At 46.0% G+C, this 245,295-nt stretch overlaps 1 protein-coding gene across 1 annotated transcript; it reads right to left on the bottom strand.

Moving 5' to 3' along the window:
• Nucleotides 1–27,983: 27,983 nt before the first annotated feature.
• On the bottom strand, nt 27,984–225,969 carry DPF3 (double PHD fingers 3). The gene is given in 11 exon segments (XM_068562581.1): nt 27,984–28,186; nt 31,066–31,194; nt 54,877–55,014; nt 74,445–74,523; nt 83,163–83,258; nt 89,994–90,121; nt 104,268–104,375; nt 120,765–120,925; nt 137,699–137,705; nt 225,776–225,887; nt 225,889–225,969. Coding segments are annotated over 11 exon segments (1,242 nt in total).
• Between the last annotated feature and the right edge of the window lie 19,326 nt (nt 225,970–245,295).

Below are 245,295 nucleotides of genomic sequence, written 5' to 3'. Positions count from 1 at the left end.
AGATATAAGTATTCCCGATTTACAGGTGAGGAAACTGAGGCTCAGAATGGCTCAGGTGGACAGCAGGTCGTGGAACCGGGGCCAGAAGCCATGTCTTCACACCCTCATCCTTTGGACTCTTTCTACATCATGGTCTCTCACCACATCATGACCCAAGATGGCCAGCCCAAACGTGGTGGCCCAGCTTGAGTTCATCTCCTTACTTGAAGCTGTTAAATATAATAGCATTTTCCCCTTTTATTCACAAGAAGTTTGCTAAGGCACAGTAATGTAGGTCACTGAGTTTCTCTGTGCCTCAGTTTCCTCAATTTGTACCACACACAGGTGACTAGTTGTCCCCTAAGGTCTTTTTGGGCCTCAGTGTTCCATGCCTCTAGTGAAATCCTTCAGGAAGCCGGGCTTGCTCACACGAGGCAGGACATCAAGCCCTGACCATCTGGCAGTGGCTAATCTTGGAAGACTCACCCCAGAGTGAGACAGTCCAGCCCATGCAAAGGGGCCCTGGAGGCTGCAGGAAGTAGGGTAGCAGCCTGTGGTGACATTATTGGGCTTCAGCTCCTGAGAATCTCAACAGAGGTCCCCTGACCCCATTGGCCACAGTTTCTCTGCCAGAGGCTGGGGTGGGGAGGTGTCCTTCCCCTCTCCCCACCTCACCATCCCATGCAGCTTTCCTGGGCCAGTTATCCCACATGGAGCTACCAGGATGGACATCCCATCACCAGCTCCCCCAGTAGAGCCTCTGAGAGGAGCACGCAAAGACATCTAGCATCCAAAGCCAATTTCGCACCAGCCCCAGACACCTCGAGTTAACACTGTCAGTTAAGAAAGGATAGGAATGTTTCTTACTCACCTTATTTAGGAGAAGAAGAAAAGAGCAGACAGGGCCCCCTTTTTGCATTCACCAGACTGCACCACAATCAAGACACCTACAACCCTACCACCCACACTGAAGCCCCAAAAAGGGTTCACCAACTCCTTTTAATCCTTTTCCCTCTTCACTCCCCAATTCCCCCACATCACTAATCCACTTTCCAAGTTGTGATGGCAGGAGAATGGAAAATGAGGATGACGGTGGTGACAACCAGCTTCCCCTGAAGCCTCTCTCCCAGGCTCCTTGAGCGCCTGAGGTCCCTAATATCCTTCAACACCCTCAACGAGAAGGAAACTAAAATGAAGCTGAACCAACCCTACTTAAAGGAGAAACATCCTTGGGCTCCAAACCCAGCACCATCTGTCTGGCCTTGTATTAACTCAGAATTTGCTTCCAACCCCCAACACAAAGGAAGCACCAGCTTTGCACTCGTCCTGCATCTTCGGGCACTCAGTCCAACTCATAGATCATTTTCCAGCAGTCAAATTCTCATCTAAGATTAATCTGACTTTTCCTTACAATCAAATACTTATCCAACAAATTCATGAATGAGAATTGATCTCGCTGTTTATTTAGAAAGATGGAGGAGTTGATTTTACACGGGCTTTATTTTTTTCCTCTGGATAAATTAGGGAGTTGAGATAGAACAAGAGAAAGCAAATCAATGGCTATTTCCAGTTACTAGCATTGTCTTCAGATTTAATAGAAATGATGCCCTAAGACACATAGTTTATTCAGTATGAAAATACCCATCGATATTAGAGTAGTGCAAAAGGAAAGCCTTTCCTGGTACTTTGTAAATGTAGACAAGAGCCTCACAACTGTATGAAGATTCACAAAGCCCTTCTGATAGGTGGTCATCAACACTGTTCCAGAACCAGGGAAATTAAGGCACTGAGTATCTCTGAAACGGCTCTGGTTCACCTGAGGAATAGGTATGAGAGGATATTCATCACCAGAAATCTGACCTCCCTTCAGAGACAGCTAAATACGTGGCACATGTGCCACTGTTCCATCCCATACTCATGGCAGACATCATTAATCGATTCAACATGCTCTTCGCTCCTCATGCTGAGACCTTGGGTCCTTGTCCACACAGCACTCCAATCCACCATGACCATTCTGTGAGTTTGCATACAAGAAGAAACCTAGCTGCTACCTCGGAGCTGGAAACTGTTAAGCTTAATAGGTTAAAAGTCTCATGTGAGCACTAAGGATTCGAACCTTAAGGAGGTCACCAAACAGATATTTAACTCCTGTTTGCCTTTCTGTGAGTCAGAGACCCTATCAAAACAACTAGGACCACAAACCAGATGGTGGCCTTGTTTTGTGGTTGGACTAACAGACAGTATTCCTACAGTCACATACTTCTGTGTACACAGAAAATCATCTGAAGGACCCTTTCTAAAAAGAAAAAAATTTAAGAGTGGTTAGTGTTTTTTTCTACTTCATTAGTTATGAGGTACCAACCCACCCCTCCTTAAGTCATTTCTACGTCTCTCATTGCCCACGGCGGGAAGTAAGCTCCTTTGTGTTACAAGCCTCTTTACTGCCTGGCCACAACTGCCTGTTTTAGATTCATTTTCTTTCTGACCACTGACCCAGCCACTTCTACACCCTATGCAACAGCCTCAAGGAAAAGTACTTGCCGTGATCCTCTCTCTCCCCACCCCCACCCCTAAAAACCTCCTGCTCTTTTTGCACTTCACACTTTTGCACACAAAGGTCTCTCTGAGCCGTCTCTCAACTCCCATTCACAGCCAAACCTGTCAAGCAGATAGTCTACACTCTGGTTACATGAAGTGTGGTCCATGAACCAGTGGCATGAGTATCACCTAGGGGCTTGTTAGAAACACCCACACCAGACCTATGAACCTAAATCTGCATTTTAACAAGATGCACTGCCCTAAATTCACTCCCTCCCTTTCTGGGAAACCCCACCCAGTCTTCCTTCTCTCTAATCTGACTTCCTTCCACCTCTCCATCAAAAAGATTCTCATTGAGTGAGTGAATCTGTCAATTCATATATGAATAAAAGGATCCATGAAATATCACTTCCACTTGTGCCCACCCTAGGAACTTCTATTCAGCCTTCAAGTCCAGTCCAAATAGCCCACTTCTGTGAAGACATTTCTGCTCTCCAATGCAGACAAGGAAACCAAAGTGCTGAGAGGCTGGACAAACTGCCCGAGCACACCCAGTGCACCCATGGTGTGCCACCTTTAAGACTGACATCAGGAAGGATTCCCTTGACCTCCCCAGAAGCCCCTCGTGGCCACTGTCGAGGGCAAAACTCCGTGGCTGAAACGGGTATGGCAAGTCGCAAGCTGCTTTGTGGACGAGGCCCCCGCGTGGGCTGATCAAAACCAGGTTTCCTTGTTCAGGTTCTTAACCACTGGGGTGCCCTCTACCCAGTCTCTCAGTCCCCTTGAAGACTGTTGTACGCTCTCTTCCTTCAACACACATCTAAAGAACACACCTCTTTCACTCTCCTGGCCTCAAGGGGGAATTTTTCCTTTTTCTTTGGCGAACAAAGACCTCAGAGAGGAAATATCAGTTGCTGGTCTTTCCACTTCCCCAGGCCACAGCAACGCCATTCTGGTGACCCAGTGGCTTTCCAGCTTTAGAGTACAGGGGAGAGGTTCTAAACATGCAGGTCCTGATGCAGGGTCCTTGGGCTGCACTTGGTGACACTCTGCTTCCTAGGCTCTCCTCGAGGCTCCTGCATATCGACAAACTGTGCCATGACGCAGGTGTGTAGGACCACGGGCAAGTCCACCAGCTACCTTGAGTCCAGCTTGGTCAAAAGAGGGCTCCAAAATCTTTCCTGCCCACCTCATCCTTTTATCGTGAGGATCACAGCAATAGGGTATGTGCTATGGCTTTGTTAAAATGGAAAACTTTCTTTTTGAAGGCAAAGTTTTACTACTCTTCTGCTTGGTTTTGGCACTAACAAGTAACCCTCTATTCCCATTCCCAGAAATTCTGTATTTCTCTCAACCTCAGAGCCTACTGTCAACATACTCTTAAGTGTTTCAGACAGTCCTGTGATTGTTGGATGCAAAGGACATCAATTCATACTGGCCGGTGTCCAGACATACATAAGCTATCATCCCGATAGCAGTTCTGTTCGCCAGAGACCTGGGGGTCTTGTGCATAAGCAGGAGGCCTTAGCTTCCTCTCAGCAGCTTGAGACCGGCAACACACACTCTCTCCCCAAGATAAGGCCTTTCAGACAACAAAGCCCTTAGAATATTTCCTTTGTGCTATTAAGAACAAACACAGGAGCCCATCCCAGTGTTTGTGGGACTGCTCTGACAGGGGTAGGAGAGATGTAAGATATCATTTCCATTGTGTCATCATGAACCATTGAAAATCTTTGCAACCTAATTAAACTGCACTCACTGAATGATGAGTGAATTCAACGGCCCCAGAACAAGCATTGCTTTTCACCATTTTCTATTTTAGTGTCTATTCAACTATTTTAAGAAGGACATACCTGAGCCAAAATCAAAAGAGCACAGCTAGTAATAGCCAGCGTGGTCCTAACTTACTGGGGATGCCATCAATTCGTGGGGTCAGGGGCTCCAACACACGGACCTCACCGCTTCTTACCACTTACCACCCTCTCAGTCATCACCTCTCATACACCCATAGCCATAGACTCCATATCCATCCCTAAAATCACACCCTTGCATCTATCTACTCACCCCTCTTTCCTACTCACCCCAACTCCAGTTAAGCCCAGCCCTCCACCTGCTCCATGCTGAACCCAAGCAGAGAAAATCACACCCCTGTGCTAACCAGTCTCCACTGAATGGTGACCACAAATCTTGGCAAACCATTCTCCCTCATCTCTCCATCTTCTCAAATCTCCCATACCTCGTATGCCTTTCTCGCACTCTTCTCATTTAGCTGAAAAAATACATGAGCAACGAGCATAAAACTTTCTCATCTTCTCCATGTGCTTCCACCCATCTCCCCGCACCTGTGCCCCTACGCCTGTCTCCCTCCTGTTACCAGGAACAACTCTTCCAGCTCTGACTTGTGCCTGGATCCTGACCTCTCACACCTCCCTGAGAACTTCGTTCCTGCTATAATTCCCTCTTGCATCATCAGTTTCTCTCTCTCTAGTCGACCGTTCTGCCAGCGTACAAATATGCTCTAGACAGAAGAGCACCCATCTCTCAAGGAGACCCTGACCGAGCATCCCCTCCATCGAGAGACACATTCCTTCTCCTCTTTTTAGCACAACTCCTTGAAAGGGCCGGTGCTCTCCATCCCCCTTTCTGCACACCCTCTCCTCAGCATACTCACTTGCCCTCCTCCCACCTCCCCGCTGCCTTTTTTCAGTCTCCTTTACTGGATCCTCTTCCTTACTGCAGTCTCTTATTTTTATCCAGTTAGACTCACTTCCCCTAAATATCATCTACACGCTTGTCACTCCCAAAGTGATATCTGCAGCACAGACCTCTCTGCTGAGTTTCAGACTCATATATTCACTGCCACGGTGGTTGGGAACCCGAAGAATAGAAAGTAAGAAAGATCCGAGATGGCAAAGGATCATTGTGGGAAAATTCCCATCTCAAGAGGTGGTGCTGGCCCTGCAGCCAGGAAGGGAGGCTGCAGCTGGGGGGCACTGCAGGGTCTTCCTGGGGTTGGGAGGTGGAACTCACAGTGAGCAGAAAAGCTGATGGCACCAGCTTTCGGAACGGCCAGGATGCATTTCGGACCATGAATAAGTAAAGAAAAGAGGTCATCACGGTTCCAGAATCATGAGAACAGAGAAGAGAGAGAAAGTGAGAAGTGGAAGAATTAGTAAATCTTGGGGGAAGGACTGCGGAAGGAAGAGAGGAGACAAAGAAAAAGGTGGGAGACAAAGAAGAAGGAAGCGAGGAGGAATGGGTAAGAGAATGAAAATAAGAACCCAGAAAAGAGATTTTGGTCCTTGCTTATTCAGGAGATACAACCAGAATTCTGGCTGAATTCTTAACAACAGGCAGAAACTCAATTCTCTGAGTCTTCCCCAGAGGGGTATTAGTATTATTAATATTAATGGCTACCATTTATCAATGTGTTTACTGGTTGCTAGGCACTTTGAACACACTTCCTCATTTAATTCTTAAAACAGCCTGTGACTCGGGTGTCACTGTCCCCATTTGATGGAAGCTAGAGCTCAGAGCAGTGAAGTAATTTACTCAAGACCACCTAGGAAGGGGGTGGCAGAGGCAAGATGCAAACTTACATCTCATCCCAACCTCCCCACAGGTAAGCACCACACCACTGGGCCACAGGAAACAGGCAGTGGAGAGAGACCTTCTCCTGACACACGGAGGCTGAGGCGGGGGCCGGGGGACGACGAGCAGCCCTGCGGAGAGCACTGACCACCCGGCAGCTTCCCAGGTCAGAGGGCTGCCCACCTGCGCCAAGGTGCTGCTTTCCTCTCCACAGCCCGCTGTCCCCTGTCCACACTGCCCGCCCCCGGAGGGGAACCCGAGGACTCGGCAGGGCGGCGTGACGATTCGGGCGAGCTGCTTGTCCCGGCCCTGGCAGCTCATCTAGGATGTGGGATTAAAAGCACTCCCAACTTATCCTAGGGCAAAACCAGGTCAAGCTCACCTCCAAACCCAGCCCTCACAGAGCTAAAGGTGAGGAACTGGACGGGCTTAAAAGGCAAAGAAGTTAAGTAGCTCCCTGAAACCAAAAGGGGAGGAACAGAGCCTGGATAAAGGGGTAGCTGGAGACGAGGGAGAGAGCTGGGAATCCAAAGCCTCACACCCCCAGGGCCTCCACGGAGCTCTGAGGTCTGGGCCATGACTCTCCTGTGTCTCTGTTTCCTCCTCTATCGGACCAGGTCTGAGGCCTCTTCTCTGCACCTGACAGCCTAGGACAGGGCAGCATATGAGGCCAACGCAGCCTCGTCTGAAACAGGCCCAGCGGGCAGGACAGTGGGGTCTGACTCTGGAAGTCAGAGCTGGGAGACGGCAGTGATTCTCGGCAGGTGTGCCCTCCGCAGGCGCCCCAGACCCACAGGGAAGATGCCTGCGTGGGAAGGCGCCCCAGACCCTAACCCAGCCGGGTCTCCATCTGCCTCTTCAATCGGGAGAAGAAGTGGATGGAGCTGGGGGGCCAGGGGAGTCACACGTGTGGGTGGACAGAGAGAGAAGGCGGAGGGGGCAGCTACCTCCCAGACATGATCAGTGGTCATGCTGCAGGGGGTTGGGGGGGAGAATATAAACATATAAAGCACCAGGTCCCCTCCACGACCCCTGGAACAGCGCCTAAACCTTCCACCACCAGCGCGACCCCAGGGGCTTGAAAAATGCAAACCAGTTTCTCTGACAGGATAGCGCAGTGTCCCATTCCTGACTTGATCCACCCGAGCCTCTGACTGTCAGCACCAGGATGAACCTTGGACCACCTGGTCCAAACCCTTCTTTAAAAAATACAAGGAAACTGAGCCCCCAAATGGTGAAGCTACACGCCCAGGGTCACAGGGCACGGTGGCAGCAGGGCTGGGACTCTTACCCAGGCCTCCACAGCGCGGACTGTCCCCTGGGAGCGTCCCCTGGGGTGTCTGGCATCCCGGCATCCCGCTCCCAGGGCTGCCTCCGCACTCCTGTTCAGCCACGACAGCAAACGAGCCCCTGGGGCCTTGCCAGCTGACCCCTCCTGACCCTGCCTTCCGGAAGGGTGAATGCACATCAAAACCCTGCGGCTAAAATATTCCCAGGTACCGTCCGCTTGGCGCCCAGCTCCCTTTTCCACAGCCTACTGGGAGGGAGAAATTTCCAGAAGGGATAGCTCTAAAGGCTTTCACAGAAGGGGGACTCTCCTTAGAAACATTCCTTTGTTTGGACAATGGGGATAAGGCAGGAAGATGGGGGGGATGGAAGAAAAAGGTTAAGTTTTTATAACGTCACATTCTCACTAAAATGGCGCCCTGGAACTTTCAAGATCATCTGACCAATACCAGGTTGGACTCCTTAGTTACAAAGATGGAGACTGAGTTTCTTTTGAAGCAGGTCAACCAAATGATGCCCAGGGGCCTTAAAAAGAAGTAATGAAAGGGAAAGAAGTCCCAGGAAAGGAAAAGTGCCCTACCTGGGAGTGAGAGAGAGCTCTTTGCTCCCCTGCTGACAGGCTCACAGCTACCTAAAATGGTCCTACGGAGCTGCCCGGCACAGAGAGGCCTGGCCAGGGCAGCTGGCTCTTTGCAACTGCCCAGTCTGTCTTTTGCTGGGAAACCGGGGTTCATTAGCATATGGCTAAACCCACAATGCTGGCCAGCCAATGGGTAACAGGACTCCCAGCGAAGATGGATTTGCCCGGTAGCCAGCGGGATTCTTGTTACTATAGGAAAAAGCCAGGTTCATAGAGGAGGCTGGAGGAGAGGAAACAAGAATGAACAGAAGCCCAGAGCCCATGGTTTAAGGAAGGAGGGGGAGGATGCGGGAGGGTCCACCTCCCTGGGCAATGGTTAAAAGGGAAAGAAAGAAAAAAAAAAGGAAACAAAGAACCCAGCCTTTGAAGTCAAATAGACATATGCATTTACCAGGTTTTGGGCAAATTACTATTTAACCTTTCTCCACCTCAGTTCCCTCAGCTGTAATATAGACCCAACATCACAGGTCGTTAAAGGAGGTGAGGAGATTAGAGAACCTATGATGACGTGTAGTTGGCGCTCAGAGAGCCTGGTCCCCCTTCTCTCCTTAGCATCCAAAGCCAGCCCCACCTGGTCCTGGGAAAAACCCATGGGGAAACTCTCACCCAGTGAGCCCCGGACAAAGCACAGGGGCCTTCCAGGAGGAGGATGGCGGTCCCAGTGACGATGGACTGACCCATTTGGCCAACCATCCTTAATTTCCCTCTTCACATTTTGGGAGCCCTGGAGCGCTCTTCTCCCAAATGAGGCATGCAGCAGAAATGAGCTGTGATTAGCGCAGGGGAGAGACCAGAAGGACAGGAGAGCAGGGAGAGCAGCTGCAAAGTTTCCTGGAATTAATGAAGAGGGAGCAGGGAGGGCAAGTTGCCGTCTCTGAAGCTCTGTCTCCCTGCGCCAATCACCAGGCAGAGACTTCGTTTAAAGGCAACCTTCTCAGCCTCTGCAGGGCAAAACCAACTCTGAGGGTCGCCTATGATAGACCTCATGCACCATTTGAGGCAGGCCTGAGGTGTTGTCTGTAGGACACACAGGGAAATTTCAAGCCAGTATGTAGATGCATGAAACACACAGAACACTGCGCTAGAGGCAGTTAAAACTCAGCCCCGGAACGCTGGCTGTTCCAGATCTATGGCAATGTTACAGTCTAAAGGCAGATGAAGGAGAGAGCGATTTTGAAAGAGTTTGGTGAGATAGTGCTATATGAGGCCCAGGTGCTGCATAAATGTTGGGCAGGTGGGTGGAAGGGGAAGGGGTGGATCCAATCATTTTTTCAGGGAAGGTGGTTATTATTCTACTGTTTCAGTTCACAGGGTTTCAATTCTGTGCTGTCAGATGACCTTTTCAGTCCAGGGCTCTGCCACTTTTAGCCATGCCTAAGCCAAGGCAATTGTCACTGAACATTACAGGCGAGTAACAAGCAATGCAAATGCACTCGTGTTAATATCAGAAAGAAGATCTGGAGTCTAGTCTGGGCCCTACCACTTCTGTGTAGCTTTGGCCAAGTCACTTAACCCGTCTGAGTTTTGGTCTCTCATCTGCTAAGTGGGACAGTAACCCCTGTCAAGGCTGCCAGGAAGATTCCATGGAGAGTGTGGTGGCTATGATTTAGCACGTCAGGAAGAGCCAACCATACTTGGCTACCATGGAGAAGATGGCCCATGAACTTTGAACTCACCGTCCATAGTCTGCACACACGGCTACACCTCCTCCAGCCTCAGGGGCCAGTGAGGAATCCATCAACAAGATGAAGTGGGGAGTATGAGATAAAATGGAAATGAGGACAGGGGATTGCAATCTCACAGCTTCTTCATCCTCCAACATGTAAATCAGCTAAGGGTGTCCAGACAGTGGTACCAAAAGGAGCTTCTACACCCAAACAAAGGCCATGGCCAGAATCTAAGCCTGGTTTCCTTGATTTTCCTCAATGACATTCACTGACCTTTCAGTCTAAAGGTTGCTTTTCCAAATCAACCCTTTCTCCAACTTGACTAGGAGGATAATCATAGATTTTGATCCCAAATTTCAACTGGTCTGTCGGATATAAAGCTCTCTGGGGCCAACCAGCCTCTTGAGATATCCCATACTCCTCCCCAAATGCATTGCAAACCAATCGGTAGTATAATAGCAGATTCTCTGGTTTCAGAGTATACTTCACGGAAGATGCCCACGGAATCGTTTGATACCAAGCAAGATGAACCTTTCATCAGCTGGACAAGTGTCACAGAGAAGATGGGATACAGTGGGGTTCTGTTAAAAGGCATTTAGAAGGAATTCTGATCACTTCTTTTCCCCACAAGGGCTAGGATCCTATAACCACAACAGGGTCAGAGGCAGCCTGGTGGGAAGCGTGTACGAAACCCAAACTTCTTGACGTGTGCATTGGGGCTGTCCTCGCGTTACCATCCTAAACATCACATTCTCCTGCTCAAGAACTCACGACGCTCCTACCATTCCTGTTTCCTTTGCTATGGATCAGGCCCCACCACAATGAGCATGCTACTTACATTCCTATGACTCCTCACTACAGCCCAGGATCTCCCCCAACTCCCTTCAGGCTCATCTCTGTGATGGCTTCAAACCTACAGTGTCACTTGCACCTCTGAGCTTTTGTTCAGACATTCCCCACTGCTGCTGTCAGTGGCCTGCCTCCTCTTTACCCACTCGACTCTACTCATCTTTCCATGAAGACATACTTCAGCCTGCACTCCTAATCCTAACTCCCTTTGCTGAGCCCATCTGATACTTTGCTGAGCTCCCTTTGCTGGGCCCATTTTGCACCAACTTGGCACTTAATTAGACGGTCTTGTCTTAAATAACATACTAACTGCCTGTCTCTCCTCCTCATGAACAGAAAAGCTGTCTTACACAGTGGAGAGAGTCTTAGGGCCAGAAAACCCTTGATTAGAAATATCAGACTTTACCAGCTGGGACTACTATCTTTGTCAATTCCATCTCCCTGAGCTTCAATTTCCATTTCTGTGAAATAGGAATAATAATCTTAACCTGAAAGGACTAAATATGGCTTTCACAAGCTAACACCTATAAGAAGCCTATCAGTGACTAGCACATAGAAAGTACCCCCAAAAGTTTGTCTCAATTCCCCTTTGCTCCTCTTTTATGTCCTGCAAAACCTAGCACAGTATTGCAACATAGAAGGCCTTCAATAAATATTTGATTAATTGATCAGTATCATAAAGCAAACCAATAACTAGGGGGTCATTATGCAAGGTAACAGTATATGGTCAAAATGTATTGATCTATTTTTCAATTGTGGACGAAAGGTTGATGTCTACCAAGGGAAAACAATCTATTTTAACCAAAGAAGTTTTCAAGATTACAAACTGCCAATCTCTCTGAACCCATAACTCAGCCAAGTAGCAGTTTCATCATGTGTTCATGCCAGCGATTCATCACGCCCCTCCTCCACCCCCTCTTACACAAGTTACCTCCATTCCCAACCTCTTTTACATATTTCTGGCCCACAGAAAGTTGACTTCACACCCTAAATACAGCACAATCCTTGCTACTTCTTTAAATCGAATACCAAGCAAAACCATTCTATAGGAGTTCTTTTCTAAGTTATTTAGAAAGCATCCTGGTCACTGCCTTTCCCAAACAGAATTTTTGTCTAATATACACAAATATAAAATTAACTTTGTCTTCTAATAAGACCTTTCTTCCCCCACCAAGTTGGGGAGAAGAGAGTAGGCAACCATGAATATTAGTGAGGTCTTCAACCAAAATCCAGCTGAGAATAATATCCAGGCCCTATGAGCAACTATGAAGTCCATGCACCAAGGATGACACTGGACATGGTGGGGTCCGATGACCTGAGAACTGGAGGGGAATTCAGATGGAGTTTCAACAGAGCAATTTTCACTTTGTGGCCTTTTGGCCATAGTGGTTTTTTCGGCTGCTTCTCACAGTTCCTTTTTCACATGTTTGGTGTTTCTCTGGAGGAAAATGTCTCTTGCCACCTCATTCACTCTCCAGCGGGTGTCTCACACTATCAAAACAAGAAGAGTCCCCATACGGGCTTGGGACATTGCTCCAGGGTGAATAGGAGCAAGCCTAGAAATGTAATTTTAGTTAATGATCGTAATAAGCATTCATGAGACTAATTTTCCCCACGCCTCCCACACCCTGGTGGTGAGTCAGGCACTCACTCTTTCAGGTTGCCCAGCTGCAATTCAAAGCATTGAAGAGCTAGACAGTTCCCCAAAAGGTCATCTAGCCCACGTCCCTAACTCCACGCAGGAGAAATCCTTGACCATCAGCGAGTTCCATTTGAGCCTCAATAGTCAAAAATCTTTGATATCGAAAGAAGTTTGTCAACTTGTTCTAAGCCCCAAGGTGCTCCTCCTGTCCTCTCTAGAGACCAAAGGCAACTGGTCAGTCTCTTTTTCTCAATGATACAAATAATGATGGTTACTAAGTGACCCCTAATTCTCTTCCCCAAGTTAAACAAGCCCAAATCCTTTAACCTTTTCTTAAGGGGCTCATTGTCCATCCCTTTAAACATGGTGTTAATCTTTTTTGTACCTTTTGGGTTTTCCACAGTTATTTTCAGCCAGTTTGAACATGGTGGTGTCAAATATTAAATAGGGTGGCGAAGTACTTTCCAACCCTTGCACGTTATTCCCAATATAACATGGCCTGGTAACATGCTCACTTAAAAATAAACAACACAACACTCCCTCAGCTAGTGTTCCACTAGGACTTCCAGATCCATCTCAGCTATGATTATGCCTTGCCAGGCAATCACTAACAGCACAGTCAATGTAATTGTATCAGTCAGATTGGTGCTAATCCATTGATGACCACTGTTACCACCTCTCAACAAAGTATTTCCTATTCTGGTGTAAGGAAAGGTCAGGTAGCCAAGGGATTGTGCTGCTTATACCACGTTTATGTAAAATACATAACAGGAGTTTCTAACTTTTGGTCTGAAGACTCTTTCTCCTTTTTTTAGTCTGTGCCTAAAAGCGGACATCTGGGTGACCTCAGATGTGATCACAGGGTAGAGCCTGCAGCAAATGGAGCTGACATATAACATGCCCATCCCAACCCCTGCCCCTTTTAAGGAAACTTGGAAATAACCAGGGGAACCTAGCAATAAGCACCCCTAAAAGGTATCCTGAGATCTGAAAAGTTACGGATCCTTTCCAAACAACTGAGCATCCTCTAATAAGGGCTAAAGAGGGATCTTGGGTACATTTGGCATAGCTGCTGCCACCTGGCATGACTAGCTCAGAGGTCACCCTTCAGGATCATCTCCCATTCAATTTGTAAGAAAGTTTTTTTAAAAAATTTATTTATTTTAATTAATTTTTTTTTTTTTGGCTGTGTTGGGTCTTTGTTGCTGCGTGCAGACTTTCTCTAGTTGTGGCGAGCGGGGGCTACTCTTCATTGCGGTGTGCGGGCTTCTCATTGCGGTGGCTTCTCTTGTTGCGGAACATGAGCTCTAGGCACGCGGGCTTCAGTAGCTGTGGCACACGGGCTCAGTAGTTGCGGCTCGTGGGCTCTAGAGCGCAGGCTCAGTGGTTGTGGCGCACGGGTTTAGCTGCTCCGCAGCATGTGGGATCTTCCCGGGCCAGGGATCGAGCCCACGTCCCCCGCATTGGCAGGCGGATTCTTAACCACTGCGCCACCAGGGAAGTCCCTGTAAGAAGGTTTTAATTCAATAGGATGTCTGGTATCAGGAATCTTCGCCAGCATCCAGGGAGGAAAATTATTTCTTAACAGTTCTTTTGGGATGTGAGGTTGAGGAGGTGGGGGAAGTCTCCTAATTCTGAATATGACCACAAGAATCTGAGTTCTTAGAAAGAAAGGCATCACAGCAACATCCTCAAAGGCATCACAGCAATTGTTAAACACCCCGTGATTAACAACTTCAGAGAGCCACAGTCATTGAAGAATCGGTAGTCACCAGAAAGAGACCATTTCTCTAACTACAGCAATTCCATGCCTCCTGTGTCAGGTTCCACTAAATTTCCATTATCATTTATCTCATAAGATGACACGCATTTGCACAAATCCGTCCATTTTAAAGTTGGCCTTTTTTCATACTTAAGTTGCCAGAGATGAACATTAGTTATCACGTCCCCAGAGTCACTATTCTGTATGGCCAGCACATAGACTGGCTAGATTATTGACAGACTCTTTAGATAAGCATTGCACTATTGTAGTTTGGACTCGGCACTCAAACTGGAAAATCTAGTAGACAGCTTTCTAAAATCTTGTGATGGAATATTTTGGCTCTGAAACATTTTTGCAAATAGGCCTCAATACAGTTGACATTGCTGACCCTGAAATGCACTCCTAGCCTTTCACCTCATGATGTGAAATTCTTCTCTTTCCTTAGTCCTGAGACCTAGAAAATGCCCTAAATATTACCACCATCCAAATTAACAGTATAATAGTGGCTTTCTAAATCAGGGATCAGCAGACTGTGGCCCCTGGGCCAATCTGGCCAGCTGCCTATTTTTGTAAATAAAGTTTTATAAGAACACAGCCATGTCCATTCATTTACATACTGTCTTGGGCTGTTTTCATGCTACAACTCCAGAGCCGAGTAGTTGCAACAGACTTCTGGCCTACAAAGCCTGAAATATTTACTATCTGGGTCATTATAGGAGAAGTTTGCAAACCCCTCATTGTAAACCACAAGGAAAACAAATTGCTTATTCAGAATAACCTTCTCTCTACCCTGACAAAAGAAAACACACACACACACAAAAAAACCCTGAGCCAAGCGAGTAGCTTTTGCATACTACTTTGCATAAAATCTGGCCTGGCTCTCCTACAAAGTGTCCTCTGAAATAAGATGCATATAAGATGTCAATCACAAGAGAAATCTAAATAAAAATTCTAGAGTAATAATAATAATAAATAAAAATATGTTATATATATTATGGCATATATAAATATATATTATAAATAATACAAATATATATATATCCCTCCAGAATTTTTATTTAAGTTTATAAGTATTTCACATCTTATATGTATCTTATTTCAGAAGACACTTTGTGAGATATCACATATGTTTTTCTTTAAATCAAAACCAGTTGTGAATTTGCTGGTTCGGGGATACAATAAAACTTGAATTCCATTCTAGTCTCATGGAATAATTTGAAGTTCTTAGAAAAGAAGGGTAAAAGAAATGTGATATGAGAGATAACTCATCATCAATAATAAAGTGAAACAGAAAACATATCTCTAGACTATACAGCTGTGCCCAGAGTTTTAAAGGGGAGCTCTTTCAGAGGGAAAAGGACTGGATGGGGGGAATGTTTTTTTACTGGAACCCCATCCTGAATCCCTAGCATGTGGTGGATAATGATCTAGCTCCTTCCAGAGAGCAACCCAGGGACCCATTCCCAGCACATAACAGTTCTAAGGCAGGATACACTAGACACATCCATAGGCTAAGTCAAGGTTCTGCTGTCATGAAAGAGTTTGGTCAAGGCATCCTAACCTCGACTTCAACTTTAACCAGACTTGCAGCCCTTGGGGAGCTGCCCCAAAGCCTTCAAAGGGTGTCTGCTACATGCTCACCTTTGGTTTCATCCACACAAGGTTGATCTTCAGTGTTTTTAATTTACAACCAACATTTTAAAATAGGGAGGTCTCACCAAATTTTTTGAATTTTTGGCCCCTCTTAAAAACCCAGAAGACCTGGGAACCCGGGGCCCATGTTCTTTCAGGCAGCATCCCTTGAGCTGGTGGCAGCTGCCCCATTCAGAGCACAGGTGCTCTCTGGCTCTACACACCCCCTAACACTCTCTGTTGCTCCCCTGTGCCCTGAAGCTCAGCATAACGGCTACTCCCTGTCTCCCTGGCACTGTTCATTTTCTCATCCCTGGCCTGCTTTACTCACTAAAGATACCTGCTCTGTAGGCATCTGAATGTCAAACCCAGAGCTAACCCTTTATACAAACTAACATATTTCCAAATGGATGAGGAAAAATGACTTCTTTTCCTCTTTCTCATTCTCTGGCTCACATGTATACTTTCCCCCTCCCACTTGGTCAGTGATCACCTACAGACAGAAAGCACGCATAGGCTTTGCCAACAACTCACCATCAGATATTTGGAAAAGGCAGTCCCTGCCCTCAGGACCTGCCATTAGAGACATTAGATTCTCCTGGGTCTCCTCTATCCTTATTTACGCTGATACTATAGCTCCATGCTAGACATCTCGTCCCTACAAGCAGCCCAAAGACAGTCTCTACAGAGAAAGACTTAGTCATGCGGTAAAACACACTTTCGGTAGAAATTGTTTGCCCATCAAAGTACCCTTTTCCAAGGTATAAAGTAGAAGGAAGATTTCAGGTGCAATCACTTCCCTCCTAAGAAGATACTGAATCCTCTAGGTAACCTCTGAATTGGATAATGTCTCAAATGAGTCGCTGTAGGAAGTGGGTGTGTAATAAATGTGCAAAACTTCCTTTCTACTCCAAGTACCTATAAGCAGATGAATGGGTAAAGAAAAGGTAATATATACATGCAATGGAATATTATTCAACCTTAAAAAGGAATGAAATTCTGACATGTTAACAACACGAATGAACCTTGAAGATACTATGCTAAGAGAAACAAGTCTGTCACAAAAGGACAAACATTGCATGATTCTACTTATATGAAGTACCTAGAATAGTCAAATTCACAGAGTCAGAAAGTAGAATGGTGATTGCCATGGGCTGGGGTGAGGGAGAAATGGAGAGTTAGTGTTTAATGGGTATAGCGTTTCCATTGAAGAAGATGAAAAAGTTCTGGAGTTGGATGGTGGTGATGGCTGCACAACAATGTGAATGTAATTAATGCCGCTGACCATACACTTAAAAACAGTTAAAATGGTAAATTGTATGTCATGTATATTTTGCCACAGTAGAAAAAAGAAAAAAGCCTAAGGAGGGGATACTGGGGGGAAAAAATCCTTTTCACTGCTAGAGAAATGTATAAAGTCCAAAATGAATGTCACAAGGTGACGTTCATTTTAAAGATAGAACATGCTAGCAGGAGAAACATGATGTCATGTTCCATCTCCACCTGGCCTCAGCGTGAGCTGGAAATGCGCAGAGGGCAAGACCCGGCCTGAGAGGCTGGTCCGGTTCTCTCTGACCTAGAGGACCCAACAGAGAAGATGGGAGAAACCTATCTCAGGCGGGGGGGGGGGGGTGGGGGTGGTAGGTTTACAGCTGCACCAACTGGCAGCGGGGGAGGCTACGTCACTACCTTTCAGGCAGGGAAAACAGTAACCTCTCAGCTTTTTCCAAGCACACGCTAAATCTTGCATTCTTGTGCAAAACTATCTTAGCACAGGTGCGACGGCAACATTGTACGGGTATATTAAGTCAGTATCCATAACTAGGCTCTCCATAAATCCATTTAGGCCATGGAGAGGGTGACAGTGGCCGTGGTGATGGTGGGTAGGTGACAGCAACTCTGGACTCAAAGCTCAGACGCTGGTACCAACCCTGGACATTGTTCATTTTCCAAGCCACCTCCTGTCAGCTAAGCCAGTGGCAACCTCTGTTCTAGACTGCACTTCTAAATAAAACAATAGGGTTCAACAAATCCCGGGCATGCAAATGGGCAGAATCCTTTCAGGAGTCCCTTCTACAGGACGATATGCAAGTTGAACTCATGCAGGATGAGGTTGGAAAAGCAGAATTTATAGAGATGCTATAGGAGCATTGGAAACAGACTTTTATTTAACAGAAACTTACACAAACTTGATACAAACCCTACATTATGCAAAGCTTTATCATGATTCTACACATGTTATAACTTGTGGGAGTTGGTTGGAGAGCGGATTATTATTATAATTATTAGCATTTTGAAAAAGGACATTTTCTATCAGAAAATGTCAAAGAAAGGACTACAAAATGATACAGAGACCCTCTTGGTGATCTCCCCCAGGGACTGGCCTTGAAAGGGCTGGCAAGAAGTCTGTGCCCATCCAATCTGCCCTTGCAAAGGCGAAAGAGAGATTCTCGGGCTCAGAACCATTTCACTAACACTGTCACTCAAGACTTTTGCGGAGAGGAATATCCAGCGTTAGACTGTACATTGATCATTATGACTCTGCGTACCAGTGAGGGAAACTCAAGAGCATGAACGTGTAAGACTGAGAGTAGAACCCGGTGGCCCGGCCGGTCCCCCCAGCTCCTTCACTAGGCCTCAGACACAATGTCGAATGCATTTCAGAGTCCACCTTCACTTCCACCAACATGGCCATAGAAGGACAGGTCAGACCACTCGCCTTTCTCCTTTTTACCCCCACCAGCAACTGAATTTGAGGCTTCCGTCTTTCAGGCTGGCCTTCCTTGCCTTGGGGACACCCAGCATCTCAGGCCCCCAAAGCCAGCTCAACAGAAGTCTCCCTTTGCAAGTCTCCTCTAGGAGCTGTTAGGGAACAGAATTAATATCATCCCAGCTGATGTTTATTTTTTGTTTTTTTTCCCCTCTCTCTCTCTGCCTTCACTGCATTATTTTAAACAAAGCTGTCTTTGTTCAAATCTATTGAACTCGTAGAGATACATTTAATCGCTAGATGGAATTCCTTTCAGAACTAGGCCTTGTCAGACATGATAACCAGGAGGCAGGCTGCTTCTTGACATCAGATAAATGGGGCTTGCCTTGGGTGAGGGGAGAGTTTGTTTGTTTGTCTGTTTGTTTTGGGGGGAGCAGAGAGACTGCTGATAGCCCTTGTGGCTAATTTATTTCAGTCAAGTCTTAACACATAATCAAACACTTTCAATAGACTTTTGAAGAAGAAGGAAAAAAAAAACTGATCACTCCTCACTTACCACATCCAACTTGCAGAAATAAAAATACCTAAAGAACATACATGAATGGCTTTTAAAAAAGCCTGAGAGAGCAGAGTTGATCTTTATTCTCTTATTAAAAATGTGGGCTATTTTTCCTTAGAGTTAATATGCAGTCTTTATTTTACATTAAGTCCTCTTTTGATTTTCATGTCTTCACAAAATTGCTTTTAACTTTTGAAGCTGAAGGTACTTTAAACAAAAATACTGTGCCACAACAGCACCTTTTCTTTTAAATATTGAAATAAATAAAATAGTTAACTTTTTTCTTTTGTCAGTCTGCATGTGTTCAGTTATTTCTATTGTAGAGCAATTCCAGTCTGACCTGGATACTTTCTCACAGACACTTACAGAAAATGTAATGGAGGATTTTAAAAAGAAAAAAAAAAGATCTTCTTATTGCACAAAGTGAGGCCATTCCAGAGACTTCTCTGAGCTGAGCTGAGTTGTGCTGGAGGCTTTTCCACAATCCAGGCTCCTGTGTTGGCGGAAACACATGCGCAGGAGGGGGCCAGGCAAGGGAAGAGGAGGAGGAGGAGGAGGAGGAAGAGGAGGAGGAGGAGGAGGTGCAAATCCTCATGGCTTCTTTCCACCTTCTTCAGAAATGGCTTGCTTGAAGGATGCCGGAGTCCCCGGGTCATAGTGTTGACTGCAGAGGGAAAGGCAATGAAAGATAAAACAAAAAACAACAGCACAGGACAACTGCCTAAAAAAGAAAGATTTAAATTAAGGAAGTGGTGGAAATGAAATGAATTGAAAAAAAAAAAAAAAAAAGAAAGAACGGAAACAACTAACTAATTGCCACATGAACGAGGCCACGGCTATGTACAAGGAGAACCAGACTAGTGTCTCTTGTGCCTTCAACACTAGCAGCTCGAAATCAATCAGGAATAGGGCAGGTCAGTTGCTCCTGGGCAACGGAATGACACAAGAAACAGGATGCAGCTGGATTTTCAATGCCTAGGTGGCGTAGCAGGCAAAACTGGGTGTTGGCAAAATCTTTTTTTTTTCTCTTCTACTTGGAAATGAAACAAACAATCTTTTCCCTGTTAAAATACTCCAGAAAGACCATTACGATATAATCTGTCGCCTGTCACCTAAGTGGAAATGAGTAGTTTCTATGGTACAGGACCAGTTGCAGTCATAGAAAACCCCAACGGATGCCCCATTTGGTCTAAGGCCAAAAGGACACTGCTTTGATGCATACACTCTCACCCCCAGTCCTGCCCCAAGTGTTTCCAGGGTGTCAGAATTACTCAGAGAATCAAGCCAAGATATCTGTTCCAGTCCTCAACTAGCCCCGTGATCCCAAGTGTCAGCCTTGGAACGTGGTAGCAGTTCAAACCCGGTGGGTCCTTTAGCCTGGATGGTTACCAACCAGGCATGGATTTTGCTTCTAGCTGAAACGAAATCTGCCAAGTTATCTTGGTCTTTGGAATGGATTAGTCGGCACAAAGGAGTAAGCAAGAAAACCAAGTACTATCACATTTCACCCTAGAAGCAGTTCTTGAGGGCAGAGGTAGGTGCCCCCAAGAGTGTCCAGCTCACTCTGAGTGGCGAGGGAAGGAGGAAAGTGGGGGCCGGGGTGGGGTGGGGTCCAACTGGAAAGCGGCCAAGCCAGCAGGGAACAAAGTTCAAAATCAAATGAGCCAATCAGCCTCTTCCAAGTTGAAACTCCCCTTCCCATCCCCTATCTCTCCTAGTACCCAAGGCATGACTCACTGGTCAGGTGTATAGGACTGGATTAGATGGACTTCCAAAGCTACCCATCCACCTATGCTTTCAAAGGGAGGCTGAGAAAGGCCTCATTTCCACCCACCACCAAGCTCTCCCTCCACACCTGTTCCTGTTTCTTTCCTCTCCATCCTATCTGTCTCCCTCTCAGATATGCTTCTCTGCTGCCCCTTCCCAGGCTCCCCTCCTCTTCCCTCATGCTCATCTCTTCACTGTTCCACTTCCTCCAGCCCCTTCACTCCAGTGACAGAACCAGCTGGCCTTTCTCCAGACCTCCCAGAGAGCACCTGCCAAGTTGGGCTTTCAGTCAGACTTTCACCACCTGCCAGGAGTCTTCCTGTCCCTCCCCCAATGCCCCAGACCCCCTGGCCCCTCTGCTGCTCATTTGGTGAGTCTGTCTCATAACTATACCCCATGCCCTTTCCATTTCCTCAAATTTCTACCTTTGACCCACACACACACACACACACACACACACACACACACAGAGTCTTCTTCTGCCCTATTTAAGCCATCTAGAAAATACCTGGTTGGTTCCCAACTTTCTGCTCCTAAATCCATTTTCTCTTTCTGGGCCAACTGCAGGCCACTGGGAATGTCCTGTTATGTCTTGGTCTCCTCCTCTCAGTCCCCTTCAGGAGGCTTACTTTCCATCCCTCCACACATCTTCAACTTCCCCCTCACCCCATCCTCACGTCCTCATTCACTTCCCCCCACCCCACTTCACTGCCTCCTGGCTCTCATCTACCTCCTCACTTGACCAATGGATGCTGTGTCCAGCTACGACTTCAGCCTTTCTGCCAACAAAATTTCTTGAGCATCCACTATGCATAGAATGAGACACTAAATCCTTCCACTAATTAGCTCAGAAACATTGCTCAGTTCTGTTTGTTTCAACAAATAATTATGGCACAATGGTGTCGGGTACTGTCCAAGGGACACGAATGACATCATCTTTGCCCTCGAGGAACACATCATCTGTTTGATGAGAAAGACTACAAAAAAAGCCTAATATGTTGTAATAAGCACTAATCCTAGTGACATGAACAAAATGCTACAGAACAATACTTAAGCACTTTTTAAAAAATAATGTGATTTTTGCCATTTTACATTTTACATGTTTCAGGTTGCGATTCCCAGCTTTGCTTTTTGTTGAGCCCTATCTCCATTCTCTCTGACAATAGACACTTTTGCCTACAGATTAAATAGTCAAGCTAGAGCTCTTTGTTGATCTGGATGGCTTCCCCTAAGAAAATCTCCCTGACTACTGTGATTCCCAGCAAAAATAATCACATACCACCCCATGACACTCTTACAAATTTTTAACTACTTATGAATATCTAGTCTGCCCAACTAGATTGCAAATAAATCCACTGGCCCCACGTTTAATTTCATGCTATCCTTCACAGGGCTGAGCTGCTATTACTCAGTCCCTAGCCACAAAATGAGTGAAAATATTATCCTCCAAGGTCTACAGACATACTAGCCTGAACCTCAGCTTAAGGCCAAATTTCTAAGTCACTCGTAATGCAGTAAATCAATCATGAACCCCCTGATACTATGCACTAAGAAGGATACAACCCCATTTCTGTGGTATTCTTACCGAAAATGCATAACCTGCTTTCAATCATTAGGAAACAGCACACAATCCTAAAGTGAAGGACTTCCTATGAAATGATAGCCAGTGTTCTTCAAAGGTGTCAAGGTTATGAAAGTCAGAGAAAGACTGTGGAACTAACTACCCCAGATTAAAGAACTTTAAGAAAACATGACAACTAAATGTAACATGTGATCCTGGATTGGACCCTGGACTAGAAAAAGGACATGAGTGAGACAATTGGCAAAATTTGAATAGAGTCTGTAGATTGTAGTATTGCATCAATGTGAATTTCTTGGTTGTGATCATTGTACTGTGGTTATTTGAAGAATCTGGGTAAAGAGTATGTGGGAACTCTTTGTATTATTTGTGCAAGTTTTTTGTAAGTATGAAATTATTTCAAAACTTAAAAAAAAATTTAAGTCTTAGTCATTGGTTAAGGACCAGTGTTGAAATACTTTGGAAACCTAATTGCCAATGCTTTTTAGCCAGAAAAAGTCAGTAAAGTTTAGTTCTGACAGGGATCTTCTATCACTCTCAGCTGTTTTGTAAATCAATCAAGCTGAATGTTTTTTCCTAAACCGTTATTTTGAGTAAATGGTCAGAAATCCCTTTTATTAAGTGCAACAGTATCATATAATTCAATGTTTCAGTGTTAGAAGTACTTGGGTATGTGAACAAAACACAGCCTGAAGTGTTCACTCCCTGCCACCTCACCCCTCCCACCCTCACCCCCACCCTGATGTCACCATCAGCACATTGACCATTTAGAAAGCTCAACCTCAGTTCTTTGGGAAAGTTCATGAAGACTTAGACCTAACCTCTCAACAGGATTCTAAGATGATAATAGCTTGGGGTTTTTTTGGTTTGGTTTGGTTTTACAGCATCAGATGCCTCTTCTCAATCCAGTAAGGTTTTGAATGAAAGACCTCAAAGCCCTTGACTAATTTTACTCAAGAAATCTTCAAAGTGAGATCTGTGGAGACATCACTACAGACTGAGGAAAGAGTATTAGAAGACCCAGATAACACCTACTGACCCTGGAACCTCAGACCAGTCATTTAACCTGATCAAACCTCAGTTTCCTCATAAGCAAAATGGAAATAAATAACATCTACTTTACCTCATGGGGTTGTTTTAAGAATCATGGTGAGGTAATGTAGGTTATATATTATGATAGGGTAAGGAACGTCCATATCCTAGGGATAGAGAAACCGTGGCAGAGATGCACAGAAACAAACTCACATAGGAATTGAGTCCAGAACCCAGAACTTTTCTACTCTAGGCTTCTACTCACTGGCTCAAAGATGGCTCACTCAGAAAATACACAACACAAGTAACTTCACTTCCAATGGCTGAACAAAATCCCCCACAGAAAAATTCCTAATACATGAAGTCTGCTCAAACTTTAAGTACAAGTTCAAGATCATATTCATCATATGTAACAGGAGGCATATTGGGATAATATTAATTAATTTTATTCCACCATGAAGTGAGAACCTCCAAACAGTCTTTAGTTCTCTCCCCAAGTAATGATCTTGTGTTCCCTCAAGTGCTATATAAAGGCAGTGGGGCAATACCCATTAGGTGCAAAGAGAGAGGCAAAGTAAGCAGGAAGACTTAAAGGGACACTATTGATGTGAACATGATATTTTTATTAAATCCTTCTCTCTAAAATACCAGCAGCAAATTGCATTAGTGACTTTAAAGTACCTTTAAAAAATTAAATGCATATTTCTCACTCCCAGTGTTAATGGTGATTAGAGGGTCTAATCATAGTCTCAGTACATAGTCTCAGTACATAGTCTCAGTAACAGATGTAAAGGATTAGATTGTCCTAGGTAGGAAAAAACAACAGGTAGACAACAACGATAATCACCTTTACATCAGCAGTTCCCCCCAGGGGATTTGAATGTTGCAACAAATTTAGAAAGTTCTATTATCTTTGATTCTCCTATCTTTGGGCTAGGTCTCAGAAAATTCGGTGACATTTCTGAAGGATTTGGGGTGGTGCTTTACTGAGATGACGATAAAGGAAACTAGTCAGACCATTTTCATCCTGATGATTCTAATTTGTTTTATATTAATATTTGAGTACCGATACTTTTTTAACAAAAGCAACAACAAAACGATAGATGCGCTGATTGCTCACACAACTCTTGCAATTTCTGAGGTCGCAAAAAAGTAGATCTTTGTCCCTAATAGGCATCAGGAGGGAAAGTCTGGAAATGATGATTTAGAAGATGAGCTCTCTATAAAATTCTGCATAGAATTTTAATTGGAATTATCTTTTGGGGATCTAATTGCTTACTCTTCAGTTTTGAAACTGCTTTTAATAAAGTCACCTTTTAAAGTTCTCAGGTGGACCTGAGAAAAGGGAAGGGAGATATATATGTATATATTTTTTTTCCATGTATATGCAAGGGGCAGCACAGAACAATAACAAAAGTAAATAGTATAAGTCCTGGGGTCAGGTTGCCAAGGACCAAAATCTGGCTCCTTATTAGCTGCAGGGCTTCAGGTACATTCAATTACTAAGCCTCAATTTCCTCATCTGTAAACTGTGGATAATACAAGCACCTCTACCTCACGGGTAGTCAAGAGGATTAAATGAACTATTCCAGGGGAAACAGAACAAGACCTGGCATATAAATGTTTGGCCATTGTTATATAAAGAACGGAGGATGAAGATATAACAGTGACCATCAAGGCATATGGAAATCCAGGAAAGCCAGCTTCCTCCTCCTATGCCTCCTTTTAGAGTTTTCTTCCTTCCCCTTAAGACATTTTCCTCCAAAGCAATGTCCATTTTACCCTCTCAAATGTAACTCAGTCTCTCCAGGTTGACCTTTCTCAATGAAAAGTGAAAGATTTGAACTTGATTATCTTCAAAGTCCCTTCCGGTTCTTTTCCTGTTTTTTTAAAGGATGTAAATTTTGAGTCTGTTTAAAGATACTATTAGCAAGGTGAGACAAGGTACTCAGGCAATGCTAAGATGCATGACTATGCTCACCTTGGCTACACCAACTGAGAAAGATGAGGACCTCTGCCACCTCCAGCAAGAGACACTGAAGATCAAGCTATACTAGTCAAACTAAAACAGATAAGCAATAGCCATCCTCAGATAAATCTTTCCATGGGAGTTTGTTTAGACAGTTCATTATTAGTTCTCCCTCAGAACCCCAAGCTAGACTCTGAAATTAGGTGACTTTTTATAATTTGTTTTGATTATGTGGGTTTTTAAAAATTTCAAGTTCAAAGTCAAGCTGTCATTGAGAATTTCAGGACTACAAACAACTGTTGGGTTGGCCAAAAAGTTCGTTCAGGTTTTCCCATACGCTCTTACGGAAAAACACGAATGCACTTTTTGGCGAACCCAATCCAAGATTACAAATGACAGTATAGATTGGTTGGACATATTTTTATTAATGTAGAAGCTCACATTTTACCAGTGAGAGCAAGTCGTAATGCTGTGAATCCAATGTCTGAGTCAAAGTAACAGAACAGATGAAGTAAAGAGGTGGAGGACGACAGCGAGAGCAGGTTGTATCCACTAAGCAGAAACCAACTGGAACCAACTACGCTGGCTTTTTCACACACGTGAGCATGTAGGAATATTACAATGTTGGAGGTTTATGCCATATTTCCTAGGAACAGGGCCACATACAGATTAGGTAGGACATCCCCCAAGTGGGTGAGATGGTTACTTTCCTCCTCTCACAACTGAGCACAAACGCCCAGGAGAGCACTTACACATTCCAAGCAGGAGAAAAGTGGAAGCCCTGTCTGTCTCAGGCTACCAGGGAAGCACAAGGAGTCCATCTGTGGGTTTCTTTGCTTGGTCCTTTCTTCTGTTGGGTTGGTTTGTTATTTTAATGAGGGGTCTAATTCGTGAGGTTCTGCAAAGGCTGGATTGTCAAAGCAGATCTTCCCAGACACTTACAGCCTGTTGCCTGGGCGGCCTCCTGGATCTCCCAACCCAAGCCAAAGGGCAGTGCCTACATCTCTGGACCTACGCTCTCATGAAGGCCGGAGACCCTGACCACATTCAGTGGGAGTTTAGAATCTTCAAATCAACGAGGTTGAATGTTGTGCCTAATCAGAGATCTTCTTTGATTTGGATGCATCCCCCTGGCTGTTGAATTGGTAACTGGAGCAAGGAACTCCACCCTAGACATGCAGTCCCCTCGATTTCTACCCAAGGACAGCAGCCAACTCCAACCTCAGTTCCCTGGACTTTTTGCTTCCAGGTATGGCCAAGAAAGGCAGATTTAGCCAAGCACTCCCCAGCCGTTTTCTCTTGCAGTTGAAGCCAGAAGTCCACCATTCTCCACACAGAGCCTCCCAGAGCCCAAGCAAGCCTCAGATCCCACACCTAGGCCCAGGCCCACATAGATATGCATGCACACACAGACAGCAGATGGCTGGGTAGAAGATGTTCCGGTGGCCACTCCCACACGAATAAGGGGGTCCGAACCCAGAAAAACAAAAGACAAGTTAGGAGCGGAGGAAAGGAAAAAAAGAAAGAAGGAATAAACTTAAAACAACTATGATGGTTTTCCCTTATTGTAAGACAGGTCAGCCGGGACATACCTTTTGACTAGGACCGCACAGCTGTTCATCCTTGGGACCGGCTGGCCAACAAGGTGGATGGTCTTCATCACCCCAGGGGCCTTGAGCAAGTGTTGCTTTGGTTTATTTCAGGAGGTGCTACTGGAAACATAAAACAAAGTGCCTGGAGGGCACTATAAAAAATAGAAGAAATATGGGAGACTTGATCATCCAATGGGTGTTTATACGTTTTTAAACAGGGGTGAGGGGAGAGGGAAATCTACTGTGAAGTAACGTCCTTTCTTCCATGAGCGCGGCCTCGGGTGGTGTGGTCACTGTTGAGTCCACGACTTTCTGCTTATACTCCATTCCTGTGTTTGGAAATTTCTCTTCACCAGGAGGAAAGTGAGGAAAAAACCAGCAACAACAAAACAGCAGCTCGGCTGATGGAGAAGGAGGATCCCACAGGCTCTGCAGGTCAGGGCCCAGTAGCAGGATGAGGGCCACACACGGGCTGCCCAGCTTCTCAGGAACTGCTGGCATGTTCTCGCAAGCAGGGAGGAAGATGGAAAGGTCGGGGGAGGAGAAATGGGGAGGGGGTCTGCCGTGGGGAGCCACCAGCTCCGTGGGGTACAAAGTGCCATCCTCTCCCGTCAAGGAAATCCTCCCCCATACAGGCTTTCTTCTAAACAGGATATTACTTCAATTTCTTTGATTTCCCTTCTCTCTCTCTCTGTCCCAAAAAAAAAAAAAAAAAAAAAAAGGCCTGCTTCTAATAACAGCTAGAAGATATAAAAAAATCATTTTTTAACGTTATTGGTTCTTTGTTTCCAAACCCAATGTTCCTCCTCTCTTCGTTTTGCCAATGAATAGGAAAACTGAGGAAATCAACTCTGCTCATGTCAAAAAGATCCCCTCCCCCGCAAAAAAGAGATAATCCGCCTAACTTCCCATTTCTATGGAAAATAAATAGTACATCACGATGCCATCTCTCTGAAGGATTGTTATTCTTTCTTTTGTTCTGTTTCGTTTCAGTAGTCTGTGCTTCTGCTGTATGTACCCTAAATAAAGGGAAGTGGGGGGAGGGACACGTGGAAAGTGAGAGGAAAAAGCAAGGATGAAGGGAAAACCTAAATTGTCTTTCATTAAAAAAATATATATATCAGAACCAGAGCAATGACCAAAGTCACAGGGTGATGGCTAATTGCCCAGAAAGTCCATTCCGTGCGTTTAGCAACTGCCCTTTTTATCTGCTGTGGGCGAACCCCGGCCACTGCGGCGTCCTCGGCAGGAGCGAGGCTCTTCCAAATCGTCCTCATCAAAGCCGTGGAAAGTTGAGGTGTCACTTTCTGACGTGGAACCGAATAAGTCCTCCGTGGTGCGTGCTGCGGCCGCTGCCTCCTTCTCCTTCCTGCCTTCTCCTCCCAAATGAGCTGACATGTATGATGAATATATCAGCACATGGGTTAAGCAACAGACAGCATTATTAATATTCTTATTACATTATTACAGTGTTATTCTTAATAGCAAAATCATAAACCATTTCACACCAAAAGGGATTAACTGGGTGCGTCACCTGGTGACAGGGGTTTGGGGTAACGGGACAAAGCCAACATTTCCAGGGAAAAGGCCTCTCCCCTCCCTGAAAAGGCATCATCTCTACCATAATATATTTGTCCACAGCTCTGACAGCGCAAGATTCAACCACGATCTTTCTTTCTTCTCTTCCGAAGGCACACATTCGCATGCACGCTCGCTCAACCCACCCCAGACAATGCGTTTCCTTGGTGGTTTTTAAGCCTGGTTGGTATTTCTTTGGTGTTTTCAGTTGGCGTTTCTTTGCACAATGTTTGTCCTTCGCTTTGACAGTCAGCTTTACAAAGGTATTGCTGTCAGATAACCCGGCCAAGGTGGTTAAGCCTCCATCCGTTTTATTTTTATTTTTACCCGTTTCTAATCCCATTCTTTCCATACCCTTTCAGTTCTGCCCTTACACCATGTAGTTCATTTGCACTGAAAGCAAAAAGAAGTTGCAAAGTCTGATAAGTGGTAGGTAATAAAAGAGTCTCCCATTTTCTTTAACCACTGGAGGACATTTCTGTGATCTGCACCCACACACGTGCGCATACACATACACGCGTGTGTGCACACAGGCACGCACACACACACACACCAGGCCCTAAACACACCCAGGTCGGAGTTACTCCAGAAAGTCCAGGGTTGTCAAATCTAACTCAGAGCACTGAGAAAGTGGGAAATAGGGGTGGAAAAGCCGAATAAAAGACTGTATCCTGAAGTCTATAAAACTCCGGTACAAACTTTTTCACGTTCCAGATGGGCCCCAGGACTGCCCCCGATGAGGTCATAAGGCACCACTTAGGGTGCCAATTTCCGGAATCTCACTTTTTCTCCCAGGAAAAGTAGGTAGTGGGGTAGATGGGAAGGAAAAGACAGCTCTTCCAAGCTCCACACTCTTCCTTGGAAGGACTCCAGGGAGGCCCTAGAGAAGTATTGGCCCACCTGCCTTAATGAGCATATCCCATGGGCTAATGCCACCTGCTTATTCCCAAGGTGTTGACTATTTCAGGAACATCAGAGTCAGACCTTGACTAAATTATCCACCAAAATTAATCCCTGGCGAATGCAATGAGAACACCTAGGCTGGTATAAAATGGCCCCCTGAGTCACATAGCAGACAGATCCTGGGAAGAATAAGCTGAGTAAAGGCTGTGAAGAGAGAAGCTTTGGATAGAAAAAACCAACTGCCCACTTCTGGTCCCCCATGGATCAGATTCAAGTACCCGTCTTTTGTAGGAAAGGGAGAGGAGAAATTTCAGAAGTTTTCACTGAGAATTCTGAAGCTGCCCTCTCTAACTCATCCCAAACCCACAGCAGTCCATAAAATTCTGCCTAGAATATCATGCCACCAAGTAACTTTGTTTCTGGTGGTAGAGATTTTGTCTGATCGCTTGCTTTTTAAAAATGCTGAAGTGAATTTCATTTGTTTCATTTTCTTTTTGAGTATCTAAATCCCTCCACTATCACATGGGCCCTCTCTTCTAAGCTGGCACCAGTAGGATAAAAAGTTCAACGTTAGGTATCACATTTGACAAGTAAAGGAATTGACAGAATTGCACAGACGGGCCACCCTGTCAGGGTCCTTAAGGGTTAAATGCGGAGGGTTGTATGCAGTAAAAACCACAGTGCTTTTCCAATTAATGATTTGCTGTTCAAGTCAGTCTTAAAGCTTAAACAACCCAAAACCAAATACAAAAGGACTAAAGCTAAGGTCTGCGGACGGAGCGAGGGAAGAACTGAGCTGCTGTAGTAAAGCCGGGTGTGGTCATCTCAGGCCTTCTCTCATGACTAGGAGTAGAACAGATGCTGGGTAGAAAGGTGGGAAGGAGCCATGACTCCTGGCTGGTGGAAGCAACCACCCAACCAAACTGTATTTCACCTACTAGTCAGCAGTTGATGAGACTAAAGATGAGTGTGAAACCTTCTCTCCTCCCTGCCTTGCACTTTGGCCTCGTTATAACATAAAACAATATGAAAAGCCAACCACAATCCAGCGCAAAATAATGGAATTGAAAAGCAAAACAACAGCTTGCACAAAACTTGAAGACCTGTGCTCATTCTAAGAATGGAAGAACAAGACCAATTTTAGTCTCTGAATAGATTGAAGATGAAAATTCAAAACAACCCAAGTCAACTGCAGAGGAGTCCTAAGAACACCTGCCCTTTGCCTCTTTGATCGACCGGGCTCTCTTTTGCTTTCCGCATGAGAAAATGGGATGAGTGGCCAATGGGGTGGCATCTATGCAGCTACCCAGGAGCGTAAGGGTCTGTGCCCCCCACAGCTCCAGATGTAGCTGCTCTCCCAGTATTCACGTCTCCACGTTTTTCCGGTTTGCCCCGGGCACTTCCGCAGAACCAACGCATCTCTTTGTTACGGGCACGTCACCCGATACAAGGAAGCACGTTGCCTGTGTCTCCGGGTGTTTCCACACTGTCTCACTGTCGTCCACAACAACACACACAAAGACATATCCACCTCACGGAAAGGCCGGACAGACAAAAGCCCACACCTTCTTCTTTCCCTTTTCCCCAGATCCCAGGGCATAACTTCTAGTTCTTAAGCCTCAAGGAGAAACAAATCAAAATAACCTGAAAACCCGTCTCCACTCGAAGTATCATCACTGTCACTTCTGCACCCACCCTTCAGCCCCTGACCCCCACAAGATGGCAGAGAAGTGCGAGTGGAAGAGTTCCTGGTCTACGGGCACATGATGCGAGAAGGGGTCACACTCACCAGAGCGTCCACAGTCTGCACAGGACACCAGCTCTTCCGGCCTCCCACTCTTCTTGTTCATGTTAGAACCCCCCAAGCAGAAGTCACAGTAGTTATTGGGAATGACTGTCCCATCCGGTCCTTTCTGGGCTGTGGAAACATTTATTAAAAAATCCAATGTTAGGCTCTGGTGAGTCTCCACTGGCCCTTCTTCTCCCACGGTATGGCAGAATCTGCTCCAGAAAGAATATGAAGTTTAGAATCTGAGGTTTTGTTACAACCAAGTTGTTAACTTGGGCAAAGTTTTCTTTATGATTCTCCTCGGTTCAACCGTACCAATGTCTTGCAAGCCATCCAGAGCTGAGTTTGAGTGCAATATTTGTCAGCTCTGTGTTTTTATAGAAACGACTCTGCTCTTCTGATTGTATCCCTGGATCAGTGAAGCATCCAGAAGGCCTTACTAATCAAGTGAACTTCTCTCATCCCTGAACAACGAGCCCTTGGGACCCAAACATCAGATGGTAACCATCAACGGTGGTGTGAGTAGAGGGAGAGAGAAAGGTCACTACCTAGGCCTTGCCCTTGGGAAAGATGCTCTTGTTTAGGAGATATTCCTTCTATCTCTGAAAAGGAAAACAAAGAAGCATTGATGGGGGATCATTTGCAGGAAGGACCCTGAAGAGGCTCTGGGGGACCCTGATGCACATGTGGGCAGGTACACAGGTGTCCACTCTTGTTCAGCCCCATCTCCCTGAAGTCCAGACTTGTTGGTCATGGAAAGCACCCAGGACTAGTTAATCAGCAGACCCCAAGTGCCTAGAATCAGAATTGAACACTTAGCTCAGCCTCATACCAGAGATGGGTTGAACGGTGAGTTAGTGAGCATATCTGAGGCTTAAGACTTTCATAAGCCACCCTTACGGAAAGGCCCTACACAAAGACAAAGGAATATCTTGGGACACGATTTTAGAAACAAAGCCTTGTGAAAACAGCACATGTCCTCAAGCCCTGAAATCTCAGTGTCTAGGGGCTGGTTAAAAAGTCTTGGACAGGTTCTTTGCATGAGAAGAAATGCCTCCATTTTACTTGTTTTTTGATCCCTACTGTGGACATTTCTTTGTCATGTTAACGCTCCCTGTTTGTGACTAAGAAGAAAAGTCTCTCTGTTTATGGGATCAGCCTAAACCACCGGGGTATCTTCCTCCCCCTTATCCCCAATGTCTGCCCCTATCTTTCATTATTCACTGCCTAACATTCATCAGGGTACAAATCTGTAAAAGGAAGCAGATATGTGAGCAGAAATACCATCCAGACAGTAAGTGATAAACGGATTCACGGACTTTAATATGATTCCCCCTGGCCTCCGCTTCCTCCATGCCTCTGCTTTGCCTCTAGGAATAGAAAAACTTACCTGGGGAAGGCGGAAGACAAAAGCTCACAGAATTGCATTATAGAGGGTTAATCCATTTATCAGTTGCTATTTGGATTGTTTAATCAGTTTCTAAGTCATTGATTTTCATCTTCAGGGAGGCAGACAATTCTCTGCAAGAAAAATGTGGGCTGTTTGCGGCAGACAGAGGAGGGGGCCACACCCTGTGGCCTGCGGAGTGTGGGTTTTTCTTCATCAGTCACTGCATCTCAGAGAGGGATGTGTGTCATACAGAATGGTTTTGCAAATAATCTCCAAAAAGCAGGACGTCCGCAAAAATTTTATTCTGCCTATAAAATTTTCACTGCCCAAATCCAGAAAGAAGTCCGTTTCTTCTTTCTTTCTCAGTTGCCATCTTAACCATTTTTAGAACTCTCTCAGGACTTCCCTGGTGGTCCAGTGGTTGGGACTTTGCCTTCCAATGCAGGGAGTGCAGGTTCAATCCCTGGTCGGGGAGCTAAGATCCCACATGCCTCGCAGCCAAAACACCAAAGCAAAAAACAGGAGTAATATTGTAACAAATTCAATAAAGACTTTTTAAATGGTCCACATCAAAAAAAAAAAAAAAAAAAAAAGAACTCTCTCAAGAAAATCCAAGTATGTCTATGAAGCAAATAAACTCGGGGTTTCCTGATTAAGCGACTATCATGGAAATCAATCAAAAGATGAACAGTAAGAAGAAGTGGGTTATATTAAATGTAGGGGCTGAGTGTAAAACAGAGCTAAGTTTCATGATTGCTATGAACTAGATATAAAATGTGGAGATGCCAATCACAACTTAGGTAGCTTCCTGCATGAAGAGTGATCAAAGAATCCCATGTATATCATCACACTAAACCTCTTAGGAAGCCCAGTCTCATCACCTGTCTCCTGTTCTCTTTGGGATTCCCTTTTATGTCAGATTTTCTCCCCTTTCACAAAATCTTTAAGCAACCAAAGAATCTGCTTTTCCTCCAACACACTATTCCTTGTGATTTATGAGGATGAAGAAGTAGAATATAGAGTATAAGAATGCCCAGATAATTCTACAGTTTTCACCACCAACAGACCATTGGTAGAACACCCTACCAAATCAGGGACTCCAATATGGCAAGAAATAAAAAATTCAGAAGCAATCTAGTAGAGCAAAGCAGACAGTGATGGAGAAATCAATCCTATGGAGAAAGACCAATGGAAGAGAATTTAATTCATCTGATGAAGAGAAGCTTCCAAGGAGATTGAAGCAGCGCAGGGTCCCCGCATATATTTGTTGGTTATACAAAGTTCCTGGCCAAAGGGATGAAAATGGTGATAAACTTCCAGCTGCAGGCCCTGGTGTGTACAGTTGTGACATGCCAGGTGAGTGGGTACCATTTTAGTCCAGCGAGGGCCCAGTGTAGAAAGTGACAGTGAGCAGTTAGGCTTCATTTTCCGGTGAAATCCTTTCCACTTCAGTTCCTACTCTCCTCTCACAACAGCGAGCTCAAGCTTCCTTCCATCTTGGTAAAATGGCATGGGATGGACTAATCAATAGCTTTCACCTCTGGTTCTCGTACATTTTGGGGTATTTAGGATTAGTGAGGGTTCTCCCATGGAGCTCTCCCAAGTCCCCAGCCAGAAATGACCAGTCAGGCCTTAGGGAGAGCACGCTGTTGACATTGTTTCTATGACCCTTCGCCTGTCTACACGTGTATACACCTGCCTCATCACCCCATATTCAGTGGTTTACTCCTTCAGATCAGGGACCACATCCAACTCATTGCTGGAAAACCTATGTGTCCTGCACACAGGAAATGGTTAACAATGATGTGTGAGATGAATGGCTTAGAAAAGGATGGCAGAGAGGTAGGTAGGCAGCCCAGTGATGCCTCGGGAGCTCCTCCTAGGGGGACTGAGGCAGAGTTATCTGTCGCTCTGAATATCACTCACTGCCTGGTTTATTTCCCCAGTCCCCAAAACGAAGAGCTGGTCCACGTCCAAATGAATGGTCGGTCATCTGGCCTGGGTCATGTCTAGCTCCCAGAGTACACAGAGTGGGTGGCCGAGAGCCCCGGGTTGCTGGAAGAACAACACTGTACTATTCCCTACTATGGTAGATGAGACATCGTCCTGTACACAGACATACAAGAAAAGTATAAGACTAGGACTCACTGTCTCTTGAGAAAGGGACACCAGTTTGTGCCTACCCACCCAGCCCCCTCATTCAACTGTTTTTTGAGAAGATGAAGAAACAGACACATATGACACTACAAAATGGTGACAGATCTTACACTGATGCTTTACACACACTATTTCATTGATTCTCACAAGCATTTTGTGAAGTAGGGAGCATTTGACAGATGAGGTAACTGAAGCCCAAAGAGATTAAGGGACTGGCTTCAAGCCCCAGTTAAGAAGTGGAGGAAGCGGGATTCACCCCTGGGTTGTCTGTGTCCTCAGAGACTCTGTCTCTAATCACACTTCTCTGCCTCTGGGAAGTCCAGAGCCAACGTTGCATATATAATATTTCATAAACGTGATTCACCCAGTACTTTATTTGGGAAGCCCAAAGCGATAAAAAGTATTGAGATTGGCCTGATGAAGAGGAAATTCCCTTTGAACTTAAGTTTAATGTCTCTACCACTGTAATCCATCCTGGTGGCCCCATTTATTGTCATATACTCCGTGAAAACAATTCTCCAAAGAATTCCAGAGGCTCATGAAGGATTTTTTTTTAAGTAAAGCTCACACCGTGGCTTTATTGGCCTTTGGCCTGACCCATCCGTGAGCAATTTCCTGGCACCGTCTATGAGGTCATTATAAAAAGGATTTTACTATAAATAGGAAGCTTGCCCAGACCTTGCAAGTGCATTTAAATAGAGATTCTGCTTCCGCTTATGGGAAATTGAGTCCCACTTTATAGAGCAAGATGACGGGGAGGCCATAGACACGAGTGGTATCTCGATGGCAGCATCCGCGATGATGGCTTTGGTTTTCTGCTGATGAATGTTCATGGGCTGAGATCATATAAGTGATACAAGGAAGCTGCTGAGAAACTAAAGTGAGCCTTAAGAGTTTAGGAGTTTACCTGGGGGTCGGGAGGGGAATAACTTTAAAAAGCTCAAAGGAAAAAAAATGGAAATCAGAACAAAGTTCATGAGGAAATGCCCAAAAATAATAATAATAATAACAGAAGGTGGGAGGGAACATTCAAATAAATCAACCCAAGAGAAAGGAAAAGCCAAGCCCCACAGAGTCCCACCAGCACACCCGGGAAAGGGCGAGCAGTCATTCTGGAACGGCAGTGTGGCACATGACCATACTACAGGGTTTTTTACTTCAGTCAGGCCACGTGTCGAGGGCAAACAAGGCCCCAAATCTTCCTGAACTACCCCCGAGACAGGGCTGTCTTTTCCCCTTTCAGCCTGATTTCTGCCGCAATACGCCTGCCGCTCAAGAGGAAAATGAGTGGTGGGCACAGGCTGGGCACAAGCAACAGCCCTTCACCTGCTTCTGCCGAGACCAGAGCTGCAGCCCTAGTGTCCTAGGGAAGGAGGAAGCAAGCCAGAAGTTTAGGCTCCTCCATGGCACATCCACGAAAGCGTGACTTCACATCCTGGGCAGACGCTCCGACCGCCTGCCAGGGCCTGGTGTGCACAGACGTGGTGCCATGTCCCGTGCCCGCCACCCAGCCTGACCCCAGCCCCAGGCCAGCAGCTGTCTCCCCAGGGCCTGCTAGCAGGGGTGTGCAGCGCGTTGGGGACCCCAGGGGCACGGAGAAGAGCCCTCCAGGAGGCGCTGTGCCTCTCCTCGCTCCCCTCACTCATTCCCCCACCACCCTCCACGGCTGACAGCTCCCGTCCCTCCACGGGTCTGACATGTTGCCATGGCAACCGGAATCCTGGGCTCCGGCAGCCTCTGGTCTTGCCACCTGTTATTACTTCATCTCTCAAGTGTAAAGCCTCCTAGCCTGGTGCCATTTGGCGGTGCAGAGCGCATCTTCGGAGGACGGAGTAAAGAGAAGGGGAAAGGAAAAGACGGAGAGCGGAAGGCAGCCTCAGGCTGACCACACAGGGCACACTGGACAGGCCAGGCTGGAGGAGGAAGCTGCGGGGACGGGGCGGGAGGGGAGGGAGTGGGGGAGCCAACGTGCCTTCCCTTCAGAATCAGCGAGCAGGCCTCAGCTGGAGGCCAGCGCCGCAGCCTGCTCCCTTCCACCCGGCCTTTAATGAGGGACCCGGGAGGGGCGGGGGAGGCAGCGGAAGGCTGAGGCTGTGAAGAGATCCGTGCTGGGCCCAAGTGGAGTAGAGCCAGGAGAGGGTTAAAGTGGCAAGATAAAGACTGTGGGGAAGGCTGGACCAGAGGGCACACAGAGCCTCCAAGCCTGGATAAACGGCCTTAATTCTCATGCTCTTGCTCGCCCTACGCCTTACGTGTTTACTCATATAAATTATCCCCAAGGCCTGACACCTTTTCTCATTGCTTCCCTAGAACTGATGAAAAAATAAATCCCACGGATCCAAGGAATAAACATGTTGGGATTCCATTCAGGCTGGTTCTTCTTGGCCACCTAATAGCAACTCTGGTCCCACCCTGGGGCTCCAGAGGGAAGACAAATGATGCCTTCCTCCCTGAATGTGGAAGGCGGGGCAGCTGGGGAGCCCGGTGGGGGGAAACGAACACCAGGGTCCACTCAGCACATGACCGTCAGACCTCACGCACCATTCTGCCACCTGGCCTTGAGCACAGGGTGAGTGTATGATAGGGACTGAGGAGGGGGTACTGCTAATGCAGAATGATTCCAGGCCCCGAGATTAGTCCTCCTGGAGACGAGAAGGCCGAGGGCTGATTTAATAAGCCTTTGGGTTTATGGATGGGCCTAAGTCACCGTATTGTCAAAGACAACAGGAGACAGAAGGAGCTGAAATGGCAGTGCATGCTACCAGAAAGCTGGACACGAGCGCGATTCAGCAGTTAAAGGCACGGTCGCAGAAGCAGGCTTCTCTGGAGAGGCGTCTGCACCTGGGAAGGTGTCCCTGGCCCAGGTTTGTTTGAGGGCAGGCCCATCTAGAGGCAAGAGAATATGCTAGATGATGTCTTCAGGCCCCTTTTAGGCCTATTATTTGAGGATTATAATAGGGTGAAAGAAGAGCGAAGTTTTTCAAACCCAGAGGAACTCAGCCTTTCATCCTAGCTTCATATTTGTGTACACATCTCTCTCCCTATTAGCCGTGAGCTCCCTGAGGGCAGGAGCGGTGTCTTTAATCTCTGAATCCCCAGCACCTGGCACAGTGATTGACACAGAGCTGACAATAAATACTTAATGAAAGGATGGCAAATCTTCACAGAGGTTTTTGGGAGGGGAAAAGAAAAACAACTGCCAGGCAAAGGGAAGTGAAAGACCAGGAATTCAGTGGATGTAAAGTGTCCCCTGAGCACTGAGTGACCATCCTAAGGCACTGCCAGCATCAGTCCTGCCCATAACAGGGGACATAAAGAGTGAGGGGCAAGGCTTCCCTGGTGGCGCAGTGGTTAAGAACCCGCCTGCCAATGCAGGGGACACGGGTTCGAGCCCTGGTCCGGGAAGATCCCACATGCCGCGGAGCAACTAAGCCCGTGCGCCACAACTACTGAGCCTGCGCTCTAGAGCCCGCGAGCCGCAACTGCTGAAGCCCGCGCGCCTAGAGCCCGTGCTCCACAACAAGAGAAGCCACCGCAATGAGAAGCCTGCGCACTGCAACAAAGAGTAGCCCCCGCTCGCCGCGACTAGAGAAAGCCCGCACACAGCAACGAAGACCCAGTGCAGCCAAAAATAAATAAATAATTTATTTAAAAAAAAAAAAAAAAAGAGTGAGGGCCAGAAGCAACATAAAGAGTGGGGGAGCCCACTGGAGAGAATAAAGTGGTGGTGGAGAAAGCCAGTGGGTCTGCCCTCCGGCGGGAATCCTCTCCCTTAGGCATTTCTTGGAAAACCAGGATGGAAGGAGTTAGGAACTCCCCGATTCATTTGGCCCCCAGGGCCCCTTGAACCTCACGTTTGGTCTCTTGCCAGGAGCCCTGAACCGGCCCGTGAGAATATAGGCCCTGTCTTACTATGTGCTTTGGTAGCTGTAGAATCTTTCTAAAAATTTTAAATGTGTGTCAGTCATCCCACCCTTCCTTGTACCTATCTCCTTTTCCTCTATCTTTATGGAACACAGAACTCATACCGTTAGACACACACCTTGTAAATATTTACTCCAAGACACTGTGCTGTAAAATCAGAAATCACGTGTCTGCTCACACTGATGTCTCCATCTTAATGGATGTATTTGGTTAGAGTTGCCATTTGCCAGGAGTTTGGACACCATGTCGCTACTTCCGGGACTAGATGGTCACATGACCCTTCGGTAATGTCCTTTGTGCTCCAGCCTTAGGCCAGCAACCCCAGGTCTGTTACTGACGCTTCGGAAGAGTGAGAAAAAGACTAAGCAAAGTTGATTACTTTTCTCAGTGCTGATTAAGGAAAGCACAAGATGTTTCCATTTTCCAGTGGCAGGTCACATGGGTCAGTTCATGCCCTGGTGTAGCAACTTGTTATTGCCACCAAATGAGTCAGTTGAGGGGGAAAACGTCTCACTTGAGAGGAGCTATGTCAAAAGGGCTGTGAATGAAGTGGTGTCATTCCCGAGAGAAATGCAGGACATCCCAGTGCTGTAGAGCAGGATAAGCCTCGTCTGCTTCAGTTGTCAGGATATTATTATCGTGATGTCAGAATTCAGCAAGCTCCCTTCCTCTCTTGCTCAGCCTTGCCCCTCTCCGCCCCTCCTCACCACCACCTCCACAGGACTCGGGTATGTCAACCCCATCAGTCCACAAGGGACCAGGATTTTCTATGTCCTTCAGACTAAAAAGCAGTACTCAGGCAAAAGAAAAGGTTGAGTCTCAAGCATCAGACCTGAGGATGAGGAGAGAGTCAAGGGACCACAGAGCTGACAGGCAGCCCAGCCCAGAGATGAGGGCCCAGACCAGGAACACACCCAGAAAGCAAGCCGGGAAGCGGGTGCTGGGAGCCGCAGAGACATTTGCCCGTGGTAGGACAGGGCCTTAGGAAAAGAATGAAAACCAAGTTTCTCCCCCCAGATTTAACAATGCGACCTGTTTCCTGGTTACCTGACTCGGTGCATCCAAAAGTAAAAAGAATTAAAGGGAAACACAGATTGGCCATCGGTCTTCAAAAGCTGGATTTCTCTAAGGCAGTGGTTCACATAGTTCACGTGACTTCTTAAAAATGCAAATTCTAGGCCTCCACCACCGGTCTACTGAATCCAGAATTCTGGGGTGGGAGATCTGGGAGTCTGCGTTTTAAGGAACAGGTGATTCTGATGTGCTCAAGCTGGAGGACCACGGCTCTAATGAGACACGTGACAGTCACATCACATTGTGTCATACACATCTGTTAGTGCTGTGCTGTATATGAATTAATTTATTTCACCATTGCATAACCCTATGATACAGAGGCATTAGTGTTCTGATTTTACACAGATGATACTTAAGGCACGAGGAAGCTTGTCTAAAGTCACGCTACGTTGGCCCTGAACCCAGGCAGTATGGCTCTTAGCTGGCCCACCTGATACTATCCTGCCACGGGTACATACAACAACACACCCGAGGGAAGTCAAGTCAGAGTGGTCAGCAGGCCCTGGAGGCAAGGGCTTCTCAAATTTGAGTGTTGTGCAAATAAATCACTTAGGGATCTCATTAAAACTCAGATTAGGATTCATAGGTCCAGGTAGGGCCTGAGAGCCCACATTTCTTACACGCTGCCCCGTGGGGTAGCCAAACATCCAGGTTTGCCTAGCACTGAGGTGTTTCCAGGGCGCAGAACTTTCAGTCTAAAACTGGGAATATCCTGGGCCAACCTGGACAGGTTGATCACCTGAGTCCCGGGTGATGCGGATACTGCTGACCACACTTTGAGAAGCAAAAATGCAGGCCCTCAAGGTGAGGCGTTTGGATTGTATTCAAGTGTGATGAAAGTTTTGAGAGCGTGGCATGGCATAATCTATTTTATACTTTTGAAAGACCACTTTGGCTACTCCTTGGAAAAAAGACTATAAGAGGTAAGAACGAAGGCAGAGAGACTAATAAAGAAGTTGCAATGATCCAGACAAGAGCCAGTGGTGATAGGGATGGAGAAACGGAAACTGATTCGGGGTATATTTTGGAGGGGGAGCCAAAAGGGTGGTGAAGGAAAACAGAGCCAAGGATTAGTCCTAGGATTTTCACTTCAGGTACAGCATTATTTTTTTTTTTTTAAGAACAAGGTCAGAAAGAGATATAAGAGCTTGGAAAGACTGAGATATAGAATGAGAGAGAAAGATGCAGGAAAATTATTGAACTGAGTGATGTGTGATTTTTTTCTAGAGCAAAACTCATTTACAAATTAAAGTCTCAAGCAGAATTTGTAAAGGGGGGTTCCATATAACATCATAAACAGCTAAAGTTTGTTTTGAAGATTAAATTTGCCTGCTATGGACTGAATTGTTTCTCCCCTAAAATGCATATGTTAAAGCCCTAACCCTCAGTGTGATGGTATTGAGAGATGAGACACTTATGGTGGGATTAGTGCCCTTATAAGAAAAGACACCAGAGAGCTTGCTTCTCTCTACCGACATGCACCAAGCAAAGGCCACATGAGGATACAGCAAAAAGATGGCCATCTCCAACCCAAGGAGAGAGTCCCCACCAGACACCGACCCTGCCCTCACTTTTACCTTGGACTTTCAGCCTCTAGAACTGTGAGAAATAAATTCCTATTGTTTAAGCCACCCAGCCTATGGTATTTTGTTACACAGCCCAGGCTGACCTTAATACTGCCTATTAATACATCCATTTCTTTTGAAAAGCCACTATGCAATATGATGCACTTGACAATTGCCCTACAGGGGGAAATTAAGGGACATCAGTAGGACTATGATAAACATCCCAGGTTGAGATTGGGATCCATCACTTGGGGTTCCAATGTCCTGACGTAACTGAATGGTGTCCAACTCAAGCACATTCACATCTCATCTTCTCATCTTGCTAACTGTGTGACCTGGGGAGAGTTCCTCAACCTTTCTGAGCCTCTGTTTCCTCATCTGTAAAATGAGAGTAATAGCATGTGCCTCACAGACTTGCAAACATTACACGAGATGACGTGTAAAGTGCCTGGCACAAGTAGGTATTCCACCATGTCTCTCCCTCTTTCTTTTCCTCTGTAAAATAATTTTATTTCTGAAAAGGCAGGAAAAAACATCAAAGGTGTAAATAAGTAGGCTTTCCCAAGAAGTGACACATGACTGGAGAATTCACATTCATGCTCTGTGTCCAAGGGCACATCCCTCAGTCTCTGTGTGCCTTGGTGTCCTCTAGGGGACACGGCACCTACCTTATAAGGTTACTGTGAGGAATGAATGAGATAAACGTGGCATGCCTAGCACAGTGTCTGACACATTCAAGGAATGTCAGCAAGTATTATTGCCCTTGTCGTTGATCAGGACACGAAACTCTTCAATCCCGAACATTCTAGGTAATTAGGCCAAAAAGGTGAGAGAAATAGAAGAGGCTCACAGAAAGGCAAGTGGCAGGTAGATGCCGGATCCTGGGGAAACGGGATGGTAAACACAGGGATGCACACCGGCTAGATTCTGCTCCACGGCTTCCTGCCACGGGGTTTCACATTTCCATCTTATTTCCCCAATTAGACCAGAAGTTGTCCTGGGACCGAGCCCACGTGTTATGTCTTTTTGGAGCCCCAATTACACTTGGCCCCGCGAGTGGGTGCGTGCACAGTAAGCGCTCAGTAAATACTCATGTTCAGCTTATGTGGAAGGATTGGGCTCCCATATCTAAGATTTAGCAAAGGATGTGCCAGGGCTGGGTCAGGCTCTGATAGTTCCTCCTGATGCCAGTGAGACCCCCATAGGCAGTTAGCTTCCCAGCAACAACATGGCCACAGACGGGCCCCGACTCAGATTAGCCATTTGTGGCCCTGGACATGCTCCACTGGCCTGAATGGCACAGAGATGGGATGTCGGCACCCTCAGAGTGTGGGCCTGGTGCCAGACACCCACGTCACCTCAGGAAGGCTCACGGCAACCCCGTGAGGGCAGAATGATGGTTCTCTCTGTTTTACGGATGAGGCAACGAAGGAGCAGAGAAATGTAAGTAACTGACGCGCAGCTACACAGACAGAAGATGGCAGGGTGGCCGAGTTGTGATTCACACACTGGCCCAGCCAATTCCAATGGCATTTTCTCAGTCACTGGGTCAAGAGTGTGGATGACCCACAGGTCTGGAGAGTTAACTCCAAGTATACCTTCAAGGCCAGAGCAACCTCAGATTCTTCTTTGCTTTGTAATCTGTAAACTGTTTAGTGAAATAATAATTCACCTAAGGAACACCGGTTGTTAGTTTCCAAATTTGCTCTTTGGGGAGCGAGAAGCAGCTCACTTTTCCAGACAGAGCCCTGGATCTGAATTGCCCTCTCTCTCCCCAGTAACGAAGCCTGAACTTCCTGCGTCAAGGTTGGGTAAGTGGTGAGTTGTGTGGGTTTTATAGGTTTTCAGGCACCTTTCAGACTGATCCAGAATTCTTAAGCTTGTGTCAAACGTGATTTTCACTCTCTCTCTTAAAGCTGTATCCATTGCCCCTGGGCTGTATGTCAGAGGACAGAGATGTCAGAAGACTAACATCTGTTCGATCTTTCCCATCAGTGTGGCAATGACATCATATGCTTCTTTTAGATAATTTACACATTATCAGACTAATTTTCAGATTATCTAATCAGCCAACATTACCCTTAATCAACTCGGCTCTCCTCTTTCAGTTCTGCAGAGTACAACATGCCCTCCAAAGGCACACTGGTGTGGGGACTTTTCTTCTCTTGACAGATATTGAGAGCCTAGCTATATGCCAGGCCACCACTATTAGACAGAAGACTGAGACCTCCCGGGACTGAGGACAACCCAACTTCCATTCCAGGGACCGGAGAAATAGGCTTGGAATAAATTTTATAGATCCATACGTTAAAACACATTTCCCTCGTAGGAGCTCCAAGTATGCTGTAGAGAGAGCATTTTACATTCATTTATGCTATTAAATAAGAGATAACACCATACGATAATTTATAATATGCCACACATATTTCTTTATAAATCATTTGTTCTTACTTCTAGTCATTGCTATCATGGTTCTCCCTTTCCTACAAGATGACAACTACACAGCCTGGCAGAGAAGACGCTTCCAGCTGTGGCCCCTGCCCACGTTCCATCATTTCTCCAGTACCACTGTCAGACACAACTACTACCAATTGTCTGAACGCACCATGCTCTTCCACACCTCCCTGCCTTTGTACACGCAGTTCCCTCTATCTGGGAAGCCCTCTCGCACCCAGTAAATTTCTCCTCATTCTTCAAGGGCTAATTTGCAAGTCACCTCCTCAGGGAAGCCTTTGCAAACCCCCTAATGCTTTTTAAACGTTCTAATGTTTCTAACGTTCTGAAGCTTTCAGTGCCCTGCAGGGCTTTTTAAAACATAGATTGCTGGCCCGCACCATCAGAGCACCTGTTTCCAGATGGAGCCAAGAATCTGCATTTCCAGGAAGTGCCCAGGTGGTGCTGATGCCACACTTAGAGCACTACGTCCCTGAGGAGTAGAAAGCGTGCTGTGCCTTTGAGCCCTTGGCTTCCTTCACCGTATTCTATACGTACCCTATTACACATTCCTGCTCACAACTGAGAGCTCCTCGAGGACAGGGACCAAGGCAGTATTCGATACATGGTTACTAAACCAATAGATGGGTGGTGGATAGATGGATAAATCGATGGATGGACAGAAGAATGTATTAGACTGAATTTATTCACACAGCTTTTTCATACAGGTCCGTGACCTCAGACATCCCCATACCCACCCCCCAAAAAAGGTACCTTGAAAACATCATCTATAATAGATTCCCACTGTGCAGAGAAGGTAGAAAGAAATTCAAGAAGAGCTTTCACACTGTGAGCCTGTGTCAAAGGAGTTTTGAATTCTAACCCAGTGCTCTTTCTGCTACCCTGTTTACCAAGGTGACATTTAAGGAGTCACGACAGGATGCCTCTGAGTGGCACCTCTCAGAGTCCTAACCTGCCCAAACCCTTCCTCCTTTTATTCGTATGTATGTAGTCTATGTGCGTGTGTATCTATATGTATGCACGTATACACACATGTGCACACACACAGTGATTTCATTTGTAGAAAGTAGATGAAGGTGGTCAGAGAAACAGAAGAAGGAAGAAGAATCCAGCCTCCCACAGGGAGGAGAAGGGCAGCAGCTCAGGTAGGGAAGACCCCATCAGAAAACCCTATCTCCCAAGGGGGAGTGTCTGAACTCCAAGCATCCCCGGGCTGCCTGGAGTTGAGACAGAGAGGTCAGGACACAAAGGAAAGGGGACAAACCTACCAAGGAGACAAACAGTGTATATTCAGGAGAAAATGAGAGACTAGGAGAGGAACAAAGGCGGGAGAACATCAGCTGGGAGGGGGCGGAGGATGGGAGGAATGGCAGTCGAGTGCTGAGCTGGCAGCACAGGGCAGCATGGTGGGGGGGTGGGGGGGCAGGGGGCGGTCAGTGCTGGCTCCAGCACTCCGCTCTGCCCTTTCAGCAGCAGCAGGAGCAAGGATGAGCAATGGGCTTTGCTGGAGACACAGCCGGGGGGATGCAGCAAGGGACAGCAGGAGGACCAAAGTCAAAAGGTCTCTACTGCTGCAGGTGGTGCAAACGCAGATGCCCATGACATTGACAACTCCTGAGTCTGTAGGGCTATTTTTCCCATAGGCCTGTGCTCACAAGCAGCAGGGGTCCCGCTGCAGCTCTGCTCAAGAGGGAAAAGTCAGCATTCCCACCTCACTGGCATCCAGAACTTTCCCTGGGGGAACTGCAGATTAGCCTCTTGGATTAAGCTCTCTTGCCTCCCTCCCCCACTCCAAAAGCCTTGCCAAGGGAGGATCACAAAGCGGAGACCTTAGGATGCTGCAGAGCTGTCACATTCAATTCACCACAGAGCCCCAGTGGCATTTAGGGGCAGGATGGATGGGAGCCCACCCCCACCCCAAACAGTGGGAGCAGCTAATGACTGGCTATTAATGATGCTGGCAATTAGCACTCACGAGAAAATGGTTGGGGGGCCGCTCACCAGGGGAATGTGGGAGGGAACAGAGCACACATTCAGAGAAGCAAACAGATTGGTGGTGCTTGTGGTGCAGGGAACCTGGGGAAAGCCACTGTCTCTTGGATTTGTCCAGAGAAACCGGGGAAGAGGAAAGGGAGGGCTTCTGTGGACATTGAGGGCCTTTCTGCCGCACCCTCCCTGCTAGTAAAATTAGAGCTAATCACAGAGTTCTCAGAGGCCTCATGAGGAGATGTTGTTAAAATGGTGTTTGTGAGGGTTCTGGAACCTTCCTCGTGTGAGAAGACCCCAGATGAGCCCAGGTACAGCTATTCTTTTCTATGCAGTTTTTTTATGTGTGTGTGTGTGTGTGTGTCTGTGTCTGTGTCTGTGTGTGTGTGTCTGTGCGTGTGTCTGCGTGTGTGGCCTCACCGCACAGCATGCGGGATCTTAATTCCCCAACCGGGGATCGAACCCGTGTCCCCTGCAGTAGAAGTGGGGAGTCTTAACCACTGAACCGCCAGGGAAGTCCTCTATGCAGTTTAAATCCCTTGGGTAGTCGGATGATCCTTTAGGAAGAACCCAATTTCTCATCAGCAGGGAGAGGGGAAGGGGAGTCGAGGAGGGCTGGAGTGAGAGTGCTCATGGGCAAACCCACAGAGAGAGGAGAACACACGGCCGGATACTTAGGGATGCGTCTCCATCCGGGAGAAAAGATGCAGCTTCCTCCCTAAGCAAGGCTGTCTGGCCTCACGGTGAGGACATGAAGAGACAGAAGACACTGACCCACAAGACTGCGTGAGGAGATCCTGGTGGACAGAGAAAAATAGGGGCCAGTGCCCATCTTGGAAGTCAACAGACAGGCAGGAGGGGCCCGCAGGAATGGCTAAGGAGGAGACCCCCTGGACCCACTGGGGGTCCGCAGTATACTTGGGGGTCACAAGGAACCCTCCTCTGTGGCTGCTATCACCGTGCACACACATGAAAGAGACCCAGACCAAAGAGAAGCACCCCAAACCCCACGGCTCGAGGAAAGCACCTATACACAGGGACAAAACGGCCTGACATTTGAGAGGAGATGTAAAGGAGATAAGCCAGCACTGGGGGACGTGAGAAATCATACCAAGCTAATGAATACTTTAGAGAGAGCAACCATCACTAGTAAACACTTTCCAGACAGCAACTCAAATCAAAGGAGATCATTCTCGGACTCCTCGCAGCATGAGACAATAGCTATGCCTTCGCCACTCAGATCAGAGAAGGGATGAGAGGAGAGACAGGGAAATGCAAAAACCAGCTGACCAGTACAGGTCAATACATTTTCCTTTCTGGAAGACAAGGGTGACTGGACCAAGGGAACCTCTCCCCAGGGGGCAGGCAGAGACCTCAGCATCATAGCTATTCAGAAGCTGGCACGGGGAGGTGGGTACCTCCTGCCTGCTTTTCAGGCTCTGTCCAGATGACAGTAGTTGGTAAGAAAACAAAGGGTCTGTCACGTGAAAGGCTTGAACCCTGAAAGAGAGCAAGAATTAAAGAAGGTGCTATGGCCTGAACTGTGCACCCCCCCCCCAAACTCATATCTTGAAGCCCTAACCCCCAGTACCTCAGGATATGACTATATTTGGATCTATGGCCTTTAAAGAGGTGATGTAAGAGCAAAAGTTAAAATGAGACTGTTAGAATGAGCCCTAATCCAATCTGACTGGTGTCCTTATAAAAAGAGGAAATTTGGGGACTTCCCTGGTGGCGCAGTGGTTAAGAATCCACCTGCTAATGCAGGGGACATGGGTTCAAGCCCTGGTCCGGGAAGATCCCACATGCCGCAGAGCAACTAAGCCCATGCGCCACAACTACTGAGCCTGCGCTCTAGAGCCCGTGAGCCATAACTACTGAGCCCGCATGCCACACTACTGAAGCCCACATGCCTAGAGTCTGTGCTCTGCAACAAGAGAAGCCACCGCATTGAGAAGCCAGTGTACTGCAATGAAGAGTAGCCCCCGCTCACCGCAACTAGAGAAAGCCCGCATGCAGCAATGAAGACCCAATGCAGCCAAAAATAAAATAAATAAATAAATTTATTAAAAAAAAAAAAAAAGGAAGAGGAAATTTGGACACACAAAGAGACTTTGGAAGTACACGTGCACAGAGAGATGACCATGTGAAGAGGTAGCAAGAGGGCAGCTGCCTGCAAGCCAAGGAGAGAGGCCTCTGAGGAAACCAACCCTCATGGCACATTGATCTGGGACTTCCAGCCTCCAGAACTGTGAGAAAACAAATTTCTATTCTTTAAGCCAGCCAGTCTTTGGTATTTTGTTATAGCAGCCAAGGAAACTAAGACGGGAGGCAACGCTACAGGGGGAAGGTTGGGGTGGGGATTAGGGGAAAACCCACACTAATCCAAAGAAAGGTTTTGGCCAAGGTGTGTTCATTGTTTCAGATATTTGGTGAAGGCAGCCAATTGACATCAGCTGATTGAGTTGATTGACTGAAATGCACAGGAATCACCCTCAAACCCTAGAGTCTAAATATTTTTAAAGGTCTGATCCCTTGAATTACACTGAATTGTTCAATTTAAGAGCACCTACCACAAAATCCTTTGAGCAAAATTAAAAACGCATGGCATGAATCCACGCCCACATGCACCTCGGCTGTGAAAGCGTGTGCTCGGCTTCCCAAGGCACCCCTTTCCCCTTCACGAGTAGAGCCTGGGTACAGAATGTCACCACCCTTGGCCTGATTTCATCAAACAAGCCTTCTGACAGGTCTCCCATCCTCTAGCTTTCTCCTGGCTTCAGTCCATCTTCTCCAGGATGACCCAGCCATGTGGCTGACAGGGTCTTGGTACTCCGGCCAGGTGTCAGGCCTGAGCCTATGAGGTGGTAGAGTCGAGTTCAGGACATTGGTCCACCAGAGACCTCTCAGCCCCTCGTAATATCAATCGGTGAGAGCACTCCCGGAGATCTCCATCTCAACGCTAAGACCCACCTCCACTCAACAACCGGCAAGATGCAGTGCTGGACACCCCATGCCAAACAAGTAGCAAGACAGGAACACAACCCCACCCATTAGCAGAGAGGCTGCCTAAAATCATAATAGGTTCACAGACACCCCAAAACATACTACCGGACGCAGTCCTGCCACCAGAAAGACAAGATCCAGCCTCATCCATCAGAACACAGGCACCAGCCGCCTCCACCAGGAAGCCTACACAACACACTGAACCAAAATTACCCACTGGGGGCAGACACCAAAAACAATGGGAACTACGACCCTGCAGCCTGTGAAAAGGAGACCTCAAACACAGTAAGTTCAGGAAAATGAGAAGATGGAGAAATACACAGCAGATGAAGGAGCAAGGTAAAAACCCACCAGACCAAACAAATGAAGAGGAAATAGGCAGTCTACCTGAAAAAGAATTCAGAGTAATGATAGTAAAGATGATCCAAAATCTTGGAAATAGAATGGAGAAAACACAAGAAATGTTTAACAAGGACCTAGAAGAACTAAAGAGCAAACAAACAGTGATGAACAACACAAAAAATGAAATTAAAAATTCTCTAGAAGGAATCAATAGCAGAATAACTGAGGCAGAAGGACGGATAAGTGACCTGGAAGATGAAATAGTGGAAATAACTACCACAGAGCAGAATAAAGATAAAAGGATGAAAAGAACTGAGGACAGTCTCAGAGACCTCTGGGACAACATTAAACGCACCAACATTCGAATTATAGGGGTCCCAGAAGAAGAAGAGAAAAAGAAAGAGACTGAGAAAATATTTGAAGAGGCTAGAGTTGAAAACTTCCCTACTATGGGAAAGGAAATAGTTAATCAAGTCCTGGAAGCACAGAGAGTCCCATACAGGATAAATCCTAGGAGAAACACGCCAAGACACATATTAATCAAACTGTCAAAAATTAAATATAAAGAAAACATATTAAAAGCAGCAAGGGAAAAACAACAAATAACACACAAGGGAATCCCCATAAGGTTAACATCTGATCTTTCAGCAGAAACTCTGCAAGCCAGAAGGGAGTGGCAGGATATACTTAAAGTGATGAAGGAGAAAAACCTACAACCAAGATTACTCTACCCAGCAAGGATCTCATTCAGATGTGATGGAGAAATTAAAACCTTTACAGACAAGCAAAAGCTGAGAGAGTTCAGCACCACCAAACCAGCTTTACAACAAATGCTAAAGGAACTTCTCTAGGCAAGAAACACAAGACAAGGAAAACACCTACAATAACAAACCCAAAACATTTAAGAAAATGGGAATAGGAACATACATATCGATAATTACCTTGAATGTAAATGGATTAAATGCTCCCACCAAAAGAGACAGACTGGCTGAATGGATACAAAAACAAGACCCATATATATGCTGTCTACAAGAGACCCACTTCAGACCTAGGGACACATACAAACTGAAAGTGAGGGGATGGAAAAAGATATTCCATGCAAATGAAAATCAAAAGAAACCTGGAGTAGCAATTTTCATATCAGACAGAATAGACTTTAAATAAAGACTATGACAAGAGACAAAGAAGGACACTACATAATGATCAAGGGATCAATCCAAGAAGAAGATATAACAATTGTAAATATTTATGCACCCAACATAGGAGCATCTCAATACATAAGGCAAATACTAACAGCCATAAAAGCGGAAATCGACAGTAACACAATCATAGTAGGAGACTTTAACACCCCACTTTCACCAATGGACAGATCATCCAAAATGAAAATAAATAAGGAAACACAAGCTTTAAATGACACATTAAACAAGATGGACTTAATTGATATTTATAGGACATTCCATCCAAAAACAACAGAATACACTTTCTTCTCAAGTGCTCAAGGAACATTCTCCAGGATAAATCATACCATGGGTCACAAATCAAGCCTTGGTAAATTTAAGAAAATTGAAATCATATCAAGTATCTTTTCCAACCACAACACTATAAGACTAGATATCAATTACAGGAAAAAACCTGTATAAAATACAAACACATGGAGGCTAAAGAATACACTACTAAATAACCAAGAGATCACTGAAGAAATCAAAGAGGAAATCAAAAAATACCTAGAAACAAATGACAATGAAAACACGATGACCCAACACCTATGGGATGCAGCAAAAGCAGTTCTAAAAGGGAAGTTTATAGCAATACAATCTTACCTCAAGAAACAAGAAACATCTCAACTAAACAACCTAACCTTACACCTAAAGCAATTAGAGAAAGAAGAACAAAAAAAACCCCAAAGTTAGCAGAAGGAAAAACATCATAAGGATCAGATCAGAAATAACTGAAAGAGAAGTGAAGGAAACGATCGCAAAGATCAATAAAACTAAAAGCTGGTTCTTTGAGAAGATAAGCAAAACTGATAAACCATTAGCCAGTCTCATCAGAAAAAAAGGGAGAAGACTCAAATCAAAAGAATTAGAAATGAAAAAGGAGAAGTAACAACTAACACTGCAGAAATACAAAGGATCATGAGAGATTACTACAAGCAACTATATGCCAATAAAATGGACGACCTGGAAGAAATGGACAAATTCTTAGAAAAGCACAGCCTTCCAAGGCTGAACCAGGAAGAAATAGCAAATATAAACAGAACAATCACAAGCACTGAAATTGAGACTGTGATTAAAAATCTTCCAACAAACAAAAGCCCAGGACCAGATGACTTCACGGGCAAATTGTATCAAACATTTACAGAAGAGCTAACACCTATCCTTCTCAAACTCTTCCAAAATATAGCAGAGGGAGGAACACTCCCAAACTCATTCTAAGAGGCCACCATCACCCTGATACCAAAACCAGACAAAGATGTCACAAAGAAAGAAAACTACAGGCCAACATCTCTGATGAACATAGATGCAAAAATCCTCAACAAAATACTAGCAAACAGAATCCAACAGCACATTAAAAGGATCATACACCATGATCAAGTGGGGTTTATCCCAGGAATGCAAGGATTCTTCAATATATGCAAATCAATCAATGTGATAAACCATATTAACAAATTGAAGGAGAAAAACCATATGATCATCTCAACAGATTCAGAAAAAGCTTTTGACAAAATTCAACACCCATTTATGAGAAAAACCCTCCAGAAAGTAGGCACAGAGGGAACTTACCTCAACATAATAAAGGCTATATATGACAAACCCACAGCCAACATCATTCTCAATGGTGAAAAACTGAAACCATTTCCCCTAAGATCAGGAACAAGACAAGGTTGCCCACTCTCACCACTATTATTCAACATAGTTTTGGAAGTTTTAGCCACAGCAATCAGAGAAGGAAAAGAAATAAAAGGAATCCAAATCGGAAAAGAAGAAGTTAAGCTGTCACTGTTTGCAGATGACATGATACTATACATAGAGAATCCTAAAGATGTTACCAGAAAACTACTAGAGCTAATCAATGAATTTGGTAAAGTAGCAGGATGCAAAATTAATGCACAGAAATCTCTTGCATTCCTATACACTAATGATGAAAAATGTTAAAGAGAAATTAAGGAAACACTCCCATCTACCACTGCCACAAAAAGAATAAAATACCTAGGAATAAACCTAGTAAGGAGACAAAAGACCTGTATGCAGAAAACTATAAGACACTGATGAAAGAAAATAAAGATGATACAAACAGATGGAGAGATATACCATGTTCTTGGATGGGAGGAACCAACATTGTGAAAATGACTATAATACCCAAAGCAATCTACAGATTCAGTGCAATCCCTATCAAACTACCAATGGCATTTTTCACAGAACTAGAACAAAAAATTTCACAAATTTCACAAAAGACCCCGAAGAGCCAAAGCAATCTTGAGAAAGAAAAACAGAGCTGGAAGAAGCAGGCTCCCTGACTTCAGACTATACTACAAAGCTACAGTAATCAAGACAGTATGGTACTGGCACAAAAACAGAATTATAAATCAATGGAACAGGATAGAAAGCCCAGAGAGATAAACCCACATATGGTCACCTTATCTTTGATAAAGGAGACAAGAATATACAATGGAGAAAAGACAGCCTCTTCAATAAGTGGTGCTGGGAAAACTGGACAGCTACATGTAAAAGAAGGAAATTAGAACACTCCCTAACACCACACACAAAAACAAATGGATTAAAGACCTAAATGTTAAGGCCAGACACTATCAAACTCTTAGAGGAAAACATAGGCAGAACACTCTATGACATAAATCACAGCAAGATCGTTTTGGACCCATCTCCTAGAGGAATGGAAATAAAAACGAAAATAAACAAATGGGACCTAATGAAACTTAAAAGCTCTTGCACAGCAAAGGAAACCATAAACAAGATGAAAAGACAACCCTCCGAATGGGAGAAAATATTTGCAAACGAAGCAACTGACAAAGGATTAATCTCCAAAATATACAAGCAGCTCAGGCAGCTCAATATCCAAAAAACAAATAACCCAATCCAAAAATGGGCAGAAGACCTAAAAAGACATTTCTGCAAAGAAGATATACAGATTGCCAACAAACACATGAAAGGATGCTCAACATCACTAATCATTAGAGAAATGCAAATCAAAACTACAATGAGGTATCACCTCACACCTGTCAGAATGGCCAGCATCAAAAAATGTACAAACAATAAATGCTGGAGAAGGTGTGGAGAAAAGCGAACCCTCTTGCACTGTTGGTGGGAATGTAAATTGATACAGCCACTATGAAGAACTGTATGGAGGTTCCTTAAAAAACTAAAAATAGAACTACCATATGCCCTAGCAATCCCACTACTGGGCATATACCCTGAGAAAACCATAATTCAAAGAGTCATGTACCACAATGTTCACTGCAGCACTATTTACAATAGCCAGGACATGGAAGCAACCTAAGTGTCCATCAAGAGACGAATGGATAAAGAAGATGTGGCACATATATACAGTGGAATATTACTCAGCCATAAAAAGGAACTAAATTGAGTTATTTGTAGTGAGGTGGATAAACCTAGAGTCAGTCATACAGAGTGAACTAAGTCAGAAAGAGAAAAACAAATACCATATGCTAACACATATACATGGAATCTAAAAAATAAAAAATAGTTCTGAAGAACCTAGGGGCAGGACAGAAATAAAGGTGCAGACATAGAGTATGGACTTGAGGACATGGGGAGGGGGAAGGGTAAGCTGAGATGAAGTGAGAGAGTGGCATGGACATATATACACTACCAAATGTAAAATAGATAGCTAGTGGGAAGCAGCCACATAGCACAGGGAGATCAGCTTAGTGCTTTGTGACCACCTAGAGGGGTGGGATAGGGAGGGTGGGAGGCAGATGCAAGAGGGAGGGGATATGGGAATATATGTACACGTGTAGCTGGTTCACTTTGCGATACAGCAGAAACTAACACACCATTGTAAAGCAATTATACTCCAATAAAGATGTTAAAAAAAAAAAAAACACATGCCATGTCCACAGTTATTCTTCACCCCATGATCCTAGAATGACCCACATCTTGAAGCAAGCCCTAAAGATCCCATTATCCCATCCCATTCTGATTTTGGGGTGGCCCAGAAACCATAAGGAATGTTGTAGAGGGAAGTCACATGGTGAATGCTAAGCCCTTTGTGACTCCCTAATTCATAACTGGAAGTTGAGGAAGGAAAGAAAGAATAGAAATGGAAACACAAATCTTCAGGATCATTTTGGGTCTTCAGAGCCCAACATCCTAAGTGACAAGTGTACCCAGATCATGTTTGCTGATTGAGTGCTCAAGCGAAGAGCATGGAGGCTCCAGGGCCGTATTTCTAAGGCAGGAGAGCCCTTACCAAAAGTGTGACCCTATAAGAGCCAAGACAATGAAGCAAGAATATTCTATGTCTCTTGGTGGCCAAGGAGACATTTGGAATGTCTGTCTGAACTGACACACCCCACGGCTTTGCCCACCTCAGGTTAGCAGCTGTGAATGGATCTTCTGGAGCTGAGGGAAAAGAGTAGCAGGTCTGGCATTTGACAATGGCCAGGCAAGGATGTTTCTCTTCTGCCTTAACACTTACCTCCCATCCTCTGGGAACAGAGCTGGGTGTGCCACACCTGCCCGGCTCACTCTAAGCTTAGGGCTCAGCTGACCCACAGGGGCATCTGGGGCTGGGCTGAAATAGCCAACTCACCACATGTCCTTGAGACCAATCAACAGGTGCCACCAGAAGACGCCCGAGGTGAACAAAAAGGAATGCTCCATAGCCCTGCCCACCCACCTCATCACTCCCCCAACCCAACAACTGGGAACTCACGTCTGTGGTTCTCGTTTCTGTGGTTGGGTGGGGACCGGGTCTCCTGGTCTTGAGCCTCATCCCCCTCCTCGCTGGCCAGGTGAGTGTGAGCGTAGTGGTAGCTGAGTCCCGGCCGGTTTTTATAGCGCTTGCCACAGACTAGAGAGGAAAAGAGGAAAGGAAGGGAAAACGCAAATGTTAGCAACCTCTGCAGCCACTGCCATCATTCTCCCAGGCAGTGACTCCCATCCATCCACCCCAGAGCTGGGTTTCCCCGAAAAAGTGTCTCCCACTCCCAACACCCCCCCACCCTCACCCCAGCACCAACACCGCTGCAACAGCATGGACCCAGGTAAAGAAAAACCATAGAAGACGGAAGTTGAACTGTGTAAGAGCGCCATCATTTCCTAGCTGTGAGACCCTGGGAAAGTCACTTGCCCTCTATGTGCCTCAGTTTCTTCGGAGGGGAAATAAAAGTAACAGTAGTACTTAGCTCTTCAGTTGTTATGATGAGTTAATCTCTGTGCAAAGCACTTAGAACAGTGGTAAGGGTGATAAGTACTATAACATTGGTAAGGGTGACACTTATTATAACTTTGAAGTTAAAAGGCATTGCGAGTCTATTTAGTCCAACACCCCATGGCACAGATGAAGCAAGTGAGGCCCAGCAAGGTTAAGTGATTTGCCTGGGAACACACAGCTGGTTGTGGCAGAGCCACTGGAACCCAGGTCTCCTGGATTCCTGTGCAGTACTCCTTCCACCACCCTGTGGTTGACTCTGTATGAAGTACAAAAGCTTTACATGGATCATATTTTTGATCTATCGCCCAGTGATTTTGTGCCAGAAAAACACATTCCACTTCCACCATGAAAACCGTGAATCTGAGGCATCCTTGGTAGATGTCGCAACCAAGAGCTTGTGCCCTTGATGGCCCGGGAAGCCTCTGATACCCCGAATCTCTAAAAATGTGTCCTGGCAGGCACTACCTCTGAGGTGGATGGTAGGAGACAAGGGCAACAAGCAACACAAATATGATTTCTTGGAGCCAAGAAGAAGAAAGGGGCAGCTCCCTTGGTTGGCTGCTCAGTACCTAAATGGCTAAGACTAGACCACTGCCACCACCCTCCCCGTCACAAAGCCCAATATCTCAGCCCGTGGAGGGATGGCACTGCTGGTAGCAGAAGCCACAAGGGTCTTCCAGTAAAAATCCCGTGCCAACCCTCTCATCTTGTCCCCACCTCTCCCCAGCAGAGCAAACCCCACCGGATCTGCTGGAGTAGCTGAGGTTGCCAGCTTTAAGAGACTCTCCCTTCACGTGACTGGGTTATAGCAGTGAGTGTAAACACTTCACAAGGTGGAAAGAGTACAGACTTCATCATCAGACATGGGTCCCAATCCCACTTCCAGGTGCCAAAGTTGCCCAGCTGCATGGCCTCCACAGTACAGAGAAGAGCTATTACCCACCCCTCTTACCCCCTCCCCTTATTATTTCTGGTGGGGTTTCCTTTCTTACTAGATTCTCTTAGGTTTTTCAGGTATTATAACCATCGGCAAAAACGGATAATGTCATCTCTTCTTTCTCATATATATATAAACTATTGTATCTTATTAGCTTAATTCATTTCTAAGAATCACCAAGACAATATTTTAAAATAGCAAAAGCAAGCTTTTCCAATTGTAGTGAAATTGGATTTAGTGGTTCACTGTTTAGAATGATATATGTAGCTAGTTTTTAGTCTTTATCAAGTTTAAGTAGTTCTTCTTATTCCTGAGTTAGAGTTTTATTACAGGAGAATTTTACCAGCTGTCCTTTCAGCATCTACTAATATATGACTCTCTTTTAGTTTGTTGATATGGTGAATTATGTTGATTTCCTAATGCTTCCTACTATTGAGCCATTCTTGCATTCCTAGAATGTACCCCATTTGGTCAGGGTGTAGTATCTATTTGATATACTGCTGCATTCTACTTTCTAATTTTGCATTTTGCATCTATACTCAGACTTGAGATAGATATATAATTTTTGGCCTTTTGCCGTGATTTTCAGTTGCATAGTTACGCTGACTTCCAAAAATGAATTAAGGAGTTCTGTGTGAAATTGGACAAGGCACATAATCTCTTTGTGCCTTTTTTTTTTAATCTGAAAATGATGATGGTATTACTTACCTTGAGGGATTATAAATAATATTCGTAAAGTATCTCACTCAGTACCCAACACCTAATAGATGCTCAGTAAACAGTAGTGAGGGGCAAGGGGCTTCAGTGTAGCCTACCACATCTTAAGTGCTGGACCCTCCTTGAAAGAGGGAGTTTGACCCTTACCTCTACTATGGAATCTGGGAATTGGCTGGACTCTCTTAAGAAGGTGAGAGTCTGAAATTCAAGTTGGTGATCAAGTTGGTGACCTAGTGACTATAAATTCAAGTCCTACAATTGGCTCCTCTCTCCCTCTCTCTCCCCCTCTCTCTCTCTCGTAAATATTGCAAAAAATAATAATAACATGTCACTACACAACTCAATTCCACTTGACTCAGGAAGTGGGACCTAAGGAGACCCCTGAGGGACACCTTGGGCCTGCTTGTGGCTTTTTCTATTTAACTTTGAAATGATCTAAGGTCAATAAACAGCAAATTATGGGGTCACTGGATATAAATTCATTTCATTACAAGGAATATTGCTGGTGAGGAATAAATGTTTATTAAAAATAAGGACAATAATGTCAGTATTTATATGGGGAAGCCTCAGCTGCCTCTGCAGATCTCCCTACTGCACGCTCCACGGTATTTTATTTGTTTCATTTTGTTGTGTCAATTACCACCGTCTTCCTTAATCACAGAATTCCAGGATCTTAAGATCCTGGTCTAACTGACTATCAAACTGTTTTATTCCCATGAACACTCTAGATGCCTTCCTGGAACAACTCCACTGATGGGGAACTCACTACCCACCCGAGTAAGCATTTCTTCTTTGATCTCCTTGAATTATAGTTGTGACTGCACTGGAGGACCTCTCTTAAGGACAGTGTCATATCGATTCCATCTTGATGTCAACAACTCCACCTGCCGTGCTGCCATGCACATTTTACACCTTCAAAACATACCCATTGAATAGTTGATGAGTGAACACAGAAACGTTTTGTAGGAAAGCCAGGAGATGGGGGAGGAGGTAAGCGCGTAGAATCGGCTCCATCCACATTAATCTCACACTAATAGTTCTCAAAACCTACAAAACCAAACCCAAGGAAGAAGCTTCCCATATCTCCTTCCCCAATACCATAGAAAGTTTTAGAGCAGATCCTTTTGCCAGAAGAGAGATTCTCAAAGAGTAGTCACCAGACCAGCCCCATCAGCATCACCTGGGAAATTGTTAGAGATGCAGGTTCTTGGGCTCCACCCCAGACCTACCGAAGCAGAAAGTCTCGGGGTAGGGCCCGGCAATCTGTGTTTTAACAGGGCCTGCAGGTGATTCCGATACACACTACAGTTTGAGAACCACTCTGCTAGAAGATTGAATATATTGAGGCTTGACTCTGCCTGCCCTGCATGAGCCTGCCTTTCTGGATGGATGGAGGTGGCAGGAGGGGGCAGCAGGAGGCAGCCCTGAGACCTGTGTTCAGTTGTTAGAGGAAACAGAAGCGGACAGCACACGGTGGCCCTGGAAGCCAGACCCCTTAACCACAATCCCTGCATGCGGAGCTTTCCAGGTGGAGCTTCATTTTTCACCACCTGCTTATATCATGTCATTCCTTCATCACCAGGTCTTCAAGGAAACATTTATTAAACACCTAATGTGTACCCAGCCTTGAAGCACCGGAGGACAAAGATAAATGAGCCCCAGTCCCCTCCCTCCAGGAGTCCGAAGTGTAGCAGAGGAGATATACACTAGCAAGGAGGGAGGTGGGATAAATGCACCAATGCGAGCCTGTGCCCCGCAAAGAGGAGGGGCCGGCTCACAGGCTTCAGTGGGGTGGGGGGATGGCTTCCCAGAGGAGGTGGATGAGTTGCAGCTCGTGAGACAGCAGGACATCACCAGGCAGACAAAGGAGGAGGGCATGAGGGCACCAAAGCACATTCCGCCAGCACCTTTGGGGAACTGCAGGATATTCAGTAAAGCCAGTGGGAAGGGGGCTTTGGGGTGGGTGTGAGGGGGACTAAGGAGAGGAAGGTGGGCCAGACTTTATCCCGACAGTGGGAAGTCGGGGGAGGACTGTATGTATCCCGAGGACCAACTTAATCAGATTTACATTTTAGAAGTACTTCTTAAGGTTATAGCGCAGAAGATGGACTTGGAGGTGGCAATAGGCTATTTTAATTTTCCGTGTGTGAACAATGAGGACTTTGGGGTAGGAGAGAGGTTAGAGAGAATCTGGTAGAAGGGGGAGCGGGTGGGAGTCAGCAGAAAGGAGGAGCCCAAAATGATTTCCACTAACTCGGCCTTCCTGGCCACGCGCCTTCCAGCCCCCATCCACCTCCCCAGCCTCACCTGAAGCCACCTTCTGCCTCCTTCTCAGCCCTCCTGCCCACTGGCCTTTTCGTTTCTTAAACATTTTTCTTTCCACCACAGAGCCTTTGCACAAGCTCTTCCCTCTGCCCAGAATGTCCCACAGCCCCAGTTTGCCTGATTAACGCTTCACAATCCTTCAGTTCTCGAGTCTTTCCAATCAAAATTAGGACACTGGTGTGTTACCTTCCCAGGACTAGTCATGTATCAATATGTGTCTCTCCCACCAGCAGCAAGCGTGGCAGGCCCTGTGTGCTTGCACACTGTTGCAGCCCCAGTGGTGAGCTCGGGGCCCGCACTCGATGTCAGCTAAGGGAAGCAATAAAAATACCTAGGTTTCTGACTTGGGCAACTGGGTGGAAGCACGTAGGAGGAAAATCAGATTTCAAGAAGGAAGGGAATGAGTTCAGTCTGGGGTTGGCTTACACACCTGGCGCTTGGGAAAGAGATGTGGACGCTGGAGTTGCCAGGTGGCACTGGAAGTTATGGATATGGGGAGAAAAGTGCCAGGAGAGAAGGAGGAAAGAAAGAAGAAAGGTGCGGACACAGGACAGAACTCAGAAAACACCGGTATCTTAAAGAGTCTGGTGGAGAAAGAGAAACCGATTTAAAATTTTTAAGAAACACTCACAAAGGAGTGAGCAACGTAAGCCAGAGGAGCAGGGCTTCCAGGTGACAGAAACGATGACACCACCAGCCACGGCCCCTGCTAACCACTGCTGAGCACGTACCATGTGCCAGGCCCGTTCTGGAGCTTCAAGTAAATCAGCTCACAGCCACGCGCATCCCCATTTTACAGAGGCAGAGCCAGGATAACGTCAGATGCCCCAGAAGGGCCAAGAGGGCTGGGGACTCAGAAGACAGCACTGGGCGTGGCAATTAGCAGGTCACCTTAGAGAGCAGGGAATCCACAACCTCGAGTAGGACGACGCAAGACTACAGGGAGCTAGGATGCTTTGGGGAATGAGGAAGTGGTGATGGGGCCGACGGACCATTCCTTCCAGCACGGCTGTGCAAGGGGAAAGAGTCAGCTGGTGGGCAGATGGGACTGCAGAGTCCAGGGAGGCTGAGTGGGGCTTGTCCTTTAACAGAACAGATCTGAAGCAGGCTCGTAGGCTAAAGGGAAGGAGGCAGGAGGGAGGGGAGTTTGAGAGGCAGGGTTAGGAGAGACCGGAGTTCATGGAGCAAGATGCCTGACCCCAAAACAAAGCTGCCGACCCAAGTCCCAGTCCTTCAAATGACTTCATCCTAGGGACGAGAGATCTCTAAGATTTATTTTGGTTGAAGTGCATCTGGGTCAGACTGCTACACTGTGATGAAAAGAAACGCCTTGGAAATCCTGCTTTGACTGGTTTGGAAGAGAAGGAAAATCTAGCACGGTCTCACCTTCTATATGTATTTCATCACATCTCCCTGCCACTCTGAACACTCGGGAGCCAGCTTCGTAGACGTGTGACCTGTACATTCAGACAGGGTCCTGGGCTCGGAAGGGTCCCACACTTAGTTTAATGCCTTGCTCTTGCCACATCTTGAAATGTTTAATACCATTAAACAAAGGGGCCCTCATCTGCATTTTGCACTGGGCCCTGTACATTATGCATCTGGCCTTGGAAACCATTTGGGGCAGGGGGTGGAGATCTGGGACTAAGTTATTCCAAACAGCCACCTTGATCGTGTACGAGCTGCCACAGTGAATGCAGGACCCAGCCAGCTCTAGTCGAGGGCAAAATTTCCCTCTGAGCTAACTAGGAAGCCTGGCCAGAGGGGTTAGCCACTCAGCAGTGGTCATTTTAGTGCCTCCAACAGCTCTGGCCCTTCTTCTGGGTCGACCCTCCCTTCAGAGAGGCAGGCTCTGTATTGATGCGTGGGTAGGCTAGATCCGAACTGCCTGGGTTCAAATCCCAGCTCCGTTGCTGACTGACTGTGACCTTGGGTGAGTGCCTAAATCTCTCTGTGCCTCAGCATCCTGTCTGGAAAACGGGGATGATCATAACAGCACACCTACTGCACAGTTGTAAGGCTATGTGAGAGAATACATTGAAAATAGTGCAGGGCTCACAGTAAGCCTCAGCCATCGTCAGCTGCTAATGTCAACACTGTGGATCCGCAAAGGGAATAAACCCTAAAGGGAAGGGGGTGGGGAGGACTAGTAGTTTCTTCTCTGAAGTCTGCGGTGATGGAGTTGCAAGGAAAAGAATGTTGGGAAAGATACATTCTGAAAATAAAGTATTAGAACCATCTGCTATCCCTTTATCATGTCAGCAATCTCACTCCCCACTCTTGTGCAGAATCAGACTGAGCCCCAAGACAGCTGAAGCATTCAGAGAGGGCTGCGCCCCCATCCTCCCACTCCAGTCTCCCTCCCCAGGGCAAGCTCCTTGGCGTCATGCGCCCCTGAAGCCATCACCCCTGGGACCAGGCACAGGCCTGTGCACAACCTCAGGTCCTTCTTTTCACCTTGGCAGCACGCACCTGGATTGTGTGTTCCAGGCGCCATGCACGTGGAGAGGAACGGCTGTGACAATGAGGAAGGTCCAGCTTGCCTTCCCCTCTCTCCTTCCCCCTGGGGCAGATCCATCTGTCAAGCTGCAGAATTAGTGCTTGCCCACTTCCCAATCCAGAGCTGCATTCGCCAGGCAGGACCTCCTGTCTGGAGTTATGAATACCTTCAGTGCCACCCCAGAATATTTACAACACGCCTCTGCCACCCCACTCCAATCCTATACCACTCACTCCTTATGAGGATGGGGGAGGAAGCGGAGAAGGGGGAGGAGGGAGGAACAATCAGGGGCAGTTTGTGTGAACAAAGCCGGCTGCAGCAGACAGCAGAATCCTTCCTGCCGGGGAGAAGCGGCTGCCTTCCCCACTGATAACTTAATGACTCTGGCACATTTTCATCAGCCCAACTTGGAGCACGCAGTGGGTATCTGAGCCAGTGGTTTCCGAGAGCCTGAAAGCAGCGACTGAAAGCAATTACAGGATGGGCGTCCAAGAGACAAAGCCTGGGCCTTGGGAGTCACCGGGCCACATCTCTTTCCCAGCTCTGCCCTGTGGCACTTACACACAGCCCTGAGGACACCACTTCCCTTTCTCTGCAGCTTGACTTCCTCTTCTGTAAAATCGACCCAGCAGTGCCTGTCACCTGCCGATGCCTCCAAGGCATCATACTTACAGACTATCAGGCAGGCACACCTTCTTACATTGAATCTCACAACAGCTCCGAGGTAGGGATTATCATCCCATCTTACAGAGAAGGAAACTGAGTCTGGGGGGCACTGAAACAATTCACTAAATGGCAGAGTCGGGATTTGAACTCAGGTCTGTCTGACTTTGAAGCACACAGAATCAAAGATGTGCTAGTCATTCTCCATTCACCACCCCTCCCAGTGCCTGGAGCTGACCTCGATGGCCTCTCGCCCTCTGCTTCCAGTGGAGTTTGGCCATCGGGAGGCACTGGCAGGAGAACGGAGGGTGAGAAGAGAGGAGGTGGGGATCTGTGCCCTGCCCACCCCACTCGGGCTACCCTCCCTCCCAGATCCAGCTACCCCTGGGAGCCAATGTCCTCCCTGCTCCTTGGAACTCAGGATGGGGAGGGCTCCCCCTCTCCCTTGTTGCTACCTTTATCCTGCCCACACCTCCACAATCACTCTGACATCAAATTCTCTGCCATTCAGCCCATCTAAGGTTGAAACTTATGTCCTGCTGGAGCCAAGACAAATACAAACAAGGGCCATTTTGACAGGAGAATCATAGCCTACCAGACCGGTTCAGATGTTTGGGGACCTCCACACCTTCCTGAAAACCCTCGGTCTTCTCTCTGCAGAACCATCAAGGCGGGTGGCCGACCGTCTATACCAGTCCCCCGGGTGGGAGGAAGCCCCAAGTGAGAAAAGCCCTGCTGTGAATGAGCTTGGGACAAAACCCAGGGAACACTGCAAAAAGCCACTAGCTCAGACTTGTGTACCCAGGGTGGGGTGTTAATCCCTACAACTATGTTAAATGCCTAGGCTTTTTCAAGAGCCAATGATGGCTCCACAAAGCTCAAGCGATAAAAGTGGTGGCTTCACAAATGGCCCAGGTCCTGCAACATTTAGGCACCAAGAAGCTCCTCTTGGACAAGCACAGGTGGGCTTCCCTCCCCACCCCTTCTCGAGCCAGAGGCCAGCAGCGCGGGTGGCCCTCTGCAGACCTGGCATCTGGCCCTGGCTCTGATACTAACCCACCGTGCATCCTTAGACAAATCCCACAGCTTTCTGGACTTGGTTTCCCTATTTGTAAAATATGGCAGTTGCATCAGACCATCTCTAAGTCTTTCCATTCTAACAGCGCACAACGCTTTGTTTCTCTGGGTCCTCCGAGGACTGTGTGCCTCCTGAAGCAATTATTCCCTCAACCGTGATAGAAAAATGATGTAGATTCCCAGCCACAGGATCCACCCAGGGGCTGCCTACGCCCTTCTCCCCACCCCACCAAGCCAGGTCGGCAGATGCCCTTCTGTGGCTTCATGTCTTCTTCCAGGCCACCCTTGATGCTTATTTTAAGCTGAATTCTTCTGGACAGAAACACAGGGGCTGGAGTAGGGGTGGGGTGTAATATCCTGATTTTTCAAAGCCACATTTCTCGGGGCCTGGCACTGACCCATATATTAGGAGTGAGCCCAGAGCCAGGATCTATCAAATGCCAGTGATCCACAAGTCCTGTGTCTTCATCAAGGGAGGGCATTCTGTGTATTTTAGGAATTTACTGTATGTGAACGTGGCTACATGTTTTAAAAAAAAAAAAAAAACAGGAAGAACGGAGATAGGCAACAAGGTTTCATTTCAAAATACTCTATAACCTGATTCTGGATCCCCCGCAGAGAAATGCAGAAACTTCCAAAACCAAAGCATTAAATGTGTTAGCAGAACCCTTTCCTGCTCTGTTGAGAAGCAGGGTAACATAATTCTGGTGAACTCTGGGGTCAGTCGTCCTACGTCAGCTAATTGGTTGTGTGACCTTGGGCAAGTTACTTAATCTCTCCAAACCTCAGTTTCCTTGCCTGTAAAATGGGGATAATAATAGTTTTATACCTCATGTGGCTATTGTGAGAACTGAATGAGTCCATCCTTGTAAAAGTACTTAGCACATTGCCTGGCACGCAACAAGTGTTCAACAAACAGTAGCTATTTCTGATCATTCAGTTCACTCTCAGAATGCTTCCCTGGTCTCTGACAACGCCAGCAGCCAGAGCACAAAACACCACTGGGGACTCAAGTGTGAAATAAGTACCCTTCCTTGAATTAGTAGAAAAACAGTAAATATTTATTGAGCATGTTTATGAACCAGGCAGTGAACTAATTATTTTTACACACGGTCTCATTTCACCCTCTTGAAAACCCTCTAAGGTCAATCTTATTGTCCTCACTTGACAGAAAAAGAAACTGAGTCTCAGAGAGGTTTTTGTGATTTGTCCTAGGTCGTGGCTAGGGAGTGTTGTAGCAAAGACTCAAATCCTGGGCTTCTGATTCAAGAGCCATCTTCTTCGGGCCACCATCCCTTATAGAGATGGTATCTTTGATTCCTTATTCTAGTGAAATCATACATTAGGATGTCCTTAATTCACTTAAAGAGTCAAATATCATTCTTTTTTTAATCTTCATGGAAAATAATTTAAATAATAAATATTACTGTCAACATTTCTGGAGAAGATAAACAGAGAAAGGCAAAAAAAAATCAGATGCAATATCATAAAGTGTGGTAGCCTCCAAACATTTGGGAATCTGGCCAGTGTGCTCTCTTGGGGGATCTCTGGGTGAATACCTGACATAAACGCTCCTTCAGATGCTTGATTTGTGAGCCCTGACCTACCAAGTGCGTCTCAATGACCCTTACCTGAAGCAGGCCCCCATCCACCTGCGACATCGGTATAAGTTCCTCACAAACTTTGGGGAAACAAATGTATACTAGCATATTTTAGACATTTCTGCCTGGATGTCCTGCCATTTCCACAAACCCATATGTCAAAGTTCCATCACTTCCCCAAATTACCTCCTCCTCCTCTAGAATATTCCAGTTAAGCCTCCCTCATGTCTCCATTACTCAAGCTCAAGACTTTAAGAGTCACTGTTGCCACCTCCCTCTCTCTTGTACCCCACATCCTGTCTGTCCTCTGCCTGGTTCTGTGGATTTTTCTTTCATAAAGTCTTGCTTGTTGGTCCCATCCATTTTGTTCCTGCTGTCACCACTGTCCAGACTTCATGTCTTCTCCTTCCTGACTGGAAAAGCCTCCTCTTAGCCACAGGCTTCAGGCTCTCTCCCCTGAACACCTAATCCTCAAGATTAACCATTCCAGAGATGTCTCCAGGATCATCCATGATTCACCATCGACTATACAGGCCAAACTCTAAGCAGCTCAGTCTAATGTTCCCGGCATCCTTATCCAGCTCTGTGCCCCTCAGTCTCCCTACCCAAACACTCTGCTTCAGCCACGCTGGTCTATCTTCTGCCCTGGTATGTGCATCCCACATTCAGCATTTTGGGAGCAGCCGCTGTGCTGGGTCTGGGATGCAAGTTGAATATGACACGGTCTCTGCCCTCAGGAGGCCCACAGTCCAGCTTGAAGAATGGACAAATAGACAAACTGTTATCACACTATGTGAGAGGTAGCCTATGCAGAGTTATGCACAAGGTAAGGTAGATTCCAGGAAGAGAGGAGTGACTGGTGGGGGGATAGGGAGATTGCAGGCGAGGGAGAGAGAGATTGCTAACTGGGATCAAGTCCCGGCTCTGCCACTTACTCACTGGGTGACCTCAGGAAAATTAATTAACCCCTTTTCTCCCCAGAATCCTTATCTGTAGGATGGAGATGATCATGCCATCTATCTCCTGGTATTTTTCAAGGATTAAAGAATTAATATAGATGAAACCTAACATTCCAGGCCCATACTATAAATCAACAAACTTTTGCCATTACTATCATTACCTCCGGCTGATTCCCACATACCCCTCCTTCCCTGGAGACCTCCATCAGTTCAATACACCCTCACTGAGGAGCTGCTTGGCATCCTAGGGAAGCACCCTCTGACATACCGGTCCCCAGCCCCAGACCACTCCCTTCCCTGAACTCCTGCAGTGCTCACTGCCTACTCAGTGAAAACTGCCTGTGTTATCTCCTCCTGGGATATCAGCCTTATCTTGCCAACTACATTGGTGACAGAGGAAATAAGGAAAAGGCAAAGGTGGACGAAACAGTCATTAAGCACATACCATGTGCAAACAGTTTAATATATGTTATCACATGTAGCTTTCCTAACCGTGTACATCCCCACTCCACATCTCAGGACAATGGACACTCCCAGAAGCAAGACAATTTTCTCGAAAAAGTCTGGATAACAAGCTAACAAGTGGCAGGGTCACAATCTGACCTCAGGCTTCTCACTCCAAAGTCAGCGCACCTTCTTTGTGCAGCTCTTGCTAACCCACTTCCCTGACCCCCCACCAGGACTTGAAATAAGAGAAATCAAAGGCTGTGCACCAGGCACTTTGACCTCACAGTTCTGCTTGTAGGAAATAATAAAAGCCTTATGCAAAGATATAGCTGCAATATTGTTTTTAATAGTGAACAAATTTTAAACTGTCTAAACATCCAACAAGTGGAACAATGATTGAGCAAACTGGGGCATGGCCATATCATGCAACACCATATAGCCTTAAAATGTTGTCATAAAAATGTCCTTATTGACATGGAAGGATGGTCCTCATGTGTTGTTGAGTGGGGGGATGGGTTAAAGTGGTATGTATCATTTATTGGGGGGAGGGTATAGTAGACAGAGACAGAGAGAACCCTAAAATAGGATACAACAAAACAAAATGGAAATTACCTCTGAAGAGTAAGATTATGGGTGATTTTTATTTTTCCCTTTATGCTTATCTGTAATTTCTGATTTTTCTGCAATGAACGTATACTCTTTCTGACTGGATAAGAAAGTAATTCAAGAGGGTGTGCACATAGGTATAAAACAAACTTACGATTACCAAAGGGGAAGGGGAGAGGGATAAATTAGGAGTATGGGATTAACAGATACACATTAGCATATATAAAATAGATACACAACAAGGATTTACTGTATAGCACAGGGAACTATATTCAGTATCTTGTAATAACCTGTAATGGAAAACAATTGAAAAAAAAGAATATATATGTATAACTGAGTCACTTTGCTGTACATCTGAAACTAACACAATACTGTAAATTAACTATACTTCAATTAAATAAATAAATAAATAAATAAATAAAAGAGGGTGTGAGTTACAGCCCAGAAAAGGCAAACCTAGGTTTGGTGGTCAATGGGCAAGGTTCTTGAGAGAGCTAGAGGGTATGAGGGTATGAATGAGAAATTTCAGCCTCTCCCCAGCCCTGTCTCCTACCAGCCCTGCTGGGGCAACCTGCAACCTGTGTCCATGAAGCGAGGACATTTAAATATTTAAACAGACCCAGCTTTGCAGGAACAAATGCACTCAGTCTCCAGGGATCAATCCCATGCCACAGGCCCTGCTCCACAAATCAAGTTTCTGGGGCACGGAGCCTTTCCCACCCCTCCCCCGCCACACCCCACGCAAGGACCTGCAAGATAATAGCGGCAACAACTGAGTGATGAAGCCAGCTTCCCTTCAGCGGCAAGGGCAGCCAGCCTGAAGGCCGCGTTATTGGCTTTTACCACTGCAGCTCGAAGCTAAAAGCACGTGAGCCTTAGAGAATGGGGGACCTTAATGCCCTCAAAATTTTTTTTAATAAGACTGCAGTAGTCATCTGATTCTTCCTGGGCACTCAGGTATGGGGGAAACCGGAGTGATTTTAAGGAGGCTGAGGTCAAGCAGAGTTTCTAGAACGCCTTGGGAGCAACTGTGCCTGCCCCATGCGCCAATCCAGTCTGCTCTCAGCCCCGCGGAGTGGTCTCCTGATATCCCACGGCCCAGCATCCTGCCTCTCAGGAAAAGAGCCTCATTGTTAAGCTGAGAAGAAAGGAGCCCATGGCGTGGGGGAGACGGCTGATTGAGGAGGTCTAGAGACTCAAGAAAGGCGCTCCCCATCATTGACAAATGAGGAAAATGGTGCCATAGCCACTGAGGGGTGGAACCAAGACTACACCCCCAGACCCTGCTTCTTGCCCCATACATTCTCCCTGGGGTATACACCACCCAGAAGAGCAGGGAGGGACCCAGACCCTATTCTGACACTGCCCCAACTGGACAGAGTTACACCCCACCAGATTTCTAGAAGGGAGGAAACACTGTGAAGTCACAGTCCACACGATCGAAAATACACGTCTGTGGGATGATGGTGGTAGAGGAAAAAGTTCTTGCTGATATGGAGGCTGAATTGAGAGAGATCACTACTGATGTGTGAATACCTGACATGCCCCAGAGGTAAGTCAAGTTCCCAGGAGGGCTTCAATCACGTCTATTTGCCTTTTGTCACTAAGCTACCCTAATGACCCAGTTAGGGGTGGGAGGCAGAGTGATTTTAATAGATTTAGATTTAAAAGGCTCAAAATTATGTAAACTATTCCATTCCACTTCAGCTATAATTACTACCTGACTCCAGCTTACCAACCTGACACCTGGAAGCCGTCTGTCGACAGTAGCCAGGGCTTCACCTCATAAATAAAAAATAAAAATAATGAGCAAGCGCTCATTCATTCACAGTTAAAGCATGTTTTTTCCTCAGCTCTTAGGACAGCCAAACTCCATACTGGTTTGGAGGAGGGCACATTTAGCCAGAGGTTTGTGCAGAGATGTCCTGGGGTGTATCAGCTCTGGAGTTGGAGAAATGAGGATTCATATCCCTGCTTTAGCATTAACCAGCTGTGTGATCTCGGACAAGTCCGCTCACTCCTCTGAGCCTGTTTCTTCTCCGTAAAGTGAGGTCAACTGTCCCTGCCTCTCAAGGTTAGTGTGGGGATTTACAGAAATAATGTATATAAAATGCTTAGCACAGTGCTCTGCACACATAAGCACCCATTAGCAGGGGTTATCACCGTAATCAGAAAAAGCTGGGAGCAAAAGACAAGCGTTGGCAAGGATGTGGGGAAGTTGGAGCCCTCGTGCGCTGCTGGTGGGAAAGCTAAATGATGCAGCCGCTGTGGAGAGCAGTGTGGAGGCTCCTCAAAGAATTAAGAATAGAACTACCATCTGATCCAGCAATCCCACGTCTGGGTATTTATCCAAAAGAGTTGAAATCAAGATCTCAAAGAGATATTAACACTCCTATGTTCATTGCAGCGTTATTCCCACTAGCCAAGACGTGGAAACAACCTAAATGCCCATCAATGAATGAATGGATAAAGAAAATGTGGTATACGCATACAACGGAATATTAGTCATCCTTTAAAAGGAATATTGCATTATTCAACATGCAATCACACAGATTAACCTCAAGAACATTATGCTAAGTGAAATAAGCCAGTCCTAGAAAGACAAATACTGCGTGAGTCCACCTATATGAGTTATTTAAAGTAGACAAATTCATAGCATCGAAGACTGGAATGGTGGTTGCCAGGGGCTGGTGGGGAGGGGGTGATAGGAAATTGCTAATCAACAAGCATAAAGTTTCCATCAAGCAAGATGAGCAAGCTCTAGAGACCTTCTGCACAACAATGTACCCCTACTGAACAACATATATTGTGCACTTAAAAATTTAAGAGGGTAGGTCTCAGGTTAAGTGTTCTTTCTACAATGTAATTAAATTTAATTTTTTTTTAAAGAAAAAATTGGGAAAGGAAAGAAAAAAAAACTTCACAGATCACTTCCATTGTGCCCCACAGAAGGGCAAATGGGTGCTTTGTTCCTCCCTAAATGGCTGAAGCTTAGAGACAAAATGTTCTCCTTCTCCCTGAATATCACCCCATCACCACCATCTTCTTTCCTATGATGCTCCTTGAACAAAGAAAATAGAAAAGTGAGTCTCTCATCAGGAGTCTGCCCCAGTGATGCTAACAGAAAATCCAGGGCTGGGAACAGTTAGGAAGAGAGGTGGCAAACTCTTGAAATTATTTTCAAAATATCTCAGTAGCCCAAACCCAAGGATTTCTTTCATATGTCTATCCCCAGTTATCACCTCACCTATAAAAGGGAGTTAATTACATTATTGGGATTTAAAGCCATTAAGTAAACTAAAGCAAGTGCTGGGTTGCTGAATTTTATTTCGGACTACTGAGTTTTATATCAATGTTGAAAGAACAGGAAAGGAAAGATTCTAAAGAGACCAACTAAAATAGCAATGCAAGCTGGTGGCACTCTGCCTGGAGAATTCCTGGAGATTCCAGAACTTCCAGATGCAAAAAACAGGGAATAATAAAAGGGCTGATCAGTCAGAGGCCAGAAGCCTTCGAATTTGAATGCGGTAGACCAGTCATTCTCAAAAATCAGTATTCATAATTATCGCCTAAGAAGCTCTCAAAAAATGCAGATTCCCAGGCCTGCTCCCAGTGATTCTGATGTAGGGGCTCTGGTGGGAGGCCCAAGAATCACAGTTTAATAAACATCTCGGTTATCTCTGCACAGGTGGTCCAGGTCCACACTTTGACCAGCACCAACAGCCTTTCCTACAAAGTCACATGTAGGTGCTTTGCTGTAGGGAATGAACACTTTCCCTTTGGCAAGAGATTGAAAGGGAAGAAACAGAACTTTAATCCTGAAGCTGGGTAAACTTTCAGGATAATTAATAGAGATTGGTTACTTGCTGGAAAATGAAGTATTCATCTACACACACACCATGTATTGGGTAAAAAATAAATTATGTTCAGATGATTTTAATATTTCTCTGAGATGGAATAAATTCAAGGGCTGAGTGAAAGGTAACAAGCAAACTATCTATCACCTGAAGTTAGCAGCTAAGATAATATTTCAACCACCCACCTTGAAAGGGAAGCTTGGACCGAGAACAGAGCAGGGCAACTATATAGGAATATACACCAGGAATGGCTAAATACAATCACATCTGAAAAATAGCTACAACTACTCCACAGAAACCCGGAAAGAGGTGGTGGGGTCCAAGGTGGCCTAATATTTTCATAAATAACTCGAAAGATGGAGTGGGGATTATGCAAATCAATCCATAGACGATACAAAAATGGCAGGGATTGTGAATCTGTGGTGAATGAAATTTAACTACTGGGCAATGTCTTTAAATTTGCCTTTATTGAATCTTGCATATTGAAGTCACATATTATTGTATCTCTTTATGGAGACTCAATAGGGCCAAATGCAGAGTGATTTATGGAAGCAGGAATAATCAAATGTAGAAGTAGAAAAGAGCACACACCTGGAGAGGCATTAGCCCAGGGGTCAGGACAGGCACCGGGTGGGAAGTGGTTGAGATGGTGCACAGTGCAATGGGGTGGCCAATTACTTCTATTCTCTACAGATGTGGGTGGTGTTAAAAGCCGATGTGTAAAATAAACAAGGAAATGTGTCTGTTACTCTTTGAACCACTTGGCCTGGGTGCTACTTCCAATGAGAGTGCTGAGCTTAAATTAAACCTGGAAGAGAATTCAGAGCGGGCCATCGCAGAAATTATGGGATGCATCCCTAGGAAAACCAAGAATACAAGGGGATGTTAAGAGGGCCTCCAGCATAGACGAAATCCTGAAGGTGCCTATTTGTTGGGAAAAGATGCACAAAAGCTAAGCGGGCCTGTAGGAGAGAAAAATTTCAGCTCCTATTAAGGAAAAAACAATCATTCAAAGCACAGTTGGAATCATGGAAGAAAGGGCAGCTTATGGTAACACCATCCCTGGGGACATTCAAGGAGTTGACGAGACACCTCTCTACTTAGGATGCATTAGAGATTATTAAAAGCATTCCTTGCTCAGCTGGGGGGGGGGGGTGGGAGGTGGGCCTTGTGACCTCTCCAAAGGTCATTCGTATCCCAAAGGATCACATGTCTGAAGGGCACCAGATAAAAATAAAGTCTATTCATCACTGAGCTGTCACACAATTTCCTAAGAGAGCCAGGATAGAGACGGGCGTTCCACGGTGGACCTTGTCCCGCCGAGGGAGGAAAAAGCAGGCAGTGCCTGTGCGGGCAGAGCCAAGACATCAGCCCCTGAGACTTCCAGAAAGCTGCCACCAGGCCTGCAATCAGGCTTCCCAAGCTCCACAGGGTAAACAGGAGGAGGAAGAGAGCCCATGGGGAGGGGAACAGGAAACAGCAAATGGCACTGAGAGCCCTAAACAAAGCCGCAGGAGCTCGGGGGAGAGGGGGTGAGCCAGGCCAGACAGGGACACCCACAAGGGCGCTTTGTGGATTTAATACTAAGGAGGCAAAGGCGGGGAAGACAGGAACTGAGGGGAGGGTGGAGAAGGGCGCACGGGTGTGTCTGGGATTATTTCCGGCTGAGAACCCAATGAAAGCTGGAGAGAGAGCGTGAAAGGTAATCCCACTATCTGCGGTAGCAGAAAATCACCTAAGAAAATACAGCTTTTTAGAAGAGGAATGGAGTGGCAATGCCCCAGTTCCAAAGCAGCTCTTGGCCTTCTTGACAGCTGGGCTGCTCTGGCCAGACACAGCTGGAAAGCCTGCCCCCTGGGGGTCTGAAGGACCCTTCCCAGCCCAGAATCAGTCTCCCGAGGGCTAGCATGCTTGGGCTTTTATACATCAGAACAAAACTGAACCCCATCCAGGAAGCAAGACCGAGGTGGAAGCAGGCACCTCCTGGTGTTGCCGAGAGACATCAGACCCATGCCCTGCTCCCTCCTCATCCTGAACCGGCCTTGGCTTGGGATGGAGATGTTACCTGCAGGAGTCGTCTCAGGAATGTCATCTGCACGGTGTATTAAGCAGCCAAGTGGGGGTCATGGAGTTTGAGTTCTTCTAGCAAAATGTTCTCCAACCAGCTGTCACCCCACCGGGCACAGAACAACTTTTTGAAATCAAAAGAGGCCAGTGAAGAGGGAGGAAAAGGGCACCACCCCCGATGTACTCCCTGTGCCCCATCTTCCCCTGGGTCTCTCCCACTTTCACAGAGACTGCAGACACTGGCAAGACGGGCAGGACGCCCGAGGAACCACTGTGCCCGGGCCCTGCCTCAGCGGTCCCGCTGCCATCCTCACTGCAGCCCCTTCTCGCCCACGGCGGAGCTCTGCTTCCTCAGAGAGGAGAAGGTGGGAAGGGAAGATGGTCAGGGAGAGAGGTTTCGAGGGCTGCCCTTGCCATGGAGAGAGCAGGTGGCACCCGATATGGTGAGAAGACAACTAGGGAAAGGCTTTTTTTTTTTTTGGCTGCACCACACGGCATGCGGGAAGGTATCTTACTTAGTTCCCCAACCAGGGATTGAACCCATGCCCCCTGCCGTGGAAGCAGGGAGTCTTAACCACTGGACCACCAGGGAAGTCCCTAAGGCAAGGCTTTTAAATCCACCCCCCAGTGCTCTGATAGGTGAGAAAGACAAAAGCTCTCTCAAGCTGACAGCAATCCCTCGGAAAGCTGCAGGTCTCTGGAGGTCCACCCGCTGCCACCGCCCCCGCTGCTCTGCCCCTCGGCCCCTCCCCAGCTCTGTCTGCAGACCCTAAACCCAGGAGCTGGGCAGTCGCTTGACCAAAGATGTTTCAGAAGCAAGCAAGAGAAGCTGGAGATGGATTGAGGGCCATTTATTAAACTAAGTCATGGTCAGAGAAAGATTCATAACCTGCCCCACCTAGGACAGGAGAGCGAGAAAGAGAAAGGAAGTTAAAGGGAAACAAATGAAAAGCCACAGGAGCCAAGTACCTTTGTCGGAGGATTTTGAGTTATGCTTTTGTTTGAATTCTCTGAAACAGAGAAAGAAAGAGAGGGTGAACCTTAAGGAGACAGAGAGTGAGAGAGAGAGAGCCGGAGGAAAGCCACGAAGGAGGGCACTGCAGGGAGAGGAGCACGGGGCCAGGAGGCCTCCCGGGCTTGCTTCTCCCTCCTGCAAGCAACACCAGGGCCTGGAGCAGCAACAGGAGGAGGTCAGGGGGTGACTGCGGTGAGGCAGCAGCAGGCAGGCCCGAGAGGAGGAGCCAGCGAGCCTGAGGCTGGGGCACAGGAAGCATGGGGCCCGGGCAGGAAGGCGGCGTCTGCCATACTCACTGTCACAGACGTAAGGTTTGTCGTGGTCTTCCTGAGAGGCGGCGTCGTGCCTCCTTCTGCCACCTGTAGAGCCACGGGCCTGGGGAGACACGGGAATATTGGGATGCTTGTTATGCTGACAATCACTACGGTTCCTGAGCACGTTTTCTGTGAGGCCCTGAGCGCTTCACCCATATCTCCTCATTCAACCTTATAGTACATTTGTAGTCTCTCATATACCAACCCCATTTTACAGGCCAGGAAACTGAGGCCCAGGCATGCTAGGTAACTTGCCCAAATCACTCAGCTACTCACCCGTATCACTTCATTAAATCCTCACAATTCCAAGAAGCAGGTGCTACTATTATCTCCATTTTACAGACTTAGGAGACTGAGGCAACAGAGAGGTTAAGTAGCTTCCCCAAGGTCACTTGCTCACTAAGTGCAGAGCCAGGACGCAAACTCAGGACAGTCTGACTGCAAAGCCTTGAGCAGTCAGAATTCCCATCCTCTACTGTTCCTCCAGCTCCTTAGCCTTCCAGCTTCGCTGACACCACATGTGGGTGCCAACCCAGCTCCCCTCAGCTGCCCAGATAGTGGGCTAATTAGAGCAAGTAGCATAATTGCAGCTATCACCCCAGACTCCTGAGTTCACACTCCACTCCAGCTCAAGTCTCTCAAGAGGCAGCCAGGGCTTCCCTGGTGGCATAGTGGTTAAGAATCTGCCTGCCAACACGGGGGGCACGGTTCGAGCCCTGGTCCAGGAAGATCCCACATGCCTCGGAGCGGCTAAGCCCACGAGCCTGCACTCTAGAGCCCGCGAGCCACAACTACTGAGCCCACGTGCGCCACAGCTACTGAAGTCCGCGTGCCTAGAGCTCATGTTCCGCAACAAGAGAAGCCACCGCAATGAGAAGCCCACCGCACCGTAGTGAAGAGTGGCCCCCGCTCGCCACAACTAGAGAAAGCCCACGCACAGCGACGAAGACCCAACACAGCCAAAAATAAAATAAATAAAATAAATTTTAAAAAAAGATGAGACAGACCAGAAAATGCTTTAAAAAAAAAAAGAGGCAGCCAGGCCCAGCATCGGGGCGTGAGCTCCCCTCCCCGCTGCTCGGCCTACTCCATGGGGCAAGCTTCCACTGAGGGCCCCCTGTGTGGTCTGCCTCGGGGCTCCAGCCAGTGGCAGAGACCTTGACACCTGACACTCTCCTGGGGCTGGACTCTTGATACCCCCACCCTGTGTGCATCTCCAGAGAGGCCAGCATCATCTGGGGTGAGGGTGGGATGGGCTCTACCTCCAAGGATAGATAAGAGCAGCCAGAGAGGGAGCTGGCGGCTGGGCAGCCCCAGGACAGTGGCTACAAGAACATGGCAAGGTTTATTTTTAGACCTTTGTAAGTCCCACACCAGTCACATGGGTAGCACCCTAGCTTCCTCCAGGTCATTCTCTGGTAATGAGTAGCAGTAAACTCCCAACCAAGGAAAGGGCCTGCTGGGGTCTTTGGAGACAGAGAAGAAGGTGCAGCAGATGCGAAATAAAACATGGCAACATCTGGTGTGCAGGGGAAATGGGGCAGTCCCAGGGGCCTGGTCTGGAAAAGTGACCCCCGGGGGGACTTCATGGTCAAAAGGCCTTGAGGTGCGCACGCGCGCACACACACACACACACACACACACACACACACACACACACACAGTTTCCCTGGGGATGTCACAGTGGAAAGGCCTGTACGCCAGCCCTACGGGGCTCACTCTCTCCCCAGAAACACACCCTTCACAATCAACACCACCTGCCAAGCTACCAAGGCCACCACCTCCTCGGCTGTCTCTTTCCAAAACAAATTACAAAGTTCCACCTCCCTCCTTCCCTCCCCTCCAGGGCGCTTTCCCTCCTAGCCTCCCCGCCCCCCACCCCTCCACACGCACCAGCCTGCAGTCCCCTCCCCTCGCCCTCATTACTCAGAGTTGACCCCAAGAGGGAGCTGTGCGGCACTGGCAGTCACCCCGAGGCACTGACAGGCCTCCCCGCCTGCCCACGTTGAGGGTGGTCACCCTCAGCTGCCCGCGCCGCCCACCCCCGCATCCCCCCTTGGAGAAGCCGGGGACAGCTTGACGTGTGCAGCCCGCAGCCCTGTCACAGGCGCCTGGGAGCAGGTGAAAGCAAGTCAAGCAGAATGACAGAGGCAACAGCAGACTCAGGGAGGGGGTTCTGGGAGACTAAAAATACCACCCAGGAGAAGAGGAGGAGAGCTGGAGCTGGGAGCAGCCAGCAGGAAGCGGGGGCCCTGCCGAGAGCCGGGGTTTCATCGCACTCTGCAGGGCTGCCGGCAGGGCGGCTGCTGCACCCACTCTCTCCCTGCACCTCAGTTTCCTCAACTGCAAAATGGGGATTGTGGCTATAGGGCATTGAGGGGACAGGCAAGGGACGCCTCCTGTGGCTGGAGCACACTTCTAGTCTCCTGGAACGTTTCAAGCTTGGAAACTCGGAATCCTACTTGTCTTGCTCAAATGTCACCTCCTCAGAGAAGCCCTCCTGACCAATGCATGTTCACTCATCCCCTCCATCTCTTACCCCTACCCTGCGTCATGTCATAGCACTTAGCATTGTCTGACATTATACTTGGTGTACTTGTTGGTTTTCCATCTCCCCCACATAAGGGTGGAAAACGTCTATTTGGGTGACCGTTATACTTGGAACCTGGCACAGGGCCAGTCACCTAAGCAGCACTTAATAAATGTTTGCTGCATAAATGAATCAATCCATCAGTCGGCTGGTCAGTGAGTTAATCATCTTTGGTTCTTCTTCTTCATTCTCCGTATCCAAGTGCTATTGTATCTTCCTTCAAAAGCCATCTTAGGCTTTGCATTTCCCTTCTATTCCACATCTTAATCCAGGAGCTCATCAATTAACCCCTGAACTGCTCAAAGAAGCCGCCAGCTGGGGTTCTACCTCTGCGTTGCCCTACCCAATCCATCCTGCATGAGTCTCAGACCAATTAGACAAAAGGAGTGAAGGACGGGAGCCCATGGTCATCCATTCATTCACTGCCATCCAAAGCCCACTGACATATCCACTGACGACCTACTGCCAGTCCTACCAGGATCACCTCATGCTGATGCTGCGTCCAAGTCTTTGTTTTGCTTGATCCTGCTCATGGATCAGCCTCTACTCTGCCCATCCACATCTGGTCCATGCTTTAGCCTTGCTAACATGCCACACCTCCAAGAATCTTCCTCTTACCACACTGAGGAGTAAAGCATCAGCTTTAAAGTCAGACAAACATAGGTTTAAACACTAGCATATGTTTTTGGACAAGTTACTTCTCTAAGCATTAGTTTTCTCAGCTGTAAAATGGGCATAGCAACATCTTTATTGCAGAGTTGTTGTAGTGCTAATAAGGGGGTGTGAAACCACAGGGGACAGAGCTAGGTCTTCAGGAAGTACTCAATAAATTATTTCCCCTCCTTGCCCAGTTGATTGCTCTTTCCTCTGAACTCTTATTGCATTTGGTAAGTGCACGGTCAGAAGCCTGCTGCTTTCTAATTGTATCATGACTATTAGCATTTTCTCCTCAATTTAATTCCAAGGTCCTTGAGGGCAAAGATGGCACTTCATACCTGATTATGAACCCGTGACATTTAGCACTATGCTAGGCACACAGCATCCAAAGCTCTTTCACATATATTAGCTCAGTTAATTCCTACAATACCATCTGAGTTTTACCAAGTAATATTATTCCCATTTGGCACTTGATGAAACAGGTTCTGAGAGGGTTCATGATTTGCCCATAGTCACAGAGCCAGTAGAAGGCGGAGGCCCAGTTTTCCAGAATCTGTTACAGAAAACTTTGAAGCTGATGTCCAAAAGAAACCATCCTCCCTCTCTGAGAACTGCTCACCTGACTCCACTCCTCCCCATTCCACCTCCCCATTCACACACTGGTGGGCCATGGCTGCCATGACTGCACCATACAGCCCTGCCCTACTGGCCGCCGTTGATTGGCTGGCTCAGGAGTAGACATGTGACCCAAGCTGGGCCAATCAGATTCTACCCCCAAGGTACTCTGAATTGGGAAACAGTGACTCTAGTTAGTACAGGTCACTTGGGGGACCCATAAATTCAGGAACTATGGGGCCACATGCACAGAGAAGCAGGAGAGGCGATCCTGCAAGAGAAGAGTAAAGAAAGGAGAAGTAGAGGCCAGAGCTGCCTGGGTTCCTTACTCTTTCCCAATCCTAAATCCCCGCCACCATCTTGTCCTTCCTGAATCTTCAAAAATTGCTCAAATATGGGACAATGGCTCAGCGGCTTTTCAAATACTTCCCACTTTTGCTTAAGCTGTTGAGTTTCCTACAACTAAAAGACTCTCAACTGGGATAGACTCAGTCCCGAGCAGAGAGCTAGTTGCTCTATACCTGTTGTTCTCAAATAGTGGTCAAGGGATCCTTGGAGGTCCCTGAGACCCTTTCAGGAAGTCTCCAGTGTCAAAACTATTTTTGCAATAGTACTAAAATGTTATTTGAAAGTTTTCACTCTCATTCTCTCACAAGTGCACAGTGGAGTTTTCTAGAGGCTACACGACACAATGATGTCATCACTCTGTGTGCTCATGTATTCTTAAATTTAACGTTTTTCCTGTTCTGATTTCTAATATGGGAAGTATCACTAGTTATAACCCACCAGAACAATAGCTTTTGGGCCTCTCAGTAATTTGTAAGTAAAGAATCCCTGAGACCAAAAAAAAATTGAGAACCACTGCTCTACACTCTTGTCATTTAAAGTGAGGTGCTCAGATCAGCAGCACTGGCATCACCTGGGATCTTGTTAACCAAGCGAGATCTCAGTCCCCACCCACCAAACCTACTGCATCAGAATTTGCACTTGAACAAGATCACCAGGTGCTTTGTATGTACATTAAAGTTTGAAAGTACCGGACTACACCACAGTGCATCATAAACACTTACTGATTGATCAACTGATTGGTAATACTCACATGGATGACTCACAGGAATTTCATGAACTTTAAAGAGCTTTGATTTGTTGGGCTAAAGTTACCACAGATACAATTATTCATCGTTGGGTCGCAATTTCTCTCACCCCTCAGGGAATCTCCATTGTCAAGGTTCTGAGAGTTGTTCCCGTTGCTTGCACCCTCCTAATAATATCTAGCCTTTATTAAGCACTCAAAATTGGCCGTGTATTACTACCCCAATTTTAATGATGAAGAAACTGAGACCCAGCATACTTATTCAATCTGGTCAGGGTCACAGAGGTTACCTAAACCACCCAAAGTCTAGTAAGTGGTAGAGCTGGGATTTGAAAGCAGAGACTGTTCTCGTCATTACTACCTTAGCCCTGACTTCCTCAATGAGCACACAGAGCACCTGGGAGTCCTGTTAAACTGCAGACTCTAATTCAGCCCACCTAGGGTGGAGTCTGGGGGTCTGCATTTCTAACAAGCTCCCAGGTGACACGGATGCTGCGGCCCAAGGGCCACATACTAAGATGTACAGCCTCAGACTGCCTCTCAGTCCCGACAACAGAAACGGAGTGACTCTCCTCCAGGAGCCAGTGGCAGCTTGAATACACCTTAAAGGGTAGCTTCATTGAGCCTGTGGGTTAAACAGCTCCATACCTTATTCCAGCACAGGTAGTCTCACCTGCGCTTTCCAGGTCCTTCCATGGCTCCCACCATGGATGTCTACAATGTCACTGCACAACGTAGAGCCGTTTGACTGCCCCTTAGCCAGCCTCGGGTGGGCCCAGAGCTAGTCTAGGCCCCATCCAGCCCGCTCGCTGTGTTTAGGCCTTTTCTCAGCTCCCATAAATCTGAAATATGACTTTCTGTTCTTTTTCCATCATTCATTCATTCATTCAACAAAATGGTCAGTGGCCACATGCTGGGCACTGGGCCACGTGTGACCCAGTAGAAAAAGCACAGACCTGTGTTCAAGTCCTAGCTTCTTCCTTACTAGGTTGGATGTCCTTGAACAAGTTCCTTAACCTCTCTAGGAGTAATAATACCCACGTATGGGAATGAAAGAAGCAATGCTGTCCAAGATAAGTATAACGGGGGTCACATGTCATTTAAAATTTTCCAGTAGCCACATTTTTAAAAAAGAGTAAAAATAGAAACAGATGCAATTAATTTTAGTAATACATTTTATTTAATCTAATCTATCCAAAGTATTACCGTTTCAACATGTAATCAATATAAAAATATTAATGAAATGTTCACCATTCTTTTCCTACTATATCTTTGAAATATGGTGAATATTTTACACCTACACCACATTTCAATTTGAATTAGCAACATGTCAAGTGCTTGGTAGCCACCCACATGTGGCCAGTGGCTGCTGTAAAGGACCGTGCAGAAATAGAGAATGCAGTATAAAGGACCTATTGTCACTATCGATATCGTGTTTATGATATCACTATCGACCTATCGTGTTTATGATGCACTGTGGTGTAGTCCAGTAACGTAGCTCTTATTGGGAAGAGCTCATCACACTGCCTGATGCATGGGAAGTATACAGTAAGTACAAATGGCTGTTGCTGCCGCTTCTGCTGGTGTTCTTACAGAGGAGACACCCAATTCATATTTGCCGACTACAAGTTCAATGCCTAGATTTCAGTTGGGAGTGGAGACGATGTAAAGACGACCATTCTCCATCATCTACTCGAGTAAGTTTGGTTTGGGCTGAGACAAGGGTTGGAAGCAGGCCTGGAGGTACACAGCAATTGGAGTTCACAAAAGGCCCAGAAACTCCACATTCTAAAGCTTCCTTTAACGATGGAATAAGATATCCATTATTTTGTAACCCCCAAAGAAGGCATGGGTCCAGGCAAGTTCATCAGGGGCCACTAAGATGATTAGGTGAAAAGGTGATGGGACGCTTTCTAAGGAGAGATCTGGCTGACAACACCCAAATCCACTGATCAATTTTACCACCACTGAAAGCAGAACGAGTGGACAGCATACACCTCCAGATGTGAAGCAATAAGAAGCACACATCACACCTAAGAAAGAGTCTAGCCCCACCAAAAAATATTTACACACACACACAAATATCCCAAATCTAATCGTCTCTCATCAGACCACCAGTTTTCAGGAGATAAAGAGGATCGAGGGACACATCAAACACCCCCAGTCTGCCAAATCTAGAATATGAGAAATTCCACAAGACCAACCACCCAAGTTCTTCAACAAATAAATGGCATGGAGAAAAAAAAATATGTATGTGGTAGGGAGTAGCAAGGAAGAAGTACGTTATAGAATACAAGAGACCTAAGTTTCAAACAAACCAACTATAAAAAGGCATTTTTGAGAAAATTAGGGGGAAAGGATCAGGGACTGGATAGTAGATATTAGAATAGTTATTTTTATTGGGTATGATAATGATACCTGTTAGAGATACACATTGAGATATGTACAGGTTAAACGAAAAAATGTCTAGGGGCTTGCATTCAAATATTCCACACACACACACAAACCCCACAAACATGCAAACCAACCAAAAGTGAGAGTAAAGAAAAGATTAAACAAGAGTGTCAAAACACTGATCATGGCTGAAGCTGAGTCGTAACTCTATAAGGTGTGCAGCATCAGAGGACCGCCCCGTCCAGACTGAGAAATTCCAGCTCCTGTCCAAGTCGGAGCATCTTAGCTCAGCATGGGCACTGCTAGGCCGCTTGCACCAGTCACCTAGGAACTTGCTTATAATACAGCTCTCCAGGCCCTACCCCAGACTTCCTACATCAGAACTTCTGGGAGTGGGTCCTGCAGATTTGCATTTCGATAGGCTCTCGTGGTGTTTCTGATGTGTACGCAGACACAAGAACCACGGGAATAGAGAGGCTTGCCATAATTATCACTGGACCCAAGCTCGGAGGGCATCCAGGACTAGCCTCTCGTCCACGGGAGGGGTAAGCATCCCGCCTAGAGCCTGAAGGAGCCAGACAGGCCTCAGAGAGTTAATTCTCCAGATGGAAAGCAGCACTTCATCCCCGCAGGTCCCGCTTCATCTGGTTTTTGTCAGATACTCCTGCAGACCCCTGAAGGTAATCACAGAAAACCCCTCTGGGCTTGAACGTGAGGACTCTGGAGGACCACCCCGAACGCCAGAGAGCACCACTCAGGCTTGGCTCCCTCCCCTTAAGAGTCACCCTCATATTTTTATTCCTTCCACCACGGATTTCCCCTCTGCCATTCCCCAGGCTTCTGGCCTTTTCTTGTCACATTCCAGGCCCACACGCCTCCAAAGCCCCTGCCACACTGGCTTGGGAACCATCAGCTGCGGCCCCCATGCTTTCCCAGTTTGCTCCCACTCTCTGCCTAGTGAAACGTACCCCAAAGCAGGTGTCCTGACCCTGTCATTCTGGGGCAGCCCCAGGGATGGGACACTTCCCGCCTTGTTCTATGACTGAGGAATGGGGACAGCAGTCACGTTCTCCTCATCCCCCACCCTCACCCACACCTCAACCTCCACCTTCCCCAGACCCGCACCATCCCCTCGGGGCACCGTCTGCCTCTTCTCTCCCTCTTGCCAGCTCTAAACTCTTGCAGGCTATCACTTGAGAACCAGAACTCTTCTGGAGGTTTCCTCTCTGGGTGTCCTGCAAGGAAGACCATGGATACACCCTCTATCTAGCTGCAGTGGGACTTTGAATCTAGGGACCAGTTGTTTGCCAGGCCCCGGCCTCCCTGATCTCTTTCCTCCCTCACAACTTACCCGTCCTCTGGTCCGATTCTTCCGCTTGGGAATATCTTCTTCTAAATCCTCTTCTTCATTTCCTTCTTCTACATTTTCATCATTTTCCAAAACCCTCTGAAATGACAAGAAAATAGAAGCGTTGAGGAACAAAATGCAAAGGAGAAAACCATCAGAGGGTAATTTGGAGGGTGTTCTGTTTTGGTGTTGTTTTTTAACACAGTGAAGATGCTGCCATGGCTTGGGAAGCTAGGCCTCCAAAATGCTGGCCAGGAATTGGAGCTCTTGGCGGTACCAACTCTCTCTCCTGGGACCCTTCCAGCCAACTCCCCCTAGAACACCGACCTTTTTCAACTCTTTTTGCCCAAGAAATGTTTTCTAAAAAGAGAATACTCTGGTAGGGGTACCCTTCTATGTGGGCCCAAGATGTCTGGTCAAAAACTTACTTTCATGTAATTTTCCTTTTGTTCCTAAAGGGCCACCTCAAATATATGAAAATATGCTTCTCCTTTCCCTGGCATTCTGGAATCCTGCCCTGTTTGATGAAAACAAGTAACTTCCTCTCCATCTGACCAGAATTTGACATGAATGTGTTATTCATAATCTTCCATTGTTATTTTTTTAAGAGTAATGGATTTTCGTTACAGCACATTACTTGTAATGGAGCTCAAAGATCATAAATTTAATTCTCTCTCTCCAACAGCCCCGTGAGTCACACTGCAGCAGAGAATCCAATTTCCATTTTACAGGTAAATAAACTGAGGCTGAAAACAGTTTCGACTGCTCAAGATCATAGAGCAGAATCCACGACCAAAGCAAGGTCAGGTTCATCAGCTCAGAGTTTCCCATTTCTCTCTCAGCCCTTGTGTCTGAGAATTCCAAGGCATATTGCAGTACTTCCTATAGAACCTGAGCACCTCACTGGCTTTGGCGGAGGGGAGGAAAGGGGAAGTAAGGTGCGTATCTCTAGGTTTAAGGGAGGGATAAGAGACTGTGGCAGAGGACCCAGCCCCCCAGAGTGGAAGTGGGACAAGGGGAAGGGGAGCCCATGGATTCCATGTCAGGAGCCCTGGGGGCTTCTTTATAAGCTCACTGTGTGGCCTTGGGTGAGTCATCATCGCTTCATGCCTCAGTTTCCCCAATTATAAAATAGGAACTCATTCATTCAATCAACAAACATTTGTCTAGGGCTGACTACATGGCAGGTACTGTGCTAGATAAGCCAAAAAATGGCTACAGTCCTGGCCCCAAGGGGACTCTACAGTCTAATGAAAGAAGGACAGATTCAAACAACATACATAACCATATAATTACAACTGCTATGAAAACAGTGATAGGCAAGTTCAAGGTGCTATGAGAGGTTGTTAGAAGGGACCTTTACCTAATCTGAGGTCAGGTAAGGCTTACCTGTGGAAGTGAACTAAGGAAGTTGAGATGTAAAGGATAGACAGACACTAACCTTGGGAACAGGGACCAAAGGGAGGAGAGGAGGGAAAGTATTCTACGCAAAGGGAACAGCATGAGCAAACTCCCTGAAGCAGGGAGGGGAATATGGCTTGTCCAGAGAGCATGAAGAGGCCAGTGTGACCAGAGCTCAGTGGCTCAGGAAGAGACTGGCCTAAGATGAAGCTAGAAAGGTGGGTGGGCACCAAGTTATACAGGACAACAGCAACCACCCATCCTTGTGGTAATAGTGCGACAATCACACAAGCTATGAAAAGACTTAGAAAGCGGGACTTCCCTCGTGGCGCAGTAATTAAGAATCCGCCTGCCAATGCAGGGGACATGGGTTCGAGCCCTGGTCCAGGAAGATCCCACATGCCACGGAGCAACTAAGCCCGTGCGCCACAACTACTGAGCCTGCGCTCTAGAGCCCACGAGCCACAACTACTGAGCCCGCGCGCCTACAGCCCGTGCTCTACAAAAAGAGAAGCCACTGCAGTGAGAAGCCCGCACCCTGCAACAAAGAGTAGCCCCTGCTCACTGCAACTAGAGAAAGCCCGTGCACAACAATGAAGACCCAACACAGACAAAAAATAAAAATTAATAAAATTGAAAAAAAAAAATTCATGCTGCTAAATAATTTTTTAAAAAAGACTTAGAAAGCAGCATGCATGGTACTGACTTCTGGTATCACCATCACTGTTCCAGTGGCCTCCTGGACAATGCCCTTGGCCTGTCCTCAAAGCAGGAAGCCCAGGGGTGAGTTTCCAGTGACCTTCTCCCATTGCCTTCTTGTCAGAGAGTTCCATTCCCATCGCAGGGGTCAGGATATTGCTAATTGCCAAATCCTCCCAAAGAACTCAAAATAGGTCTAGTAAATTCTTCTCTGGCTTCTCTACCAGGTTTATATGGGAAGCCATCAGCTGATAGCACTTAGGCTCTCTGGGCCAACCTTAGCCACCTAACAGAGAAGCAACGGCATCTGCCAGACACGACCTCTGGCCCACAGCTAGGAAACGTTGGCCCGGGTCCACAGCAAGCGTCCTAGCCTTCCTGCGCCTTGGCTTCCTGAACCGTAGGGGGGGAACACTAGTGAGACAATGACAAGTCAGACGCTCTGCAGCCTTTGGTGAAAAGATGTAGCATAAATACAAGGTGTCGTTCTTACGACAACTGTTGCTGTTTGTATAGCCATCTTGCAAACTCTCTGGGTGTTGAAGCCATTTAATCGTGGTAAGTTCCAAGTGTCTCGAATTTAAAGATCATTGCCTCTGGCATCTCAGCGCAATTCTGATGCCACTCTCATTTTTTATTATGAAGGTATTTATTACCTGCAATATGGACTCTGGGTTGGAAGGTGAAAGCTGGTGAAGGCAGCTGCACTAGTCCCTAGACGTGCCGCACAGCCTCAACATCCCGGAGAAAACTGACTTCTCCCTCCCTCTTCCCACTGGCTTCCCTGTGTCTCTAGAACCTCTGGTCCGAGCCCCAGGCCTCACATGTGACAGCAGCATTTCCTGTGTTTCTGCATTTCCTGCGACGTGGCCCTGACACCAGAAGCCTCTCTACACAACTCCGGAGAAGCCAGGAGTTCCTAACAAACAAAGCCCGTATTCAGGGCTCAGGAAGCAGAGGGACCATCCTGTGTTAGGAATGAAGGGCAGGGGTGTCCCACTAGAGGAGCAGCTCATCCCCCGTGACACACTTGCATTCCCTGTCCGAGGACATTATCTGGAAAATAGACACATTTTAAAACAACTTTGCTCCCTGCTACTCTAACCAGTCTTTACGGTGATGATAATGATCGTTTGTGGTTGTGCTTTTTTTAAAAAGAAGGAATTCCTCTTTTTTTTTTTTTTTTTTTTTTTTGCGTATCAGAGGAATTCCTCCTTTAGAGATTCCATTATCTCCAGCTGGAAGAGTGCAAAATTCTCCTATTTCCCTCCTTGCACTGCTGGCCCTGCATCCAGTCTCCTTTCCATGCAGCATCCAGAGAGGTCTTAAGGAAACACAAATTCACTGCCCTGGTTAAAATCCTCCAAGTGGCTTCCTTTTTCACGTCCCATGAATCCAACAGCCTCCTGCAGGTCTGGCCCCGCCCACCTCTCCAAGTGCCTCCCCGGCCCTTCCCTCCCTGGTACCCTGCTCCAGCCACACCAGCCTCTGTCTGTTCTTTCCACACAACGTGCTCAGAACTATCGCGATGCCTTCAAGAGCACTGTTCCTCCACCCAGAAAGCCCTTCCCAGGTTCCTCACTTTGCTGGCTCCTTCTCATCTCACAGGACCGGGGTATAGCCCTTGTCTCCCTTAGGATGCTACCTAGAATCTGTCCCTCCTCTTGTACTGGGCCTTCATACTCTGTTCTTTTCATGGCATTTATCCTGAAATGCAGTTATTTTACTTGTTCGTTTACTTGCTTTCTGTCTGTATGTCATGCTACAAAATAAGTATGAGCAGAGGGGACAGGTCTCTCTTGGTTTCCCTGTTACCCCAGAGCCCAGCACAATGCCTGCTCAGAGGAGGCACTCAATAAACTTTGATGGAACGAATGAATGAATGGAAAAATGAACAAAACAGTCCATTTGTTACATGTGCACTTTATTTTAATAATCAAAGCCAATAAAAACATGTAAACTCATCTGGCTTTGGTCCTGGTTTCGGCTTCTAGCACAGCAGGTGGTAGGCCCATGCTTTGCATATAGTAGACATTCTGGTTACATCGGGGATGATGGTGATGATGATGATTCGACAATGACAACCTGTATACTGGCCCAATGCTGCCTGAGAAGGACTCGAACCCACCGCCAGCTCGAAAAGGAAAGGGCTGCCTGTCTCTAGAGCATCAAGGCTTCTGGGCAATGGTTCTGTCCCACCCATTGACTCAGTCAAATTACCCCAACTGAGCAAAAATACTCTTAACAGGCAATACAGATGGGACAGACGGTGACTTCAAAGATCTAAAAGTCCAAAAATGGGGGATAATACATGAATAGCAAAAAAAAAAAAAAAAAAAAAGAAGAAGAAGAAAAAGAAAGTACTAGGTGCCCTAAATGCCAGCGGTAAAAAGAGAACTAGGGGGTGGGGGGTGATCAAGAAAGGCTTCATGGGGAAGGTGGTATCAGGGCTGAGCCTAATAGGTGGGTGGAATTTGTACACGTGGTGATGGAAGAAAAGGCACGCCAGATAAAGGGCACAGCATGACCAGAGGCACGGAGGGAAGGAGGCTGGAGAACAGAGGGAGTAAAGGAATCGTGGGAAATAAGCCTGAAAACTAGGTTAGGAGCGGAGAGAGGAGGCCCAAGAAGATCACACTCATCACCTTAGATTTATTTAGCGAGAAACAAAAGTGTTTTAGCCAAGTTTTTTAAACAAGGGCATGGCACAAGCAGCACTGTGTTTTGGGGTGAAAGGTCAGCTATCAAAGTAGGACATGGTGGAGAGGGGACAGACTGGGGACGGGCAACTCACAGGAATCTGTTCACTCGTGCATCCACGCAATAAATATTTATTGTGCACCTACTATGTGCAGGCACTGTTTAGGTCTTGAGATACAAAGGGGTGCAAGCAAGAGAGACAAAGATTCCTGCCCTTGAGGAGTTTACATTCTACTAGAAGAAAACAGAAAATAAACAATAGCATCATAAATCAGTAAATTATGAAGTATGTTAGATGCTGATAAAACCTATGGGGAAAAAGAAAAAGAAAAGGAAAGCAGAGTAAGACAATCGGGAGTGCTGCGGGGCGGAGAGGGCACAGGATGTGGTATTACATTCAGTGGTCAGGGTAAACTTCACAGAGAAGAAGAGACAGGAGCCAAAACTTGAAGACGGTGAGGGTGAGAGACCAGCGTATGGGGAGAGGGCCGTGAGGCAGAGGAAGCAGCCAGAGCACAGCCGGAGGTGGAGCGCGCCTGGTGTGTACGTGAGTAGCCGAAGGTCGGTGTGCCTGGAGCTGAGTCAGCCAGGAAGAGAGGAAGCAGCGAGTCAGAGAGAGGTGAGAGGGCCGCGACTTTTTCTCGGGAGAACAGGGGCCAGTGCAGGGTTTGAGCACAGGAAAGGCCCCCTCTCAGCCACGACCAGGGCACTACTTAGAAAGCAATCGCAACCGTTCAGACAGGAGATGTGAGTGCCTTGGACCAGGGCAGCAGCGGTGGATGTGGTGAGAAGGGGCCACGCTCTGGATTTGTGTTGACAGGGCACAGTGGACAGGATTCCTGATGAATGGATATTGGGTGTGAGAGAAAGACAGGGGTCGAAGACAACTCCGAGGTGTGTCAGACATATAAAGGTTTCAGTCAATAAGGATCTTTACTAGGGCTGTAGATCTGACAAGTAGAGGAGGGAACAAATATAAGCCATGTTGTGACGACCAAACGGAAAAGACTGGACCATTCATCTGAACGCAGGAATGGCGGAGAAGGAGGCCACGTTCACTGACTCATTCAACGCCTTTATTGAGACTAGACTCTGCTCTGCACATGCAAGGCCCCGAGGGTACAACAGTGAACACGAAGGCACGGTCTCTGACTCGACGGAACCCACACACTGTGGTACTGACGAAGCAAACCTAACATTTTACTGGTAGTCATTTAATTACAATGTTAATAAATTAATATGTAAATATTAGATTGGATATAAAATTAATAAATATGTAATTGTATAATATATGTATAACATAAAATATATAATTTTAATATAAAATATTAATGTAATACAAATGTAATTTAATTTTAATAATTTCATTATGTTTAATTATTAAAAACTACGATTTCATATTTGTATTCATTAATATTATTACAATCTTCTGTGCCAACCATTGGATTCAACAATGGGGACTCAAGACACATAAATAAGACACCGTCAGAGCACACCATTGTAATCCTGCGTGGTGACCCTGCGTGGTGGCAGCCTTGGCCATGCTGTGCACAGAGGGTGGTGAACACATGGGGACGGGAGCCACCAACCCTGCCTGGGGGATGACTTCTAAACTGGCCTTGAAGGAGAGGTGGGTGGTGCTGGGGAAGGACAAGACAGCTGGTGAATTAGAGCTGAGGAGGGGGTGTGAGGCAGGGGTGCAGTGGGGATCCCTGCGGGGGCTGGCTGCCCCAGACAACCGAGCTTTCCAAGCCTGGGCTGTGGCTGCTGGCTCCCGGGGCGGGTGGGGACGTGGTCAGTTTCGCTCACCACTGTGTCCCCAGGACCTCGCACTGTGCCTGGCACACAGTAGGCTTCAAAACTACGTTTTGAGTGGACTAACAGGGAGACCAAGGCCAGCTTCCCAGCTGTGGTGGCAAGTTGAGGCGCAGCCCTGGCCCTTGAGAGGACGACCAGAGCTGGGGCTGGAGTTCCGGAAGCACGACGGTGATGCTTGGGGGCCACCCCCAACCCGTCCCGCAAGCACACAAATACCTGTATTTCCTGGATGTTTTCCTCCTCCCTGGTGTCCACCTTCTTCTCGATCCCCTCACCACGGAGCAAGGCTTCCAGGGTGGTGCTCTCTGAGGTGAACCCATCTTTCTTCAGAGGCAGCTCCACTTCTGAAAAACAAGGACAGGAAAGCAGTGTCAGGCCACTGGAAACAGGAGAGAAAGGAGGGACAGGAAGGGTGGCCCTTGAGGGCATGCGGGAACCGCAGCCCCCGGCAAGGATTCAAGATGCCTGCGATCTCTCCTCCGGGCCGAACAGGAACACTGGAGTTCAGCTTTTCCATCTCCAGTTCACAGTCCCAGAGCCAGAGCCCAGCCCTGCCTGCTGCCTCAGAGACGGCGGAGACAGGGCAGAAGGGGCGCCAGAAGAACACGGGGTCAGACGGCCTGCGTCTCTGTCCTGCTTCTGCCACCCTCCGGCTCTGTGACTTTGGGCGAGGCGCTCAAGGATCCCCGAGCCCTTTTGCACATCTACAAAGTGAGGGTGACAATGTCCAGCACCCCACCAGGCCATTTTGTGGAGCATAAATGTGTTCCTTTACATTCAAGCACTTTGAAAACTCTAAAGCGGTGCACCAATGTCGGCCTCAAGTTTTATTATCCTCTCCCTCTATGCCAACTCTTGTCTGCCAACTCCATGACCTCCCCCCGGCCATGCTGGCTGCCCAGCTCCAGTCTGCTCCATGAAAAGCTATTTCAACCTCAGAGAGGCTGTTCTTATCAACTCACCAGGGAAGTAAAGGCCTCTGAAGCCCAGGGAAGAAAAAGAACGAGAGCAGATGCCTAACAGGCCCCTGATCAGCAGCTGGGAGCTGCAGTGCCCGCACACTGGGGCATTTGTTCTGAAGACATCAGAGTTTGATTGGCTTCGTGGGGCTTGAGATCACGGGGCCACCTGAGCAGTGGCAGCCAGAGCCGGCCCTGCCCATGAGAGAAATCGGAGAGAGAAACTGAACCCCTTTCTCAAGAATTCCCCCAACTCCGAACCCAAAGGAGGGTGGTTGAGGGTCTTTTGGTTTGTTTTTGGGGGTTTTTTTCATTAAAAACAGAAACCTCAGGTACAGGCGATCATACTCAGATTTACTACAAAATATTCCTCCCACCTCTCCCCGGACCCTATACTTCATACCCCCTGCGATTAGATGCATAGTCCCTACCCTGTATCAGGTAAGATGGGTGCAAGACCATGAGGGGGTGGTGCCGGAGCAAGCGGTCAGGGGAACGAATGGCCCATCTGTATGGAGTTTACAGACGTGTGGATAGGAATTAGGGGACAAGGAATGGGGAAGCACCAGGGCAGTTAACAGTGGGGGGTCAGGAGCCCTGCTATCCCTGGAGGGACAGAGAGAGTGTGTTTGCAAGACCTGGAGAGAGCCATGGAAGGCCCTCGGGCCAGAGAATCCGGGTACACACACCCAACCTCTCTCTCCTTGCCCTGTCTTCCTGCTCTGCCCTCCCACTGGCCAAGCTCAACCAGAAGCCACAGGGCAAGGGAGCCTCACTGATGCAGCCATTGAGGTCAGCTTCCTGGGGCACAGGGCAGCGTAAAGAAGGGCAAAAGGCTGATCTGGGGGGACAAACAGAAATAACCAGCACAATCAACCCGCGTTCCACTGGCCTTTATTCAAATGGAGCTCCACATTCCCCTTCTAGCTCCTCCACCAGAGCCAGATGCAGGCTGGCCAGCCCATAAGAAAGGGTGCTCAGGCAGCCCATTAAAACTGAAGAAACTCACACCCATGCATGACCAGCCCCCAGGAGATGATGGTGGGAAGGAGAAACAGTATCTCAAGTCCCTTGAAAGTCAAGGTCTTTGGGATTTTCTTACAAAAAAAGGCAAGCAGAGGATCCACCTCCATCAAAAAGTACTACCCCCAAATCAACCACCGCTGAAACTCATTCACCCACTTATTTCATTCAACAAATATTTACTGAGCACCTGCTATGTGACGACCACAGTGTTAGAACTAGGTACATAGGAGGTGAACCAAATAGCGACCAACCCGGCCTTTAGATGGTTGACAATCTAAAGAGACAGAATTGGGAGATTGGGATGGACATATATACACTAATATGTATAAAATGGATAACTAATAAGAACCTGCTGTATAAAAACATAAATTAAATAAAATTCAAAAAAAAATAAAGACAGACATTAAATGCTAAGTACAAAATAAATATGCAATTACAAAATGTCATAAGTGCTACAGAGAAAAGCAACAGGGTGAAATGTGAAGAAAGAATACAGTGCGGGGGGCGGTGTCTACTTTAGATCGGGGGTCAAGGAAGGGCTGTGTGGTGAAGTTACATCACACAGAAAAATAGCCAACTGTCTGCTTTGGTGAGTTCAGAGTGTGCAGCTCCAGAGCCTGCTCCAATGACTTATTAGTCCTTCTCCCAAGTCACAAAAGGCTTCCAAGTGTCTAATCTAAAACAATTAAAATATGTTGCCTCATGCCCTGTCCTCAGCCAAAAGAGAACAGCTGTTCACCATCCCTCAGATTTATAATAACCATATATATATTTTTATTTATGAAGTTCACATTTTAGTATCCCCCTTAGCCTTCTCAACACTAAATAAATCCTATTTCCAGAATTGCACAGTATTTTAGAGCTGAAAAGGCCTTACAAATCATCTGCTTTAATCATCTCATTTTCTTTTTCTTTTTTTTTTTTTCTTTTGGCCACACCGTGCAGCATGTGGGATCTTAGTTCCCCAACCAGGGATCGAACCCTTGTCCCCTGCATTGGGAACATGGAGTCTTAACCACTGGACCACCAGGGAAGTCCTATCATCTCATAAATGAGTCACCTGAGGCTCAGAAAAGTTAAGTAACGTCACCGAAAGCCACACAACAGGACAAGAATGCAGCCAAAGGATCTTTCCTAGACACGGTTAAGATCGTGACAAGAGCCCCACTCACTGTATTCTTATTAGTAGTTTGCAGGCTCAGGCTGAGTCCCAACAAGCACTGATGTGTTTGTGTACACGCAGAGTGCCTGGCACATAGCAAACATTCAAAATGTGTCAGCCGTTATTGCCATGTATCACTTAATCCCCACCGCCACCCAAGTGGTGAGCACAGATATCATCCCATTTCACAGATGAGGATGCTGCAGCTTAGGGAGGCTTACACTTGCTCAGTATCAGACACCTGGTAAGGGGCAAAGTCCAGCCTTGACCCCAATCTGCCTCAGAACCCATTCACCTAATCTCTAGGCTGTATGGACTTCACCTTGCCTCTATCTGGTCCCTCCCTGAAAAGTCGTTTCCCAAACCTTTGTGCATGTTCACTGCCCTCCTAGACCACCTCCACAGTTTTCATATTTTGAGATAAAAGGCAGACCTTTGCTGAGGCTGAGGGCAGGTCTGTGTCAAGGTCCTGGGCTCTGTTCTATATGAGCATCCCCATGGGATGTGCACTCAGCACAACAGCACTGAATTTTCCATCACTGGTAAACTCCCTCATGCTCCTCCCCCTACGGCCCCTTCTTCCTCTCCTGCTAACTATTCCTCCATCCTGCTTTCCCATCGTTCAGTCTACCCTGTTGGTCCTCTGGTCCTGATCCTCTGAGATGGGCACAGGGTCAGAAACATGGGGGAGAAGAGAAGCAAAATGGGAAGAGTGAAATGGGCTCTCCTACACTCGAAGGGCTAGAAGGGACCCCCAACAGCATCCAATCACTTAACAAGGAAAGTAGAGCACAGAAAGACACAGAGACTTTCCCAGGGTCACAGAGAAATTTAGTGACATTATCCTTGCCTAATTACCAAAATATTTTATTGGCTCATAGAAGTTCTGCTTTCAGAAACACCTGGAGTCAAATCCTGGCCTTGCCATGTATTAGCCAAGGGACCACGGGCTGGTTACCTAAACCTCTAAGTCTGTTTCCTTATATGTTAAATGGGGATGATCATAGTATCTATTCCACAGTGTTGGTGTGAGAATTAAACATGGTAATACTCTGCATAAAGAAACTCTGAAAAGATCCCCACAAAAACTAGTGTGAGAAACAGAGTGGAAAAGGAGGCTTACCAATTTTTGCTTTGCTTTTTTTCTATTCAAAACAAGATTCAAAATTAGATCATATAGTAAATAGCCTGGGATGTTCTCAGTGTCCTATAAATGCTACATGTTACTATTATCAAAGTTTGAATGATTCTGATTTAATGGCACAGCAACGCTGTCCAATAGAAATATAATGCAAGCCATTCATGTAATTTTAAACGTTTTAGTAGCCACATTAATAAAAGTAAAGAGCAACAGGTACAATTAATCTTAATATATATTTTATCTAACCCAACATATCCAAAACATTATCACTTCAATGTGTAATCAATATTTTTAAATTATTGCGACATTTTACATTATTTTATTCACATTAAGTCTTTGAAATCTAGTGAGTATTTTACACTTACAGTGCATCTCAATTCAGATTAGCTGCATTTCAAGTGTTCCATGGCCACATGTGGCTGGTGGCTACCATAGTAAACACTACAGGCTTACAGAATTAAAAGCAACATTTGCTATGATTTTGCTTCTAAAAAAATGGAAGGACGTTAAATATGCTCTTAGTGTTGTCTACTTGATACCCGGCTGAGCACCATTCCAGAACAACATTCTAGCTGACCCCTGGCAAACCCTGGTTTCAAAGCACTATGGGTAAAGCCTGCAAGGTCAGAGTGACAGGCTAACCAGTGCCCTCCCAACAAAGCAGCAGAGGATACATTCTCTGGCTCCAGACCACAGGAGGTCCCAGAGGGAAGGAAAAATAAGGTAACAGGTCCAAGCTCTTGCACAATGCACGTCCTAGACACGCTCCCTATGGAGCCCTTAGGGATGTCATTGATTCAGTTTTATTCTAATACAGCTCATCTGGATATAAGATTTAATAATTCTTTAAAAGCGTATTCATTTTGACCCTCCCACAAATTTGGGGACTGCATAACCTGACAGGAGCCATCAAACACTTAACATTAAAAGAAAATGGTCTAAAACACACACACATAATTCATCTTTAAATTAGCCTGATTTTATACACATGGATGACAAACCCACGGATCGGTACTCTCTCCGGAGCGGCAGCAGCTGTCACCCAAGCCAGCCACCTCCCCGGGCCCCCGTACGCGGCACTGCCTGCACTTCTAATTGGGAACAGAGATACTCCTTGGGTGACTTCCAGCACGATCCATCACACCAGAGACAGCTTCTGTGCAAGCTGAAGCAAATCAGTTTCCAAATAAGAAAAAACCTCTCAGACAAACAAGGATTGAAGCATAGAAAGTCTTGGAAGGAAGGAAGGAAGGAAGGAAGGGAAGAAGGGAGGGAGGGAGGAAGGAAGGAAGGAAGGAAGGAAGGAAGGAAGGAAGGAAGGAAGGGAGGGAGGGAGGAAAGGAAAGCACAAATAAAAGCAAAGCAAAAAAAAAAAAAAAAGAAAGAAAGAAAAAATCACCAGTGAAGAGCAATGGCTTCTCCCCAGGGCTGTGGACAGGGCAGCCATCCTCTCGGGTGGAGATCAAAGCCACAGGCTTTTGACACAGGTGCCCCAAGCCTGCCACCCAATGCACCAAAGGCAAGGCTTCCACTGGGTCGTTGGAACCACTGAGCTCATTAACAGGATGCAGGCAAGACGAGGCTGAAAGTGCAACATGGGAGCACGGTGAGTAATTAAATCCCAGGTCATTTAAAAATGCAAACGCTTGGATGTCACAGGCTCACGGCGCCTCTGACTCCTCGTGCATTTTTTGCCTCGGGATGGAGGACTGGGAACCTGCAAGTCATATATGGATTACAATAAAATATGCCATATAAAAAACAGATTAAGACAGTTCTTCTTTGGGGACGCATACAAAGAGAGGAGCTGTCTGTTAGCTGTCGAGTTTGCAAGAGATACCACCTTTGGGGAGGCTGCGCTCTGCCAACAGACAGACTGCCCCCAGGGAGATCGTGGTGAAACACCCTGACAAGGCACATCCATCCGTCCATCCATCACGGGTGCTCTCTGACGCAGGAGCCTGGAGATAGAGTTATGGTGCAAAGGAGGTAGAAACCCCACAGACAATGGCAGACAATCCTCCTGCTACATCACGAGTGCTCAGATTTCTTCTTCCACCCGATGCTAGTTTTTCTTTGAAAATACAAATGTGCAGTTTTCTCTTCTGGCCACTTACTATTTTGAGGAGTTAATCTCATCACATTTCCTTGGGTTTATACATCAACTTACACCAAGGAGCAAGAAGCTTAAGAATCATTTTTTTCATTGATGCCCAACAGACTCTCGGGCTCATGGGGAAGGAGAGGGGTATTGTTATCCCTCACCCTGCGGAGGAAGAGATTGGAGGGGACCAAAGCCCTGATTTCCTGAGATGGTGGCAGGCCCAGGAACCCATCTGCTCATTCCTCAGGGGTGCCATTTTCTTGGCTGCGTTTGACTCCCTGCTTTGTGATTCATAAAGCTCAAAATAGATGAGGTTCACAATGAGGACCCATCACCCAGGCTGCACCCTGCAGGCCCTTGTCACTGCTTCTTTTAGAGGCCCAAGATATGCACACAACAGGAGGACTGATCATGGCCCCAAGAGCCCTGTGGTCCCCACCCTCTGCTGTGCCTACCCACTCACCCCTAAGCCAACGCGCAATGATGGGCCCCTGGAAGCAGCACCCAGAGCTTGGCACCGTAGATAAGCATTCCCTCACCCCTGAGACACAGAAAAACACCCACACTATCAAAGGAAGCTCACCACTGGGCTGGTCAGCAGACCAAGTCGATACAACTTAGCGGGAAGGTGAGGGAGCGGAAGGACGGTGGGGATGGACTGAGTGGCGAAATGGTTCAAGGGAATACAGATTGCTGGAGAGCGCAAGAAGCTGTGTGGGGTGAAGTCTCAGCTCTTGTACCCTACACTGCACACTTGGCCTTGGTCTCCTCATCTGTACAACAAAGCCCCCTTCCTGGTGTTCTTACGGGGCCAGATGAGATAATGGGTACGCAGCGTTTGCACAGGGGGGGATGCTCAATTCATGCGAGCCCCCCCTTTTCCCCTTCTAAAAAGTCTCCTTCTCCTTGCACTTCTCAGCAAAACTCCTCACCTTCTGATGCTCTCAGACCATCAGACGTGGTGAGACACAGCTCCCTGCAACTGGGCATGGGCCCAGGGGGGAATGCAAGCGAGGAAGCCAAGTCTAGAGCAGTTAAGAGGACACAGGAGGCTGAGGATGGGACTCAGCTCACAGGCCAAGATGCTACTCCAATTCCAGGGGGGCCCACGCGGCAGATTTGGAAATCACAGCAGAACCATGTGGAAGAGGCCTTGCTCTACTCATTCATTTCACAAATGATTATTGAGCACTTACTATGTACCAGGCTCTGTTCTAGGTGCTGAGGACACAGCTGTGAACAAGAGACAGAAATTCTTGCCCTCGTAGAAGTTATACTCTAGTGGGGGAGAAACAAGACATAAACAAGCAAGACCCATAGTATGGCAGATGGTAATCAATGTTTTGGAGACAAACAGAGCAGAGGAGGGGAAGCTGAAGCATCAGGGGTGATGGGAGGGTGGTTCCACTTTTAGATGTGGCCAGAAAAGCACGAGCCTGAAGGAGCAGCAAGGGGGCCATGCGGCTAATAGCAAAGGATGTCCTAAGCAAAGGAGCCATTGCGCAAAGGCCCTGAAACTGGGGCCTGTCTGCCCAGAGCACAGTGAGCCAGGGAAAGGGTAGGAGCCCAGTTCAGAGAGTTCCGGGGCCTTGAAGGGTTGTGTAGGCCTTTGCGAGAATGCTGACTTCTAATTCTGACGCCACTCGCAGTTTCAAGCAAAGGGTGACATTATGATGCCTATATATATTTTTTAAATTTTATTTTATTATTTTTTTATACATCAGGCTCTTTTTAGTTATCTATTTTATACATATTAGTGTATATATGTCAAGCCCAATCTCCCAATTCATCCCACCACCACCACTACTCCCCCCGCCCGCTTTCCCCCCTTGGTGTCCGTATGTTTGTTCTCTACATCTGTGTCTCTATTTCTGCCTTGCAAACCGGTTCATCTGTACCATTTTTCTAGGTTCCACATATATGCGTTAATATGATATTTGTTTTTCTCTTTCTGACTTCCTTCACGCTGTATGACAGTCTCTAGGTCCATCCATGTCTCTACAAATGATCCAGTTTTGTTCCTTTTTATGGCTGTGTAGTATTCCATTGTATATATGTACCACATCTTCTTTATCTTCTTTATCCATTCGTCTGTCAGTGGGCATTTAGGTTGATGATGGCTATATTTTAACAGGATCACTGTGAAGTCAACTGAAGGAAGGTGAGAGCAGAGTGAGGAGACTAGTTAGGAGTGACTGCAGTAGGTGTGGAGCCCCGCCAATGAGCTGGTGCTTAGGAGAGGGCCCTGTCCTCATGGTGCCTGTGTCCTGGTTACTAGAGACAGCCAGAGAGCAGGCCCCTGGCCCCTGAGCAGGGGGCATCCCCACACAGTGAAGGAGGCTGGGTGCCCAGTGCCAAGGGGCAAAGGTACAGAGCCATACCGGAGCAAGTCCACAGAGGAGCGGTTCTCAGAGAAGAAGGCAGGTCAGCCTAGGCCAAGGGCAGGAGAAAAGACCCAGCCAGACAGGCCTGGCCCAGCACCATGGGATGACAGGCGTTAGTAAAACAGAGAGGAAGCCTTCCAAGTTTATCTCTGTGCTCTGGACAATGTATGCGAGAGGACTCAGTTCTGGGACACAAGGGGTGAGCTTGGGCAAGCTGTGGTTCTGGGAAAGGTAGATCCCACAGCCAGATGCCAGGTCTTTTCTCCTCAGGATAGAAGATACTAGACTCGGGCTTTTAAAAGACCCTAAGGCAGACTGTGTTCCCATTCTGGCCAGACAGCACACGCTCTTCCAGCTGGGCAGTGAGCTGCCTGCAGTGAGCACGTGCTGGGGACAGAACAGGGTCAGCTGAGGCCCCCTCGGCCCACCTAGCAGCGCTACGTGGAGGTGGCATCATGGTGCCTCCTCACACCTGCCAAGTCCTCCAGCTCCACCCTCCCACTGGACCCTCAGAACAACCCCGGGAAACAAGCAGAGCAGCTGCCATGATCTGCATTTCAGATGAAGAATCAAGGCCAGAGTGGGTAGGTGACTGCCCCAAATCGCACAGCCAGTGGGTGGAGAGGTCTGGACTTGAACCCAGGTCTTGTGATTCCTATTGGAGGCCTTTTCTCCTGCAGAGCACAGCTGTTCGACATAATGAAGGCCCCTATGGGCTAAAACCAAAGAGAGGCAAGATGGCAAAGCTGGGACCCACAGGCCAGGCTGGGTGCTAGATGGGGAGGCCAGGTCAGCTGCCGAAGGCTCCTCCTCTCCCACTCAATCTCCCTCACCTGTGCAACGGGCACGATGAGCGCTAAGCCACGTTCTTCAAGCTTGAGACCAGACACCAGGCACCTTTCTTTCCTTCAGCCCTTTAATAAATCTTTGCTGTCCACCTACCATGCACCACGTCCGGTGCCGGGTGTTGGGGATACAGATGAAGGATTGGGTGGGCCTCTGCACTCAAAATGTGCACCTTCCAGCAGGGAGAGACACAAGTGAACAGGCCCTGGTGTAACAGGGCGACGGCCTTAGAACCTATGCTCTAAACGTGGCTCCCCCAGGTCCAACTGAAAAACCCAGCCATGGAAACTCTGCAGCAGCTGTACACGCCGCCACCCAGCTGACTCCCAGCTGCCGCCCATTTCCGGGGCCGGCCCAGGCTCCCAGAGCCCTGCGAGACTCAAGCAGTGTCACAGGCCCAGGCCCAGTCCCCCGGAACCAGTGCCTTCCCCCAGACTGCCAGGAGGGCACGAAGCAGGGGCCGGAGTGGCCTGCCCACCTCTCTCCAGCTCACAAGGCCAACAAGAGCTGTGAAAAAGCTGCTGTTGCCGGCCTCCAGGATGGATGGCTGCAGCTCTGACACTGCAGGAAAGAGATAAATGACTGGTCATTTCCCCCTGATGCACTCGAAGGCATCCATTCTCCCCGCCGTACCACGCTCAAGGAACCCCCTCGCAGAGACAGATAAGCACAGACATATGGGGTGGGAGCTCAGCGTCCTTCCCCCTCGCAAGGACACAGCCAGACTCCTCTGTGGGCCGGGGGACGGTCACGTTGTCCGCTGGCCCACACCTGGCGGGGGGCTCCACGGGTCCCTTTCCCCGCCTCCCCCCATCTTGCCCACCCCACCCGGCTCATCCCTGTGAGGAGCACACGGGAGACGGGGAGGCGGGGGCAGAGGGAGCCAGCTGACAGGCCCATCAATCTCAGGCTACATGCTTGGCACATCGGCGGCGTTCCGTAAGTTGTTCCCGGGCTGGGAGGGCTGGAGGAGTCGGGGGGACTGTCTCGAGGAGAAGAGAAATCGCACCAAACATCAGAGAGAAAACGGTGGAAGGAGCCCGGAGATTATTAAAATGTGGGCCATGTACAAAAGCAGTAGGGAACTAATTAAGATGCAGGATTTTCAAAAGCTGGGGAAGTTGGCCACAGCCTGCTCCCATCTGTAGAGTTCTGGCAGTTCAGTGCAGCAGGGACAGCACCCCAGGCAGGCAAAGCAGGCCTCTCCACCGCTGCCCTCACAGGTGGGACTCAGGCCTCTGCCTGGACCGCCCCCTTGGGGGGCACCCCTCCGAGTGCCCCTGGGACTTGCTTGTTGGCCAGCTATGGCACCCTCTGCTTTGGGGCCGTACCCTAGCCTACCATCCCCTGAGGGTCCCTGCCTGACTGTTCATGTTCCCCCAACATGTGGTAGGGCGGTGATTATCCTGGTCATTCATGCCCAGTCACTGAATGGCTGCCAAAAAAAAACCAGGAGAAAGAACCAGAACCCTATTCCTGGCTGCCTTCCTTCCCATCACCCTTGGAATTTGGCAAGGGTGGCATAGAGCCAGGCTGCTCCCCAAGTGTCCCGGAGCGGAAGGGCATTACAAGGCCTCAGGTACATTCCGCGAGCCCTACAGGCCTGAGACACCAGGATGAATGTGCGTGTTGAGTCCTGGGCAACATGGCGCCAGTTCCAACAGGTTCCCCCAAAGGGTTCTTTTCCTTGGCTTCACCACTGATATCCCCTTGGGAAATTAACTTCCTAATTCAGTGCCACAGTTTCCCAACCTCTAAAACAAAGATAAAATCTGCTCCAGACCACAGGGACCAAAAGGTCTGGGGTCAGAAGATGCTAAACTGACCGAAGCAGACTATCTGAGAATTTAACCCAGAAGGACACAAGTAAAAGTTTGTTCCCAGCCCTTTTTCCTCATTCAAAAAAAAAAAAAAGTGAAGTTAAAGGCTCTTTTTTAATCAGCTGGCTTTTGCCCAACATCTGCCCAGCTTCAGGGCCTTCTGGTGGATATTTACTATCCACCTTTCTCTCCTGCCAGCTCAGCTTCCCCTTTGCAAGGACAGAGCTCCATTCTTGGGGGAACGGTCCAGGGGAGGCCCCTCTCTGGCACCAGGCTCCTGCCCCTCTTCACGTTGCCTGAATTGTGATGGCTGTGCCCTGAAACACTTTGCATGCGCCTCTGCAACCAGGTGCAAGCTGCAGAGAACGCTGAACTCCGTTGTCAGTCAGTGGAGAGAAATAATGTTGCGTGTGTTGTCCTTCAGACGCCCAGGCAAGTGGGAGGTTTGCAAGATGTTTATTCAGGACTGATCGGAGGGGTGATGTCAGGCGTGAGAAATACATAGGTCCAGGGACATTGAGAATGCTTTCAAATTCCAAAGAGCTCACCCCAGCTCTCATCCTCATCCCACCCACACACAGACACATTTTTATTTTCAGCAAGTAGTTAAGAAACATAGGCAGGATGGCATATTCACAGTGAGGGCGATGGGATGAGGACTGCAGGCCTAGGGAGGACTCCATCAGTGTATAGTTCAGCCCAGGAAAAAACGACTTCACAGCAGCCACGATGGGCTCCCCACTCCCCACCCCGTGACGTCATAGATGAGCTCTGTGCTGGGCGGGGGCTGAACAAGAAGGGGACGGTTCTGCAGCCCTGCCCTCAGACCTGCTCCAAGGTCCCTCAGATTCCTGAGTGGACACCCCCTCCCCTTGCCCTGACCCGGTTTCCTGACAAAGCTCTCAGCTCTGAAGACCTGGGGTCAAGGACAAGTCTAAGCCACGTTTAACCCTGGCCTTTGTTGCTGAAAGCTGCCCGCCACTGGCTGGACTCAGGCAGGGACACCAAGGAAGACAGGAGGGACAAACCGGGTGTTGGCATGACAAATTGCTTGTGGCATCTCCTTATTATGCATAGAAAGGTCTCACATGGAAGGAAACTCATGCCTTGAGACAATTCCTCTCCAGGCCGGTGCCCAGTCTCTCACAAGTCAGGGGAACTCCTCTCTCTCTCTCCCCTGAGAACTCTACTGATGGTAGAGCCCAAGGGAGGCTCCAAGAATCATAGACATAAGTGCATTCTTAGAGGCTGTCAAGGGGAGTTCAGCAGCACAGGCATCACCTAGGAGCTTGGTGGAGATGCAGAATCTTGGTCCTCACCCCGGACCTGCTGACTTAGAATCTGCATTTTATCAGATCCCAAGGACTGCATCCCCAGAACGCACATTGAAGTTTGAGAAACACTGGTTTTGCAGACTTACAGGTGGCCGGACCACAAGTCAGTATGGCGTGACTCCACACCATCTACGGTTTCTTTATTAAACATAAACGATTGTCAATAAGAACAATTTATTTTGGAGGTATGGGCTTCCTCCTTTGTTGTCCCAGATCTGGAAGTGGTCTGGGTCCTGGTCTCTTGGAAGTGGCATGGATGAGTGATGAGGTAATCCTTAACTGGATTACACTTTGAGTGTAATTCTAGAACCACTCTGGCTAATATGGGTACCACTAGCCACGTGTGGCACTTGAAATGTGGCTAGTTTGCAATGAAATGTGTTAAAAGATACACACTGGAATTAAAAAACAATACCAAAAAAAGTAAAATACCTCGTTCATAATTTTTATACTGATTACAGGCTGAAATGATATTATTCATATGTTAAGTTAAATAGAATCTATTGTTAAGATTAATTTCACCTGTTTCTTTTTCCTTTTTTAAATGTGGCTACTAGAAAATGTAAAATGACACGTGTGGCTCACAATCGTGATCCAGGAGACTTGGCTCTCCTACAACCTGCATCTCAGGGAGTTTGGGACAACCCCAGTCATCACCCTGGAGTGTCTGCAAGGGTCTGTAAATTGTGCAAGGCCATTTGAGAAGTTGGGTGGAGCACCCACCCCTAACAAATAAAACTTTCGCACAAGTGAAATGTGAGTTAGGGTGAAAATCTGAAGCATGCTTAACAATGGAACTGTGAGAGAGCATCCCGAAGAACTGTTAAGTAGAGATTTTGCAGAAAAAACACAGCCTAAGGAGCCAGTGTGCAAAGGCAGGAGTGAGGTAACATTGCCAGGCAGCTGGCCTTGACAGGCCTGTGTTGTTTGGTGACAGTGGGAGGGGGCATGTCACCTCTGCCTTTGCCCCACTTAACAGCACTGTTGCCACCACCCTGAGTCATGTCGCAGCTCTGGCATCCCCCAAACCAGACATTCCCTTAAAGCTAAGGACCCAGGGCAATCACTTGGCCTCGCTGCAACAAGGTCTGAAGACTGCCACCTGCTCAGAAGTGTAATAACAGATCAGTGGTCAAGAAGACTAATCAAGTCCTTCTGCACGGCCACAAAGCAATCAACATCACCTAGAGGCAAATTCTGAACTCAAACTCTTTCATTTCCATGTCCAAGATGGGTTCTATTTTTAGTGACTGGCCCCACTCGTGTAAGATGCTCCAATAGCTCATTTCCAGTAAGGGTGGGAGAGGGTACATGGTGCACTGTCCTCCTTTGAGACAGTCTGGGACGAGTTTTCCTTACTTGAAGCCATGGGAAGGTATCACCTGGCCCAAAAGAGCTGCAGCTCCTTCGGCTCTGTTGGGAAAGTCATTCATCCTGGGCCTGTTCCCACACTGTGCCTGCTTGCTCTCCTCTCCTGCGGTGGCAAGAGAGAGACAAGAGGAAGGGGAAGGCCCGAAACACCTAGAGGGAGAGAAGCTCGGTGAGGCTGGGGGCACGTGGATGTGTTTATTCCTGAGGGTGCCATGTAGGCACGCTCACTCTCCTGGAAAACTCAGCTCTACGGACAAAGCAGCAGAGCAACCTTGTCCTCAGCCAGCCCAGCACCCCCGACCCCTCCCATCGCTGGCCCAGCCAAGCTCCACAGGGCACTGACCAGGTTTTATTTCCAGCAGCCGCAGCTTCGGATCCTCAGGTGGGTGCAATCGTCTCTTCTTACGCCAGCAGCGGGCAGGGTACGTGTACAGCTGGCCTGGGGCAAGGCCTGTGGACAGAGACAGTGTAAAGATTAAAGGCTCCAGGCTGGATCTCACCTTCTCATTCACAGTGAGGAAAGTGAAGCCCAGAGACGTGAAGTGACTTGTCAAGGTCACACAGCTGGTAGATGGTAGAACCCAGGCAGAATCTAGGTCATCTGACCCCAGGACCCTTGCTCTGTCTGCTCTACCATGCTGCCTCAGTAGACACGTGCCAAAATGAGCCATCACTGTGACCAAAATCAGTTCTGCTCTCTTGGCCTAGGGAGAAGATCAGAGGGACCTCCAAACCACAAGAAGGACTTTTCCAGATTTACCCTCATCACAGTGTTTCCAAGGCAGTGCATATCCAGCTACTGCCCATCAACTGCCCCTCTGTCCAGGTCAAGCAGGTTCCCTTCACGGTGGAGCAGCAGAAGTCATTCTGTCTACCTACGGACAGCCTGGCTGGGAAACATTTCAAGGAAACAGGATCAAGGCACTAGATCTCCTACCCACTGGCTTCTTCCACCCACTGATAGCTGCTGGCAGCTCGCTGAAGCCAAAGGGAGGCCTGTGCAACCTCCATCAGAATATAAGCCTGCAGAGCCAGCATACCTGTACAGCCCTGCCCACCTGCCTGGGCGTTACAAAAAAAAAAAAAAAAATGGGCAGGAGTTCAGTGGCTGGCCTTATGTGTCACACGGTCTCCCAACAAGAATCACCATTTAGATTTGACTTTTGACACGAAAGCTCCACACCAGCATCATCTGTCATGCCGAGCACCCCATGAGGAGCCTTCCTGCTCAACAGACAACACTCTCGTGGCTCCTGGGGCATATGCTGGGCAGCCAGAGGCCTTGGAGGAATGTGGGCTCCCTGCACTAGACCCTGGTTTGTTCCCAGAGAAAAGGGCAGGGGGTGGAGGCTGAGGGGAGAGGAAGAGGGCTGAAGACTGGTTAGGCGGTTTGCAGATTAAAAAGACTGCTCAATACACCCCCAAAATAAACCAGCAAGCCCACTGACCCACCCCCACTAGAGTGAAAGCCTGGTGAGGACAGGGACTTTGTCTTGTTCACGTCGGAATCCCCAGAACCAGAACTGTGGCTGACACAGAGAAGAATCAAACTAAACATTTGCAGAATGAGTGAGTGAGTGAGTGAATGAAGGGAAGAATATGTTCCAGTTCACTTTCATGGAAGTCACAACTCGGTCTTCTGTAGTAAACATGGCATGTGACAGCTGTTAGAGACAGGCAGCCTCCCATGAGAGGGGCACTTCCTAGACCTAGGACCATGAGTAGAAAACATCAGGACCCTATTCCCATCTGCTGTCTTCCCTTTTGGGAGTTTTAAAAGTTAAGAGAAAAACCGGATTCATTTTTGCATTTTTCAGAGAAAAACCTATGAAAGTTTCCTTGCTACGCATCCATTCATTCATTTTTCATTTGTACTTGTCATCTCTACCCATGCATAGATTTGGGTCCAAAGCAGAGGCAACTATTCCAGCATTAAAGGAAACAAAATTTTCCGATTCTTTTTATGTGCTAAGTTTCGTTTTTAATCACGCAGCTGCTCCCACAGGTTGCTAGGCTGTGAACAAGCTGGAGGTTCTGACCCTTCCCCCTTTGATTCTTAGAAATCATCAAGGGTGATAGAGCCTACAGGCTCCAGAAATATCTCTGATGTTATAAGCTAAGGGCTCATCAGGTCCTAGAGTCATTCTAATACTTGACTTTGTTGATAGCTGTAAGGTCTTCTGCACAGTAGCAGGATCCTGAAGCTCTGAGCGCCTTGAGCCCTGAGAACCAGACTTGTGACTGATTTATAGAAGACACAATGAATCCAAAAACTAAGCTTGGTCTCGCTCCCATATGAGGTCCAGTTTTGACCTCTGTTTGAGGGAAGGCATCACTGGGAATAGTTTGATGTTTCTGGTGTGGTTCACTCCAGGGCCGTGTCACCTCTCACCCCATAATTCCTGAATGGGGACATTGAGTCAGAGCCCCTTCCAGATGTTTTGGCCACTTCTGGGGCTGGTGTTCCCCAGGATCCCAGAGAAGCCAAGTACAAGGGCTGGCCTGCTGCTCCATATCCCAGAACTGGTCCCATAATCCCACTTATCTTGGATTAGCAATTCTTAATCCAGGCTGAAGCCAAAATCACCTGGAGGACTTCTTATTAACACCAATGCCCCAAATCCATGCCAGAGCTACCCAATCCAAATGTAGGTGGGTGGGGGGGAATTGAGCAACTCTCTTCTTTTTAAGAACTCTATAGATTGTTACCATAGCTGGCAAAGAACCTCTGGATGTCTAAGCATCATCTAGTTACTGGCTGGATGTTCTCTCTGATGTACCAAGCCTAGTCTAATGGTTTTTCCAGTAGATTCCCAAGGTTCCCTGTATTTTTCCCAAGCCACTGCCATTACCTGCCTGCTTACTAGACTGTCATCTCCACTGGCTTTATAAGATCCAGGGTGGCAGGAACCATGTCCACCTCAAGTATCCCCAATGCTTAGCACAGTGCCTGGCAGGCATATCAAGAAATACTTATCAAATAAATTCAACCAGAACTGAACCAGCCTCAGAAACGCGGGAAGTGAATGACCCTTAGCCCCTGCTGTTCCTGGCTCCAGGAGACTCCTCCATCGGCATCCAAACCATCCAGGAAGGAGCCCTAGAACGGAGCACAGAACCCACCCCACCCATGCCAAGATGGGAGTCTCTGTGCCTTAGGCTCTTTCTTGCCCCACGCGCTGCTTCATCGTATTTCCAACCTGATCAAAAGCAGGTTAGTGAGAAGGAACTGGTCCAGACCAGCATACACAAAAGGTCTAAGTGACAAGAGGTCAAAACTGTCAGCACTCGTCCAAGTCCTCCACCCTCCCTGAGACTGCGGTCACCACACTTGTTGATCAGCTGCCTGGGGCCACTCAGCTTGTGGCTGCAGGTCCACTCTCCCAGGAGAGTCCATTTTAGTAAGTAGTTTGAATGTCCAGAAGAAGGGATTGTCTTTATTTCATTCTTTAACCTTCTCTGGTAGATTGGAGAAGCTCCACAGTGCGGACGACAAGCACGAGTCCTCATACCCCCATTCCCTGTTACCTTGGAAATCTCACCACACCTATCTGAGCCTGTCTCTTTGCCTGTAAGATAAGGGTGGTAATAATACCTACCTTACAAGGACTGTCGTGGGGATTAGCTTATATTCAAGAAGAAGCTCTTTATAACCATGAAGCATTGTACAAATGTCAGTTATTAATTATCATGAATTAGCTGACTTAGACGAGCCTGGACTCTCTGCCCACGTGACGTGACAAGGCTGCTCTTTGCTCCTTTAGCCACAAGGGTGGAAACAGGCCTCCCTTTGATGTCTGCTTCAACTCGTATCAACAAGCAAATGGCCCCAAGAACTCTCTCAGGGCTCTCGCCCCCTTCCTTGCCCTCCTCCCTGGGCTGACAGGCACCAGGGTGCCTTTACAGGGCCAACACGTTCAGCCCTGGAGTTCCACTTATAGAGGGATGAGCAGAGCCCCGTGAGAGTTATGTTGTTTATCTCATTAGAACAGGAGGCACATAACTCAAGCCCATGTGTGTGGTAGACAGAGGAGGGAGGAAGAGGAGGGGGGAGGAGGAGGATAGAGGCACAGCTGCGGCCGGGGAAATTAACCTGAAGGAGGGAGCCTGGGGCTAGGGGGGATATGGAAGAGGGGAAGGGGGAGGCGGGAGACAAGAGGGGGGACCAATCCTCCCAGTAACCAAGGCCACAGCAGCTCCTCCATTCACACACCCCACTGAGCAAACTGCTTTGCTATTACTTTGATCTGCAACTCCAGGTACACTTAGTTGCAAGCACAAGCATGACGGACGCACATGCACACACGCACATCCACATGGGAACTCACACACTGGTTGGTGGGAGAACTGGCTTCATAGGAAAAATCAGCAGGACGAGCTCGGTGCCTGTGCAGTCAGCAGACTCCAGGCAAATCACTTGTTATACGCGTGGCCTGCGTTCGGCAGGTGGATCGTGAGTGTTATGAGCATCTCTGACAGACACAGCATGAGCCATTAAGAATTCAGAAGATGAAGTGGGATGGGAACAGATGTGAAAAGGAGAAACAGAATGGCTTCCTCTTCCCCGGACCAGAGCTGAGCGGTGGCATTCAAGCCCACCCAGAGAAGGGCTTTGCCTGCAGCAGCTCAGGGAGGTGGCCCAAGGCTCCCCACAACAGAAAGCTCATTACTTCACAGGACAGACTGTCCCACTGTTGGCCAACTCTTACTGTGATAAAGAGTTTCACCTTGCCCTTATTTTGAATCAAAGTCTACCTTCCTGTTATATACTTATGCCAATTTGTCCACCCTCGGTCCCAAGAGTGAACAGGTGTCATCTGCATCCCAACCACCCACCCCATCCACCTGCTTGGGTTTGAAGGAGAGCCTACAGAGAGGATGAAGAACTGGAGGGCAATGGGAGTTGGAGGAAAGAGGCAGTGACTACACCTGCTCGTGAGCCTGGGATTCTTCACCAACACTGGGCATCAGAATTGCAGAAGTAGTTATTGAAAAGGGCAAATGGCTTGGTTCCAGTCCAATCCTACCGAACAAGAATAATAGAGATTCACCAAGACAACTGTAGTTTGAAAAACTCCCACATAAGGAACTTCGAACAAGATGAAATCTTACTCATATTTATTTCCCCAGGGCCCAGCACATAATAGGTGCTCCATTAATGTTTGTGGCTGAGGATGCCAATTTGGACCAACTGCAGAGTTGGAGGGATGAGTGATAAGCCCCGGGTAGGGCTTGAGGAGTGGGGAAGATGTATTTCCCAAGCACTTATAGCCATGTCATTTCCTAGTGCTCTGTCCTCCTCTCTTCTCCTGGCTTATATAAGAGCTGCCCTGATCTCATGGACCACCTCTTCAGTGAAGCATTCCTGAACCACCCCAGGCCACAGTGCCTCTTCTCTTCCCTGAAAGTCTGGAGTCCTGGGCACTTGGCACCACGTGACAGCACTCAGCGTGGCTCTCTGTCTGGCTCCCCGACCATCCCCTTCCTGCCTCCCCTCCCATTCTTCTCTGTGAGCTTCTCTCTAAGATTCAATTTCAGTGTCCCATGTGCCAGGACCGCCCTGGCAAGGTAGACCTCAAATCCATAATGCTGCCTGCTTCTTCTGGCCCAGAGGTTCCCAAGCCCCTCACTGGTCCCATCACACTCAAAAGCTGACGGAGTAACAGTAGCTAACATTTACTGAGCTCTTACTCTGCTCTAGGCTAGCACCTTATACTCAATGCTATCTCATTGTGACAAAAAGCCTACGAGACATTTAAAGGATGAGGGCAGTGATTAAGTAACTGGTGCAGGGTCATACAGCTCATAAGCATAGCCTAGTCCCCAGCCCACACTCAGAATCTCTCCACTATCCTATCTAACTCCCTACTGAGTTGCTGGTACACATGCAAGAGGCTTGAAACGCAGAGCCCTGCCCTTGAGAAAGCAGCTCCCCAAACCAAAGCTCACACAAAAAGAACCCCTGGCCCACCCACCTGCCCCCATCCAGCCACTTCTTGTGGAATTCATTTTTCCTGTCCTACCACATCACCAACTAAAATTGCTCATGGAGAAATGCATCCTGGTAAGGCATATAAAATGTGTGGAGAGTCAGATACTTACCAGGACATGCTTTCTAAATTTATCAGAAGAATTTTTTTCAGTAATAACATTATAATGTGAGGGGGAGAGCTGAGATGTTACTGGATCTGACTCTTACCTGATATAAGAATTGCCTCTCCAATATCCCTGACTAGAGTCTCCACCCTGGCCTCTGTTTCAAGAATTCCAGTCCTTACCCTTCCATGAAGCAGTCTGCTATGCTGTTGAAATATTTTGTTGTTAGAGATATGCTTACCAATCTCATCTCATCGGTGAGAATGCAAAATGGCACAACCCTATGAAAGAGAATTTGGCATATCTAGCAAAACCATACATATTTGCCCTTTGATCCAGCAATTCCACTTCTAGGAATCTGTATCACAGATTCACATAAAAAAAATATACAAATATGCATTCATTGTAGTATTTTCAATACTAGAAAAAGACTGGAAACAATCCAATGTCCATCTATAAGGTCCTAGTTGAATAAACAATAGTATATCCACACAATTGACTATAATGAAGCCATTGAGAGAGAGAGAGAGAGAGAGAGAAGTATACACTGCAATGGGATATATTGTTAAGTGAAAAAAGCAAGGTGGAGAACAGTATGTGTAGTGAACTATCATTTCTTTAACAAATGGGGATATACACATATATATATATATATATATATATATATATATATATATATATATATATATACACATACATATATGTTGTGTGCTTGCATAGAGTTTTTTAATGGAAAGATAAACCAAAAACTAATTTTTTAAAAAAGTTACAGGGAAAATAAAAACAAAATAATAGTAACAAGAAGAAGAGAAAGGGTTGCCTTTAGAAAGAGGAAAGGAACAGGGTAAAAGAACAGAGATAGAATAGAGCTAGACTCTCTCTCTGAATATACCATGCTTTGTAGATTTGACTTTAGAACCATGTAAATATTTTATAATATTAAAATAAATTAAAATATAAAAGCAAACATCTGCTTCTAGCTAAAATGGTTTACCAAGGACCAGATTTACCTTCCCACCTGAAGCCAAGACGGAGAAAAAAATGAAACAAGAGTTTTCAAGACACTGGCCATCGGGCAATGAAGGACCATGATCCCTGAGATACTGGAAATGAACAAGATGAGTCCTATGACTGTCCCAGCTTACTTCCTTGAGAGAGTTTCCAGAGTGCAGCACAGGGAGGAGGAACATGGGTAGAACCCAGCCAACTTCCTGAGTCTGAATTGAAGAGAAAGAGCTGAGAGCCTGGGAAGACCAAGGTGACTAGAATTCAAGGAAAAGAATAGTAAACAGAAAAAAGTGGCACAGAGAAAGAACTGTGGAGATACACAAAGGGTTCCCTTCAAGAATTCAGCTCAGTACCGATGAGTGCATGCTTGTAAGGAATCTACTCAATGCCGAGGAAAGAACCACCTGTAAGAACAGAGGTGTGCCTGGTGTGCACAAGGGGCTGAGAATAGTCTGTTCCCACAAGCACGCTGGGAAAGTCTCATGATTCATGGAGTACTGGGTAGGGTACACAGAATGGTCTTGCCTCACTAATGAGGAATAATTAGCACCAGGCCAAGCACTGCTCCAGTTCCACCTAACAAATCTTAAAAGCAAGATAAGAAAAGATCAAATTGTTTCCAAGTAACTTGACAGTGAACCAAAACAAAGTTCCAGAATATTTACAGGAATAAAAAATATATACCGTACCCAGCAAGGTAAAATTCACAAAGTTGGACATCCAATCAAAAATTACAAGGCATGTAAAGAAGCTAGAAAATATGACCTACAATGAGAGGGGGAAAAAATCAGTTGAAACCAACCCAGAATTGACACTGATGTTAGAATTAGCAGCAAGAACACTAAAACAGTTATTATTTGTATTCCATATGTTTAAAAGTTAAAGACAGTTTGTTTTAAAAGACTCCAATTTGACTTCTAAAAATGAAAACTACAATGTGTGAGATTAAAAACATACTGGATGGAATTAATGTCAGATTAGACACTGGAGAAGAAAATATTAGAACACTTAAAAACATAGCAGGGGCTTCCCTGGTGGCGCAGTGGTTGAGAATCTGCCTGCCAATGCGGGGGACACGGGTTCGAGCCCTGGTCTGGGAAGATCCCACATGCCGCAGAGCAACTAGGCCCATGAGCCACAACTACTGAGCCTGCACGCCTGGAGCCTGTGCTCCACAACAAGAGAGGCTGTGATAGTAAGAGGCCCGCGCACCACGATGAAGAGTGGTCCCCGCTTGCCACAACTAGAGAAAGCCCTCACACAGAAACAAAGACCCAACACAGCCAAAAATTAAAAATATATATAAATAAATAAATAAATTTTAAAAAAACAAAAAAAAAACCATAGCAATATGGGCTTCCCTGGTGGCACAGTGGTTAAGAATGCACCTGCCAATGCAGGAGACATGGGTTTGAGCCCTGGTCCGGGAAGATCCCACATGCCGCAGAGCAACTAAGCCCATGTGCAACAACTACTGAGCCTGCACTCTAGAGCCCGTGAGCCACAACTACTGAGCCTGCATGCCGTCAACTACTGAAGCCCGTGCACCTAGAGCCCATGCTCCGCAACAAGAGAAGCCACCTCAGTGAGAAGCCTGTGCACCACAACAGAGAGTAGCCCCCACTTGCCACAACTAGAGAAAGCCCGCATGTAGCAATGAAGACCCAACACAGCCAAAAATAAAAATAAATAAAATAAATAAATTTTAAAAAAAACAATCAATGTAACTCATCATATTAACAAACTACAAAAGCAAAATCACATGATCATCTCAATAGACTCAGCAAAATCAAACATCCAATCCTGATTTAAAACTGTCAAACTAGAAATAGGAGCATCCACAATCTGATAAAGAGCAACTACAAAAAACCTACAGCTGGGACTTCCCTGGCAGTCCACTGGTTAAGACTCCGCACTTCCACTGCAGGGGGCAGGGGTTTGATCCCTGGTTGGGGAACTAAGATCCTGCATGCCACGCAGTGTGGCAATAAAAAAAAAACAAAAAAAACCTACACCTAACATCATACTTAATAATGAAAGAATGAATGCTTTCACCTTAAGATCAGGAACAATATAAGGATGTCCACTCTTTCCATGTTTACTTAATATTGTACTGGACATTCCAGCCAGTGCAATAGAGAAGTAAAATAAATAAAATGCATAGATATTGAAAAGTTTTCTTTATTCACTAAAATAATCAACTATGTAGAAAATGCTGTGGAATCTATAGAAAGCTTCTAGAACTAATAAATGAGTATAGCAAGATTGTAGGATTCAAGTGAATACACAAAAAATAATTGTATTTCTGTATACTAGCAAAGAAAAATCAGAAATTTAAATTTTTTAAATCCATTTACAATATTATCAAAAATATTAAATGCTTAGAGATAAATCTGACAAAAATGTGAAAGAACTGTACATTGAAAACTAAAAATTATTGATGAGAAAAATTAAAAGGGATAATAATAAATGGGGAGATATATTATATCCATGGGTTGGATGACTCAATATTGAGAACTGTCAGTTTTCCCCAAGTTGATCTATAAACTCCACACAATGTCAATCAAAATCCCAGCAGACTTTTTTGTAGAAATTGACAAATTGATTACAAAATTCTTATGGAAGTATGAAGAACCTAGAACAGCTGAAATAACTTCAAAAAAGATTTGTAGAGGTCTTGTATCTATTTTCATTAATAAGAAAACCAACAAATAACCCAATTTTAAAATGGTCCAAAGATTTGAATATTTTACCACAGGATATACGTTGATAGTAAATAAGCACATGTAAAGATGCCCAACATCATTAATTAGGGAAATGCAAAGTAAAACCACAATGAGACACCACTATATAACAATAGGAACGGCTAAAACTTTAAAAAGTTGACCATACCAAATGTTAGTGAGAATATAGAGGAACTGGAACTCTCGTACATTGCTGGAATGGATATAAAATGGTACAACCACTTTGAAAAACAGCCTGACAGTTTCTTAAAATGTTAAATATATACCTTCCTTATGATATAGCCGTTACACTCCTAGGTATTTTACCAAGGAGAAATGAAATTATAAGTCCATATGAAGACTTATACACAAATGTTCATAGCAGCTTTATTTAAAACAGCCAAAAACTGGAAACAAATACAAATGTCCATCAATAGATGAATGAATAAACTGTGATACAACCATACAATGGAATACTACTCAGCATAAAAAAAAATGAATCATTGATACATGCTAGAACATGGATGATCTCAAAATAATTACTCTGAGTGAAAGAAGTCAAGACCCCATCCACCAGCCACCAAAAAAAGAAGTAGATATTATATGATTCCACTATAGAAAGCATTCCTGGGGGTTGGGAGACATATAAGGTAGAGGTAGGAGGAAGAACAGGAAGGAGGAATTACAAGGGACACAAGGAAACTTTTGGGAGTCATGGATATATTCATTATATTGATTGTGATGATAGTTTCACAGGTATACAGATGTCAAAACTTATCAAATTGTACATGTTAAATATGTGCAGAGTACTGTATGTCAGTTATACTTCAATAAAGCTGTTAACTTTTTTTAATGAAAAAGCAACCCAGGGACTTCTGCTTCTGGAAAGATAGAGTAGATATACTCTTCCATATTCCTCCCGCTACGTACAACTAAAACTCTTAGACTTTGTTTACACAAAAAAATAAGATACTGAAAGGTAAAGAGGCTGACCAGCTAGGGACTTTCAGACCCAAGAAACAACAGGGTGGTGAGTTCCCTGGGCATTCTTTTTGCTTTATATATCCCAGACTGAGTTCTGGAAAAGCTGATAATCCAGAAACACCTACAAATGTAGACCAAAAAAAGCCCCAAGAAAATCCTGCTCTCAGGGCTTCCCTGGTGGTGCAGTGGTTAAGAATCCACCTGCCAATGCAGGAGACACGGGTTTGAGCCCTAGTCCAGGAAGATCCCACATGCCATGGAGCAACTAAACCTGTGCGCCACAACTACTGAAGCCCGAGAGCCCTAGAGCCCATGCTCTGCAACAAGAGAAGCCACTGCAATGAGAGGCCTGCACACCACAACGAAGAGTAGCCCCTGCGCCCTGCAACTAGAGAAAGCCCGTGTGTAGCAACAAAGACCCAATGCAGCCAAAAATAAATAAATAAATTTTTTTAAAAAAAAGAAAGGAAATCCTGCTCTCTCTAGCTAAAGGACCAGGAAAGGGGCAGCCTAGCAGGGCATCCTAATATCCTTGCTGGGTTAGTGTCAGAGAAGGTCAAGTGACAAACTGACCCCCCATCGTGTCAGTGGAGCCCGCACAGGGAAGAGTAATGAGGCACTCTTCCTCCTCCCAACTAGGGTGGTATTGGTGAAGGCTTAGTGGGGAATCTGAACTCCCACCCCCACCCAGCAATAATGAGGTACTCCTCCCCCACCAGGGTGTCAACAGAGACCGAGTGGGGAACATGGACTTCCACATCCATCCGACAGTAACAAGGGGCACCTCTTTTCCCCTGTCAGCACAGTGTCAGAGGAGGTCTGTGAAAATAGAAGATTTAGATAACATCTAGAGTCTCATAACATTATAGCCAAAATGTCCAGGATTCAATCAAAATCACTCATATGAAGAACCAGGAAAATCTCAACTTGAATGAGAAAATACAACAGGTACCAACACTGAAATGACACAAATGGTAGAATTATCTGACAAGGATTTTAAAGTAGCCGTCATAAAAATGTTTCAAACAAACAACCATCAACACCTGAAACAAATGAAAAAATATCAAGTCCCACAAAGAAATAGAAGATATAAAGAACAACTAATAACAAAAACAAAACAAACCCTCAATGAATGGGCTCAACAGCAGAATGTAGAGGATAGATGAAAGAAGTAATGAATCTGAAGAGTGTATAATAGAAATCCTCCAATCTGAGCAACTGAGAGAAAAATAGATTGGAAAAAAGAAGAAGGAGGAGGAGGAGGAGAAAAGAAGGGAGCCTGGGGGACTTATGGGACTATAACAAAAGATCTAACATTTTGGAGTTCCAGAATTTTCTTTCCCAGTGGAGTCCCAGAAGGAGAAGGGAAAGAGAGTGAGGCTGAAAATATATTCAAAGAAATAACGGCTTAAAAATTTCCAAGTTTGGCAAAAAAACATAAGATTCAAGAAGCTGAGTGAATTCTGACAAGGATAAACTCAAAGAAATCTACACCAAGACATATCAAAATCAAATTTCTGAAAACTAATAACAAAAAATCTCAAAAGCAGTGACAGAAAAATGACACCTCACTTATAAGAGAAAACAATTTGAATGACAGCAGGTTTCTCATCACAAACTACTGAGGCCAAAAGGTAGTGGCAAGACATTTTTCAAGTGCTAAGATAAAAGGACTGTCATCCTAGAATTTTATATCCAACAGAAAAATATCCTTCAGATGTGGCACATATATACAATGGAATATTACTCAGCCATAAAAAGGAGCTAAATTGGGTCATTTGTAGAGACGTGGATGGACCTAGAGACTGTCATATAGAGTGAAGTCAGTCAGAAAGAGAAAAACAAATATCGTATATTAACGCATATTTGTGGAATCTAGAAAAATGGTACAGCTGAACCAGTTTGCAAGGCAGAAATACAGACGTAGATGTAGAGAACAAACGTATGGACACAAAGGGGGGAAAGGTGGGGTGGGATGAATTGGGAGATTGGAATTAACATATATACACTAATATGTATAAAATAGATCAACACTTGAAATGAGAACCTGCTGTATAGCACAGGGAACCCTGCTTCACTTCGCTGTACAGTAGAAACTAACACAACATTGTAAAACAACTATACCCCAATAAAAAAATAAATAAATAAAATAAAATAAAATAGAAATATCTTTCAGGAATGAGGGGTGGAATTCCCTGGCGGTCCAGGTTAGGCCCAGGTTAGGACTCTGCGCTTCCACTGCAGGGGGCACAGGTTCAATTCCTGGTCAGGGAAATAAGATCCTGCATACTGTGCATTGTGGCCAAAAAAAAAAAGGAATGAGGGGAAAAATCAAGACATTCTCAGAAGAAGGAAAACTAAGAATTGTTACTATCAGACCTACTTAAAAAGAATGGCTAAAGAAACTACTTAATCAGAAAGGAATTATAAAAGCAGGCATCTTGGAACATCAGAAAGGAAGAAACAACAGCAAAAGAGTAAAAATATGAGTAAATACAACAGACACTTAAGTTTTCTAAATTATGTTTGACAATTGAAGCAAGAATTAGACGTCTGTCTGATGTGGTTTCCAACGTACGTAGAGGAAATATTTAACATACAGTTGTTATAAATGCGAGAGGATAAAGGATTTAAATGAAGAGAGGAAGGGGTGGCTGTGACTATAAAGGGGTAGGATGAGGGAGATCTTTGTGGTGATGGAATAGTTTTGTATCTTGATTGTGGTGGTGGTTCGACAAATCTATATGTGTGATAAAATGGCATAGAGCTACGCACACACGTTTCACCCATGTCAATTTTCTGGTTTTGATATTATACTATAGTTACACAAGATATATCCATTGGGGGAAATTGGGTGAAGGGTACAGGCGATCTCTCTGTACTATATTTACAACTTCCTGTGGATCTATAATTATTTCAAAATAAAAAGTTAATTTAAAAATGTAATTACAAAAAATCCAAATAAAACCCCAGCAATACCTAATAAGTGAAAGCAAAAATGAAACAAATAAATCCAACTGTGTATTGAGTTAGTAGTACAACCACACAGAGGAATTATTTTAAGTGACCTTAAAACACAGTAATTTGACTCTACATCCCTAATAGGAAATACGCTAAGGACAAAAAAAAATTGCAAAGAAAGAAATAAAAACTTAAACCATTTAAGTAACCTTATTGTTGGTAGTCTCATTTTATTCTGATATTGCTGTGTGTTTATCACAGAATAAAGCAGATAAGTAATTATGCTGGCATCATTAAGAGCCAGTATCCTTTTTTGGTGTGGGAGAAAGGAGATAGAGAATTAAGATAGTTAAAACTGTCGAAAACTGAATTGAATGGGAAATACCAGTAAATTTCATAATGTATTTTCTCTTAAAAAGAGAAAAAAAGAAAGATGAAACAAGAAATCATATTTCTTACTTCTGCTCACTGCAAAGTCCTAGAATCAACAACCAACCCAGGAGCAATGAGCACCACCAGGTTGTGGTCTCTAAATAATATTCCCACAAAGAGGAAACAGGGTTTCTTAGAGAAATAGCTGATTCTAGGTCGGGGGCAGGACATGTACAAGATGAGCCTGAAACATTTGTCCCAATATTAGGATATCAAGGATGCTAGAGAAACTACTAGGCGGTTTCAAAACACTAGCACCGGACAAAACCCCTACTGGCCAAAGATGGGACAATTTAAGCATCAATAATAATAGTTGCAATGGATTAAAATGTAGCCAAAATGTATAAACCTGTGAATTCATGATGGTACTCAAGATAATAAAAATAACTATACTGATCACCTTTGGAGAATACTAGGGAACCAACTCATTATTTTGAAAACTGATAAATAAAGGGGGAAAATCATTCATCCATCCTTTCATATGTGAACTATACCACACAATAACCAAAACTTTAATGAGGAGATATTTCTCTTTATAAATGCTGTAGAGCTAATAAATGAGGAAATAATGATATCCTCGAATTGAATGCACCATTTTTCAGTTCTTCATAGAATAAAGGATCTAGGCAATTTTCATCAAGGGCTGCTAACATCAGTAAAAGAGTGATATCTAGACCCCATGAACCTCCTGATGAATGTACACATCACCACTTAGGAAGTGTTCTAGCCCAAAAAATTGAACCTGAATCTGCTCTTACCAATTCACAGGAATAACACCATGGGGATGCAGTGAGAAAATCCAGACTCTGGGAAACCCTACAGTGCAAACAATTCAGTTTCTTCCACAAATAACGAGAGAAAAAGAGAGAGAGAGAAAGAAACCTACAGATTTAAAGAGACTTAAGAGACACATCAGCCAATTGTAATGTAGGAGTCCTATTTGGATCCTGATTTCAACTATAGGGGGAAATAAATGTTGAACAAATATTTGATGCTATTAATGTCTTGTTTTTAACTTTGAGCTTTTTTTTTTTTTTTAAAGATTTATTGATTGATTGATTGATGGCTATGTTGGGTCTTCGTTTCTGTGCTAGGGCTTTCTCTAGTTGCGGCAAGCGGGGGCCACTCTTCATCGCGGTGCGCAGGCCTCTCACTATCGTGGCCTCTCTTGTTGCGGAGCACAGGCTCCAGACGTGCAGGCCCAGTAGCTGTGGCTCATGGGCCTAGTTGCTCCGCGGCATGTGGGATCTTCCCAGACCAGCGCGCGAACCCGTGTCCCCTGCATTAGCAGGCAGATTCTCAACCACTGAGCCACCAGGGAAGCCCAAACTTTGAGCTTTGATAGCTATGGTTGGTATGTTTATTTATGTTCTTGCCATTTAGAGATACATACTGAAAAATTTACAGATGAAATAATATGCTGTCTTGATTTGCTTCAAAATAACCTGGGTTCAAGGAGGAAAGTGGGAGGTGAGTATAAATGAAATGATTGGCTATGAGTTGATCACTGGGTGTTGAGGCTGTGTGATAAGTACGTAGAAATTCATTTTACTATTCTCTCCACTTTTGTATGGCTTTGAAACTTTTCATAATAAAAATTTTAGGGCTTCCCTGGTGGCACAGTGGTTAAGAATCCACCTGCCAATAAAGGGGACACGGGTTTGAGCCCTGGTCTGGGAAGATCCCACATGCCTCGGAGCAACAAAACCTGTGTGCCACAACTACTGCGCCTGCGCTCTAGAGCCCACAAACCACAACTACTGAGCTCATGGGCCACAACTACTAAAGCCCACGCACCTGGAGCCCTTGCTCCACAGCAGGAGAGGCCACTGCAATGAGAAGCCCGTGCACCGCAACTAAGAGTAGCCCCCACTTGCTGCAACTAGAGAGAGCCCACGCACAGCATCAAAGACCCAAAACACAGCCAAAAATAAAAAACTTTAAAAATTAAAAACAAATTTTTTTAATATACCCATATAGAGCCAGAAAACTGAATTCTTATAATTGCCTCCCTGATCTCCACCCATTGGTCTTTCTTCTGTTCTCTGGAGCCTAGAAGACTAGTATCACAGTAATAGTAATAATAATAATATCAACAATAACAGCCAGCATTTTTGGAGCACATACTTACTATGTGCTAAATTCAGGTTATGAGCTTTTTATGCAGATTTTCATTTAATCCTGACAAAGTCCTGAAGTAGTACAATTATTATCCCATTTTACAGATGAGGAACCTGAGGGCAATAGGTTTGATGACAAAGCTCAGCGTCAAACCAAAATCTGACTGCAGATTTCCAGCTTATAACCACTAAGCTACACCAACACACAAGGTAAAAGGTGAAGAGGGCTGCCATGGCCTCAGTCTTCCCTTTTTGGGGTTAAGCATCCTGACATCTTTCACTCTGCCCCTCCCTGCCAATGTGGCTTCAATGTCCCACACCATCCTTGGAGCATCCTTGGAGCACCTTGGAGTTACAGAAGCAGTTGAGTTTCTTGAAAGCATCCTGGGCTCCCTGTACAGCTTGCGCCACCCCCATGCCCACACAAGCTGCGGGGATTCCCAGACAATCTCTGGTCGGCCTGCATCCAGGCTGGGATCTTGAACATGTGCAAGTCCCAGGGGTGGCATGGCTCACCTGGGCCTCGGTGCCTCTTCTCCATCCAGATGTAGCAGTTGTTCTGGGCCACCCCGGTCTGCGAGTCCAGGAACGGGAGACGCACGCTGCGCTCTGCGCACAGGCGCGAGTTATAACTCCGGCAGTGCTCAATGGCCTCCTTGTAGAACTGGTCCCCGAGCCTGCCGGGAGACAGAGAGAGGAGGAATGAGGCCAGGGAAAACCAGAATACACGCAGAAGGAAACTGAAGTCACCCACCCACCTCCCAGGGAAGACTTTGCGGTTATGAAGACCAAGGCAATGTGTACCAAGACCTTTACCAAGCAGCAGAATCCAACTCAGTGTCAGGTCTCCAATAGGTTCTATTTCCTGTACTAAATCCACCAGGGAACTTAGAAACCCCTTTAACAAAGAAATGAGGACCCCAAGAATAAACCACCAGTAAAAGTGACACTTCCTTGTTCTAGGAAGCATGAGGTCCCACTCCAGAATGGATGTAGCTCTAGAACAACCTTCTGCATGGGATCTACTAGGACACCAGTCTTCTAGAGCCCCCTGCCCCTTAAAATCCCCCATTAGCCACACTTTTTTCTCAGTGGTAACCAACAAAGGCACTCTAGATTGAACCCAAACCACCAGCATAGATACAAAGATTTCCATTACAATAGAAGAGAAACACTCCATAGAAAAGACTAGAAGGTCAGAGGAAACATCCTGTAAAAGTAGAGCTATTATGGGGGAAGGAGGTGAAGAAGGGCATGCACCAATCTTTTAAAACCACACACTTAAAGAAAAATAACTTTTTGATGGAAAACAGACAAAAGAAGCATTTGAAATAATAATAGTTGATTTTTGACCTCAAAATAATTCAATTCCCAGAGTTGAATACACAAATAGAAAGACCTTTCTGGTTTGCTGAAGTGGTGATCTGATTAAGCACAGTAAATTTTAGGTGTCTGAATCTTTGGTATCCTTTGGACATGTGGTGATGCTACTAATTTTAAGATAATGTCCTTTTCAAAAACCAAAAATATAACATTCTATAATTGATCAATCTTAAAACACAAACATAATCAATGAGATCAAATACCTAACAAATAAAAGGTAGGCATATGGCAGAGGTTAATAATGGCCCAAGGGAGCTTCCCTGGTAGTGCAGTGGTTAAGAATCCACCTGCCAATGCACGGGACACAGGTTCGAGCCCTGGTCCGGGAAGATCCCACATGCCGCGGAGCAACTAGGCCCATTCACCACAACTACGGAGCCTGAGCTCTAGAGCCCATGAGCCACAACTACTGAGCCCTCATGCCACAACTACTAAAGCCCACGCACCTAGAGCCCATGCTCCGCAACAAGAGAAGCCACTGCAATGAGAAGCCCGTGCACTGCAACGAAGAGTAGCCCCCGCTCGCTGCAACTAGAGAAAGCCCGCGTGGCAACAAAGACCCAATGCAGCCAAAAATAAATAATAATAAATAAAATAAATTTTAAAAAAATAATGGCCCAAGGAATTACAGATGTAATCACATGATGTCTACCAGGTAAAGCAGAGCTTCTTAGTGAGGAGAGTGAGGAAAAGGCAGGAAGAGGAGGAGCCTCAGGGATTGCAGAGCCAAAAGGGAGACTCAAGTAGCTCATTCTGAAGGGACATTATGAATGTCCCTTTTTTTTGGTCTATGTAGATCCAAGGATGCCAAAATGGGGGGGGGCGGAGGGGTCTAAGTTTAAAATAATATATTTCTTAACCAAAATATTTAGAGCAGTAAAGAAAGAAAAAATTTAAATGGATTCTTCTGTACTCTTTTTCACTTTTTTATTGAAGTGTAGTTGATGTACAATATTTTGTAAGCTACAGGTGTACAATATATAGTGAGTCACAATTTTTAAAGTTTATATTCCATTTATAGTTATCGTAAAATATTGGTTATATTCCCTGTATTGTACAGTATATCCTTGTAGCTTATTTTATATCTAATAGTTTGCACCTCTTAATCCCCTACCCCTATTTTGCCCCTCCCCCTTCCCTCTCCCCACTGGTAACCACTAGTTTGTTCTCTTTATCTGTGAGTCTGCTTCTTTTTTGTTATATTCACTAGTTTGTTGTATTTTTTAGATTCCACATTTAAGTGTTATCATACAGTATTTGTCTTCTTACCCTTTTTTAAAAGTCAATGGGTCAGATTCTACCAAAAATTTTAAAGCAAATTCCTTATTCTGGGAGGATACAATCATTGAAGCTTCTGAGGCATCTTTTGGAAACTACCTGTGGACATGCCTCCTAAAAAAAAGCCCTTTGCTCCTTTTTTTACCTCTGGGCATCTTCCCTCTCACAAGGACGGCATAACAGCTCAGAAAGTGTCTAGCAGTTGCAAAACCTAACTGTAATCAAATTATAATAGTCACACAGCTGGAAATGAATTGGGGAGGGGGAATGAAAGTCCATCAAAATGCTATAAAATGGAACTGCACGTAAGCTGATGTAACAAGGATCATGAGATTGATCAAAAATAAAGAACCATTTCCTGTGAAGCGTTCTCATCTGTGTCCCACCAGCTTAAATGCCTCCTTCTGCTAAGGCGATGCAGCTCAGTGTAACAGAACTGTCGAGGGTAGCTCAGCCCAGGCAAGGTGACACACAGCCTGTCCAGGGTGTCCTGGGGGCTCCAGCTTCCCTCCACATAACAGAGACCAGTCACATCACATGCATGAGAACTGACAAGAACACACGACAGAGAAGCGTCTGATGTGAGAAGCCGTTATCTGGTTTCCCAGGATATTTTGACAGACTGCCAAAAAAGATGTTAACTATTCCAACCCCAAAAATTCTGCTTAAAGAGAAACCATGGAAGGAAAGGAGGGAGGGATGGAGGGAGGGGAAGGAAGGAAGGAAGGAAGGAAGGAAGGAAGGAAGGAAGGAAGGAAGGAAGGAAGGAAGGAAGGAAAGAAGGAAGGAAGGGAGGGAGGGAAGGAGGGAGGGAGGGGAAGGAAGGAAGAAAATTGTACACTAAAACTCATCAACTGGATAGCTAGAGGGAAGCAGCCGCATAGCACAGGGAGATCAGCTCGGTGCTTTGTGACCACCTAGAGGGGTGGGATAGGGAGGGTGGGAGGGAGGGAGATGCAAGAGGGAAGAGATGTGGGGACATATGTATATGTATAACTGATTCACTTTGTTATAAAGCAGAAAGTAACACACCATTGTAAAGCAATTATACTCCAATAAAGATGTTAAAGAAATAAATAAATAAAGATGGCTTCAAAAAATAAATAAATAAATAAAACTCATCAACCGGAGAGAAGAGGGTTTCCATTTTCAAAACAAACTTCTGGAAGCCAGTACAAAAGAAATCTACAATAGGATCTCAAATCAGACTTTTCTCGATATGCCTGGAACTCGCTTCCAACAGCTTCAATCCCAAAAAGAGAAACAAGAAAGTGAACTTGCTGAAAATGAGAAGTGCGTTTGGCCAAGTCCATGCCCCATACTGAATGGAACGAAAAAGTCAAACAAAGTGGCTCACTGGGTGAAAATTAATTTCATCTTAAATACTTTCCACTTTCATAACATGCAATGTTATTAGTAACAGGCATGCTGGGGGGAAATGTGTATTTTTAAATGTAATCTTTGTGTGAATGATACCTCCCTTATGTAAACAGGAGAGATTTTCTGAGGACTGGAACAACTGTATTAAAGACTGAAGCTACAAAAATGTGACAGCCATCACCCTCTGCCATCGTCTCCAGGGAAGTCACTTTTAAACAGGCCAGGCATTGGCAGCGATTCGGAAACAAAAGTTTAAAGCCTTTTTTAAGATATGTGAGGAGAAAAGAGACTTCATCCTCTGATAAATTCAAGCTGCACTTCTCCAAAAGTTAATTAGCCAAAAGCTTCACAGGGCTAGCTCTGTTCTCTAGAAGAAAATCAATGGCCAGGTCTCCCTAACCCATGGAAAGCAATTTAAACAGGAGAGGGGACAAACGTCCTTTTCAATGTGGTATTTTCTTTTTTCTTTTATTGAAGTATAGTTGATTTACAATGTTGTGTTAATTTCAAGTGTACAGCAAAGTGATTCAGTTATACATACATATATATATACTTTTTCAGATTCTTTTCCATTATAGGTTATTATAAGATATTGAGCATAGTTCCCTGTGCTACACAGTAGGTCCTTGTTGTTTACCTATTTTATATATAGTAGTATGTACATGTTAACCCCAAACCCCTAATTTATCTCTCCTCTCCCCATGTGGTATTTCTTTTTAAAAAATCCCACATTGATAGGATCCCAGGGGTGACATTTGCATTAAAGTTGCAAGGGGCAGGGACTTCCTTAGTGGTCCAGCGGTTAAGACTCCTCGCTCCCAATGCAGGGGGCCCAAATCAGGGAACAGATCCCGCATGCGTGCCACAACTAAGAGTCCGCATGCCGCAGCTAAGACCCAGCACAGCCAAAATAAAAAATAAATAAATATTAAAAAAAAAAAAAAGTTGCAAGGGGCAGAGGAAGCTGGGAAAGGCTGGCAGCAAATGAATCATTTTGTGCAGTGGTGACCAGTGTGCCCCAGGCTGGGACAGGCACGGCCCAGCCTCAGCCATCACCTGTCTACATCACACCAAGGGGGCTAGATTTTCCACAGGGTGATAGATGTCTTGGGCTCAAAGAAGCTGGCATAAGGCAGAGTAGAATGATGGTCTCATCAACAACTGACTTCAGGCTACTCAAGGCTGCAATCAGAAGCAAGAAAGGCAGGGGGGACAAATTGCTGGCCTCTCTGCCAGAGCAGGAGCCCCTCACGGCGTGTTGCTCGGAGCAGTGCTGGCTGCCCCGTTCTGGAGCTTTTGTGAGGGGTTTTGTGGGATCCTTAGCAATCCCTTCTGGAGTGAGAGAGCCATCCTAGCTCCGAGAGCTTTCCAGTGGCCCGCCTTGAGCATATCTGTGGAGAAATGGATTCTAGGCACCAAAGAGGATTCAGAGTGGAAAAAATAAGACTTCTCCAAAATGACTGCCAACTAGGCTCCACATGTGATTTTCAGAGCCTGTCATATCCTCTCCAAGACGCCCTGCTCCTCTTCCTCACATTTCCACCTCCCTCTCTCGAGACCTTGCCTGTTCTCTTGGATTCCATGTCCACTGTGCTAAACAGACTCCCAGCTCCGACCCCCAACCCAGACACCTAGGGCCCCTCCCTCTTCATTGTCCCTGTGGTCCCATGTTCTGACCCAAGGACAGGTGTCCTGCCCTACCTCAAACATGTGTCCAAGAGTGAATTCTTCATGCCCTGCCAAAGCCTGCTCCCTCCCCAGTCCCCACAGGGGTGGGAGCGGGGACCTGAGGGAACCCTGCTCTGTCTCTTCCCAGCACCGTGTCCTTGACCCTCCCCTATCCTTCAGCCCAGCTGGCACCGAATTCTTTCATGTCTCAGGGAGCTCTCCCATTCTCTCCTTTCCCACCCCGTGGCCACAGGTCCCTTCCAGCTGTAAAAACAGGACCTTGGCCCATCACAGCTATTTGTGCTCATAAACAGAGATAAGCAGAGATAAAGAGGAGCTCAGGCCTGTGGCAGATTGCTGGCCCTGCCTTCTCCCATCGGCCCCTCTTCTCTGTGGGCACCTGGCTTTCCTGCTGTCTCACTCAGCTGCCCAACTTCCACAACGGCCCACACACACACATTAAAACTCATCTACACCAATTTGCTAACTTCCTCCTGTTTGCATTTAAACACGTTTAACTCTAACTGAGGCACGGAAAGCCATCTCACATTTGTGCCGCGTTTTGTAATAATTAGCAAGCAGGGGGCAATATTTGGCAAGGTTGGGGAACCTTTTCATTTTCCTCACAGTTACACTGTTCCTAAAGCTGCCCTTGAAAGAAAACCAAGTTTAGTGTTTGCTATGGACTGAGTTGCATCTCCCCACCCCTGAAATTCACGTGTTGAAGCCCTAACCCCACAATGGATGGTATTTGGAGATGGGTCCTTTGGGAGGTAATTAGGTCATGAGAGTACAGCCCCCACAATGGGATTATCGCTTTCTCTCTCCCTCTCCCTCCCTCTCTGTCTCTGTCTCTCTCTCTCTGCCATGTGAGGACATAGCAAGAAGGCAATTACCTGCGACCCAAGAAGAGGGCCCTTACCAGACCTCACCTAGACCATGCTGCCACACTGATCTCAGACACCCCAGCCACCAGAATTGTGAGAAATAAATGTCTGTTGTTTAAGCCACCCAGTCTATGGTTATTTTACTATAGCAGCCCCAGCTAAGACAGTGTTTCTTATATAAAATAGGAAGGGATATAGAGGATTTTAAGAGAGAGATTCAATCCCCTTCCTCCTCATTCTGTCCTCTTCCAACAAAAACAACAATAATAATACTATTATCAATGTCAATTTTAACTCAACTCAATGTTTAATATTTGTCTTCCCTACTAGACTACAAACTCCATGAGGGCAGGGGCCACATCTGCAGGGCCACTGCACACAGCCACTCAGATTTTGCACTAAGCCACACCAGGCACACCTTTCATATAAACTCCAGTGTGAACTGTACTGGAGCAGTGTAACCCAGCAGCCCTGCATACCTGGCTTTTTTACCGGTTCACCTCCAGCATCTAGCACAGAGCCCAGCACACAGTAAGTGCCCAATAATTCTTTGTTGAATTGCTTTCAACAACTCATATACCACTCACTTATGGTAGGAGTTTCAATCACAGCAGTAAAGCATATGGTGCATGCATGGTCTTCTGAGTTTTTTGCACATATAGGTTGGTGATTTAGATTACATGACTATCTACTTGCAACTTTAAAAAAAGTATTAAAAGAATGTTTGCAGGCACTTCCACTTAGTCCTCAGCACCCGGCCCCTGTTACTGCAGCAGTCTCCTGACTGCAATCACTATAGCTCTTCTGCTACCCAGCTGACAAAAAGAAGTCTCCCTCAAACCCAGTTTTCAATCTTGCCTGCCTCAGTACAGAAGCCAAGATGGCTCCCAATAGTGCCAAATTCTTCTACTGAGCTGTTAAGGCCCTTGGAGATTCTTGGTATTGAGGTAGAACAGAGACTTGGAATTAGGCAGATCTGCGTTCAGCTCCACTGCTTACTGGCTACACAAACCTGGGGCAAGTTACTTACTCTCCCTGAGCCTAAATTCTCCTTCCCACAATATGGGTACATAGCTCCTACTTCAGCTCCAAGATAATTAAATGAGATAGAACCTCTGACTCACAGAGGTAAATGCCTGTAATCAGTGGTGATTCCTCTCTCCTTCCTTCAAAGAGCAGTGTTTTCTGCCACTTTATGACTTGACCCTCTGCCTGAGCAGGCTAATGCCTTCCATGTGACACACATACACACAACAGTATCATTGAGGTTGTCAGGTACCCACACAAACCTCCAACCCAAGACATTAGGCAGCAGGGTGGTGAGGCCAACCTCAGGCATCAAGGAGAGCAGAGTAGGTGTTGCACCATGATCTCAGGAGTCTAAAGCCTGCCCCAGGTACAGAAACCACATCTGGCTTGTTTGCTGCTCTATCCCCAAGCCCAGCAGAGCTTGCTGTGTTGGGTTGATGATGAAGGATTGAGTGAATGAATGAATGAATGAATGAATCCTTATCTGACCTTCCTGCGTATATGAAGCAGACAGGTCTTCCCTGGACCCCAACAAAATACTTTACTCAGACGCCCCCCCCACCCCCCAAGTCTGGAATTCTTGCCTCCTGTCCTTGGCCTGGCTGATCTTACCCTGTTCAAGGACTGGCTGAAGTCCCACCTCTTCCAGGAAGCTTCCCCAGTTATTCCTGCCAATGGTTCTTGCTCTCTGCCTCTCTGAGCTCCCTAACTGTCTCACTCATGTTTGGCCAGTCTCTACCACCCTCCTTCTCTCTCCCCACCCAACTAGATTATAAACATCTTGAAGACAGAGACTAAGAGTTATATACTTGTGTGCTACCCCACCAAGCACAGTGCTGAGAATGTAGAAGCATGTGATAAATACAGATTGCTTGTTTGAAATGTCACGCCATCCTTAGCAAACTCATGGAAGCTTCACAGTTGAGGGATGCTGAGGACCTTCTTTCTCCAGATGATAATGAGGTGAGCCTGAAGTTACGTGGCTTCTCCAGAGCACAGGATTAGGCATCTGAAAACAGATATCCTATAAGTTCAAATCCTACTGAATTCTCTTCATCATCTTAAAAAGGGTCACTTCAGCTCTTGAGATTGTATTCCTCCATCTACAGTACTCACACCAAGTTGCAGAACTAACATTCCTCTTCTGTGAACTCTGTAAGAAGCTCACTGAATATTGTGCTGTGCTGTCATCAGATCACCCCAGGAAGACTTGCTCCTCTTCTGCTGATGCAGGAAACACCCCTTCTGTGCTTATCAAGAATGCCGTCACCCCACCTTCCCGAAGAAGGATCTAGGGCAGAGGTTCTCAAGCTTTGGTTTGTATCAGAATCAACGCGGGCAGGAGGGTGGGGTGGCATTGTGAAATTCTGATGCTGGAGGTGTGCCTGTGATCCAGACATCTGGATTTTTGACAGATTCCCCCAGTGATTCTGAGAAATATGAGGCTCACTGATTGAAGGACAGCACCCCCAAACTCCAAAGCAAGGGCAAGAACAGGAGAGCCCTGTGATGCTCTTCAGCCACGTTGTAACAGCAGAGCAGGAAAGCCTGGTTAACCGACTTTAACTCAGCTTGTTTTGTTCCTGTGGGAAATTTTTTTCAGGCAGCAGACATGGATTAACCTGGCAGCACTCACCTGCAGCAGACGAGTCCCACAGAAGTCCGCACCTCTCACAAAACATCCACAAGGCCTGGTCAAGGCAACCGTACGGAGATCCTGACTTCCTTAGGGCGGTCACTCTGGAGGCGACTCTGACCTTCCTAACATCACAGGAAAGGCACCTGGGGAACGAGGGTATCGCCTTGCAAAAGCCAAGTCAAAGGAAGAATTTGAACCCTAAAACTCCCATCATGACTTGAAATGCCGCTCAGTCCGACGTTCAGGCCCGCTAGACCCAATAAATCCCTTTTCCGGCATCTGCTCTGGTGAAGATTTTTCAGGGACTTATTATGCAAAGCTGCCTAAGCAAGACGGAATTTATATTGAACCGGGCCATGATTTCTGAGCTGCCACTGGGTGTTCTGATGACATACGCAACTTGGGGTTGAAGTCAAGGGGCAGCCAAGGACAGGAGACTAGAGGTAGGAGAAAAGCAGTGTGATTCCTTCCAGTAAATAATGGGAGAATGGGGGAAGGGGAGTGAGAAAAGGGGGATGCTCTGGGGGGGAGGAAGACTGTAGCTTTTCTTGTATCCAAGGTTTGCCTTTCAAATGGTATCCAGACTTGACAAAATAAATCTCTCCTCCAGAGGCTAAAGAATGTGTAGAATGCAACCAACTTTCAAAAGTGGGGGGAAAAAATTGCTTTATCTAGGGTGAAGCATACCTAGAAAGAAAACACACACCCATCACAGAAACTTCACTGATTAAGTATTTTTAGTTTCCCTGGTTCATAGACTAAGTCTTTTCTAAAATCCCAGCTATGTGCTGGACACAGGTATGCTGTCCCCCGAGTGTGATTGCCAGGAGAAGCAGACCATGGATTAGAGACAATTCTTGGACAAACATATCCTTAGACCCCATCTTTGCTGCTGGAAAATAAGAGCCTCAGTGCTGCCCTCCCCAGTAAAGTGAATATTGGTCTGGCATTTAAAACACAGCCACAAAGAACACATCCTCTGTAGTCAATTCTCGATGCAGCAGTCCAAGGGATCTTTTTAAAATGGAAATCAGATCATGACATTCTCCTCCTTAAATCCTTCCAATGGCTTTCACTGCACTTAGAATATAATTTGAACTCCTTCCCATGGCTACAGGCCCCCAGACTATCTGGCTGTGCTCACTTTTCCTACTTCATCTTGTCTCCTATCCCCCTTCCCTACTGGACTCCACCCTCACTGCACTTCTTTCTGTCCCTCTAATAAACTAAAATCATCTCATCTGAGGATTTTGCACATGCTATTCCCTGTTCCTGGTATACATTTCTTCCAGATCTTCTCATGGCTGGCTTCTCTTCAAAGAAGTCTTTTTTCGCTCACCGAATCTAGGGTAGCCCAACCTACTCCACTCCTGCTCTAGCCCTTACTATCTCATATCCTATTTTATTTTTTCCATACTATTTACCACTCTAAAAAAGTCTCTGGGGCTTCCCTGGTGGCTCAGTGGTTGGGAATCCGCCTGCCAATGCGGGGGACACGGGTTCGAGCCCTGGTCCAGGAGGATCCCACATGCCGGGGAGCAACGAAGCCCGTGCACCACAACTGCTGAGCCTGCGCTCTGGAGCCCGCAAGCCACAACTACGGAAGCCCACGTGCCTGGAGCCCATGCTCTGCAACAAGAGAGGCCACCATGATGAGAGGCCCACGCGCCGTGGCGAGGGGTGGCCCCGCTCACCGCAACTAGAGAAGGCATTCACGCAGCAGGGAAGACCCAACACAGCCAAAATAAATAAAATAAATAAATAAATTTAAAAAAATAAAAAAGTCTCTGCTTTCTCTTGGCCTGCTGATCATCTCTACGTAACAAAATTGTGAACTCTGGGCGAGAAGGGCCTTTATCTCCCTGATAACTGTATCCCCTGCACCTAACACAGGATTTGGCACATAGGAAATGCTCGTCAGATAACACTGAACAAATAAATGAAAGATCCAAGCCAACCTGCAGCAGAGAGTTTGGAGGGTATGGAAGCCCAGCCTTCCAGAGGGCAAGAAGGTCAGTGCTCAGGAGAGGACTGTGCCCGCAGCACAGGCAATGAGAATCACACCGCCACCTTCTCACTTCCGATCCTCTCACACACCCGTGACAGTGGGTGAGGGACCAAGCCTACTGTCCATACCCAAATCCTGCTCATGACCCCACAACGCCACCTATACAACCCAAAGCCTGGAGAGAAGTGGGACCAAGTGGATAAATGCTTCATGGTATCCGCCACTCCTTTCTATGCCCAAAAAGGACTTTCCAGGACTGATACTGGCACCATAAACTAGTGGTGGCCAGAAGTGGTCCCCAGAGTAACTTACTCCAGTTCCCTGAAAGGGCCTCTCTCTGAATTAACCTCCTCTGCATGTACGTTCTCAGAGAGCTGATCCACGTCCTCTTCCAGAGCCCCAAGCCCACCGGTAGTGGCAGAGGCAGGAGCAGCATGCGGGGTGGGGAAGCACTGCTTGATGGGAAATCAATGGGAACTTGAAGGTCATCTGGAGGGCGCTGTCTCCCCATCATGCACCTGCTGGGATGGGATTTGTGGTCCTGACCTCGCTTGGAGACCTCTGCCCTCCTGTCAGAGTTGGTTAAAATCAGCCTGCAGAAGCAAACACCCTGCAGACCAAATGATCTCCGGGCCATCCTTCTAAGGGACATCAAGCTAAACAAAGAAGCACTGAGTCTCATTTAACCTGCCACAAGGTTGAGAGTCACCCCAATTTCTCTTGGCAGCCCCCTGGGAAAACTGTCCCAGGCCTGCTGCTTTTGGAGGCACATACTTGTAAACCTTTTAATAAAGACAGAACAAAGCCAGGCTAACCAAGAGGCTGGTCATGTCTCCAAATTTAAATTCTCTGGTGGAAAAGGTAGAACTGCCTTGAAAACTCAAGATCAAAACTGAAAGGTGAGTACACTCTAGAAATACCTAAATCTGCCCTCATAACCGCTACATCCCAGGATAATGACAAAGGATACCAAAACCTCCACACTGCTTAAAGGAGGTCTATTTTTCTTCCCATCCCAACAACTATTAGGAAACATGACTGGATTTAGAACCTGATTCTCCTTTCCTCATGGACCTATTTTCCCAAGTCCCCTTCCTTCCTTCCACCTTTCCTTCCTCCCTCCCTCCCTTCCTCCCTCCCTTCCTTCCTTCCATCTTTCCTTCCTCCTTCCCTCCCTCCCTCCCTTCCTTCCTCCCCTCCCATGCCTTTTCTCATCTTCTTCCCCCAGTCTTTCCACCTCATCAAGAGTCACTTAACATACAGAACAGGAGAAAAGCATTCAGCCCACATCTCCAACCCAAAAGGTGAAGATGAGTCTGGTATAAAAATGAGGACGAGACACCCTCAACATATTTACAGAAGGATGACAAAATGATAATGATCATAAAAATAATAGTGGCAAGGTTTCCATTTGTTGGGCACTTACTATGTGTGCCAGGCACTGTTCTCAGCACGTTACATGTATAATCTCATTTCATCCTCACAACAACCCCATCCTTCTATTTCCCCCTATTTCACAGATTAGGAAACTGAGGCTCAGAGTTTTAAGCGACGTGCCTAGGGTTCTAAGTGGCACTGTGAAGACAGAAGCCCAGGCAATTTCAGTCTTGCTCTTGGCTGCTACACTATCAACCTCCCACAGGGACACCACCGCCCTTTCACGGTGAGTTGAGCCTCCAGAACTGGAATGACTTGAACAATACTTCTTTTTTTGGAGGCACCTGGTTTCTCTAAGAGCATCACCGATTTGCTGGGTAATCTTAGCTACTTCTCTTTTTGGGGCCTCAGTTTCCCAAACTGCCAAACAGTCCAGAGGTAAACTTTCCAGTCACAGAGTCATCCTCAGTAACTCAAGAAGTAGGTTGGTTACGGGGCTGCCTGAGAAGATACCATCAGAGAAAGACAAAATGTCATGGTGTAGTTTAGAAACCACAGCCATCCCGAAGGTGGACAAGTGGTGATGGGCTCTGAGAGGCCCTGTGGGTCTGAACATCTACTGAAGGGAGGAAAAGAAAGATGTCAGGTTATCATAAACTAGGGTTAGAGTTAAGAACCCCAGAGCGTTAGAGACCATCTGGTCTGATGCCTTTGTTGTATTGCAAGGAAAACCAACAACCAGAAAGGTGAGGTTACTTCCTCCAGTCACACAGGGGCAGGGCTGAGAGTCAGTCCTCAGCCTCCAGGCTCCCAGCTCAGGGACTTCTCCACTGTTTACAGTAGGGGTCCGCAAACTTCAGTCCCTGGGCCAAATCTAGCCCACCGTGAATTTCTATAAATAAAGTGTAATTGGAAGACAGTCACACCTATTCATTTATGTACTGACTATGGCCACTTTCATGCTATTGTGGTAGAACTGAGTGGTTCCAATGGAGATCGCATGGCCTGCAAAGCCTGAAATATTTACCTTCTGGATCTTTACAGAAAAAGTTTGCCAACTCCTGGTTTACAGTATAAGCCTTGAATAATGAAAAGACTCCACCTTTGGAATGAAAGAAAATAGAATGGGAGGCCAAAGAGTCTTAAGCAGATAGTTTTACAATTATCCCAGCTGGGTACAACTTAATAAAAACCCATAAATTACAGCTAATAATAAGGAAAACAAGCACTAGCTCACCCTACCTATTTAATAATTATCATTAACCACAGCAAGTAAAACTCATCACTGAACATTTTTTTCTAGCCTCCCTTGAAAGCCCTTTTTCACTTAGGAAATACTCTCGGCCAATGGGCAAAATGATGCTTCATACAATTGCACGGACTTCATTTCCTCCTGATGAGTTAACGACTATTGCTGAGGCAGTGGGGGAATTGAGAGCCGTGCCCCTCCCTGGGGTGCTCTCTGTCAAACAGGAGGTGTTAAAACCCACTCGCCCCCCCTCACTCTGAATAAAATCGTCAGGAAAAACCAGGCACAGCAGAGACTCTCATTTATGCTTCTTCTGCCCCGGGTGCTTCCCTGCCTCTCTCATCCATCTCTCTCTTCTCCAGAAAGTGGTCAGGATCAGCATAAGGCTGACAGAAGCATCCCAGCCCTTGGCTGTTTTGATGAGGATGGTCCATCCCATGGAACAGAGGGATGGTGCTTGGCCCCCGATAGGCTGAGGTGGGAATCAAGGCTGGACCTCCGTTCTAGGTCAGAGTTGGAACTTAATCACTGTGGGTAGGCAAGTCTCTCAACCTCTCTGAGCCCTGGGATCCCATCTGTCAAATGGAGAATCATCCTCACATATTCCAAATGATGGAATATGGACAGAGCCAAATTAAGGGACAAGGCAGGTCAGCCAGGCAGCACCCTGGGTCCAATCTCTAAGTCATACTAAAACACCACCAGGAATGTAGAAAGCTGGAGAGGCTTATATTTACCAGCATTACCTCCGGCAGAGAACTTCAAGAAGTAGGACCCGGTCTGTGTGGAACAGTCCTGGTTCCCATCGAGGTCCTGGCATAACTGCTAATAACTCATGCTTTCCCTCTCAGAAGTGCCTCTGCGTGGCTGATAAATGATCAGGTCACCCTACTGATAAGCTGTTTAGAGTCAGAGAACAGTGAGATCCCCCCACCCAGAACATGGTCAGTGATGGCAGGAAATGGGCTTCTAAGGAAGACATGTCCAGTTCGGTCAAGAATTGGGGTGCAAGTCAGGGGCCAGAAGTGAATTGTTTGGGACAAGAAAGGAGAGGTTGCCTCCAGTGACCCGGCTTCTCTGGTGGCCCCTCAGCCAGCCCTTTGCCTCTTCTTATATTTGTTAAATAAATATTTAGAGAATATCAGCCCTGGAGAGAAGAGGGGGCTTCAGAAAGTACTGTAAAAGCAGCGATGTACCAACAGGTACTTACCACCTGCCTGCACTGCTAAGTACCTGATCTAAAATCCCCAGGACCAGGTCCAGTCCAGGCCCTTCACTGAGCCCAACCCTGACTCGTCCTGGGGACCTGGACCCAAGCGAAGCTCAGAGCCTCCTTTTCTTCTTAGAAACTCCTTCCCACGGGGGCTGCACCTCGTCCATCAATCCTGCTCAACCCCAGGGATGCACGTGGCCGTGCTGTGTTCTGGGAACTCCGTCATTAAGCGAGCTGAGAGGCAAGTGAAAAGAAAGAAAGGTCCAGAAGAGCCACCTTGAGCCAGAGGCTGACGTCTGTGGGGGAAGAAGGATGGGCAGGGCAGTTGATTAGAGAAAAGGTAACAGAGGAGGAAGAGGAGGGGGAGGAGGAGGCCGGGGACAGGAGTCAATATTGCAGAAAGGGAGCAACCTGGAGCACCTGCCTGCCCCACAGTCATCAATATCTCTTCTGAGGACAGGTTATCTGGGGAATTTATGCTCTCTAATAATTACCTTGCAGAGGGTTCCACTTATCTTACCAGAAGAATCTGCCAGTTGCCAGACAACACAGGGTTCTGGTTAATTCCACCCACCCTGCCCTCCACCTCTACCCAGCCCTCCCAGCTCCCCAGCTCCAGTCCTCTGACCTCTAACCTTTCCTCGCCTCTCTGGCCTGGGGGAAGTTGAGGGTAGAAGAGTCTCAACAACTTCCAGCAGATTTAAAGGCTCACTGGAGCTGACCGAGGAGGCTGGTGGGCTGTCCCGTGTTGATAGACATGAGAGATAAGTTGAGGCCGGGCCAGGGGATGCAGCAAAAGGCTACACAGGAAAAGCAGAAGCAATGTTTTGGGGCAGACTGATTTAACTATTTTTGTCTTCAGTTGACTGATGCCAGCAGATCCGGTTAGCATTAATTTTTTTTTTTTTTTTTTTTTTTGTCTTCACATCCCTCCTCAAAGCCTTCTGTCCCCACCCCCAGCCCTCCGATGATGGCTCCCTCCAGTAATGGTCTGGCCATTTATGCAGTAACCATCACATGCTGCCTTGGGGGGCCGGGGTCTCTATAAACACATGTCCCAGCCCCAACTGTGAGCTCCTGAGAGCAGGCCTTGGTTCAAGTCCCCTTGTGCCAGCATCTGCTCCTGAGCCTCAGCAGTACCACTGACCGGGCCAGGCACTGTTCTAAGCGCTTTAGAAATAGTGATACGGACTTCCCTGGTGGCGCAGTGGTTAAAAATCCACCTGCCAATGCAGGGGACACAGGTTCGAGCCCTGGTCCGGGAAGATCCCACATGCCACGGAGTAACTAAGCCCGTGCGCCACAACTACTGAGCCTGCGCTCTACAGCCCGCGAGCCACAACTCCTGAAGCCCGCGCGCTTAGAGCCTGTGGTCTGCAACAAGAGGAGCCACCGCAATGAGAGGCCCACGCACCGCAACGAAGAGTAGCCCCTGCTCGCCTCAACTAGAGAAAGCCCGCGTGCAGAAACAAAGACCCAACGCAGCCAAAAATAAAAATTAATTAATTTAAAAATAATAATAAAAAGTGCAAAACACAGACGAAATCAAATTTAATAAAAAATATTTTAAAAAAAAAGAAATAGAGATGCATTTCATCTGCACAATGGCCCCATGAGAGAGATGCTCTTCCTATCCCCCATCATTCAGGTGAGGACACTGGGGCTCAGACAGCTTAAGTCATGAGCCCAAGATAACCTAGGGAGTGGCCGAGTCAGGATATGAGCAGGCCATCTGTCTCAGAATCTCCGCTCTTCAGCATTCCACTCATGCTGCCTTGACAGTAAATGTTTGCCGATCCATCGGAACATTTTATACTGTATCTACCCACTTATTTACACTACTCTTTTCTAAAATAATAATTTTTCTTAAAGTGATAATAAGAACAGCCATCAGCTAACTGTCGTTGCGCATGTGTAGTTGCACATGTGTAGGTGCCCGTCCGCCCGTCCACCCTGCAGGGAGACGCCATTATTCGCCCCATGCTGGGCTCCAGCCACCTGTCTGCCCCAGAGACACCAACCTCCTCCTCGCTCAGGGCCTTTGCACCTGCAGCTCCCTCTACAGGCACCCTCTATTCACCGTCACAGGGCTGGCTGCCTCTGCTCCTCCTGCTGCGCTCAGCCCACCCCCTCAGAAAGGCCCTCCCCAAATTCCCAACCCACAGCACCCATTCTTAACCCACCTCTCTGGTTTATGGCCTTTTCAGCACCTTGCCAACTATCAAAACTTATTTTATTTATATTTACTTGCTACCTGTCTTCCCCCCACTAGATACATCAGCTCCCGGGGAGAAAGGCTGGTCTGGTTTGTTCACCCCAGTATTCCCAGTGCCTAAGACTGGGTACCTGGCAGAGAGGAGGCACTCAATAAATATCCCGTAGGCACTGGATAAATGACATACCACTGGGCCTTACGGAACACATGGCAGCTGCTCAGTTGGACACTTTCCTGTAAACCCTCCGATCTGTTCAATTTTCATTTATTGAGCCTTTACAGTGTACCAGGAATCTTGCTGAGTACTTAGTATTTCATTGTATCCCACTATGAGACAGAGAATGTCTTTACCATTCCCATTTTACAGATGAGGAAACTGAGGCTTAGCAAGGTCACACATTCACCCAAGACCACACAGAAGCAGGGTGAGTTCAGTCCCCGTTCTGTCTGCCTCCTGAGTGTCTTGCATTGGCCCTTCTAGGTTCTCTCTGCCATACTTCTTCGGGCTGAGTCCCCCCAGGAGTCCTGTATGGTCAGCCACTTGCTCCCTCCCCTCTGCTTCTGGTGGCCTGGGCCAGCGGCAGATCAGAGAGAAGGAAAAGAGTGAGATGGGGTGCTTAATTCCCCCAGTCGCCTCCTCACTGGGTCACTGTGGGGTGACTGCAACATCTACTGAAGGTCCCAGCTCCTGTCGGGCAGCCCTCTCCACACAGCTACCCCCTGCCATCCCAGTGACCTTCCCCTCTCCCCTCGACCTCGTCCTGGGGTGCTGCCATCCCCTTGTATGTTTCCCTGTCCGCATTTTCATAAATAGCCATCTTATTAAACACTCCTCGTTTCCTCCGGGGCAGTCTGCGGCTTTCTGCTGGAACCCTGAAACACAGAAACACCTCCTCCTCCAGTCCCCCAGCCATGGCCACTGCCCCCTCTGCTGCCCCTGCTCACTGCGGCTGCCTCCGCCAGGCCCTTCCTCATGGCTTGGGGGCTGCCTCCCTCCAAGACCTATAAATAAACGTTGACTTGCTGGCTGGAAGGTTTTCCTGGCAGCCTCTGCTCTTTGCCAACCACTGAGGCAATACTGGGGGGAAAGGGGCGCTCCACGGCAGCCCTGCAAGGACCACAACAAGCTGTTGCCTGGGACAAGAATGAAAGCAGAGGTTATCAGGTCCAGGGTAGGGGTCTCCTTTGCTGGGCTCAGGCTTCTCCTGGGCAGGCTGTTGGGGACCCTGCAGATGATGCACCAGTAACTCAAACAAAGCCAACCTCCTAACTTCAGTGATGACAGTACCACTTGTCGGGCCGCCACAGTGCGGCAGGTACAGAACTCAGCTGCCACGTGCAGACGTTCGCCCTAAAATCAACAGATGAGGAGACTGCAGCTCAAAGAGGACAGAGCATTTAACCAAAGCTACTAAGTGGTAGAGCTGGGATTAGAATACAGGTCAGTCCGAGGCCACAGACTTTAACTTCCCACCAGTCCACGCATTCTCACAGCCCAGCACTTCACTCCGCAGGAGCGCCACAGACTCGAACCCAGTCCAGGCAGGCAGCTCAGAGTCACTGGCCGCCCATGGCCAGACGGGAGTCGGGTGGAGTTGGGTATGGGCTAGGGAAGGGTGTGGAGGGCCCCGTGCTGCCTGGAATCACTTTGTCCAAGGGGCATGGCATCGCTTGGCCACAGCGAGCACTGACCAGCCGGGAGTCGGGAACCTGCAGAGCCAGCAGGAAGCTGTGTGCTCGTCCTGGGGCACCAGCATTTCAACAAAACCCGCCGCAGGCTGGGACCTTCCACGCCCCTGCCCTGGACAGTCATGAGGCAACTGTGAAGGGGAAGGTGGAGGGACCAGGTGGAAACAAAAAGGGAGGAAGTCTCCCTGCTGTGGGACCTGATATTCCCCATTCCCCCAATTCAGGGACTAAAGACTTTGTTTGTTATTTGGAAGGCAATGGCAAAAAAACACATTTTTGGTCTTGGGAGTGATTTTTTGGAGGACACACACTCATGAGGATGCATGCACGCGCGCGCGCGCACACACACACACACACACACACACACACACACACCAGCTCTGTCACCACACAGCCCAAAATAGTCCACGCTTTGGTCCTGGCTGCTGGGCTCCTGGAGAACCCAGCTCGGCACAGCCTCCTGACCTCGGTCCACATGACTGCTGGCCTGCTCGTTCCCCAGAGTAACAAAGCACTCCCAGGACCCGGCAGCAGTGACACCTGCTCCTCCAGACCATTCCACCCCCACCAAGCTCGGGTGTCGCCGTGGCCCTGTCTGATGTGTCCTGACAGGAAAAGGTCCAACTAGCAGAAGCCATTTCCAGTGACCCAGAGTGAGATGGGGCCCAAATCTCCAGAGCCGTCCTGAATCTCCTCTCCCCTAGTCCCTCCAAATCTGAAATCATTGATGTGACGTCTCTAGGTGAATGGCTCCCACAGCATTTTATAGACTGTTTGGAAAACACCTAGAACAGAAAATGTCCTTTAAAAAATATATATATATTGAAACACACAAAACTTGTTCTAAATCTGTGTACTACTGTAATTTGAATACTCTCACTCTAATCAAAAACACTCCCTGCCCTTCCCTTTAAACACCAACAATTTAATCTCCCCTAAAGATAGGAGAATGGCAAACATGATTAGACCCAATTAATATACAGAGAAACTGAGAACAGAAGAAGGAAAATCAATAGAATTGCCTTGTTCTGACCAGTGCTGCAAATGAAGTAATAAGTTGAGGGAGATTTGGAGAGGAAGGAAACCAAAACTGTCAGACAGCAGTCATGAGGCAATTTAATGAAGCAGCAGCGGCCCATAGGAACTGGCTGGGCAAAGAAGACCACTATGGCTGACAAGACATTCCTGGGGATGGTAGGAGGGGCAGAGACAGCTGGGGTCACTTGCCTTCTATTCATTATCTGCCATGAGGTTCATCAGTGGTAAACTCTCTGTCACAAAAGCAAGACATAAAAGAAAGCAAAAGGGAGGAAGCACCCACACAAGCTGGCAATCTATTAGGGACATAGGTAATTTCTAAGCAGGCAAAGGCCATGTGGGTTCCCCCGACAGCTTCACACTAAGTTTAAATCCACCATCACTCTCCTCCCATCTCTCTTCCATATTCAGGGAGGAAGAAAGGAAATTAATAAGCCCACACCCAACTCCCACCCTAGTTGGGCCCTTTGGAGCATCCAAAGATGGGGTGAGAGAAGCCCCAGGAAAAGGGAGACCTTGAGAGATCACCATCCCCACCTCCTGCTTGGTGTCTGGAGCTCTGTTGGAGAGAAGACACCAGCAAACTCAACAAGAATTTAGTTGGGCCCGCCCACAAGTCCAGGCACAAGATGCTAAGTGAGATAGCCAGCTCCATGTTATCTTTGCACCAGCAGGAGTAAATTCCTCTCTGTCCAGCTGGGTTTCCTGGCAGCCCCTCAGTCTACCCTACCACTCCTGGATGGGGGTTCACAAAGCTGTTCCTGGCCTATCTGAGTGACAGCCATTCATTCACTGAGCCAGTAAGTGTGTCAGGAGTGCCTACTCCATGCATGCCACACCACTGAGAGGCAGCAAAGCATTTCAGTGAAGGGCTGGGCGCTGGCATTAGGAGGCCAGGTTTGAGTCCCGGCTCCTCATGTATTCGTTGTCTGACTTGTTGACCTGAGCTTCACTTTCGTCATCTGTAAAATGGGGATAATAGGACCGTCTTCGTAGATCACTGAGAACAGATGAGATAACCTCACTGCGAGCAATGAGTAAATACTAGCTCTTGTTACTATGAGTTGGGTTCTCACCTCCACTCGCTGCTACCACCAGTGGCAGAAAAGACAGCTGGCGTCACTCTCAGACAGGACTGTCTGTTCCACTAGGCTCTCTGTCCACAAGGATGAAGAGCAGCAGAATGTATTAAAAAATAAAATAGCTCAATGCCACTGGCTCAGATAGCACCTCCACCACCAGTCAGCTGTCTAGCCAATAGGATCAGTGCTCAGAAGCTCAACCGTGAGTGTGTGGTTGATTCAGTACAAACCATCCGCACCAGCAGGAACCTAACTCATAGCACAGATCTTCCCAGTGGTGGGTCAAGGGCTTCTATCCCCTTTGCTTAAAGCGCACTTGGTCACAAAAGAGGAAAAGGCCTTAGCAGGTTGGAACTTTGGAATATTCAACAGGACATGTGGAAAGGTGGTGCAGTGGTTTCCTATTGCTGCTGGATGTAACAAATGATGACAACTTAGTGCCATAAGAAAACACAAATTTATATCTGATAGTTCTGGAGGTCAGAACAAATGATGACAACTTAGTGCCATAAGAAAACACAAATTTATATCTGACAGTTCTGGAGGTCAGAAGTCTGAAATGAGTCCTAGAGGGTTAAAATCGAGGTGTAGTCAGGGCTGTGCTCCCTCTGGAGGCTCTAGGGGAGAATCTGCTTCCTTGCCCTTTCCACCTTCTAGAGGCCACCCGCATTCCTTGGTCTGTGGCTCCTCCCTCCACTGCACCACTTCGATTTCTGCTTCCCCTGTCACATCACCATCTCTGACTCTGACCCTCCTGCTTCCCTCTACAAGGACCCCTGTGACTGCATCGGGACCACCCACATAATCCAGGATAACTTCCCCATCTCAAAGTCCTTAATTTAATCACATCCGCAAAGTCCCTTTCCCCATATTCACAGGTCCCAGGGGTTAGGGTGTGGACATCTTTGAGGGGCCCCTAGTCTGTCCGCCAAAGGTGGGTTCTGCTGCAAAGGGCACTGGAGAACTGTTACAGCAACAGTGAGACTGTGAAGAGTAAGGTTCCTCCCTAAACTCAAGAATATTGAAGGTGTACACCTGAAACTTACACACTATTGTACATCAACTATAGTTCAATTTTTAAATAAATTAATAAATAATAAAAATAAAAAGAATATTGAAGATGTCCTACTTTGAGAAAAAAAATCTAATTAAAGTGGAAGGCATATGGTGCCTAAGGGCACGGGCTTTGGACACCCAGCCCTAGCTCCATTACTCAGTGTCTGTGTCAGCTTCTATTTCCCCAACTAGAAGTATGTACTAACTTACCACTTATATCATAAGGAATAAAGAATGAAACACACCCTTCTCTCTACGCTGGGTTCACAATAAATGCTTAGTGAATGGCAATCAATGAGCTACCCACTAGCCCCATTGGTCAGTTACTCTGCTCTTATCAGCCCAGTCACTAAATAAACCAGTTTGACATGAACTACTTGACTGTCAGCAAATACCAGCAGGCCCTGTCAGGCCCTAGGAAGCAGAAGGGCCACTCAGCCCAACGCAGACTGACCCTATGAGGCCAGAGGGGCCCCAGCAGAGACACCCAAAGACCTAAATTCATGCTCAGAATTTCCTAGTCAGGACATAGTCCAGAAACAGGGATCTCAGTTTACTTTCTGCAGAAAGAAGAGTGTGAGGCCCAAGTACTCTTCTCTTCCACAAACTCATACTCCATTCCCCTATGTGTCTTTTTCTCTTACAGATAATTGCAGATTATTTTAGTTTGTATTGTGATCAATTTGGGCTGCAGGTTACAGTCAACAGTTCCCATTATGAATCTTTCTACCTTCCCATTTTGTAGACGGGAAAACTGAGGCCAGGACCCAAGGAAAAAAGGACTTTATCTTACAACATCATCGTGAGTCACTTGATTCCTTCACTGAAGTATCTCAAGTGAGGTTAAAAAGAGTTTTAGAATTTGAATCTCAGATCTCCTGCTAAATTAGCTGCATGACTTCAGGAAAACTGTATAACTTATCTGAGCATCCCTTTCTTCATCTGTAAAGGAGATAGGAAAATTTGCCTTTTACATGGTTGGATGGTTAAATATCACATAAAACCCTCAGCACGTCGGATTTATGGAGCCCTTACCATGTTTTAGACACCTTGAGAGGCATTGTGCATATTAATTCATTTAATCCTTACAACAAGTCTATGAGGTAGGTTTTGCTTATTATTATTATTATTTCTGTTTTCCTAGAAAGTAGACCTCTTTGGGGACAGGGATATTCTTTACATCTTCAGCCCCTAATTCAAATACCCTGTGAGTGCTAAATGTAATCTATAAATACTGTTGCTGATAAAAAGAACTGAGAGGTCAGTTGAGTCTAGAATCATCCCCAGAAGGTTTTATGAAGGTAGAATCTGAAAGGTAGGTAGAATTAGAGAAAAGGAAAAAGGAGAGAGGGTAGGTCTTCCCAACAGGGTAAGGTGAGAAGCAAGGCATGTAGGGGATAGGACTAAGCATAGCACCTGGATCGGACACTAAGTAAAATTGCCTTCCTGCAGCTGCAGAGTCTGCTAGGATACACTCATTGACTTGCCTTGGCCAGTAGAATACAATGGAAGCTAGGCTGTGCCAGTTCCAAGCCCAGGCCTCAGGAGGCCTTGCAAGCTTCCACCCTGCTCTCCTGGAAGCCTGCCTAGTTGCTTGGCATGTGAACAAGAGTGGGCTAGCCTGCGGGAGGGTGAATATAGATGTGGAGCAGAGATAAGCCATCCTGGCTGAGGCTCTTCTACTCCAGCCAGCCCACAACCTACTCAGCAGCTGACCAGAAACACATAAGTGAGCCCAGCCAAGATCAGAAGAACCACCCAGCTAAGCCCAGATCAAGCTGTTGACCCACAGAATAGTAAGCAAAATAAATGGTTGCTCTTTGAAGACACTAAGCCTTGGGGCGTTTTGGTAAGAAGCAAAACTAATAGGAACCAGTGTCTCTTTCATCTTTATGTCCTCAATAGCCAATACAAGGCCTGGCACATAACAGTTACACAGTAACTGCTTCATGAATAAAGTATTGAATCAATAAATCAATAAAACTGTGAATTAATGAATGACATGCTGGAAAGTTGAAACTATGTCAGATCGCATAATTCTATTGAGATACCCTGGTTTAAGGAATATTCTCAAATTGGGTTGTGAGATACCTAATAAAAAGACCCACTTCCTTTCTTCTTCTCAGTCAACATTCTTTTTCACCAAGTTTAGTCAAGTGAAAAAGAAAGTTTCACCTGAAGTTATAATGTAGGGTACGGTGATTAAAAAACTAGACTAGTTGTTTAGAGATTTGAGTTCTAGACTCAACTTTCCCAATAACTGCAAGACTTTACTAATTCTCTTAATTACCATTTCTACCTCTGTAAAATAGATATTAAAAAGAAAATGACCCTCCCCTGTCATCCCCTCACTGAGTTGTTGTAGCAAACGAGATAGAATGTGAAGCCTCTTGGGTGCTTTTCGCCATCAATGATTCTACTTCTTAATAAGCAGAGTTTTACTTATTGACAGTTTCAAGTGCTTTTATAAATATATCCTTCTATAAGCTCCATTTACCCTTTCTCTATCTTTCTTCCCACATTTTGCTCTCTGGTAGCCATCTTTCCAACAACAACAAAAACAAGGTAGGAAACAGTTAAAATTATCCTTGATGGTGAGGGGAAAACTGTTGCTCAATCCAAGAGGTGGTATTTCTGGCACTGAGGATTCCATGTGACTAAGGTCAAACCTGACACCTGCCTGATTTACTCTCTGGGACCAAAGTCCCAATAGAGAACTCTGGGTCCCCACTAGGCCACACCAGGGGCTGCCAGCTGCTGAGGATACAGCCTGGTCCCACTCTTCTTCCAGCAGCTTCTGCCCAGGGTGGAAAATGAAAGTCTCCAAATTCCAAGTAGGGCTCTTCCAACAGCCTCAGTTCCTGCCTTGGGCCCAGTCATGGGATCAGCGTAGCCGAGTTCCAAGCCCAAGTCAGGCACTGTTGAAATGAGTCTTGGCGACCCCTCCTACAATGGCAGGACCAGGTTGGAAGTTCACAGAGTTCTCTGAGCACTTTGTGACCCTCTTGGTTTACTGCCCTCTCCCAAACTGCAAAACCTTTGAAAGTCATAGTTCTGGGGTGAGCGTCAGGTTTCCTTAGACCCAAGCGTCTCGGAGCATAGAGGAGAGATAGTCTGTGCCCACTAAGCCCTGTGCTACACTCATCCTGTGCCTGATGAGGGCTGGACAGAGGTCAGGGGTGGTCGCTACTCAAGCCAGGCGGGTAGGGCTGAAGAGTGGGCAGCTCTGGTCCTGCTCAGTGTCCTGGGTCTCGATCACAGAGACGGTGCATCAACCCATCCTCCCTGTGCTGGGCTTGGGTTATCTGTCTGCCAAGCTGCCATTCCACCTCCTTCCAGTAACAACACTTCCGATTTCCTCCAGGGAACCAGCTTTCCCCACCATCAGTTGAGTAAAATCAACCCCACTTCATCCCTCAACTTTAGAGAGAGGCTTGTGACCCAGCCCTGGCCAGTGAGAAAACCACCTCCCCAGGCCTTAGTGATTGCTTCAAAGATGAATGAACATGTGGTCCAGGGCAGGCAAATTTGGGCCAGACTTGGAATTGCTGTGAGAAAGAGGCACTTACTTTCTCTTGGTATGGAAAAGCTAACACACTGTATATCCGAAGCTGCTGGGAGACCCCCATGAAGCAGACCTCTCTGCAAAGGAGATGTAGAGGAAAGCAGAACTGAGAGAGAGGGGAGGTGGAGGGAATCCAGATGACCTAGGTGAGCCCTTAGATCCAGGCCCAAATGAAGCAGATGTACTACCGAACTTTTAGTTTCATGAGCCCCTACATTTCTCTTTGTGCTTAAGCAGTTCGAGTTGAGTTTCTTGCCATTTGCAACCTTTAAAAGCCCTGACTGATGCACATTCCAGAGTCTGGTTTTACCGAGACACTCTAGACAAGGCTGAAGAAGAGGCCAGGGGCCCCAACCAAACAGCTCTAGGCCACTCCAACCCAAATGCTTTTGAGATAAAGATGGTTCACTATGGCCATCAGGTGCCACACATCAAACCTGAGAGGTCAGAGCCAGAGAATATTATATATGGCAGCTCAGTAAACTGCACTCTCCAGCTCACCACAGTCCCCACCACTCCCTATTGTATTTAACAAGCCCATTTTCCTCATTTACTTTACCTGCCTTGTCTCCTTAAATGGATGGATGGACGGATGGATGGATGGATGGATGGATGGTTGGATGGATGAATGTATAGATCAGTTAATCAACCAATGGATGAACTGATGGATGGATGGTAGATGGGCAGACAAGCAAGTGGTTATGTATTTGCAAACTGAGCCTACCTACAAATAGGCATGAGACAAAGAATAATACCCTCAGGCCACTGCATTCAGGGATCACTTGATAATACGGGAAAGGAAATAACCACATGCTTAATTCCATGTGGCTTTCGTCTTTGGAACACTAGGGGACAAGACTCTCTGGGTAGCGTTCACCCCGCAGTTATTCTCCTCCCTCCCAAGCCAGGGTGGTTAACATAATCCCACCGATACTGCGGCACAAGAAGGAACCATTCCTGGCATTCACGGGCAGCTACATCACATGAAAAACTGGCCCAAGGCAGTGGCCTCTCCTCAATCCTCAGCATCTACTCAGATCTGGGCAGCAGCCACACAAACAGAAAGAGTTACTGAGGATGCGGGCGCTGTGCTTTGGTGTCTGGACTTGGAGTCATTGCAGGCAGACGTCCACAAATGTATCTGTGAGGCTCGGGCCTTGAAGCAAAGATATGAGGAGTCCAGGGTGGCTATGGAGGGACACTAAGTGGCTCAAAGAACTAAGAAAAAAAAAAGAGAGATAGCAGCTAGAGAGATAAGGCTCAGAGCAAAGACAAGGCCTGTTCCTCTGCCCCCTGGCCGAAGGCATCACCATGACCTCAGGGAGGTAACTGGTGATTCACACAGAACCACACTGTGAACCACTCACTGTGGTTGTGTGTGCTCACAGGCAATCACTTAGGAAACCATATACCATTCACTCCACTATGAACCATAGTCCCCCTTTCATTGTCTTTGTGAAGTCATCTCAAAGTTCTGAGCAAAAGAATCTTTCCAGGGATTACTGAGGGCTGATCCCATAACCAGGTAGGTTCAGCTGTCTCTTTGCTTGGGACGTGGATGCCCAGCGGGGACAGACCAGGAAAGCAGCACCCATACTCAACGCACCTGGACAAGGCACAGTCGTGCTGGGTAAGCCACCACAAAGGTGAGGCACAAACACAAAACGTGAGGCTCTGCATTTCATCTCTCCTTACAGCCAGGAAATGACTGCTTACAAGAGTGGGAGAAAATAGAGCTACACACATAACTAGTCCAAGGACATAAAAGAAGGGTAGCTGCTGGGGAGTAAGAAGTACTAGTTTCCTTGGGAATAACCCTTGATGGTGTATACCATCCCTGCCAGGCATCCACCTTCAGGATGACTCAGTCCCAGAGCCCAGGAATCACAAGTATCGAATGAGCCGTGTAAAATAAATTGCCACAGAGGAGCAAAGGGAATGGCACCAACAAATGGCAGCATGTGGGTACCAATCAGCAAATGTGCCATTGCCTGTGGCTAACAGGAACAGCTGGTGTGCAGGAACAGCTGGTGTGCAGGACCGTCATTGGCCCCCTGGGACACTATGAAACAGACAAGGCACACGGTCTCTGCCCTCAATATGCTTGTATTTGAGAGAGACTACAAGACCAGTGAGTATACAGTCACAGTAAAACACATACAACCTGGGAGTCAGGAGACCTGGATCTCATCCCGCTCTGTTGCTTTGGGTGTGAAGTTCATCACTAAGTTTTCTGGGCTTCAGTTTCCTCATCTGTAGAGTGAGACCCCTCACAGCTGGTCAGTTCTGAGTGTTCCTGGTTCTCAGATTGGCTGATCTCCAAGGACTTGCCCAGTGTTCATACATTATGCTTTTGAGAGTCATGTATAAATCAAAGTTCAGAGTTAACTTCCGGGATTGGGCGCAAAGGTGCTGAGCCCCCAACCCCTCGCATCAGCACACACCTCAAGGCACACGCCCCCAAGCAGCCCCAGGCCTGAGACACACTTTTGATTGCCCCTGAGCACATGGACTTTCAGCCCTGGGTGTTTGTTTTAATTCATCAGGAGGAAAGAATTCGGATTCTTTTTAAAATATACACAAAGGGAATACATTTGTTTATTTTACAGAATGTATTTTCAGATACAACTGGGTGAGAAGCAAGGCTAAAGACCACTCTTTTCTCTTGGTTCATGAGAGTATAATTCCTCCATGGCGATTTCTCCAAATGGCAGAGATTTTCAGTCTCCTGTCCTCTGATCTGTCTCGTTCACTACCCTGTTCATGGGGAACTGTCACATCATCCTTCGGGACCTCGGCACTCCAATAACTGCATCCTGCCACCATCAGCCCTGTGGGGATGCAGGGTACCTGCCCACTGCCCACCTTTCTACCTACCCTGCCCTGTAAGGTCACCAGATAAAATAAGGATTCCCAGTTAAATTTGAGTGTTAGATAAAGAACATAAATTTTTAGTATAACATTTGCCTTTCCAGGTGGCAAAACTGAGGCAGGTTCCTTCCGAGGATAGAAAAGATCTTCTCTCCTTCTAAGCTTGTTTACAGAATCTCAGCCCAGTGGCCCTCATGTCGCCTGGCTTCAGTGAAGCCTGCCTTTGCTTCTTTAAGGGCGAACTGTGAAGGCCATGGCCTCTGAGGTTCATGGTAACATAGGTAGTCATCCCATTCAGATGCCAATGGTGCTTGGTCAAAAAAACTGCTATGGCTAGAATCCAAAACATTTCTACACATAACTACCAGCCCCAGTGCAGAAGAGTCTGGTGAGAGGGGGAGGTGGGAGAGAAGGAGAAATGTGAGACAGGTATTACCCTAAAAATCTCCAAGGGAGATCTCAGTCTAAGAGATCTCACTACCCTTAATAAAAAAAAAAAAGAAAGAAAGAAAGAAAGGTGTTGCCTGGCAATGGCTGACACATGGGCCATGAAGATCTGGTCCTAATTTCTAGCTTCAAGAGACAAGGCCAGCATGTCCCCCAACCCTGGATTCCATAAGGGTTGAGTGGGCCTAACAACACCTGCAAATCTTTCGCCTGCCTACATGGGCACCTGGAGTGGAAGCTCCACGAGGGCAGGATTGGTGCCCTTTTCTTCTCATCACTATATACTCACCGTCTAGTCCAGGACCTAGCCTCATGGCAAACACTCGGTAAGCTTATGCTGAATGAGTGGATGAATGCCCAGTTATCCAATATGTCCCAGAAAGTAACATGAGCTTTGTAGCGCAAGGGCTCTGAACAACTCAGATGTCCAGTGAAAGGGGTTGGCCTGGATGACGTCTGAGGTCATCTGCAATACCACGAGCCCTTGAGCCGTCAGACTCAGGCAAATAACTTCACTGAAACAATTTTTTTTTATTTTAAAGATCATTTTATTACTTTTCTTAAAAATTAAATATGTAAGAGGAAGGTAAAATAACCATTTCACTCTCACGAAACTATGATTAATTACAAATATTTTAAGTAAAAGCAATGTGATTAAACATGATGTTTTTTCCTTGAAACAACAATTCAAAGATCTAGTTCTAAATTCAGTTTATTTCAATACTTGATTCTAAGGGTGCTATGAGCTGAATTAGGTCCAAATTCATATGCTGACGTCCTAACCCCTAGTGCCTCAGAATACAACTGTATTTGGAGATGGCACTGAAACAATTTTAAACACTTCCTTCAACACCCCAGCTCAGCATCTCTAGCTGAAGTCCTCAAACTAGGCCCAGTGATAACCCCAGGAGGGAAGAGTATAGAGAAGCCAAAAATGGGAACTTGGTGAAGAAAATAAGGGATGAACAACTGGGGGAATAGGGCACAGGTGGCTAGGGATTCAAAGAATGGCATAAGAAAAATAATTCAAGATGCAGCATGGCTGTCCAGGACATACACACTCACACAAGCACAAAGATCCTCCTTCCAGATCCACACTGCACGCCCCCCCAGCCCCATCCCATCACTCTATGACAGTGCTTCTTTGTGGAACAGAACAATAGCTACATTATGCCAACCTATAATTATCCTAGGAGAAGCGATAGTAAAGTCAAGACATTGCGTGAACACTGGGATACTGGACACCATCCCACAAGAACAACAACAAAACAACAACAATCCACAAAATCCCTAATTTAAATAAAGACTGAAAACCGCCCACGCCAGTACCCTTTCACATTTATCTGAGGGCAGGATTTTTTTTTTCCACGTAATTATCTAAGTACAAGGACTTCTTTCATTGGAATTGATAAAGAGTATTGGGGGAAGGAGTCGGGAGGTTGGTTTTTTGGGTTTTTTTTTTTCAATAAGGAGGCAGAACGTAGAGGAAGCAGTCGGGGGGTGGGGCATGAGAAAACACCAAGGATAGGGGATGACACACAGGAATGCGGGACAGGGGATGACACACAGGAATGTGGGATGGGGATGACACAAAGGTAGTTGAACCTGCCTCTACTCAGTGAATCCATTCCATTAATAAAGAGATGCCGTTTCACTACTCCAATGAAACTAGTTTCCAGGGACTTTGGTATAAAATACACAGAACCCTGGATGGTGACATGGAAAAGACAGCGACCAAAAAAAAAAAAAAAAAAATCAGAATACTGAATTCTCATCTCTCTGCAATAACTAGTTCTTTCCTTGGTTTATTCAAGAAACAGGTGTTCCGTTTCTGCTCCATGCGAGGCATCGAGCTAGCAACTGAGGGAAACAACAAAGAAGTAATCACTCTCCTCTCTGAGCCTTAGTTTCCTACTGTTGCCAAGTGAGAGTCCCTACCAGCCCTGGCCACACACACACGCACACACACACACACGCACACGGCCACACACACACACACACGCCCGCTTCTAAGTTCCTGGTGCAGCCCCAGCCCCACATGGGACCTGCCTCCATAGGCCATCACGGAGGAAGGAGAAAGTCTGCTGCTTCTAAAGCTGAGATGAAGCCTGAACTCTGAGCAAAGGAGCCCCATGCCATGGACACGCGGGGTCATCTTGGTGAGTCCTGGTAACAGCACGCGTGTGGGAAAGAGGGCTGTCTCTAGTTTCTAAGGAAAAGGTGTCTCTTCTCTCCAAAGGGGCCCATCCTCCTGAAGGGTGGCCTCTGTGTTCTGCCTCTCCTGGACTCCGGGCCGGGCGCCCTCCCGCTCAGGCCTCCACGCTTCTCAGCCTCCTTTCCTCTCACCTGCGCCACACATTAACACAGGGGCTGCACGATCATTCTTTTAAATCGTCAAAGGCCCTTCTAGCAATGATCCAACCTCGCTCCTACGTTTACTGAGAAGCTCCTCAAATGTACAATATTCTCATCTGTCCATTCTGCTGAGCTCTTCACCATCCTTCCTCAGAACTATTTTTTCATAGTCATTAATTTCCTCCTTTTTTTTTTACCACTTCCTAGTCATAATGCTGCTTTACCAACATTTGACAGTATTAGCCATGTATTCCTTGAAACCCACAGAACCTTGATTCTCATCTTTCATTTAGTTCCCTCAATGAAAGTTCCCTGCATCCGGGGCCAGGTGGTGGGGCTAGGGCAATCGTAGGGCCCAGTCCTCACCCCTCTACCCATCTCTCCGTATCTACTACCTTGGCTCCAACTCTCACCTCACATCAGCCAAGGGCTGTAAAGGACTCAAAGCACCTCCATACTCATCACCTCTTTTTTTTTTTTAAGTCTTTATTGAATTTGTTATAATATTTCTTCTGTTTTTATGTTTTGGTTTTTTGGCCGCCAGGCATATGGGATCTTAGCTCCCCCACTGGGGATCGAATCTGCACCCCTCACATTGGGAGGCGAAGTCTTAACCACTGGACCACCAGGGAAGTCCCAGAAATCTGTAACTGGCTATGATCAATTAAGTGTAAACACCACTGTACTCTGACCAGCCCCTATTCATCACCTCTTACAATAACAAAGTTCAGTCCTGCAAACTCTGGGAAATCATTTTACATTTGCAATAATCTCTTTCACTTAGAGAGAGGCTACTCTTGCAAGGAACACTGTTTTGGAAGCGCGGAAAACCTGTAGTGGAAGTGCAACCAAATGACTCCTGAAATGTGACATGCTCTCCCCAAATCCTCCGCTCATTGAGCCGCTCTCCCTTAGCACGGTGCCGTGCGCCTTACCACAGATTAACTGTGTCAGTCTCCCCTGCACCGTGAGCTCCTTGAGGGCAGGCTGGTCTCTTTTTAGTCCCCATACTGCCCAGTGCTTAAATATTAGTCGAAATGCAGCAAGATCAGGGAGAAGTTCAATACCAAATCTCATCTCTATATGATTCGTCCCTTTGGAAAACTATTCCCAGGTTTATTTCTAGCATGGCCCAAGGGAGTGCTTGCCTACCTACCTACAGGGTTTAAGAAGGAGAGCTTTCTCTGATCTTGGGCATTTCAGAGGCCACCATCATACTGCACTAAGATATCCAAGCAGGCCCACCAGTTGGACATCCACAAGGAGGACCTTGAAGGAAACACCTCACAAGGTGTTTCCGTAATTCTGTAATTGCCTTTCAGGACACAAGGCTCCGTAATTCTGTAATTGCCTTTCTTATTTACTGTACGCCTTTGACCAAACTCCTTAAGATGTTTGTTCCTGTTTTCCCATCAATAAAATAAGGATTAACATACCTGACTCCTAGGGTTTGCTGTGAGGATTTGACAAACAAGTACTAGAGAAAGTGCCTAGTGCTATGCTTAATACGTAATAAAGGCTCAATAAATACTTTATTATTATTATTATTATTATTAACAGGTTAGAAAGAGGGCATGATATTGACTCCAGCATAACTTTCATACTGCCCTTTGACTTGGCTAGTTTTGACAGAAGGGTCTTTTGACAATGCCTAAAAAACAAACCACTAAACTTTCAGCTTTTAGAAAATACCAGGTAATGTGAGAAACAGATAACCTCCCTCCCTTCCTAAGGTCACCCTACCCTGACCTCAGGGATTGACAAAGATAAGCTCAGAGATGGGGTGAGGGATGCGGTGAGGGTTAGAACTGGGGTAAAGATCTGGGATAGAGTGATAATTAGGAAAAGAAGAAGGAAAAGCAAAGGGTCAAGGATGGATGGAAGGTCTGGAAGGGGGGAGATCAGAAATGCAGTAAGGGTCAGCTTTGGAGGGCAGCAGAAATCAGGTGAAATTAGGAATATCTGATGGATGCTCACATTAATAATTTTAACTTTCCACCACCATCACCCCCCACTATAGAGTCAAAATGTCCTGCTTTGTAAAGAGGAGTGCATGTGCTGGGGGGTCAGAGGGGAGAACCCTGAACTAAATGAACATTTTTAAACAAACAAGACATTTTAAACTCAAACAGTAAAAGTCACAAAGCTGGTCCAATCCCACTGGTCCTTCTCCACAAGTGGGGCTCACAAGTGGGACTGGCAAGAAGGTTCTAGTAACTAGGTCTGCCCACAGGATATAAAATGACTGGTGAATTTTGCATTCCAAGGACAAGAGTTTTCCAAATTAAAATTTTACTAGTGTGTGAAAATAGTTCACCATTTACTTTTAGGATGAGGTAGTGTTTAGAATATCAGCCTAGAAATCCAAGCTAGCATTTTCAGAGATGCTGTCTATTCTGGGAGGGGGGAAAAAACCCTCCCAAAAGCTTGTTGCTTCTATCCAGACCTCTGAGATCTTGGACCCAGAAAGAGAGAGGAGTCTCAACAGCTTCTTCCACCAGGGAACCAGCCAGAGGTCTCTGGGCTTATATTGGGTTGGCCAAAAAGTTCATTAGGGTTTTTCTGTAAGATGTTACAGGAAAACCCGAACGAACTTTTTTGGCCAGCCCCCATAGAATGTAATTCAGAAGCCATGGCTTGGATTTTGATATTCTTGGGAGTTCAGGAACAGTCCTGTTGATCTGAGTTCCAGCCTCAGCCAGACCACCTACTTGCTGTGCAAACTCAGGCAAGTGATTTCACCTCCCTGAGCCTCTGTTTGCTCATCTGGCCTTTCTGGACAAGCTTAACTTGGCAGTGCCTTTCAGCTCTAATACTCATTCGGTCAAAAAAGAAAGTGTCCACTGAGCACCTACTACATGTCGGACACCTTCTAGACTCTGGGGATACAGCAGGTTCCTGCCCTTATGGGGCTTACATTCTAGCTCCAAAGTCCTATGAACTCCAAAGAGCCTATGAAGCATACACCCTGTATGGTGTGCTTGTACATCTCAGAAATAGAGATGGGGCAGAGGCTCCATAGGACAGAACGTAAAGTTTATGGGTGATTAAGTAATTGTCGCCCAGTTAGTAAGTAGGACAACAGTAACTTCTTCCTTCAAAAAAGTTTTAAGTTGCTGAAATATACTGGGTTTTTTGCGGGGGGGGGGGCATTATTTTTTGGTAGTGGTGTGTTTTTTCTGATGAGGGGCTGCAAAATGGAACTGTGGGTACAGGATGAGTCTTGAGGAAGGTCGAATGTGTGCAGAGGAAGACAGAGCAGAGAACAGATGTGTGACTCTAATGGAGGCCCCGGGAGAACCCCACGCTTCGGCCAGGGTCAAAGACTTCACTCCAGAATATCCACTCCCTTTTCAGTCACGGGAAACTTTAATATCATCACCAAACACAGTTCAGGCCTGCCCAGCCCTGCCCGGCTACTGCCTGATGACCCAAGACCTGGTCCCTCCACCGGGGCCTTGGGGCAGAGTGGAGCCGGGGAAGGACACGGGGACATGGGGAAAGGGTAAGAAGCCAGCAGGTCAGCACAGGTCACATAAGCCACCCTTTCTCCCAACCCATGTGCAAGCCTGTGTCAGGGAGGAAAAAATTTTCCTCTACCCTTCTAGGTTCTTCTGGCTGGTCTAAGAATTACCTTGACTTGAGACAGATTAATAGGAAAAAAAGCAAACAAAAATTTAATAACATGCATGCATGGGAGAAATCCAGGAAAACTGAGTAGTTCCCAAAACGGCCCAAGTCCTCATCCTAATTACCATTCTCAGCTGAAGACCAGAGAGGCTGCTGGGACTGGGGGGGAGGGGGGGGGGGGCGGGGGAGCGGGGGTCAGCTCTTGGGGGTGACCAGCAAAAGCACAGTCAAAAAGGGTAAGGTCGTTAGGCAGCTTAAAGTCATTGCCTTCTCCATGGATAGTGTTTCCAGAGATTTGGTCAACCCTTTGGTACAGTGAGAGAGACACCCTTACAAATGGAGATTTCCCTTACCAGTGTAATGTTGCTTACAAAGCTGTTAACTCCTACTCGGTGTTCAGAGTTTTTTCCCTGTCGGCTGTTTCTTAGAAAATAACTAGCTTAAAATAATTAATATGCCAAAGAGACATATTTGGGGGTGGCAAATTCTGCTCCCCTATGCCCGAATGCCCTCCCTCCACCAGAACTTCCGGGCCGCTCAACACCAGGGAAGGAGGACATGGGGCTGCAGAGCACACGTGCCCTACATTTCAGACGCGATCTGTGGGGAAGGGCAGGTTCTGGGCAGCCACGGTGGAACAGGAAGGGAAGAAGGCGCTGGGGAAGAAGCAGACCCCTGGGAGGGGTTCACAGCCTATGGGGTGTACCAGAGTCCCTGAGGAACAACTATGAAATGTAGATTCCCGGGACCCCACCCCACTCTCTCCTGATTTAGTAGATTAGGGTGGATACCAGGAGCCTGACTTTTCACTCTGCTCTCCAGCTAATTCTGATGCAAGTGGGCCATTGCCCACCCTTTGAGGCCCCCTGTGGATAAGAAGAGTAGAACTTGAGGTTCTACTTGAGAACTGTATGCATCCCTCTTTAGCTGACTGTTTGGGAAGTTCACATTTCCTTTATTTTCTTTCAAAACTTCAACTGCACATCTGCAAAATGAGGATAAGCAAAGTACCTGCTTCTCGGGATTACTGAGAGAAATAAATAAGAAAAAGGATGGAAAGCACCTAGCACTGTGCCTGGTACATGGTAAGAATTCAGTAGATTCCCTCTTAGTATTCAGGGGGTGGTTTTTATAAACGCCTTCTTCCTTGTCAGCCCCTTCCTAAATTGGAGCATGTCATGGGAAAGATGGGGATGGCCGGCAGTGAAGCCTCAAACACAGAAGGCAGGGCACCAAGGCGTCCCTGTGCCCTCACAACCAGCACCAACACCATGGTCCAGGAACACCACCCAGAACATGCTTTGATGTGCAAGCACCCAGAGCAGAGGCGGGTGCTCATGGAATGAGGGGGATCCCATCAGAGATATGCCCTGGAAAGAGACTGTGGTAGGGGACAAAAAGGGTGACAGAGGGAAACAGGAGGGAAGGGGGCAGGGCACAACCCTTAGAGAATGAATTGTGAGTACGCCATAAACTGCTTAGAACCAGCTAGGCCCAAGATGGCCAAAGATTTGACATCCAGTGGATTTTGAGCCTCGGTATATTAGCATATGCTAAATGACACACCCACAGGTGCCATGACAGTTCTGAGGCTGATCATAAAAGGCCAAAAAGTAGGCAGTGGCCCAATTCCTGGAAATCCCCACCCCTTCCCCAAAATAGTTGGAATAATCCTCCCACTCGTTAGCATACGATATTACTCAGCCCATAAGAACTAACCACCCCATATTTCAGCTGCTCTTGCCTTTTGACACAGACCACATTCTGTCTGTGGAATGTATATCTCTCTAAATAAATCCACTTCTTACCTATCGCTTTGCCTCTTGCTGAATTCCTTCTGCGCTGACACATAAAGAACCTGAGCTTCATTAAGTCCTGAGACTCAATTAAAAGACAGTGGGTTCGAGTCCCAGCCAGTGGGTTTGAAACCGCACGCCTCAGATTGGGACTTGAACCCACGTGCCGGGACTAGAACCCAGCCAAAACCAGATTAGGACTTCAATCCATGTGGCCAGGACTCGAACCCGGCCAAACCCCACAATCTTCCAACTGAGATCACACACCTGGTTTCAGGACTTAATGAAGCTCAGGTTCTTGATGTCTCATCACAGAAAGAATTCAGTGAGAGACAAAGTGATAGGTGAGAAGTGGATTTACTTAGAGAGAAACACACTCTGCAGAGTGTGAGCCATCTCAGAAGGTGAGAAAGGCACCAGGGTATGGGGTTGTCAGTTTTTATAGTGGTGGGTAATTTCATAGGCTAATGCGTGGGAGGAGTATTCCAGCTATTTCAGGAAGGGGCAGGGATTTCCAGGAATTGGGCCACGGCCCATTTTTTGATCCTTATGGTCGCCTTAGAACCGTCATGGCGCCTGCGGGTGTGTCATTTAGCTTGCTGATGTGTTACAATGAGCGTACACTCAGGCTCAAGGTCTAGTGGAAGTCGACTTGTCCGCCATCTTGGACCCATTTGGTTTTAATCAGTTTATGTCATGTCCTCGGGCTATGGCATTCTTTCAAAGGTTGTGCCCCGCCTCCTTCCCTCCTGTTTCAAGTTCAAGACACAATCTGGAAGTTTTGGCTGGGTTCGAGTCCCACCTGAGTTGTGCAGTTGCAAAAGGAGGAGGGGAAGGGCAGAGAATGGGAACCATATTCACCCCGCAATGTCCTGCGTTGGCAACTGAGTACCCACGTTTCAGAGTTGGAAGAAAGGTGAGTCCTGCGTGTATGGGGTCAGTGTCTTGAAGGGAAAGAGGGGCACGAAAAAGAAAGGGGGATGAAGAGCAAGAACAGGTACTGCATTTGGGTCTAAACACAAATGGAGAGATTTTATTTAACAGGAACTGCTCAGAAGGAAAAAACAAAAAACAAAACTAAGTCCGGGAACAAACCCCCACACCCCAAATCCAAGAATGGTAGTAGAAAATGGGGTCCCTCAGGCACAACCACCTGCATCTGCATCAGAACTCTTTTCCTAGTCAGGCCTGGCACACTGCCTTGGTCTTCCCTATCCTCCACTGGCTCCTGGGCTCAGAAGACCCCTGCCCACCATGTCAGGGAATAGGGCTAAGAAGTAATTAGTTAGAATGAGGTTATGAGGGTGGACCCTAATCCACACGTCTGGTGTCCTTTTAAAAAGGGGAGATTTGGGTACAGAGACATGCGTACAGGGAGGACACTATGTGAAGATGAAGGCAGAGATCAGGGTGATGCTTCAACAAACCAAGGAACACTGAAGGTTGCCAGCAAAGCACCAGAAGCTACGAGAGGCCTAGAACAGATTCTCCCTCACAGCCCTCAGAAGGAACCAACCTTGCGGACACCTTGATCTCAGACTTCTGGCCTCCGGAACTATGAAGCAATAAATTTCTGTTGTTTAAGCCACCTAGTCCGTGGTATTTTGTTACAAAAGCCCTACCAAACTAATACCCCCATAGCCTTACTTTTCTTCACCACACTGACCATCAATGGGCAAATGAGATACTTCCAGAAAGTCACCATATTTACTTTTCTATCCAACAAACCAACATGGTAGAGGAAATTCAAAGATGAACAAAACAGAGTCCCTGCCCTCCAGGAGCTCACAGAAATACAAATGTTTGCCACTTTACAGTTTACAAAACACTTTCACATACATCATCTCTTGTAGACCCCAGACCTCATACTGAGATGGAGGGGAGGGTCACGTGAGCCCTTCCACAGATGGGAACAGCTGAGTTCTGGAGAGTTGGTGACTTGCTCCAGAGCACTCAGCTACTAAGTGGCAGGAAAGCAACTGCAGCGGGTCCAAGAAGATGTTTGGTGGGGCTGTTTCATTTTACTCTGTTTTTCTGCCTCTTGTCTTTCCCACAAGCAGAAGCCACAGCACAGTGGCAACTGGTATCCAAGATCTGTTCCAAGCTAGCTCCAGAAGGCAAGAGGGAGGCCGGCCAGGGAGAAGAGGCTGCTGCGCCCACCACCCCACCCCCAGGCCCCCAGCCACTTCCAGCTCACAGGCCCCGCAGGTTCCTGGTAACGGTGCCACCCAGTGTTGTCAAAATAGCGAGCAGCTGGAAAGGATTCCAGAATGAAATCTATGTGCCTCTGCAGCTTCCTAAATGGCTGCAACTGTGGCAGCTAAACCCGCTAATGTGCTAAGCATTTTCTGGCAGGGCCAGGAGGCAGGGCTGGTATTTTGGGAGCTGGGAGGGGCTTGGAGGCATCATCCTTGGCAAGTCCTGGAAGGAGGTGGAGGCAAAGAGAACCAACCCAGAACACTCCCCATTAAGTCACCGAGGGCCACCGGGGCTGCACTTCAGAATTCCTGGAGCGCTGCTGGCGGGCAGAGAGTGCGCTTGGCCTGGTGGGCAGGGCCAGCCGGGCGCAGAGCCCTCACAAGGCGGTGGGGGGAGGGCTCTAGGATGCAGGTCACGGTGGATGCTTTTTCTGCTGACACAGAGCAGTGTGTGATGCTGTCCGCAAGGCCAGGCAGCCTGGACCCGGCCCTATCTCTGTTTGCCTCTGAGTTGGCAGGGGCAGGGCCCATGGTGACCAAACAAAGGACAAGAAGCCAATGCCCAGGGCAAGCCGGCAAGACTCCCTGAGAGGGGTCTGAGGATAAGGGCATTCCGTGTGGTCAGGGCACTGGAACAGAGTCGGCGGCAACAGGAACTTTCATACGTGGGGCCCTCTGATTTCCCAGGCACATCCGAGCCCCTCAAGCATTTGCTTCTCATGGTGCCCTTGTTTTTGAGTGCTCTTTTAAAAATATGAGACCAGGGGCTTCCCTGGTGGCGCAGTGGTTAAGAATCCGCCTTCCAGTACAGGACACACGGGTTCGAGCCCTGGTTGGGGAAGATCCCACATGCCTCAGAGCAACTAAGCCCAATGCGCCACAGCTACTGAGCCTGCGCTCTAGAGCCCGCGAGCCACAATTACTGAAGCCCGTGGGCCTAGAGCCCGTGCTGTGCAAGGAGAGAAGCCATCGCAATGAGAAGCCCACGCACCGCAATGGAGAGTAGCCCCCGCTCGCCGCAGCTAGAGGAAGCCCGCGGGCAGCAACGAAGACCCAATGCAGCCAAAAATAAATAAATTAAATAAATAAAATTTTTTTTAAAAAAAGAAACACTTAAAAAAAAAAAAATGAGACCAGGAAAAGGAGTAAACCCCCAAAGCTGGATCAAAACTAGGTCCTGGCGTTCCTTTGTCCCTGATGTGCTTGAGTCCACATTTCTTGGAGAAACCAGAGGGTTTTGACAGAGTGAAGAGGCAGGTGTTGGGGACCAGAAGGTAGAGATGGTGAAGAATTCTTTCTTGAGGAGGCACTGGTGACAGGAAACGGTATGAGGACAAAGCAGGGCTGCTCAGGTGAGGGAGACACGAGTCAATCTGGGAACACAGAAGCCAGTAAAACCCTGACAGGATTCAATCTGGGGGGAAAAAATCCTGACTGATAGAAACTGCTGAGAGCTTGCAGTTTTTAAAGCCCTCCTAGCAAAAGGATCTTTGGAAGCTTTGCAAACCCTGACCACACAGCCAGTCAGCCGCAGCCCGGCCCAGAGCGCTGAGTGTTTTTGCTAAATCAGAACAAACCCACTCACAAATATCTCGTCCTGACCTCCCCCGGCACCCATTCCTTTCCTGTCTATGTGCCTGCCTTCCTCGGAAGTGAAGTCGTCTCAGAGCCCAGGGGGAGAGTGCTGCAGAGGCCGAGGGGAGCTAGGGGGGCAGACTGCAATCTCAGCTCCTCTACTCACTAGCCGCTGACCCTGGGCGAGGCATTTAGCCTTTACAAGTCTCATTTTTTAATCTGCAAAAGTGGAGATAAAGAAACTGCGATTGTAGAGTTGGTGGGAGAACTGAGATCAGGCACAGAGCCAGGGTGCTCCACGAGGGCTGGTCCCCTTCCTCTGCAGAGCCCCAGCACCACATTCAATGGGGGGAGGATGCAGATCAGTGGGAGTTTAATTAAAAAGTTGGGGAGACAAAAGCAGTCTTATATAAAACAACCAGTCATGAGTTTAATATAGTCCCCTCTAAAACGGTACCCCTGCCCACCCCACCCACCTTCCCCATAGTCTTTCAGCTGGTAGATGTATTTTAGCAGGGCCACTGTGCTTACAACTCTAGGTGGGTGCCATCCATGTTCTATTCTATGAGCCCTGAAGGGAGCACCATTCAATAGACTAGCGTTTGAACAGTGACCCCAAGGGCGGGCAAAGTTGCAGCCCTACTAAAGCGCTTTTTTAGTGTCACCACATTCAGGAAGCCTTTCCTGAGGCTTCCCACAGCCTCTTCCTTCTTGCAATGCCAAAAGCAGTTCATCTGTACTTCCCTTATGGAGCTCATTAAACTCTGCCTTTATAATTCTTGGGGTGTGTTTATGTGTGTGACTCCAGCAAGAGTTGGATCTGACCTTTACATTCCCTGCAGCACCTAGTATAATACTAATTCATTTTGTGAGGCCAGCATTAACCTGGTACCCTAACTAGTCAAAGGCATTACCAAATTTTTTTTAATTTTAAAAACCTTACCCCTTACCTCACACCATATATAAAAATCAACTCAATATAGATCATACAGCTAAATATAAGAGCTAAAACTATCAAACTTCTAGAAGAAAATGTGGAAGAAAATCTTTGTGACTTTGGGTTAAGCAAAGATTTCTTAGGACACAAAGAGCATAAGCCATTAAAGAAAAAAAATTGATATATTGGACTTGATCAAAATTTTAAATGCCTGCTCTTTAAAAAGGCACTAATATGAAAATAAAAACACAAGCCACAGACTTGGAGCAGATATTTGCAAAACATATATCTGATAAAGGTTATGTAATCAGAATATATAAAGAACTCTTAAAGCTTAATAATAAGAAGACAAATGACCCAATTTTTTTTTAATGGCCAAAAGAACTGAATAGACATTTCACAAAAGAAGTAATATAGATAGCCAAAAAGCCTGTGAAAAAATGTTCAACATCATTAGTCATCAGGAAAATGCAATTAAAATCACAATGAGCTATCCCTAAACATCTATTATAGTGGCTAAAACTAAAAAGACTGACAATGCCACGCACTGGCAAGGATATAGAATAACTGGAACTCTCATGTACTGCTGGTGGGAATGCACCACTTTGGAAAGCACTTTAGCAGTTCTTATAAAATTAAATATACACTTATGACCCAGCAATCCCACTCCTAGGCATTTGCTCAAGAGAAATGAAAACATGTGTCCACACAAAGACCTATATATAAGAATGTTCATAGCAGCTTTATTCATAATGGCCCAGACTTGGAAACAACCCAAATGTTCGTCAATTGGTAAATGAATACACAAGTGCTGATACATCCATACAATGGAATGCATCCATACATGCAATAACCTGGATGAATCTTAAGTGCACTGTATTAGTTTCCTATTCCTACTATAACGAATTATCACAAGCTTAGTGGCTTAAAACACTACACATTTACTATCCTATAGTTCTAGAGATCATAAGTCCAAAATCAGTTTCACTGGGCTGATGTCAAGGTGTCAGCAGGACTAGATCCTTCTGGAGGCTCTGAGGAGAAAATCTGTTTCCTTACCTTTTTCAGCTTCTAGAGACTACCTGCATTCCTTGGCTCATGTCCCTTCCTCAGGGCCAGCAGTGCAGCACCTCTCTCTCTCTTTCTCTCTCTCTCTCTTTCTCTATCTCTCTCTCTCACCTCTGCTTTGAAGGAGCAGGACTTTGACCAAAGGCACAGAGGCATAGCAAGTTTGGGGAACTTATAAGCAGTTCCGTATTTCCAGAGTATATAATGAGACGTTTCAAAGATAAGGAAACTGAGATTCAGAGAGATCAAGTATCCCACCCCAGGTCTAGGGCATGGTGAAAATCATGTGCAAGCCCAAGGCCTCAGAATCCAAATCCAGAGTTTCTCCCAGTACATGTGAGCTCTCAGATGTCCCCATGTTAACCCTGAAGGCCACCAGTCTTGGAGGCTGAATGGGCATCTTCACCACGTCTCAGAGCCCTGCATCCCCTCCCCGCTCCATGAAAGATGGTACCTGCCTCTGGACACCTCAGCAGCAACTCAGCCTGTGGAGTCAGCATGACCTTGGGTCTCTGGCTCTCCCTACCCTGGGACCAACCGATTCCCAGCCCCAGTTTGATGAAATTACAACCTTAATAAGATTGATATTTGCATCCTGCTTTATATTTGTCAGCACTCTTTCACACAGGTTATTTTGCTTGGACTTCCCCATTGTGTGAGGCTAAGGGTGCAGATATTATCAACCCCACTTAATAGATCAGAAAGCTGAGGTACTGAGGGTGGGAGGCTGGCCACACTCTCCCAGCAAGTAGATAGAAGCCAAATCAGAATTTACTGCAGGCTTCCTGTTCCCCACGCCGCAGTGCCTGTAACTCAGAGAACAGAACTGGGGCACGCCTGCTAACCTCGCTGAGCCTCACATCCCTCATCTGTAGGTCGGATAATGGGGTAATATCTGCCCTGCCTATCACACAATGCATAAGTGAAAGAATTTCAAAAGGTGAAAGAAAGTATGTATAAAAGCATTTTGGAAACTTTAAAACGTACAAAAGGTAAGGAACTGTTCTGATTATACTCTTAAGGAACGTCATAAATTCTCTCCAAAAGTATCTTTTTAAAGTTTCTTTGGGGACTTCCCTGGTGGTCCAGTGGTTAAGACTCTGCACTTCCACTGCAGGGGGCGCGGGTTTGATCCCTGATCAGGGAACTAAGATCCCACGTGCCTCGCAGCGTGGACAAAGAACAAATAAATAAATTGTGCTGGGAAAAATGGACAGCCACATGCAAAAGAATGAAACTGGACCCCTATATCACACCATACACAAAGATTAACTCAAAATGGATTAAAGACTTAAATTTTTAAAAAAATAAAGTTTCTTTTATTCCCTCGGAAAGCCAGTTTCTCCTCCTGCCTTCTTTATTTCTGGTTAGAGCAGAGAAGTTCTACCCAACAGCTCAACTTGAATCTCAAGGTCAATGTTTAATTCCTCCTTCCAGCTTCACCCTTTCTGGGGGCAATTCCTCACCCCCACCCCCATCCCGTCCTCTCTGTCGCAATCAGTCCCCCTTTAATGCTAGAAGTTGCCAGCTCCCACTTTCTGTTTTCCTCCCTCTTGTCTCTCCCTGGTCAGAACCAACCTACACATTGTTAAAGCAACACTCCCATCGTATCTCTCAGTGGCTCATGACTCCCAAGGGGACAGAGTCCGGGGGTCCTCCATGGGCTGCCGCTACCCCAGCCAGCCTCTCTGGCTTGTCTCCAACAACTACGTCTTCCTAGGCGAGCCCAAGTGGCCCACATTTCACAAAAGCTCTACCCTCTGCCCACCTTATGTCCCCATTAGGACATGTCCCCTCTCCCACTATTCAGTTAACTGTTGAGGGGGAATCAGATTAGTCCCTCAACTCTTAACATAAAGCTCAACACAGTCCAAGTGAATCAAAGAACTGAGGTTTAAAAAAAAAAAAACAGAAACAATTATATAGGTGATTATCTATCTGATGGCTGAATGGGGGTGAGGAATTTCTAAGCTAAACAGCAATGAAATAAATCAGTGGCTAACAAAAAGGAATAATAGTTAACATCTACTAAGTTCTACTTATTTTAAATGGATATCAGTATTAAAAATAAATAAAATCAAACTTGACCTCATGTAATACACAAAAAAATAACTCCAAATGGATCATAAAATTAAAGTAAGCACTAAAATTATAAAACTTCCAAAAGAAAACATAGGGGGAAATCTTCATGACCTTAGTGTAGACAAAAATTTCTTAGGACACAAAAAGCAAGAACCACAAAATGAAAAGAATAATTTGAACTTTGTCAAAATTTTCTGTTCTTCAAAAGACTCTTAAAAACAGGAATAATGGTTGCCCAACTATGTAAGTGTAATTGATTCCACTGAATTGTACACTTAACATGGTTAAAATGGCATCTTGTGTGTTATATATAATTTTATTGACACTGTTAAGAAGATGAATAGGCAAAACACAGACTGAGAGAAAGTGTTCATCATACATATATGTGACAAAGGACCTATATCCAGTACATATAAAGAACCCTAGCATCTCAGTACTGAGAAGTCAAACAATCCAATTTTTTTTAAATGGGCAAAGATTTGAACAGACTCTTCACAAAAGAACACAGACAGCCAATAAGCACGTGAAAATATGCTTAGTATCGTTAGTCATCAGGGAAATGCAAACTTAAACTATATCACACCCACTAAAATGGCTAAAAAAATTTTTTTAACTTTTTATTTTATATTGGAGTATAGTTGATTAACAATGTTGTGACAGTTTCAGGTGTACAGCAAAGTGATTCAGTTATACATATACATGTATCAATTCTTTTTCAAATTCTTTTCCCATTTAGGTTGTTACACAATATTGAGCAGAGTTCCCTGTGCTATACAGTAGGTCCTTGTTGGTTATCCATTTTAAATATAGCAGTGTGTACATGTCAATCCCAAACTCCCTACCTATCCCTCCCCCCTCCCCCCTTCCCCCCTGGCAACCATAAGTTCATTCTCTAAGTCTGTGAGTCTGTTTCTGTGTTATGAATAAGTTGATTTGTATCATTTCTTTTTAGATTCTGCATATAAGCGATAGGTATTTCTCTATCTCTGTCTGACTTACTTCACTCAGTATGACAATCTCTAGGTCCATCCACGTTGCTGCAAATGGCACTATTTCATTCTTTTTAATGGCTGAGTAATATTCTATTGTATATATGTACCACTTCTTTTTTATCCTAAAATGGTTAAAATTTTAAAAATTGATAATATTAAGTGCTGGTGAAGAGGTGTAGCAACCAAAATGCTCATACATTGCTGATGGGAATATAAAATGGCTCAGCCACTTTGGAAGAGTATGGCAGTTGCCTATATAGAAGCATGCTTGCTATATGACTGAGCAGTTTCATTTCTAAGCATTTACCCAAAAAGGCAGGAAAAAATTTGTCTACAAAAAGACTTATACACAGATGCTCATAGCAGCTTCTGTCATAGTAGCCAAAAACTGGAAACAACCCAAATGTCCATCAAGTGGTGAATGGATAAAAAATTGTGGTATATTCATAGAGTGGAATAAAAAGGAACAAACAAACAAACAAACATACACAATAACATGGATAAATCTTAAAAAAAAAAAAAAGGCTGAGTAAAATAAGCTAGATCTAAAAGAATACATACTGTATGATTCTATTTATGTGAAATTGTAGAACCGCAAAATTAATCTATAGTGACAGAAAGCAGATCAATGGCCACCTGGGACAAGAGATGGGGTGGACTGCAAAGAGACACAAGGGAATTTTGGGGGATGATAGAAATATTCTGTTGTGGTTGTGGTTACATGGATATATACATTTGTCAAAACTCATAGAACTCCATACTTAAATTAGTACATTTTATTGTATGTAAATTATACCACAATAAAGTTGGTTTAAAATAATTTTTTAAAAGTCAAACCACAAACTAAGAAAAACATTTGCCACATATACGACAGATAGACAAATCAATATCAATAAGTACCCATACAAATTGATATAAGAAGCATTAAGACCTTAACAGATAAAAGGCCAAAGGACACAGACAAGCCACAAAAGAGGAAATAAGAATAACTAATAAGGGTTTCCCTGGTGGCACAATGATTAAGAATCCGCCTGCCAATGCAGGGGACACGGGTGCAAGCCCTGGTCCAGGAAGATCCCACATGCCGCGGAGCAACTACGCCCGTGAGCCACAACTACTGAACCTGCACTCTATAGCCTGCAAGCCACAACTACTGAGCCCACGTGCCACAACTACTGAAGCCCGCATGCCTAGAGCCCGTGCTCCGCAACAAGAGAAGCCACCGCAATGAGAAGCCCGCGCACCGCAACAAAGAGTAGCCCCCGCTCACCACAACTAGAGAAAGCCCGCGTGCAGCAACAAAGACCCAACACAGCCAAAAATAATAAATAAATAAAAATAAATAAATTTATTAAAAAAAAGAATAGCTAATAAACAAGAAAAAATTAAAACAATGAAATGCCATATTTCACATACCAAATTAGCAAAGTTTTTTGTTTGTTTGTTTGTTTTAATAATAAGGCTAGTCTTGTAGGGCAAGATAAGCACTCTGCTGGCAAAACATAAACTGGTACATTTCTGGAATATAATTTGGCAATAAGGATCCAATTAACAATTTCCAGATTATCTGACCTACTTCTAGGAACCTATGCTAAAGAATAATCAAAACTAGAGATCAATATGCAAGAATTTTCATTACTGACTTAGGAAAAGCCACTGGGCTGAGTAAATACAAATATCAATATGATGAAATAACAAATATTTGTTCATAGTAGGAACTTAACAAATATCTCTTAAATATACTTACTTTATATACTACATAAGAATTTTAAGAAGGAAATATATCGATGACTTCCACTAGTGGGTACAGAAATGTATATATAAATTTTTTCATTACAGCAAAGATTGGAAATCACCTAAATGTCTGTTCAGAGAGGTGAAGTTAAATAAATCGTGGTATATCCACACAATGAAATACCGTGCATCTGTTAAAAATAGGACAGACGTAAACCTATTGATATGGATCTCTGAAATATATTGTTAAATTGAAAAAGCAAGGTGCAGAAAAACAAGGCACGTAGAATGCAACTATTTTAAGGGGGAAAAAAAAAGGATAGATATACATTTATGCTCATAGAACATCTCCAGAAAGACATAGGGAAGAAACAGAATGGGTGACAGTGGTTGGCTCTGTATTGAAGAACTAGGGGGAGTTCTCTGGTGGTCCAGTGGTTAGGACTCGGCACCTTCACTGCCGTGGCCCGGGTTCAATCCCTGGTCGGGGAACCAAGATCCTGCAAGCCGTGTGGCTTGGCCAAAAAAAAAAGTAAACTGAAGAACTAGGGACAGAGGATGGGAGGGAGACTTATTTTCCTCTCCTGTTTACTCTCTGTAGTGTTTTAATTTTTTACCACATAGAGGTCTTTCTTTTTCAAAAAGTAAAAACCCCTAAAAAAACAAAAAAACACCTTCTTCAGAAGAAGAAAGAGGAGTGTTATTGAATTGTGTGTGTCCTCTCAAAATGCATATGTTAAAGTCCTAACCCCCAGTATCTCAGAATATGATCTTATTTGGAAATAGGGTCATTGCAGACCTAATGAGTTAAAACGAGGTAATTAGAGTGGGCCCTAATCCAGTATGACTGTTGTCCTTATCAAAGGGGGAAATTTGCACACAGAGACATGCACACAAGGAGAACACTATGTGAAGATGAAGGCAGAGATCGGGGTGATGCTTCTACAAGACAAGGAGCACCAAAGACTGCCAGCAAACCTCCAGAAGCTAAGAGAGGCCTGAACAGCTCTCCCTCACAGCTCTCAGGATTCCACCCCGCTGACACCTTGATCTTGGACTTCTGGCCTCCAGAACCATGAAGCCATAAATTTCTGTTGTTTAAGTCTCTCAGTTTGTGGTACTTTATTACAACAGCCCAAGCAGACTAATACAGGGAGGAATATTAACATGAAATCAAACAGACAAAAAAACTGATAAGGTTCACAAAGATCAAACTAGCTATCCTAGAAACAAACATCCCCAGCACCTTGTCCCATAGCCAATCAACCCATCAGCTCACCCCACCCCCATGCCTGTAGCTATGGGGTAAATTCTTCACATTCTCTCTCCCTCCCTCCCCCCACCCCTCACACACACACACACACACACACACACACAAACACACACACACACAACGCTTAATTTAAAAACGTAAAACAACAAAGTCATTTGACTTTATTACAATCCCGTGCGTGTGTCAGTACTGTCCCACTCACCTAAAGAGAACTCAGCCATTGTCCAGAATCCCATGGTGTTGCATTAAAGGCACTGGAAGAAAAGAACACACCAGGAGACCCCTGGTAACTCTAGCTAGTGACTCAGCTTTTGTCTGGGGAATGGAAACTACCCTTTCTAACAGTGCCCAAGACATCTTCAACAAGGAAGCTTTAGCTTCCACAACTGTACTGTAGCTCTATCAGTCATTGTGCCCAGTATACACCCAAAACAGAGCTGCTCCCACAGCAAGAGCACTCACAGCAGGTTCCCCCACCATGTGCCTCTCCCACACCGCCAATGCAGGCTCCAGACCCCCAACCAGACCTCCCCAAATTTCCCAGCAGCCTTTGCTCCCATCAGGCTAGACAGGTTCTCCTTTCCAGTGGCCTTTCCTTTTCTCGTCCCTATTTCTGCCAGGTCAAAAATCAAAACAGAAAGACACTAAAGCAAAACCAAAATACTGGTCATAAAAAGCAAGTGAGCTGGGTGGGGTTTGATAGAGAAGGTTTAAGCTCACAAGGCCCTTTAACTGAGATTTCAAAATGGCAACTAGCTAAATGCCATTTGGCCTAAATCTGCTCACCCAAACCTCCCTCCCAGTCTCCAAGGGGTGTCCTAATTACTAGCACAGCCACCTGCAAACATGGAATCTGAATCTCCCTTCTTTCAAAAATTAGAGAGGTGGGATCACAAAGACAAGTTCCCAATGCCAGAGAAAGGTTGGAAGCGGGGAAAGGGGAGAAGGGAGAACTTCACGGCGGCATGCAAGGACGTGGTGGGCTCGCCCCATCCCATATCTCAGCTATTATGCATTCCCAACTGGCTTGGCCAAAATCCAGGGAGACTCCAGGCTGGTAAGTCTGTGAATGTGAGGCAGAGATAAGCAACTCGGAGAGGGAGTGCTCACCCACAGTTATATATGGCTGCAGTGCTGCTGGAAAAAGGAGCCAAGGGAATCTTCCGTTTCCAAGACATTTCTGCACTCAATCCTGCTCCTCAAGATGAAGAATTCTCTTTCTTGGCTTCCTCCCACTCTCTGGAAGGTAACTAAGCAGTTACCTTGAGAACATGAAAAATCAGGGGGGTTTGCAACGTTTTTTTTTAATGTGTTAAAAACATGTTGACCCTGGATACTTGTTTGTAATAAAACTGGGACAGTAGGAAGCTCCATTCTTTCCTTCCGTCTCTGGGACGGCCATCCTGTGGCATGTCCCAACAGACAGGGAGGGGCCAATCTCCAACCCTGCCCTGGGCAGGAGATCTGCTTTGGGAGCTCAGAAAAATAAAGGTGCATTTCCTTGGGAATGTAAATTGATACAGCCACTATGGAGAACAGTATGGAGGTTCCTTAAAAAACTAAAAATAGAACTACCATAACACCCAGCAATCCCAGTACTGGGCATATACCCTGAGAAACCCATAATTCAAAAAGACACATGCACCCCAATGTTCATTGCAGCTCTATTTACAATAGTCAGGACATGGAAGCAAACTAAGTGTCCATCGACACATGACTGGATAAAGAAGATGTGGCACCTATATACAATGGAATATTACTCAGCCATAAAAAGGAACTAAATTGAGTTATTTGTAGTGAGGTAGATGGACCTAGAGTCTGTCATACAGAGTGACGTAAGTCAGAAAGAGAAAAACAAATACCGTATGCTAACACATATATATGGAACCTAAGAAAAAAAAAATGATTCTGAAGAACCTAGGGGCAAGACAGGAGTAAAGGAGTATAGAATAGACTTGAGGACATGGGGAGGGGGAAAGGTAAGCTGGGATGAAGTGAAAGAGTGGCATGGACTTATATATACTACCATATGTAAAATAGATAGCTAGTGGGAAGCAGCCACATAGCACAGGAGATCAGCTCCATGCTTTGTGACTACCTAGAGAAGTGGGATAGGGAGGGTGGGAGGGAGAAGCAAGAGGGAGGAGATATGGGGATATATGTATATGTGTAGCTGATTCACTTTGTTACAAGGCAGAAACTAACACACCATTGTAAAGCAATTATACTCCAATAAAGATGTTAAAAAAAAAGGTGCATTTCCTTCCAGAAGGAGGCTGGGCCTTTGGGGAAGGGTGGATGAAGTTGGACAAACAGAAATGAGAGGAAGGCCTTCCTAGAGAGGGAACAGCATAAGCAAAGCCTCAGAAGAGGGTGACGCCAGTCCTGGCAATGAGAACAGCTGGGGGCAGGGGCAAGAAATTTATGGAGACTGAGGGATCTAGTGCTGGAAGCTTATCCACCCCCTTTACCAACTCCAGGGTATCCCTGAGTTTGTCCTATGCACCCTCCAAAGAGCAAAATCCAGCAACGTGGGGCCCTAGTAGTCTGGAGGAAAGGAATGTCTGCCCCAAGCCTTGCCCCAGGGTCAGACGCCTGGAAAAAATTCCTGGGATTATTTGGTGTTGTCTGAGATGGATTTGGAGCCACCCTGGCTGAAGACAGAAGTGGCTTTGGGTGGCGCTGCCAGGCCTGGTCTATGGCAAGCTGAGGGCACTGTCGTGTATCAAAACTTTTGCCCTTGCTGTTTACCAGTCTGCATCTGCTTTCCTTTCTCTTCTCTTGTTCACTGAAATCCTTAAAAACCATATCCTTCCCCAAGCTCTCCCGATCCCTTCATTCAGAATAAGCCCACCACCCTTTATACTCCTTCAACAAGTCGCTGTATTTCTATTTCCATGTGTGCTTACCTGCCTTGTCTCATAAGAGTCTCACTTCCCTCTAGATATAAATGCTTGAATGTCAAGAACAAGGTCTTACACATCTTTTGACCCCCAGCACCAACTCTTCCGCAGCATACTCTCAGTAAATACTTAATGAGTTGACTACACAGCCCCATAAGGAGTGACCTGGTACTGGCTGACATTCCTTATTCCTATATCCATCCATTCATTTGTCCAAAAAGCATGTGAGTGCCCAAGATCTGGCAAGCTGGCTCATCTCTAACGGAGCACACTGGAACTCTTCAATCAATCAGCTGAAAAGTGAGTTTCAGTATCCAGGCTTCAGTATGAGGGCTTCTTTTCAGGTCCAGGACATAGAACATGCCACAGAATCACAGGACAAAAACCTGACCACTGCAAGGTGGGTGCAGCCTACATCCTGATGCCCATATCTATCCAGATGGAAAGTCACACCCCTCAAGAAGGATCCCTGGGGGAGATCGATTGTCTGGGAGGTGGGTAAGGGCCCTCAAGGGCTCTGCCCAGCCCACTCAGGGGAAGCCTAGATAAGCCTATCACAGACGAGGGCAGAGTAAAGACAACCCCTCCATCTAAGTGCACAGTACTCCGGGAATGCTAGGTAAGGGGCTGGCAATGTGGAGTGTGGGGAGGGCTCTAGGAAGCCTTCTCAGCAGAGTAGACATGATCATGGAGGCGGGAGGATTCACTGAAGGTCACGGTAAAAGTCGCCCTGCTCAGAGCTCAATAGGTGCAAATTCCTTGAGAAGCTGGTATGTCCAGAAACTGCTCTGCTCTGGGGGAAAAATAGGGGTAGAGGTGGGAGAGGGAGGGGGTAGGTTAAGGACAGTCATTTATCTCGGGTCTCTTCCAGTTCCAAAGTTATGGGATCCTAATCTGAACCTCCCCTGCCAACAACTCGAAAAACTTGTCTGAGACCAGGGACGTTGGGAGAGAAAGTTGACTAGTGCGTCAAATAATAAACCAAGAAGAAATTCTGAAGTCAAAACAAGGGATAAACTTTCCTTATCGCTCTAAGACATGCATCAAAGCAGCTAGCTGCTGTCTGCCCAGCCTGGGAAGATAATATTGGTTTTTAATGGCCTGTAAACAATAGGACCAGCCTTTGTAATAAAGTTTAACCAATTCATTCTTTAGGCTCCCTCCCTGCACCCTGTAGGGCTCCGCTCCCCCCAGCTCTGGGACAGGGCAACCTTCAGGAGTCTGAGAAGAGGAGGGATCCAGGCCCAAGACTCAATGCCTCTGAGTCCTCAGGTGGTGTCCAGAGAAATATCAAACCTGTGGGGCAAGAGCAGGGGTGCCCACAGAGAGTGTCAAAGACAATTGACTTGTCCTCCATCTGGGTAAAAGGAAGAAGAATCCCTCCTTTCAGAAAATACCAAAAACAAGAGAGAGACACGACACACCAGGGAATTGGCACAGGGCGTAAACTTTGTCTTTACTCTGTGAGTTCACTCATTCATTCAGCAAACACCCGTGTACACCTACTACGGTGTGAGGCACCTGCAGAGAGTGCCAAAGTATACAAAGAACATACCTGCTCGGGATGGAATTACAGTGTGGGGGCTGGTGCTGGGGATAAGGTACCTATGCAGATATTGATAATAAAGGTGAGTACAATAGTATTTGCAAAGTGCTACCCATGTCCAGACCTCTATTTCCATTTCTTTGCTTCTCCTTTCTTTGATGCACCATGTTCAATGTGGGTGACTAGGGCAGATAATATTCAGAAAACAGAGGAATCAGAAAGAGGGGAAAGAAAGGGGACACAAAAGAAAAAGGAAGCCAAGCCCCGCCCCCTCCTGCCACTGTCCTCTCTACACTCAGCCCCAGTTCTGGGAAAGAAGAGGACCTATTGTCACTAGAGGCCCTGAGCAGGTCCAGGCCACCGAGTCACAATTCATGCCGCGTTTGTTCCTGCACCAACAAGGCATATTTTCGCTGAATTGTGCAAAGCTCTGGCTATCTGAATTTTTCTAATTGATACACCCACTCCCAGCACCCGACAACCTTTACTCTTAGACCTGCTCTGTGTGTGTGTGTGTGTGTGTGTTTGTGTGTGTGTGTGTTTAGGCATAAACACATGTGCACACACATGAATGATGATGTGATGGAGGAAATTCTAAGGTTTTTCATCCATGGTTCCAAAGTTAACAATGTCTCCTTTTGAAAACAATGATCAATACCTTGTTTTGCATTGGTATAGCCTCTCATTTTTCAGTTCTTCAAAAAATATTACCTCCCGTTCATGCCACGAGTAACTTTGGATGGTAACAAACAGTAAACACTGTTATCTCCACTCTAAATTTTTCCTCCTTTCTCCATTTGCTTTCTACTCAGCAACGGTTGAGCACCTACCATGTACCACGCAGGGTATGACATTCACAAGACAGAGCAAGACAAATGCGGGCCCCGCCTTCAACAGCTTCACAGTCCGGTGGGGGAGAGAGACGGGACACGCACTCAGTCTCCAGGATCTGCGGCAGCTTCCAGAGGAGATGACTGAGACAGACCTTAAAAGATACGTATGATTTTGCCAAGAGGAAAGGAAATTCCGAGGAGGTGGGCCTGCCATCTGTGCTCAGAGAAGAGTGATGCTGCATCCAGATCACGGGGTGAGCGGTGGTGAAGGGCACAGCATGAGAAACGAGACTGGAGGGGTGGGCTGGGGAGCCAAGAAAGTCTTGCCAAGGAGCTTGGACTTTGTCCTGTGGGTAATGAGGAAACCACCAAGGGTTTTAAGCAGAGGCAGGTGACGTGATCAGATGTATGTTTTAGCAAGTTTATTCTGGCTGCTGGGTGGAGAATGCACTGGAATAGGAAGAGACTGAGCAGGCCCTGGAGACTTCTCCAAAATAGAATCAACAGGACTGGGTGTCCCCTTGGCGGCAGGAGGGAAAGGAGGTGTCAGAGACGGCTTTATCACATGGGCTTGAGGGGCCCTCGTCCAAGACAGGAAACCAATAAGAAAGAGGCAGAGAAATGAAGTGCTTTGCCTAAGGTCACGTAAACTATCTGATGGCAGACCCAAACCAGGAATCTAAAATTCTTTCTGGTAGAAACCCCTTGGTTTGCCATGTTAGCATCAACCAGTGACTTAGCCATCATCTGCCCGGTTATTTCCTTGTTCCCTACTTGTTTTACGCATGTTCACTTTTTATCCTACAGAGATCACAAGCCCGTCAAGGCAAAATTCCTTTGACCTCCCATAGGGCCTGGCACAGTACTAGGCACTAAGCGGTCAGTGAATGTTAGTTATTAAATCAAATCCAGGAGCCCCAGGGGCACCTTAGGCATTGCCTGCCTTAACTGCAATGTGAGACTGTTTCCTTCTTTAATCCTTAACAAACAGTGTTTTTTAAATAATACCTAGATGGAGTAATTCTTTGATGTTTGGATTTCAAAGTTCAGGAAACTTTTCACAACAACAGAAAAAAAAAAAAAATTAGAGAGATCACCACAGTCTTGCCAACTTGTTTATTTCGCCCAATAAGGACATTCTAAAACCCAACTGCCATCTACTAACTGCCATCTACTACACTGTTTCTTAAAAGAAAGGACAAAATACATGTCCCACAAGTCAGAATAATATAGTTTTAAGATTAGGGATAATCCTTCAAATAAAATCAGAGTTCCTCAATCTTAGCACGATTAACGGACACTTTAGGCCAGATAAGGCTTTGCTATGGGGATGGGGGAAGGGAGTGGGGAGCGATCCTGTGCACTGTAGGATGTTCTGCAGCATCCCTGGCAACTACTCAGCATATGCCAGTAGCACTCTCGAGTTTTTTCGTAACAACCAAAAAATGTCTCCAGGCATTGCCAAACAGCCCCTGGGGGCCAGATCATCTCAGTTGAGAACCACTGAATTAAATAAAGTAAGCCTTATTAAAAATCTAGTTATATTATCCTTATATTTTAGAGCAGTGAAAACTTCATCACAAACTGGCATCAGTCCATAAAACAGCTTTGAGGAAGGAGAGGCACAGAGGTTAAGAAGATGGGATTTGAAATCAGACTTGACCTCAAATCCCAAATCTGCCTCTTACTCATTGCCTGACTTTGAATGAGTGCCTGCTCTAAGCCTCCCTCTCCTCTCCTGAAGGATGAGGACAGCACCTTCCATCGGAGTTGGGAGGATTAAATGGAATCGATGTAACCCACTTAGCAACATGCCTGGCACGTGACTGTTGGGAGAGGGGGTATGACAATTACTAATATTATTTCTACCTCTTCTATACCACATAGCACAGCGTCTGGCACATAATGATGGCTACCCAGATTTAGGATGTTCTGGGTAAAGGGACCTTGCCCATAATGTAGAAGGTCTTTAATAAACATTTATTGAATGAATAAATGAACCCCCAATCACCCTGCTCTCACCAGTTCCTTCCCTCAATCCCAGCACATCTAAGTTCGTTCCTCTGTTACCAGAACTTTCTCAACACCTACTCATGGGAATTAAACCCATAAAAGAAGTCTGGCCACTCCAGGACCCATGCTCTGTGGGCGAGAACTCTGGGGAACCCTCTAACAATCTGTAGCAACACAATACCCACCCACTACCTGGACTTTGAGAAACTCTCACCCCACATATGAGAGTGCAGCCTTGCTCAGGTCCACCATTTAAGTCACCCATTCCATCAACATCATCAGGTTGCTGTCATCCTCCTTAGATATTTAAACTGGAGGTAAGCCAGGGACAGAAAAAGGAGGTGGCAATATCCTTGAACAAAAGTAGCTATAAAAGGGCATGGGAAACAAGGCGAGCAACAAATTAAACAAGCAGGCAACCTCAAGGGAAGGGGAGGTGGGGAGGCTCCAACAAAGGGGTCAGAGTTCACGCTGCTTTCTCTGTCCCCACCAAGCCCACCTCCTGCCCCAGCAGACAGAGCACTGGTAGTTCATACAAGGGGAAAAAACACTCCTCATTATAAACCAGACATGGTGCTGGCCGAAGCCCAGCCAACATGCATTTCTGGGGTTCACCTCACACGTACATTAAGCATCTTCTGACAATTTCCCGAAGGACGGAGATTTTCTCACCATCACAGGGTCATAGGACATAATCACAGGAAGGAGACTTAAAGAGCAGTTGACCCAAGCTCTCGTTTTACAGACGGGGAAACTGAGGCTCGGAGAGAGAAAGGAACTTGCTCAGGATCATCTCAGTGTGCTCCAGGCAGCGGCAGCACTGAGCTGAGAGCTCAAGGCTACACTTTTGGCACACGGCTTTGCTGGGGGCTCCAAAACATACCCAGAGAAGAGCAAGGTGTGTTATGAACTAAACCTCACCCTTCCTGAAAATATAGTTGCTCACATTTGCAGCCTCAGATGAGGACAGGCTTAACAAGTTCTCGGAAGGGGCCACTGATCTAGTCCTATGGCTTCTCCCTCCATTTGGAAACTGTTAAGAGAAGAAATCACCTTCCACAGGAGAATCCAGAAACTCCTTTCTCTGCCCCATCATGCGTCATTTGTCTTCTCCAGACCATTTGATATTATAACCAAAATACAAAGAGAACTGTAAAGACCATTTGGGGGATGGGGGGTGTTGGGGGGTGCAGGGCACACATGTGCATAAGATGGGAGGAGAGAGAGGAAACTACTGTGGCCAAACGCTAGTAAATGGTGAATCTAAGCAAAGAGTATAGAGATGTTCATTGTACCATTCTTACAACTTTTCAGAAGGTGTGAACTTTTTCTACATAAAAATTTCAGGGAGAGAAAGCACTAGATCATAATCTAAATTAAATTGTTTTATTTATTTGGAAAGAATCAGGACTCACTCCTTCAGTTTCTCACAGCTTCTCTATCTAAGGACTAACATCCTCAGAAAAAGTTGTAAGACATCCCAGAGGTTAAGAGGTGTAGGGCTCCAGTCAAGTATGTGCTCATAGTAGCCAGTAGCTATGGCAACCTTGGGATCCATATCTGATTTCAAATATTTTGTCCCATTAGCTCCCCAAATACACATATGCTTGTCACATCATGTATCATGGTGGTTTTGGTTCAGAAAATAACTAAAGTCACAACAGGTTATGGATGGGGCAAAGTCAGAATTTTCCCAAAACAGTTCATCACCTTTTCAATATAGGTGGTTCATAAATACAACAGAATGCAGTTTAATTCCTATTCAGTATAGCAATTCTCTCACATAAATAAATTACTGAATCAAAATCCACATCTGACCCACAGTCACCATGTTCTCTATTCATAGTAGTATTTAATTTGAGTCATATAGAATCCATAATCCAGCCCTGAAAATCTACCCTTGACCATATATATAAAACTCATGCCAATAGCATAGCATTCAAGGCATGGAGGTTTGAGAGAATAAAACCCACTCAAGAAACGCGAAGGAATTCCTTATGGCCAAAGTAAGGGTTGAAAGGAGAATGGGCAGAAGAATATGAGGTTGGAAAGATAGGTAGAGGTCAGATCCAGGAGGGCCTGTATGCTGGACAAAGGAATAAGAAGTTTACTTTGAGGGCAACAAGGAAGCACTGGGTTTTAAGATGGGATGGATATAATTGGATCATTCTGGCAGAGGATGGATGGATGGCAGTAACTCAAAACTAGGGAGTCTAATTGGAATGACAAAAATCTGAACAGTCAGAGTGGGAGTGAAGAACTGAGGACAAATTAGAGACGGCTATTAAAGAGAGCAAATGGACAGTCCTTGACAGGAAGAGGGCGGATGTGCCTGAGAGAGAGAAGGAGTCCAAGGTGACTTCCAGCTCAGCTGACTTGGTAAATGACGCTGCTGGTCATTCAGATGGGGAATCCAGGAGAAGGTTTGGCAGAGGACTGTAGTAAGTTTTGAACATGCTGAGGTTTCACCTGCATATGTAAATATGGAGCCCCAGAGAGAAGTGCGGGTCGGATATACGCATTTGAGAGTAATCAGCATACATATGGTCATGGATGTCATGGGTGTGGAGGTGGTCAACTGGAGAGAAACTGAGAGCAAAACAAGAATTGAATCAAGAACAGAAACTCTGGGGAACAAAAGTGTTTTAAGGGTAGGCAAGGAAGAGGAGACCCCCACCCCCCCAAGAACACTGAGGACTGGTCTAAGAAGCAGAGACCTCAGCCTGATTTTAAGTGACCCGCTAAACGCCTCCATCTCCACAAGCTGGTCACACCATGCTGGAGTAGAGGAAGGAACAATAATGTATTAAAATAAACTCACTTCTTAACAACAAGAAGAGAAACAACCCAATTACAACATGGGCAAAGAATTTGAATGGACATGACTCCAAAGAAAATACACAAATGGTCAATAAGCACATGAAAAGATACCCAGCACCATTAATCATTAGGGAAATGCAAATCAAAACCACAATGAGATGTCACTTCATATCCACTAGGATGGCTATAGTCACACAGATAATTGCAAGTGTCAGCAAGGATGTGGAGAAATTGGACTCTCATACACCACTGGTAGGAATGTAAAATGGTGGAGCCACTCTAAAAACAGTTTGGCAGTTCCTCAAAAAATTAAGTATAGAGTTATCATACAACCCAGCAATTCCACTCCTAGGCATATACCCAAGAGAACTGAAAACATATGTCCACACGAAGACTTGTATTTGAATGCTCATATTAGCATTACTCATAATAGCCAAAAAGTAGAAATAGACAAAATGTCCATCAACTGATGAATGGATAAATAAAACATCCACACAACAGAATATTACTCTACCATAAAAAGGAGCAAAGTACTGATATACGGAACAATATGGTTAGACACTGAAAACATGATAAGTTAAAGACCTCAGACACAAAAGGCCACATGTATTGTCTGATTCCATTTGTATGACATATTCAAAACAGGGAAATCCACAGATACAGAAAGCAGATTTGTAGTTGCCAGGGCCTGGGGGAGGGGAGAATGAGAATGACTGCTTATTGGGTAAAAGATTTCTTTCTGGGGTGATGAAATGTTCTGGAATTAGAGAGTGGTGATGTTTGTACAACATTGTGAATATACTAAAACCACTCAATTGTACACTTTAAAAATACTAAAAATCAATATTTGAACATTGACTGGATGTAAATGTCGAAAGGAATTATTTTATGTTGTTTTCAGGTGGAAGTATGGCATGGTTCTGTTTTTATTCTTTTTTAATCCTTTCCATTGAAATAAATAAATAACTTTTAAAATAAAATACTGGAAAAAAACCCAATTAATTGTACATTGTTAAAATGGTGAACTTTATGTTACGGGAATTTTATCTCAATAAAAACAAATTTTAGACAATAAACTCACTTTACAAAGTTATCCACAGGCAAGAGGAGCTGGGTAAGCAATTTCTCCAGCTTGCCCAGATATTCTGACTAAAGAAGCCAAAACTCCAGATATTCTAATTAAAGAAGCCAAAGAGCATGCTTCTCAAAAGACACTTAAATGTCTTCCAATGTCCATAGGTTGGGGGTGAGGGACCCTGCTGATGAGTAGAGATGGAGCAGGAACCTCATGATAGCTACTCATGCCTTGGCCAGGCTGCCTCGCTTCTAGGACTCCAAAATGCCAAACAAGCAGCTCTGATCGGACCTACAGAGAGACAGCAAGCAGGCATGGCCTGGGCATAGGAACTCCACAGAGACAGAAAAGAGAAATAATTTCCGGGTCCAGGGTACCCAGAAGCCCCAGAATAGCAACCTCCCAGCTCCTGCCCCTTATTCAACACCTAAAACCCCTGCACTATGTTCAAGACAACCTCGTGAGACAGCATTCCAAGCTGTCCAGAGCATCAGCATTCACCACATATATATAGCAGCTCTCTGTCCACACGGTGCCTCAGGCAGGTGCTCTGAATCTCTTTGGGCTTTGGACACAAGTGACTTTGAAATTAGCACAACTTACGTGGTTGACACCCAGCTCAACACCGTCGGCTGCAAAAGTCAAGGCCCCAAGAAGCCAAGTGTGGGACAGGAGACGGACCGTGAGTTTATCAGAGGAGCTCAGAGTCTCTGGGGAGCAGAACCTGAGGACAGAGCTCTGGGGTTCCGCAGAACTTCCTGATGATGATTTCATCTCTACTTCCCTCTCCAATGATGTGCTTCCCTCTCTTTTTGCTCCCCCTCTCCCGCCAAACTCCCAGGGTAACCGTGGGTAGTAAAGTGACAATGAAAATGCTTCGAGGTGGCACCCCACCACCCTGGAGAGACCATCAGAGCAGGGAGGCAGATCCGGAGTGAAAAGCAAAACCTCTGGCCTGTTCTAGCCATGGGGTAAGCAACCCCTCCTCCATGCCTCCCTGCTCCTGCCCGCCCCAAAGGGAAACGGAGCACAATGAAACCAGGTCGTCCCTTGGGGTTCTGACCACCTCGTGGGGAGATTATGATTACCCTGTGTTTGCCATGCCTACTGTGATGTCATTCCTTTTATCATTCCATCTGGGTGGATTTTTTTTCCTTTTCTCTAAAGGACATCCTCCTATCCAATGCCTGGGAGCCCAGTGGGAGCTCTAGCCCTTGTCTTAATCAAGACCCAGGTAAACTACACTGTCTGGGGACCTGAGAAGACTCTACAGCCCTAATGGAAGCAGAGAAGAGTTAGGAGCAGCTCTCAGGACACAGAGAAGCTCTCCTCCCATCTGGTCAATCTCTCCCTGCATTTAAGCAGAGTACAGATTTCACCAGCTCTCAGAAATGCAAACAGGACAGGGATGTGTGATAAGGTCCTGTCAGCTTTACTTAACTGGGCAGAAAGAAATCACTTTCTAAGTAAAATAAAGGCAAAGAAAAATAAGGCTAGAGGGAAAGGTTTACAAACCCCATATTTATCATGCACAGAAGAATGCAAAGGAAAAAAGAAAACTATTTCCTAAATGATTACTTTCCACACTGTCTAGCCATGAAGCTCTAGGGGTTCCATGTCAATGAAAAGCATTTCTTTGGGTCCCTACTGTGTGCCAGGCACTGCACCAGGTACTGGAGTCCCAGTCTTCAAGGAACTAATAACAAGATGACTGTTCACAATCATGACAGCTACACAGGTTTGTCCAAAAAGATTTTGCTCCACTAAAAAGATAGAGAAACTGAGGCTCTGAAAGACGAGGCAGTTTGTCCATGGCCAGGAGGCTCAGTCTACAACCTGTGGGCAGAGAGCAAAAGCTCAGGCATGGGCAGGCCTTTCCCCAAAGCCTCAAGTGAAGACAACAGCCTGCTGCACACTTTCTCCTCCTTCTGTCCTCTGCTCTGGGATCCGCAGAGGATCCTTCTCCCGGGCAGTGACGGAAGGCAGCAGGCAGAGGCTCCAGCTCCAGCTGCTGCAGCCCCAGCAGGGAAATGGCAGCCAGCTGCCATCCAGAAAGGCAGGAGGGCCCAGGGAAGGCCATCCCTGCAGCCAGCTCACCCTCTGCGGTCAAGTTAACCTTTATGCAACGGGACTGCTCCTGGAAGTCATCGATGCCATTGCTAAGACACAGCACCAGGTAGAAAACAGTGGTCCTGCAGCCCTGGAAACGTCCAGGCTTATTAAATAAAAATGGCGATTGCTATTGGTGTCAGCAGCACTGTTGTTTTCAGCCAAAACCTAACACACAGAACTGGCTTTATCTTGCTAAATCTATAACACGTCTCTTGTGTTAAAAAAAATTATACATCATAAATATATTCTTTTATTCTTAAGCAGGAAAAAAATCCAATCCCCATTTTATGAATGAGGAAACCAGGGCAAAGAAAAGAGAAAGGTCATCCCAGGTGACACTGATATGCAGAACTGAGATTTTTATCTTATGTGCTCACTTTGGGGGACCCTTGGTGACAGCACAGGCACTCAGTGATTTGGATGAAAGCCCCATTACCAGGCCACCAAACAAGCCACTACTGTTAGTTCTTTTGTGTTTAGTGGGGCTGGGGGGCGAGTGGTGAGAAGAGGTGGGAGACAGAGCCCCATGAAAGCGCAGCCATTTACTCCCAAAGAGGCTGCTGATATGGTTCGGGGGCCAGATGTCAGACTTGGTAACACTGTCCTCCTTTTTAACAAGCCAGACTGCCTTTCACCTGTCCTGAGGTAGGTGTCCAGATGCCCTACTTTTCCATGTAGCCCTGCTCCCCTGGGACCAGAGGCCCAAACAGACTGCTTTGCCCCCGCACAGGTAAGAAGCTTTACCATCCAAAACCAGGCCGGTGAGTACACACAGGAACATTCACCAGATGATGGCTTGGCTGGTTTCAATAGCAAAACCTGTCCTTTAGGACCCATACCTGTGAGAGAGAGCCCTGCAGAAACCTCAGTTTGGATCAAAGCAAGCTGGCCCTGTTCACCCCACCAAGAGCGGCAGGATGTGAACTCCGAGCATGATGAGGCCTAAAAAGCAGGAGTTTTGGAATCTGACAGACCTGGGCTTGAATCTCAGCACCACTCACTCACTATGTGGCCTTGAGTGTTTGCTCTCAGTTTTCCTCATCCATAAAATGGGGATAAAAATAACTAACTTTGAGGGCTTCCCTGGTGGCTCAGTGGTTAAGAATCCGCCTGCCAATGCAGGGGACACGGGTTCGAGCCCTGGTCCGGGAAGATCCCACATGACCTGGAACAACTAAGCCCATGCGCTACAACTACTGAACCTGCGCTCTAGAGCCCGCGAGCCACAACTACTGAAGCCCGTGCGCCTAGAGCCTGTGCTCCACAGCAAGAGAAGCCACCGCAATGAGAAGCCCACGCACCGCAACGAAGAGTAGCTCCTGCTCGCCACAACTAGAGAAAGCCCGCACGCAGCAATGAAGACCCAACGCAACCAAAGATAAATAAATTTAAAAAAAATTTTTTTTAATTATAAAAAAAATAAGTAACTTTGAGAAATTATGAAAATGCCAACTCTTCAAAGATGGTACCTATGATTATCGGTTTGCCAGATGCAGCAGTGTGTCTGTGCTCAGCCACCCACACATTTTCCCTGATCCCCTTCTGCCCATGTCCTTCACTTGTAACATAACTGACCTGGAGGGTAAAGCCTTCGCTCACAAGACTAAGCTCTCATCCTTGCCAAGCTAACTGACCCATATACGGTTCACAGCCTTGTTCTTATTGGAACCACTCGTTTGTTTATTTGAATTTTTTATTTAGGTATACACTTTTTATGAGTTTCTTTATGCATATATGTATATATATAATTTATTCAAATGCATTTTATCACTTATGCTATTTTCCTCTACTCTATTTTCCCACATTAGCATCCCACCCCTGACCCTGCTTTCCCCAGGTGGCCCATGTTAACATTTTAGTCTGTGTCCTTCCACATTTTTCCCCATACCCATGTAATTTTACACACACACACAAACATACATAAATAGGGGTCTGGGGAGAGGTATACACTCTTCTCCCTCTTGTTTATTCTGCCATACATTGCTAAAATCCCTTTAATGGTTCTGTAATGACCCATGGTATGAAGTTACCATTGCTATCAGACCATTTTCCTACTGATGGGTATTCACTGAGTTTTAATTCTTGGCCACTAACAAACAAAACAGCTATAAAATCCTCCTGTATATGTCCTTACCAAAGATCATTTTCTAACCAGACAAAATGCCCAAGTCTGGATGTGAAAGTCATCCATCAAAAGGACATGATGATGAGCTCCCAATATGGTCACATCATCCTTAAAAGTCCCCTTAGAAAAGGACCCCTCTGCTCTTAGAAGTACAAATCCCAAGCATTGGTCTGACCTCCAACCCCTAGTTCTTCCAGGGTCTTACTGTGTCAACTCTATAGGTCTTAATTTTCCCATCTGTAAAGTAAAATAATAACTGCTCAGTGGGGTAGGATTCAAGAGTGCTTTTGTGAGGGGAGTTTATGAGGGAGCAGTGTGTGAAGTGCTATTTTTGCTGTTATTCCATAGGATGTTGCTTCTAGCTTGTTGTTTGGGGGGTCAAGGAAGGGAGGGTAAGCCAAAACTAACAGTTTCAATTAAACTCCCTCTAAGACTCAGAGGTCCTGGGCTTCCCTGGTGGCGCAGTGGTTAAGAATCCGCTTGCCAATGCAGGGTACATGGGTTCGAGTGCTGGTCTGGGAAGATCCCACATGCCGCGGAGCAACTAAGCCCGTGTGCCACAACTACTGAGCCTGCACGCTAGAGCCCGCGAGCCACAACTACTGAGCCTGCGTGCTGCAACTACTGAAGCCCTTGTGCCTAGAGCCCGTGCTCCGCAACAAGAGAAGCCACCGCAGTGAGAAGCTCAAGCACCGCAATGAAGAGTAGCCCTTGCTCGCGGCAACTAGAGAAAGCCCGCGCGTAGCAACGAAGACCCAGTGCAGCCAAAAATAAATAAATAAATTTATTTAAAAAAAAAAAAGACTCAGAGGTCCCGCTTTAGAAAGTTGCTGGGGCTGGAGAGGAAGGCCTCTGTCTCTCCGCCTTCCTGAAGCACCTTTTGCACTGAGATTGTTTACAATCCAAAGTCAGGACTAGACAGAGGGACTTTTGACTCTCCACCTGCCGGGCTTTGTCACATTCCAAAGAGGAGCAGCTGTAATTGAAGTTATGAGAGGAATGATCCAGTGACCAGATTTTGGAAAATCAGTGATCTCAGTGACATCTGATTTTCACTCAAAAGTTCCCTAAGCTCTAAATTTCATTCAATAAAAGGTATAAGGTTGGGGGAGGGGGTGGACTTCTTTTGCAGGGGGTGTGGTAATAGCATTTTCTGTTCTTGAAAAAAAGGAGACACTCTGGGGAGGGGTGGACTCCTAAACCTTCCATTTCAGGTAGCAGTTCTAAGTCTTTCAAGAACCTCCCTGAAAAGAAGCAGTTACGGCAACTGGAGTGAATTTGCCTGGTTACCATATGGCTCATAGCACATGAGAGCAGAGCAATAGGAATGATAAAAATCAACAGAATTAGTGTAATGTTATTCTGCTTTAAAACTCAAATCAAATCTGAACACGGAACAATTGTCTTCATCAAACTCAAGCAGATGATGGACACCCCGACTCCGGACGAGCTCTTGGCAGCGTCTACTGAACACAGCTTACCCTGGGACCTAGCCGCCCCACTGGCAGGTATGCACACTTCAGATCTCCAAATGTGCCAGCGTGTTCCTCACAGCACAACTCAGAGAAGTCCCAAACCGGCAACTGCCACGTGCCCATCAAGAAGAGAAACAGGCAAAGAAATCATAGTAGACTCACATGATGGAATACTACACAGCACCCAGAATGTACAACCTACAAGACCTATAACTACAGCCAACACTATGGATGAATCTCTCAATGTTGATGGGGGAAATCCAGACACTGAAGTGGACATACTAGAAGATTCCACTCCATGGGGGGCTGCAATCAGAATGGTCACCCTTGGTGGTGGGGGGCAGGGAAAGGAGGTGTGGTGGTAACTGAAAGGGGCACAGGTGGGCTTCTGTCCTCTTGTTTCTTAATCTGGACATTGATGACACAAGTAAATTTAACTAGTCAGAATTTCTTGAGCTGAATAAGTGTGTACTTTTCTGTATGTATGCTATACTTCAAGTTTTAAAACTTTAACAAATAAGACATTGAGGGACTTCCCCGGTGGTCCAGTGGGTAAGGCTTCACACTCCCAATGCAGGGGGCCCAGGTTCGATCCCTGGTCGGGGAACTAGACCCCACATGCCTCAACTAAGAGTTCACACACCGCAACTAAAAGGTCCTGCATGCTGCAACGAAGATCCCGCACACCGCAACTAAGACCCGGCGCAGCCTAAATAAATAAATAAATATTTTTTAAAAAAATAAGACATTGAACAAAAATAAAAGTGATTAAGAGGAAAATAATCAGGTGGACAGGGCTCTTGGGGCCAGGTTTTATCTGGCGTGTGTCATTCCCGAGGACTCTCCTGTCCACGCAAAGACTGCTTAGCTGAATGTGGCAGAAGAGGCTTCTGTGAGAAGAGATGAAAGTGGGAACAGAAACTGGCACTTTCTTTGGAAAAGAGCGGTTTCACAAAATCTAGATGTGCAGCCTCCAGCCGGGTAGTTAATCCAATGCACTATCCATTACAGATGGACCCAGGTTTCCTTCAAAAACATTTGGGATTTTCGTTTTTGCTTTTCTTCTCTTAAAAAAAATGTTTGGAATGAGGGGGAAAGGCATCATTATTTTTATATGGAAATCAAATCCATTTTTACAGATAGAGACTGGCAAGAAAAACTGATCAACGATATCAAAGTTGAAGCCAGAGATGGAAAGAGATTCTCTATAAGGCTCTAATACCACAGACAAACTTGGTTTCCATTCACTTCAATAACAATATTTACAGTAACAGCTAACACATATGCAGGGTTTACATATGCTAGGCATGGCTCTGAGCGCTCACATACATTAACTTATTCAGTCTCCATCTGTGAGGTAAAGATTGTATAACCCCCACTATGCAGACTGAGACTGAGGCCCAGAGAGGTTAAGAAACTTGCCCAAAGTCACACAGCTAGTAAGTGACAGAACTAGGCAGTCTGGCTATAATCTCCCTTCTTAACCATTATATCATATTGCTTTCTAACAAGCGTTTACTAAGCCCTTATTATGTGCCGGGCACTATACTGGGCAAGAGAAGTACTGACATACAGAAAACACCGATCCATGGGTTACAGGGTTAGTCCATGCAGTGATGAAGTTCACACAGGCATCCAGAGGTCTAATTCCAGAACAAAAAGTTAGAAAACTCTCTCCAAACGCCTGGATGTAAGTTTTCAATGACTAAAAAGCACTGCCCATTTTCTCAGTAAATTAAAAGAATAAAATTCCTTAATACTTAAAAAAAAAAAATTCCTTGATACTATTCTTCTCAGTAAATTATATGGATAAATATTCCTTGACGCCCCACCCACTCCTGGGTCATGAGACTCAATAAATCTCTCTTCATTTTGATTGGGGGGAAAAAAAACTTGTAAATATGTTTGTTTACTTTTCCTGAATTGCCCTCTTGTGTAAAATGGATTGCTCACCACTGATCTAGCAGGCTCCAATATAGGGCCTCTCAAAAGGTGCCCAGGTTATTAAAAAATGGAAGAAATGCAAAGCAGGATTACTACACTTATGGCACACTATAAATGCTCACACTTAACAAATTCACACTTTTTACATATATACACACACACAAACTTAAATACAATGTAAAATAATTATGATCTCAAGAGAATTACAGGATCTTTTTTTAAAATATTAATTCAGAGAGTGCCCCATGAACAGTGTGGTCTAGCCACAGACTATACATTGGATGTCTTGTGATGAACATCTTGGTAAATACACAATATAATCTCATGCAGAGGTAACAAAGTTTCGTTTGAGTCCTCAATGAATGGGAGACCCAAGTTTAATCGGCTCCCACTACCGCCCCTACCCTCTTAATAAGCCTTTCTTAAGGGAAGAAGAATAAAGTGATTCATCCCAGTGGTAAGGAACAATGAAAGCCTAGCTGGGAAGCAGTGATAGAGAAGAAATGAGGTTCACAGAGCTGGAGAAAATGTGGGTGAAAACTCGAGGACGTGGCCACTGAAGACCCAGGCCAGCCAGGTGTAGGCTCTTCATGATACCTAGAGGTCAAATCCAGGAGGTCAACTAAGGTTACAAGAGGTAGGCAGGAACGCAACCACTGCCTACTTGCCCATGAACTAGCTCTGACCCAGGCCTCCAGATGCTACACCCACGCCACTGGCCCACCTTTGCTGGCCTCTCTACAGGCACAGAGGGTCCTAAACACATATGAATCTTCCAATATGTGCTCCCTTCTCCCAAGTCCATCCCATTTCCTGGGAGTCAATTAGATATTTTTAGAGAGTCAAAAGTGGTGTCCACTGTGACATGGCATCTTATGCTCCTTTCCAGAATACTGCGAGGTCCAATTCTAAGACCTGGGGGAAAAAGGTATGAAAGCTCCTCAGACCCAAAGATGAGACAGTGCAGAAAGCTGGTTGAAAACAATTTTCCAATGTCTATTTGTTTTTCTGCTAAAACCTATCCACTGTGTGAGTTGCCAAGGAAAGTTAAGGCTCTTGTTCTAAAGCGAGGAAGGTTCTTTTTCCACACAACACCTGTAGAAGATGGAAAATGTGATACCCTCTGTATATCACAGGACACCAGCTCCCGGTAAGCGGACACCCCAATTCCTGCTAGCGCAGCACCCAGTGGCAGCAGCTTTTTCATTTTTCTCCTCTTGCTGAAGGGGCCCTAGAAAGGCCACCAGGGCCTTCTCCAAGGGCAAAGTCCTCCCCGGCCCCCAGTGAGGCCTCACTGCTCACTATCCCTTTTATTTAGCTGAGTAGTAGAGTTTTAAAATAATTCCTGGAGCTCTTTACTTGGAGACACACCCAAGAAGAGGCCCGTGGACCATGAACTAAAGGCACTGGCTCCTACTCAAGCTATAGAAGGCTAAGTGTGACCTTGAAACATCCTCCCCTATGTCCAGTCCAGGCAAACACTAATTGATTCTATTTTCTCAAAACACCAGCCCCTTCAGATGGCTTTGTTCATCTTCATTACCATTTCTCAATGACCGAGGGTTCAACGCCCAATGTTGCATCCAGAGAGACAAGGCCCACGGGAAGACATAAGCCTGAGAGAGGTGGTGAATCCATGAGCAATGCCCCAGATACCCTTGAGTCAACTGACTTTCTCAAACACACCCACCCTCACTCCCCAGCGGGAATGGTTTATACTTCCTGAGCCCTGACTCTGGTTCAGACCATCTTCTAAGAGTTTCGTGTGAGTTAACTCATTTAATCCTCACACCAACCCTATGGGGCAGGTGTCAGAGGTGAAAGAGAGCGCTGGGATTTGAACCCAGAAGTCTGATTCCCAAGCCCAGGCTCCCATGAAGACCACAACATATTTCTCTACTCAAGGATTACAGCTGGTACTCTGATGAGGAGCATTTACCTAAATGTGTTGTGAGAGTTCATTTACTTCTCTATCTCCCTGACTCATAAACTGCTAACTGCCCCTCAGTATTCATTCTCCCTTCTCCCTTTTTATAATAACCTCCACCCCCAAGCTTTACCTAAGTATTGACACATGGTCATCAGCTCCAGACTACATTTCCCAGCATCCCTTGCAGCTAGATGTGGCCATGTGACTAAGTTCAAGCCAATGAGATGTGAGTGGAAGCCCCTTAATGACAAACTGCTTGCCTTGGATTTCCTCACCTCCTGCTTCCCACATTTTGAAAAACTAAGAGATGAAAAATGGTAAAAATAAAATAAAATAAAATACCTGGGCCCAAGAATGACTTCATAGAGTTACCTTGCCAGCCTGGTGTGATCCCCCTAGGACTTATATTAAATAAGAACCTGTCTTCTTTAGCCATTCTGTTTGGGGATGTTTACAGCAGCTTACCCTTACATGCTAGATTCAGCATCTGAAGTCCCAAACCTTGTCTTATTCTACTCAGCATCCCCAAAACCCTCTCTTAGTGCTTGGAACATAGTAGGTTGCTCATCAAATATTTGTCAAGATAAATGAAAACACCATTATGTAAACCAGGTGATACTGGGGCCATTATGTAAACCAGGTGATACTGGGGCCAAACAGACTTACCCAAGCTCAGTAGATGACCCTTATCCAGGTGGGTACAATGTCTCCCGCTTTCCTGGCAAACAGGAGCTCAGGCCAGAGACCCTATGTTTAGGGAAGCATTTATAACAGGGGAGGAGTAAATTTGTACTGTATCTGTGTCAGCTCTCTGCTGAGACGATGGATTTTGTGCTTAACCACAAGTTAGCTGAGGTTACTGCTTGTCTCACAATAATGATGAGTTCAATTTGAGCACTTACTGTGGGCCAGGTACTGTACTAAGCACTTCACACACATTATGGCATTCGTTTTCATTTAATCCTCACAACAACCCTAAAAGGTAGGAACTTTTATTATCCCCAAATGAGCACATCAGGCTCAGAAAGAAGTAACGTGCCCCGGCCACATGGCTAGTAAGTGGCAAAGGTCAGAGTCAAACCCAAGTTGCTTGAGCCCTATACTTACTCTTCTTACCCACTATGCTACTCTGCCTCTCTCCATGTATGGCAGGCTTCTGTTCCCTACTATACTGGGAGGGCTGGGCCAAGTTTTATGCTTATCTGTATAGATGCCTAATGCACTGAGCTTACAGTGTGGACATGACACTTTTCCTCTGTGCATAGTTGGTGAGAGGCTACACACACCCACCAGGCTTCAGCAGGGCAGAGGGCAAACAGCCTCGGCCCCAGGGCCCACCTAGCTCCCTCTTGCTTTCTCCTGCTCCCTGGGCTGCCCTTGCTGTCCCCGGACCTCTGCACCCCGCTGCCCACACCACTGCCACCCACAGACTGCATCCTTTCCCCTCAGCTGCCTCCCCTGGATTTGCTCTCTTGCCTGTCTCCATGCACAAGTCTTGCCAGGCCCTGAAACTCTCCTCCTTGAAGCCGCATGGTCCAGATCTGCCCATCTAGCTTGGTAATGGTGTGGTCCAAGTTTCACATCCCACCTTCACCCCAACTTTGTCCTCACAGCCATTCTTCACCTCCACCAGCTGCGTCCTCCTCATGCCCTACACTCAGCAAAGTAGAGTCAGCAGCCAGGGAGGGAGGCACCAAGCAGGCTTTATCCAAAGAGGTTGTAAACCTAGAGTCTATGGGCCAAATATGGCCCCCAAGTATGTTTTGTTTGGTTGTACTATGCTTTTTGAAAATTGAATTAGTTATATCAAAAGTTGTTAGAGCTTACCATAAATGCTGGAGAGGGTGTGGAGAAAAGGGAACCCTCCTGCACTGTTGGTGGGAATGTAAAATGATACAGCCACTATGGAGAACATAATGAAGGTTCATTAAAAAACTAAAAACAGAACTACCATATGACCCAGCAATCCCACTACTGGGCTTATACCCTGAGAAAACCACAATTCAAAAAGACACATGCACCCCAATGTTCATTGCAGCACTATTTACAATAGCCAGGTCATGGAAGCAACCTAAATGTCCATCAACAGATGAATGGACAAAGAAGATGTGGCACATATATACAATGGAATATTACTCAACCATAAAAAGAGACGAAATTGAGTTATTTGTAGTGAGGTAGATGGACCTAGAGTCTGTCATACAGAGTAAAGTAAGTCAGAAAGAGAAAAACAAATGCCGTATGCTAACACATATATATGGAATCTAAAAAAATGGTACTGATGAACCTAGTGGCAGGGCAGGAATAAAGACGCAGATGTAGAGCACAGACTTGAGGACACAGTAGGGGGAAGGGGAAGCTGGGACAAAGTGAGAAAGTAGCACTGACATATATACACTACCAACTGCAAAATGGATGGCTAGTGGGAAGCTGTTGCATAGCACGGGAGATCAACTCGATGCTTTGTGACCACCTAGAGGGGTGGGATAGGGAGGGTGGGAGGGAGGCTCAAGAGGGAAGGGATATGGGGATATGTGTACACATATAGCTGATTCACTTTGTTGTACAGCAGAAACTAACACAAGGTTATAAAGCAATTATACAGATGTGAAAAAAAAGTTGTTAGAGCTTATATACACATTCAGATTTCAAGCCTCTCTTGAAAAATCAGGCGTCCTGGCAACAGTGGGCCCTCCTTCCCACGTGGCAAATGGCTGGAGTTGAATTTGGACATCCCGATGGGTGGACATGAACTTCCATTTTACCACAGTCCTCTCTATTCCCTGTTCTACTTTTCCCATCCAGACATCCCTTCACTCATTTACACGGCCTGCCTGGCCCCTATGGGCATTTGTGTTTGCAGTGCCTGCTGTGGTGTCTCTGTTCTGCTGATGAGCAAACTGAGAAAGCGGGGAGACAGCTTATTCTTCCAGGTGTCAAATTTGAATTCATCAGCAAAGCCAAGGCTGCCTATCGTTAGATACTATTTATCAAGCTCCTGGGTGTCCCAGGCACTGTCCAGAGCATTACAGAGGTTTAAATACAGGTCCCTTGCCCCTGCCTCTCTCTAGTCACTACCCGCCTCCACACTGCTGCTCCAAACGCATGGACAGGCCGAAGAAAGGCACTGTATTTTCCTTTTTTTTTTTTTTTTTTTTTCACTTGTTCATTGATAATGTGAATGTCTTTTTTTTTTGGTCTATTTAGTTATTTATTTATTTATGGCTGCATTGGGTCTTCATTGCTGTGCTCGGGCTTTCTCTAGTTGCAGAGAGCAGGGGCTACTCTTCGTTGCGGTGTGCGGGCTTCTCATTCCGGTGGCTTCTCGTTACGGAGCATGGGCTCTAGGCACGTGGGCTTCAGTAGCTCCGGCTCACGGGCTCTAGAGCACAGGCTCAGTGGTTGTGGCGCACGGGCTTAGTTGCTCCGAGGCATGTGGGATCTTCCCGGACCAGGGCTTGAACGCATGTCCCCTGAATTGGTGGGCGGATTCTTAACCACTGCGCCACCAGGGAAGTTCCCGGCACTGTATTTTTCAACACTCAGATCACAAACACCTCTTTTATCATGTACCATGATAATCTGATTCTCCTCATCTCACCCCAGATTAACTTTTCTCAAATCTCTCATTCAGATTATACACTCTGAACCTGCTGAGATGTGACCTTTCTATAAGGTAATCCCCTCAGGGCCGAAATCCTGGATGATGTGTGTGTGTGTGTGTGTGTTTGTACACAAGTGTGCTCACACATGTGCTTCTGGATTAACACTCTATCTCCTCATGAACTTCCCACACAGGTGAGAAGTCAACATTTGCCCCAAGTGGTGAACCAGTATCTGTCCCACTGCCCCATCAAAAGGGGCAGCAGCTGCTGGTGGTCCCTTGGTGGAATGAAGGTTCAGGGTTGCCACGTCTCCGATTTTTCAAGAATCCAGGAATATAATTTAGAAAAGGGAAACAATGATTGCTATTAATAAAACCTGTGCTGAGAAACAAACCACCCGCACACCCACCCCCAGCCCCACATCCATGCTTGAGAGACTCTACAAGGAACAGGTGCTGGAGGGCTGATAGGTAATGCAGGCACTGCAGGCTCCCCTTGAAACACCCCATGGGAACGGTCAGCAGCAGGTCCTCAATCCCTCGTCCCGGGTGTCCTGACACCCATCCTAGGACTTGGAAGAGGACCCTAGCCTGCTTGGCTGGCTTTGCCCTCCAGTTTTGTCCTCCATGATGACAAGACAGCTAAGGTGTCTTTGACTGGTTTGTTTCCTTTTTTTTCCTAACTCCCTGTTTGGGTTGTCCTTGAAACAAACCTTATTTTTCTTATTCATCTTCTCCTTAGAACCCTCAGGTTCTTAACTCACACTGCATTGTGTGGATCTGTCCAATAAGTAGGTTGCAGCTTCCATTCCTCTGATTAAGCAACTCTAACAAAGAGCTCATTGAGATGCAAGTGCCTATCATGGACCAGGTAACGACGCCCTTTTCCTCCCCGACCACACGCCATGAACATATAAATGGCAGGCAAAGGGACTTCTTGGGGAGGTGGCAGATTATAACTACTCTGGCTCCTTCACTTCTAAGGCTTTTTTTAAAAAAGAGAGAGAAAAGAACAATTTCCAAACGAGAAAATGTCACAGATTGCCACAAACGGGCTTCCCGTGGGATGATCATTCTGATGCAAATACTCTTTCTCCAAGTGAAAAACATACAATGTACAAAATGTCCACTTGAGGATCTGTGCCTCCTGTTTGGGTAATCGCCCTTCTACTGTGGGTACTGAGCAGGCAAACGATATGCCCAGAAAGGCAGCCAACGAGAGAGGCACGTTTGCCCAGCGTCCCTATTGGCCAGGCCTGGCACCAGCTGGAACCAGGGCCAGCTTTGAGGACAGCAGAGCGACTTGATAGGATTCTCTCTTCAAAGCATAGAGCAAACATCAATTAATCCTCAAAAGATGCTTTCAGGGAGAACATTATCCCTTTTGAGGATGTGGAAGCTAAGAGGTACCGCAGGTAGTTGAAGGGAGGGCAGAGGAGAAAACAGAGCACTGGGCCCTGGGCCCCAGATCTGTTCTCCAGAGAGAGTCAAGTTGCAGGAGAAGAATGAACCAACAGAATTGGGGCAAAGGAGGAGGCGGCTGAGAAGCCACTGCTTTTGAGGGTGCCCCTCAAGGCTCCTACTGCCCCATCCCAGAGGAGGCTGCAAAGTGAAACAGGGTGAGAGCCCTGAGCACGGCTCTGTGTGCACCAAGCCCGGAACCAGAGAAGGAGTTCAAATGACTGGATTTGGGCTCAAAACCCCTTCTTCAGAACCTACTCGCCACTGAACGTGGGAGGAAAAACGGAAATCTGGGCCCAATTTGCCACACTGAGTCTGTTTTGGTACCCCCAGCCCGCTTCTTGAAAGGGGGAGGGGGAGGATTTGTGTGTGTACACAGAGGCCATCCCCTGCCAGGCTGGTGGTCTTTCCATCTCAGGAGAACCGATCCAGAGCTTCCCACAGCTCACAAGGATCACAACCTGTCACTGTGTTTGGCAATAAATGTCACACATTCTCACATTACACGTTTATTCGACCTTTAATATCTTGCTCTGAGATACCTGGAAAAGTTGTATGCCACTGTTAAAAATGTTATAAAACACCCCACAATCTCTTCTCCACACACAGGCAGTAACCTTACACACTGATTTCTACACTGAATGTTTTTAGTCTGTGTTTTGTCAAAAATTTCAAATAACTTTCTTTGTCGCACACTATGTGCTGTTTGCGTCCCTAAACAGAGCCCATGCCGTGTGCAAATTATAGGCTTATTGGAGATACTTAAGTTTTTATAGAAAGGATTTTCCTAAAGGGTCTGAATGAGTTTGCTCTCAATTTACCATTTAGTCAAAGAAATAAAAGAAATCATCCTACAATGGACTTTTTTTTTTTCATTCAACTACCCACAGCCATTCTGACATAGCCTTCTGTATACATGTGTATGCTTTCAGAGGCGTAGAAAATATCTGGAAGGATATACAAAAAAACTGTCCTTAACTGTGGGGAGCAGAATGGGCAAGAGGGGAAGAAGTCTTTTTTCTTTTCCTGTTCTTTTTTTTTTCTCTTTTTATGCCCTTCTGTACTATGCATTTTTTTTTTTTTTACAATCAGTGCATCACATCTTAAATGCTTAAAATTATAAAATGAAAAGTCACTCTAAGATCATTTTTTCCCCAAGTGTTGCATTTTGTCCCCATGTCAGTGCAAAGTAAGCAAGTAGGTTTTGGAAATGGCTTGCTGTCTTGTACACAAAAAATATTATAAACTTTCATCACAATATTGTCAACACTCGGGCTGCTTCATCTAAAATGCACCAAGCTAAGAAAGGACAATATCTTGAAACCTACTTCACAGAGGAGGGTGAAGCTGCATCAGTCAGAGGCAGAAATGTACCTCTAATACCTAGGAAACAACTGAGGCTTCTGGACTTGACTTCCTTAGGGATTATCTGAGAAACACAACTGAAAAGCCATCATTCTACACAAATCAGACACGACTCCCGCTCCCAATTCTTGGTCCCTATGAATGGCCAGAACACACAAACTCACAAAGCCAACCGATAGGCTGGAATCCCTCCAATTATTAAAATCATCTTTTTCTTCTCTTAAAGAATGGACTTTTCAAGTGACACCAACCTCTTCCATCATTTAAGTGTTTAGTTAGAGAATACGTCTGTTGGAAGCTTGAGAGATGCAGATCTAATCTCAAAGGGCTCTTAACCATTTGCAAAGAAATTAGAAATGAGGTTTAAAAAAAAAAAAAAAAAACCACCAGGGTTGAAGTGATGAGGCCAACAGGAAAATCCAATTCATTTACAAAATTTTCACTTACATCTGTTTTCCTCACGAATACAGCTAGATACAGTTATTATCAGCAAATCAGTGACTAGGAGTCTGAAATGAAGGAAAATGTACACTCTGGGTCTCTTGAACTCCTGGTATTTGGCAGAGCTGGGCAACAGAATCAAATTGTCGATTTCAGCCTGACCCTGAAATCAAAACTCTAATAGTCACAGAAGTTCTGCAGCTAATCAGTTAGTGTTCACACTTCACTCATCACAATCCTTAAAGTCACCAGAGGGAGCCCAAATTTGCAACAGTCCAGAATGCATTCTTTGGGGGCCATAGATGTTCTTCCAACTCTACTTTTGCCCTCTCCTTCCAGTGACTGATTTAGAAATGAAGGGAAGTAGGCTAAGAAAAATCTCACCTTTAATATTAATAAGAATTGTGCAGTCCCCGGATGATCAGAGCCCAGACTACACAGGACTTGAAAGAACGATTGAGACTTTGATATGGAATATGAAAAGATAACAGGCAGGAGGGGCGGGGAGACCAAACTGGGAGGCCCAGGGCCCAGCTTCTGCCAGCTCCAGTACTGACTCACCAATGATGATCGCTCTGATTTATTAAGCAAGGATGATGTACACTTACCTCGCTACCTTTTTATCTGTGAGATGAATGAAATTATCTCTCAAATGGCTTATTTGTCATGACAGGGGGAAAAAAATACACAGTACAACACAAATAAGGGAACTAGGAATTGAGCCCACCCTTTGCCTTCTTTTCAAAGAGATTTCATATATGCTATCTCATCATTATCCCTGGTGAGAGAGTAGACCATTATTATTAGCCCCATTTTACAGAAAAAGCAACTGAGGCACAGAGTGGTGAACTGACCTGGGCAGTGTGGTTTGTAGAAGCAGCACTGGTCAGTTCAGAACACTGAAATGCATTCCAGTGATACTGGTCTTGGGTTGTGTCTGGAAGACTCAGCCACCTGGAGATACAGAACTCAGGCTTCCTCTGTACCAGCCTATAGCTCTCTCCTTGAGCTCACACTGCTTCTGCACAGAGAGTCTTTTAACTAAGACAGTCTCAGAGCCCCACTGGCCAAGGGGGTAGTAGGGAAAGCAAAGGCTTCTACTGACTCTTTATCCCATGTGTCAGTTTGATACAAAGCAGACATGGACATCCCTGGGTCATGAGGCCAGGAGAGAAGATGGAGAGGTCAGGAGTGAACACCTGGGTGCTGTTAGCTGGGAACCCCTGTCTCAGGGGGTTTTAACAGCTCAAGGCATGAGTGATCAGCAGTAGCCTCAGATAATGATTCTTGCACTCAGGTGTAGTTTCTATTCTTATGAAACATCAGGAAACTTATGTTCTAGAATCTAGGATCAACCACTGCTATCAAAGACCTGGGTGAATTGGAAGGAAAGACAGAAACAAGTGTATAATGAGCATCTTCTAAGGCCTGGCCTATTTTTTGGGCCCTCACAGAGCTCATCTCATGCAATGGCTTCAGGCAAGGCATGACATGGACTTTCTCCACTGACAGAATGAGGAAGAGGATGCCTCTGGTTCCTTCCAGCCCAGGCACATTATCAGTCACTGTCCCATCCCCACCCCATTACTCAAATTCTCTTCCACAGGCACCACGGGATGCTGCTGGGGCTTCTCTGACCCCCAAAAATCCTCCCCCCAACCACTCTCTCCGAGGCAGAAGGAGAACACCTTTCCCTCTTCTCTTATCACCCCTATTGTAGCCAGCAGGACCCCCACCAGAACACCCTCAAGTTACGCAGGAATCCACGAGGCAACTTTGGAAGAGGCGAGAGGGGTAAGGAGAGAGAGGAGGAAGAATGTCACAGTGGCAGCCTGCCACTTCTGGAAGGATGCAAGCATTTCCCAGCCTGCTTCATGAAGGCCCCCCCAAACCCTGCACTGGTCTAGGGAGGGACACTGCATTCCAGGAATTGCAGGGGACTGAACAGACCCAGGTGGAGCATGGATCCCACCCCACAGGAGACAATATTTTGAAAAGAGCACACATTTGATCAGGGAAGAAGGAAAGACCATGCTTAAGACCTGCCCCCCACACCCCCAACCCTTCCCAGCCTCAACTTGAAGCAAATGGTTAACCAACCCAAACCCAGAAGTGTGAATAATGCATGGAGCCAGCTCTCGGGCCTCCCACACAGGAAGGCGTGTCAGGCCGCACAGATGGCAGCCTCACGTGTACAGGCCATAGGTCTTCTGTGAGGGCTGAGATCCCAGCACAACCCCTATGCTCCTCAGTAACCAAGCAAGAGAAAGCAGGGCTCCCCCAGAGAGGTATGAAATGTAAGGTGAGCTCTTATGAGTGAATGGGGAAGTGCCAGCCATCCTGGGGCGGACACCAACAGCTGGAGTGATTTGTTAGCCCTTTTTTCATGAGTTAATTTGCTTCCAGCAGATTCCATTAGTGACCTGACAGACCCAGGACCTGGAGGAGGGCCTTGGAAGAGCTGCTGAGTCAGCAGACTGGAGGAGCGACAGGGAAGGCCAAATGTCTTGCACCCAGCCCTTTGCCCGGCGTTTCTGTTTGAAGAGCTTAGAATACTTATTTGTGAAGCTCTTGTTAAGGCAGCACCACTAAACTACATACGGTGAGAAGACACACGAATCTTGACCACCAAACTGCCAACAAGAAGCTGATGCGGGGCTTCCCTGGTGGCGCAGTGGTTGAGAATCTGCCTGCCAATGCAGGGGACACGGGTTCGAGCCCTGGTCTGGGAAGATCCCACATGCCACGGAGCAACTGGGCCCGTGAGCCACAATTACTGAGCCTGCGCGTCTGGAGCCTGTGCTCCGCAACAAGAGAGGCCGCGATGGCGAGAGGCCCACGCACCGCGATGAAGAGTGGTCCCCACTTGCCGCAACTTGAGAAAGCCCTCGCACAAAAACGAAGACTCAACACAGTCATAAATAAATAAATAAATAAATAAAAGAACGTGAATTTCTTAAAAAAAAAAAAAAGAAGCTGATGCAATACAGGAAAAGGATTCCCACATGAGAGAATCTTTTCTTCCCAGTGGCAGGAAGAAAGCAAAAGTCAAAGTTACAGACTGTGTTCCATCTGCAACCAGGAACCTGAGGAGAGTGGAGGCTGGGAGAGGGCTGAGCTTTCTTTGAGTTCCAGGTGACAATTCTAGTAGAATAAGAAAATAATGATACTATTACTACTGCTGCTGCTCTTACTACAAATAATAATAATTACAGTTAACGTTTATTTGGCACCTGGTACGTGCTAGGAACCATGCTACAAGCTTTTTAGGTATTATCTCCTTTACTCTCTGCAACAGCCCTTTGAGGTAGGCAAACTGTGTGGGTAAGAGATGTCTCACAGCCACTAAGTCAGGAGAAAGATTCAGAGCAGAAGCCCAGGTGTGTCTGACTCCAAGCTTGTGCACTGAACCGCTTTGCTACAGCTCAATCCCATGGTCCGGAGAGAGAGCATTGAAAGGGGACTTGGGAGCACGGGCTCCAGCCCCACACGTGCTCTAAATAGCTGTGGGATCTCGGCAAGTGATTTCAGCTCATGGGCCATTCTATCTCATAAGATGGCTGAGTGATTTCTTAAGGGCCCCCTCAATTCAAACTGACCACCTGAGTGCCACCTGAGTGATGGGGGAATGGGTGTATAAACATAACTGAGGCACGGCCCTGCTCTCAAGGGCTCTGCAGACTAGCCCTGCCTTATGCAAAAGCTAAAGAGCCTTGGGTGCCCTTTCAGCTCTAAAATACTATTCAGCGATTCCTTTTTAATGTAAAAACGTATTTCTGACAGCACTTATACCCATCTTCTATTTGTTCTTCTTTGTAAACATAGGCATGGAGAAGTGTCTAAAATGACGTTCATCTAATGGGTTTGGGGTGATATTTTTGCTCTCATCTTTTTATATTTTTGTGTTGCTTGAATTTTTAGTAACAAATATACATCATTTTTATAAAAAAATAAATTCATTTTGAAACACCACTAAAACAATAATATATATGCATGTTTATATGCACACACATACATATATACACAGACTTATATATTTCAACACTAACTGGATATTTCATATTATTAAGAAATTATTGTTAATTCCAGTGAGATTGTGACTTTGTTTTTAAAAAGAATCCTTTTGTTTTGTAGAGACATACAGAAATATTTATAGATAAAATGATGTCTGGAATTTATTTCAAAATATCCCTGGTATGGGAGGGTCGGGGGAGGCTTCTGGTGAGACTGGCTATGAGTTGCTAATTGTTGAAGCTGCATGATGGGTATATGATATTCATTATACTATGTATGTTTGAAATTTTTCATAATATACAGCAAAAGAGAAACCTCTTTCAAGGCCAACAGGGAAGAAATATTTCCCAAAAGCTAAGCTAAGTCCCCAGCCAGCAATCTTTCTACCTGAGCTTTTCATCATCCTAGGCTAACTCTTCTCTTTCACTGTTACAGTTTAACTTCATTTTTTTCTGTGGCTTTCTTCCACTCCCACACCATTCCCCCAAACTTTCTAGAATCATCCATCAGGTCTGTTGGTACATTCTGTGCCCAGGCCACTCTATCTGACCTTACCCTTGCCCAGGGGACAGAAGGTATGGGCCTGAGCAATACCCCCACACACCCCTGTTCAAAGTCAGCTACTATCGGGCTCTGTTTATTTAGAAGCAGAACAGCTTGACTGGTAGATGGTGGGGGGCACGTTTCACTCACCCATTCAACAAATACTTATCGATCACCTACTTTGTGCCAGAAACTGAGCCAAGGATGGTGAATAAGACAAAAGTGCCACCTTCGCGGAGTTTTCACACTGGAGGAGGGGCTACTGTAGATGTAGCTCCAAGATTTAGGGTCAGGGGTATATTCCCTAAGACATCCCTGAATCACGTGGGATCTTGTCCAAAATAAAGACAAACATGATCTGATTCCAAGAGATAGAATTACACCCAACAACCCACCCCAACCCGGTTCCCCATTTCATGGGACACAAAGACCAAACCAAGGCAACCACCGGGTAAGTAAATGATGGCAGAGGAAAGGGCAGCCAGGCCTCACCACGCCGGGCCCACCACTTGCCACATTCGTATCAGAGTGTTTATAACCTTTGCTGCCACTTTGACAAAGGATATGCATCCACATTTGACGGTGAACTAGGTAAAGTTTTACTAGCATGCATGACTGTAGCAGTTTTTAAAAACAAAACTTCCCTTCCAGGAATGACTTATACGACCTCAATAATACAACCAGGGGCCTCCTATGTGAATGTGTGGTCATGGGAAAACGTTTAGCATTATTCAGTGAATCACTTATGCCTGCACTCAGGGCACAAGGACTTCCAAATCAAATTTCTTGGCCAAAAAAAAAAATTCAATTTGGAAAAACCACAAACATTTTCCAATTTTCTTGCTCTATCACAATAATGGCAATAGAGTGTTATGAGTGAAGGTTTTAATTTATTCATCAAGATATAGGGTCTATTCTCATATTAATTGTGGATTCACCATTGTTCTAATAAAAATGCATGCTTTGCACATTTTCCCCCATTGACTACAAACTCAAAGAGGAAAAAAAACCTTTCAGCCCTACTTTTGTGTTTTACCCTCAGCACCTAACACAATGCCTGGCATATAGTTGGTACTGGTAGATATTTCTTGAATTGAATCCAAATATGCTTTAAAAATATTTTTTTAATTAAAGTGCAATGGCACAGGACTTCCCTGGTGGTGCAGTGGTTAAGAACCCGCCTGCCAATGCAGGGGACACGGGCTCGAGCCCTGGTCCGGTAAGATCCCACATGCCGCAGAGTAACTAAGCCCGTGCGCCACAACTACTGAGCCTGCGCCCTAGAGCCCATGAGCCACAGTTACTGAGCCCACGCGCCTAGAGCCCGTGCTCCACAACAAGAGAAGCCACTGCAATGAGAAGCCCATGCACCGCAATGAAGAGTAGCCCCCGCTCGCGGCAACTAGAGAAAGCCTGCTCGCAGCAACGAAGACCCAATGCAGCCAAAAATAAATAAAAGAAAAGAAAAGAAAGAAAGAAAAGAAATACATATTTTAAAAAAACAAAAATGCAATGGCACACACCCAGCACAACCAATCTGCATCCAGGTCCCCACAAGACTCACTGGACCACATCCTAATCTCCTCCCCGGGTGGAGGTCCAACAAGGGCAGATGCATCAACGCCCCTGCCTATTGGACATTTCCATCCAGATGTTGAATCAGCATCTCAAGCCTAACAAGGGCAAAGCTGGGCCCCCACATGCCTGCTCCCCCACGATCCTCACCAGCTCAGCAATCCTATTTTTCTACTTGCTCAGGTCAAAAACCTTGGAGTCATCCATGATGCCTCTCTTGTTGTCACACCCCACTTCCAATTTTTTTGCAAAAGCTGTCTTCCCTATCTACAATATGTATTCCAAATCCAGCCGCTTCTTACAACCTTTGCAATCACCACCCTGGTCCCAGCCACTGCCTCATTACTGGTCTTTCTGTTTACTCTCAACTGAGCAGCCAGGGTGATGCTGTAAAAACCCTCCAGTAGGTTCCCAACTCCAAAGATAAGCCAAAGTTTTCCTATTACTCTCCCTCTCTCTAACTCTGCTCCAGTCACACTGGCCTTCTTGCTCTTCTGCAAAGCATCAGGCATACTTTCACCTCAGAACCTTTGCACTTGCTCCTCTGTCTGCCTTGAATCTTATTCCCCCAGATGACCTTCAAATGTCACTTTTCAGTGAGGTCTCCCCTGGCCACCGTAACTGTCCGCCCCCCAACACTCCCTATCCCAACTCCCTGATAGACTTAGCACCGTCCCAGTTATCCACTTACTTAGATTACCATCTGTCTGCCTCCACTAGAATGAAAGCTCAAAGAAGGCCAGGATTTGCCCATTTTTTTCACTGCTGGTGTCCAGCACCCAGAATAGTGCTAGGTACTCAGTAAATATTTGCTGAATTAATAAATTAATCCCAGGACACCTGGAAATAGTCTTAACTCCCCATCATGGAGGGAAAAAAAAAATCACAGAATCCCCTTAAAGACATATGATCCAGTTCATAGCAAAACATACACATTTCAGGCCTTTCTCAAGCAAACAAGCAAGTTCTAATGAATCTCGAGAGGGGAGGAAATCTCATTTCATTTTTACTCCCTCTCACCCTTCCTAAATCAGAGACCGCCTCCCCTTCTATCAGGCCCAAAGCTGGAAAACATCTGCTCAAGGGATGGAGGAGGAGGTGCAGGTGCCACCAGACCTGAAGGCGTTACCACCCACAAGTTTGAGGGGAAGAGAAGATGACTGAGAAAGGGAAGAAAAATTAGCACATCGATTAGAAACACATGTTTAAAAACCCCTTCCCAGCCCATGAGTCGGCTGAGTGAAGCTGGCATCAGGGTGACAAATTAATTTCATGACCTTCTTGCTTTCACTAAGAACTGCAGAACTTTTTTTAAGCAACTGATGTGTAGAAAAGGGGCATGTATGTCTGTCCATATTTCTATATAGAGAGGTCTGGTAACAAAACAAGATGTTTTGCGACACAACATGCATCGAACCACCTACTGTGTGCCCAACACAGTGCAAGGTGCTGGAGACCCAGGAAGGTCTAAGATATGGTTCCTTCTTACAGGGAGCTCTGGCGGGCGGAGATGACCGGCACAGACACAGCTCGCCGGATGTCACCGTGCTAAGTGCTCCCCTGGCATGAACAAAGTGCTATGGGACCCGCAGAGGGGCAACTGGTTCTGCCTGGAGGTGGCTCAGTTCTTGAAGGGTGAGTGGAAGCTGGAAGAGATCATCAGGGAGAGGCGTGGGGGTCAGAGGAAGAAGAGCTGGCAGAGACGGTCAGAGAAGCAAAGGCCTGGAGGTGGAAAGTCCACAATCTGGCGTGATTCAAGCTCAGAGTCCGTGGACAGGCGGTGGAATGGGAGGCTGAATTGTCATGCTAGGGAGTTTGGCATCCTCCTCTAAGGAGTGCCCCCTGGTCCCTCCAGGTAGAGTAGATTTCTTCCCTCCTTTGCATCCCACCATGCCCTGTACACACTCCCCAAAGCACATTCCCAGCCCAGCAGGGCCTTGGCACAGGGCATTGGCTGTTCCTTCTGCTTGGAATGCTTTCCTCCCAAGCTGTCTGCAAGGTATCTGCTCAGACATCACCCTCTCTGTGAAGCCATCTCTGAATACCCTCTCCAGGGGGCAACCCACACACATGTGCCCCTTACCCTCACTGTATTTCCCCATAGCATTTATACCTGTGTCTTTGCCCACTGTTGGTCTCCTTCACTAGCATGTATGTTCTGTGAAGGCAGGGACTTTGTTTTATTGACTGGCTGTATCCCCAGCACCTGCAGTGCGTGGCACATAGTGGAAACTCAATAAATAGTTGATGAATGACTAAAAAGCACCTGTAACACTTGAAGATCAGGGTTGTTTATATCTGTCCCCTCCTACAAGGTTGAAAATTGATATGAAAGCAAAGACTGTGCTCTCAGTTCTCTACCCAGCACCTCCCATAGTGCACATGATCGGCGCTCAGTAAATAGTTGATGGGTGGGTGGATGGATGGATGGATGGATGGATGGAAAGGATAGATGGTTGGGTGGGTGGGTGGATGGATCGATGGGTGGATGGATGGATGGATGGATGGATGGATGGATGGATGGATGGATGGATGGATGGATGGAAAGGATAGATGGTAGGATGGGTGGGTGGGTGGATGGATCGATGGGAGGATGGATGGATGGATGGATGGATGGATGGATGGATGGATGGATGGATGGATGGATGGATGGATGGATGAATAGGCAGATGCATGGATGGATGGGTAGATGGATGGATTCTACAATCCAATGGCAGATGGATGGATTCTACAATCAGTAGGCACCGCTGAAAGTATAAAGAAACTGAACAGTGCAAAGCTCTCCCTGTGGGTAGGGATAGCCTGACATGAGGAGACACTACAAGTTAGGAAGACAATTAGGAAGCTCCTGCCAGTGTCCCTGTGAGCACTTATGTTGCCTGAATGAGAGGTGAATGGAGGAGGGGACAGAGTCCAGAGACATTGCCTAGGTTAAGTCAACAGGACTTGGGGACTAAGTATATGCAGGAGTGAGGAGAGAGAAGAGCCGAAGATGACCCTGAGATATTTGCTTAAATGATAGTGAACCCCAAGAGGAATAAGCAGCTTTAGGGGAAGAAGAAAGTTTTATTTAGAATATAAGTTTGAGGAGGGACAACCCGATGGAGTTGAGTAGGCAGTAGGACAGTCAGGAGGAGAGAGGAAGGTCAAATCATGAGCGCTGGCTGAAGTCATGGGAATCCGCTCATTCATTTCCACGTCTGAGCACCTTCCATTGCTCCAGGCACTTACTATGAGCTAAAACTTCGGATGCCGCAGTGCCCAAGACAGGCACAGTCTGTGCTCTCATGGAACGTAAATTCCAAGAGGAAAGGCAGACATAAGACAGATGAACAAATGCATAAAGACAATTTCTGATGGTTGTACGCACTGTGAAAAAAAATACACCAGGGTAATGGGAGAGTTATGCAGGGACAGTATTATATGGGGTGGGCAGGGGAGGCCCCTCTGAAGAAGTGGCTTTTGCCATGATGAGGCGGAGGGCAAGAATGACAAGGAAGTTCCTTGCTTCATGGCTTTGATTTTCTTGAATAAGTCTGGGGTGAAATCATCTGCTAAGAGTAAGAGGATGGAGAGGAATTTCACGTAAATGGCAAAACACTGAAACAACTGCTGTCGGGAAGAAATAAAAAGGGGTGAGAAAAGAGATTATGGTGGGGCACCAAGGACCAAGCTGAGGGCTGACACCGTGAATGTGTAAGGTAGCCTATCAACGCAAAGCATATTCATATTTTTAAAATATTATATAATGATGAAGCTCTATGTCCCTGCAGCTATACTGAAACCAGAAATAATGCCCTAGTAAGATCCGGAATCTCTACCTCTACTTGGTATGAGACGGGTTTGCCAGAGTGTTTATTTGATTTTAATTAAGTTTGATGGGCTGTGAGGGTTTTCATTACTTGGTTTGACCAGGCGCATTTCCACCACCACCCCTTCGTAGACCCCAGTCGCTTCCTGCCACAGCTTTCCCACTCAAACCATCCTGCAAATTAATCACCCTCAACATCCATCCTGGCATACCTTAAATAACGCCCCAACACCTACAGGATCAGTGCCAAACTTTTCACACAGGTGTCTATAATAGGTCCTTTGTTACCTGTTCAGCCTTCTCTCTCCCAACTACTCAGCCTGGCTGCTATTCACACTTCCTTTTTGAACCCAAGTTCATTTGGATGGACAGACCCAGGTCCATGCCTCAGGTCTTGGGCAAGTTGCTTAAACTCTTTGGAGTGTTCTCATCTATAAAATAGTTAATACTGCCTGCTTCCTAGGAGGATTAAATGAGTTCATGTGTGTAAGCACACAGCACAGGGCTGCCGAGCAGACATAGGTGTTCAAGAGATGGTAGCTGGAACGAGCATGACTCCTACTTTAAAAGCTGCCGTGTAACGATGCAGTTATCGCCGCATCCAGCACACGGCCACACACGCAGAAGACATTGGGTCCATGCCATTAATATTGTTACTACGTGTTGCTTTGTGATTCACCTCCTAGTTTCCACTGCACTCTTCTTCAGGCTGATCTTAAAAGTCAACTTGCATCTTACCGTCTTAGAGTCTCTCGCTTATATTAATATTCAACATATGTCTTGTCCCTCAACTAGACAGAAAGTTCCTGGAGAATAGAAATTGTATCCTCTGCTTCTCGGTATCGCCCTCACTGTGAAGTACAGAACCTTCCGCTTCAGCAGGTGCTAAATAATTCCTGATAAATGTGCGGTGCTGAGAGATTGGTTCCCCTCTTAAAGGGAAGCCTTCTCTATCCTCAACTCCCTAACTTCTACCCATCCATCAATACCTACCACCCGCCCCCACCTCCTCCAGGAAGCTGGTCAGTGAAACTGGTTTCTTCCTTTCTTGAAAGTCTATGACACTCACTAATTTGTCATATTTTGCTTCAGGGCTTCTAAAATTTTAGGGCAGGCAGAGCTAAGGGAGATTGAGCATGTGGCCCACTTTGCTTTCACCAGTACTCATAGATGTATCTATCCTAGCCAGACCAGGAGACCACTGGGCTACACCAAGGATCTTTTTCACAAACAGGAAGCAAAAGCTGAGGTGGTCGAATACTGGTATTTCAACCATGAGGGCTCTGGTGGGCTTTCTGTCCCACAATTTCATGCTAGAAAATACTAGAACAAAAATGCCAAGAGATCCTCTGTGCTGTGTAAGGAAGGCAGGGCTGGAGGACCTGTCTCTTATTAGCTGTGCAGAGCCTGAGGACTGTCCCCAGACCTTGCCCTGGCCTCTGCTGCCATGTCCCACAGTGAGGGAGACCACCAATGGTCTCTAAGATATTTCTTAGATCTACAGTTCCAAGCACTAGCTCTTCCTATGAGCTGTACTACTGACAGACAAATTGAATCAAAAGAGCTTTGTCCCTCTCTGGTCATTAGTTGGTGGGGTACTTTGAAAGCTTCTCTGTTCCTGCTGCCCACTCACCTATCAGGTATTTTATCCAATGGACATAGAAATGAGAGCATCACAGAGCAAAGTCTGAACAATTGAAAAGATGCCCACCCCCCTTGTGACTGTTAAAGCTGGGTTGGGTGCTGGATACATGGAGGTTCTTTGTGTTATTTTGTGTATTTTTGTACAGGTTTGATATCTTCCATATTAGAATGTTATAATAATAATTACGATTAACTCACCTAATTCCACCTTTTCATGTACTAATTGGATACTCACTTTCTAGATGGATCTCATGAGCCCCCAAAAAGGTACTGGATCTTTTTTTAAAAAGGAACTACATCTGGAAATTATAAGTCAGTACTTTTTAACCTTTGCCCACTGGAGAATAGAGTGGGAAGAAAGAAAGGCAAAGGAAAGTGCTTGGAGTCAGACATCAATTGGAGCTCCCCCCTCCCACCAACTCCATCTGGTAACTGAAGTTACCAGAGCCTTGTCTCCTCAAGCAAATTATCGTGAGGCCTAAAGAAGACCTTCTTTCCTTCTTTGCTTTGAAAGCACTTGGTACCCATCTACCCCCCACCTCCCATTTAAAGCGTCATTACACTTACTGATGCATGTGCAGGGCTGAAATAACAGCGGTTCTCAAGCTTTAGAAGAACTAAGAACCAGAGGGCATGGTCTCAGCCCTGATTCAGCGGGTCCAGGAGGCAGCCCAGAATCCACCTTTCACCAGTCACACCCATGTCCCTTGTGTACGTAATCCTCGGGCCACACCTTGAAATGCTCAAAGGACAGTTGGATTGAGCATCAGGGACAGCAGAAGGACTGCTCCAGACTCTGCTTAGGAGGAAAACAGATCTCGCCACAGTATCAAAAACTTCCGAGGATGGGGGCGGCCTGTCAGCTTCTTTAAACTACCAAATGGAAAAAAAATAGATAAAAACTACCAAATGGAGCTGAGAATGAGCGGAAGGAGGGAAGCAGTTCAAGGGAAAACTCTATCGTCACAACCTTGTCCAGCTAATGCCTGTCCTTCATGACACGCACATGTCTCATTTTTATTTTCTAAATTTTACCCAGAAAAGCCTCCTGAGAACTCATTCATCCCATCCTTTCCAGGCTCTATTGCTGAATCTCCCTTCAGCCAGGGGGAAATTTTTAGAACATAAATGGGATTAAGTCACTTCCCGACTTACACCCTTGACTGCTCACTGCTCTTAGGAGAAAGTACACACCCTTAAAATATCCATCAAGGCCCTGCATGTTCTGGTCCCTCCTGACCTCTTGTACCCTATCATGAGCCACACTTTCCCTTTCTTTCTTGCACTCCAGCCACAGCAGCCTTCCTTGGTTCTTCCAACATGCCACAGGACCTTTGCACATGCTGTTCCCTCTGCCTGGGATGAAACGTTGCCTCTTCAAGGAAACTTTTCCTCAACATACCAGACTAGAGCAATTCCCTCAGCCTACTCTCTTCTATCTTCCTGGACCTTCCAACATAACACAGATTCAACTTTTATTTATATATTTATGTGATTAATGTCTATTTCCCCAACTGGACCACAAGCTCCACAAAGACAGAAGTCCATATCGGTTTTGCTTACCGCTGTATACTCAGTGCCAGAGTAGCTGGTACCTCATACATGCTCGACTAACATAGGTGCTAAGTGCACCATGGTCTAGAGAGATGTGTGAAGGAAAAAGAGAAATGGCACACAAAGCTGGAGAAATTCACAATGCAAATGACAGGCCAGTGTGAGATGGTGCACTTTCTCCTGGACTTGGAGGGCTGAGAATCTTCTCCAGTGTCACCAGGATGGTGGTCACTGACGCCACAAGATCTCAGGTTCTCTGAAATAAGAGCATCTGTCCAGGACTGTCCCCAGAGGATGATGAGAATGTGACTTGCCTCTCGGGGAATGTGGGGGCTGAAAAAGAGGGCCAGGAGAGATTGCACGTCCAACTCCTCAATGCCCTGCCTGTTATCTCTCTGAAAACATAGCTTTGTCCCTCACTATCGGGACGCCGAGAGAGAGCGGGGACAAGAAGGTCACAGACAGAAGGGATCTGCCCCCCTCCTATCTGGAGCCACAGAAACAGGCAAGCTCGGGTTATCTTTGTCTTCACTTCTGTTCCCCAGAGATGCGCGGGGTGTGGGGTGGGCATGAAGATTTAGACCAGTCAGCTCTGAAAACAGGGTGTTTTTCTGCTTGGTCATCAGACATATGCCCATTCAAGGGAGGCAAAACAAGCTGAAGTTTAGATTCTCTGACGAGGCTATGGAGTCCCATCAATTACACGACGTGGAAAAAACTTTGGACAGTTAAAAATAACATAGGGGTCTGGTGTTTGGAAGATCTGGAGTTTGGAATGCCAGCTTGTCAAGCACAGATCGCTGCCTACAAAAAGCGTGTGCTGGGAACATGTATACACACACCCGCTGGGGCAGGAGGGCTGCGATCAGCAAGGTGTCCGACAACGGGTTGGCGGGCCACATGGGAGAAAAGTGCACAGACCAGCTCTCACCCCTACACGCTTTGGTCTGAAGGATGTTCAAGCCCTTTTCTAGCTATGGAAAGGGCAGAGCTCATTCAGGCAGAAAGCACTTGCCTCCCCCTTGGAGGAGGCGTCAGTGAATGGAAGCAGGAGACAGGCGTTCAATCACATGACAGTTCACCTCAATGTGTTGTGTTTCTGCAGCTGTGAAATTCTCGTTCTTTCTCAGAAGGACCCAATATCAGCACCGATTCAGTGGCATGCGATAACCTGAACTCCCAGACAAAGCATCCCATAGCTAAATCTCTCTCAAAGTCTCTTCTAGCACATTTGTTCTAAGAGTTACTAATAATAATGCCATCGAGTTCTAGAGTGTCTTTCTTCTAAGAAAATCAGAGCTTCTCCTACTTATTATCTCATATTCCTTAAGAGGCCACTGTAGGAAAAATCAGCTAGTGTGACTGCATTTTACAGATAGAAAAACGGGGTCACTGCCAACATCTATTACGAGGGTAAGAAGCACCAACTCTTCTAAGCACTGTACATATATTAACTTGTTTAATTCTTCCAACAACCCTCTAAAGGCAGAAACCATCTCTCCCACTTCACAGATGAGAAATTTGAGGCACAGAGGGGTTAGGAATCCTGCCCATGGTCATGGGGCTTGGATGTGAACCCACACTCTCCAGCTCTAGAGCCTGTACCCAAGCTGTAAGCCACATGGCACTGCTCGCCACCCTCTCGCTCCCTAGGACGGGCATCTGAGCTCTCAAAGAGTTCAAGGCTCCAAGGAACCTGAGGACTGGGGTAACGCCAGCCTCCCCCTGAAAGCTAGCTCCCTGGGGCCCAGGCCTTCCGGCAGGAGGAAATAAACATTAGGTGGGCAGCTTGAATGGGTAACGGGGTGCCTGGGTGCCTGGGTGGGAATGGAGAGGCATTACCTTCAGAATAAACCACTTCCATCCTCCCAGGAAGAAACACAGCCTTAGAGACCTGTAGTCTCACTGCCTGCTCCCCATCCCACACTCCCACCTCACTCCCCGCAAACCCCACTCCCATTTGAACCATGAAACTAATCCTTGGGGCACCAGCCTTTGATTGCGCTACGAGGGTCCGCATTTATGTTTTCTTCCCTAGACTGGATTTGTGTACTTTACGTATAACCATTTATGGGTTGTTATCTTTGTTGCTTTTGTTGAAGAAAGGGCGTGGTGATTAAAGTATAGAAAGGGGAAAAGACCTTTAGATCCAGCACTAGGACGGGCTTTATCCTACAATCCTGCGCCACTTGGCAAACCTGCCCAAGCAGCTGGCCAGGGCTGTCCTGTACCCGATGGGATGGATGGCTCATCCAGGGCAAGCCCCCGAGAGTCCCCCTCACCCCCACCCCCTCTGGGAGGTGCCCTGGGAAAGACCCAGAACACGTAACCAAGGAAACCAAGGACCAAGAATCAGTGAGAGGGAGTCTCTGGGGGTGGACATCCTCCCTGCTGAGGGACACAGGCTGACAACCCCTACCTCCCCCTGGAGTCTCTCTTTTGGCCTCTGAGGTGTTCAAGTTCTTCCCAAGAATTGGCTGCCAAACTGGGGCTCCACTCAGAGCAACCTGGCCCCAGGCTATTTCATTTTTTACCTTCTGTTCATAGACCCCTCCCACTCCCATCCAGCCAAATGGATCCATTTGCTCTCATCCACACATCCCTTCCTACCTGACCCTCCCACCACCACCCCAAAGGAAGAGGGTTCTCTAAGGAATTACTCAAATGCTTCCCAAATCCTTGTTCACGTCCCTTTCATGCCTGACCTTCTCCATCCTCAGCCTCCACCACTCCTGAGCCTGACCAGATCCCACTTTCCTTCCAAACTCAGCTCCAAGCCACCTCCTCCCTGAAACCTTCTCTGACATCCCCACCGTGGGACCGCTTTCTCTCTTGCAATTTCACAGACCCCTCGGGGGCTGGACCGCTCACAGAGCGCAGTTAATCCCACCATGTAACCTCACGCACCCTGTTTCTTCTCCACGGCTTCTTCTCACCTGTTTGCTGTGTGCAAGCTTTGCCTTTTCCTCCTTCTCTCTCCCTGCTCCCACATTGATAAGATAGAGTGTGCCCTCCTGGGGACTAGGCAGAATACTCTTCCCTTCCTTTTGTGCCTCTTCAATGCTTTTTGATCAAGGTGCGATGCATGGGGAAAGGAGAAAGATGTCAACAGGGCACAGATGAGGGGGACAAGGTCAGAACGAAACCGAGGCTGGAGGTGCAAACCTTGATATGAAGCATTAAGTAGATTATTCCTCTATCTAGGGCTCACAGAGCATTGGGGAGGTTTAGGTCTGAGTCAAGGAATGAAATAAGAAGCAGAAAGCAAAAGAAAAGAGTAACCAGTGGGCTTTTCCTTCCTGGGGATTTGAAAAGCTACAATAGAGCCTGAAGGAGAGATGCCAGGAAGTTGGACTGCCCAAGGCTGGGCCTTGAAGAAAGGTGGGGACATTTCAGAGCTTTTATATTGTCCAGACCAGTTCATCTGCGTCTGGACGCAGGAACAGGAACTCCTGGCAACACTGGGCAATGATAAGAGATGGTTGCATCCATCAGAGCTTCTTTTGTCCTGTATTTCTCAGGAAGCTGAACACATTCTAGGCAGATAATGGGTGAACATAAATGATCACCAGAAGAGGGACCTATATAATTGGGTCTCTCAGTTAGGCAGATCAGCAAATAATAAAAGAATCCTATTACTCCAAGGATAGCAAGAGCTAGCTCCGTCTCAGAAAGGTTCCTACATTCAGACCCACGAACCAGTCAGGCTCTATCCCTCCCCCATGCTGACTGGGATCTCCAGCCCCTGAGATAGCAAACAATGCCCCCTGGTGTGCTATGGACCAGGGAACTATGGGAAATTTCTGAATTTCATAGAACTCCGTAGATCAGTGTTCATCTCAGCTACCCTGTGCATAACTGACCTAAAATCGAACGATCCAAACCTGTTTCCCATCCCCCAGAGATGTGTGTAATTAGATAAAATGAGGACAGAATATGTATAAGTATCTGTTATACTGGGATGGCTGCCCAGAAGGGAAATGAGCACCAAGAACCGGATGGCCCCATGTGCACCCTCTGTACTGAAGGGCTATACCCGGGACTGAAGGAGCGTTAACTTCCAGAGTAGGTGCTGGTGCAATATGAACCTCTCTGAATTCACAAACACTTTGCTACAATCCTGCTCCTCCAGCCTATACTTCGTGCACCATCCGCACTTTTTCTAGCTCTCCACGTTGAAGGATGTCTAGTGGACGAGAATCTGAGTTAAAACTTGACTTGAATAGCCTGTCTCCACCTCTGGCCTTCACCTTCCTTCTGACACAGAATGGCCTCTCCAGGGTGGTGTCTTCCTCCACATGGTCCCAACACTGAATGTTCTGGAGGGTCGAAAAGCAGCAAGAGGACATGCAAAAGTTATGAGGATAGAGATTTCTCTCTCTCTCTCAATATGAAGAATAAAGGTCCTCACATGATCCCCAGGACATCATTTTTTGTTTCATGGTCACATGAATTTACCTGCATTGAACATGGTTGGGAGAGAGTCATAGGGAAAGTTATATCTATGTAGGCATTATGAAAGTATAGGAAATTCTCTCAAAGAATATCTATCTGAAAATAGTGACTGGGCCACAGTTACCTCCAAAGCTCAGTAGAACAGGCAACAGACTCTCACCAGATCCCAACTTTGGGTTAAACCATTATAGTACCTGCACCTTCTGGTCTCTTCCATCTTAAAAACCCATAGAAGTCCTCAGGTATACCTAAGGCTAAAGGAAATCCCATACACAGCTGAGCATATAGTAGGCACTTAGTAAAAGTGTGGTTGATTTATCAGTGGCTAGTCACAAGCCCTGGGTTACTTAGTCCCTGAAAGAGGACAGAGCACAAAGACTTGCCTTTAATTCCCAAGACCAAAGGGAAGGAAAGTCAAGTTTTTTAGATCCACAAGGATGAAGTGGTAAAGAGACAAAGGGCTAGAATAAATGGCGCTGACAATCATCACAGCCTCACACGCTACATGCAAGCAAGGCAAGCTTGTGCCTATTTTCCGACTACTGAAATTGAAGAATTTGGGGAAAGGAATTCTGCTGCCTTTTCCAAACTCCTGCCAGGGAGAGAATGAGAAACAAGTCGACTCTAAAGAGCTAGAAGCAAATTAGGCGGGAAGAGCCTGCTGGCTTCATTTGCTCAGTTACTCCACACACATTTATTAAGCGCCTGCTATGCTAGATCCTATAGGGATAGAAAGGCACAGGCAGCCACCCTCCCAGTCTTCCAAGGCCTTACTTTCTAACCAACCAGCGTTAAGTATTTCAGTGGCGGGGAGAGAAGAGTATGCTTGGGACTATGGGGCCAAGGACAGGGGTGGCCAATTCTACCTGAGGGTCAGCAAGGGCTTTGCCAGGGAAGAGGGGACTTTGAAGTGTCTGGAAGATGAGCAAGTAGATGTTTGTCATGTGCCTCTGGGGCAGGATAGGGCTGGGGAGCCACAAGCAGTTTGGTAAGACTATAGGGGAAGTGGGAATGGTGCCACCTGTCTGAGCAGGGATACAGAAGCATCCTTTCAGGGTAACAAGTTCACCCACATCACTCATTCTAAGGTTCTTAACCTGGAGCCCATGTAACTCTAGGGCATCCGCTGATGGGCTCCTCAGAGTCTGTGAACCCCATAAAACCATAGGCAGATGTTCACACCTATCTGCATTTTTTCTGGGGAGATGATCCAGAACTTTCATAGGATTCTCAAAAGGGCCTGTAATTGCCAAGGAAAAGTGAAAAAGAAACACTCAATAGGACATTGAGTTGCCTGAACACCAAACTGTGATGTAGAAGCCATGGTTTTCTGTCTCTGTACCCTGAAGATAGCTTAGTACCTGACATATCACAGGTTTTCAGAATTAGCAGAGCTCAAGGGATGAATACAAGGAGATGGGAAGAAATCGCCATTTTCATCATCAAAACAAACATTGTGTGTACAGACATTCCTGTGCCAGTCAGTGGGCTAGATTTTACAAACCAATACCTCTTTCCATAAAGGCACATGGAAAAATACCTTCTCAACTTCCTGTTCACAGGATTGCAAAGCCAAGTCCCTAAATGTGGATACAAGTCACCCAGGGCAATTCACTGCAATCCCAGATCAGGCTCAAACTTTAGTTGGCAGTTGCCTAGCAACAAATAACCCTGAAGACACATCACCAAATAGAGATGCCAAAAGGGCATTCTGTGGGCAAGCTGGTTCTGAAAACTAGCCCCCGCGCAAGTTTGTCTGCCAGGCCTCTCTGGGACTGTTGGGGGAAGAAGCAGACTTTGCAGCCAAAAGGAAGCTGGAAGAGGGGGTGGGAAGGTGTTCAGATGGTGGTGTGTAAGAAGTGGGCACAGAAACAGGGAACCGAGGGCTGAGGGAGCAGGCAGCCTCAAATAGAGAAAGCAATTGGTGCCTCTGCAGGTCCTCTTTCAGACCGTACCTACAATTACTCTTCTGAGCAGTTGCTGAGCAAATCCCAGCCATATCTAAAGATGCAGAAAGTGGCAGGAAGACTTGACTGCACCTACATCCAGCCCTGCCCTGAAGTCATCATCCTCCAGCAGTTCCACTGAACTACATCAGGTTGGGGTGAGCAAGATGACAGACCTCCAGACCCAGGAAGCAGTTTTTATCCGGCTCTCCAGGGCAGCTCACTCCCTTACAGAGGCAGCAAGCACCAAAGAGGCAAAGAGACCTCACTTTCTAAAATTCAGATTTTTTTTTTTTCTTTAATGAAAAGCTCAGAAACTCCTTCTGCTGAGTCAGGTGAGACTGGGATTCCTAAGACAAAAGTTCTAATCCAAATCATGGCACAGGCCAACACTAGGCACCTCTCCCTGTGCAATGGTGGAAAGAAAGCTTGGGCCTTCTTCAGAACCCGTTCTCCTGGAAGGTCTTGGGGGCCAGGGGGAAGGGGCAAACAAATATATCAGTCAGGAAGCGACTCAGGAAGAACAAATGCGGAAGTCAAACAACAACAAATAAGGCGGATATAAATCCAGATAAAATATTAAAATCATTAAAGGGCTGCTGCTCCCTGAAGATTGGGAAAAATGAAGAGAGTTAATTAAAAGCAATCTCCATGCACTGCTGAGCCAGCCGGCCCTGATAAATCAACAGCTGGGGCTTCTGTGGAGGGCAGTCAGGGGGCTTCAGGAGTGGGGTGCGGGGTGGTTGCTGGCCGGGGGAGGGGGGCTGCTGCAGAGATGGCAGTGACGTCCAGTTGAACACAGTGACTTAAGTTTCGTGTCTTATTAAATATTTTATGACCACTGAATAAAGTTGTTCTTCTAAGGGGGGAGAAAATGATCATTCGGGTGAACAAAAAGTGAGGAAGATAAGGGTGAAGAGATATTTTTTGTTTGATTCAAGACATACTTGGGACCATGATGTCAGCATCTCTGATCTTGCCCCAGATGCAGAGGCTTTTGTTTCTTCTCTCTACCTGATCTGCACAGGTAGATGCCTCTTCTAAAATCTCTCTGCAAAACCCTGGGCTATGTTTGTTTTGGGGGTTGGGGGAAGCAGTGCAAAGTCAGGGAAAGAAATGAAGAGGAAGAGGAGATAAAAAAGACCTTCAAAATTCTCATTGTTGATCCAAGCCAGACTTTTAGCGCAAAACTAAAAGGTCAGTGGAAATTGTGGGAACTTTCTTTTTTTTCTTTCTTGCTTTCTCTTTCTTTTTCCTCCTTTCTTTCTCTACTTCCTTCCTTCCCCCTTTTCTCTGCAGTCAGATAAAGTTTTTGTTCTTCATTTTAAACAAAAAAGAGCTCAGAACTTTGGGGGCCAATCTAAGTAAAAAAAAAAAAAAAAAAAGAAAAACAGCGATTTTAGTGTATTACAAAAACGGCCCTTCTCTACTCTAAGGGAACCCTCCAGTTCTTCCTTGATGGAAATATAATCAAGAGAAATGATTGGGAGAAAGTGTTTTTTTTTTCCTCCGTAGAACTGGGATTGGAAGGGGGTGTGTGCATGGGGAAACATAAGGAATTATGCATTTGGATATGCATTTTAATTAGGTGGACAGAAGCAGCCGCCTGTTAATTTTTCTTGCTTGTTTCCACTTAGCATTCATCACAGGCAAAACCACCATAGAGCACTCCCATGATAATAGATGGTTCTGCATTGGCTAAGTCCTCGGGGAAAATAATTAGCAGGAGAGAATATATTCTCTCCACTTCAACTACCCCATCCACCCTGCCCTCCCCCACCTCCAGCACCACATTGCCTCCGCCCTCCCCCCAACCCCGCAACTGACAGTGGTTTCACTAGAAGCCTAAGGGAGCAGTCCGCCTCCCGGTTTACAAGCACTTACTTTGCCCTGCCGAAGAACAGGGGTCTGGAAGGAGAAACGGACTGGAGGCCTTCGCTGGAGTGGAAGCTCCTAGATGCAGGGAGGGGGGCTCTATGCCGCTTAGCTGCGAGGGGCAGGCTCGCAATCAGAATTGGCCAGGACAGGATGAAGAAAGCTCCAAAGAGGGTGAGACAGTTCTCCCTGAGCTCAACTAGCAGCAAACAGAGATATGTAAAGAGTCCTTGGTTGAGGATAATGGGAGTAGGGATGACGTTTCTCACTTAATTTGCCTTTATAAAGTACAGGAATGCTGTGGGTTTGCAGCAAGCTTGGATCTGAAGCATTTCCAAGGCTGGCAAATAACTCTGTCATTCTGAGATTTGACCCTCGCCACGATGCTGTCCATAGTCTACGTTTGTATAAAGAACCAATTCTTGCCGCTGACCCCCTATGTCAACAGCACACCCTCCTTGCTCACAAGCAGATTTAAACCCCAGCCCCCCGGTCACCCCCTCTCCCTCCCTGGAGTCTTCTTGATAGAAGGAGGAGCCAGAGACTGGCTGATGACCGGAGCCCAAGTTCCAGGAGAGCATTCCCTCTGCCCGCCAGCATCTGATTCCTCTGACCACGGGTGGACTCAGTACACGGCTGACAGTGGGAAATGAAATGAGGGCTTCCCTTGAGCTCATATTCTCACCTATTTCAAACCCAGACGATGTAAAAAACCCCACTGAGATCCCAGGGCTATTTACACACAGCTGGACGAGTGAGGCTTTGCATTTACTGAGAAACAATGATTAGATATGATGTGTAATGCCAGGATCTTTTCGTTTATTTTAGTTTTAATATAGTAATGTTTATGAGACATTGCTGACTCTCTGAGAAGGCCTCAGTTAGCTACGAGAAACTTTGCAGTTCTAGTAACACCTCACATTTGTACTTTACACCTTCTGAAATGTTTTCACATCTATTATTTCATCTGGGCCCCTTGCAGGGGGTAAGCAGGGCTGGGTACAGGGAAGGGAAGCGAAAGGAGATACAAGCCTTTCTCACCTTATGAAAAAATAGGCCAGATTTACTACCTCTTGACTTTCAAGCTGTCCTGTCATCCCAGGTGCTCCTTCCACCTGAACCCCTGTTGCCAGATGAAACCTCCACTCTGCCTAGGAAACCTTCACTCCAAGCCTCACCAGGTAACTACTACTGCTGCAGCTTCTGGAGCTCCCCCAAACCCAAACCCTGACCCCCACAGGGAGTCACTGCCCTCAAAGGGTTGGGGTTAGGGGGACAAAGTGAAGGCAATCCTTGTGGCTGGGGATGAGAGAAGTGAGTCTCTGGGTTCCCAGGGCATTTACTCCTCCTCCCCAAAATAGTGGTTGTTCCACGGGGGAAGAGGGTTAAAAGGCTGAATTCTATGATACTATCAGTATTTTTTTTTTTTTAAGTTTACAAGGAGGGAGTTGCCTGTACTATCTAGAAATGTACTCTCTGGGTTTTAATAAGTCTAAAAATGAAGGGGAACCTAGGCATATACCCAAAAGAACTGAAAGCAGGGACTCAGATAGTTACTTACACACCCATGTTCATAGCAGGATTATTCACAATAGCCAAAAGGTGGAAACAACCCAAGTGCCCATCATTGGATGAACGGATAAACAAAATAAGGCATATACATACAATAGAATATTATTCAGCCATAAAAAGGAAGGAAATTCTGACACATGCTGTAACAAAGCTGAACCTTAAGGACATTATGCTAAGCAAAATAAGCCAGTCAAAAAAGGACAAATATGGTATGATTCCATTTATATGAGATGCTTAGAATAGGCAAATTTATAGAGACAGAAAGTAGAATGGTGGCTAGCAGGGACTGGAATGGGGGCAGGAGGAGGATGAGGAGTTATTGTTTAATGGGTACAGAGTTTGTTTGGGATGATTTTTTAAATTCTGGGAATGGATAGTATGGATGGTTGCACGACATTATGAATGTACTTAATACCAGTGAACTGACACTTAAAAATGGTTAAAATGGCACATCTACATGTCATATATGCTAAATATACATGTTATGTGTATTTTCCCACTAGTAGAAAAAAAATTTAAGGGGCTGCCTCTGTATGCTGGAGGTCAGGGTGAACATTTTGTTTTGTTTTTCTTTCATTTTACCTCTCACAATTTAGGCTTTTATGAATTCTCTGATAGGTTTTACAACCCCCCTTCCTCCTTTAGACTTGCAGAAAATTGCCAAGGGAGATTCCAAACAAAGGAAAGCCTGATAATAACGCCCCCAGAAGAATCTGGGATGTTCTGGAGGCATGTCACTGAATGAGAGGCAGTGAATTCCAATTTAGACACTGTTAATACCCACCTGGGTATGGCCAGACTCTGTGGGTCTGCTAGACACCTCCATTTCCTCAGCAGTTATCATGGGATACAACAGAGGAAGCTCACTGAGACATCAGTACAGGCCCACGTGCTTCGGCTCACTGAACAGTCAGGTAACTGCAGCTGCCCAGATGGAAGTGAAATAAGCACTTTATTTCCATGTTAATTGGGATGGGCGCCATGGTAGAGGGGAGGGCTGTTCCAAGGAGACTGTAGATAAATGAAATCCAGAGAAGAAAAATCTTTTGCTTGGTTCCCTGTCTCCCTCCATACATTTAAAGAAAAGAGGAAGAAAAAGATAGATGTTCTCAATAATTCCAGTCTTTTGCACAACCAAAAACTTGATCTGAGTGCTTGTAAACAACAAAATAGGCTAATTAGTTTTCCCACTTCTCTTTCCATCCTCTAGTTGGAGTGCTAATGAGAAGAAAAGTGTTCAAAAGGGATAATCAGAAGAAAAGTCCACATTCTAAATGGGCCACCACCTGGTCCTCAGGCTTGGGCCCTAAGAAGGGAGAGATTAGAACCCCAAATGGTAGCATAATGTGGCAAGACTGGATCAGAGAAGATGAAACTACGGAAGAGGCTACCAGTCTTAACTCCCCTTTAGAGCCACACTTTAAAAACAAGAAAGGGGACTTCCCTGGTGGCGCAGTGGTTAAGAATCTGCCTGCTAATGCAGGGGACACGGGTTCGAGCCCTGCTTGGGGAAAATCCCACATGCCGGGGAGCAACTGAGCCTGTGCACCACAACCACTAAGCCTGTGCTCTAGAGCCCGTGAGCCACAACTACTGAGCCCACGTACCACAACTACTGAAGCCCACGCACCTAGAGCCCATGTTCCACAACAAAGAGAAGCCACTGCAATGAGAAGCCCGTGCACCATAACGAAGAGTAACCCCTGCTCGCCTCAACTAGAGAAAGCCTGCGTGCAGCAAGGAAGACCCAACGCAACCATAAATAAATAAATAAATAAATTTATTTTTAAAATAAATAAATAAAATAAAAACAAGGAAGAATTTGAACACAGGATCCTAACTATCCTCCTCATCTTAATTAACCATAGTAAGAGCCACAGGTTTTTGACTTGAAAGGAATTTTGGCAATCAAGGGGCATCACCCTCATCTTAAAGACAAGGAATATGCAGCTCAGAGAAGTTCTGTGTCTAAGATCGCATAGTTAGTGGGTGGTAGGGCTGAAAACAGAGCTCAGATCTCTGGGATCCTCTCCCAGAGCTTTTTCTCCCCCATTACTCTGAAGCTACAAAAGAAAAGCCACTGGTGAGAAACAAATGTAGAAGAGGGACAGAGTTTGAGACAGGGCCACACTGATGGCAGGTGAAAGTCTGGGGACTGAAAAACCTTCTCTGGTGGAGCTTCCAATTGAAGTTAATACAAACAGCAGATTTTCAAAATGAATAACAATGAAAAAAACTCACTCATTTCATAGCAACATGAGATGACCACAAGGGGGATTAGACATGTGCCATCACTGTTCCTTGGGCTCTTAACTAAGGCCTGGATAGTGCAGGACTCAATGTGGGCTATTTGAACCCCATTATTAGGAGCTCTGAGCTTAATCCCCTTGCCCCTCCCTGCTTCCAAACACAACCCCCTAAATCTTAGTCTCCTCAAGGCTTCTCTCTTCCCTTGCCACTCCCACCCATTACTACTATTCACAAACACACAACCTAGAAATTCCCACCACAGGCTGCTCCTCTTTTCCCACCCCCCGCCAAAACACCTCCTAACCACTACTTTTAAAACTCTGATGCAAATCACAGGCTTCAAAAACCTTCTTTCAGTGACAGTTTTATGATGCTAGCTCCATTCATCCATATGGTTTGACAGACTGTGAAACACTAGTAACCGGACCAATAAGAGAAACAAATTACAAAAACACCACAACACGTCATCTCTCCCCAGTTGCTCACACAACTAAAGAAAACTTTGGAACTTGCAGTAGATCATAATATCAGTCTCTCTTGCTGTTAAACAATCATCTTTTCAGAGTTCCAGACCACACAGTGGTTTTATCCACTTACCTATCCTCTCCCCACCCCCACCCCAGGCCACTCTTTCATCTTTTCTTGTTAAATACCTACATGTTTAAAGATTATTTAAAGCTAGGGTCATGCTTACATAGGCCCCTGCTGGAAAACCCTGGCTGGGCAAAAACTATTTCAGTGGTGTGGCACTTCTTTGGCCAGGGGCTTGCCACATTGGGCTACATTTGTCTTCTAGTGACTTTCAGAACACTCAGAAACCACAAAAGTTACTTTACAGAGGTTGGGATAATAAACAGGCCTGGATTCTGGTGCCTTTTTATGACCCACCCCCAGCACCACTACAATCAAAACTTTCAAAACTGAAACATCAGCCTCAGTTTCCTTTCTTTTCCTGGCACAGGCTCAGAACAAAGCCTGTTGACCGTGGCATTTTATTTTTTGCCTTGATCTGAGCAGATGGTTCTGGAACAGCTTTAGACATTACGGTGTTTCTCAGATGTGCCTAAATTTCAGCTACCTGCATGCTTCCAGAAAGACAAAGGAGGATAAGGAGTCTCCAATTAAGTTGCCTCTGAATTCCTGCCCATTTTATGGAACTGAGCAGCTCCCATTCAACTGGAGACCTCTGGATGTCTCCCAGGTGGTCTGCAGGTCCGGCAGTTTTCAGAGGTTTAACCTGTGATGATGCCTTCATTTGAGTTCTGGCAGAAATTAATATCCTTTATGGGTATCTCATCCAAACCAGACATTCTTCCCACTGAAAAATAATGTATGCTAACGAAGTTTGGACAATTTAAGGATTTTTTTTTCCAGTGGCAACCATAAGCAGATGCAGAAGTTGGTTCTTAGGCATATGTCAGCTTAAAATGTCTGAGGGTCCTTTTTCATAAGGGGCTAAAATAATGCCCATAAAAAGCTGCAAGTTCACAAATTCCCAACTGCAATGTTCCCCATTTAGTACCTACCCACGTCCCCCCACCCCAACAGAAAGAGCCAGAAGGAGATTAGAACCAGGAATGTGTCCCCCCTACACCATCCTCTCTGATATATAAACTGAGTGTCACAGCAAGAGTGAAGTCTGGCTTCTAAGTGGCAACAATTACACAACTTTCACAGGCACAAAACGACTTTAGATTAGAATACACTGTCTCCAGATCATAGAATGTATAAAAAGACGAAGATCTGAGGTCCATCTATGCACATGACCAGCTGCTTGACCTTGGCTGAGTAAGTATATTTGCTTCTCCCAGAGCTGTGTCCTTAATAACAAAACAGAGATATAAAACCATGCCTCCAACCAAGCAAGGGAAACGCCTTACAAAAAAGTTTCAATACAATTACGTATCTGTATGTTCACATGTTACAAGCATGACCAAATAGTTTTCTGCTCTCATTATTTATAAACAAATAGTTACTTGGGGTAAATCCCTATTGGCTTATATGGAATAATTAAATAATAATAACAGTTATTCTTTTCTAAGCAGGCAATTAGTATAATAGATATATACGTGTATAATCCAGTCTGGCAGAAGGTGGCAGACATTCCCAGTTAAGTGCATACAAACCAGGGTTTTGATAACTTAATAAAAGAGTAAGTTGTTTAAAGTGTTGACAGCAGATTTGGGGGAGGCTGGCTAACCTGAAGTAGAATATCAAATAAGATTAGAATCTATATTAAAAGCAAAAACAAAAAAAGGATATAGCAGGGCAAAAAAAAAAAAAAAAAGCTTTATGTTTCCTAGGTATGTAGAAATCAACCAGAATACGATAGGTAATGTGGCGGACTTACACATAGACCTTTATCAAATCTATATTTATGTTACTTACATAACATGGCCTTTTACTTCACTACATGGCCCTTATCTTGCGTGTACATGTAAGAAATAAGGGTGACTCACACATCTAGGCTCAGACAATGTAGCTGCTAAATTAAATAATGTGCAATACCTATTTACACATCATACATGTCCATCGATGCTTTTAAATTCTATCAGCCCAGATGTGACTGCTTGGTTGTGGAGCCACCTGCCGTGTCCCCTTTGTGATCTGATCAGTCCAGGCGGCTCCTGTTTCTGCCTCTAACACCCTATTGGGCAGTAATAAGATGTTAAAGGCGACAACAGACAGAAAAGCCAGGCTGTCAGCTTCAGAGAGGACGGGGGTGAAGGGTACAAGGAGGAGGAATAAGAAAGGGAGTTGAGGGGAGATCAAAGACAGGCAGAAGAAAGCTAAACTGCTGAGAGAGGAGATGTGGCTCCAGGAGCTTGGGGCCCTACAGAAGACCCCAAAGCAATGAGATTCAAATTGTGCCCTCCAGTTACTCAAGCTATTGAATTATTGAATGTCCCACGTGGAAAAAGCTAGTGTAATGAAAAATGGTCTACACTCAGCACAGGCAGAGCCCTACAGAGTTGTTGCATGAAACCTGGGCTTGTTTCTTCCCAGAACATTACCTACCACCACTTTATCCCCCAATCCTAGAGGAAACCTTTGTGTGACCAGTTTCTATAGGGGGCGTCCTCGGTGTTGGTCTTTTTTTTTTTTTTTTTTTTTTTAAGGGAAGGGAGAGAAAGACTCAGAACGCACACAGAGAAAATGCTGATGTTGTTCAGCTCCGTTTCATTGTCAAGAGGGACACAGGAGAATAAAAACATAGCTCTCCAAACCTTTCTCCCTGCTCCCCTCCTCCCAGCACCCCCATCCATCCCCTCCGCTGGATGTGTCTCTGCGCTTTGTTCTAATTTAGCCCATGCATAATTTATTCACGTGTGTATTGTTTCCTGATCAGCAACTTTTAAAAACAAATGAAACATATAAAGATGATCTATTAAACAAGTTGTTTTTAAAAATAAAGGCAGATGTTGTAGGTCTCGCAGTAACAACATGCGTGCTCCTGCGTTAGCAGTTTAAAACCCATCTAGGGCGCAGGAGGCTCGGCTGGTCGGGGGTATTGTTTACACACCCTTACCACCAGGGAAAGGGGTTGGGATGCAAAAAATGAGCGGCTAATTATAAATGACCATTCAACTGCCACCTAGAAAAAGCAGGCTGGGGTGTTGTGTGTATGGCGACACAGAATTACAAATACATCACATTGCAACTGTTTCTAATTATACAAAGTACAAGTGTAATAATTCAGAACTAATTCCAATAACCAGCCCGCTTCTCTGTCCCTTTCCCCACTTCTAACCCCACCCCACACAGACACCCTCCCCAAATACGCACCCTTCTGCGGTCCAAAAAACAAAAACAAAAAACTGGAGCGGCAGGAATGAGTGTAGAGACCTTGCGCCCGCCCGCGCGTAAGCGGGCTCCCGGGTAATAACTAGGGTACCGCTTTCCCAGTAGGAAACAAACCCGGCGCACATGTGAAAATAGATTTATCTAACTTCAGTTTACCAGGAGGCATCAGCCCCGCTATGCGTTTTCGGCTGGAAATGTGAAAACTCCAAATCGTCTGTGGGTTCGGTAAAAACTCACAGCATCAGCTGTGTGGCAGCGCTAGCGACGAGGAGAGGGGATGCGGCGAAGTTACGCCCGTTTTTTCTGCCATAAAACATCTTCTTTCTTGGGTGAAACGCTGTGGCGTTCAAGTGCAGCGTATCCTATCCGAGCTTCCGAGCGAGAACTGAAGCCGACAGCTGCTCTGTAATCAGCCTCAGCTTCCAGTGTCCTCTTAGCAGCGTTAATACATATACAGACATTTAAAACTCCGAGATCTGGGACATTCCTACCCTTTTCCCCTATTACCGATAGGAGATAAGCTGGTGCAAACACCTCCCGTTCTCCCCGCGCGTTCCTTCGCGTTAAGAACCCCCTGCCGCCCTGCCGCCCTCCCGCCTTCCCGCGTGCGAACCTGGCTTTCAACTCCTAGGGGAGCCCCGGGTGCTGACGCGGATGCGCGAAGTTGAAAGAACCTGGGTGGGCATCCGCCACGCACCCGCGAGAATTCGGCACGAAACGGCCCCCACGCGCACCTCTCCCTCCCCTCGCCCGCGACTTTCAGCTGGGAAGTCCTAATCCCAGGCGCGTAGACCCACCCACCCACGCCGCGCCGAGATCCGGAGGGAGCGCCCCTCTGCCAACATTACTGCCAATAGCACCCCTTTTAGAGAGACGCTAGTTTTCCGAAGCCACCCCCGGCTCCGCGATCGCGAGCGGACTTGGCGGCTTAACAGTTCCACCGACTGGAAGGAAGGAAGGAAGGAAGCCAGGATAAAAAGGAGGGGGAAGGAAGGCGAGCAGGAATTGGCTGTCGGACCCGGGGACTGGCCCCCGCGTGTCCTCGCCCAGCCCGCCCCCTCCGTCCCGGATCTGGGCGTCCGCTCAAAGTCTCCCGGCGGCGGCCAGAGGCACCTGCCCCTCGTCTGGCCGGGAGCAGACGCAGCCCGCTCAGGCGGGGAGCCCCAAGCTGCCTCTCGCCTGCCTCGGCTTTTCACCCGGGGGAGGCGAGAACACCATTCATAAGACCTGCAGCTTCCCGGTCTCCAAATCAACCCCAAGTTAACCGGAGTCGTTAATTTACTACAGCCAGCTCCCCCACAAACACACCCGGAGACACACCGGCGACCGCCCGAAGCGCCGTCACGCTCCGGGGGCTGCCCCGGCAGGAAAGCCCCGGGCAACCACCTGGGCCCCAGGGCTCCCGGGACCCGCTGCTCCCCCTGCGGTCCTCCCAACTCCGGAAGGTTTGCACAAACTCCCCGCAAGCGATCGGAAGGCGGAGAGCGCCTTGCAAACTCCGGAGCTGCCGCGGTCCGCTCACCACGGCGGACCTAGCTGCGGGGCGGGGGCCGCGGGCTCCGGAGGCGCGGGGCTCAGCCAAGTGCACCCAGGCCGCCCCAGCCCGGCGCTCGCCCCCAGCAGGGCCGCCCCCCGCGCCACGCTCACCGCCCCGCGAAGCCGGGGACTCAGGGGACCGTGCTGTCCCCGAGCTGCCCACGATCCCTAGCTGTAGAGCGCTGGAGCGCCTGGCTTCCCTGCCGATAACCCCCCTCTCTCTGCCAATTTAGAAGAACACAGATGTAACAATTTTCTTCTTGTTAATTGCATCTCCTGACATTTCTGCGCGTTGGGGGGAAAAAAAAAAAAAAAAAAAAGATGAAGAAGTAAGAGCTGAAAGAAAAGAGAGAAGCCCCGCCGCGGCTGTAGGCGCCTGCAAGCGCAGTGCATAGGCAGCGCTCGGCCCGCAGAAGGCGCCTTTTTTTTTTCAAATTGAAACCACGCGGAATATGTACATTTTTTAGTCTTACTTACGCTTTCAGGGGGTTGTGAATGACAGTCGCCATTTTGCTACAATGTAACAGAATATTGTCTGTCTCGGAGTTCTAAAGGTTTGCTCAGGGGAAGCGGAGAGCCAGTCAGAGCACGGGATACCGGCCCGCCGGCCAATCGGCGCGGCTGGTCGCCAGGTGGGCGGGGCCTGCACGGTGGTAGTTATTAGGGGAGCTGTCAAAGCCCAGAGGTCACTCCCTTTTGTAGAGCCCAAGAGCAAGCAGGTCTTAAAGGGGCAGTACCGCGCGAGCAGCTCTTTTTCGGATTGAGGAAAGTGGAGACGCACGGGAGAGTATTTTAGTTTGGTTTGAATCCCTACTTTCTAAATAACTGCAGAGAGTTGCGCTCCTGGACAGAAATGTTTAAGCCCTGGACAGAAATATTTAAGTAGTGCCAACAAACCACTGAACCCCATTCATTAGCTTTTGGCTTTGCTGTTACGTTTTTAATCCCCCAAAGGGCAAATCCCCTTGTTCCCGTGCAAAAGTTGAAAGGCGGCCGTTTCGTCTAACAAATTACTACACGTGTCCTGCCGTTTGCTAATACTCCGGGTCCTGCGGCTTCTTAATATTCTCCTTCCCGAAGTGTTGTCTTTATCTCGGCCACCTATCTCTCTTGGTTTCTTGAACTGCCGCCGCCGTTCCTGGCGACTCCAGAACAGCAACTCCCCTCCCCCTGCAATGTCTCAATGTCAGGCTCGCTCCCTCCTGCAGCCTGGGCTTTCGTTACGTAATGCGCGGTGGTCACTCTGGCGGTTCCCCACTACCACCTCTTCTGTTCTCGAACACACCAGAAACTTCTGAAATGGTCAGATTCCGGCTGGCTTGAGAGCTAACTGGGGCCTGACGCTCTGACCTTTAGGCTTAGGGGAGGGGAGGTTTAAGGGAACTTTGGAAACGCTTTCTACCCCTAGGAAAGCGAGTAACTAGACAGAAGTTGTGGAACCTAGGCTGGGTGTTGCCAGGCTCTCTTTCGGGGAGTAGCACACGCGATTCTGGCGTCAACTTTAACTGATTAGACAGAAGGTGAAAAGAATTTGCTAATGAATAATCCGATGTGACCCGAAGCGTTCAGAGAGTCTCTGCTTCAAGTCAGTGCGAACGCCTCACTGGCGAACCCCTGACAAAATCAGGAGACTTCTGCGAAGCCAAGCTTCCACTGGGCAGCCTGCAAGGTCGGGGTGGATGAAATCGCACTAAATCATGAATAGGGGCCTCGTCAGTATACAGAAATCTGGCTACCATCCCAAAGTTGTTTAATCAGGTCAAATAGCTAAGATAGTGGGGGAGGAGTGAAAAGGGGGGAGAGGAGATGCCAAATTGCCAGTTCTTCAAAGCTGTGCCCTCTCACTTCCTTTCTCAGTGCTCCCCTCAGAGCAATGGATAAAATAAAATAAAAAATTTTTTACGTTCCAGAACTTTCAGAGTTCAACTCCATACACTATTAGAGTTACAGATAAACTGAACAGGACTGAATCAGTATGTTTGTAAGACGACATTTTTAACCCCTTCTTTCTGCCTACTTAATAGCAGAGTCAAGTTCTATAGATTGCTTTGTAACTTCTTTTTTTAACTGAAGTATAGTTGATTTACAATGTATTAATTTCTGCTGTACAGCAAAGTGATTCAGTTATACATATATATATATACATTCTTTTTTTATATTCTTTTCCATTATGGTTTATCATAGGATATTGAATATAGTTCCCTGTGCTATACAGTAGGACCTTGTTGTTTATCCATTCTATGTATAATCGTTTACATCTGCATCTTACATCTGCTAACCCCAACCTCCCTGTGTAACGTCTTTGCACAGCATCTTGCAGTTTGAAAAAGTTATCCCCTTTAAGTTCAAAAAATCCTGTCCTTATTAATTTGTCAAGGGATTGGTTCAAAAGCTAATACTTTTCTGGGATGGGCCTTGACAACATTAAAAAGCAAGCACTGTTTTCTGACCCAAGAAGTATGAGTTTGAACTACCAGTCAGAACTACCAAAGCCTCTTTGAGATATCAAAAGCACAGCAATTCAGATTAGAAGACAACAGTGCATTTTAATATATGCAGCTAGATAAATAAGCAGGAAAGGTAGTGCCTGCCCTGAACAAGGCTTACAATAGGAAAGGGAAAACAAATTTATATTACATATTAAAGAAAAAATCCATACTCTAAGCATGTATGGTCATTTATTGAGTTAAGGCCAAGATGCAGAAACCAGCATAATTTCCAAATATCCAGCACACTTGAAAATGGCAGACCAGATATGTCTTCATTTTGAGAAACTAATCCAGAATTTAAACATTTAAGTTACATTTTATAATGATTGAATTGAAAAAAAAATTATTAATTAAAGACAGGATTTGGGTTTTTTAAGTACTATAGCCTTGCCTTTTATAATCTAATGGAATGTCATTTTAACTCTGTCAACACAGGTATGACTTTTAAATAAACAGAATTGTTGTGAATTCACCTTTTATCAATTATAAGACATAACAGTTATTTGGTTTTTATGTCCTAGATCAAGATTTTTTCTACAGTAAGACACGTTCTGTCAATTGGCAGATTAATCCCATCTGCAATGAGACCAAATTGTTCAAATAGGACTTAAAATGTACTGATCTCACCTCACAAAAAAGGCACATGTTTTTTTGCCAGAATGCCCAAAAGCAAAGGAGCTTAGAGTAGACATGTTTAAATGAGACAAGAACCCTAAAAATTTGGGGAGAATGTTAAATTTTACATTAATTTTGCAAGGAAGTGCTGTATATGGTTTAGAAGTGTGGACTCTGGAATCCGCCTGCCTGAGGTCACCATTTGCCAGCTGGGTTATCTTGGGCAAGTTTACTTAGGAACTTGAATGTCTCAGTCTCCTCATCTGATAAATGGCAGTAATAATAGAACCTACTTACCTACTTAAATGAGGTAACACATGTCAAGTGTCTGGTGCATAGCAAGCTCTCAATACATGCTGATTATTATTTTTATATAGATATTTAATTCTTTCCTGTTGGCATAAGGAATGAAGGGGATCCAAATAAAAAGACACATCAGAAAGTGAAACTGTCCATCAAGTTTAGATTTTAAACTCATTAATCCAAGAAAAATAAGCAAAGAACAACTTTGATGAGAACGAAATAATAAATAGGACTAGTTCCGTTTGGGGGGTTTAACTACTTAAACTACTTAAACTACTCTTACTGACTGTAATATCAAGAGACTTTTGAAATCCCATCTCTAAAGCTCTATAGAGAGTCATATATTTGAATACACTCCATCCCTCCCCATCTCTTTCATCATGATTTAGTTGGTTAGGTGGCTTCATTTGGAGGACAGAGTAGGCCCAGAATAAACACTTCCCCACCCCACCTGGAGAGTCTAGAGCTGTGCTGTCCCATATGGGAGCCCTAAGTCACATGTGGCTCCTAAGCATTTGAAATGTGGCTAGTCTGAATCCAGATGTGCTGTAAGTGTACACACACACCAGATGCCATAGACTGAGGACCAAAAAAGAATGTAAGGTATCTCATTAATAATTTTCATATTGATTACATGTTGAAATGATGATATTTTGGATTTACTGGGTTAGATAAAAAATGTTATTAAAACTAATTTTACCTCTTTCTTTTTAACTTTTTTAACGTGCCTACTAAGAAATTTTAAAATATTCATGTTGTGTTTCTATTGTACAGCATTGCTCTAGGCAGTGTATGTGACCTGGGAAAGAAGGGTGAGACCTCTCTGAATCACGTTAATCCATCCTGTGTAGCCTTCTCAAACTCAGCTTTGACGTAGGTTAGCAAAACTCCCTGGTCCCGCTTAAGTATGTGTTCCACGCCACCCATCTAGAGGACCATTTGGGGTGCGACCAAGGACCCAAGCACCTGAACCACTAGGGGTACTGGAATCTGTTTTCTCTTAAAGGAAGTTTGAAGACTATTTCAGCAGACAATGAATCAAAGCTGTGAGGAGATGCTCACCCAGAAGCAGGGAAGAGTGGCATTTCTGTAGCAAGTGTCAGCCTTTCCAGCTGACTTCTTTAAGGCACATGGAAATAAGAGAAGTAAGAGAAGGAGATGCAGGCCTCAGAAACAGCCAAAGAGTTTATTTGAAAGAGGAAGCTCGCCACAAAAGCCATCCAAAATAAAGGCAGTTCCCAGTGGGCTCTGGGAGCTGAAGGAGTTTGAAGTCTTGTGGGTATTTAAAAAACAAGAACAAGCTCACCCTCAATCCCTCCATTCATCCACAGAACAATCAATCATGGCCTTGGCAGCTGGTTGGCCATGCTGGCTCCCTGAGATCCAGAACCAGCTCTGGTATGTTCTAGGCACTGGGCTGAAGAGGGGGCATCAAAACTGTAATCTAGTTTGCTCTCTTCTTGGGGATGGAGGTGGAGGGGTTCTTAATCCATTCCAAAATCTCAAAGCACAGGAAAAAAAAAATCAAAATCTGGATATGGGAGATGCTCCTAGGGCCAGACCTCTGAAACCTCCTGTTTCAGGGAGAGTCGAATTGAAACCAATGCATGCTGCTTCCACTCACTCCATTCATTCATTCACTCATCTATCAGAGGCTTTCTACAAGGGAGGCTTTGTGCTAGGCACAGGTGGCAAAATAAAAATAAACCAGACGTGGAAACAACCCTCAAAAAAGCAATTCCCATCCATCTGGAGAGAGAATAAAAATAGTAGGCCAACCCTACAAGTAAGCAGAGTAATTACTTGATGTGACTTAAAAGGGAAAAGTTGTCTGCCCAGCCAGTCTCGCATTTTCCTGGCATGGTGCCCATAATCCCATCCTTGGGTGTTTATTTTTTTTTAATAAATTTATTTATTTTTGGCCATGTTGGGTCTTCGTTGCTGCGCGTGGGCTTTCTCTAGCCATGGCGAGTGGGGGCTATTCTTCATTGCGGTGCGCATGCTTTCTCATTGTGGTGGCAGCTTCTCTTGCTGCAAAGCACAGGCCCTAGAGCATGTGGGCTTCAGTAGTTGTGGCGCACGGGCTCAGTAGTTGTGGCTCCATGGGCTCTAGAGCGCAGGCTCAGTAGTTGTGGCAGCCGGGCTTAGTTGCTCCGCGGTATGTGGGATCTTCCCAGACCAGGGCTCGAACCCGTGTCCCCTGCACTGGCAGGTGGATTCTTAACCACTGCGCCACCAGGGAATTCCCCCTTGGGTATTTATTGAATGCATTCACTCCTTTGGGTTTTCAAGGTTTCATGGTATCGAGATTTTCATAAATCGGCATAAAACAAGGGAGAAGTGATATATGCCAAAGAACCTCAATGGAGGGAGCAAGTACCTCTAACGCTGCGGGAGGGAAAGGCTTCATGAAGATGGTCACATTTAATTTGGGCCCTGGTTGGGTAGATTTCAGAAGTGAGCCAAGAGGTAAAAGGCCTTCCAGACCCAAAACATAGCCTAAGAACATCTAATTCATTCATCAAGTATTTGTAGATTCCCTACTCTGTGCCACTATGATCCTTTCTGCTGGTCCTAGGGGTATACTGAGACCTGAGACAGTCCCCACCTTTAAAGGACTCATATTTGAAAGGTAGGGGAAGGGGGAGAAGGCAGTGACGATGCCGTGAGGCGGAAGAACAGGGGGCACTGTGGGGTTAGATGAGGCACCAACCAGACAGGAGGTCAGCGTTGTCATCTTAGAAGAGGTGAGGGCTTCCCTGGTGGCACAGTGGTTAAGAATCTGCCTGCCAGTGCAGCGGACATGGGTTCGAGCCCTGGTCCGGGAAGATCCCACATGCCGCGGAGCAACTAAGCCCGTGTGCCACAACTACTGAGCCTGCGCTCTAGAGCCCGCGAGCCACAACTACTGAGCCCGCGTGCCACAACTACTGAAGCCCACATGCCTAGAGCCCGTGCTCCGCAACAAGAGAAGCCACCGCAATGAGAAGCCCGTGCACTGCAACGAAGAGTAGCCCCCGCTCGCCACAACTAGAGAAAGCCCACGCACAGCAACGAAGACCCAACACAGCCAAAAATAAATAAATAAAATAAATTTTAAAAAAAAAGAGGTGATACCCGAGCTGAGTCCCCAATGACCTGTGGGACAAGAGATGTCCCTGCAGAGGTGGCAACACATATAAAACCTTTGGGAGGTGTGACAGGGCATCATGATTTCAGGGGATCCCGTAGTAGGAAGGTAGTTGCAGGGGGACGAATGAGACAGAAAAAGCTAGAGAGGCGGGGCTGTTGCCAATAATAAGAGATATGGAGATTTATCTGGAAGGCAATCAGGCAGCACTGAAAGATTTTTTTTAATAAGTTTATTTGTTTTTTATCTATTTTCATTTTTGGCTGCGTTCGGTCTTCGTTGCTGCGCACGGGCTTTCACTAGTTGTGGCGAGCGGGGGCTACTCTTTGTTGTGGTGCGCGGGCTTCTCATTGCGGTGGCTTCTCTTTGTTGCAGAGCACAGGCTCTAGGAGCACAGGCTTCAGTAGTTGTGGCTCGCGGGCTCAGTAGTTGTGGCAAGCGGACTCTAGAGCTCAGGCTCAGTAGTTGTGGCGCACGGGCTTAGTTGCTCCACGGCATGTGGGATCTTCCCGGGCCAGGGCTCAAACCCATGTCCGCTGCATTGGCAGGCGGATTCTTAACCACTGTGCCATCAGGGAAGTCCAACACTGAAAGATTTTAAGCTAGGGGTGAAAATGAAGTGGTTGCCTTTTCAGAAAGCTCATTTCAGCAGCAATATGACCACAGACTGGAAAGAGGCTGAGCTGGAGGGCAGGGAACCTGCTAGTAGGTGGCACTGGGGTGAAGATAAGGGGCAGGATCGGTGATTTCTAAGGAAGTAGAACCTGCAGGACTTGGTGTCTGGCTTGCTGTGGGATTGAGGGAGATGGGAGGGGCCCAGGATAATGCCAGGTTTCTGGCTCCTGGAAATGCCAGCAGGCAGCTCCCCTTGACTAGAGGAATATGAAGTCAAGGTCAAGGCCTGAAGGCTGGAGGCCAGCGAAGCCCTAGGACTTTCTACTGTGGGAGAGGAGCATGCCTTACTAAAAATCGTCCAAACTCCCCTATAATGTTAGTATAAATCTCTTCCCCTGGGGGAATGGTGACCTAGGCTGGGATTCTCTTATAACCCCTTCCTCTGGTTTTTCCTTTCTCAATGGACTCTACCTTCCATTAAGGGCCTCTTCCAAATCCCTTCCTGCTAATCTCCACCCTTTCTTTCAGGGCATGCTCTGAATCGGCTTAAAGAAGCAACTCCTCCTGGGTAGTTGCATCTTAAGAGGGGATTCTAGGACACCTCAAAACTTTCACAAGAGGGCTTCCCTGGTGGCGCAGTGGTTAAGAATCCACCTGCCAATGCAGGAGACACGGGTTTGAGCCCTGGTCCGGGAGGATCCCACATGCCATGGAGCAACTAAGCCCATGCGCCACAACTACTGAGCCTGAGCTCCAGAGCCCGCGAGCCACAACTCCTGAAGCCCGGGCGCCTGCAGCCCATGCTCTGCAACAAGAGAAGCCACCGCAGTGGGGAGCCCGCACACCGAGAAATAGCCCCCGCTCACCGCAACTAGGGAAAGCCCGCGCACAGCAACAAAGACCCAACGCAGCCAAAAATAAATTAATTAATTTAAAAAAAAAAAACTTTCACAAGAAAGGGATCAAGACTTCATGAGATATACACACACATACATACACACGCACGCAGAAGCAGTGGCTTGATTAGAATTGCAGGCACCAGGAAAGGCAGCGAATGGGATATTTTTATACAAGAGCTTTCTCCACTCAAATCACAGGGAGTAATCAGTCTACTCTGAGGACTGGCCCTGGCCCCTTTTCTCCCTCACTAATGCCAGACAATCACAAGTGGGCCTCGGTTCTTCCCGATAGAGGCACTGGTTATAGAGCTCTCACCGAGTCTATTTTTTTAAAACAGCTAACTCCTCTCTCTACCTGCCAAGCCCAAATTTTCCAAGTCCGCCCTCGGCTCATCCACATGGACACCATATCTGAAATCCTGGCAGCTCTTGCATCCTAAATCAAAGCACCTGGCAAGGTCCTCCTGCAGAGAAGAACAGAATGGAGCAGGGAGGGGGGAAACTTCCTTCCACCATTACCACCACGGGGAGTGACTAGAACCATGTTTGGACCAAGACATAAATGAACCAATTTCCCTTCAGACTGTATTCACACATAAAGAAATAACCTCACCCCCTCAGCCATTTCCTGGGTAAAGAAACTTCCTTTCATCTGCAAAATGGCTGCCCCAAGAGCCCCCAAAGAGGGCTTTCCTCGGGGTATTGCTTTACGTGTGGTAACACTCCGAGGCACCTGTCTCCCTCACTCACACCACTGACATGACCTCGGGCTTGTCCTCTGTCATTAGGCAGGACTCATCCAGGAAGAGTGGAAGAGCCAAGCACAGGAGAACATACTAAGTCTGGTTGTTCTGCATATATTTACACCACCATATAAAAATAGGTGTCCACAAGCGGGAGAGATGGACAGAAGCCACAGGACCTAAAATGTCCCACACTCTGGCAAAGAAGGGGACAGAGGCTTGCTGAATTGCAGATGTTTTCTACTCTGACGCTCTAGGCGATGAACTCTGTCCTGCATAGCTGCAGAAGGACCTCAACTCCATGTTTATTCTACTCAAGAGGAAAAAGGAAGGAGATGAGAAAACGTTCCTGAAGTCCACAGAGGACCCAGTACATTTTAAATGCATCTAAGCCAACGGGGGCAGCCAGCCTGGGGGCAGCTCCTCCCAGGGGGTCCAGAACCCAAATGAAAATAATGACAGAGGGTGAGTGAGGTGGGACTGCTGGAAAAGAAAACAGAATGGAAGCAATTTGTTTCTGTAAAGAGGAGACGCAAAAATCCAATGAAAGGGGATTATTAAGGTCTAGACAAGAAATGAAATTTATTTTGGTACCTAGATTCCCAAAGTCACCATATGTTCTCTGTTCTCACCAACCAAATTTTTTTATCCCTGCACAACGGACAAAACTTTGTATAACTGCCATTTTGTAATAGTTGGGAATCACTGACAATTCTGAAAAACAGGGCTATTTTCTAAACACAAGCAGGCTCACTCACAATGACTCTGAAAACCATCATGTTTCTAAAAAGGCTTTTTATAAAGCTGATATTAAATATTTTAATCATACCCATTTGGTAGGGTGTAGGATGTAAACCTATGTGGATTAAATGGATCTCAAGGGACTTCACTGGTGGTGCAGTGGGTAAGACTCTGTGCTTCCACTGCAGGGGACATGGGTTCAATCCCTGGTTGGGGAACTAAGATCCCGCATGTCGCATGGCATGGCCAAAAAAAAAGAAAGAAAGGAAAATATGCTTGTATTTTAGAGTATCTCATTTTCTGTCTCTCACAAAATGTGGAGGGCAGGTATGGCACCTTTAAATCTCCAGAGCCTGGCCCTAAGCCTAGCAGATGGTTAATACCTGGTAGTTGAAACAATAAATAAAATCATAAATAACTATATCTAGTAATAGAAATCCCACCCTATTAAAAAACAACTCTATTTCATATGCACAAGGATGGCTAGAATCAAAAAGTCAAATGACAAGTGTTGACGAGGATATGGAGAAATCAGAACGCTCTTACACTGCTGGTAGGATTGTAAAATAGTCCAGCTGCTTTGGAAAACAGCCAGGCAGTTCTGCAAACAATTAAACATATCATATGACCCAGCAATTCCACTCCTGGGTATAGATCTAGGAGAAGTGAAAACATATGTCCACACAGAAACTTGTACATGAATGTTCATAGCAGCATTATTCGTAATAGCCAAAAGGTGGAAACACTCAAATGTCCATCAACAGATGAATGGATAAACAAAAGATGGTATATCCACACAACAGAATATTATTCAGCCATAAAAAAGAATGAAGTACTGATACATACAACAACATGGATGAATCTTGAAAATATTATGCTAAGAGAAAGAAGTCAGTCACAAAAGACTACATTCTATGTGATTCCATTCATATGAAAGTCCAGAATAGGGAAACCCATAGAGACTAAAACTATTATTTATTAGTGATTTACTTAGGACTGGAGAGGGCAGGTGCAGGGGAACAGGAGGGTAATAGCTAAAGGATACAGGATTTCTTCTTGAGGCGAAAATGTTCTAAAGTTGACAATGGTGATGGTTGCACATATCTGTGAATACAATAAAACCCATTCAATTGTATACTTTAAATGAGTGATTGTACAATATATAAATTTATATCTCAATAAAGTGTTTTTTGATCTCTACTCATAATAATGGCAGAAGCTCACTAACCCAGAAATTTCTATGGCCATTTTCTCCCTGAGAACTGCATCAGACAGTAGAAAACGTCGACTACTGGAGAGAATTCAACCTTCAACTGGATAATTCTATGTTCACGTTAGCCTCTTGCTTTATACCAGGTAACACAGAGAGAAATTCCTTGCCATGAAAAGCTTGAAATATTGAAGCTATAACTATGACCAAACAAATGAGCTCATTAACAGAGATTCTTAAGGCCGATGGATTTCTGGTCTTTCTATAAAGTCAAATATAAGTGTTGTGATCTTGCATAATAGCCTCTGTGGGGTGCTTCCTAAAGTGAAATCTCATAAAGTGGGGGCTGAACCAAGAATGTATTTTACTTAATGACCAAAGCTACTCCCATCCCAAGTTTGATTTCTTTTTAATCCTTATTTATACGGGGGGTAGGAGGGCCAATTTCATCAGAATTGGGGTCTATTTTCATTTTCATAATGTCCTTAGCTAGTGTTTATCATAAATTGTGAATTTTGGTTAAACTCTCCTATGGTAAAACCAAGGAACGTGACAATGAATGCTATGACTGGATACATTGATGACAGTACTGAAGAGTAAGGAGGAGGCACAGAGGAAAGCATAATCAGAAAACCTCAGAACTGAACCCTAGCTCGACTACTTACAAGATATACAACCTCTGGCCTATGATTTAACCCGGTACCTCAGTTGATTCATCTGTAAAATGGGGATATCGATACCAGCTCCTAAGGGTTTCTGGGAAGAACACATGTCATAGCGTAAGTGACATAAGGAAAAGCACCTGAGAAATACTTCTCCCTTCTCCTTAGGAAGAGGATGAAAGATGGAGTGCTCGTTGGTGCTTAAGATGTACAAGGAAGGGAAAGAACAGAAGATAAGGGACGGTGGAGTTAGGGGGAGTCTGAGGTAAACAGCACGTGGTCCACTAAATCTGCTGAAGCCAGATAATCCTCGGCCAAAATGGGAGGCAAGACGTGCCTGTGCTCAAGGAAAAAGGGCATTAGACGTAACAGAAAGCAAAATGAGAGGCAAATTGGTCTGTCAGTAAATTCTTTGAGTTTATAAAGGAGTCCGTCCTTTCAAGAATTTCCTTTTGGGATATCTAGGGATTAGATGTGGATGACAATAGGATGTGATTAAACGTAATATCCAGGATGTGTGTACTAGCAAATTACTCACTGTTAACAGGGATATTTCAAAAGCCTGGATTTTCAGGGAGAAAGCCGTCATGGAAGCCAACATCTAGTCAACGTTAGAGTGTCTCCTCTTTTGACACCCCATTAGGAGGAGGATGGAGTTGTGCAACTGTTCTTTACTTAAAAGAATAAAACCGACGTCTTGGAAAAAATGCACGAAGTCCACCCGCCCAAATTTGTTACTGGCAATTGAGCGCCCTCTAGTGTCAGTTAGTGGGGAAGACAGACTTTGAAAGCGGCAAAAGTTGGGAAATCCTACAGTGTCCCAGCCCTGGAAGAAACTGCCAAACCGGCAATGCTTACACAGATTACCTCCAAGGCAGAAAAGGGTTGAAAAAGAATCAAGATGATACAAGTGAGTCCTTCTGTCACGAACATCGTAGGTATGCACAAGATGTTTGCTGAATGATTTAATGGCATTAGGTCCATGGCAAACAGTCCTGAATTAATGCCACATCAGGGTATTGACATGTAATGAACATGCCACCTGTCAAATGGATACAGCAATGGAAAACTTGATTGTTCAAATTTTAGAATGTATTCTGAGTGATACAGTTGTGTAAGAACCATGGCAGGGTCACCTGTTTGAAATTAAGGAACTGCTCAATTGGGTCTACCAGATGTGCGTGCTGTCAATAAAAGCGAGTCACCTTTTCCTCCATGAGCTTTGGTGAGTCCATCTGCAAAGCTGGGGGAAGCGGGGAACATGGCTTGCCTATGAAGAAAGATCACCCATGATCCCACATACTGTTAAAACAGTAAAACATGATTTATTTATCATCCATGCTGAGTCAGGTGGGAAAAAAAATGCCCAGTTGCATAGCCAAAGCTGTTTTGGCATCAGACTTATGATTCACTGTGAGGGGAAGAAAAAATTCACCACACACACTTACCTCAAATTGCTTGCCAGGCCAGTTTCTTTTGTTGCCAGAAACTTATATTCAGTGGATTCGACAATATATGGAGCAAATATTCCCTGGTTATTCCAGGTGTGCCCAGGAGGATTGCAAGGATTTTTTCTTAAGGAGAAAAAAAACCCAGCCCCAGCATGCAATGATCCACTTTTATCAGAGTACCTGGATTTCTGGGACAGCCAGCAATACACTGGAACCTGCATTCTCCCTGTTTTGAGAACTTAGAGAGACAATCCCTATACAACTTCAGGGTGAATATATGACACACACCATATTACTTCCTTCACTTATGAAATCTACAACAACTTCTACTTCTTTCTATGAGAATGCCAAGTTGTATCTACAGCCCTTATTTATGTCCCCTGGATGAATGGTCAATTACCTGAAACTGAATATCCAGCAGAATGGCCTGAGATGCCCTGCCCTGCCTTTTGGAAAAGCCCTACAGGTCGCACCTCCTGAAGGCTGATACTCCCGATAACTATTCATTTGGCCTAGAAGTCACAGACATTTATACCTCAGACAGTCTGGAGAGAGGTGCCCAGAGCACAGACTGAGAACTCAAAAGACTGTTCCCAATCTTCTTTCCAGTACCAAGAGAATAAAGGGAGACCAGGTGCCTTAAATGCATCAAGGGCAAATGGTACTGCTAGGAAAGGGATACAAATCTGTCCTCCAGACAAAGCCCTTTAGGAGAGATGCCAAAAACAAGCTGGAACTTACTCAACATTCCCAAAAGTAAGGCAGGCAGGTGAGCACTAGGAGTAAAAACTGAGGCTACCATTTGTCAGCACATTTGACTGGTTTCTATTTTAATAGAAATGGAATGAGCTGGAGAGGGGCAGAGTCTTCCTGCATTTGCTCTGCACTCACACAATTGTCATTAAGCACCAGCGTGCTTTGAAAATCTGGAAGCCCCGCAGGAGGTTTGCTGGCTCACAGCTAATGCAGGAGGAATGAGGCCTTCTCATCTCCTGCCTTCTTTTCAGGGTTCCTGACCTTCCAATACCAGGAGTGCTCTCCCAGTGAGTGGGTCAAAATAGCTAATCCAAAACTCGAGGGAGGGTGAAGGAGGTAAAAAGAGTTAGTAATGGTATTCCAAGACTCTGCTCTCAGAACTGTAGAGGTCACATAGGTGATGGGACATTATATCTGGATGAAACAAAATACCAAACCCAAGAGCAAAACCCCTTAATTCATCCTCATCGCATGATGTTGTAAAAGGTTCTTTATTTTTAATTATTAGAAAAAGACATCCTTAAAAAAAAGAAAGAAAAAGACACCCTTGACAAAAACTGCTAGATATCCTGCAGACCTATACTTTCTATGTGTCCTATCCCAACTAGAGCATCAGTAACACCTGATTTTATTGAAAACCACATTTATTTAAGGAAGCCAAAAATATTTTTTATATTCTATTAAATCCCTAAGTGTCATTAGGAGGTGACTATAAGTAACCATTGATTTAATTTTGCCACCAAATAGAATTTAATGCCCTCAAGTTCATGGTGTCGGATTAAGTATTATACACAAAGTAATTCACACAGCATCTCAGAATCTTAAACTACATCAATACAGTATACTATTAGCCATTTCCAAAATGAAAAAACCAAAGTGCGCACTGTGCAACCAGACGGTCAAGCCCAACCTACGAGAAAAGATTGATAAAAATAATAGTAATAATAATAAGATCAATACTTATGGCATGCTTCCCAAGGGCAGGCCCTGTTCTAAAGCACTTTATCCATATGAGCCCATTTAAATCTCTCAACAACTCTTGGCCATACTCTCAGGATGCTCATTTTAAGGGCAGGAAAGATTTCCCTTGTTTTTCTCAGTTTGCTAAAGGATAACTGAGTAAAAGTAAACCCAGGCTAACTACCAGCATCGACTCTTCTCTCAAGTCCAAAACACAAAAATGAATTTCATTCTCAAATATAAAATGTGCAATGCTGGGTTTGTAATATCACATAATGCTATTTTCATTAGCCATCTGAAAAGCAGGGAGGAAACATCTCTCTCAAACAGACAAAACTGTACCCCTTCAGAGAACTCCCTGGTGGTCCAGTGGTTAAGACTCCATGCTTCCACTGCAGGGGGCACGGGGTTCGATCCCTGGTCAGGGAACTAAGATCCAGCATGCTGCAGGGTGAGGCCAAAAAAAAACCCTGTACCCCTTCAAAGCAGCAAGCAACACTGAGCCAGTGACCCCAGCTGCTGGAGAGGCCTCCCAACCTCTTCCTTACACAGTCCTTTACCTCTCATGACCTTCCACCCCCCTGCTGTGTTCTCCCATAAAGAAAAAACAAATACCAAAATATCAAACTTCGACTGAAAGTTTCTAAAAGTTTACAAAAAGCAGCAAATAATTCTGCTGACACAGTGAAACCATCAAAAACAGGTGCTGTAACAAATATATGTGTGACTTTGAACATTTTCCCAACTGCCCCATAATTTGCGATGGAGGCAATACTTCAGAGCAACAGACCTTTGCTTTGTTCTTTCTTTCCCATCCCCTTTTCAAGCTGAGTCCCCTCCAGCCAACTATAAATAAGAATGTGTGTGTTACTGGGTCATATTAGTATTTCCAGTTTGGGGTTTATTTGGGTTTCATTGTTATTTTTATTTTCAAAATGAAATTAACTTCATCTTCTTCCTGGATATAAAAATAATACATGTCCATTATAAAGAATTGGAACAATATATAAAGAAACAATCGTGAAAATAAAAGTCCACTGAAATCTCACCATCCTACCAGTAATACTGAGGTGAACTTCCTTTGCTGCATTTACATACACACATATGTACGTGCATACACACCTATGTACAGATATTCCCACAATTTTACATGAACGGGATTATATCATACTTGCTGTTTTTATTGTGGGCAACTTTTTCCCTCTTTTCCTCTCTTCCCTCAACATTAACAATCTAGAGTCCATATAGATTTCCTTTTGTTATCATACACACTCACACATACATATTCATATATACCCACATATATAGGGAGGGTTTTTGGTTCTGTTTTTTACCATAACGGAATAATATTACACTCATTTTGCATCTTGCTTTTCTCACTAACCAGTATCTTATGGAAATCTCTCTCAGACATCTGGCAAGGCTATAATTCATTCCATTTAATGGCCATGTAATATTCTATGGAGTAATATATTTTAATTTTTCAGCCATTCCCTGATTAATGGCCATTCACCATGCTTCCAGTTCTTGGCAGCTACAAACAATGCTGCAATAAACATTCTCGCACACATGTCCTTACAAATTAGCACTTTTATTTTTATGGAATAGATTCTTAGGAGTAGGATTCTGGGGTCAAGGGGAATATGTATTTTTAATTTTAATAGATATTGCCAGGTTGCCTTCCAAAAGGGCTGGAACAACTCCAGTGTATGAGAGCACACTTCCCCCACACCCCTGCTGGCAACAGGTACCATAGCTCAAGTTTTTGCCAGTTTAATGGATTTACAGCAATATTTCATGATTAATTTGCATTTCTCTTAGTCTGGACCCCAGCATGCATTGTACAGCTTGCACACAGTTTGTCGGGGCTGAAATCCAGTCCACAAATGGCTTGCAAAACCAAGCATCCCGGCTGTGTTCAGTGCGGAGGAAGCTCCCTGACCTTTTCTAGTTTATGGGAAGGTGCTACCAATGGCCTTGTCCTGACCACCAAGAAATTTGAGCATATTTTTATATGGCAGAATATATTTGCACTTGTTCTGTGAATTTTTTCTTCATATCTGTTGCTCATTTTTCTATTGCATTACTTAGTATTTTTCTTGTCAATTTTTATGAGCTGAAATTTGTTAAGATTAACTTTATAGAAATTAAGTCTTTGACTTTCATCTGCATTACAGATATTATCATTTGCCCATTAACTTAGTTTATGGTACCATTTATAATATAAAAGTTTTTTAAATGTTTTAGTCCAATATATTTATCTTTTCTTTATAACTTCTGGATTTCCAGTCTTGGTTAAAGAGATCTCCTTGATCCTTGGAAAATACATGCAGCATCCTAAATTATCTTATAAAATATTTATTTTATTTTTTACATTTATCTTTTTTTCCAACTGGAATTTATTTGTGGATATGAAGTAAAATAGGGGTCCAAATTTATTTTCTTCTGGCAGAATAACCAGCTGAACCAACATTATTTAAACATGTTCATCCTTTATCTACTAAATTCAAGTGCCTCTTTATTGTGTATTAACCTCTTATGTGTACCAATTCTAGATTCTCAGTTGCGGTCCACTGCTCTAATAATTCCTATACCAACATCAGTCCCTATATCAATAAGTTCTTATATCTGATGTTCTTTTTTTCTTCAGTATCTCAGTTATCCTTTGTGTAAAGTTTAAGATTATTTTACCTAATTAAGAAAAAACTTATGGGACTTCCCTCGTGGCGCAATGGTTAAGAATCTGCCTGCCAATGCAGGGGACATGGGTTCGAACTCTGGTCTGGGAAGATCGCACACACCACGGAGCAACTAAGCCCGAACACCACAACTACTAAGTCTGCGCTCTAGAGCCCGCGAGCCACAACTGCTGAGCCCATGCACTGCAACTACTAAAGCTCCCATGCCTAGAGCCCGTGCTCCGCAACAAGAGAAGCCATCGCAATGAGAAGCCCACGCACCGCAACGAAGAGTAGCCCCAGCTCACCACAACTAGAGAAAGCCAACATGTAGCAACGAAGACCCAACTCAGCCAAAATAATAATAATTAAAATTTTATAAAAGAAAAAACCTATGAGCACCGTAAGTGGACTTGCATTAAATGCATATATTTTGTGGAGAATTGACATTCTAAATATTGTCTTTATATCCAAGAACATGATATGGCTTTGCATTTATTCAGATCTTTGTGGTTTTATACTACTAATGATAATATTTTGTATTTTTCTCTATCTAGGTCCTGTGTCTTGTTAGATTTATGTCGAAGTATTTCATTATTTTTGTTGCTATTATAAATGCAATACTTTTTCCATTTTGTTGTTATTATAAATGCAATACTTTTTCCATTTCCACATTTAGTAAAGTTCCTGATCTTTATACTTATTTAAAATCTATCCACACTACCAAATTATCTTTTTTAAACTAGAGTCTCACAGTTTTTCTAAGTATTTAATCATATCATCAAGAACAAAAAGATAACTTTTCTCTTGTTTTCCAATTCACTAGTCAAATTATAATGGTGATTTTAATGGAAA

The sequence above is a fragment of the Eschrichtius robustus genome, chromosome 1 (genome assembly GCF_028021215.1).
Source record: "Eschrichtius robustus isolate mEscRob2 chromosome 1, mEscRob2.pri, whole genome shotgun sequence".
In the NCBI taxonomy this organism is placed as follows: Eukaryota; Metazoa; Chordata; class Mammalia; order Artiodactyla; family Eschrichtiidae; genus Eschrichtius; species Eschrichtius robustus.
This window is presented reverse-complemented; position numbering and strand designations above follow the sequence as displayed.